Source organism: Heloderma suspectum, chromosome 7 (genome assembly GCF_057233095.1).
Source record: "Heloderma suspectum isolate Gila_16-S chromosome 7, 16-S_ref, whole genome shotgun sequence".
Lineage (NCBI taxonomy): Eukaryota > Metazoa > Chordata > Lepidosauria > Squamata > Helodermatidae > Heloderma > Heloderma suspectum.
This window is the reverse complement of record NC_139464.1, coordinates 76734376-77022733: the sequence shown is the minus strand read 5'-3', so window position 1 is coordinate 77022733 and position 288358 is coordinate 76734376. Positions and strand designations below refer to the sequence as shown.

General features: G+C 42.9%; 1 protein-coding gene across 2 annotated transcripts; it reads right to left on the bottom strand.

Annotated features, from left to right (window-relative positions):
* Window positions 1–152951: 152951 nt before the first annotated feature.
* Window positions 152952–265543, bottom strand: ADAMTS20 (ADAM metallopeptidase with thrombospondin type 1 motif 20). 2 transcript variants are annotated; one of them, XM_084811815.1, is made up of 40 exons: window positions 265268–265543; window positions 262207–262547; window positions 248494–248659; window positions 246530–246537; window positions 236204–236458; window positions 234944–235027; window positions 233977–234101; window positions 232808–232848; window positions 232421–232526; window positions 231559–231705; window positions 230543–230684; window positions 229235–229339; window positions 223381–223526; window positions 221445–221626; window positions 221214–221350; window positions 218389–218506; window positions 215796–215891; window positions 212900–213066; window positions 212669–212798; window positions 211232–211358; window positions 210585–210795; window positions 209491–209655; window positions 196373–196537; window positions 195278–195400; window positions 195053–195160; window positions 193568–193732; window positions 193045–193335; window positions 191761–191922; window positions 189517–189693; window positions 172467–172634; window positions 168333–168506; window positions 164931–165101; window positions 163058–163258; window positions 161049–161178; window positions 160863–160957; window positions 160677–160771; window positions 158646–158779; window positions 157088–157179; window positions 156182–156286; window positions 152952–153041 (listed from the first exon to the last, which is right to left on the bottom strand). In XM_084811815.1, exons 1-40 carry the CDS (start codon window positions 265356–265358, stop codon window positions 152952–152954), a joined length of 5736 nt encoding a protein of 1911 aa, XP_084667941.1. In that variant the 5' UTR covers window positions 265359–265543. The 2 variants fall into 2 exon arrangements, with proteins under 2 accessions (XP_084667941.1, XP_084667940.1); XM_084811814.1 differs by lacking the exon at window positions 246530–246537 and having other exon boundaries at window positions 236204–236463.
* Window positions 265544–288358: the final 22815 nt, after the last annotated feature.

Below are 288358 nucleotides of genomic sequence, written 5' to 3'. Positions count from 1 at the left end.
CAGAAAAACTGTAACTGCACCTCTGCATAGTGCCAAACATAAAGGGCAGAATCCGATAGGGTGCTTATGCTTATGTCCCCACCAATACTCTTCCACCTCACCAACTGCACTGCACAAGTGGCCCCCGCTGCTTGCGCAATGGTGATTTAACACTTCCAGGGCACCCTGAAACAAGTGGAAAGCTAGTTTCTGGAAGGAGGCAGGTCAGTGGAGCTCACATAAGGGAGCTCCACTGACCTACCTCCTTACAGAAATGACTGTTTCTGCTCATTTAGGGGCTTCCCCTAGAAAGTGCTAAATCTCCCTTGTGTAAGCAGTGGGTCTTGCTTGCACAACGGAATTGGAGGCACCCACAGCTTGTGGAAGGAAATTGGTGGGCGGAAAGGGATCAGCAGGGGCATGAAGACCCCCTTAGATTCTGCCCAAAGCACACTTTTGTGAGAGAAATTATTCTTTCTTTCTGACCTTAATATAATTTCATTTTGTTGGGACAACAAATAGAAGATAATAAATGACACAAACATTTATTAACAAAAGTGCTACAGTCTGAATGATACATCTATCTGTAATGATATTCTAGGTTATAATGCTGGATCCATAAAAAGAACCAGAACCATATCTCTGACTTTCTGTTAATGATATAAAAGGTTGTTGTTAAAAGTACTCACTTTTGGATCAATACTGAGGCAAGTAGTTCTAAAGTCCCATCTCAAAATGCCTATGGTCCAATATTTCTGTGTTTATTTTTAATGATCAGGTTTATTTTTGTTTGTTCTTTTAAGAACTTGGGGCCAATTCACGTGGACCTTTTAGTTCACCAGGATGTGACTCATTCCAAATGGCATCATTACATACAGTGATGTCTGAGTACTTTAAGGGCTTCTCTACATGAAGCTAAAATCCCACAACTTTACCGGGGCTTCTGCTTCCAGATTCCTTGTGGGATTATGATCGGCACCTTTCCACATGGTTTTCTCATTTTTTTTTTCTTTCCTGGCAAGTTCCATGTTTCATTATAAAGCCACTAGATGGCGATATGATATTGCTGTGATAAATACCATTTCATTTGTACACCATAGATTTACCTCAGTTCATAGCAGGAGGAGGGAAAATGCCGAACTTTTGTCATCATGAAAAAAAAGTGATAAAGGTTGCAAAGAGTGGGAGGTGCCCTGGAGGATGACAACGTCTTTTATAGGGCCCGCAAACTTCCATGAATGACCAATCACGGGTGCACGATAAATGCCTTGTGCAGAAACTCCATAGTCAAGCCTTGGTGTTTTATATATATATATATATATATATATATATATATATATATATATATATTTTAAATGCCTAGATAATTGTTTCACCACAGTGCAAAATGCAGAATGCATCAAATCTGCTCTCAGATTTATTAACCATCTTCAGGCAGCTAACCAGAAAGAGTAAGAAATGGCTGAGCTGGCTAAAAAAACCAAAAAAAACCCCTGGCCACTGCAGCCTTAACTGCAGTGATTCCTTTCATTCTTAAGCTATCACTAATGGGTCTATTAACTGTAAAACATTCATATATCTGAAGGCCAATTTTAACATTAACAGAGTATAATGGCATGGCATGGCATGGCATGGCATATATTACTAGAATGATGTCATAGTGGCCTTTATTTATATAGAAAGATGACTTTGGACTTTTCCTAAGTGATGGTACATTTACGTACTGTGCAACAATTACCCTTTTGGTAGGATTTTATGCAATAAAATATAGGCACAGAATTGCCCTGGTACAGCTAGGGGATATATGCATGAAACAAAGCTTCCAGGCACACATCCCTTGCTGGATGGGAATCAAGCACATAAATGGGTACTGCATGTTCAGTTATAGCATCCAATACAACAGCTATATCTGAAGGCTGTATGTGATAGCCTTTTTTCTTTTTTGAAGTTGAAATGTCATGAACCAGGTGTTCAGTAGGGAGAGTGGTCCCTAAACTCACCCTTCCCTGCCCAATAGCTGATAGGTAGGATTTCAGCTTTTTATAAAGACTATGCAGCCCTTGGAGCAGAGGGAAGATAAGTATTTTCATTATTGCATGAACCACTGTCCACATGTGATTTGCAATTACTCTTTATCAAGTAACATAATTCTTGGTTGTATGAAAATTATTTTTAATTTCTGATATTAAGTATTTTTACATTCAAACCAGTCTATGTGCCTGTAGTGATACTGTAACATTGTGTAATGCTGGTGTAATATTATATTATTTTGTCAGCCTACCAGCAGCGCATAATCAAACTATGGAATTTGCTACCACAAGACATAATGATGGCCACCAATTTGGATGGTTTCAAAAGGAGGGGTAGACAAATTCCTGGAGGAGAATGCTGTCAATGGCTACTTGTCCTGATGGCTACATGCTACCTCCAGTATCAGAGGCAGTATGCCTATGTACACCAGTTGCTGGGGAACATGTGTGGAAGGGTGCTTGTTACATCATGTCCTGCTGGTGGGTTTCCCGTTGACAGCTGATTGGCCACTGTGGGAATAGGATGCTGGACTAGATAGACCTTTGGTCTGATCCAACATGGCTCTGCTTATGTTCTTATGTTTAGGTATATTAAAGCAGCAACTCTACTGTGCAATGGGCTGATCATAAAACTTTGTAATTTAACTTTGGTCATTAGGACAATTATAATCCCCTGCTGTTCAACATATTAAAAAGTTAATGCAATTAAACTTACTGTCTACTTGAAGTGATGGGCCAACTCAGTCTTTTTTTCTTTTCTTTTTTAAAGTCATGTTAATAATACACACACTAATTTTTGTAACCTGGATTTAAGTATGCCTAAGTCCATGCTTTATTTGCTGACCTCAGGACTTGACTCAGACTCCAATTCTGCTTTGGAAAATGGCTTGATTCTGCTTTGACAAATTTGGAGGCTGTCTGCTTTGACTCAGGGACTGAGCTTGCATAGAAATTTGGAATTCTGAGGCTTTGTGACTCCCATTAACTATCAAGGGAAATAAAACAACAACAACCCTGCTATATCATTTTTTCCTGTTTGTCAGAGGTGAATGATAGTTGCAGGCATTATATCACATTAGGAGGGGATTATGCCTGCCAATTTTCAGGAAAATAGGTGCACTGGATTTTGTGCTATGCATCTTCATATCTGGATTTTATTTTAAGGAACTGGTGACAACATTTTTATTTATTGTCATAAATTGATGAAATTTTCAGGGATAATTGCCCTTTCTGAGGGGATTGGGGCTGCCAAGTTTCAGATGAATAAGTGCAGAGAATTTTGTGTGAGAGCAGCCTTTATATTTTGAGGGTATCAAAAAGAAAGACAAAAAGGATATGCTTATCTCCTTATGTTCCTTGAGGACCATACTTCTGAAAATGACAGACAGCATCGATGTGGTCCTAAGGAGCAAATCTGCAAAGTTACAGAGGGATAAGCTCAGCAGTTTATGTAGAAAGGAAACTGGGGGTAGGGGGAATGATTTCCCTCTCCCCCGAGGGGTTTGGGGCAATTTATACGAAAATGGCACACATCATAGTGGTGTCCCCAGGCAATAAACCTGCAGTTTCAGAATAATAGGTGCACAGGCTAGGGAGTTATAGTGATTGAAAACTAGCGCTGTGCTGAAAATTTTGCTTCTTCCATTTCCAGCATTTTGTGTGGGGTCAGGGTGAAATGAAAGCTCTTGTGAAAGAGGCTAGGGAGGTGAGAATTTTGAGTAACTTTCTCCTTGGGAAGAGGACAGGATTCCGCTTACCTTTTTAAGTGTAGGTGGTGGCTGAGGATCTTCTTTCTTTTTATTTTTTTTAAACTTTAAAAGCGCCCCCCCCCCCGTACTTGCAGCTGCCCAGGATTCTTTAGAGAGAAGCTTCTCCAGCCCAGCAGCTCTTTCTGAACTCCCATGAGACCATATGACTGCGCCCTCTCCTATAAGCATTCAGGAAGGGCTCCCAGGCTTTAGAAGCTCTGCAAAGCAAGAACAAACAGGCCACCTCCCAAACTTAAAAAGTATGTGGAAACCCTGTTCTCCTTCCCAAGGAGAAAAATCTAAAATTCTCCCCCTCCTTATGAAAGAGGCAGAAAAAACAATGCCTCTTTCACAGGGAGAGAAAAAATTCCCGAAAACAGGGGGGCAGGATTCAGCACAGCACTAGTCTAAGGCTTTTTTCATAGTGAAGCTTGGTAGCATTGGAAGAAAGGCTATCTCGCGGCCCTATCCTTGTCTTCCCTCCAAAGCACAGTGACTGGAGGACCCCTGGTAAAACATGCCCTATGATTAGAAGGTGAACCTGTCAGTCACTCAACCCCATGCCTCCCAACCATGTTTAAGGAAAACAAAAGCAGAAGATGCTATTTTGGAAGATACACCATCTGCCTTTCCAAAGGCGAATTGCAAACCAAGCCGCCTCATGCAGGCTTCAGCATTGGTTGTGGTCACTTTGGAGGGAAGCCCACTTTGCCTTGGGAAGCATAAAGAGGCTCAGGGCATCTCTACACCAGCCTAAAATCTTGCATTTAAAACGGGGCTTTCTGCTTCTGTTTTAAATCCAGGATCACGATGACTCCCTTTTTCACGTGCTTCCTTCTCTCCCCCCCCCGCCCCCCGTAGCTGAGTCTTCCATTATCTTTCATTGATCTCGCTCCTCTTCTTGCCGCTTTTACTTTTTTGACAGAGGGAACTGAAGAGGAACACAACAGGGTAATTTGATAGTTCATTATCTGCGATTTATTTAAAAACGGAACCAAGGGCATTTAGTGCAAGAGACGCCTTGGATGATCTCTGCGTCCTGTAAAATCATGAAAACTTCCATGAAGGAGCAATCTCAATCGCAGGATAAAAGCCCAGTGTGAAGGAGCCTTCAGCATAGTTAGGGCTTCAGCTGAATCCAATACACATCCCTAATAAATATGCTTGGAAGTAGCTTACAGAGGGTACAGGTAGGGGTGTACAAATCCCCGCTTACCTGGCTCTGCCAGGTTCCGCAGGTGGGGGGAGGCGATCCGTTCCTCGCCCCGGAATCCTCGACGGGGGGGAGGTGATCCGTTCCTCCCCCCTGGAATCCTGCCCGGCTGGCTCTGCTCCGCAGCCAGGCCAACCCACAGCGGGGCCTCCAGCCACTGCCAGGCTGGTGTGGACGCGAAAGGCATCCTGTGTAGGGGATGCCATTTGCGTCCCTATGCCGGCCCGTGATAGGCTACGTAAATATTTACGTAGCCTATCCCGGGGAAAAAACAAACAGCGAACACAAATGGCGGCAGCTACGGCAGCCGCCATTTGCGTTCCCTTTTTTTCCACCGTGATAGGCTATGTAAATATTTACGTAGCCTATTACGGGGGGAAAAAAAGGGAACGCAAATGGCGGCTGCCGTAGCCGCCGCCATTTGCGTTCCCTTAGTTTTGCCATGATAGGCTACGTAAATACTTATGTGGCTTATCACATCTTCTGCAGGAATACAAATGGCGTCCCTGCGTTAGCCGTGATAGGCTATGTAAGTATTTACATACTTAACGTAAATACTTACATAGCAGACGCCATTCGCAATGCAGCGCAGATGGCAGCAGGTAGGTGCTCCGTTCCGGGCCCATTTCGTGGGGTGGGGGACGGGGGGGCTTCGTTCCGCCATGGATTTCAGGGGGCCGAATGCACTGGCATTTGGCCTCACCGAGATACATGGCAGAATTCTCCACCATGCCTAGTTTGAGGTTAGTCTGACTGAACTTCAGGGGTTCTCTACTGCTAGTACCTCCGATTGCAAACAGATACAGGATCCCATCCATTCTGTAATTCTTGACACTAAGATTTCTGAAGTAGAAGTATTCATGAAATGCCTTGAGGCCTGTCAAAGGATGGTTGATAGCTGGTAACATCCTAGTAATGTGTTTCTATGGGAGCTGGGATGGTCCAAGAAGGCATAGGTGGTGGACAGAGATGACTCATTGTTCTTTCCCCCACTAGATATGGTGAAGGAGGGAGGGAAGGAGGTTTGTGAGTGTAGCAGGAAGTCAATCTGTGCTGGAGCAGAATCTGAAAAGGGAGCACATAGCTGGCTTTGGTCTCTGCAGAAAACCCAAGGTATATGAGCCTTTCTACACAAGGTATTTATTGTGTGCTTGTGATTCCTCACTCACAGTAGTGTGTGGGTGCTTTACACAATGTGGTCATCCTCCAGGGCCTCTCCCACTGTTTGCAACCATTTTAGCAGGGTTGTTTTTTTTTTCCTAATGAGGAAAGTCTGGTATATCCATAATGGCAGCATGAAACCCTAGTGTATTTGCACAATTCTGCTATACCACATTGTCACCTACTGGTTGTTTAATGGAACATATAGAAAGGCAAAGAAAGAAAGAAACCCCAAAACATGTGCAGATCTTAATCCCTCCAAGAATCCGGAAGCAGAAACCTCGGTAAAATGGTGGATTAAAAGCCTCATGAAAAGCTCTATGACTTTCCCTAGACATCTGATGGGGAGCAGGAATCTGCTGGAGTGTTAATGCGGTGAATCACCATCTTATTTTCAAGTGTGTGTGTGTGTGTGTGTGTGTGTGTGAATAAACCTTATGTCACAAACACCATAAGTTTCCAGTGATTTCCTTCTAAGGACTGAATCCCTGGATAGGCACTTGAATCCCTGAAACATCTCACCACTCAGAAGTGTGCTGTATGCACATAATAATAGTACTTCTCACACCAGATAGAAAATTAGGCTGAAATACTACACCCACCCCCACAATGAGAGTTATTTCAGAGCAGACATGTGTAGGATCGCAGTGTAAAAATTAGTCTGTCTGTATACAGTGCAAGATACCATGACTGAACATTTGTATTTCTCTATCAAAATAGGAGAAATAAAATGTGTCTCCAGATGGACTAACATACCTCTCCACTAGAACAGTGAGATAGGTACACATGTAGTTAAAAATACCATAACAATCATGTCCGAAAGTGAGACATCTATATATCACCACCACAAAACAAACAACACAACATGGTTAAGTTACTTTCCCATGCAGAGAAAACTGAAATTTGTTACACAAAATCTGTTCAAAGTTTTCAGTAGAAGTACAATTTCAACATTTTAATAGCCAATAAAGAGAAAGGGGAACAACTCTTAGGATGGTGCTTAACATCTGCAAGTTTTATAAGTACTTCCACTAAAAATAATACTTCAAGGCTATCAGAAGAACTTTAGTAAATTTACATAACCAATGAACTGACTGAACACCTTGCAGCAAGAAAAATTAAACAAGAATTTTCCTTTATTTCATTCTTCTAATTAAGAACAGAAGAGCCATGCTGGACCAGACCAAGTCCAGCATTCTGTTGACAGTATGGCCAACCAGCTGCCTGTGGGAAAGCCACAGGCAGAACCTGAATGCAATAGCACCTTCCTGCTTGTGTTTCACATAGGGATGTATGAAAGTCACTTACCTTTTCGAAGGGTAACATTCGCGGTGGGGGGGAGGCGCTCTGTCCCTCCCCCTGAAATCCTCTCTGGCCAGCTCCGCTCCACAGCAACTTCGCAGAGCTGCTGGCCGGTGCCACCCACAGCCGGACATCTGGCCACTGGGCAGCCTGCACAGGGACACAAATGGCAGCTGCCGTAGCCGCCGCCATTTGCCTCCCTGTATTTTGCCGTGATAGGCTATGTAAATATTTATATAGCCTATCACGGCAAAAAAAAAAAAGGGAACACAAATGGTGGCTGCCATAGCCGCCACCATTTGTGTTCCCTTTTTTTTTTTGCCGTGATAGGCTACGTAAATACTTACGCAGCCTATCATGGCTTCCACAGGGATGCAAAGGGCATCCCTGCGTTAGCCGTGATAGGCTACATAAGTATTTACGTAGCCTATCTCGGCTGTAATTCAGAAGCGAATGGCGGCCGCAGATCCGGCCACCATTCGCAAAGCAGTGTGAATGGCAGCAGGTAGGTGTCCCGTTTCGTGCGCCTTTCGCGGGGGCGGGGCGAGGGGCTTCGTTCCGCCACGGATTTCGGGGGGCTGAATGCCACCGGGATCCATGGCAGAATTCTCTGACATCCCTAGATTCACAGCAACTGGTGCACATAAGCATACTGCCTACTGGAGGTAGCGTATAGCCATCAGGACTAGTAGCCAATGATAGCCTTATCCTCCATAAATTTGTTGACGTACCTTTCTTAAATTATTCAATTGGCCTGATGGAAACTGTAGACAACTTTACCTTGAAACTAGATGCTACTTTCAAATTCTAGTTAAACATCTTTGAATAAATATTCAGCCTGATGTTGCACCAAAATGTATATGTACTTTTTCTTTTCTATGGCAAGTTATTCACATGCCTAAGGAATCTACCTATTCTTATTACCTGATTCATGCCTCCTTCAGTTTTGACATTACATCTGGCTAGAGTTAGAAACTTATATTATTAAATCACAATTTTGGTTCCATTGATAACTTTCACCAGGCTCCCATAAGGACACTTGCATATGTGAAATCTCAGCCATTACCCTTTTTATATAACATTCTGATAACATTACCCAGCTACTTTTCAATGACTTGGGGCTTTCCACCAATCATGAACATATGTGTTTAAAGTATAAGCCTCTGAAACTTTGACATCCTTACAATAAATAAGTCAGCAGAGAAAGTCTGGCACATGTAGTAAGAGAATTTAAATGAGACAGGAGACATGTGGAATGTTTACATGGGTAAGTGCTTTACCCTTAGTGTATGTCTCATCTAGATCAGATCTTAATCTTTGATGAAGTACAAATGAAGTTTTTACGCCAGGTTTGAAGTTCCCAGGCTAGGGTGGATGGATTTAAACCAATGCGATTTAAATATAATTAAAATCAGCTTTAAAAAAAGTTACCCACTAATAGTGCTTCACATATTTGCTAAACAAAGGTGGAAAACTGACCACTAAAATCATGCTAATTTACAACTGCATAGATTATTTACACTGTTGTTTCATTCTTACAGCTGGGCCTTGCATTTGCAACATTTTATATACATTTTACATGTTTTCCTTTTTCACCTATAAAGCAAAAGTCTTTAAAATATTCCCATATATAGGGTCTTTCTTATGACTACGCCCATGACAGTTTGTGAGGTTAAGTACAGGAGTATAGGAACCCGTGCACTGGACAATTTTGTCTTCTCCTTTCTGGTGTTTCTCCTTTCTACTTGCCTCTGCCTTGGCCCAGCCCCACCCTTACAAAAACAAAGTCCCAAACAAAAATGAAATGCTCATTATTGATACCTTGAAGCAAGGACTGATAGTTACTGGGCAAACTAAAGTCATTTATTTTCATCAGATTCCTATGTCTGGCAGGTAGAGTATAAACATTTATATTTGAGAAATGATCAAACTGGTTCTCCATTTACACAGAAAAGCTTTATTTAGCTCAATGCATTTCAGGTGTGGGGAACCTCTGGCCCGTGGGCCAAATATGCCCCTCAGGGGGTTCTTATCAAGCCTGCCAGCTTCTTCCCCAGGCCTCTCTCTCTCCCAGCAGCTGAACAAAGATAATAGGTTTCCTCTATGGAGCAATGAAAAAGACCCCTTTCACAGGTCTCAGGAGTGAAAAGCTCTTCTCCACAATCAGCTGCTGATCAGGGATAAAGAGCTTTTCCCTTGCAGGGAGGGTGGGTGGGACTTCGGGAGAAATCTGAGTTATTCAGGCTTGCTTACTTCTGAGTAGACATATAGAGGTTTGCCCTGCGTACTTCTGAGGACCAAACTATACATTACACTAATTGCGTCGTGCAGCCTTCCACAACCTGGTGCCCTCCAGATGTTTTGGGCTTCAACTCCCATCAGCCCCAGCCACCATGGCCAATGGTCAGGAATTCTGGGAGTTGTAGTTCAAAACATCTGAAGGGCACCATGTTTGGGAAGCCTGGCATAGGGTGTAACTGAGGCTTGACTGACTTTTGTGCAAGTTTGTGTGGCCCCTGATTTGGATTGGGACGACAGCACTCCAGGAGGGGGAGGTGCCCACCTTTCCTGCTCAAAATCACTCCCCCACTAGTGGAGGGATTAAAAAAGGGGGGGGGAGCCTCCACTGACTCCAGTGGTACAGTCCATTCTATCACCTCTTTCATTCATTCATTCATTCATTCATTCATTCATTTATTGCACTTATATACCACTTTTTTTTCCTCTTGCAAGGAACCCAAGGTGGCTTACATTCTCCTTCTCCTCTTCATTTTATCCTCACAACAACAACCCTGTGAGTTAGGCTGGGCTGAGAGTCTGTGACAGGCCCAAAGTCACCCAGTGAGCTTCCATGGCCGAGTGTGGACTAGAACCCAGGTCTCCTGGCTCCCAGTCCAACACTGTCACCATTACACCACACTGGCTCTCTAATGCATGTTTTTTACTGCCCCCTATTCACAGTTTACATCAGCTGGGTTAGGCCAAAGGTCGTAAGATGTTAGGTCATCGCTGAGATAGTGCCTTTGCTTTGACTTTACTTATCCATGGCAGTAAGAGAGAATGCAGCTGTTGTACCTCATCTTTCTTCTCCTGCTTGCTGTGGGCAGACATACAGCAGGCATAGGTGACGCAGGGCAAAGGGATAGGCAATGCATTCTCTTAGTGCCTCAGAGCTGAAGCACCATCAGTTCACCAGGTGAGGTCTGCACAACTGTAGGTATGTGCAAGTTTAGTTTTGAAACCTGATATTTTTAGATACAGATGGGCAGATTTCCAGTAAATGACTAGACATGCTTTAAAACAAAATTATTTGCCAAATATATGTTTGACCTGGGTGAAATCCAAAGGAGAGGACATAAGATTCAAGAAACAGAGGTTAAAATGAAGAACACGTGAAATAGAATCTCCCCATAGAATGAAAGAATGAGACAGCAGCTGTGAACAGCAGGGTTTGCTATTCCACAGCTCTCCCAATGTATCTGAGTAGTACTTGAACCTTAAATTATCCATATGAAGTAGGGAAAAGCAAAAAAGGAATACACCAAAGAAATTGCATGGGACCTTTACAAGACTTAAGAGCCTTGTGTGGCGCAGAGTGGTAGGCAGCAGTATTGCAACCGAAACTCTCCCCACGACCTGAGTTCGATCCCAGTGGAAGCCAAGTTTCGGGTAGCCGGCTCAGGTTGACTCAGCCCTCCATCCTTCTGAGGTCAGTAAAATGAGTACCCAGCATGCTGAGGGAAAGGTAGTCACGACTGGGGAAGGCAATGGCAAACCACCCCGCTATAGTCTGCCATGAAAATGCCAGTAAAAGCGGTGTCCCTCTAGGGGTCAGTAATGACTCGGTGCTTGCACAGGAGGAACCTTTCCTTTCCTTTCCTTTCCTTTACAAGACATAAATCTTTTGGAACATAGTTGTATATGTGTGAATTGTGTTAAGTGTTATGAATATACTAATTAGGTTCACATATGTCTTTCATTTAGGCCATAACATTAAATTGAGTTACTTTGTGATCATCCATGTGTGTGTGTGTGTGTGTGTGTGTGAGTGAGAGAGAGAGAGAGAGAGAGAGAGAGAGAGGGAGGGAGAACAAGAGAGAGAGAAAACAGAGTATAGGTCTGTTTAATGAAAGGCATCATTTATTTACAATTTGAGGTATGGGAGACTTGTTTGCAGGTGCATGAAACTGCGTAGTTGGAGTCAGTAATTCACATGTGCTTACTTGCCATGGCAGCTTGCAATGGTTTAGCATTTAAAATGTCCCACTTCTTTGCAGATTGCAATGTCAAGTAACAACAACAAAACCAACTCCCATCCTCCCACCACCATCGAGCACATCTGTCATGCTCTTGAATAAGTCTCCAGTTGGAAGCTCTTCCACATATTAAAGCAAATAGACAAATGTAAATGATGCACATTTCTTCTTTTTGTGCTTCTGCTGTAACATGAGAAGGTGAAACTTGCACATCTTAGATGAAAGATGAATGTGCTATCTCCACATTTGGAACTTAAATGTGTCCTGATGAACAAGTTCCCCTATGCATGCTATCATATAAGTGCAAATAAAAATAAGGAAGGGAGAGAACTACATACCATTTGTGCTTCCATGAAAATGATTTGTGCAACCTGCAAGAAAATCCCATATTAAGGGCATCTCTACACCAGCCTAAAATCCTGCATTTAAAACGGGGCTTTCTGCTTCCATTTTAAATGCAGGATCACAACTGACTCTGTTTACATGTGCTTCCTTTCCTCCCCCCCTCCCCTTCCCCTCCCCCTCCCTTCTCCCCATATCTGAGTCTTCCATTATCTTTCATTGATCTTGCTCCTCTTCTTGCTGCTTTAACTCTTTTCAGGGAGGAAACTGAAGCAGAACACAATGGGGTAATTTGATTGCTCATTATCTGCAATCTATTTAAAAATGCAACAAAGGGCATTTAGTGCAGGAGATGCCCTGGAGGGTCATGGCGTCATGTAAAGAGCCCGCAAACTTCCGTGAAGAAGCAATCTCAATTGCAGGATAAAAGCTCAGTGTGAAGGAGCCCTAAGAGTGCAATTCTAGGACTTTTGTAGGACCTTTCTCTGTCTGAACCTGCATAGGACTGTACCTTAAGCAAGTTGTTTTTATGAACACTGAAGGTATTTTAGGGATCTGTGACTGCATAAATTGCTTGGAATGCCTTTCCAGTTATTCCATCTGATGAGAAAGAAGCATCAGGGTCCCATCCCCCTGCTTCCTGGTCAGACTATGGTCTCTACATTAAGCAAAAAACCTGCATCCTTTATTACTAGTTTATCTCCTATATTTTTGAAAGTGTGAAAAAGGGGGAAATGTGTGTGAGGTGTCCTGGAGGTTAACAAAATTCCGGGAATGACCAATCATGAGCATGCAATAAATCGCTCATGTAGAGACATCCTTGGAAATTGTGACCATTATTCATGCTTTTCTAATTGTGAGACTGGACTGCTATAATGCATCTGAACATTTCAGCCAGTTCATAAAGCTAGAATCAACTCCTGATGAAGATTAATCATAAGGACTACGTTACACCAGTGCTCCAGCATCTGCTGTAGCTCCCTCTTCTCTTGTGGGCTCAACTGAAAGTGTTGGTTATGACCAATAGTCATTAAATAACATGAGCACAACATACCCAAAAGGCTGCCTCTCCCTGATATGCTGTTTTGAACTCTAAATCAGCAGAGAGCCTCTTGAGATTTTACCATCTGTGGTCCATGTTGGACCACATAAAAAGTGGAAAGTTCATGGATTACCCCTGAAGCTGTTTTATTGTCAGGGCTCAGTTCCAGGTCATGTGTTGCTGCCAGACAAGGCTTTCATCATGCCATCAGCCTGCCTCATTCACATGATTTAACGGGTGGTCCAGCCATTGATTGGCATCTACCACCTGTAACTCTCCCATATTTCTCCTCCATTTCTTCCATCTTTTTTCTTACCATGGTAAACCTATCAAGATGAAAAAGATGGAATAGCTGCACAACTGGTAGCACTAGGAGCCCTCCATCTGGATGTTCCCATGCAAAGTGTTAATACAGAAGAGCATCCCTAATGGAGAAGAATGCCAATTCATGACGTGAACATAGATTATCTGTACAAAAATGGCAGTCCTCTAAATTTGAAATTTAGAAACAGGGTGCTTCCAAATGAGGCTTTTATTGTGCAATCCCCTGCCTTGTTCACAAAATTTTATAGAGGGTCCGGATGATGTTGTCTTCAGTTTGTAGCTCTCCCACATTTTCCCATCACTACTTCTTTTTTCTTAACAGACAAAATCCATAAGCAGAGAAAGATGGAATAGCTGCCCAGTGTCTTTTAACTGGTAGGCTTTCCTCTGTCTGGAAGCACCCTTAACATCCTTTTTTCTAAGCTGATATCTATCTGATACCACAACTGCTTTACTATCTTGTCTTGAAAGGTTTTCTCTCCTCCCCACCCATCTTATTGACATTGCATCAAAAATATTTTGGATGTGTGGCTCCATAGGTACAACAACAGCAAATTCAGCATTAAGAAAACAAACCTTGAACACCCAAATCTGGTAGCAGGAAGTGTGTATGTATGATAAATGCCCAAATATTATATTTATTTATATGTATTAAAATATTTATAAGCTGCCTTTTGATTTAAAATCTCTAAAGTGGCTACTGGGATGGTATTCATGTGACCAAAACTGTAATAAAATAAAATGTGGCAAAAGTGCTGATCTGTGTTTGATATGCTTTCTTCAAAGATGCAAGTTATAATCTACGAGTCAGTAATATTTTGCTGATAGTCACATTCAGAGGACTTTTAACAAACTTGTACTTAATTCATGAAAAGTGGAATATGGCAGTTATAAATTCTCAGCTTGAAGGGTAAAAAGTGTGAATATTTCTATTCCTCCCTCCTCAGTTTGTGTCTTCCTATTTTAAAAGTTGCCATTTTGGGTTGAGCAGAAGTAAATTATCAGTTGGCATGCCTTTTCAGTTGCCGCTTGACTGCAACTGCCTCAACGGAAGAGTTCTGATTGATGCCCAGAGAAACCCTGCTTATATAAAAGGCATGTGATTTGTCTTTACTGCTTGTCCGGTTTTTCTGTCTCTTGCTTTTCACTTAGAGAAAGAGGCTTCTGCTCTGTGGTATCTGCCTTAAGTCACATACTCCCTTTCTTACAGATTCCATCATGTCCTGTGCCATGAGGGAGACATCAACGAGGGTCAACTGTGTAGTGTAAGCTCGTTTTGAAAGGATCCTTAAGAAGCCAACTGGTAATCATTATACCATGCAAATAATTACCTGGACACCAGTTGCAGACTTTGAGTTGGTGGGGGACATGTATTGCTTCAACAATTACCTCATGTTATTTGATATACACACAATGTGATGTAATATAATTCACATAGCCACTGAGAGCATATCACACATGCTTCCAGATTTACAGAGAATTATTTTTCAAAAACTCTCTAGAGCTTTGTGCTAACTGGACTGCATAAAGCTCTAAAAGCTATATAAATGGAGTGCAGCTTTCAAACTATATAAAACACTTAAATATAAGGGATAAAAAAATAAATCCATAGTAAAATCTTAAATGGAAGAATGACCCTATTTTTATTCTTATCACAATGAAAATTCATGATTCTTGCTGCCTAAACCTACAAACCAAACAGCAAAATCTTTGCATAGCCCACAATCCCTCCTGCTGTTGCTTGTTTCTGCCTGGCAGTAAGATTTGATTTACGTATTTATGCATGTATTTATTTACTATACTTTTAAACCATCCAGTAGCTGAAGTTCTCTAGGAGGTTGTACAATAAATTAAAAACATTAAATGCAAACATTAAAAGAAAGAGTGAAAAGAGCCTAGAATAAAACCAAGATAAAACCAGCAGCCATTTCTGCACATTAAAACCAGCAGCAGAATAAAATACTAAATGCACTAAAAACAGTTCTTAAAATGCTAGGGGAATAAAAAGGTCTTCACCTGCAACTGGAAAGACTGTAATATATGCACCAGATGAGCCTCTCTGGGGAGAGCATTCCACAAATGGGGTGCCACCACTGAAAAGGCCCTCTCTCTTGCAGCCACCTGCCTCATCTCATTTGGTGGGGGCACTTGGAGAAGGGCCTCAGATTATGATCTTAACGTTCAGGTAAGTAAATATCGGATGCAATGTTCCTTCAGGTAACTGGCCCCAAGCCATTTATGGCCCCAAGACATTTAGAGCTTTAAAGGTTAAAGCCAGCACTTTGAATTGGCCCTGGAAATGGACTGGCAGGCAGTGCAGATGGAGAAGTACTGGCGTAATATGTTCACAATGGCCAGTCCCAGTTAGCAGTCTAGCCACCCTATTTCCAACTAACTGAAGTTTCCAGACCATTTTTGAGGACAGTCCCATGTGTAAAACATTGCAATCATTCAAATGAGAGGTTGCCGGAGTGAGAATAACTGTTACAAGGCTATCTCTGTCCAGGTAGGGCCACAGCTGGTATATTAGCCTAAGCTGATAAAAGGTGCTCTGCCTCTGAGCCTCTGCGGCCACCTGTGCTTCTAGTGAGAATGATGGATTTAGCGGGAGTGCAACCCCATCCAGAAGAGGTTGAACACCATTTAACCAGACAGAGAGACCATCCACAACAAGTATCTCTGTTTTGTCTGGATTGAGTCTCAGAGCTTTCTACACGAGGCTGTTAGTCCACTGTATCTACTTTCAGTTTCATTGCAGAATTGAGATCTGAGCTCTATGTAAACAGCTTTTCCTTTCCTTATTTTCCACTAGCTAAACTCTAGGTCTCACTGTGCTATAGTGGAATAATGCAATTATGCAAGTAGGAAAATACATGTTCTTTTGCTTTCAGAAAAAATATTCCATTCTCCCCACTCTAAAAAACACACAAGAAAGCACTCTTAAACAACAGAAGCGAAACTGGAGGGTCATGACATCATCCAAAGAACCATAAACAACCGTGAGTAAGAAATGATGAGCGCACAATAAATGCCTCATGTAGAAAAGCTCTCCATTTATTGGCCTTAGGGATGTACGAAATTGCCCTTACCTGTCTCCGCCGGGTTCCGCTGCGGGGGGAGGCGCTCCATCCCTCCCTCCGGAATCCTGGCCGGCCGGCTCCGCTCCGTGGGGATTCCGCGGAGCCGCCAGCCAGCTCCGCCAGCAGCCGGACATCCAGCCACTGGCTAGCAGGAACGCAAATGGCAGCGGCCGTAACCGCCACCGTTTGCATTCCTGTAGGCAGCCATGATAGGCTACATAAAGATTTATGTAGCCTATCACGTTGTTGTTGTTGTTGTTTTAACCTAGCCATGATAGGCTACGTAAATCTTTACGTAGCCTATCACGACTTTTTTTTTTTTTAACACTGGAAATGGCGGCGGCAGCAGCCGGTCAGAAGACCAGCTGCCGCCGCCCGGAAGATCTGCCCCAGGTAAGTCTCATCCCGGGGGGGATCCACGGGGGGGGCAGGGGGGTGGCAGGCTGTTCCGACACGGAATTCAGGGGGCCGAATGCACTGGCATTCGGTCTCACCGAGATCCGTGATGGAATTCTCTGCCATCCCTAATTGGCCTTCATCTAGTCCATTACCCTGACCAAGCACTGGGTGAGAACATCAGCTGCCTCACCTGTATTAGATGAAAAGGAGACATAGAGCTAGGTGTCATCCACATAGTGGTGACACCTCAGATAACCTCTCCCAGTGGTTTCATGTTGACCTTAAAAAGCATGGGGGATAAAATAGAGCCCTGAGCAACCTCATAGCACAATTGCCAAGGGGCAGAGCAATTTTCCCCTAGCGCCACCTTCTAGAATCAAACATCTAAATAGGAGCAGAACCACTACAATACAGTACCCCATACACCTTGACCTAGATAGCCTATCCAGAAAGATACCATGATGGATAGTATAAAAAGTTGCTGAGAGGTCCAAGAGAATCAACAGGAGGATTGAGTACCCCCTGTCGCTCTCCTGGCACAGGTTGTCCCATAGGGCAATCAAGGCAATTTTCATTCTAAATCCAGACATGAAATTGGATTGAAATGGATCTAGAAAATCAGATTCATCCAAAGATGGTGAAAGGGCAAAGCCAACTGGTATAAGAAAACAATCCACATGTTGATTGAACATGGGTATGTTGCCTGATAGGATTGGTATTATAAATGTTAATGTCATTAACTGTGTAGAGCAGTTACATCAGTGTTGCAGACAAAACTACCAGTATGAATGTTTTGGATTGGGATCTTAGAAGTCTTGTTTATTCAGAACTGAAAATTGGCTAATATTTGTTTCAATGTTCTGTTCTTTTGTGTCTCTTTAAAAATATAACAAATAATTATTGATGAGTATTCTACATCTGCCTGTGTTACTGAATCCATGCATACTTCCTGCTTAGAAACAGATGGCAAAGACTACATGGTCTAGTAAAATCTGGATTACATAATAAGGCATGAGTGAGAAACAGAAAGAATTAATGCAAATCCATACACCAGAACCACATTTACTGTTAAATACAGACTCTTTTTTGTCTTTGTATAGCCCACTATAAACTGCTTGGCTTTGTAAATTTATATTCCATGTTTGGTGTCATTTCTACCCAAAGGCTGGATTTTTTATATAATTTTATGACTCTGTAGTCAGAAGAACACATGCGGGTTTCAAATGTGGCTTCAGTATCAACTACTTTTTGGACTGGCGATTTTTATGCCTATAACAGTGACACCCAGGGGCACAATCCCATACTGAAGATCGGCCAGCTGAGAGGCAATGGGTTTCAGCAGAAGCCCTCTAACACCAGAGGCAGGGCAGATATGCCACCATAACAAAAAAATATGGCATGAGGTGCAGGCTGTGGCCTACCATCCTGATGAAGGCCCCAGCACCTTCTGGGCCCCAGAGCAGGAGATGGCCTCCTGTTGCTGCCATTGCCAAGCATGTTCTAAGGCTGTCCAGGCAATTGCATCATCAAAATTCATCCATGATGGCGCGCTTGATCACACCCCTTGATCACACTGTGGTGGTAAGTGGTAGTCATTTCCACCTTAGGCATGTCTTAGGGATGTGACCATGACATCCCAGACATAGCTGAGCAACAGGTGCCCTTGGACATCTATTTTTGTTATAACTATCTTATGGGAAGGGCTTGCTAAGCAATGTTGTAGACTATAACAAAGGCTTGGATCCCAAGTGGCTTCTCTGTTCATGTAAAGTAAGTGTGTGTGTGTGTGTGTGTGTGTGTGTGATTTCTGACATCTCTCCACTCCTTATCCCAAATTATTCTCAAGGATTCTGCAACCCCAGGAACAGATTTTCAGGGGTGCAAAAGAATGGGGGAGGCAGGAAATTCCCATTCCCTAAATTGTGTTCCACTCATGGAAGAGAAGTTAGGATCCAAGCCTGTGTCTCCAACAGTGACTATCTAGATGCCTCTGGGAAGTTCACCAGCAGGCCATGAAGGAAATGGTGATCCCTTGTTTGTCTCAAGAACTAGAACCAGTTGTCTATTGCCTTGATTCTGATCAGAATAACCCATATTTATATCAAAGTATTATCAGCTGGACTCATGAGAAATAACACAAGATTATCCCAAACACATACCAAGGTATTAAAAATAATGTTGCCAAAGCTCTGTTGTTCTCTCTCTCTCTCTCTCTGTAGCATCATTAATCACAATTATACTATAACAGATAAGTGTCCGATTAATATCTTTTGGTTCTTGGCTTGTTATCCATGTGCTCTTCTGCCCTGAAGGTTGTTAGAAGAAGCACTGAATAACAACTAATTCTGCAAAGGTGGGAACACTGTGGTTAGCCTTGAGAGCACTTGTATGTATTTTTTTTCCATCAATAAACTTTGGGGTTGTGCTGGACTACCGTTGTGCCTGTTATCTTCTTTGAAATGATATCAGAGAAAAACAAACCCCTTATTAACGATTGAACAGTGGGAGAAAAGATAAGAACTTTCAGTTCTGGATCTAGATGGGCTTTGCTGTTGGTTAGTTCATCTGTATACCTGCCTTTGTGCTGAGTCAGACCACAACCACCTCCAAGCAGTCTTACAGGAAGTGACTCACTCTCCCTGCCTTCTGGTTGTAACTCTCTGGTACAAGCTTGGTTGGCATAGCTAGCAAAGGGCCAGAACAGACATTACTTTAAATGTGTGTCTAGTAGCTATGTCTTCTTTTCATTTCCACTCTAGAGTAGGTGGAGGCCCCCCAATCCAAATTTTAACCCCCAGCCCCCATTCTAGGGTCCAGAGCCAGATTGGGGGGGGGGCAGGGGAGGCTATACCAACTCTACAGTAAAAATGAAAAGAAACAAAAAGACATAGCTGCTAGAGATACATTTAACGTAATCGTTTTGGCCCTAAAAGTTACCAGACACATGAGAATTAATAAACACAAATGTTTGAGAATTTAGGGTTGATCAGTGCAGCAAGTTTGGTCAGCAAGTCTCAAGAGCCTGAGTGGAAGAATGTGCTGGATGACTGGTGTCATGGTAGATGGCAGTGCCAGGTCAGCAGTCAGCATCTTTCTGCTGCTAGTTTATTTTTTTCTTCACAGGCCCCTTGGCTGAAAAGGTTACATGTTGCCTAGATTTGGTATAGAGTTATCTGGCAAACTAGGACAAAATGTACTTGAAAGTTCACACTGAAACCTTTTTATGGAAATAGACTCCACAAATCATTAATGCTCAAATCTTCCTCTGCCATTTCTAATCTAATCAAAGCTACACCATGAGCATTTCTACACGAGCCTAAAATCTAGCATTCAAAATGGGGCGGTCTGCTTCTGTTTTAAATGCAGGATCACGACGGACTGCCTTTACATGTGCTTCCTTCCCCACCTTTCCCCCCTCCTTTCCCCCCTTATCTGAGTCTTCCATATGTTTCATTATACAGCCGCTAGATGGCACTGTGGTCTAGCTCCTCTTATTGCTGGTTTTCCTCATTTCATGAGGGAACTCAAGTGCTGTAATTTGATAGCCCATTATCTCTGATCTTTTAAAAATGGAATAAAGGTCATTTAGTGCGGGAGATGCCCTGGAAGTTGATGACATCATCTAAAGGACCCGCAAACTTCCATGAGTAACCAATCTCAATAGCAAGATAAAAAGCTCCATGTGGAGAAGCCCCATATCTCAGGGATCTCCATAAAGTGTCCTGTAAAAGAAGTACTTTAAAGTTCACCTAAAACCTAGACTCTTAAACTGGAAAAGACAATGCCTTTCTTTGGTGCACCTGTGAGTCTAATATAACTGCCTCAGTTCCTCTAAACTCAGTGAGTCTCCTGAGTCCTCCACAAGTCTCCTAAATGAATGTCCCATGTGTCCTTTGTTAATTTTACTTTCTTAATAAAACTCCATTTCTAGAAAAGCTCTGATCTCTGTTGCTCCTCCAAGTACCTTATGAGGGCATTCTGCTATTCAAACTTCAACCCAAAGTTACACAAGCTGTGCTCCTGTGTATTTGGTAAATGTGCTAATTTCTGGGCCAGGTATACAGGTCATACAGTAGCCTGCCCTCTGGGAGAACAGAGCCATGGATGTAGTAGAAAATGGTTCCCCTAGCAAATTAGAGCTTAAATTCAATCCTGTTCCAGAGGGGTTATTCTCTGAACATGCACAAGTCATTTGCAGACATGTAGAGAGTTGTGTGTCCTGAGCAAATGTGGCATAGTGGACTCTTAAAAGGAAGCGTTGGAATGTTGTTGTTGTTGTTTGCAAGGTGATAGATGCCAGGGAAGAAAGCAGAAAAGGGGAGAATCCTATAGCATTTTAAACCAGGTTAGGCATGAGGGATACAGCTTACCAACTCTGAAACAAGGACATTCAGGTGGGCCTGTGGTCACTGCTGCCTGAAACGAGCAGGAGAAATCTCTGAGCAGCATAGCTGCCTTGCTGCTCTCAGGTACTTTCTTGAAGGTGAAGTATCATGGTAGTGATGTGCGAACTCCCACCTGGCTTGCCATGATTTCCACTTGCTTTTTAGAGCTTTCTTTGCAATTGCTTGGCTGGGGCGGGGGGGAGAGACCTTGAGTCTTTTCACATGCTCACAAGATCTTGCAAGAAGCAAATGGATTAGGTTGCCAATCCGCCTCCCTGCCAATCCCTGCCAATCCCCCTCCTGCCAATCCCCCTCCCTGTCTCCGTCACAGAACAAAACTTTGAAAAGGGTAAGGGTGATGAGGATGGTTGCTAGGGACAGCAGAGGCCTTAGCAGGCCTCTTCTTAACTGAGCATCATTTCCTGCTAGTGAGCATGGGATTTGTAGTTCCCCTTTCCTCCCAGTAGAATTGGAACACGCAGGAAGCTACAAATCCCATGCTCAGGAGCATCACTTCCTGTTCGGTAATTGCAAAGACTTAACTTTTGAGTTTGCACGTCTTGCCATTAGGGCAAAAAAATATTGTGAATGTGATTGGCTTTAGCAGAACACCAGAAATGCAACCAATTTCAAGTGAAGTCTCTATTGAAGTTCCAGAGAGACAAGAAGTTTCAGAACAGTAGCATAATATCATAGTTTCTAATGCCTCTGAGGCAGAGGAGCCTACACATTCCATGCTCCACAGATGCCTGGTAAGACTTTTCTGTCTGTAGTGAGCACTCCACCCTGCCCGTGATTCTGTCCCACTTCTTAAAGATGTTGACTTTTGCTTGCAAAGGAGGTAGCAGGGAGGACGGGCAGGGGTGGCGGGGAGGATAGTGATAGGCAGTGCTGGCTCCAGGTTTTTGAGTGCCATTGGGCAAGACATCCTCAATGGGCCCCTCCCTCAGTGAGTCTGCCTTCTCAAAACCACTGTCACCAGCTGCTATTGCTCCTTATCCTCTTTCTCATAATTGCTGTCACTCACTGGCTGGGCAGGCAGAGAGCCAATGAGCAAGCAGTCCTCCTCCTTCTCACCATTGTCTGGGCCAGAGCAAGGGGCAAGTGAACAAGCAGCTTGCAATAGCGAAGAGGAGGAGCAAGTCCAGATTGCTCTTGTCAGTGGACCCCTGCTGGGGTGTGGGCCCCAGCCATGCAAGTATGGCCAATACCTGGACACCAACCCTGGTGATGGGGGTGAATCTCATTGCAGGCCATACCTTCATTTGAAGTGTTCTGGGCCTGATTTTCAATGGGATGAGGTTTTTTGAACTGGGAGAGTTTGGATTCTGAACCCCACAAATTCAGACTTTGGCTCCATTAATAGGTCATGGCGCTGCTGCGAGAGAAAGAGGAGATTTGCTGCAGGAGGCTAAGATCAGAGCATCTCCCACCCCACACAAGAGTTCTGGAAAAAGCCAAGAATTCTGAGGCTCTGAATTCTAAGAAGAGGATTCAGAATTGGTATTTGACAACACTGGACCTGCTTCCTTTAAAGAAGGGGTGGGCAACTTGTGACCTTGCAGATGTTTTGGTCTACAGCTCCCATCATCCCTCACCATTGTTGGTTAGGGCCAATAAGCATTGTCAGCTGAAACATCTGCCAGGCCACAAGTTTCCCACCCCTGGCTTTAAAGCAAGCAAGTAATGCAAACAAACAAACAAAACATATAGGCCTAGATCTCAAGTTGCCCTTTGTTGAATGAAAGGCCTCCTTCCATTTGCATAAGGACTTTTGATTCACTGGAGGCTCCCGTTGGTGGAAGGTCTGGCACACAGTATTCATTTTGATAGAGAAGGCAGGAAAGATCCTATTCTCTGCAGTAAATAACTTTATTTTGAGTGCTTCTGTATGGACAGCTCCTAGCACTACCAATCAAAAGGCAACGTGAAGCTACTCTGTCTTTTTCTCATCAATAGATTTTTAATAGAAAGAAAAACAATGGAAGAAGCAATGTAAAAACATTGCGGGGGGTGTTTTACAAGCATTGTAAAATTCTGTGAATGAGACAGGGCAATTGCATGATAAAAAATGTCACGTTGAAAGTATCCTTAGTCCTCAATAGTAGCTTATAAGTGCTTCCCTCCTTTTGTGATCCTTAAAGTAATGGCTCCAGTGCATTGCATTAAGTTCAAGAGACCATTCCTCTAAGTAAGTCAGAATTAGGTTATTATCCAAATGCCCGCTCCAGGAAGTATCCTGCTGACATTTTTTACCTGTTATTAAAGACATTTCATTTACATCCCAGCAATGAAAGCTGAATTAATTTAGAAAGAATAGTGGGAAAACACTACCAAGTTCTAAAAACCTTCCAAAGGCTACTGAACTTTAAAAATTTTTTTTTTTTAAATTGCGCAGTAGGAATGAAAACATGCAGTTGTTTCCTGCAGGAAGAAATCTACCCACTAGAACTAGTTCCTAGCCAGCTGGGGAAAATTGGCATGGTTGTGTGCCCATTGCTATGCAAAGGGATCTGTTTAATATTATGTTCTATCCAACTTGCCAACGATTCATGAGTTCTTTAGCATGATTCACATTTTGTATAAACATAGTGTAGAAAAATGAAAAAATAATAAAATTGACCATCCATAGTTAGCAGTGTATTTCCATATTCAACTTCCATTTCTGACTTTCATCACAATCACCAATTATGTTTTAATTAAGAATGTATATGGTACTTTTCACCATTTTACAATCATTTCTGCACACACACACTTGCATGCACACATGCACTCCCCCCCATACATTCTTAAATTCATTCTATAGACCCTGCGGCCTGCATAATGACTTATCCCACAAAGTTCAGGGTAACGTGAGAGATTCCCACACAATGCAGCAAGCAATATATGACTCAGCATTTAATCATTACTTAAAGCAGCCTGCCCAGTACACACACTCTGACCCCAACATATCTCACAGGTTATGCAAAGAGAGCCAATCAACCAGATATTTACCCAAAGACCACGAGGCAAAATGTAAAAAAAGTGTTCAGAAAATTTCATTGCAACCCTCCACAGACTACATAATCTCAGGGTTAGAGTGGGTGTGCGGTTTGTAGGCAATGTCCCTGTCCTTGGTTTAAAAGTTTCCCACAACATTTTTTGCAGCTTTCCCCCCCAGAACACATTTAAAGAAACAGCCATAAAGTCAAATTTTGAACCCAGTTGGTGTCAGTTTCGTATCCACTTGGTGTCACCAAGTTGGTGTTACTTCTGTACTCAGTTTGGGTCCTGGAAGGTTCAAGATGACTGGAAAAGATTGAAATAATTTGTGGGATCATCATGGAAAAGAACACCGCTGAATAGACTGTGCAAAATCTGCACAAGATGCATGAAATAAATCTTGTTTTCCAGATTCTGTATAGTCTTCCACTTCCTGGATACACAATTCAATGTTACAGCTGTTCCTTAAAATCCATTTTTAGAGCTGTTTTGGTAGGTTATTGCCTAATAAAAATTGCAGATATTTTTCCCCAGAATCCTGAGAAAAGGGGTTGCCTTAAATGACAAAAAAATAATGGCCTCGCCTTCCAGCCTACACTAAGTCTCACACCAACACACACATACAGACAGATAGAGGTATCATCTCACTCAGTCTCTCTCTCTCTCTCTCTCTCACACACACACACAGAGCCTTCCCCACACACACACACTCACACGCAAACACATGCACACTCCCTGTCCCACACTCACCCTTCCATTATCCCCATTTAGCATACTGAGATCCTATTGTGCCTCTCCCCTTCCCACTGCCTAGTTGATTGGTGCTGAGAAGAGCTGAGTAATGCCCAGATCTGTGCACTCTTCAACTATTTCCAGTGCTAATTGGCTCAGCAGCAGTGAGGATGGGGGGTTTGGAGGTGGATCAAATGGGGGTGTGGGGTGGGGGGTGAGTAGGTGAATCAAGGACCACAGGCTGCATGGAAGTTGACTGATGGCCATATGCAGATTGCCCATATCATATGTAGCCTATTGTACAGTCTTTGTAAAGTTCATAGTCCCAGCAAACTTGGGCAGTATGGTTGTATCCAATGTTCGTCCTACTCAGAGTACACCCATTGAAATGAATGGGACTTAAGTTAGACTAACATTGGATACAACCCATTGGATTCAAGCCATAGTATCCATGTCTTTTCAAAGTAAACCTACAAAGGGCTTTCTCTGCTGTGGCACCCTGGTTGTGGAATGCCTTCCCCTTGGAGGCCCGATTGGTGCAGACATTGGTCTCGTTTTTTTACCAAAGACTTTGAGGGCTAAATGCAATCCCTAGCACATTGATGTAACTGTTTTATTGTTTTAGATTTTAACTGATATTAGTTTGTTTAATAGTTTAATATGTTTTTAAGTGTTTAAATTATTTATTGTTTTATACTGTTTAAATTGAGTTTATCTGTACGCCGCCCTGAGATTTTAATGATTTAGGGAGGGATAGAAATGTTCTAAATAAATAAATAAATGTTTTAGACCATACTAATTCAGCATTTTATTCTCATCACAATAAATTTCCATTGCATGTTTTGTCTAAAATGTATGCACAGTCTTGCCCTTGCAACTACTGCCTGGACCACAGCAAGTTTTCATTAACCCCATTTCTCAAGGGGCATGTTCTCTTGAGCTTCCTTGCAATGTTGTTTTTTCAGCTTCTTTTTCTTTAAAACACAAAAAATCCTACGTCTTCTTTCAGGAACCCCCCCCCCCCCATTTTATTGTTTAAGTGTTCCTGCCATTAGGATTCTTAACATAATACTTAACCTAAATGTAGTATCTCACAACTTAAGCACATTGTTTCTTATCACTAGTAGTTGGTATTGTTTTCGTCAACTTTATGGCAGGCTTATACATACTTGATGGAATATCATGACCTCTCTTTGAATCCCTTTTCTTAACAATGCTCTTCCACCTTTCGCAGCAGCCTTGACCCACACTTGCAGTGCAACATGATTATCCTTTGGAAAGACATTTACATAACCTTCTTCTAGAACATCAGTATATTGTTCAAAATTGCTGTGTATTCATAAACAGTCTCTATCCTGCATCCCAAACCTCTATAATTTCCATTCCATTGTATTGAAAAAATATTCATATCATATCTATATCAAGTCTGTCATATCTGCATTCTATTATATTTGCATATATTTTATCTATTATAGCACCTAAATCAGGATATAGTACTCCTAGTAGGATCAAATATTACCAATTGTTGGGGGCAAACAGAAGAAGATGATCATTGCCTCTACTTGAGCTTTCTGTCTGAAAGAAAGAATTGTGCATCCCCCCTCCTGAGATGTTCAAGCCCTGGACACAGAGAAACTGATACTTCTATAGACAGAGAGGATTAAAACCAGCCATTTAAAAAAGGCTGTTACAAATAAAAACAACTGTACAGTTTCCCATTGTGTTTCAGTACTAAACTCTCAGCTTAGGTGAGCTAGAAGAGAAGTTGCCCCAAGCAGTCATTTTAAGAAGCATTGAAAGAAATTCACTTCATTCTTTCTTGAAAAGCGTTGTGAGCCTTATCAGTTGTACAGCTGTCTTTTTTCATGTTTGAAGTGACACATCATTCTGCAGGGGAATGAATGAGTCTACCTAAAAGTAAGCATACAAGCTATAGAATCCCAGCCAATACCTTCTCCAAGTCTCCTCTCTCTTACCTAAGAGTTCTTCCAGTACTCAGATGTGAAATTGCATACATTTATTAAAACTAGACAAGTATAAGAATAAACCCTAAGCAAAACTTTACTCTCTTTGTGACATAAGGGCAAACCACAATTAGCACAAACAAACTCTGTTTTACAATCATATTTTAAACTGATATCCTGGCTTGACAGCCGCTTCCAAACCATGGTTTATAAGCTGATATAGGTTAGTTGTTATTGTTGTTCAGTTGTTCAGTCATGTCCGACACTTCGTGACCCCATGGACCATAGCACGCCAGGTTTTCCTGTCCTGCGCTCTCTCCCGGAGTGTGCTCAAATCCATATTCATTGCATTGGTGATGTTATCCAGCCATCTCATCCTCTGCCGTCCCCTTCTCCTTTTGCCTTCCATCTTTCCCAGTATCAGGGTCTTTTCCAGTGAGGATATAGGTTAGACACAACTTCAAATCATGGTTTGGGTTACAGTCTGAAGGCAGCCTCTATAAAGATAACTTGAAAAAAGTGTTCACTGTTTATTTTCTGTTCAAATAATTTGTTCAAAGATTGGGGCTGTTTGTACCACATGACAGCCCACTGGGGTTTACTTAACCCAAGGAGAGGCTGCGGCACATGCGAGGTGTGCGCAGCCACCATTTTGAATATGCAACTTCTGCTCAAGGGTTGTTGTGCCGTGCAAACCCAGTGACTATTCCCATAATCTTTGCATAACCCTAGAACAGACCGTGATTTATGAGAGGGTTGTTTAACCCTCGCATAATCCATGCTCACTGGGTTTGCACGATACGAGAACCCCTGAACTCAGGTTGGATATGCAAAAAGGCGCCCACGGGTGCCACAGCTTATCATGGATTAAATAAATAAAGGGCATAATATAGACTCTTAACCGTTTAACACTTGCATAACCCACGCTTGCTAGGTTCACACGACACGACAACCCACAGGTGGGGCTGCAGATGCAACCGGGTGCCCCTGGGTGCCACAGCTTGTCATAGGTTAAATAACCTGTGATAAGCCACAGCGTGTCATCCAGACCTAGTCATTGTTTCATATAAGGTGATTTTCTTAGAAGTACAAATCAGTTTGTGAAACCACAACTTAAAAATATGGAGCCATTCTGCCAGATGACTGAAAGGTGAGGCAATAGTCTGTCTGCAGCATTCTGGACCAGCTGAAGTTTCCAAACAGTTTTCAAAGGCAGCCCCACATAGAGCACATTACAGCAGTCCCAAGAATGGAGGAAACATGGAGGAAAAATATCGTGGGTCCTACTAATTATGTAATTAATGTAATGTGTAGTTTTTGACCTTTATTCTGTTTATTCTAAATATATTATGCTGCCCTATAAACAAAGTTATTTGGCTTGATGGATTGCAAGTTGTTCAGACTCACTATAATGCATATACAACTTGGGGATTGTTCACCACACAAGAAACCAACTTTTGAGCTGCACAGCCACTGAAACTGTACTTGCTGGAACACCTGCATACAACAGTAGTTGGGGTAGCATTGCAGAGGTACACCTACATTTGCAGTGATATTTACCCAAAGTTACCCCATTAGTAACTACAGTTAGTAACTACATACAGTGGGTGGAGGTATAGCTTCTTCAACCCCAGTTAATATTCAACAAGTCGTTCCCAAGGGCATGCAGACTCTGTGGACACTTACTATTGGTAGTCAGGGAAGACACATTGTATTAACTTTTCCAATCATGCTTTAGCTGGCTTTCTTCAAAGACGTCAAATATTTGAAGCTTCTCATTTCCTCACATAAGCTTGAGCTTTTGTTGGCTATCAAACTGAGTGCGGGGAGCAGATGACATTTGCTTGGGTGTTTCACTGCTGCTCTTTTTCTTGACAGGAAGCATGAAAGATCCCATCCAGACCTCCATTTGGGACCACATTGTCAAGCTAAAGGCTGTTAGAACGTTTAAATCTACTACATTTGTAGCGCCAGGAGCCATATAATCTTGTTTGGTGATGAATGAAAGTGGAAATGCTTCCAGGGCCTTTGCAACTCTGAGCAGCCAGTCCACTGATAAATCTGTTTCAAGATTTTTATTCTCAAAGCATAAAGCAATTCCGAGAAGCAAGACCCACTGCAGTTTTTTCTTCTTCTTCTTCATCTCACTTAATACACTGCTTTAAAAATCGTCCTCAGCCTTTGTAGAAGCCACTGTAACATTTAATCCACTTTAAGCCCAGAAAATAAATAACACACTGGTTTTAATTATAAGTAAAAAGGATATAAGCTGACTTCACAGAGTAGCTCCAATCCATCTGTCTTCATTGGAGAATTGCATGCTGAATGATATATGTTAAAGCACTCTTGTTATAAGTATGTTACTTGAAATGATGGAACTGTCTACTGCCAAGAAGGCAAAATCCCAGTTTGCGTCTAGCAGCACACACAGCACCACAATAGCCACATCCAGATGACTGTAAGTGCACCACAAATACATTTTAGCACCATAAGGAGCTGTAGTGTGAGACATTTTGACCATATATAATAGGGGGAAAGGTTTGTGTTTACTTCTTTTGTTTTTTATTTTAATTGCAGGTTAATGGTGGAAGTACAAAGCCCACAAAGAACAAAAGGGGGAAAAGAGGGAAATCTCTAAATGATTGGACATTATTGTGTGGGGAGGGAGCTGACAGTAGCTGTGCTACTGTTTGCATTCAGCGATTCTAACCTCCACCACAGATATGTAGTGTGCTCCCAGCTTAGGGGGATGGTTTGAACAGTCCAACCTGCTGGTTTCCTACAGTGAGCATGAGGGAATCTTTTGGAGAAAGGTGCCTGCATATAGTATGCTGAGCCTGTAACTCAAGGAGCTGCCATCTGGACATGCCCCCAAATGCCATTTTTGACATTTTGGAATGGTCATCCCCGCCCCATACAGACTGGCCATTGGGCCCTCCTAGACAGGAAGTGCTATGCAGGGCTTCCTGTTTGCTGTGAGATTTTACCTGAGCAACAATGATCTTTCTCGTTCTGGTGTGTGTCAATTGAATGTATGGAGGGCTCTCTCCACATAGGAACATAGGAAGCTGCCTTATACTGAGTCAGAGCATTCATCCATCTAACCCAGTACTATCAACAATGACTGGCAAGTGCTCTCCAGCATTTCTGGCAGGAATTTTTCCAGGCCAACCTGGAGATGCTGGGGATCAAACCTGGGGCCTTCTGCATGGGAACCATGTGCTCTACCACTGTGCCCCAGCCCCTCCCATATGATAGGGCACCTAGAAAAGCAGGGTTCATAAACATGTGGAAAGAGCCCTCCACGCATACAGTAGCTTTATACTGAACATGTGAAGACTGGATACATGCCATCAGATAATGACCATGCATTCAGATAATGTCTCACAATAGGACTCATGTGTACCTTCACTCAGATACATCAGGGATGGGGAACGACTTTCAGCCTGAGGACCAAATTCAATTTCTGAGCAGCTCTTGGGGGCCACATTGCAATGGTGGGCAGGGCTGAAGGCAAAAGGGGTGAGGCCAAATATAAAGAAAAATCCAGCATATTGTAGCTTAAAGCTCAGCCTACCAGTAACTAAGCTTTAGGAGAGGCATGAGAGCCAGTGTGGTGTAGTGGCTAGAGTGCTGGACTGGGAGCTGGGAGATCTGGGTTCTAGTCCCCACTTGGCCATGGAAGCTCACTGGGTGACTTTGGGCCAGTCACAGACTCTCAGCCCAACCTACCTCACAGGGTTGTTGTTGTGAGGATAAAGTGGAGAGGAGGAGGATTATGTACTCTGCCTTGGGTTCCTTAAGGGGGGAAAAGGTGCACTACAAATGTAACAAATAAAACATAATAAATAAATACATTTCAGCTTTTTAGAATGGGGGGAAACCGCAGAAAAGCTGGGAAACCACAAAATGATCAGTGGTTGGGGGGAAAGGTGGGATCAGCGGAAGGGGGTGTAGCCATCTGGGGAACCCCAGCGGGCTAAATTGGGACCCCAGGAGGGCTGAATTGGACCCCCAGACCTGAGATAGCCTGCCCCTAAGATACATCATAACACTTGCAGATTTCATTCTTAAAGGGCGGTTTTGAAGCTAGAGCTGACTTAACTTTAATGAATGCACTTTCTGCTGTATGCTGTAGACATCTATAGTTTTCCACATGGTTTAGAAGACTGCATCTGCAGTAAGGTTGGAAGTAATTATAGAAGAAAAGCAAATGAAGGTTCCCTGAGATAAAAGAGCAATATCAAAAGTCTTTGTGGAATGATGCCACAGTATTTTGGCCAAACAAAGCTGACAAACTCAATAACTAAAGTAGGCAAGGTGGCTGTGCATATCAAACAGTGGCCTCTTTAATATGATTACTGAAATATTACATTCCCTCTGTTTTTGTTAGTGTAGACAGTTTTTGGCCAAAAAGCTTCCATACACGGAATTATTCTGGGAATGGGGTCCATTTGGAAGGAGAACAGAAATCCTTGGTGACATGACTCCATTTCTACTCACATATCTCTTTTTACTAAAAGCCTGTACTATATCTGTATCACATTAGTGCTTTATAGGACTGCTGCTAGAGCAATGCTATAGAAACATGATGTAAAAGAAAACTGGCAATGCATGTAAGACTTCATATGGCTCTGGTATACAAAAGCCATTAGTGCTGACTCCAGCATAAGAGCCTAGTGCTAATGACTGGCAAACAGACAATGTCCTTGATTCATTGGAGTACCATAAAATGCAACTTTATCAGCCCCAGTACCACTTTCACAGATAAAACAAACAGACACAGAGAAATCAGTACCCAGTCCAGAACCGTACCATGCTCAAGACTGCATTGATTTTTTATTGAGTTCTTACAGGGAAGCCATAGATAAACTGGTATGTCTTCCAATGAAGCACAAATGATTTTGTCCAGTGACTTACTGTGCCTGCAGTGACTTGATAGATTTTCACAACATAATGTGGATAGCCTTTGCTTCGGTACCCAAATAAAGGCATGAGATGGTCTTTGGAATGACCCAGAAACAGTGTGGGTCCTGCAGACCTTCCTCTCTGCCTTCTGAGAGGAAGTCCCACAATATCCTATGGCCCCTGGGAAGCCCTCAGTGGGACTGTAGCATCGTGCCCATAGAGATGTAGTCAAGAGAGTCAGACCATGCTGCATTGCCCAACACCAGCCAGGGATACAGAACCTCAGGCCCCAAGGGAAAATCTGGCCCTCCTGGGGTCCCAATTCAGCCCTCCAGGGTACTCCAGAAGGCCATGCCCACTTCCCTGGCCCCACCGCCTTTACCCCACAATGATTGATGGTTTGCTGGCTTCCCAGCTTTTGTGTATCCCCCCACTATTCTAAAAGGTTAAATTGCCTCTCCTAAGGCTTAGTTGCCGGCAGTAAGATGAAGCTGAAATATACTGGTATTTTTGGTATTTGGGTCCTGTCCCCTTTGCCTTTAGCCTCATCCCATTGTGCCTTGGGCCTCACTCACCACTGGAAGAGCATCTTGGAAATGAAATTCAGCCTTCAGGCTGAAAGAGGTTCCACACCCCTCCCTTAAGACCCGATCCCGGAGTAGACTGTTCAACCAATGCAATTTAAAATTCTATTGAGAACCACAGTCTCTCATAGCTTGCATGGTGTAGAGCAGTCTGCAGATTCTTTTCTATATTAATTCACACAGTTTAGGAAGATATGTATACAGTGTCAAAATATTATTAATGCTATGGATGATTTCTCCCTATTTATTCTCACTATCGAAACCTTACCTTTATATTTCCCTTATATTTCTTAGAAAGTTCCTGGATCTGAGCTATCCAAGGGCAGACTCAAATGCAATCGCTGCACACTAAAAGATGAAATAATCTTGTGGTTGTAACCAAGTGGAAGAATGATCAGTTTCTGGGGGTGATCTTGTGAGTAAAATGCTAGATTCCTGTTGGATCCTGCCAGTGAGTCATTTTCCAGAAGAATTGTGAGGATGTTATTAGTTCTGGCGAGCCTCATGTGGCGCAGAGTGGTAGGCGGCAGTATTGCAACCTAAACTCTCCCCACAACCTGAGTTCGATCCCAGCGGAAGCTGGGTCTTTGGTAGCCAGCTCAGGTCGACTCAGCCTTCCATCCTTCCGAGGTCAGTAAAATGAGTACCCAGCTTGCTGGGGAAAGGTAGTCACGACTGGGGAAGGCAATGGCAAACCACCTCGCTACAGTCTGCCAGGAAAATGTCAGCGAAAGCGTCATCCCTCTAGGGGTCAGTAACGACCCGGTGCTTGCACAGGAGGAACCTTTCCTTTCCTATTAGTTCTGGCACAACTTTCTCACAGGAGTACTTGACAATATGTTGAAACTGGTATTCAAGAATCTATATTTATTTACTGTAAAGCTAATGACAGTAGCTGTGTACTAAATCCTATATATTAATAGACCTGGTTCACCCCTCGTTAGGGGTTGTTGTGTTGTGCGAACCCGGCAAGCATGGGTTATGCGAGGGCTAAACAACTCTTGAATAACCCATGGTCTGTTCTAGGGTTATGCGCGGGTAGTTTAACGCTCGCACAACCCACGTTCACTGAGTTTGCACTACACGACAACCCTCAAGCAGGGGTTGGATATGCAAAATGGCAGCCACACACCTTGCAGGCTGTCACATTGTGTGAACTGGCCCATAGTGAACTCACTCTCTTAGCATGGATCTTCATGTAGCTAAAACAGCACCATTCACACACAAGAGGGAGGAATAAGCAAGCTTGGGAAAACCCCAAATTAGGGGCAGAAGTAGAAAAAGAAACTTTAGAGAAGAAAAACCCTAAGGTAGGGGTGAGGAAACCTAAAGAGTCCAATGAGCACTGAGTATATTCAGTGGGCACAGAATGCTGACTGTTGTGGAGGAGAAATGGAAAGCTTCAGGGTGGGTGGGAATGGAATGGTGTACCCTGCAAGAGGGCATGGTTGGCTGGGGAACCCTGAAAAGAAATAATCTATATTGCAACATTTTGTTGCAGGTCTCCCTTGTATATAATCATTACTAATGTGAAGCATGATTTCAGACCAGCTTGACATGGCCCTCCATTTCATTGCCTCCTTCTGACTGTCAGCAGAACATCACGACACAACTAATTCCTCAAAAATCCTAATTAGCCTAGACCTGAGCTCTATCATATTGGAACACAAGCCTGTTTTCATCTTCCTTTCTGCACTGTGCATGCCACACATTCTTCCCCTGAGATATAAAGCTTGCAGTGTGCTATATCGACCAAGGACAATTCATGTCTAAACCGTAAAGATTATTGCATGGAATGGACTGGGAGGTAAATGATACATTTAGATCTTCTAACACTTGTGGAGAAACTATGGGTTAGATCCAAAGGTTTCCTTCCTGTGACTGAAGGAGTCTTTCTTTTTCAGATGATGAGATATAAACCTCCCTTAGTAGGGAATTCCATAGCATCAGGGCTGCAGCAGAGAAGGCCTATAACGTATAATTCATGCTTATTTGTTCTTTCAACAAAGCTGAGAGTTTACTATTCTCCCTCTGTTTTAGATGAGGAACTAAGACTGAGAGGATATCACTTGGCCTAGGTGAGTCCATGACTGCACAAAAATGCAGTGATTTATTCTGGAAGCTGCCATGTTCAAATCTCTCTCCTTCTCTCAGATAGATTCAGATTTAATCTGCATCAACTGCGCTGGTGTAAATGGACTTCCCCACCCCCTCCTTCCCGCAGCAGCTCCTCCAGCTTCCTGAAATACTACACAGAGGGCCTGTTTGCCCCTCACGATAAGCCATGCTAAAAAGAAGCCATAGTGGGTTGGTTAATCACTCGTGAAGCCACACTGCTGCTGACAGACCATCAGCTGCTTGCTGGCTCGCTGTGGTTTGTTTGCCCCTTTGTCCTCCTGCCTGCTCCCAGCATATATCCCAGGGGCCTTTGAGACACAACTCATCTATAATCCCGCTGTGATGAAATTCTCCCCACTACCTTTCTTGCCTTGCAAAGCACCTGCATTGACATATATATGCCCTATCTATCTATCTATCTATCTATCTATCTATCACCTGTGGTGTGACACAATGTGGTATTAATTTTCAGAGTGGAGAGCAGGGAGGGGGCACTTACCTTTAGGATGAGGTGACTGAGGGTTTTATTTATTTTCTTTCTTTAACACTTAAAAAACCCTCCTTGACTGCTCCTCACAAATGGGAATGAGCAACATTCCTCTTCCTAGCATCTCCCATGGGGGAGATTTCAGCATGAAAATAGGAAGGGGAAGCTTAAATCCCCCCTCCTGAATTGCCATAGTCCCGATTTACCCAGGAGTAAGTCAATCACACCTACATACGTAGCTGTGCTAGGAAAAGGAATGTTGTTATATTACTATAGTTGCTTATGCTTAATCACATTCAGGTTATATAGGAAGAATCGTAATCTTCTTCAAGTTTGCTCAATGAAGGTAATAGAAAGTTGGCTCACAAGGGGAAGGGTGGAGGGCACTGGGAGGAGCAATTGGGTCTTTTGCTGCTCTTGCCAGACATCTCTGTAGCCCTTTCAAACAAGCTATGCAGAACCTACACTGCTGGGTTTGCACATCACAACAAGCCACTCTCAAAGCAAGCCACCCTGAACAACGCAACAACAAGCCATGGGTTCTCAGGGTGACCTGGTTCGCACGATCACCACAGCCCACTGTGGCGTATTAGCCATGGTGAGTTGTTGTGCCCATGGATGCTAGGTTACTGATTGAAGCCCTGCCACCACAGCTTCTCATGAGGGTGGGATGCTGGGGTGGTTGACAAGCCACCCAGAACCCATGGACTGTTTTAGGGTTGCAGGTCGCTTGTTGTCCATCCTAAAAACCTCCCCTCACTGAGTTCACATGTAATGAGAAGCTACAGCATACCCCTGCCATCCTCCAAATATTCAAAATGGCAGCCACTGCAACAAGAAGCCAAACAGGGAAATTTACCCACAGTGGTGTCTCATTACGTGGGAACTGGGCTGGTGACCTGTGCAGGGTTAACAGCCCCACACTTAAGCAATTGTACTGGGTTTGGACAACATAACAAGCCACTCTAAAACAAGCTAGGGTGACAAACCAGTGTGGGTTGTCATGTGGTGTGAACCTGGTCAGAGAGTCAAGAGACCCTGCTGAATGAGGTGAACTGTGGTGTATGTGTGGGGGGAAGGGGAATGGCCCCAAATCAGGTTGAGATTCCATGAGAGGGGACCTGGATCCAACCAATATTGCTTCTCTTTCTCTACATCTATCTCCAAAATACAACGAGCTCTTTCTACTGAACCAAGCCACTGTTCATGTAGCCTCAAGCTGTCTATCCTGACTGCAAGCAATTTTCTGAGATGTCAGATCAAGGCCTTTTCTAGCCCTGCCATTTGAGATCATTTTAGCAAGAGATCATAGCGACTGAACTTGAGTCCTCACACAAGCAAAACATAAACACTGTCCCTGAGCTGTGACACCTTGCCACTAGAACTCAGGGCCAATCTACATTGCATCTGCTAGCGCATCGAATTCGGTAGACTGGCGAGGTAAATGCCATCGCATTAAAATGTGATTATCCACACTCACCTTGTTTCCCCTTTCCAGTACTTCATCGAATGTGCAAGCATGGTTCACACTCGAGTGCTGTGCTGTTCTCCTGCTATTAAAGATGGCGGCTCTCATTGGAGGAGCAGAAACTCTTCCTGTTTCTGCTGATTCCCCGCCCACTGTCCCTCTCTTCCTCTATCCCTGCGTGTGTGTAGGGATTACATGAGCATCCTGTTGGGGCTCAAAGCCCTGCGAGAATTTACCACCCTGCCCCCTCTTGCACACCAGTTCCCTCAGCAAGAAGAGGGGAAGAAGGCAGCACCCCTCATCCTCCCTCCATCATTGCTACAGTGGCAGTGGCGCTGGAGAGGCTGGTCGTTTTCTGCATGTTTTCCTGGCCTTAGGGAAAATGACCAGCTTGTCCCTTGCCACTGCCACTAGCAGGTGGGGGTGGAGGGAAGAATGAGGCACCTATCCTCTTCTCTCCCGCCACCTGCTGGAGGCCAGGGCAAGAGGTTGGGGGCTGTCTGCTGATGCTCTTTTCCCTGCACCAGCCCTTGACAGCCGACATGAGGAAGAGGAGCAGTGGCGGTGGTACCCAGCGCTCGCATTTGAGGGGGGCTGCTAGCTTCTTCAAAGCTTTGCATCTTCGAAGACCGCCCTGTGTTTGTCCCCCGCTCCTGAGATGATGTTAAAATTGTCCATGGACATTTTTATCGATGTTAGTCCGTGGACTCTGAGGACTGTCTGCCTGGATAAGTGTGTGTTTTCTGTACAGCGAGCATGGATGGGACTGTGAAAACATTTACACTTGCCTGGGCTTGCCCAGGCAAGCTTGCGGAGCAATCAGGCTGGAGAAGCTACAATTCTTCGAAGATTCGCTTCTTCAAAGATTCGCTTCTTTGAAGTTTTGAAGATCTGAAGCTTTGAAGATAATGCCTTAATTTTTTTTTTTTAAAGCCTAAGCGGGGGATAGAGGGGGGTAAAACTTAGTCTAATTTGAAGGGATAGAACAACCCCCTGCTCAGTGCAGGAAGCCTGATTCCCAGGCGGTCTCCCATGCAAGCACTGACTGGGACCGACCCTGCTGAGTTTCTGAGATCAGACAAGTGCATGCACATCCAGCCCTTTGCTTGTTGCTGAGGAAATGGAGAGTGCTGAGGAACCTATGCAGACAGTAGCCGGAAGATGACATGGGGCCGGCGAGAGCTGTGATCGGACAAGAGGAAAATACAAACACTGCCATGTATGGACAGGTGTGGGAGGGAACTACAACCAGATACAGTAACAAATGTGGAAAATCAGAGCACATTAAGGGGAAATACCAGGATATCAGGGTACTGAAAGCGGTAGCATGGAAACGGGAAATTCTGGTTCCAATTTGAGGCAGGTACTGCGTAGTGTGAAAGACGGGCGGTGAAACCTAATTGGAAGTGAAAAAACCTAAGTGTAGATTGGCCCTCAGTTATGGTATTTTGTGAATCACTTTGCAGGGTGCAGGTGTGTCCATTGTTTTGAAGCAGAAGTATGGTGGTGGCTATTTGAACCGCTGACCTGGTTCTCATGATTACTGCAGCCCACTGTGGATTGTTTAAACCACAGTGGGTTGCAGTTCCTGCAGGTGCCAGGTTGCCAATTCAAGCCCCCTCACCACCATCATGGCTTTTCATAGAGAAGCATATTTTGGGAAATGGGAGAACAGATTTGTGGCACAACACTATTTAAAGCATTCTCCAGAAACCATTCCTATGACCTCAATATAAGGGCTCTGATGTGTAAAAGTCTTACTGGTGTCCCCAAAATACATTTGTTCACAGCATATACATGCACGCATGCACGCACACACACACACACAGAGAGATTCATATAATATACTGAATTACTAATTGTCTGGCATCACCTTTTGTGCCTTGTTGTGATCTTTGAATCATTTTGCATAATGATTGTTTTATTTTTATCTTATTATGTTACTGTTTTGTTATAATAACATAATAACATTATGTTATGTTATTACTGATTTACTGAACAAAGGAGATGCCAACAAACTATGTTAACACTTTATTAAGAAATACTTAATGCTGCTATGCTATATTAGTGTAACTACCATCAGCTAATCAGACAAGAAGCCAGATTTTGAATTCTTTAGCAATGATCACTGTACTTCGTACTTGACATGGCTCTTTGTACTTCTAAGTACTTACAAATATAATGGCTTAGGACTTATAACAGCTACGTACTGAAAGGATGGTAATTTTGCAGTCCTAATTTTGGAATAGAGAAATGTCTAAATGAATTATGCATGAAGTTTTGGGCAGTACACATGTCCACACACAAGACATGGCAACTGGAGTGCTTGGGATGCAATGAACAGACATGGCGCATGTAGGAGGGCCATGGTGAAGGCAGTGTGCAGCCAGGAACCACAGGCAGTTCCACAGCAGGGATTGGGGGAGCCCCCCCACAATAACTTCTGTTCCCTCATTACTGGACACTTGAAGGAAAGGTACATTTCACATACAACTTATAACTGAACCGTACATTGAAAATTCAAATAAGGCTGCAATCCTAAACATGCTTGCTTGCAAGTTAACTCAACACATTTTGCAGAGAAAATATTTTACAACGGAAGCACTACAGTGAAGTATACCATTACAGGTGTGACTGGTAACATATGTGCAGTGTGGAATGTTGCACTTCAGGTTTTTAGCCACTTTGTTCCAATCCCCTCCCCTTCAAGTTTTCTATTCCCCCCCCCCAATGGTCAGTAAGCATTCATGGCCACTGAACACACCCAGTCCTCATTGAGGGGGGGGGGTGTACTTCTGCCAAGTATAAAAACATCGATTTCCTAGTTGCTCATACCAGAAAGCAGGGCTGACCCCCTTTGTAGGGATCTGGAGAATCCCACCTGATCCATTCTGGGGTGTATTTGTATACAGAGGGTTCCTTGCTGTTTTGGCTGGTCTCCCTTAGGTGTCCTCTCTTGGTCTGAGCTGAGTGGTGGTGCACCCTCTCAATGCCTGCCTGACATGTCTAGGGATAGGTGCATCTGTCACTTTTGCTTTCTCCTACATTCAAATTTTTCCATATCTCAAGTTCTTTCTCTCCCAAATATGATGAGCTTTGCAAATTTGGTAGATCCTGATCAAAAATGAACTGAAATGAAATTCTCACCCATCTGCACCACCCAAAATCAATAGGTCCAGCTATTCCATATAGCTGCCATATAGCTGTTAAAGATGAGGAGACTTTCTGAAAAAAAGAGGTGGCATGGCACTAATTCAGCGCAAGCATGGTTGAATACACAGGGATTCAAACCCAGCCTTTTCAGAGTTAAGCACTCAAAGCTCTGGGCCTGGATGGACGAATATATCAGCTTCAGTTTCTCCCGCATCTGATTTTGGGGGGGGGGGGTTACTCTCAAACTCATTTCATCCTGAATATGGAGAATTTTGATACATTCTTATCGAAACTGAACTGAAACAAATTTTTCACCTCTCCCTAGGCCTGTCCCAGTGGAGTGTTTTTGAAAAATTCTGATCGAATGAAATATGTAAAATCAGGCAGGAGGTAAAAAATGTTAAAGTTGTGTATGTGCATCACAGGATTCTGCATACAGTAAGCAGCAGAGAGGGGCAACTTGCAATCCATGTATCAAGAAGACTATCTTATCTGTCCCATGGGCATCTGGATGGGGTGATACAAGATATGCATATTAAGAACACCAACATTAAATAGTCATAGTGAGCCCATTTTCAGCTCCACATATGGATGGGATACTGATAGCTTGCAAATGCTAATGCATGAGATCATTCTTCTTCTCTCCTGCTCTCCCTCTGACTTTGAGAGCTAACACTGTATCATCATAAGAGCAATCCTACAAGGGGTTAAGTGCTCTCTGGGCCATCCAGCCAAGCATGTGTTAAGCATATGTGCAATACTGAGTAAAACACCTGAAGTCAATTTAGGAAGCTCTTCCAAAGGCAGATATTACAATTAGGCCATGATCCTGGAACCAGATTGCAATGGAAATGAATGGCAACATGGCAGAAGAAGGATTGTAGACTTTAGCATCAAGCTTAGCTTTAGGCATCTGTGTATCAATTATATCTTTCAGTATTTAGCCCACTTGGACTGTTCAATCTTAAACTGAAGCACATGCTTCATTTGCCGGACAGGTTGAAAGCTCTTACGATTTTCCATTTGAAAGTCTCCTGCAAGTAATGAGATTGCAGGCCTGTGGCCAAGTGACCACATTAACTTCCTCTCCCCAGAAACTCGTTCCAATGGGCTGTATGTCATACTTAATCAGGTTGGCTCAGGATCATTTTAGCTCCATTAATTGTCATCCTGTTATAGGAGGATTGATCCAGATGACTATTTTTTCATTATTTTGATGACTGAAATTTTAAAAAAGGTGTTAGGCAGCATGATTAATTGCAGGTTACTGGTTTATCCTTTGTGTGCACAGTGAGTATCAAACAAATCTTGCCCTTTGAAACAAAAAGCAGTATTGTGACTTCAGTTGAGGTTTTCTGCATCTCACCCCCTGTGCAATGATTTCCATCTGTCCCTTCAGCACAATTAATCTCATATTTAGTATATTCAGTAACAGGATCTTTGATTTTAGTTTAAAGCTGGCCACCCCATTGTAATTACTTGGCAGAGCACATTTTCACCTGATTAGCAATGATTGATGACTTACTGTACCTTCAAACAGTTGATTATGACATATGCTTACAAAAATAAGTCCCAACTGTGGACTTAGTTGGCTTATCCTCTACATCACAAGGAATGAGCCCTTTTCTTTAGGCTGTGCAGCAGTTTACTGAAAGTACAATTCACAAAGCACGGCTGCTGTGCAACAACGGCTGGTAATTTCAGTGGGGATTGAGCTGGATAAGCCTTGCATGGGGAAATGAATGGAGCAGCGCCAATTGTTGAGTGTTATCCTTGAAGTATACCATATGTATGCATCCCATCACACATTGGTTGCTGTGATCTGAAGTACAGAACTTGTGGCTAGGGATGTCAGAGAAATCCATTTGGGGGCTGGAGTTCTATGAGTTTTCTTAGGTTCCCCCCCCCCCGACTTCATTTTGGTTCCTGTTGCAGCAGCCATCTAGATCTGCAGTGAGTCAGGCCACTATGCAGATTTTTGCAGGCATTTTGTAAATTTTTTAGCAGATTCTGCAATTTACACAAATTCCCGGAACAATTTGTGCAATCTGGCTGAATCTGCAGGAATTCAGACATAAATTGTGCAAATTGCTTAGAAAATTGCATAAATTGTAGAACCTGTGCCAAAAAAGGGGGGCACAAAATAAATTCCCGGAGTTTGGGGAAAAGTCTGCAGCTTGGCTCATGAACGCAAAGCGAGTCCTACACGGTGCAGAGCTCCATTGACTCAAAAAAGGACTGAATTACCCAGCAACAGACATCCCTACTTGTAGCATGATCTGTTGGGAATCTGTCTTGCATGGTTACCATTAATTTCATGCACAGGAGATATTTGATGGGTATCGGGGACATTGTTTCCATTTTAGTAAAGGCCTGAGTGTTTGTTGCGATTGTATGATCTCGAATGGTTTACTCCATCTTTGAGGAAGATCCTCCCCAAAGGGATAATTGATCTCAGAACAGATCCAGTGAAACTGCCAAATTTGGAAACTCAGTCTTTGCCATTCTGCCCCCCACCCCACCTCACCCCCTTCAAGGACAACAATTAAATCTCAAGGATGAGTGATAAGCTCTGATTAATTGTTGGAATCTCCTTGGCCACACTGGCTTCTCTTTAGAAATTCCAGTGGAAAGAGCTCATCCGTGTATAAATTATTTTCAAGCGGAAGGGTGCAAAAAAGTTCCATGTACATTTGGATGGACATAGGTGTCTGAGAGTCAGGATGAGTGGTCCAGCAGAGATATTCTTATGTTCTGGGATGGAGGACTAAAAGCTGCACTTCTCAAAGGACTTACCCCTACCTGCGACCCTGATTCATAGATTGCTTAAGACCACAGAATCGCAGGCGCACACATGGATTTTGTAAATGACATCCCATCTTTGAAGTAAATGCAGCACTCCCAGATTCAAGAGTTTGTGTGTACTTCAAAATGATACAGATGTCTGGATTAAAGTATCTGTAGCAGACAAATAAACCAAATAAGGGTGTGATCCTATGCATGTTTAGATAGAAACAAGTCCTACAACTCCCAGCATGCCCCAGCTGATCATGGCTGGCTGGGGCTTGCTGGGAGTTGTAGGACTTTTTTCTATCTTAATATGCATAGGAGTATGCCTTAAATGATGTTTCATTCAAGTTAGTGAGCCTTTTCCCCGCTTCTTGGTTATCAATGTGCTGATTGGGCCTTCAAGAAATTTAAAAGTAAACATGGAAAAATAAAGTTAAAATGACTATGAACCTTTTATAGAGATACGTGAAATATATCTAACAAATCCCAAGTACAAAAGAGACTGCCAAGTGACTGAGAAAGCTTTCTAAACTCTTTGGCAAAGATAGATTTCATAAAACCTGGGTTTCATTACAGGCTGATTTATAACTTGCGGAGGAAGACATGCAAATGTAGTCATTGTAGCCCAGGAAGTCCAAAAAGGGCTCATTCATGTGAAACTGCTAAACTAGACAAACAAAAGAGCAGCAGTTGGAACCAAACCAATGTTCTTGCCCTGCTCTGCAAAATATAAGCCTTTTAGGGCACAATCCTATGCATGTTTAGACAGAGAAAAGTCCTACATCTCCCAGCATTCCCGTACAACTTTTTTCTGTCTAAACTAGGGATGTACAAAAGGCACTTACCTTTCCGCAGATTATGTTGATGGTGGGGGGGGGAGGCGTTCCGTCCCTCCCCCCGGAATCCTCGACGGCGAGGGGAGGTGATCCATTCCTCCCCCCCGGAATCCTCCACGGCCGGCTGTGCTCCGCGGAGCAGCCGGCGAGGCCCAGCCAGGCCAGAGCCATCCGCAGCTGGATTTCCGGCCGCAGAGGGCTCTGGGGAAAAGAAAAGAAAAACCGTGTACGCAAATGGCGGCGGCCATAGCTGCCGCCATTTGCGTTCCTTATTTATGGCCATCTTAATCTACGTAAATATTTACGTAGACTATGACAGCGAAAATAAAGGGGAACGCAAATAGCGTAGCGGGCGCTATTTGCGTCCCGATTTGATTCACCGTTTTAGCCTACCTGAAGGTCGAAACTCTGAAAAACCATCTATTTTGTGACATTTTTACCTCATCCTCACTAATTCCATCGACACCATGCTATCTATCATTAATTTGCTCTATATTTTCTAAATGTAAGATACAAAAGTATGTTTGAAGAATAATAGATTTTTTTAAAAAAGAGTCTGTTTCCATGAATAAATGATCCGAAAGCCTCCAAAACCAAGCTTTGATAAATAAGCCCACTGTACTTAATGGGTTGTGATTATTGTTGTTGCTGCTGCTAGAGAACATAAAATAAAGCTTTATGCACTATAAATTATAAATCAAGGGTGTAGAACTTTAGGCCCAGGTGGCAATCCCAGTCTGGCCTTCCCATGACCAATCTGGCCTTGCCTTTCCCCTAGTCACCAATCATTTCCTAGCTTTTGTGCAGTTTTCCCCATTGTAATAGGATGAAACAGGCTTAGGCTAGATCTACACTACTGCTGTATAGCGGTATTGAAGTGCACTGATAACTGTTGGGGCATATTACACATCCAATATACCACTTTTGTAGCGTTATTTCCGGCTTTTTATTCCACATTATCCTATATACTGCAACAAATTTCATTGTGTGTCCTATGTGGTATAAATGTGCAAGAGGGATATAGTGTTTCCATGATGGGATCGTAATGATACAACACAAGGTATAGATCTGTCCTTAGTTACTGGCAATGACAGCTTTAAGCTCAAATATGCTGGTATTGGGGGCATGTTGGCTCCACCCCCTTGGTCTTAGGCCCCACCCACCACCCAAATGTGGCCCCTGAAAGCTTCTCTGAAATAGAATTTGGCGCTCATGCTGAAAGAGGCTCTGCACCCTTGCTGTAATTCCTTTGGAGAAGTGACCCAGATTTGCAAGAAGTGTTTGGCTGTAGTGTTAATTTATGTGAAGATCTCATCCTAGAATGTCTGTACATGACCACCACGTGTGTACCAGTCCCTTGACACCCCCCCAATATACACCACACTGAAACATTCTATTTTTAAAAAGTCATAAAATAGACTGTTTCTATAATCAACAAACAGTTCAGTTACATAAATGCAGTTGCCCCTCAAACAACAAGAAGTGAATATTAATGTAGTATTCATTTACCTAATGCCTAACTAGTAGAGGAAGTGCTTTATATTTACATCCACCTCCCTCTTTTGAAGTAAGCTTCCTTCAGGCAATGAAGTAGTGCATGATGGAGCCATCACACTCTCTATGACCCAAATGTTTATATAAAGACTATGACTTGCTAAAAACAGATGACAGCATCTCACCCATTTGTCTTATTCCATTAGCATGCATAGGAAACTTGACAGCTTTTTTTTCCAGGCAAAACCAAAATTGGGATTGAACGTATGCAGGCAAGAGTTTGCTGGGTTTAGTCATCAAACCTGAATCATAATACATTCATTTTATTCCTTCCAGCTTTGTATTTGAAAGCCAAAAGGTATCACATGATTAGAGAAGTCAGTTGATTTCCTGGACAATACAAGGCATCAAATTCCACTTTGCTACTCAGCTAAACAATGATTTTCAAGCGTATCTCCTTTCCATAGAGATTCCAAATGTCCTGCTGTCTACAAGGACATGGCTAGGGGATGATATTTGTAATATTTTAGGACATGATTGTATTAGTGGTTGTATAGATAACGTCAAACAACATTTGCCCCTTCCCCCAAGCTCAACATTCAGCTGGAAGGTGGAAAGGCCTTGCCACTAACAGCTGCCTTTAAATGGGCAGAGCTTCCTGAAATGGAGACTCAGCAGGGAAGGATGTATAAACTTCCCAGTGGAGTATGTCCAGAAAGAACTGCAGCTCAGCTGTCCTTCCAGTTCAGTGGTCAGCTAGGAAGCTTGTCTACCTCCCACCTGAATTTCGGCCTTGAAGAAGGCTGGCAAAATGGGACCTAAAGCTCACATATTCAATGGAGGCTTATCACCCCTGAATATGAAGGACTGTGGCTCAGTAGTGGTTCATATCTTTTTCATACAGGAGGTCCCAGATCCTTGCTGCATATTAATGAGCATGACTATTTCTTCAAGCATAGTTGGCTGTTTTATGGTTTCAGATCACAACTTTTCAACTGATTGGCTTGGGCAAGGAGTAAATAAGAGGTTAAAGTAAAATCCTTTTGCATGTGTGCGTGCTACAATTGAGACATTTAAGTTTCCTTCAGAGACTAAAGCTTACAGCAACCAACATCAGACCATGCATAAAATGGTGACATTTGTGTGCTTAGTCATGCAGACAAGGCAGACACAGAAAATATAAATTAAGTTGTAATCAGTCTTGGTTTGAATTATGAAAATATTAAAGTTCATTGGATTGAGTCTGGCTTTACATTATTACACATTTGGGAATTACAAACCTAATAGATTCAACCTATGAACCAACCAATTATGAGTTTCGACAGCATTCCTACTAATAAATCATTGCTCTTCCACTGTAAGCAACCAGTGGAATTGCAAGGGGGATCATGGGCAGAATCCAATGGGTTGCTTAGGCCCCTACCAATTCTTTTGCACTCCGCCAATTCCCTTCTTCAAGCAGTGGGTCCCACCGATTCTGTTGCATGAGCAGGACCGACTGCTTAAACAAGAGAGATTTAGTGCTTCCTAGGGGAAGCCCCCAAATGAGCAGAAACACTGGTTTGTAGAAGAAGGCAGGTCAGCAGAGCTGCCAACCTGCCTCCTTCCAGAAATGAGTGTTTCTGCTCATTTTGGGTTGCCCCGGAAGTGCAAAATCACTGTTGTGCAAGTGGTGGGGGCTGCTTGTGCAACACAATTGGTGGGGCAGAAGAGAATTGACGGGGTGGAAGCGCCCCGTTGGATTCTGCTGATTGTGCTTTTGCTGTGTGTGCATCCCACTACATTCTGTCCACCCCAGTGCCTTTAACACTACTCTTCTGTCTTTTTAAATGACTGGTTTTGATGTGGGTAGTGACTTGGGCAGCTGAAGCTATCACAGCTCAGTACACATTCACTAAACCCTTTGCAGTGGCTGCCAGTTTTATCTCCTTTTATAAAAATAGATATTTTAACTAGTGTTATACACACACACACACAGAGAGAGAGAGAGAGAGAGAGAGAGAGATACACACACACACACACACACATATGGCAAAATAATCCTTAAATAGTGTTATAGTGCGGTACCTCTATAATGCAATATACATTAAAAATGACGGGAGAAAGCCTTTTCCAGTCACTGCCATTTTAGCAGGGTGGTAGCAAGCCTTTTAAAAAATGTTTCTTTTAAAATGAGCATTATAGTATTATAGCACTGTAACCCTATAATACTTTTTCTATTTAAGGAAACACATTGCTCATGTAGACAATGAGGTTCAGACTATCTCAGGTTAATGATGAAGGTAGATCTTCTTGTGCTTCATGTTGTTGAATTCTTTTATCTGCCTGTTTGCCTGCAGCTGACAAAGAGCCTTTGTAAATGACAGATAAAAAATAGAGATAAAATAGAGGACTGTGGATAGATTTTGAATTCCCAGAACACTCATCAGTGTTCCAGGAATACTTTTCTGCTTGTAACAAAGAAGACTATCAGATCACAAGAGGTGGTCTCTTGAGTCATATTGTTCCTGGGCATTTAGAACCAGACAGTTTTGTATTTATGAACTAATCTAGTTATTTTTAATATCTCTTCTCCCTGCTGTCCTAGCTAATCCAACCAACTCATTCCATTCCTGGGTTCAAATACTGAGAGTGAAAAGGCAGTAAGCAAATATTTCAAACAAATAAATGAATAATACGAGAAGCCCCGGGGAATATCTCATAGTACAGCTCCTTCCCATATGAGCATCTCCCCAATTTCTGGGAGAGATGGTGCTGGTGTCGGAAGGAATCATGGTGGAGCTGTTTCCACATGGCCCAGAGAAACAGCTGTGCAGCAGGAGATTTAAGGAACATCTGCTCAACCCTATTTTAGGCGAGACGAGCTATTATTTAAGCATACTTGATCAGGGTGCTTTATTTGGGCTATGTCAGAGGTGCAGAACAACCACTGGAATGCGATGCCTGAAAGCTTCTCTGAAATGAAATTCAGTCCTTGGGCTGAAAGAGGTTCTGCACTGTGGGCTACCTGGACCAAATGTTCTGACTCAGTATGAGGCAGTTTCGTATACCAGGGCTAATGCTGGTGTAATGCCATCAGGATCCTATGCACTGACCGCAACAGATTTCAGAAGTCAGAGTCAGAAGTACCACATTACTATTAAAACAAAACCAAGGCTGGATCTACACTTACTGCCTTTTTTTTTTTTGCTTCCAATTAGGTTTCACCACCCACCTTTCACACTACACAGTACCCGCCTCGAATTGGAACCGGAATTTCCCACTTCCGTCCTCCTGCTTTCAATCCCTAATATCCCAGTATTTCCCCTTAATGTGCTCTGATTTTCCACCTTTACTACCGTATCCAGTCGTAGTCCCCTCCCCTGCTTGTCCATATATGGCGGTGTTATTTCCCTCCTGTCCAATCACAGCTCTCGACGGTCCCATGTCTTCTTCTGGCTACTGATCGCATAGCTTCCTCAGCAGCCCCCGTTTCCTCAGCAACAAGCAAATGGCTGGATGTGTGTGTGCTTGTCTGATCTGTGATCTCGGAAGCTAAGCAGGGTCAGCCCCGGTCAGTAGTTGGATGGGTGACCTCCTGGGAATCAAGCTTCCTGCACTGAGCAGGGGGTTGTTCTATCCCTTCAAATGAGATTAAATTTTACCCCCTCCTATCCCCCACTCCAGATGTGTTTTTTTTAAAATTAAGGCATTACCCTCGAAGAATCGGGGCTTCTCTGTGATGTTTTTTTTTTCTAATTCAGGCATGATCTTCAAAGATTCGAAGTTGTAAAGCTTCATTTGAAGGTTCATAGTCTCATTTGAAGGGATAGAACAACCCACTGCTCAATGCAGGAAGCCTGATTCCCGGGTGGTTGCCCATCCAACTACTGACAGGGGCCGACCCCGCTTAGCATCTGATCAGACAAGCGCATGCAGGAAAACAGCAGGAAAACAGCACAGTGCTTGAGTATGAACCGAGCTCGCGTATTCGATGAAGCACTGCAATAGGGAAAATGGGTGAGTGTGAATAATCACGTTTTAATGCGAGAGCATTTAACCCGATGGGACACCGAATTCATTGCGATGGCGGGCGCAATGTAGATCGGCCCCAGGTCAACAGCATCAAATGGCCTTTGGTGAGGCCAGCGTGGATCTGAGTTTTGTGAAAGAGTTCAATAAGCTTTCAGCAAACCTGAGCATTGAAATTTACAAATAAATATTGGGTGGAGGGACCTCTTTCATATGACCTGTCTCCACGTGATGTCAAGGCCAACTGACATGACTCTGAAAGAAGACAGAAATGTGAATTGAGTTGACAGGATGGAAGCTCAATTTTGGTACACAGTGAAGTGGTCCCATCGTCGCTTCATCCTGAGCTTGTTACTTCCCCTGTGCCACTGAAAAGACTTCCAAGGTTAACAATACAGTGAAAAGACAGCTCTCACTGAGTTGAGCACATTTATGGTGAAGGCATCCCAAGGCTGTAGGCCAAAGCAGACATTACTTTAAAGACACAGCAGACAGCTTCATCTCTTGTTCTTTTTTATTCCAGTGTAAGTGCAGGGTGCCAAATCTGGTTTGGGACCCTTGCATGGGGGGGGGGGTAGAGGGCTTTAATTGCTTCCCCTCACCCACTGCCTGCAACTGATAGTTCTAAATAGTGATCCATTCAACCAGATGAGTCACTTTTTTTCAATATAAATTGCAGGCATGGAGGGCTCAATTTGGATTAGAAACGCAGTGAGGGAGAAGGGGGAAGGATTAAAGCCTTCCTGAGCTTAGATTAGAGTAAAAGAATAAAAGAAGTAGCTGCTTGCTACATCTTTAAGGAGTGCTTCCCTGTTTCACCCATGCACACCCCACATACATTGAACCCAGTCTTTAGTAGGCATACAGAGTATAACTGAACTGTATAGTAAGGTGATGATGATGACAGCGATGATGATAATAATAATTAATAATAATACAATTTTTGATTGGAGAACCAAATCAGCTTTCTGAATCCCCTCAAGAAATGAAGCTCTGTAGGTTGATAATCACCAACTCCAAATTCAATTGAACTGACTGTGCTGTGGAAAACATGGCCTATGAGTCATTATGACTGAAAAAGACAGATGCTCTTTCCTTTTTCAGGAAACTAATTTCCCATTTCAGCTCTATTTTGACAGAGTATATGTCCTTTTCTTATAATGATGGGTCTGGGGCTTCACCTTCTCATATTTAAACATTTGTCAAATTCCACCATATGTATGGTATTAGCTTTTGTGATTACCCTTTCAGTAATGAAACAGGGCTTCAATTTGTTCTTGTTTGTTGCTTTGTGAATTTAAGCTGCTATCCTGCACTCAGTTACACAGGCCATTATTTACGTGGGACAGATCACAACTGCACTACATTAGTGCTGGTGTTGCCTTTTCTTCTTTTGGGATATCTAAGGGCCAAAGCACACATTACTTTTAAGATGTAATGTGTGGGGACCTGAATGTGCAGGTCAGGGGGCTTTGACCCTTTCCCCCCACCTGGGGGTTCCAATCTAGATCAGGCCAGCCTGAGCCTGCAATATATATTGCCAGTGATCCATTTGCTTTAATGGATTGCTATTTGGCAATATAAATTGCAGGTGTGGGGGGGCCAATCCAGATTGGGACCACATTGAGAGAGGGAAAGCGTTAAAGGCCCCCTACTGCCAAGTACCCAGTACCTCTAGAGTAAAAAAGAAAAATGAAGGAACTGCTAGCTACATCTTGAAAATAATGTGTGCTTTTGGGTGTAATTGGTGAGGGAGGGGCAAAGGCAAAAAAAAGTCTTCCCATGAATCAACCCTGATTGATCCTTCTCCTACCATACTGGCCATATAAGAGCTTCTCCACACAGAGGCTTTTTATCCCATGATTTTAGTGGGGCTTCTGCTTCTGGATTCTTTGTGGGATTAAGATCAGCCCTTTACATGTGCTTCTCCACCCAACTTTCCCTCTTTATCTGCGAGTTCTATATGTTTCATTATAGCCACTAGATGGTGTTGTTACTATAGTGCTGCTTCCTCTTTACACAGACAAATTCAAACTGATTCTTTTTATTAGCTCATTATTTCCATTTCAGTTAAGCCATGGAAATGGTCGGAAACCACAAGAGAGGTGCTGGAGGTTGATGACATCATGTAAATGACCCACAAATTTCCGTGAGTAACCAATCCCAATTGCAGAATAAAACCCCATGTGGAGAAGCCCTGAGGGCCAAAGTAAACATTCTTCCACGCATAGCAGAACTATGTGTGATTGCTTACTTACTTGAGTGTAAGTGTGACTCACCCCAAAGTTGAACTGGGACCATGGTGATTTGGGAGGAGGGCTTTAAAACACACACATCTCCATTGGAATCTGCCTTGTGTCAGAGAACCTAAAGAAGGTGAGAGAATGCTAAAGACACAATTACACACCTCAGAGGTGCCAAACCTGTGGCCCTCCAGATGTTGTTGGACTACATCTTCCATCAGTCCCAGCCAGCATGGACAATGAGAATGGATGTTGTTAGCTTTAGCCCAGCAACATCTAGAGACCCCCAGGTTCCACATCTCTGGGGAATAGGGGCAGGACATAGCTTCTGCTTGATCTACTGGACTGATGTCTTCCCCACCACAAAAACAAAGGGATTTTTTTGTCATGTTGGGTTCAGTATCTTAAAATTCTTTGTGTTTGTTTTTAATCTATTCCCTTCTCTTTCCTTGCTCCCAATATCTCCTTGTGGGCACATTGTTTCAGAACTATAAGGTTTTATAATAGACTTGTGAGACACTTGGGGACTCAGCTTGAAAACTGGGATAAATAAATAAATAAACCTTCATTCATGTGGTGCAGCAGGTGGCACATATATGGAGGCCAGTTTTTATTAAGTGGCTTTCCATAGTAGACATGGCCAGTGTGTGTGTTTGTGTATGGCCTTTGCTTCAGGTACAAAAATATCTAAGACCTAGCATTGGCTTATCTGCTTTTCTTTATTTGCTATACATTTAAACATTTAATATATACTGCAGCACAAGCATGATAGTCTTCCCTGTACTGCTGCTATTTCCTATTTCTGAAATGGTAGCAATGGCTAGGCAGAATGAAAAAAGGAGATTTGCATTACTCAAAGTAGGACAATCAGTCTAAAGATGAAGGGGCAAAGACAGAATTTAATGAATGAGTGGAAAGGGGTTAGAACTGGAGCAAGCTGATAGTAAAGGGCATAGCAGAGTTGATGCTGTGGTCTTCTAGGAAACTTCAGTTATCTACTGTTCAACAGGGCTCTATCAGGACATTGCCTAGTGAATCATTTCATTTAGGGTGCAATCTTATGGGGATAGGTGGCCATCTCCGAACTCAGAGGCGACCGCCTATCCAATGCAGGGCAGAAGAAGCACAGAGGGGATTGTTCCCTCTGCGCTTCTCCTGCCCTGCATTTGTGGCTAGACAGCTGAAATGGCTGTCTAGCAATGGGAAGGTGGAGCAGGGGAGGAGGCTGCCAGATGACACATAGGATGTGTCATACCAGCATTTCCACCTTCCCCACCCTGGAACACCCCACTTTGGCCACTCCATACTCCCCTTCAGAGTGCGGGGCTGTTCTGCACTGCCTGCGAGGCAGCGCAGAAGGGGGGAAGGTCGGTTCTCCAGGAACCGACCTCAAAACAAGGGCTCCGAGGTCAGTTCCTGGAAAACAAAATATTCTGTGGACATCTAGCCGCTGACTAGTGGCCATAGGATTGCTCCCTTAATGAGCCGACCTTAGCTTCGTAGAATATGTAACTCACCAAAAAATCAATTACCCTTCTTTCAAAGGCTGACTCATATATAACACTTTTTTTTTCTAACCAGGGGTACTTGGGGGGTGGGGGGAGGATATACATCACATATAGTGGGCCACACAAATGTTTATTTCACAGAAAGCCAGAGACTGGAAAGTCACAGCAGCTGACCAATATTCAAGCTTTCTACAATACAGCATTATGAAATGATGCCTATTCAGTAGGATCCATAACCATTCAAATTGGCAACAAGCCTTCCATTGCCTTCCTATGCCATCTTCAAAATGACTGCATGATAAATCACCTCCACATTTTTGAGAAAAGGGCATCCTTCAGATTTCATTCTTTTCCTTTCTCACTGTTTACTTTTAAACAAACGAAACAACATCTTTGGTTGAAATTTTGCAGAAACACCAATTTAAACAACTTCTTCATTCTGTTTCTTCACACCATTTCCTTCTATAAACTCAGGTCTAGTTTTTATTTCAGAATCCATTTTCCATTTTCCTTTTTGTTTGCTTCACATTCATTCCCTTGCCCCTCCTATTGTATCAATTGATTTTAGACCATGAGCCTGTGGGCAGGGTATCATCTTTTAAATATTTTTTACTGTACAGTGCCTATCAATTTTATAAATAAAATATGATGATGGTGGTGGTGGTGGTGGTGGTGATGCATTTCCCCCCTCTTGCCAACCATTCCTGCATAGTAAACCTAGCTAATTCTACTGCCTAAATTGAAAGACAGATGATTTCAAAATAACCTGATGACATATGGTAAATGATGGATACAAACACTGATGAGAATTTAAACAGGAGGAACATCTGAAATGAATCACTGAAAAGCTGAACATATGTAGGTGGAGCCGGCCAACAGAGACACTGTGTTTTTTGTTTTGTTTCTTTGTTAAGCCAGAACTCTAGGGAAACAAAAAATAAGTAGAAAGAGATAAATGTTAGATCAGCAAAAGTGTATTTCATACAGAGGAATGTTAACATGCAAGCAATAAAAATAGATTTGATAAAGCACACCAAAAAAAGTCAAACTACAAACCTATCAATATAAACTCTGATCCACTGTGCATTTAGGAGAGACATGAGCGCTGTTCACACATATAATGGATGCAGGTATGGCAGGGACTGGCAGATCTCAGTCCTGCCGGATGCACAGGAATCAATCTGCACACCACATGATCAAGAATCCTGCTTTTCAGGGTTACCAATCCTGCAGAGCACTGCATATCTACATAGGCATCTTGCAGACTTGGCTACAAACATGCATACAGCGATGGATGAAGCCTGCTGCCTGTGACCACGCACATATACATTGTATGTGCAGCAGCTGAGACCTGTTGGCTGAAGACAATATCCCTGGGGAACATTGATTGGGTTGGTGCTGAGAACAGGGCCAAATTAAACATTCTGATAATCATGCTTCATAGAATCATAGAATCATAGGGCTTTCTGGGTGGATCTGTGTTGGAACCAGGAGAGTAATATGACTGAACCAGGGAGGGTACTTCTCTCTTCAGCTTTGAGTAGCTTACCACAAAGAGCAATGGAACACAGAACAAGAGGTCCCCATTACTACACCCAGTCAGTCTGGAGAGTTAGTTGGTTTACAATGTGTGTTGACTTAAGAATGGATTCATAATCCCACCTCATTGAACAGCAATCAAAAGTGGCCAGTATAAGATACACACTACAACTATCATTTCATGACTGAATGTGTTGTATTTTGCTCAACGATGGCTTAGCTTCCTCTTTAAACACTGATAGAGATTGATAGCTGTCCACTGAACTGTATTTAAACCAGAGAGAAATCACTGTGAATAATGCCAAGCTAGCAAATTCCTTTTTCTTTTCTTTCTTTCTTTCTTTCTTTCTTTCTTTCTTTCTTTTTCTTTCTCTTCTCTGAAGTCTCTCTGATCAAGAGCATTATGTGTGACCCAGTTTCAGTTTCTAGTTTCTACCTCGTATTTCTTGAGCAATGTCAGTGGTAGGAAGCCTTTGGTGTCTGATAAAATCAATTGCTGGAAAGACTGTGAAAGAAGATAGTGACTGGTGCTTGAATTTGTTACCTGTATTTTTCAATTGCACAAGTAAAATTGAATGAGTTTGAATTGTGAAAGAAAAGATAATAAGATAAGAAAGTTATAGTTGGCATTAGGACAGTCTTAGCCCCAAATCTACAGTGAACCAGGAAAGGCACTGAAGTAGAGTGGTGGAATAGCAGCAGCATAAATCCATCCCCCATTTAGATAATGTCCAGTATGAACCAGGCCTTCAGTGTGAATGCCCAATTGTTTGAGACCCAGTTCACATGGCTATGACACACAGAGGGCTCATTCACAATGAATATTACCTGCAGAGTGGAAAGAAGGGACTTACGTTTCTCTTCTGCCACATTCTTTCAGTATAGCTCCAACTGAATGTATGAATCAGGTCCAGCTGGTCACGAAATCATACTGCAATGGCCATGATCTGAGGGGGGTTAGCTTCCCCTGTGATTGATGAAGTCAGACTCTGTGACCATATCAGATCAAGTAAAGACCCTGGGGGTCCTTCTAGGTCTGGTTTTGCTTCTCTAGAAGCAGGTAAGAGAGTTGCCATGAGTGCCTTTCCTGGAGAGGTTTTCCCCTCCTCTTCCTAGAAGAACAGACCTTGCTATGCAGGTCCTTGCTTTTTGTAACTTCAAAGCTTGATTATCACAATGTGCTCTACATAGGGCTGTCCTTGAAGACAACTCAGGTCCAAAACAGACATAACTTTAAAAGTGTGTCTAGCAGCTATGTCTTCTATTCATTTTTACTCTAGAGTAGGTGCAAGGGGCACAGTCTAGATCTTTACAAATTCTTGCCCCCATGCTAGGGTCCTGATCCAGATCAAGGGCTCTGAGCCTATCCTAGAGTAAAAATGAAGGGAAAAAAAAGACATAGCTGCTAGACGTGCATTTAAAGTCAGATCTGTTTTTCACATCTGGACCGCATCAGGTTGGAAAAGGCTGAACTGGGTGTCACAGATGGAGATATGGGTACATACATTGGCCCAGTGTAGACAAAATACTTAATCATGGTTAACACTAACTCTGGCCTGCGGACTTAATTCTGGTTAAGATCGCCAAGGTACAGTGAAACCATGCTTAAGTTGTTGGGACCAAACTCTGCCTCAAGGCACGTAAAGGGGAGACACTAACATTTTATTTATTTATTTATTTAAAACATTTTTTTATCCCACCCTATATCATTAAGAACTCAGGGCAGCGTGCAGATAAAATCAATTTAAACAATATAAAACAATGAATAATTTAAACAGCTAAAAGCATATTTAAAAAGCTAATACTAAGTAGAAAATCTAAAACAATAAAACAGTTAAAACAGCGTGCAACTTTAGGGAATTCAGTTAGCCCTCAAAGGCTTTGGTGAAAAGCCATGTTTAAATTTGGTGCTGAAAGGAAACCAAAGTCTGCGCCAATTGGGCCTCCAAGGGGAGGGCATTTCACAACCGGGGTGCCACAGAACAGAAGGCCCTCTCCCACATCCTGCCATAGTGTATTTCTTGCATTGGTGGGAAGCAGAGGAGGGCTCCTCCAACAGATCTCAATCCTCGGTCAGGCATATATAGGGGAAGGTGCTCCCTCAGATATTGAAGTCCCAAGCCACTTAGGGCTTTAAATGTCATCACCAGAACCTTGAATTTTGACTGGAAGTGTATTGGCACTGCAATTCCTTTAAAACTGGTGTTATATGATCTTTACAAGATGCTCCAGCTGCATTTTGCAGTAGCTGCAACTTCTGAATTCTCTTCAAGGGCAGCCCCACATAAAGTGCATTTCGGTAGTCTAATGGGAAGTTACCAGCACATGCACTACTGTGGTTAGGTTATCCCTGTCTAGGAAAGGACATAGCTGGCCATGGAGTCCACCTGGGGCTCCAGTGACAGGAATGGATCTAGGAGTGCTGCCAAGTAATGCACCGGCTCTTTCAGGGGGAGTGTAAGGCCACCCAGGACGGGTCACTTACCCAATTCCTGGACTTGGGAACCACCAATCCACAGAGCTTCCATCTTGTCAGGATTTAGTTTCAGTTTATTGGCTGTCATCAATCCCAATACAGCCTTCAGACACTGGTTCATCACCTTCACCAGCTGACTCCGACGACAAGGAGAAGTAGAGCTGAGCATCATCAGCGTACTGGTGACACCCTACCCCCAAACTCCTAATGACCTCACCCAACGGCTTCATATAGATGTGGAACAGCACAGGGGATAGACTAGAACCCTGTGTCACTCCACAGCTTAATAGCCATGGGGTAGAACAGGAATCCCCCAATACCACTCTCTGGAATCAGTCCTGCAGGTAGGAGCAGAACCACTGTAACACAGTGGCCCCAACTCCCACCTTGCTGAGCTGATCCAGTAAGACACCATGATCAATGGTTTCAAAAGCCGCTGAGAGATCCAAGAGGATCAACAAGGTAGCACTCCCTCTATCTTTCACCCATAGGTTGTCGGTCAGAGTAACCAAGGCCATTTCAGTGCTGTACCCTGGCCTGAAACCAGACTGAAATGAGTCCAGATAATCAGTTTCCTCCAAGAACGTCTCAAGCTGCCCAGCCACCACATGCTCAAGCACCTTGCCCCCAAAGGGGATATTAGCGATGGGGTGATAGTTCTCACAGACCTCTGAGTCCAGGGAGGTCTTCTTCAGGAGAGGGTGCACGACAGCCTCTTTCAAGGTGGCAGGCACCACCCCCTGACAGAGTGAGGCATTTACAACACAAACTGGTTGTCACCTTGTAAACAAAAAGGAGGGTGCAGGTATAAGGGCTATGGTTTCCAAAAACTTACTTCAGTTATCTTTTCACATCCTGGTTTGCTGATAGGCCTTCACCACAGTTTAGGGATGAGAAGAAAACACTTATCCATGGTTAAAGAAAATAAGGCATGGTTAAGTGTTGTTTCTGCATAGAACTGATCATGATGGTGGTCTGCCATAGTTCAAGTGTTTTAATATTTAAAAGTATATCAAATAGTCTTGAAGTTTTCCCCTAAACAAAGCATTGTGAAATAGCTGTACATGTTGCAAAGAAATGGAGAAATGGACTCCAATGTGTTTGCAATCAAAACTATGGTTAGATCAAGCCTGCTCGGGGGGGGGGGGGATTGTCCAGTAGGGCTATTTTTTTTTTATTAGTAGCCAATAAGCTCTAATATAGAGTTCCCACCATCATAGCTTTCTTACTGTATATCATGATGATAATCTGACATTGGAGTTCATTATTGCGATTATTGCGATTACTAATTTGTGTTTTTCAGGCATTACTGATATTTTTAAATGAGCAGATATTTTCCCTTGGTTTGCCAGGATCTGACAATGAGTTAATTTATTTAAGGTGCAATCCTATCAGGATAGTCGGCTGAACTCAGAGGCAGACAGCTAACTCAGAACCACAGTCTATTCTCTTTGAGAAATCATGGAGGGTGGGTGAAGTGTCAGATGACTGGAGGAGGGCTAAAGTTGTCCCTATCTTCAAAAAGGGTAAAAAGGTGGAACCTGGGAACCACAGACAAGTCAGTCTGACATCAATCCCCGGGAAGATTCTGGAGCAGATGATAATGCAATCAGTCTGTAAGCACCTTGAAAACAGTAGGGATGGCGGAGAATTTCTCCATGAATCTTCGGGAGGCCGAGCGCCGAGGCATTCGGCCCCCCGAAAGTGTTGGGGAAATTCTCCGCTGGCCCCCCGCCCCCCAGGATGGGACTTCCATTCAGCGAATATCCCTTTTGGCGGCGGGCCCCGGTGGCGGTTCGGTGGTGGTTCGTCGGGGGCAGGGGTCGTGGCCGGTCTCCCAACCGGCTGCTGCCACCGCCATTACAAAATAAAAAAGTAAAAAACAACAACAACAACACACACCCATGATAGGCTATGTGATGATTTACGTAGCCTATCACGGCTAGATTTCCAAAGTCAGCCGTGATAGGCTATGTAAATCGTCACGTAGCCTATCTCGGGTGACTTTGAAAAAAAAAAAGCGCGTACGCAAATAGCGGCGGCCCATGGGCGCCGCCATTTGCGTTCCTTATTTTGGCACGTCTAGTCTACGTAAAGATTTACATAGACTACAGCGAAAATAAGGGCAACGCAAATAGCGTTCCCTTATTTTCACTGTAGTCTACGTAAATCTTTACGTAGACTAGACGTGGCAAAATAAGGAACACAAATGGCAGCGCCCATGGGCTGCCGCCATTTGCGTACGCGCTTTTTTTTTTCCTCCAAAGTCACCCGTGATAGGCTACGTGACGATTTACGTAGCCTATCATGGCTGACTTTGGAAATCTAGCCGTGATAGGCTACGTTAATTGTTACGTAGCCTATCACGGGGTTTTTTTGTTTGTTTGTTTTTTACTTTTTCTTTCACAGCCGGGGAGACGGGGCGCTTCTCCCCGGCCTGAATTTCAGCAGGGTGAGGCAGGGCGCCTCCCCCCCTGGCCTGAATTTCGGCCGGGCGAGGCGGGACGCCTCCCCCCCTCGCCTGAACTTCAGGGGGAGAAGCGAAGCGCCTCCCCCCCACCGCAAAAAAAGCTGTGGGACAAGGTAAGTCCCTTTCGTACATCCCTACAATGCAGTGATTACTCAAAGCCAACATGGATTTGTCAAGAACAAATCCTGCCAGACAAATCTGATCTCATTTTTTGATCAAGTAACCTCCCTTGTGGACCATGGGAATGCTGTAGACATCATATTCATATACCTTGACTTCAGCAAAGCTTTCGACAAAGTGCCCCATGATATCCTGGTGAGCAAACTAGCTCAAAGTGGGCTAGATGAAACAATGATCCGGTGGATCCACAGTTGGCTACAGAATTGGACTCAAAGAGTGCTTATCAATGGGACCTTCTCAAACTGGGGAGAGGTAACGAGTGGGGTACCGCAGGGCTCAGTCCTGGGCCCAGTGCTCTTCAACATTTGTATTAATGACTTGGAGGAGGAGGTGCAGGGAATGATGATCAGATTTGCAGATGGCAAAATTGGGCAGGATAGCTAATACTTTGGAAGACAGAAATAAAATTCAAAGTGATCTGGATAGACTGGAGTGCTGGGCAGAAAACAACAGAATGACATTTAATAGGGATAAATGCCAAGTTCTGCACCTAGGAAAAAGAAACCAAATGCACAGTTACAAGATGGGGGATACTTGGCTCAACAACACTACAAGCGAGAAGGATCTTGGAATTGTTGTCGATCACAAGCTGAATATGAGCCAACAATGGGATGTGGATGCAAAAATGTAGGGATGTACGAAACTCACTTACCTTTTTGCGTAATCTTTCACGGTGGGGGGGAGGCGCTCTGTCCCTCCCCCCGGAATCCTTGACGACCAGCAGATTCAGCGGCGGCGGCGGCGGTGGCTCCAGCAGCTGGTCTCCTAGCTGGCCATGGCCAGGCTGCTGCCGCCGCCATTGCCATTCTTGCTGCCGTGATAGGCCATGTAAGAATTTACGTAGCCTATCACGTCTGGGTAAAAAAAAAAAAAAACACCCACGTACGCAAATGGTGGTGGCTACGGCAGCCGCCATTTGCGTTCCCTATTTTTTGCCAATCTATCTTATATAAATATTTACGTAAGAGAAAACAGCGAAAAAAAAGAGAACGCAAATAGCGTAGTGGGTGCTAGTTGCGTTACTTTATTTTTCGCCATTCTAGCCTACGTAAATATTTACGTAGGCTAGAACGGTGAAAAATAAAGGAATGCAAATAGCGTCCACTACGCTATTTGTGTTCCCCTTTCTTTTGCCGTTTTATCTTACGTAAATATTTACCTAAGATAAATCGACGTACTGATTTATTCTGGGTACCACACTTTAAGAAGGATGCAGACAAACTGGAGAGGGTTCAGAGGAGGGCAACAAAGATGATCAAGCCCTATGAGGAGAGACTGAAAGAAATGGGCATGTTTAGCCTTGAGAAGAGAAGACTGAGGGGAGATATGATAGCACTCTTCAAGTACTTGAAAGGTTGTCACAGAGAGGAAGGCCAGGATCTCTTCTCGATCATCCCAGAGTGCAGGACACGGAATAATGGGCTCAAGTTACAGGAAGCCAGATTCCGGCTGAACATCAGGAGAAACTTCCTGACTGTTAGAGCAATATGACAATGGAACCCATTCCCTAGGGAGGTGGTGGGCTCTCCCACACTGGAGGCGTTCAAGACGAGGCTGGACAGCCATCTGTCAGGGATGCTCTGACTTGGATTCCTGCATTGAGCAGGGGGTTGGACTCGATGGCCTTGTAGGCCCCTTCCAACCTTACTATTCTATGATTCTATGATATTTCATTGGTTCAATACGTTGGTGTAAGACTTAAGTAGATTACTAAAGAGCAGCAGTGGAATGGGAAACGTTTGGGACTAACGGTAAGATCATGTCCTATAATGAGTTATAGAAGAGCAAATTCTGTATTCAGAATCTGAATACGTGATGTTAAGAGATGTGACTGTAATCTCGTCTGGCCTTTAAAAGCAATAGCCATTCTTTATATTATATAAACTATAATGTAGCATATATCAGCAATGCGTCAAAGCGTTTAATTATATTTTCAATCTTCCCACCCACATTTTCTGACTTAACTATATCTGAATATGCACTTGCTATTCATACTCTGCATCATGGGAGCTGTAGTGCTCATCATGTGGATCAAAATGACAGGGCCAGCCCAAGGTATTTTGCCCTTGAGCAAAGGACAAGACAGCACAACACTTCCTCCATTTCACCTACAGAAGCCAACTAGATGGGCAGCTGAATCATCCTTCAACACTGGTGATGGGGCAGCATCCTCTGCCAGACCTGAGGGCTAACCAGGGGTGCAGCGCAAGCTACTTGGAATACACAGCTCTGTCCTGCCATAGAGGGGAACAGCCTATAGGCTGCCGCTGCTGCCCCTCCATACCACCCAGCACCTGCCACCTGAGGCAACCATTTCACTTTGCCTAATGGTAGGGCCGGCCGTGCAAAAGGAAGCGGGTTACAGTCTGCCACTCAGGGTAAACAGAATGTCATGGTCTATCATTGAAGTTGGTCACAGAGCCCACTGTGCCTTGATAACTTCTGTTCTTTAGATCTGGAAAGGAACGGGAGTGCATTGTGGAGTAGAAGTTCAGAAATGTAAATGGGCCCTGACACAAACAGAATTCTTTGTGATATTCATTATTTTAGTGATTTGAATGATTTACTACTTAATATGGCTGCACTTTTGAAGTGCTTGGAAAAATTAAAACAACAAGACAATGAAAGGATATGCAAGCATGCAAAAGGGTGAAAATATAAGACTATAAAAGGTTTGGTATGAAATTTAAAATATTGTGAGGATGCAGATACTGAGTTAGATTCACTGAGAATATGGATTTCAGTATGGCCAACAAAATGCTTACAGCAGGGATCCAAATCACTGTAGTTTCAATCCCCCAAATTCATTATGTATGAATGTCAGGGGCAAGTCTAGTGTTTAACCTAAGTTATGCATATGGCTGACATCTGATTAAAGAAATCAGATTAGTTAATTAATCATCTGAGGTTTTATTGAATAATCATGTATGAATTTTCATATGAATAGCAATATTCCTATATTTCTGTAGTTGTATATACATGTATGCATACATCATAATTTGATCATATTTGTCTTATTTTCAAACATTTTCTACATCCTTGAATACGTCCTTCCAATTAATTTTACATTCTTCAAAGTGAGATAAAGCTCTGAATTATGAGTCTGGGCATTCTACTTCTCAGTTGGCCTTTGCTTTTTAATAAAATAAAATTCACTCCTTTTTCCCATCGGGAACACTGAATATAGTTCTTCATAAAATATATTGTCCTCTAGATAATTTCATCTTACCCAGTTCCAAAATACTTCAAAACAAAACTCAGGCAAAATAACTCAACATTTTTCATTGTCCTTCAAATGAAACTCAGTAAACTAATACCAGCACTGATGAACTAATACAAATGTGAGGATAGACTCCTGGAAATAAAACCCTTCTGTATCTCCATATTCAATTTCTTTCATTCCATTGAAGCCACCAGTTTGTTGTTGTTGTTGTTGTTATTTTGCTATTATTATTTTACTATCATTGTTGTTATTTTACTATTATTATTGTTATTTTATTACTATTATTTTATTTGTGACTAGAGAAAGGTATTGGCTCATATCCAACATTAGTCTAACTTAAGTCCCATTCATTTCAGTACATCTACTCTAAGTAGGACTAACATTGGATAAAACCCAGTTTTATTACTGCCACAGATGTCCTTCCTCTGAAGTGTCTCCCAGAAGCTAAGGATATTTCGTTACCAAAATCAGAGCTGATTGAAATAGGTTTAGATAATCTGTTTCATCCAAGATAGCTGGAGTTGTACAGCCACCACTTGCTCAGGTACCGTGCCCAAGAAGGGAAATGTTTGTGATTGGGTGATAGTTATTATTACAATCTTCTGGGTCCAGCAAGGACTTCTTAAAGAGTGGCCACACAACCACCTTCTTCAAAGCAGCTGGACCACTCCTTGTCTCAAAGACTCTTATTAACTTCCTGGACCCACCCAGTCAATCCCCTGCAGCAGGGTTGTAAAACCTCAGGCCCAATCTGGCCCTCTGGGTTCCCCAGAATGCCACAATCCCTCTCCCCTGGTCATGCCCCCTTTCCCTGACCACCAATGAGGGTTTTCCAGCTTTTGTGCAGTCCCCACCACTTCTCTAAATGTTGAAATCTCTCTCCCAAGGCCTAGTTACTGGCAGGAAGAGCTGTAAGTTAAAGTATGCTGGAATTTGGGGGACTTTGGCCCCGCCCTTTTCAATTTGGCCCTACCCACCATTGGAATGCAGCCCCTGAGAGCTTCTCAGAAATGGAATTTGGCCCTCAGGCTGAAAGAGGTTCGACACCGCAGCCCTACAACTAAACATAATTAACCAATATGGGCAAGGTGTCATGTTCATTTGTCCTCCCCCTTTGCAACCTACACACTCCAGGAAACAAAGCTACACTACTTTATTAGTTAATGACTAGCTCTAACTCTCAGACTGCAGTGAGACAGCTAATCTACACATCTACGAATATCAATAGAGGAGCTGAAGTGGAAGTTAGAGAAGTTGCCAGCAGTCTGGGTAAGAACTTCTCCACCAGCCTAGCTTTGCAGGGATGCCCCTTCCATAGGGTGGCTCCCCCCTACATAGGCTTTCACGAGTGGACAACCTGGTGGAGTGTGTGAGCTCCACCTTTAACTTTTCTTGCTTCGCCCTGCAATGGACCCTAGTGTCCCTCAAGACACGCCCCTCGATCTCCTTCCCCTCTTCCAAAATCTGGGTTCTCATGGTGGAGAAAAGGGGGGGGCATTCAGGTTGAGCCATCTTTGTGTCAAGGTCTTGGGCAGAAAGTCTTGCCATATCTGGGCTCACTAGGAAAGGTGCCTCCCTCTGTTCTGGCTGTTCCCATTCAGATTCTGAGTATGAGCTGCCACAAATCTCCACATGCTCAGATTCATTCCTGACACAAGGATTGAATACACAGGTGACTGGTTGAACCCCTCCAGTTACCTTGTCTATATCCTTAGGCTGAAACATCTGAAACTGATCCCAGATAACTGGACTAGATGGCATTCTGGACATCTACATTACAGGATGAAGACCCAGAGATACTATATCCTGCCTGCTAAAGACAGAGATTGCTGGTCTTCTAAGGGCAGAGACTCCCCCTCAAAGCTTCCAGTTACTGCCATGGGTGCCCCTGAGATATCTTCTAACCAACACCAGTTTTTGAGTCCCTATGAGTCCCTGAGCATGCTAGAATCCCACCTCCTCAAAAGGCAGTGTCACAAGAGCCAAGCCACCCAAAGGAGACCAAACACTTGCCTGACTGCAAGGCCAGTAACCTGCCTAGTGAGATGAGGATTATGGCTGACACTCACGAAAGAGTTGAGCTAAGGGCTGTACATGAACTTCAATCAATATGAAGGGCACAGTTGCTGATTCCACATTCTCTGATGGTCTAATTCCAATCCCCTAACTAAGTAGCTGGCTTCTGTGCCAGGCCTTGTAGCTTTTGCTTTTAAAACATCTTAAGCCTTGTTTGCCAGATCTCTGGATCCTGCGTAACATGTGGCTGTTCATATTCCTAGGAATTTGCTTAGTCCATTTGCTGGCAAGTCCCCCTCACCAGATTTTGTTCAGCCATCTGTCCGACTGAACGAAGATACCCTTCCATGTTTAAACTACGATTCAAGACAACTTCAGAGGAAACATGGTTATTCAAGCATTTCCAGACTTTAGTGCCACAAGGACAGCAGAAATTCTCCAGTTACTACTGAAAATGACTCAGTGAACAACAATTTTGATACTTCCTTTGAAGTTTCTGGCTCTAATAACTGTACCCAGCTACATGGACATAAGCCCCAGTGGTTTCAATCAGCATGTGTAACAGTGAAAGACTGCAGCTTTTTTTTTGTTGCCAAAAATGTAGACTGCAACAATTAAGAGTAAATTTCTGTCTCTTTATAGCTGAGAAGTCTTCTTTTTAACTGATATATCCTGCAGTTTTTAATCATGCCCCTCAAATTCCCCTGAGGTAAATTAAGAGACTAAAATGATGTGCTGAGCAGGTTACTCCTGGGGTCTTCTGCTGTTCATCCTTGTTTGGGTAGGAGAGGTTCTATTTTGGTCTATTTACCTGCCATTTTGCCAGTGTTTGTGATGAGAAAGCTGTTTTAAACAGGAGGACATTATGGATAGTAATAAGGATGCTCAAGCTCTGGACAGTGTTACTGACAGTGATGAGATGAGCTGTTGCATTCCATATGTGCCAGAGCCTTGTACAATACATTTGTTTTCAACCCCATCACAGTTCAGATGTGGTGAACTCCAGATATAGCAAAAAAAGTGTGGTTTGAGTAATCCAGTATGGAAGTGAAGAACACATGAGTCCACTCCAGTGGAGGAAAGCTGTCTAGTAACTGAATGCTGCAAAATATCCTTAATGTATGCAACAAGGCTAGTGTCAGAATAATAGCAAAGTATAGATTGTTAAATCCTTATGGGAGGATGAGGTAGGAGGGAAGAATCCCTTTTTATGTCCTTATTGCACTCACTAGGGCCCTGCTGAACACATGATAACATCTTAATAGGGTATTTCCTGCTAAACTTTATCATAAAGGCAAAGTTAAGCAGCGCATGCCAGACATTAGCAAAGCTAGCCAGCTCCCTTCGCCTTAGCAACAGGCCATAAACTAAATTCACCTTAGCAACAGGCCATAAACTAAACACAGAAGCAGAAGCCCTAGAGAGACAAAAGGGTGTGCATGTGGGAGAAAGACATTTCATGCATACATGTACACACACACACAAATGGACACATGGACACACATACACAGACAGACAGACAGACACGCACACGCACACACACAGTAAATACTCCAGACAGCAGGAACCTCTCTGCCTCTGCTATGTGTGCTTAGCTCTGAAAAGCGTACAAGAATCACCAATCGAGTGGGATGTAATTAAATACCACAGCTGGAGTAACTGAAAAGAGAAGGCTGCTTTTCTGGGAGAAGAAAATACTAGGGAGTGTTCTCGCAGACTAAAACATCCTATAAAAAAACACACAGGGGAAATGAGGGGAGACAGGAAACAAGAATTTACCCAAGCAATGAGAACAGATTTTGTGTTCAGTTCATGAAGTGCAGGTATGACCTTGGGCACATCATTTAGGTATTGATTCAGCCAAGGATCCCAATTAGTTTGTGCTGAGAATGGATAGACCTACTTAACTTCCAAAGCTCTGCACATTCGCTGTGAGTCTCATGTCCCCCTCTGCATAGTGTGTTCTCTGTCACATGGAGAGGCACTTCTCATTTACAGGAGCAGTGAATACGAGCAACCAAGGGAACCTTTTCATTGGTCTCTGATGCCGAAGGATGTTTGTAAAAACAGAGATGGTCTTGTGCTTCGCATGTGCATCTCTGGGTGGTGGGGAGGACCAAACAGAAAATGAAGCCCCATGGGGAACATGGAAAGCCACCCTTAACCATCCATGGTGCTGTAATTATATCTTCTGTTATAACAAACAGCTGTGTAGCACATGTTGTAAAAATGTGTGTCAGCGCTTTCTTCTCTTTTAAAGTAAGCCAGTAGTTGCTCATTATAGGCTGTAGCATTTTTTTTTTCTTTTCCTGAAGGCGTGTCTGGAGGCTTTTTTCCACATCTCAATAGGTGAGGGCTTGCTATAGATACATACTGGTTTTGCTTTTCAGTTAAATTAAAAGTGACAAATTGGACTTGTGGTGAAGGAAAGGCCAGTTCATATGTGATGAGCGCAAGAGGGTTTGCTACCCAAAACTGCTTCCACGTGGTGGGCATTCTACATGGGCAACTTCTCATCTGCAAACAGTTTCCTAGAAGACAAGAGGAAGGTGTGATACCGGCATGAAGACTCTTCCTACGATTGGGTCAATACATTGGGGAAGCCATTGACAGACTTGAAGGTTGGTACAACACAAGACTAAGGACAAGACTAGATGATACTCTAAATGCAGGTATATATTTAACATGTCTAGTTTGTACTTTTAGAAAAACAGTCATGCAAGGGGAGGAGTGGTCAGGAACAGGGCTGCAGCATGTGAGGGTGAGGTGAACCCTTTCACCTGCACCACATCCTAGTTAAACTCCCGCCTCCTGAAGTTGCTATTTCCTTCAGGATAGAAATTGTCATAAGCACCAATGGCTAGGGATGGGTGGCTCTGTCAGTCTGGCTTTCTCCCACATTTGAAACTTTAAAACCTCAAGCTCTTTCGCCCCCTGCAAATATGAACTTTGCAAATTTTTGGTACATTGTTCTCAAAAATGAACGGAAATGAAATTCTCACCCATCTGCACCAGCCAAATTCAAAAGGTATGAGGACCATGATGTACCTGCCTGTCATAAAGCTGTTAAAGTTGAAGAGCCTGTCAGAAAAAAAGAGGTGGCAACCCTAGTTAAGCACTAACATGGTTGAATAAACAGGGATTGAAACTCAGAGTTTTAAGAGCAAAGCACTCAAACCCCTGGGCCTGGATAGACAAACCTGTCTGTATCAGTTTCTCCCAAGTTCTCCCCCACCCCCAGATATCAAGTTCATTTTGCCTTGAATATGGAGAAGTTTGTGAATTTTGGAAATTTTTGATCAGAACTGAACTGAAACAAAATTCTCACCAATCCCACTTTCCTTCCTGGGGCAAATAGCAAGTTCAGGGGTGGTTTTTACCTGGACTGCAGGACAGGGAGAAAAAATTAACACACACCCCTCCTTTCATGCCATAGTCCTGATCCAGATTCCCATCTCCCCACAGTTATCTCTCTTTTTTAGAAAGAAGTTAAATATGAGATACATTAATTGCATGCATTCCTTTAATGTATAATCTAGTTTGGTTCCAATTTGCGAATGTGAATTCAAGTTTCATTTCATGAGAATGTTCAAAGAGCTATGTGCAGGAGCTTAACATCAGGATCCTAGTGGATTCTTCTTCCTAGGTGGGATTCTGTGTGCCTGCTCCAATTCTGCTTCTTTCTTTGGGGTTTGCATTGCCTGCACTGACAGCTGCTGCCTCTCAGCCATTCTTTCACAAACTCCGACTGTTTAAAGAAAAACGTTCAGCACAAAAGTGTTATAAGACTCCAGGCTGTCTTCTTTGATAAAGACCAACCCTGAGAAGGCTCATTTGGTGTCTAGGAAAGAGCATTTTATTACTAGACAATTGCGTCCATACATGCACATTGTCCTGCTGTGGAACTGTGGAAAAATATGCTACTAAACTAGCATAAATAAGATGCAAAACAACATAAGGAAATAAATAAGATAGTTGACTGCCTTCCTCGAGGAAAATAACTGCTGTTTTCAAGGTCAGCAGCCAGAAAGAATATTTCTCAAGCATCTGGATTTTATGGGTGACTTAACTTTGCACATGCATATGGCACATCAGAGCTACCAGCCTGGTGCTTCCTGCTATAGATAAAAGAGTGCATATGGAGTACCTATTTCTGGTAATGCATTTGAAGTAACATGCCACCTCCAAAATTAAAAAAAGAACCCTTCTTCAACATCCAAGTGCATGTTCAAAGACTCTATTTCCAGTAAGATTGCTTTAAGTAAGATGTTACTGCTTTTTAGTGATGTGCCACATTAAGCGCATTGCCAGAATACAAACCTGTATGCATGGTGAGAAACCGCACGCACAAACCTGTGGAGTTTGGGCATGTTATATGTGCATTCAAAGATGTTCTAACCTTGACACAATTAATTCTCAAATATTAGTGTTGCATTCTTGTTTCTCACTGCCAATGACCCGTGAAGAAACCCCACCCATTTTGACTACCAAAAACAAGTATCACTCCTGCAACTCATCCTTGATTCTGCTTTCAGATAAAAGTACGCTATCTTTAAGATCCAGGGCCAGCCCTACCATTAGGCAGAATGAGTCTGTCACCTCGGGCAGCAGATGCTCGGAAGTAGCAGCAAGGTGTTGGAGGAGAGAGCTGTGTGTCAAGGAGCCTGGCCTATGCCCCCTAAGTGAGCCTGTTGCCTTCAGGTGTGTGGGCAGATGCTTTCCTATCACCAGTGTTGAAGAACTACTCAATTGCCAGTCCGGTCAGCTTTTGTACATAGAATGGGAGGGGGCGCTTGTTCTTCACCTCCAGCAGAAAAATATCTTGGGCCTGCTTTGTTCAGATCAAGTATCATTTTACACAGAATTTCCTTCTTAAAATGGCCTTAGTATTTTTCTCTTCTAGATTTTCAAAGAGATGTTGTTGTTTGTTGTGCCTTTTTAAGAAAGAAATTAGATACATGGAGAAAATTGGTTCCATGCTGTGAAAACACCCTTTCATACCCTTGACAGGCAATGTGACAATGTTTCAGAATCAGTAAAACAGCTACAGATAAGCTAATTTCCTCCTCCTCCTCTTCTCATCTGGAGAGCTGTTAAAGTCATCATGCTGGAACACTGCACTCCAAGGTTTTTTGCAATAAATAGTTTTATATTAAAACTCCAGACAGAATTTAGCATGCCATTTTAAAACCATCTGTACATTTCACTCTCTAACTTGCATTAAGGATACTTATTTTGGACATTTGTTTTGCAGAAGATCCAATATAAAAGAAAAACAAATAATACTGTTAACACCCATCCCAGTTCTCTGAGATGTGAGAAGTTCACGGGGCACTGCACTTACCTGGTTTCTTTTGGAAGGAGGTCAGTGGAGGCTTATTGGCATTTTTTAATATTTACTTTTATTTAAAGATATGCTGGTTGAGTATATAGGTGGAGGGACAGCTTAAACACTCCAACTGATAGCCAAAGTCCACAGCTCCCAGATCAGATCTCCAGGGAGGCAGCCAGCATCCCAAGATGCTTACAAAGCCCAAACTCAACTCTCTGGGCCAAAACAGACATTAAATCTGTGCCTAGCAGCTACTCTTTTTTTCTTTTCATTTTTACTCTAGAGTAGGCACATGGGGCCAATCTAGATTGGGATTCTAGATGGGGAAGTAGGGGAACTTTGAAGATCTGGACTGGCCACCTGCATACTCTAGAGATGAAGCTATGGATTTAAAGTCGTGTCTGTTTTGGCTCTCTGTGTCTATCTCTGTAGAAAACTGCAGTCACTTTTCACACACAGACACCTAGGTCACACCTTCCATACTGAAGCAGTGAGGAAAGATCGCCCCCCTGCTCTGATAGTTCTTTCTTTTCACAACATTCTTTCATCAAGAGGAAAGAGTTCTTTCTCCTCAGAACATTCCTCCATCAATTGGCTAACTATTGTGGCAAAATATTGCCTGTATTTACCTAACAAATGGATGTGCCATGGATGTGCCAGGTTTTCCTGATTTTAAGCATGCCTTCTGGACCATTAACCCTCTCCTTTCTAACCCTCCAAGCTTAAAACAATACAGTGGGCCCATTTGCATGACACGACAGGGCGTAATTTACCTGTGGGGTCTATCCCAACAGGAAGCCCATAGACACCCAGCTTGCTGCGTCTTATCGTGTGAACCCAGGTGGCAGGGGTTGTTTGAGAGTTAGACAGCCCTCAAATCAACCCTGCTGCCTGGGTTCGCATGCCACCACAAGCTGGATGCCCGTGAGCACCAAGGCTGTGGTATATCTTGTGGCAAGGCTGACATTTATGGTGCCTGCGGGTACCTGGCATGATAAATTAAGCCACAGTGGGCTGTCATGTCATGCAAACAAGGTCACAGATCAGATACAAACTCTCTCTCTACTGGCATTGTAAGGGGAGTGTAGAGATCTTGAGACTGCCCTGGATTGTCTGATCTATAAGGAACTACAAATGGCATAAGGGAAATTCCTGAAGTTCAGAAAACCATCTCCAATCCCTTTCATTACTCTTCATGGTCAAGGCCTCCAGATTTGGGGGCATGGTGTCTCCTCTTCCTTTTACGCATCCTTTTGGGTTGGGTTTCCTCTTCCTCTCCAACACACATGCCTTATGTAAAAATGAACTCTTTTCAGACTATGGCTGGATCTACACTTACCGCCTTTTTTCGCTTCCAATGAGGTTTCACCGCCCACCTTTCACACTACGCAGTACCCGCCTCAAATTGGAACCGGAATTTCCCACTTCCGTGCTCCTGCTTTCAATTAGGGGTTCACGAAAGCCACTTACCTGGTCTCGCAGCTTGCTTCGCGGTGGGGGGGAGGCGCTTCGCTGCTCCCCCCAAAGTTCAGGCCGGGGGGGGAGGCTTCCCTCCTCGCCCGGCCGAAATTCAGGCCGGGGGGGAGGCTTCCCGCCTCGCCCGGCCGAAATTCAGGCCAGGGAGGAGGCGCCTCGCCCGGCCGCGAAATAAAAAGTTTTTAAAAAAACGCCCCCGTGATAGGCTACGTGACGATTAACGTAGCCTATCACGGCTAGATTTGCAAAGTCAGCCGTGATAGGCTATGTAAATCGTCACGTAGCCTATCACGGGGGCGTTTTTTTTTTTTACTTTTATTGGAATAGCGGCGGCGGCAGCCGGTCAAAAGACCGGCTGCCGCCTCTGCCTCTGTCGAAGACCTGCCAAACCGCCGCCGGGACCCACCGCCAGGAGGGACATTCGGGAAAGGTAAGTCCCATCCCGGGGGGGCAGGGGGGGGGCGGAGAATTTCTCCCCGAAACTACTTCGGGGGGCCGAATACATTGGCACTCGGCCCCCCGAAGTTTCGGGGAGAAATTCTCCCCCATCCCTACTTTCAATAGCCTAATATCCCGGTATTTCCCCTTAATGTGCTCTGATTTTCTGCCTTCGCTACTGTATCTGGTTGTAGTCCCCTCCCCCGCCTGTCCATATACGGCAGTGTTTGTATTTCCCTCCTGTCCAATCACAGCTCTCGACGGCCCCATATCTTCTTCCGGCTACTGATCGCATAGCTTCCTCAGCAGCCCCCGTTTCCTCAGCAACAAGCAAAGGGCTGGATGTGTGCGCGCTTGTCTGATCTCAGATGCTAAGCGGGGTTGGCCCTGGTCAGTAGTTGGATGGGCGACCGCCTGGGAATCAGGCTTCCTGCACTGAGCAGGGGGTTGTTCTATCCCTTCAAATTAGATTAAGTTTTACCCCCTCCTATCCCCCGCTCCACAACTTCAAATCTTTGAAGATCATGCCTGAATTAGGAAAAAAAACATTGCGGAGAAGCCCCGATTCTGCGAGGATAATGCCTTAATTTAAAAAAAAACACATCAGGAGCGGGGGATAGGCGGGGGTAAAACTTAATCTCATTTGAAGGGATAGAATAACCCCCTGCTCAGTGCAGGAAGCCTAGGCGGTCGCCCATCCAACTACTGGCCGGGGCCGACCCCTCTTAGCTTCCGAGATCAGACAAGAACGCGCAGGAAAATAGCACAGCGCTCAAGTGTGAACCAAGCTTGTGCATTCGATGAAGAACCACAACAGAGAAAATGGGTGAGTGTGAATAATCACATTTTAATGCGAGAGCGTTTAACCCAACGGGACACCAAATTCATTGTGATGGTGGGCACAATGTAGATCGGCCCTATGTGTGTCCATAACGAAGAAAAAAATATTTCTTTGAACTTTTGGAAATATATCAGCATGTCAGCAACCTCTTTTACATATGAAAACCAGTTAGGGCTTGAAGACCTGTCAAGGTATGTTAAGACATACATTTTCTTAAAAGGAAACAATAGGTCGGCTAGAACTGAAGGACCCTGACCTTTAATTTCATTATACCTTTGGTGCTGTCTGCCTATTTCAGATTTGTGTTACTTTAAGGCAACTCTGGTTAGGAGATGACAATTCTAGCTTGAGGCCAGAGGAATCATTGTGAACAGAGGTGGCTGGGTGGAAACACTGTTTTATATTTATCGTCATCATCATCTTCATCATCTATATATCACCTTATTTGCTAAAGTTCCATCAAGGCAGTGCACAGCAACTTAAAGCAATAAAACATTAAACAATAAAAAATAAGAATATTAAGGGCACAATCCTATGCATGCTTAGTCAGAAAAAAGTCCAACAACTCCCAGCATTCCCCTGGCTGGGGCATGCTGGAAGTTGTAGGACTTTTTTCTGCCTAAACATGCATAGGATTGTGTCCTAAAACAACTACATAATTCAAAAGTCTAGATTTAAAAGATCCATCTTCATGCCCTTTCTAAAATCTAAGTGTGTGGGGGCCAACTGTAGTTTTGATGGACTGAATTCCACAGCTTAGAGGCAACACAGGAGAAATCCCTTTCATGCATGCCCAACAAACAGGCCCCTGAGGGTAAAGGGGCCCTCAAAAGGGACTTTCCTGCAGATCTTGATCCCTTGGCAGGTTCATAATGGGACAGGCAGCCCTTTACATAGCAAGCTCCCAAGCTGTTCATGGTTTTGAAGCTTAAAACCAAGACCTTGAACCAAGCCTGGAATGCAACTGGTGACATTCAGTGAACGCTGAACCTAAAGGCTGAAAAATTCAAACCATTTCTGTGAGGATATTTGCTTCATGACATTGAATTGCTATGCATTTTAATAGTATATAGATTCCGTTGGGAATATTATTGCATCCCCACCTGTAAGTTACAGGAAAGGGGCAGTTTGGCAGTTAGCTAGTTAATGCATGGGAATTTCTTGAATAGCTAGCCTTGGAATCTCTATAGCCTATGTGTGGCTTCTAGCTCCTCCCCCCTCCCCCTTCCACCATTGCTGGGAACACATGGTGAGCTTGCTTTCTCTTCTGCCTATTATAGAACATGAAGGGTCTGTTCATATGTGCAGGGGGAGATGGTGGTTAGGGTAACAATGGGGGGGAGAAAAACCACGATGCACAGGCCACCAGAAAATTGCAGAACTGTGCGCTGCCATGTGGTTCCACTAATCACCCCCCTCCATAGTTACCTGGTGACCAGGCCAGCATGGTTACTGCACAACCCGTCATCCTCCGTGGCACTAACAGGCTCCCGGCAGCTGCTCCAGTGGCCAAAATGGCTGCACGACTATAGAGAAAGTCCACGGTGGCTAGAGCATTGCTGGCTTTGGCAGATGCTGTAGCTGGTAGACTCTATGGTTGCGGCCTGGACGTTCTCTGGAGCCCATTTTAACCACTGGGGAGCCTGCCAGATGACACAGTAAGCCACCCTGGGGCCCGTTAACTCTGTTGCAGGGGAGTGGTTAGCCAGGGTGGCTTACTAACCACAAGGAATATAGTTTTCTCCCCCCACACAACACACTAAGCCACCATGGTTAGCAAACAACGACTAACCTCCATGGCTTACTGTGATGTGTGAACAGGGCCAAAGAAATGAACTAAACAAACTCTTCTCGAATCCCCTGCTGTACCTGCATTCTTTTATGCAAGAATACTTGTGAGTAAAGCTTCTACCTTTTCTTCACTAAAAGAAAAATGTTGTTTCCTTATGTTCTAAGATAGACTGTGTGCATGTGGGATTGGTAACCACTCATTCTGTTTTGCTTTTTTGCTTTATTTATTTTATTTATTATTAAATTTATTAATCGCCCATCTGGCTGGTCACCCAGCCACTCTGGGAGATGTACAACATACAATAAAACAGTTTAAAACAATAAAATTCTACCATAAAAACATTTTCTAAAATACCCTAACCCACCCCAAATGCCTGCCTGAACAACCACGTTTTTAATGCACGACGAAAGCTCATTAAAGAGGGGGCATGACGGAGTTCCCTAGGGAGGGAGTTCCACAAAGTGGGGGCCACCACAGAAAAGGCCCTCTCCCTCGTCCCCACCAGTCTAGCTGTCCTGGCTGACGGGACAGAGAGAAGGCCATCCGAGGCTGATCTTGTTAAGCGGCCTGTCTGGTGCTGCTGGAAGCGCTCCTTAAGATAGGCTGGGCCGGAACCATATAGGGTTTTAAAGGTCAAAACCAACACCTTGAATTTGGCCCGGAAAACAACTGGTAACCAGTGCAACTCCTTCAGCACTGGAGTGATGTGATCTCGCCGGCGGCTGCCTTTAATCAGGCGAGCCGCCGCGTTCTGTAGCAGCTGCAGCTTCCGAACCGTCTTCAAGGGTAACCCCACATAGAGCGCATTACAGTAGTCTAAACGAGAGGAGACCAGGGCATGTACTACTGATGGGAGCAGATGGTCAGGAAGGAAGGGGCGCAGCCGCCGTATCAGATGGAGTTGATACAGCGCTGTCCGGCTCACAGCTGACACCTGAGCCTCCATGGACAGCTGGGAGTCCAAAATGACCCCCAGGCTGCAGACCTGGTCTTTCAAGGGTAGCCATACTCCATTCAACACCAGGTCAACATCCCCTAGCCTCCTCTTGTCTCCCACCAAAAGTACCTCGGTCTTGTCAGGGTTGAGCTTCAGCTTATTCCTCCCCATCCAGCCACTCACCGTCTCCAGACATTTGGACAGGGATTCTACGGCCAACCTTGGTGAAGATTTGAATGAGAGGTAGAGCTGCGTGTCATCCGCATATTGATGACACTGCACCCCAAACCTCCTGATGATAGCCCCCAGCAGCTTCACATAGATGTTAAATAGCATCGGGGAGAGGATGGAACCCTGTGGCACCCCACAAGTAAGTGGCCATGGGTCCGAAACCTCCTCTCCCAGTGCTACCCTCTGGTACCTGCCAGAGAGGAAGGACTGGAACCACCACAATACGGTGTCTCCAATGCCCAACCCCTCCAGGCGGTCCAGGAGGATACCATGGTCACGGTATCAAAAGCCGCTGAGAGGTCGAGGAGAACAAGGAAGGAGCATTCACCCTATCCAGAGCCCTCCTCATATCATCTACCAAGGCGACCAAGGCCGTTTCTGTCCCATGCCCAAGCCTGAAGCCCGACTGAAATGGGTCTAGATAATCAGTTTCTTCCAAGTGTGCCTTCAACTGCACCGCCACCACCCGCTCAATCACCTTGCCCCAAAATGGCAGATTTGAGACTGGGCGAAAGTTGTTCAGAACTTGAGGATCCAAGGAGGGCTTCTTTAAGAGCGGTCTTATCACTGCCTCCTTGAGGGCTGATGGCATCACTCCCTCCTCAAGGGAGGCGTTCACCACCGCCTTGATCCCCTCACCCAGTCTCTCTCTGCAGCTCATAATGAGCCAAGATGGGCAAGGATCAAGTAAGCAGGTGGTCGGCTTTACAGATGAAAGCACCTTGTCCACTTCATCAGGAGGAAGAAGCTGGAACCGATCCCACAAAACCGGTTTGCCACAGGCCGCCTCTTGCTCGCGAACTGTATCCACAGCGTGCAGAGTAACACACCTAATCTGATCAATTTTATCTGCAAAGTGCCTTGCCAAAGCCTCACAGGAGGCCTTAGAATGCTCCAGTGGTTCCGGAGCCACAGGATCGACCAGGCTCCGGACCACTTGGAACAGCCTCCTGGGACAGCACTCTGCAGACGCGATGGAGGCAGCATAATATTCCTTTTTTGCTGCCTTCACCGCCACGTGATAGGCTGAAGATACAGCTCTAGCCCGTGTCTGATCGTCTTTGGAGCGAGACTTCCGCCACCGGCGCTCTAGCCATCTCACCTCCTGTTTCAGAGCTCGTAACCACGGATTGAACCATGGTGCAGTCCGAGCCCTGTTCAGGGGGAGAGGGCATTTCGGAGCCACCTGATCTAATGCCCCAGTGATTGTGGCATTCCAGCCTCCCACCAGGGTCTCGACCGAGTGGCCGTTGGCGTGCCCCAAAGAATCCCCAAGCGTGTTCAGGAATCCATTTGGATCCATAAGACGCCTGGGGCGAACCATTTTAATGGGTCCTCCACCCCTGCGGAGGGGTTGTGGAACCGAGAAGTCCAATGTCACCAGATAGTGATCTGACCATGACAAGGGGGTGGTGGACATACCCCCGACTTCCAGATCACTCCCCGCTTCTCCAGAAACAAACACAAGGTCTAGTGCATGACCGGCTACATGGGTGGGCCCAGTTAGAATATGGTGCAGCTCCAGGAGGCCATGGTCTCCATGAAGTCCCGACGTGCTCCTGTGAGGATGGCCTCCGAATGTACGTTGAAGTCCCCCAACACCAATAAGTTAGGGGACTGTACACGCACATCAGAGACCACATCAAGCACCTCGGCCAGGGAGTCAGTCATGCAGCGGGGTGGACAGTACACAAGCAGAATCCCCAGACTGCCCTTCGGGCCCAACCTCCAGTACATGCACTCAGCAACCTTGGTCTCCCGGAGAGGGGGTCTGGTGAAGACCAAGGACTCCCAGTAGATAACAGCCACTCCCCCTCCCCGATCCCCAGCCCTCGGCTGCTATGCATACGAAAATCCAGCTGGACACATGGCTGCAAGGGTTGGAGCAGCAGCCTCGGCCAGCCAGGTCTCCGTAATACATGCCAGGTCTGCACCCTCATCCAGGATCATGTCATGGATGAGGGAGGTTTTCTGGGTAACAGACCTGGCATTGCAGAGCAGCAAACGAAGGCCAGAAGATGGGGTCACGCCTCCCCCAGCCGTCCTTTGGCTCTGGACAGGCCCGGAGCAGGGGACAGATATTACACGTCTCTCCCTTGTTCCCCTTACCTGGCATGGCCTGCCCCTAGCGCTCCACCAGTGCCTGCCGCCCAGCCTCGGTATGTTCTGGCCCCCAACACTCTCCCCACTGCCTCCATCAGGTGGACACATGCCCCCTCGCTCCCGCCTATCAGGCAGGCTACCCACCCCTAAAAACACAACAGAATCCCCCAGAAAAACAAACAAACAAACAAACAAATAATTAAAAATCCCCTTAAAAATAATGCCAGGCAGGAGTCCACAGGGAAGGCCTGGTGGTGGTGGTGGTGGTGGCAGTGGCGGCAGCAGCAGCAGGCCCAGTAGCAGCAGGCACGCCTCTTCCCCGGTGGTGATAGTGGCTTCTCCTGCAGGCCCTGGCTCTCCCAGGCCACCTCAGCCAGCCAGCTTATGTAGCCCCTCCAGGGAGGGGCAGGTGGAGCAGCACAGCTGGCTCGGTACCTGGGGACTGGTCCTGCAGGGACTGGCGGTCTGCCAGGCAGAAGTCTACAGGGAACGCCTGGTGGTGGTGGTGGTGGTGGTGGTGGTGGCGGCAGCAGCAGCAGGCCCAGCAGCAGCAGGCACGCCTCTTCCCCGGTGGTGGTGGTGGCTTCTCCTGCAGGCCCTGATTTTCTCTGCTAACTGCCTTTCTAACAAGAGGCAGCAATACCATATAAATTCCCATCAGATTCCACTATGTTCAACATGGAGCATGGCTTAGCTGATTCATGGATGGATCCCAATTTTAAATTATTTCTGCCATTCTAATAAATTAATGTTTTAAATATTTGACTTTGATTTGTCAGTATTTGAGAGTATTTGTCTAGACTAAGAGTGGACATCTTGTGGCCCTTCAAATGTTTTGGCCTACAACTCCCATCATTCCTACCTTTGGCTATGCTGGCTAGGGCTGATGGAAGTACACCAAAACATCTAGAAGGCCACAAGTTGGCCACCCCTGGTCTAGACAATTGGCCAAGACTTTTTTAACCTGTGAATTGTCCAACCCTAAAAGAATAAAATAAATATAGGTCAACAAATGATGTCACTTTTGAAATGGCATGATCCTTCAAACATATTTTTCATTCAAGTTATCAGTCATAACATAGCATTTTGTGACTTTAGACTGAATTCACAGATCCATAGATTCCTTTCCCAACCTAGTACTAATAACTCTTCAGCCAGGAACTGAGTAATTTAGGATGCAATCCTATGCATATTTAGCCAGCATTGCTGGCTGGGACATGCTGGGAGTTGTAGGCCTTTTCTCTGTCTAAACATGCATAGGATTGCGCACTTATTATCATTTCCCACTTGAGTCTTTCACAAAGGATTGGGAGTTCATGTCTATGAAAGGTGCAGCTGCATTAAATAACATAGTTCTTTTCCATTAACTTAACAACCATAATGTGGTTTCCTACCATATGAAATTATCTTGCTGATCATAAACAGCAGCAAAAGCAGGGTTGAGGGATTTACTTGTCATCTTGTTGCCATGCAAGCCATTTTTATAATTAATCTGATAAAAAAGTAATGAACCTCTCAAGGTGCTGACATGGATAATCCTGATCATCATTGCCCCCTAAAGTGGGGAGGTTTACTTATGGTGGTATATCATGCATGCACTTGTGCTTCAATATTATTTGTTAGGATGTTTCTAACAAACACACTTCAGGTGTGACCTACTGAGAGGCACTTACTCTGTATTGGGGTTTGGTCTGTCTCCTCTTTCTGCCATTAAGAATGGATTTAATACCGCCCAATGACACCCATTATCAGAATAAACAACAATGGTAATTGGGTGCTATTATCTCGAATGAAGCTTGGAATTGTCTATATGGTGTCTGGGGCATGCTGGGTGTTGTAGGCCAACGCATCTGGATGACACTCCATTGGGGAAGGCTGATATACACATATTGGTAATAGGCCTATTGAAGCCTACTCTCCAGTTGTTTTAGATTACAGCTCCCAGGATTCTTGACCATTGGCTATGCTGGCTGAGGCTGATGGAAGTTGAAGTCTAAAACATCTGGAGGAAACCATATTGGGCAAGGTTGAACAATTGTAACTGAGAAGCTGACTAATTCTGGATAATTAGTGTGGCTGCACATTGTACTCAGTAATAATGAATATATAAATAGTCAGAATGAGTTTAATTAATTAATTAATTAATTAAATCTACAGAACAACCAATATATCTATGGTAAATTGAGATCATCCCAAATTAGTATTCACTCCCACACAATTGGAATGCCAGAGGAGAGCTTGCTGATGGCAGGCATGTATGACATGAATAGTCCAAGGCTTATTTAGGGTTGCAAAGCCCTAACGTTTCTTATTTGTAGCTAGCTATCTTGGCAGCGGTTAAGGTGAGAGCATTGTGCCTGAAACTCCCTTGTGCAGAAACAATGCTTTGGACCTGACACAATGTTAGGGCAACACAAAGGGGACAGCCTCCCTTGGGCAGGACTAGATAATTTGGGGAGGCCCAAGACTTATTTGGAGATACAAATCCCCAAGTTTCTTATCAGTTGGTATACACACAGTCATTGGGGTCTTATGCACAAGAGCTTATTGTATGAAAAAGACTCTTGGGACCAGACATGATTGTGGTTTTAAGCTTTCATATTTTATTTGGTTTTATGCTGCACTTTGTGGTTTTATTTTTTGTGAACCACCCGAAGAGCTTCGGCTATTGGACGGTATATAAATGAATGAATGAATGAATGAATGAATGATGCTAGACCAGCTCAAAGAAGAGGCAGTGGTGTACCCCCAGAGAGAGAAGAAAGCTCTCTCAGCCAGATTGTTCCTTCTTCAGATTGCTTGTGTGTAGAGTAAGAAACTGGAAACAAGAAACCACCTTCATCTTTGACACATGTAGATGTTTGTTTTCCCCAACCCTAGCATTACCTTTAGATCAACTACCATGTGTGATATAAGAAAATATTTCTAGCTTGTCTATGGTTTATTAGGATTAGGTCCATCAGCCTACTCCTTCTTCTTTATATAGCAAATCATCTATATTTTCACTTTCCACTCCAAAGTATAATTATGTATTAAAAAAACCCCACATGTACATATATTCTATATGCTTGGGCCAATTTTGGAAATAGTTTGACATTGCCAATTTTTGGTAATTAATAGACCCCCCCCCAAAAAAAAACCTTTTCTCTTCTTTACCGAGATGATGTCTCCATCATCAAAAATGTTAAATATCATAACATGGAGCAGAGCCAACAATTAGAGTACAAACCACAAAGTGCTGATCCATCGCAGGTTGCTCTCAAATGAATGGGAGGTGTGCTCAACTAGTGCTTTACTAAGTTTGCACTCTTAAGCAATAGCCTATACCACTGAATGCCTGATAAGATAAATGCCATGATGAAAAGTGCCTACAGAACAAAGACACAGAAAGGATGGGAGCATCTGTCTCCAGGGTAGGATAGGAATTACTCCACTAAGATGAAAGACCTTGGGTGACTTGATCAAGATAGATCAGGGAAAGATGTGGGTTCATATCTGCGTTGCTATCTCCACTATCAAGATAATAGCAGCAGGATATATTTCTCTGGTGAATGCAAAGTTAGCCATTCTAGCAATTGTCTGATCTCATAGTCATTGTGCATTCCAGTCCTGGGGGCTAGTTTTACTTCTGGTAGGATACCCAGAAATTTGCCCAGCTGCAGCTAAAGTGGCATCCTCCATCCAAGGTTGACATCTAAGGTTCCGACATGCCAGGGGTGGGCAACTTGTGGGCCTCCAGATGTTTTGACCTACAACACGTGCTGGCTCAAATATTTGAGGTTGGGTGTGAGTGAGGTCAGTATTACTGTGACCTATATTGCTACTCAACCTAATGCCATGTCAGGTTTTCAGGTCCTTCTCTTGATAACCCCAGTTCACAAGCAGAACACAAGTAAGATTATGTTTTGAAATGCTGAGCGTTCATGTGATAATGCTTGTGTTTTGTTAAAAGACTAGATTTCTTGGATGCTTGTGAACATTGTGCACAAATATTCACTTACCCTCATAATGTTCAGAATTTGTGGACTTTTTAAATATTAAAATTCCAATTGGAAAAATCTAGTGAATGCCTGCCTAGAAGCAACTGTTCTTGTTACAATGCTCAACTAAAAACCATAAGAGATGCATAAGTAATTGAGGGAACACTAAGATACACTGTACAAGGCCTTAGGCCTCTGTATTAGGAGGGCTTTGCTGTATAAATGTTATCTCAGAAGTTAGGCTCTTTAACATAAGGAGCAATGATAAAGGAGTTTTCAAATGTCAGTCTCTTCAACAAGTAGCATTATTCTTTATTTTCTACATCGTGTGAACATTTTTATTCCAGTAACTTAAAAATATAGCACATGTATTAAATTTTACTATTTTTATTTTTCTTGTGTTTATTTCCTTATTACCATGAAAGGCTTTCATTATTGCTTATATACCCTTCCTTCTTATCCTGGTTAGTTCTCCTTGTAAGAATATGCACTACTTCATCCTGTTTGATGGATGAAAATACTCATGCTGGCCTTGCTTGCATGGCTCTGCTGAGGTTACCTCTGGGTTAAGCTAATAAATGAAACAATATTTTTCTTGTTCTATTCTTGTTAAAGCCCTATGAGGAGAGACTGAAAGAACTGGGCACATTTAGCCTTGAGAAGAGAAGACTGAGGGGAGATATGATAACCAAAGAGCTGGATGCGCCTGATCTTGTCAGATCTTGGAAGATAAGCAGGGGCAGCCCTGGTTAGTACTTGGATGGGAGACTGCCTGGGAATCAGGCTTCCTGCATGGAGCAGGGGGTTGGGCTTGATGGTCTTGTAGTCCCCTTCTAACCCTATGATTCTATGAACTCTCAGCATCCCTCACCATTGATTATGCTGGCTAGGGCTGATGAGAACTGTAGCCCAAATAATCTGAATGGCCAAAAGTTGCCACCCCTGTGATGTGTAGATCAGCTGAACTTGCAATAGACTACTTCTTTTTTACTGTTATTTTTTATTGTCACAAAATTACACTGAAGATCCAGGCCATGAGCTGATAACCCCTCCATAAAATGCTACATATGTCTCTTGCCTAACAGCTGTGTTGCACAGGTTTAGGGGAAGGATCACCATCAGCACAGCATCAGTGGCAGTGGAGCTGCATTTGTCTTTTGTCCTGGAGAATGAAGCTCATAGGACTGGGCCTGCTGAGGCTTTGGAACTCTAAAATGAAAACAAAATAGGGCTATGAGTCAGAAGTGTTGTAACTGAGTTGCCCTTTATATAGTCTCCTAGGTTCATCAGAGGTACTTACGTGTGAATGGCTCTCAACACAGCTGGGAGAATGTTTAGATCATGGGTGCAGAACTTCTTTTAGCCTGAGTGCTGAATTCCATTTTGGAGAAGCTCTCAGGGGCCACATTCCAGGGGTGGGTGGAGCTGAAGGCAAAAGGGGTGGGGCCTTTAGCTGAAAGGTCTTACTACCAGTAACTAAGCCTTACGGGAGGCATTTCAACATTTAGAGTGGGGAAAACTGCACAAAAGTTAGGAAATCAGCAAACGATCAGTGGTTGGGGAAAGGGGGCTAGAGCTAAGGGGAGGGGGCATGGCCATCTGAGGCACCCTTGAGGTCTGCATTGGGAACCCCAGAAGCCCCCTGGCCTGAGGTTCCGCATCCCTGGTTTAAATGATCCAGTTGTGTGGCTGCTGACTATTATGTGGGTTTTCCCCATATAATCAGCCTCAGTTCTGTGGGAAAGAATTGTTGTCCCACCCACATATTTGGTTATTTAAATGTTCTCCTAGGCCTACGGAAGGCTAAGTGGATCCCATACTAGTAAGGCAACAAAAGCTAATGAATTAATTGCGGGTCCAAGTAATTTTACTGATTAGGAAGGCAATTAACATGAAGCACTTTTAGAATTAATATACAATTATTAATTGGCCCATAAAAGGCTTGTATGGCCCTATCAGTATATGCCTTCTGGTGCCTGGTAAAGAACTGGCTCTGTAAGGAGGCCTTTGAGGGGGTGGGGGGGAGGCTGAACCAATAATTTGGTCTAACTACTGATTCAATTATTTTATTATTTTATTATGCTGTTTTTGATATTGTCTTGATTATTTCTATTTATATGCTGTTAGCCACATTGATAAAGCCTTTGATTGTGCGGATCACAACAAACTTTGGCAAATTCTTAAAGAGATGGGAGTACCAGACCACCTTACCTGTCTCCTGAGAAACCTGTACGACGGACAAGAAGCAACAGTAAGAACCAAACATGGAACAACCAATTGGTTCAAAATTGGGAAAGGAGTACGACAAGGCTGTATATTGTCACCCTGCTTACTTAATTTATATGCAGAGTACATCATGAGAAAGGCCGGGTTGGATGAATCACAGGTCGGAATTAAGATTGCCGGGAGAATTATCAACAACCTCAGATACGCAGACGATACCACCCTAATGGCAGAAAGTGAAGAGGATCTAAAGAGCCTCTTGTTGAGGGTGAAAGAGGAGAGTGCAAAAGCTGGTTTGAAACTCAACATTAAAAAAACTAAGATCATGGCATCTGGCCCCATCACCTCCTGCCATATAGAAGGGGAAGAAATGGCAGCAGTGACAGATTTTATTTTCTTGGGCTCCAAGATCACCGCAGACGGTGACTGCAGCTATGGAATTAAAAGACGCTTGCTCCTTGGGAGGAAAGCTATGGCAAACCTAGACAGCATAGTAAGAAGCAGAGACATCACCTTGCCGACAAAGGTTCATCTAATCAAAGCTATGGTTTTCCCAGTAGCAACGTATGGCTGTGAGAGCTGGACTATAAGGAAGGCTGAGCGCCGATGAAGAATTGATGACTTCAAACTGTGGTGCTGGAGAAGACTCTTACTAGTCCCCTGAACTGCAAGGAGATCAAATCAGTCCATCCTAAAGGAAATCAACCCTGAGTGCTCATTGGAAGGACAGATACTGAAGCTGAAGCTCAAATATTTTGGCCACCTAATGTAGGGATGGCGGAGAATTTCTCCCCGAAACTTCGTGGGGCCGAGCGCCAATGTGTTCGGCCCCCCGAACAAGTTTCGGGGAGAAATTCTCCGCACCCCCCCGCCCCCCGCACCCCCCCCCGGGACGGGACTTACCTTTGGTGAATGTCCCTCCCGGCGGCGGGTCCGGCCGGCGGTTCGGCGGGTGTTCGTCCGGGGCGGGAGCGGCAGCCGGTATTTCGACCGGCTGCCACCCCCGCCATTCCAATAAAAGAAAAAAAAAACGCCCCCGTGATAGGCTACGTGACGATTAACGTAGCCTATCACGGCTAGATCTGCAAAGTCAGCCGTGATAGTCTACGTTAATCGTCACGTAGCCTATCACGGGTGACTTTAAAAAACAAAAAAAAAGCGCGTACGGATAATGGTGGCCCCCATAGGGAGCCGCCATTCCCGTTCCTTATTTGGTTGCTGTAGTCTACGTAAAGTTTACGTAGACTACGGCGAAAATAAGGGCAACGCTATTTGCGTTGCCCTTATTTTCGCCGTAGTCTACGTAAATCTTTACGTAGACTACAGCGACCAAATAAGGAACACGAATGGCGGATCCCTATGGGGGTCGCCATTTGCGTACGCGCTTTTTTTTTTTTTTAAGTCACCCGTGATAGGCTACGTGACGATTAAAGTAGCCTATCACGGCTGACTTTGCAGATCTAGCCGTGATAGGCTACGTTAATCTTCACGTAGCCTATCACGGGGGCGTTGTTTTTTTTTTAAAAAAAACTTTGGAGTTCGCGGCCGGGCGAGGCGAGGTGCCTCCTCCCCGGCCTGAATTTCGGCCGGGCGAGGTGGGAAGCCTCCCCCCCGGCCTGAATTTTGGCTGGGCGAGGCGGGAAGCCTCCCCCCCCGGCCTGAACTTCACGGGGGGAGCAGTGAAGCGCCTCCCCCCCACCGCGAACAAGCTTCGAGGACAGGTAAGTGACTTTAGTCCACCCCTAATGCGAAGAGAAAACTCCCTGGAAAAGACCCTAATGCTGGGAAAGATTGAAGGCAAAAGGAGAAAGGGACGGCAGAGGATGAGATGGCTAGATAGCATCACCGATGCAATGAATATGAATTTGAGCACACTCCAGGAGAGAGCAGAGGACAGGAAGGCCTGGTGTGCTGTGGTCCATGGGGTCACGAAGAGTCAGACACGACTTAACGACTGAACAAGCCTCATTGAGTTTCCCTTAGGGATGGCGGAGAATTCCGCCATGGATTCCAGCGAGGCCGGATTCTGTAGAATCCAGCCCCCCAGAATCCATGGCGGAACAGCCTCCTGCCCCCCGCCCCCCCACGGAATCCCCCGGGACGGCACTTACCGATGGTGGATGCGGCAGCGGTGGCAGTTCTGGCGGCGGATTTGGTGGTGGCGGCAGCCGCAGCTGGCCGGCCATAGCCGGGCTGCTGCGGCTGCCATTGCCATCCCTCCAGGCTGCGGTGATAGGCTACATAAGAATTTACGTAGCCTATCACGGCTAACCCCCCCCCCAAATGGCGTACACAAATGGTGGCAGCTACGGCGGCCGCCATTTGCATTCCCTATTTTTCACCGTTCTAGCCTACATAAATATTTACGTAGGCAATTATGGCGGGAAAAAAAGGCAACCGCAAATAGCACCCACTACGCTATTTGCGGTTCCCTTTTTTTTCGCCATAATTGCCTAGGTAAATATTTATGTAGGCTAGAATGGTGAAAAATAGGGAATGCAAATGGCGGCCGCCGTAGCTGTTTCTTACGTAGCCTATCACGGCAGCCTGGAAGGATGAAAATGGCAGCCGCTACGGCAGCCATTTGCGTCGCAGCAGCCCGTCTGCGGCCGGAAGTCCGGCTGCAGACGGACCTGGCCGGCTGCTCTGCGGAGCTGCCGCGGAGCAGAGCCGGCCGGGCAGGATTCCGGGGGGGGGGGGGAGGACCGGATTGCCTCCCCCCCAGTCGAGGATTCCAAGCCTTCCCCCCCCCCCAGCGGATGCCCCAACCGGAACAGGTAAGTGATTTGTACATCCCTAGTTTCCCTAGTGGAAGAGACAAATTAAAGACTTCAGTAATAAATACAATACCTTTCAGAGGGTAGCAATTTTAGTCTATTGCAGCAAAAACAACAAATAGTCTTAAAGTTAGCCTTAAAGACTAACAACATTATTCTAGGATAAGCTTTCATGGGCTATAGCCCACTTCATCAGATGCATAGAGTTTTATGGAGAGTATTAGGTTTATATACAGAATATATGGTGTGTGTGTGTGTGTGTGTGTGTGTGCGTGCAAAGGGGGGTGGAATTGTAAACAGTTAAGTCAGAAGGAAACTACGGCATAAAGTTGTACTTATTGTTATTAAGCTTAAAGCTGTAAGGTGACATTCTGCTTAGTCTAGAAAAAGACAGCTATGCTAAACCAACCCATGTTTATTTATTAAATGTACAAATTGCATCCTCTGCCTAGCAGAATAAAAAAAAATAACATTCTCATAAAACCGAAAAACACAAGGAGCAAAAAAAAAAAAAAATCCTTAAAATTTGGGAGAAGCATTAACATTGGAGAGACTAAACATTATACAGCATTAAAAGCCCAGTAAAACAGAATAGTCTTTCCTATCCATCTAAAGGCAAATAAGGAAGGAGCTAATCTTAACTCCCTCAGGAAGGAGTCCCACAATTGGGGTGCTGTTATCGAAAGGGCCCTGTCTCGAAAACACACCAACCTAGCTTTTCTAGATGGTGGAACATATAATAGGACCTCCACTCTTTATTGTAAATTATGGGCAGGTTCATATGGAAGGAAGCGGTCTTTCAGATGACCTGGCCGAAAACCATTTAGGGCTTTGTAGGTCAAAACCTGCACTCGTGCCCAGAAACAAACTGGAAATCTGTGAAGTTGATCGAAGACTCATGTAATGCAGTCTACAAAGCATACTCTTGACAAAAGTCTAGCTGCCACATTTTGCACTAGCTATAGTTTCCAAACTCTTTTCAAAGGCAGCCCTGCAGAGAGAGCATTATAATAATCTGAACAAAAGGTGATTAAGACATGAATCACTGTGGCCAGATCTTCCTGAGAGTTAACAGTCTTGAGACTAACAAATTTATTGTGACCTGAATTTTCGAAGTCTTCACAAGATGAATAAAATGAACTCAGAGTAGAGAAGGATGGTGTAATGAAGTACTTGAAAAAGATGGTAAAAATACTTCCAAAAGGCATCCAGGAGTGGGAAGTACTTCAGATGCAAAGAAGAAGAAAAACTTCCCTCAAGAGTTTGTTGAAAATTACCCTGTAGCACATCTTCCTTCAGTGCGTTATAATTAGTATTACTTGTATAGTTCCACTTAAAGAACACCCAGCGGTGTAACAGGGTATAAAAGTCTTCATACCTAGGGATGGGGGAGAATTTCTCCCCGAAACTTGGGGGGGCCGAGTGCCAACGCATTCAGCCCCCCGAAATCGAAGGTGAAATTCTCCGCCACCCCCCCCACCCCCCCGGGATGGGACTTACCTTTCACGAATGTCCCTCCCGGCGGCGGGTCCCGGCGGCGGTTCGTCAGGTCTTCGTCAGGGGCGGGGGCAGCAGCCGGTCTTTCGACCGGCTGCCGCCGCCGCCATTACCGGGAAAGTAAAAAAAAACCAAAACCCTGTGATAGGCTACGTAACAATTAACGTAGCCTATCACGGCTAGATCTCCAAAGTCAGCCGTGATAGTCTACGTAAATTGTCACGTAGCCTATCACGGGTGACTTTGGAGGAAAAAAAAAAGCGCATACACAAATGGCGGCCCCCATAGGGAGCCGCCATTTGCATTCCTTATTTGGTCCCTGTAGTCTATGTAAAAAAAAATTTAATAATTTTTTAAGCGTTGCCCTTATTTTCGCCGTAGTCTACGTAAATCTTTACGTAGACTACAGGGACCAAATAAGGAATGCAAATGGCGGTGCCCTATGGGGGCCACCATTTGCGTACGCGCTTTTTTTTCTTTTCAAAGTCACCTGTGATAGGCTATGTGACGATTTATGTAGCCTATCACGGCTGACTTTGGAAATCTAGCCGTGATAGGCTACGTAAATCGTTACGTAGCCTATCACGGGGGTGTTTTTTTGTTTTCCGCGGCCGGGTAGACGGGGCGCTTCTACCCGGCCTGAATTTCGCCGGCGAGGGATGGGGCACCTCCCCCTGAATTTCGGCCAGGTGAGGCGGGGCGCCTCCCCCCCTCACATGAACTTCGGGGGGAGACGCGAAGCGCCTCCCCCCCACCGCGAAGCAAGCTTCGAGGACAGGTAAGGGACTTTCGTCCATCCCTATTCATACCATACTGAAAAAATACATATTCCAGAAGGATGGCCATGTTAGTCAGCTGTAGCAACAAAGAGTAGAGTAATAGAATCCTCTGCATCTTTACTGAGAAGATAGCCCCACTGTGTTCAATGGTACTTACTCCCAGTTGTATATGATTGCAGCCCTATTGTGGCATACCATGTTCTGTTTCTCAATGTTTCCCTCCTGACCCTAAGTAACTTTGCTTATCCAAGGTTGCATTCTCAGGAGCACCAATGTGCTGCCTTTTCCTAGAAATACTTCACTTTGTTCCTTAGGACATTGGGCTATATATCTTAGGGATGGGGGAGAAATTTGTTCGGTTTGCATTTTAATACGAACTTACCAAATTTCACATTTTCGTGCCAATCTGCAAACTGAAACACAGTTATCCTTTGAAATTCACCCTTCTCTAAACTTCACAATGGAGTTCTCAAGTCAAAAATGCATACAAAACATGTACTTTATGGTGAAAACAATATTAAAACACATTATATCAGGACAAATTGCTTGCAAAAAAAGTGTGCGTGTCAATCAAAATTATGTACAAAACTGCATTTATGAATTTTCATGCAAACATCTTTATAAAAAATTCTCAAAGTTCATGATTTACCAAATTTAAGAGAGGAAATATTTTCAAACTTCAGAATGAACCAAATTTAAGATAAGAAAAACAAGGAACTGTGATAAACTGACAGATCTGTACATCTCTTTAATTCTGGAAGAGGGAGTATGGGAGTGAATCTTCATCTGCATCAAAAAAAGATCCATACACTTCTGCTTCTCATGCTTTTTTCTTCTTATCAATGGTCTTCTGTGCTTGCTGTCCAGCTCATACCTAGTCTTCCTCTGTCTTCTGTTCCCATTCAGTCTTTTGGAGAAGCTTTGTATAAGGGGAGTATCAGGGAATTTGTCTTTAGCAATTAGGGGATTCACCCATTTCCACATTATCATGCCTTGAATCATGCCTTGACTGGGGTACATTGATCTTGCAGCTTAGGCACACAGTCACACACACCCTAGAACACAGTCCCCAGTAACATACATTCTTTGAACAGCTCTGTCCAGACCCAAAGCCAGATATCATTGCTTAATCTGGCAAAGCCTTTCAACCAACACCACTTCACTCTTCTATCAATAAAGCACATCATTTGCAAAGATCAAACAGGGCAACCAGGAAGGTGTGTGCATGTCTAGACTTGTCTTACCAAACTTCAGTGCCCTTTATTGTCATCCTTTCCTCCTACACTTTCTATTGCATGCATTTCTTGATAATCCAACAACATAACATCATGGCCAGGTCCACCTTGTCCAAAGGGTTTTTAATACCATTTTTAAAATGACCATTTTAATTAGTGTTGTAAATCGATTCATCGCTGAGAGTTTGCAGCTCGCACAGGCACCTGGGGTCATGCGAGGAATGTACTGTGTGAACCAAAAATAGTCCAGCTCACTAGCGTACATAATTGCAGCTCTTCCCATTATAGCAATGAGCTGCAAAAAATACAGCTGTGATTGCTCGGACCACTGCAGTCACATGTACTTCTGTATGCCATGGCTTCTGGTTTCCCATGCACAAGCTGCATCTTGTTCTGTGGAGTATGAGTGGCTGCTGTAATGCGCAACTGACAGTGCCCTTCATTTCTGTTCTCTGCAACTGTTCAAATGTTTCTGCACACATTGTTTTTGAAGGGATGTGCTCTTTCGATGCATCCAATTCCTGGAACCTTTGCAACACAGGTCTTTGGCCTGAGCTCTTTCTTCGCCCTCCACAGCCCATCTGCAACATAAATGGAGGCAATCTCAGGCCCTGTGATGGTTCCACAGCCTGCAGAACCCAGTGAGTGATATCAGGTTATACTTTTCATTTTCCATGCTGCATAGTCCCTGCTTTCTAAAACACACACATACACTGAATCAGGAGCATTGAAGCTCCAGTGCAGACTGACGATCTCCGGGAGGCATGCTGCCATGGTAATGCATAGTGAAGTAACCAGCAACAATTGAATGCATTTCTGCAAAGTTAGGCAAAACTCCATACATTACTGTAACTATAGGACAATAGTTTTGTTTTACATTAAATGTTTGCTTTGCCCTTGTTTCTTTTTTTCCATATTTTGGACATGGCCGTCTTCATTAGGGATGTACAAAAGTCACTTACCTTTTCGAAGGGTGACATTTGCAGTGGGGGGGAGGCGCTCCGTCCCTCCCCCCGAAATTCTCTCCGGCTGGCTCTGCTCCGTGGACATTCCGCAGAGCCGCCGGCCAGGGCCGCCCGCAGCCAGACATCCGGCCGCTGGGCAGCCTGCAGGGATGCAAATGGTGGCTGCCGTAGCCGCTGCCATTTGCGTCCCTGTATTTTGCCATGATAGGCTATGTAAATATTTACGTAGCCTATCACAGCAAAAACAACAACAACAGCGAATGCAAATGGCGGCAGCTACGGCGGCCGCCATTTGCGTTCCCTTTTTTTTTTGCCGTGATAGGTTATGTAAATATTTACGTAGCCTATTATGGCCAAAAAAAAAAAAAGCAACGCAAATGGCAACCACTACGCCATTTGCACCCCTCTTTTGTCATAATAGGCTACGTAAATATTTACGCAGCCTATCACACGGCAAAAAAAGGGAACGCAAATGGCGGCCACCGTAGCTGCCGCCATTTGCGTTCCCTTAGTTTTGCCGTGATAGGCTACGTAAATACTTACGTAACCTATCACGGCTTCCGCAGGGACGCAAATGGCATCCCTGCGTTAGCTGTGATAGGCTATGTAAGTATTTACGTAGCCTATCACGGCTATATGGAAGAAGCGAATGGCGGCCGCACATGCGGCCGCCATTCACAATGAAGCACAGACAGCAGCAGGTAGGTGCTCCATTTCGCGGGGTGGGGGGGCTTCATTCTGCCACGGATTTCTGGGGGCCGAATGCACTGGCATTCGGCCTCACTGAGATCCACGGCAGAATTCTCTGACATCCCTAGTCTTCATATGCTCTGGAATGTGGCAGATAGGTTTGGCCTCATAAATGTTTAGGAAGCAGTTGGTATGTAGAACCAATTGGAGAAGGGGAGTTACCTGGAATATGGGAAGGAGGAGACTATACAGAGAAGAGGCATAGGAATGCTGTTGGAAGGGGTTCTAACTGGCTGTGTGGTATTTCTTTCTATTAATGTATTTTAATTGTGTTTTAAGTCTCTTTTTATATTTTAATTTTATTTCTGTTTTTATTAGAATTTTACTATTGTTAGCCACCTTGGGTGCCTTTTTTTGGCAGAAAGGTAGGATACAAATTTAACAAGCACCACTGCCACCAGAGAAGAAGAGGGGCTGACAGCTGTGAAAAAAATCTATGCTGAAAACCAAAATGTGGTCTCCTGAGTTGTCTTTGTCCTTCCAGCTGTCCTCTACTTCCTAAGTATGTATCCATAGATTTTCAGGTTCCTTTCTGCAACTAGGTAGGGCAGTATTGTGTCAAAACTTAGGCACAGGTTAAGTTCCAACCAGGTTTACATATAAATCTAATGTAAATTCGTATGTATTTTAAAATAAGGCAGAAAAAGTAGGACAAGGCTTTTGGCATCATTGGGCTATATCTATATAATATGTAGATATACATACAGTTATATATGCCAAAACATCTTGTAACATTTATTTCATTTATTTGTTTCATTTTTCATTTCATTCATTTCCTTCCTTGATGCTCCCAGGCAGTATCCCATTCAGACACTGACCAGTCCCACACATGCTTAGCACTTCAGCGAGGCTGCAGCCTATGTGTCCCTGAGCAGCCGCTGGGACCCACTGTTGACCTGGGCATGCTGTGCAGCTTGCAACAGCTCCTGTGTAAATGGAGTACAAATGCTTGTAATAAGAGCAACTACTTCCTCGAGCAAAGCCCTATGAAGAGAGACTGAAAGAACTGGGCATGTTTAGCCTTGAGAAGAGAAGACTGAGGGGAGATATGATAGCGCTCTTCAAGTACTTGAAAGGTTGTCACAGAGAAGAAGGCCAGGATCTCTTCTTGATCATCCCAGAGTGCAGGACACGGAATAATGGGCTCAAGTTACAGGAAGCCAGATTCCAGCTGAACATCAGGAAAAACTTCCTGACTGTAAGAGCAATACGACAATGGAACCAATTACCTGGGGAGGTGGTGGGCTCTCCCACACTGGAGGCCTTCAAGACGAGGCTGGACAGCCATCTGTCAGGGATGCTCTGACTGGGATTCCTGCATTGAGCAGGGGGTTGGACTCGATGGCCTTGTAGGCCCCTTCCAACCCTACTATTCTATGATGCTATGATTCTATGATTCTAAGCAGAATATCTGGCAAAGGTAGGTGAGACGAACCATCAGCTCTTAAATTTAAGTTCCTGCTCTGTATCCAGTTCCATAAGTAAAAGACGTGTAGACTATATAGCATCATGCCTTCTTGCTCTTGTCAGTGCTTCCTTCATTAATAATAGGGGCTATGATCTGCTTACAGTTTCAACGTATGAGCCCATAGGCAAGTTCCCCATTTTTTCTGTAGTCCAGACACAACTAAGTGCATCTATTTCAACACTGGATATTTTCTCTCAGCATCAGCGTTTGCTCTTGAAATGTTCTCTGCGTTGTCCTCATAGATTTGGATAGCTATGGCTCCCAGTCCATAAAACTGTGCAGTTGACTGGCTGTTTACAACTGAAATCCTTTACAGCTTGATTGGTCCAAATCAATGTCACCCATAGTCATTTTTTAACCAGTTCAATCATTGAAGCATAATGGGGGGAATGCATGCCAAAAGGCAGCCTTATCCAAACTGGTGTCCTCCAGATATATCGGACTACAATCTGTGCTGGCTGGGGATGATTGGAATTGCAGTCCAACACAAGGCCCAGGCAAGGCCTAGGAAGAAATTAAAAGTTTGTAAGGCTCTTGGGGGAAGTGGTTTTAAAACATGATCTAGGCCATGTTTCAGTACAGCTGTTGACATGGAATGCTGCAGAAAGGGCAATTCTGCTTCCCTGAATTTTCATTTGGCTGTATTAAGCTGCAGTCCTGCTACACACTGATGCAGTCCAATACAGCTGAAATACAGTTTATTTTCACTCTTCAGGAATGTTTACAAATACAAGAATATCATCTAAATAACACTGGTTCTTAAGAATCAAAAACATCATTCTTTGAGATGTGTCAGATGCTGACACAAGTCCAAATGGAGCACATAAGTGGGAACCTCCAACAAAAGTGTTGGTTTGTATCACCAGCCCCTAACAGGAGAGCTGTTAAGTGCTCTGTCCAATTTGGCACAGGAGCCTTGTAGTTCAAGATTTTCAGAGGAGGGAAGGTTTCAGGACACTGGAAAGAAAAAAAGGACACCTTTTTCCTTTCCCACCTTCTAGAAATATTCTCCCATAGTTGTACTATTTAGGTCTAAATAAATAATAATAAAGGGCACAGGTTCAGGGCTTTGTTACATAGTGAGGATAGGAGAGGTTTCTGGAGAGAGGGGAAAGATGTGTGCTTTTTCCTTCCCCCCTTCCTGAAACCCTGTATAGCGTGGTGAAGAGAGTTTTTGATACATAATTTGATACATATTTGAATGACCACAGGTTTGCATATATGTATATATTTTAATAAAAATGTGTCAACAAAAAGAAAAGAATTACATTGCATCTAAATGACATAATGTTAATGATGGCTTTAGATGGCATTGTAGTGTACTTAGAATTTGAACTTTTGTGCAAGGGCTAGTGGACACTGAATCAATGAATAAGAAATGTTGAGGGACCACAAGTAGGGAAAAAGTGGGGTTAACTTCCAAGTAACCTCCATGTTTCAAAGTTGCATGAGGTTCTCACACAAATACTAAGTTATGCATGAGCAGAAATGATTCCTTCCCTTTTGATACTGCAAAATTCTCTGTGCATACACACCAGCCCAGTTCCTCAAACAAGTGTTCCCCAATATTGAAGAAAACTGAGAACACTGTTGCCCAGCAATCTTGTGGTTTGTATCAGATCATTGAAATTAATTTTTATAGGTCTATCATGTGTAGCAATAACTGCCTGCTCTGACATGAATCTATTCACAAGCAGTTGGGTAATTTTAGACTCTGGACATAATGGTCTTACCAGGGGAGGGGATCTTTAGTGTATTCCTTCACTTTCTACAAACTGTGGTACACCAGCCCTCTTGTGCTGGGTGACACTCGTGCACATTCTTCTGAGCTGGTCCCTGGACTTTTGCTCCAAAGTCCTGCCCTGATAGCACCACTGCTCAGCTCACCAGTTAAGATCATCAGAGGCTTTTTTCTAAGCACCACCACTGTCAAAAGCATGATGAGTTTTAGGCACTCAAGCTTTTAATTCTTGGTATTTTCCTTATTGCTACTGAGATTTTATTTATTACTTTTACTAATTTAGGGTGCAATCCTATGCATGTTCAGACAGAAAAATGTCCTACAACTCCCAGCATGCCACAGCCAGCCATGCTGGGATTGTGCCCTTAACTGCTGAATATTTACTGTTTTATGGTTGCATATTTTGGGGGTAATTTTATTTTAAATTGTTCTTATAATTTTATTTTATTTCATTTTATTGTTTTGTTTTCTTTAACTACTTTTGTAACTGATTTTTTTAAAAAAATTACAAAGGTAGGATATAAACCTCTTAACTAACTATGTTTAGGACTGGATCACTAGTGTTAATAACTTCAACAGGATAAAACTGGCTTAAATGTATACAATTAAAGTACTTTTGTTTAGGCAGGCTGTATGGTTATACTGATTAACAGCAACCACATTTTTAAGGATGTTTTACATGCAGGCAGAAATGTCTAATCTAAACTCAAGGCTGCAATCCCAAACCCAATTACATGGGAGTAAACCCCATTAAATGCAAAGGGATTTACTTCAGAGTAGACATGGATAGGATTGTGCTGCTAGTTTTTCTTCTTGTTAAAATAGATTTTCTTTTCTCAAGCATAAAAGGTAGGAATTTTTTTTAAAAAAAAACCTAAATTGCACTATCCAGACTTTGAAGAGTAGTTTTTCTGGTCAAAGATGCTTGTAAGATTTATGTCACGAAATACATAAAGACAGAGCTTGAGGCAAGAAGCTGATGAGCTTTAGAAAAGGGCTAGTTGCAAGAAAGTGTTAACACATTTATTGTCACTCTAGGGGAAGGTGTATTTTACAGTCTTATCAGAGCAGCTGCTAAACTAAAGACACCAGGCTTTGCATCTGGTTTTGCAAACCAGACATAGACACATGATTGACATTCAGTGCTGAGCTGATCAGATATTTTTTAACTCTAAAATACCTTGTTGCATTAGAAATTAAACCAAGAAATCTGGATGAACTGGCCCACATACAGCCATTAAAGTTTGTGCGCGTATTAATTTGTTGTCAAAGATACAGCTGTTATAGGAAATATTTTGAATTTTTAGTGCCATCTGGCAAGTCAAAAGCAGCAGCAGCATGTCAAATGTTGGCAGATTTCCATTTTTTAAGTGGGTAATATTAGTGCTTTGAAAAGGAGGCTGTCGGAACATGGACTAAGAGGAGTCATTAATCTGGGCTGTTTTCATCTTTCGAACATGCTCCAAATCCTACCATGCCTCAATTAAAGCAAACATATTTATGACTCTATAGGAGTCAACACAATGGCTCATCATTTAGAAAGCTATTTGCATTATAAAACTTTTTTTTCTTTCCCAGACCTTGATGTTCAACAGCAGTCATCAAGATAGACTCAGGAAGAATTGGGCAAACATCAGAATTAAGACCTTGTGTCAAACTGGTGAGGATACATCATTAGGTGGGTGAATACTCTCTTAATGTCTAGCACTGTGTTTCACCTGCCTCAAGTATCTTCTCATGGGCTTGATCACAGCTCTTGTTTTCCATATCCCTTTCATTTTACTGATAGCTTATTTGAATGTTAACTATATTTATTAGCAGGGAATTTGAAAATATGTTACTACAATTATTATATTTAGACAGGACCATTACTGTACACAATTTTATAAGCAAATGGCAGCCCCAAGATGCTCATGATCTAAATATCAATAAGGGATGGACAGTATAGAAGAGGAAAGGGGAATGGGGAATAAGGCATGAATGAGAGGAAGCAGGGCCATCCCTACCATCAGGCAGACTGAGACATCATGAAAGGATAGCAAATGGCTAGTTATTTCATTTATTTTTATTGTATTTTTACTGCCAGGAAGGGAGAGGGATTTGTGGGATTTTTTGCCTCAGGTGCCAAAATAATCTGACTGGCCGGGTACTATGTACCTTGACTGGGGGAGTGGGTGACATTTCCTGTTCTGCCTCAGGCAGCAAAATATCTTGGACCAGCCTCAAGAAGTACACTTAGGGCACGATCCTATACATGTTTAGACAGAAAGAAGTCCTACAACTTCCAGCATTCCCCAGCCAGCCGAGCCAGCTGTACCATTAGGCAGACTGAGGCATCATGGCTGGCTGGGGAATACTGGGAGTTGTAGGACTTTTTTTCTCTCTAAACATGTGTCAGATTCAAAGTTTGCTTCATTTCCTAGTGCATTTGGATCATCTATGGCCTGTAACATATAACATCTAACAAAATGAAGTGGCAGAGGCCTGAGGAGATCGAAAGGGCTGTACCACTTCTGACTGCAGGTGGACAATGTTTTTGTTTTGTTTTTAAAAACTCCCTGTGTTAACAACTCCCAGCAAACAGAAAACACAAGCAGCTGACAGAGGGCTCAAACAGAACCTTCCTTGATGCTGTGCCAATGTTTTTATTTCAAGGAAGTTTTTGACTGAGGGGAGCATTCAAAAATATGTTTGTCCACCCACTTGCAGTCTGAATTAGCGCAGGCCTGTAGTCCATTTCAGCATTAGTGATCACTAAGCTCCACCCAGCTCACATCAGTTTGGCTCAAAAAGAAACCAAGCTATTTCTCCTAAACTTGAGAAATAGTTTGGCTTGTCTCTGAGCCAATCCACATCGCTTCCCTTCCATCCAGTCTTTTTCTCCCCCTCTCCCAACGGACCAAGTCCCCTTCTGCCCTTCCATTTTGAGAATTGGTAGAAGGGAAGCTCCAGTGAGGCTGGGTAAGAAAGGAACTCTTTTCAGGCTCCAGATTTAAAAGCTGGAGAAATAAGTTGAGGTTCTAAACGTATTGTATTTGACGTGAGCATTATGAACACCTGACACTTGTATTTCTGAACTCAGTCACATAACCGTTGAGTGCCTACCACCTCATTCTTCTGCATGTGTAGACCTAGGTTTTAGGAACCTTCCCTAGAAGTGGATTCTCATAGGTCTAGGGAAGAAATCCTGCCTGAAACCCTGGAGAGCCAACTGTCCATCAATGTGGACACTACTGGGCTAGATGGTCCAATGGTCTGACCTCAGTATAAGGCAGCTTTCTATGTTCCATGTTGACCTGAGGTCAACAAGCCATTGGGCACATACAGCTCTCCCCTGTACCACCGGACTGCAACATTTGTGGCTTGAGGTGCCCCCCTTACTCTTTCTTCCTAATGGTAGGGCCAGCCCCAGAGAGTTCCCGCAAATCTATCCTTTCAAGGATTCTATCAAGATTATTTTCAGGCCAAACATCAAATTGCTGTCTATCGCCTGCCGTTGGCTCAGCTCTGCCTGCTTTTCTGAGGCTTAAGGGATTTCTCATTGAGCCTCAAATCTGGCAAAGCAACAGCCTTGCTTGGGAATGTTACGTACTGCCAGGCACATTTGTATTACTCTGTGACTTTATTTTAAGTATTTATAAAGAAGTCATATTATAGGGACATGCAGGAAACTACTAATTCACTAGGAATTACACAAATAACTCCTGGAGTGGGGAGGCAGAGTTCACTGTGTGCGCATCTATTCACTGGTGGAAACTTATGTACTGAATATAAATGCGCTATCTTCAAATCTGTAGAATGAGGAACAGCAGGGCCAAGGTCTCCATAAGCAGCAGCTGAATCAAGCTTTAAACTAATCAGGTCCCTTATAATGTCTAATAAGAAGAAGCTTGATGAGGCACAGCTGCACCCAATCCCCATAAAACCTTCCAAGAGAAAGAAATTAAGGAAAGAGAACACCATCTCACAGGATGGTCTCCTGCTGTTACAAAACACCACAGCCTGGCTTGCTAGGCTCCTTTTCAATGGAAGAGGTAATTATTCCATGAATGTCTCTCATTCTCAGTTATTGTGCCTGGTTTTCTGCTATTCTAACGGCTGGTTCATACATGCAAGCTGGTTCACTGTTTGGTTTTTGTTCAAGGGTGGCCACTTAGGAATCTCCAAAAAAGAAGGAATGGATCACCTCAAAATAGGACACTGATGATTTGCATAAACTGTGCATAGGCTAATATATATGTACAGATGCAAGTTTAGAAATTATTGTAATTTAAATAGAAATACAGTATAGCTCAACATAGTGTGAAGAGTGTGGCCAGGTGACCTGTGTGCCTTGCTCAGTCTGATGCCAGGTGCTGTTAATGGGCAACTTCAAGGCCCAGCTCTTCCTTCTGATGGCTCTTTATCTTTAAACCGGACTTGGACTGGACAGCCCTTCTAATAGAGGACATCTTCAAACTAGAGGACAGTCCTCTGGTAGCCCTTCAACTAGAGGACTGTCCTCTATAAAAGAGGATACTCGGTCACCCTAAGATGGCGCTTCACTAATTCCAGCAATAGGATTCTATGAGGAAAGGGCCATGCAAGTCAAGCAATACATAAATATAGACCACAACAGCAAGCAGCAATCCCTCTGATTATTGGGCGGGGGGCGAAATGCAGGTAGTAGTACAGTAAGGATATCTGTCTTTATAGCAACTTTGAGGGAAACTTGCATCAGGGAATGGTGCAAGGAGGAAGGATTAACTCCCCTACTCCAGTGCCATGGCCCCAATCTAATTGCCCCCTTTCCTGTGGCTGCTTTAAGCTGGCAGCGGGGCAGGGGGATATAGCAGGATACCCAATTATAGATGTTCTGCATCTCATCTTGCTTGGCCCATTTATCTGGGAGTAAGCCTCAGTTAAATCAGTGGGACTTACTTCTGAGTAGATATGCATAAGTTGCACCGTTAATCACTCAGTGTTGTGCTACTCCAGGAATGAAAAGAAATCAGTTGCTGGAAGGGGGAAGCTATGAATCTATTAGGCAACACACATATATTTCTGGAGCAGGAGTAGGGGTGGAATGTTAGGGTGGCCAAATGCAAAAGAGAATAGGGCTCTTCTACCTTTAATAATTGGGCAGAAGAGGGAATTTTAGCAGGTAGGCCTTGTCATGCAAGCTATACCTGCTGAAATTCCCAGTTCTGCACAACTATTAAAGTCAGGCAGCCCTAGGCAGGTACCCTCTATGCAGCTGGAGAAAATGTTCAGCACTGACTATACATTTTTTCTCTACAAATCTGAAGAAACTGCATGTCCTCTGTAACCTGGAATAGAGCGGAAGAACTAGGCTGCAATCCTGTACCACTTACTCAGGAGTAAGCCCCACTGAATTCAGTGGGGCTTACTTTTGATTAGAAGATGTATAGGATTGCACTGTTAGTTGCTTTGTTGGTTTTTGTTGGTACATTTTTTTAAAAAAAAAAATTAAAATAAAATAAAGAATGGGGTTGTGGGAGAGAGACTTCAAGGCCAAGGTCTCCAAATGGGGGAAGTGAATCAAGCTCTAAACCAATTATCAAGACTCTTACGAAGTTCCAAACCATGTTTTATCTAAAGGTCTGAACAGTGTTATGCATGAGAGATGTGTAGCACGTTTGAGAAATGAAGTCCTGTAATCCAATTGATCCACCAGAATTAATTTATGGCACTGCTTTGATTAAAGAAGACCTAGCCTGTGCACTGAGGCATGGCATTACTTATAATACATGGGAAGGTCTACTGGCAGATATTTATGGTTCAACTACGAACAGGATGGCAGTCCAGCTACAATAGTTGGCGTTGCTTATTTTAGCAGCCTGGTGGTGGCATGGTTAAGTGTTACCTTTTAGATTTATGTGCTTGAGAACAGGGCCTTTTTCAAGTTTACACTAGAGCGAGATGTGACAAAATATGACAGCTGAGTTCTCTCCACTTCTTATCCCTTTTTCTGCGTGATGCATGCTGCCACTGGATGACAAAACTGTAGTTCTTTTCATAACTTAGGCACATGGCAAACCTGGGCCTGCCATGGTGTGTACAATCAACAGAGAGCAGCAACTGATCATTAGGGATGTACAAAAGTGACTTACCTATCGCGGATCATGTTGATGGTGGGGGGGGAGGCGTTCCGTCCCTCCCCCCGGAATCCTGGACGGGGGAAGAGGCAATCCGTTCCTTCCCCCCAGAATCCTCCACGGATGGCTGTGCTCCGCGGCAGCTCCGCGGAGCAGCCGGCCAAGCCCAGCCCAGAGCCGTCCGCAGCCAGATTTCCGGCCACAGAGGGCTCTGGGGAGGGGGAACCGCGTACGCAAATGGCAGCGGCTATGGCTGCCGCCATTTGTGTTCCTTATTTTTGGCCGTCTGAATCTACGTAAATATTTACATAGACTATGATGGCGAAAATAAAGGGGAACGCAAATAGCGTAGCGGGTGCTATTTGCATCCCTTTTTGATTCACCGTTTTAGCCTACATAAATATTTACGTAGGCTAAAACGGCAAATCAAAAAGGGACGCAAAAAGCGCCCGCTACGCTATTTGCGTTCCCCTTTATTTTCGCCGTCATAGTCTACATAAATCATTACATAGACTAAGACGGCCAAAAATAAGGAACGCAAATGGCGGCGGCCGTATCCGCCGCCATTTGCGTATGCGGTTTTGTTTTGTTTTTTAAACCCACCCAGCCATGATAGGCTACATAAAGATTTACGTAGCCTATCACGTCGTGTTTTTTTTTTTTAAACCCAGCCATGATAGGCTGCGTAAATCTTTACGTAGCCTATCACGTCTTTTTTTTTTTTTTTAAACAAGACTGGAAATGGCAGCAGTGACAGCCAGTCGGAAGACCAGCCGCCGCCGCCTAGAAGATCCGCCCCAGGTAAGTCTTGTCCCGGGGGGGATCCGCGGGGGCGGGTGGCAGGCCGTTCCATCACAGAGTTCGGGGGGCCGAATGCACTGGTATTCGGCCTCACCGAGATCTGTGGCGGAATTCTCCGACATCCCTACTGATCATAGCTTTGTCAGCCTTACATGCGTACTTGTAGAAGACTTGTAGGACTACACTTCAACCATAGGAAGTGGTCATAGCTCAGCAATTGAGAACATGTTTTACATGCAAAAAGTGCCAGGTTCAGTCCCAGACATCTCCAGGAATTGTTGAGATAGACTGTTCTTGGAGAGCCGCTCCCAGTCAGTACTGACCCATATAGATTGTTGAGAAAGACTGTTCTTGGAGAGCCGCTCCCAGTCAGTACTGACCCATATAGATTGTTGAGAAAGACTGTTCTTGGAGAGCCGCTCCCAGTCAGTACTGACCCATATAGATTGTTGAGAAAGACTGTTCTTGGAGAGCCGCTCCCAGTCAGTACTGACCCATATAGATTGTTGAGAAAGACTGTTCTTGGAGAGCCGCTCCCAGTCAGTACTGACCCATATAGATTGTTGAGAAAGACTGTTCTTGGAGAGCCGCTCCCAGTCAGTACTGACCCATATAGATTGTTGAGAAAGACTGTTCTTGGAGAGCCGCTCCCAGTCAGTACTGACCCATATAGATTGTTGAGAAAGACTGTTCTTGGAGAGCCGCTCCCAGTCAGTACTGACCCATATAGATTGTTGAGAAAGACTGTTCTTGGAGAGCCGCTCCCAGTCAGTACTGACCCATATAGATTGTTGAGAAAGACTGTTCTTGGAGAGCCGCTCCCAGTCAGTACTGACCCATATAGATTGTTGAGAAAGACTGTTCTTGGAGAGCCGCTCCCAGTCAGTACTGACCCATATAGATCAGTGGCCTGACTCTGTATAAGGCAGTCTCCTGTGTTCTTCCTTGAGGCACACCAAAGCAATGTACAGGGTGTTGCGGGCCTGTGTCAGAGTTGCCACTCATTCAAAGGCTGGGTTCACACATAACACTAACCCATCGCGGTCATGTTTGGGAGCAAACCACGGTGGGTTGGTGGGTTAGTGTGTTGTGTGGGTGGGGTTCCCCCCCCATGACTGGTAAATTACTCACCCCATTACTCATGCTCTGCAGTGGGGTAAGGGGCTCCAGGGTGACTTACCATATCGTCTCTCAGGAGATGTGTGGATAAATCCATCTGCTCCATGGATAAATCCTGACAACCACAGAGATGGCGCCTAGAGCATCTGGAAGTTCCAGTGATGCTCTAGCTGGTACAGGCGATCTCTATGGTCACCGTCTCATAGCAACAGTTGGAGCTTCTGGCATGAACTGATTCCTGCAGCCTCTGGGATACATGGCCACAGTGGCAGGAGGACGATGCAGGAAACACGCTGTGGGGATGGGTAAGGGAACCATGCTGCCCTGCATAGTTCCATGGTCATGTGTGGGGCATGCATGTCATGGTTCCCTTACCCCTCCCCACAGCATGGTTCCACTATCCACCCTCCCTGCTCCCGTGATAGTGTGAACGTGCCCAAACTTACTTCTATCAAAGTGTTGCTGGTTTGCAAAGAGATGTAATGCCTACACCAGTAGCATGTCCAAAACAAAGAAAAATGGCAAATGTATATGCTCTCTCCACTCCTTCTGCTGGAGCAATTATTTATGGGAACAAGATAAAAGAGCAAGAATTATCATTACTCCTAATAGCAACCTCAAGTGGTTGGGTGCCAACAGGACTGGAGCCACAGCAGGGCCACTGAGAAACCAAAGGTGGATAGTGTGGCCAGATACAAAAGAAGACACCTGCTGAAATTCCCTATTCCACACAACTATTAAAGGTGCAGGAGTGCTATCCTTTTTAGCATCTGGCCACCTGGTGAGTATGTAGTGGGTGTATCCACATGCTCAGGTGAACCCAAATGTTGCAGAAGGACAAACCCTTCTCCATCCCCCCACCACAAAACCCCCAACCCAGTGGGAATTGAGCATGTTGAGTATCAATTGGAGAAGAAAATCAGGTTGGAGAGTGAATTGGCTTCTTTGAGCCTGTTACAGCTTATATTATGCTGGAGGAGGACATGGCTGGCTGGCACCCAGAAAAGGAGCACTCCTGTAGGGGCTGAAAATATTTATTTATTTTTATATCCTGCCAAAACATGGCAGCCAAGGTGACCAACAAAAAAATCCAGATTAAAAATAAAATCATCATCGTCATCATTATATTTATATCCCGCCTTTTCCCCAATACTGGGACTCAAGACAGCTTTACAACATTAAAAACCTGTACAGTTAGAACATATAAATAGAAATAATCAAAAATTAAAAATATAATTAAAACATAACATAAAAAACAAATAAATTAAAAACACAATTAAAAACACAACAATAAAAGAAATAAAACAGCACCCAACAGAGATTCAGTGTGGTGTAGTGGTTAGAGTGTCGGACTGGGACTCAGGAGATGAAACTCACTGGGTGACTTTGGGTCAGTGACTGACTCTCAACCTAACCTACCTCACAGGGTTGTTGTGAGCATAAAATGGAGAGGAGGAGGATCACATAAGCTGCCTTGGGTTTCTTGCAAGGGGAAGAAAGGCAGAATATAAATATAATATAATATTTATTTATTTATTTATTTATTTATTTATTTGGTTTGTATCTCATCTTTCTATGAAAAATGGCACGCAAGGCAGCTTACAATCACTAATAAAACTTGATAAAAACAATAATAAGCAATACATTAAAACACAAAAATAATTGAAAGCACAACAATAACAGAGTAAAAACGGCATCCAGCTCAACAGACCTGCTTATACACAAAAGAGCCACTTGGATAAAGCAGTCTTTGCCTGCTTGTGGAAGGACAACAGAGGGGCCCAACTTAGCCTCCCTTGGCAGATACACTGCAACATTTTGTTGCAGGTCCAACCTGTGATTCTCTACATGGAAGAATCCTTCAGTATATCAGTACAGATGTATGCATTTTTGCATTCACTGTTTCCTTCCCACCCATGTCAGATTCTACCCATCACCTGCAGGGCCAGAGCCATGCCTCCCAAAACTCTCCCATACTTAAAACATTTATTGCTATCCCCAGCTCAGCCACAAGCCTTAGGGAACACACAGGTGTTTAGCCTTCCCATTTCTGAAGTGAACCCAGCTGGATCTTTTGAGGGAGGGGATACTGGGGAAATTGAAAGAATTATCTAGTTTCATGGGTTTTCTCAATCTGGCCCAAATAAATTCCCCAAATAGAGCATCTCCTGCTACAGTTTATTTACTTTTACGTCTTTCAACACCTTTATCAGCAGTCTCTGTTCATCAGGAATGCACTGTAATAGCCTTCAAGTAAGAATTAAACTTCTAAAACCCACAACAGCGGGATGAGTTAGAAATCCAACAAAGCAAATTTGCCTTTACACCTCTCTCTCTTTTACAATAGGGTCTATAAATTCTTCCTGGGAAAACTAACACAGAGTTGCACCTGGCCCTTGCCACAGCACTTCTCTTCCTCTCGAAATATTTAGGAAATGCATCCTTTTAGTCAATTGGGTTACAGTCTTTTGCTCACTTACTTGGGGAATAAACCCTATTAAACTCATTGAGACTTAGTTATTCCTGAGTAAACCTGCATTGGATTTCACATCCTTTACAATTCAGTTATTCACCTGGGTTTCTGGTCCCACAAAAACTTTATCATATCTATTTTGTGTGCTCTCCCTTCCACTGCATCCACACCTACCAAATTAAAATGAATCATTTTTTAAATGTTGAGTTCTCTGCAAAGACACAAACCTTTGTGTAACAAGTAGATGTAGGAATGTAGTGGAGAAATGTTAAGTTTGCTGTACATCACTGAACATGTAAAATTGGATTATTAATATCTCTGGGAATGTTTTTATAAACTATGCATTGCATCCAGATTCAGACATGTGCAACTGGTCTAGTGAAAGTTAACTTTCCCGCCTGTCCTCCCCAACCAGCACCTCATTGGTGCTTGCAGGTGTCACACTGCCTACCCTCACCATAGATGGTGAGGCACCTGCAGAGATCCTTCACTGAAGAGCATAATCTACAAGTAGATACAAATGGAGACAGGTGAACCTTCAAATATCTTAGTTCTATGTCATGAAGGGCTTTAGAGGTCAAAAGCAGACACTAATATCTCTGAGGTGGACATGAGAATGTAGAGAATCGGGACACAAGACGAAAATTATGTGAAGCAGTCAATGATAATGAAACTAAGAACAGAAGAAGGGTCATGCTCAATAAGGCTGTGCACCGCTTTGGCCTGAGGCCCAAAGCCCGAGTCGAAGCGGGCTGCTTCGGGTCACTTTGAGCCCCTTCCAAGGTGATGCGCAAGGGGCATGAAGCAACCCGGAGTGGATTGGGGGCTGTCCGAAGTGCCTCGGTGCACTTTGGAGCTTTGGCACCCCCGGCCCAGCTGTGCCAGCACCTCCAGGTTCTCACCCAAGAGCTGCCCATCCCCGCCACCTCCATTGCCTCCACTGCCTCCGTTGGCACCGCCAGCAGCTCTGTTGCCACTGCCACCACTGCCATCACTGCCACCATCACCGCCGCCAGCTCCGGAAGCCTGGGCGCACGCAGGCTCTTAGTGCAGGGAGTCGCCGTTTTTAAAATGGCAGCTTCCAGGAAGTGGAAGTTCCAGCTGGGGTGGGAGGATTGGAAGTGAACATTTTAAAAATGGTGACTTCCTGCAATAAGAGCCTGCATGTGCCCAGGCCTCAGGAGCTGGCAGCAGTGGCAGAGGAGGAGAAGGTGGTGGTGGTGGAGGAGGAGGCGGCGATAGCAGAGAAGAAGGCAGCGGTGGCAAGGTAAGGAGCTGGAGGGTTGTGCGGGGATGTTGGGGGGGACCAAAGTGGGATTCAGCCATCCGAATCCCGCTTTGGGTTTGGGACCAAGTGGGGTCGGGGGGCCCTCAAATCAGCCTGAGCTGAATTGGGGCTGCCTCCACAAACACGAAGCGGCTTCCGAGTCTGATCGGGGAGTCCCTACACAGCCCTAATGCTGGAACAGACCAAGGGTTGATCTAGTCCAGCATTCTGTTCATGCAGTGGCCAACCAGCTGCCCATGGAAAACCCACAAGCAAGTCATGAGTGCAACAGCACCCTCCCTCCCTCCCTCCCTCCCTCCCACCCATGTTCCCCAGCAACTGGTGTACATAGGCATACTGCCTATGATACTGGAGGTAGCATAGAGGCATCAAGACTAGTAGCTGATAGCCTTCTCCTCCATGAATTTGTCCAATCCCCTTTTAAAGCCATCCAAATTTGCAACCATTACTACCTCTTGTGAAAGCGAATTCCATAGTTTAACTGTGAGCTGTGTGAAGAAGTACTTCATTTTATCTGTCCTGAATCTCCCTGCCCCCATCAGCTGAATGGGATGACCCTGGGTTCTAGTACCATGAGAGAGTGAGAAAAATGTCTTCCAGGCTGTGTTTCCACTAGGGATGGCGGAGAATTTCTCCCCGAAACTTCAGGCGGCCAAGCGCCAACGTGTTCGGCCCCCCGAAAAAGTTTCGGGGAGAAATCCTCCGCACCCCCCTGCCCCCCGCACCCCCCCCCCGGGACGGGACTTACCTTCACCGAATGTCCCTCCCGGCGGCGGGTCCGGCCGGCGGTTTGGTGGGTGTTAGAGTGGGGCGGGAGCGGCAGCCGGCTGCCGCCACCGCCATTCCAATAAAAGAAAAAAAAAACGCCCCCGTGATAGGCTACGTGACGATTAACGTAGCCTATCACAGCTAGATTTGCAAAGTCAGCCGTGATAGGCTACGTAAATCATCACGTAGCCTATCACGGGTGACTTTAAAAAAAAAAGAGCGTACGGATAATGGCGGCCCCCATAGGGAGCCGCCATTCCCGTTCCTTATTTGGTCGCTGTAGTCTACGTAAAGATTTACGTAGACTACGGCGAAAATAAGGGCAACGCTATTTGCATTGCCCTTATTTTCACCGTAGTCTACGTAAACATTTACGTAGACTACAGCGACCAAATAAGGAACGCGAATGGCGGCTCCCTATGGGGGCCGCCATTAGCGTATGCGCTTTTTTTTTTTAAGTCACCCGTGATAGGCTACGTGACGATTAACGTAGCCTATCATGGCTGACTTTGCAGATCTAGCCGTGATAGGCTACGTTAATCGTCACGTAGCCTATCACGGGGGCGTGTTTGTTTGTTTTTTAAATTTTCGAGTTCGCGGCCGGGCGAGGCGGGAAGCCTCCTCCCCGGCCTGAATTTCGGCCGGGGCGAGGCGGGAAGCCTCCTCCCCAGCCTGAATTTCGGCCGGGGCGAGGCGGGAAGCCTCCTCCCCAGCCTGAATTTCGGCCGGGGCGAGGCGGGAAGCCTCCCCCTGGCCTGAATTTCGGCCGGGGTGAGGCGGGAAGCCTCCCCCCCGGCCTGAACTTCGCGGGGGGAGCAGCGAAGCGCCTCCCACCCACCGCAAACAACCTTCGACGAAAGGTAAGGGACTTTCGTCCACCCCTAGTTTCCACGACAACGGAAGGGTGAAGCAAACAAAGGAATACCAGATTTTTCATGGAATTGGCATGGCTCCACACAGGGCTCCATGAAGGAATGCACTGCACCATTATAAGTCGCTGACAGAAACATACTTCCGGGTGGGGTGGGAGGATTGGAAGTGAACATCATCAGACTGACAAGCGCTGCTCAACCAATAAGAGAGGCTCCATCCTCCAGGCTCTACTCCCCTTTCTCCTGCCCACCTGGTTAAGTAATGATTGAAGCTGGCATTAATTACTCCTGCAAAGCCTCGAACCAAAAAACAACAGAGACACGCAACTTTGGAAATAGCGCATCACGGCCATTAGGGGAGTTACTATGCCTTTCACCAGGTGAATACATGATGTACACTGGGTGTACTTAGTGTTTTTGGCTTAATGGCAATTTCAGTAAATTCAGGAACAAGCCTCATTGACCACAGAAAGAGTTACTTCTGAGTAGACTTCCTGGACCTATGCCTGATTTTGCCCATTTCCCCCCCTTTCCCTCTAAATACTGGGCTTCTACATTAGCAGGCACCCCTGAATAAATGCGCTATCACGTGATAGCGCAAATATATGATAGTGCACTTTGAGAACAAGCCTTATTGACTACAGCAGGCATTAGCAGGACTCCCTGAAGTAATGCACTATCATGAGACAGCACAAATATGTGTTAGTGCTATTTCGTGATAGAGTGATAGTGAGATACTGACATAAGGGGTATGCATATTGATGGAAGAAATGCACAATAGTGTTATAAAGAGATAGTGAGAGAGGGGGGTAGAGGTGCTGCTGGAAAACTGGAGCTTTTTTCACTGTTGAGTGATAGTAATGCCTTCTAAATGCGCAACTGGGGATTCTGCAGTAACTACCTCTAGAATTGTGATCTGGCCAGGAACTTATATATTTACACCTCACCACATGGCGCTTTTTTTTTTTTAGTAGTTTAAGCCTTAGCCCCTGATAGAGTAATGGCTTTAAATGTCCAGCATCGATACAGTTGGTGGCTGATGAATGGGGAGTGCTTACTTCTGGTTCGCGACATAGTGCTAAAGCGCTGTTTCAGTTAAATCCTTTACTTTAAAAACAACAACAACTCTGCTGGCTAGTGGGGAAATGGTGGAAACATCAGGGAAATGCAGGGGGGGAAAGCATTGGGGAAACACCCCTTGACCAGGGACATGGTGAAAGGCACATCTCTGGGCAAGGCTAACATACTGGAGTAAATGCGGAGGGTTGGTGTACACCACAACAGAAGCACAGAGAAGCGGAATTAAGGAAAAGAATTGGACTATAACAGTCTCAGGAAATCTGGCTTTCCTGTGATAAGCGCGGGGGTGGCTGCTGGATGGCCATGACATCATGTATCCCTAATGACCTCAACACACAGCCAGTTGGGAATAAATCACTTGTGAAAACAGGGCCCCAATCCACTTTTTCTGCACCATGCATAACTTTGTACATCTCTATCATGTCTCCCCTTACTCACCTTTCTTCTAAGCTAAACAATCCCAGCTGCTGTAACCTTTCCTCATAGGGGAGTTGCTCCAGCTCCTTGATCATTTTAGGACACAAATCTATGCATGTTTAGACAGAGAAAAGGCCTACAACTCCCAGCATTACCCAGCCAGCATGAGGAATGATGGGAGTTGTAGGCCTTTTCTCTGTGCAAACATGCACAGGATCGCGCCCTTAGTTGTTCTTTTTTGCACTTTTTCCAACTCAACTATATCCTTTTTTAAGTATGCTGACCAGAACTGTACACAGTATTCTAAGTGTGTTCACACTGTAGATTTGTATACCAGCAGTATGATCTTGGCAGTTTTATTCTCAATTCCTTTCCTAATTATTCCAGACAGAGAGTTTGCCTCTCCCCCACCCCCTTTTTTTTTATATTAGCCATATACTGGGTAGACATTTTCATCAACCTGTCCTTCACAACCTCCAGACCTCTTGGACTTGGTGCTACCTTTCCTAGCCCGTGGTATACATTCTATCTTCTCTTACTGTGGTTTTGAGTAACCTCCCAGCATTTTGATGGGATTAACCTTATTGACTCCCCCTTTCAACTTCCTTTTCACCAGTTCCCTCATTTTAGAGAATTTTCCTCTTTTGAAGTCAAATGTGGCTGTATTGGACTTCCTTGGCAATTTTCCACTTAAATATATATAAAATCTGATAGCACTGTGGTCATTGCTCCAGTTGGTTCTACAACATTCACATCTCATACTAGGTTCTGGACAACACCATTTGAGATTAAATCTGGGGTTGCCTTCCCTCTGATCGGTTCCATGACCAACTGTTCTAGGGCACAGTCATTTAGGGCATAGAGAACGTTAACCTCTTTGTCATGACGAGAACATACATTTATCCAGTCAATGTGGGGGTAACTGAAGTCACCCATTATTACAACACTTCCTCCTTTGGAGGCCTCCCTGATTTTGTTTTCCATCTCAAGGTCACCCTGAGCCTTCTGGTCTGGGGGACAATAGCACGTTCCTAGTACTAAATTAGTTTTGGAGCCCGGTATTGTCACCCACAGTGCTTCTGTGGAAGAGTTTGCTCCTTTTAGTTTTTCTAGTCTGCTTGACACTATGCCCTCTTTGACATACAGAGCAACACCTCATCCAGTATGCCCTTCCCTGTCCTTCCAGAGATGACCATATCCTGCTGGTTCTCTTCATTCCACCAGAAGTCTGCCCTGGCATCTTTGCCCTGCTGCTAAACTCGCACAGGTGCTTAACTCGCTTGTGCACTGATGCTTCATCAGTGGAGCTGAGATGCTTCATCAGTGGGGGGTCCTTGTGCTTGGAGACCTGGCTTGCTCTAAAGCCTGCTTCTTATATAGCTCTAGCTAGCTTGGCCCAGCTGTGCTGCAGCCAATCTGATTAGAGTGTCTCATTTGAAAAGCAAGGAAGGCTGTGACTGAACTACTGGTCTGGCCTAGCTTCCAGTGAGTAGCAATGTAGGTCAATTGAGCCCCCGGAAGTGGAGATCTTCTATTAAGGGGAGAGAACAATAGTCAATGGGTCACTGGATGGGACAACAGACAAAGGGTAGGTGATTTGGGAAGGGATGCAGTTCAGGCTCCCATGCGGGATGCAAGGGGCTGAAGGACTGACACTGGGTATCTGAGTTAGGAAGGGATGTTGTTTGCAAGGGCTGAGTCCTTTTTGTGTGTTTTAAAAAACTAAATGCTGAACTGCACGCTCAGACTTGGGATGAGTCTGTTTCTGAACTTTAGTTTATTAACTGCTCTGAGCTTACACTGAGCCCAAACTGAAGCTAGTATCCACTTTTTATTTGTTTATAAGTGGACTCTTCAACTAGCTAGGCCTGCACAGTAGCTCTTGTCAATATAGTGCTATGTATTGCTTTTATTGCCCCTTTCTAAGCTTGGGTTTAGTTTAAATATGTGGTTGAGGTTCTCTTCAACCATTTAGGAATCTCTGTTTTACCAAGTCTACGAGTACTGTAAGTTCCTGCTGGATTTCCCCCCTGGGATTTAGCTCCCAACTGTAAGTTTGTAAAGGTTCATCCTTCTGGGAATTGGCCCCCTTTGCTGTGCCCTTGTTTTGGCTTCAGCTGATAATTTATGAGTTTGAAGTGATTACCTGAGGTAATTTAATAGATAAATAAGTGAATAGCACTTACCTTTTCCTTGAACAGGTGCTTAACTTGTTTGTGTGCTGATGCATCATCAATACCTATTCAACTATAAGCACTCTGCTGATAACTAATCCTAATTTGTATCTGTGTCCGTTTACTGCAACTCATATAATAGTTTATAATGACCTCATCATTGTCTGCTAGATACCCTCAGAATGTAGATGGGATTTTGCTTTTTCTTCTGCCCACTCTAAAAACTAACAAAACTAAAACTCTAAAAACTCCTCTGCATTAATCTTAGCTGGGGGGGGGGGTTGCAACTCTTTCAGTGGATGGTTGAAGGATAACTGTGTAGAGAAATACATGAGTGCCCCCACTAGTCCAGTGCACAGTAAAACAAAATAGTGGCTACCTTATTTTCCCAAATACAGAACAGAACCCAAATGTGTTTTAATAAAACAATTAAAATTCCTTTAAAAATCAATCCCAACTTGTTTCCAGGGTGAAACAAATAAAGTGCGCTCAGTTTAAATAGGTGATAAAAGATAAAAATGCAGATGCATGTAGCATCTGAAGGGCACTATTTTCGATATGCACTTGCTAGTCCCATCATTCGTCTGTCTCTCTAGAAAAGGATATACATTCCTTGATATTTCTTTGATCAGAAAGATCACGCCTAATCAGTTATTCATTAAAAAGAATAAAAGCAACCCTCAGCATGGCGATAAATGAGACTCACTATTTCCTTGAAAGGGGATTACAAAAATGATTCTGCTGTGTTGTTAAGAATTCTGGTTTCCTAGATAAACACTCATCAATATTAATAGCCTTTTTCTTACAGTACAGCCACTCTGGAATAACCAAGACAAGGATATTGTGTGACTCTATCACCGGCTATTAGAAAGCTAGTGAGCTGAGTACTCCAAACTGCAAATAATTGCAGGATGCTTCAGGAAGGCCGACAGTAGCTGACTGTCTGACAGTGGGTCTCCCCGGTAATTACTGTGGCAGTACTGTCATCTTCAGGATGTTTGCAAAATAGACTCGGGTGTTTTATAGCTCGATGTACATGATCGGGAAGAGAAAAGCTTCCCATTAAAATTCACATAAATTCTTTTTTGTTTCAGTCATGGGTTTGTATTTAATGTTAGTCTAACTTAAGTCCCATTATTTCAATGGGTCTACTCTAAGTAGGACTAATATTTGATACATGGAATGAATTATGTTTCTCCCACATGAAGACCCAGTGAGCTCATTCTCAACTTAATATTGTTAAAGGGATTAAAGAAAACTGCTCCTTTCCTTTGCATAGAAAACTAAGCAAAGCTAAGAGGTCTTTCAGAATACATCCATGGAACAGTAATATTAATAAATGTTGCTTTTATTAATTTTATAGGGTTGGATCCAGATTTAAGCTGGATCAGCTGCACTGGCTGTAGGAGACTTCCCTGCCCCCTTCTTCCTACAGCAGCGCGCCCCCCCCCCCCCAGCTTCCTGAAAATGCTACACAGAGAGTCAGGAGACCCTGCTGAATGGAGTGAGCTGTGGTGTGTGGGGGAGGGCTGAACCCCAAAACCCAGACTGAGGGACCTTCTGTGAGTGATGCCCTTCCTCTCATGAAAGGCAGTTCCTAGATCCAACACATAGTATTTCACCCACCAGATGACATTTAAGCCCCTGTACATAAATAATACCCTGCTAAAACTGATTTTTAAAGGGGAAAGGAAAGGGACAGGTTCATACCCTCTCATTACCTACCTGGACACTAAGGTCATCATCTGAGGCCCTTATCCAGGTGCCATCACCAAATGAGTCAAGGCAGGTGACTACAAAAGCTGGATTCTCCATGGAGACAGGGCCAACTATAGTACAGGCTTTGTCAACCTGCAGAAAACTTCAGATGGTTTCAACTCTCTGCTGAGACAAAATCCCTACATAGCTGCAATGGGGGGAGGGGGTGCAGAAAGAGAGAGAGAGAGAGCTCTAGTCTTCTAGGATATTTTTTATGCTAGAAATAGAGTGTACAGCTAGTATCAGCATGGATTTATATAAAGTAATTATGATTTAAATCAGCCTTCCCCAAACCTGGCTGGAAAATGATGGGAGTTGTAATCCAACACTTCTAGAGGGCACCAGGCTGGGGAAGGCTGATTTAAATCATTAAGAAAAAATACAAATTGATTGAAAGCAGTAGGTTTCCCATTTTGAAATTCATACATTTCTGGAACAAACATGCATACTATCTGGTTGCTATACCAACTGAAACATATTGGGTTGCAACTAAATACAGCTTTTATACAACCCAAGAGCATAATCCAAAACCTTTGCCAAGGCAGTACTGAAGGAGAGCTGGCATGACTAAGTGAGATGAAATAAATGGGGCTTTTTTTTTCTTTCTGACAGGAGTACAGGAAGGCTATGGTCAACTGTTGGAACCATAACTATTTAACTAATTAGACAAATGCTAGACAAGCCAGCACTTTTAGCAATAAATATATCTGATAGTATAAAATGGCATGTTTTATTATAAAAAAGGTGTCCCCAACCAGTCATGTCCGACTCTAGGGTGCGGTGCTCATCCCCGTTTCTAAGCCGAAGAGCCAGCGCTGTCCGAAGACGCTTCCGTGGTCATGTGGCCGGCTTGACTGAACACCGAGGTGCACGGAACGCTGTTACCTTTCCCGCCAAGGCGGTACCTATTTATCTACTTGCAATTTCTTGCTTTCGAACTGCTAGGTTGGCAAAAGCTGCGACTGAAGACGGGAGCTCACTCCGTCACGCAGCACTCGGGTCTCGAACAGCTGACCTGCCGACCTTCCAGTCTGCAGTTCAGCGTCTTAACCACTAAGCCACCGCGGCCTATGTTTTATTATAGTATGCATTAAAATAAACTATGAAACCAGTCAATTACTTAAAGATGTCTAGTAGCTGACTTCTCAATTATATTATTATATCCCCTGATTAAAAGGGAATCAAAATCGAACATGCTAAGTGGAACAAATTAGGGCTCTCTTGGTTTGCATAGGTTTCTGCAATTAAGACATCAGTCTGGGTTACAAATAATTTGGATAAACTTACGGAACTCAAAAATAAAAAACATAGATAAATTGTGAAGAACTTTAAATAGTGTATGTTTTGCCTGAGCTTTTATTCTTACTGCCTAACAATCCATTATCAGCTTCTTAAGCTGAAATCCTATACACAATTTACCTGGGAATAAGACCTATTGAACTCAGTGGGACTTACTTCTGAATTGATATGCATATGATTGCACTGTAAATCTATTCTAAAAAATGGCAAAGGGCATACTTAGGACCATACTAGATATGGCACTAAGCTCATCATTTGGAACCACATCAGGGTTTCTTAAAATTTGATAGGAGGTGGGAGGCATTCTTCATTGGGACCATGGTGTAGGGAGATAAAGGATTTTAACCTTTCCCTCCCAGCCATGGAAGCATGTTACTAAGGCTCATAGCTGTACTGGGGTGGTGGTATGACAGAATCACATCTGGGGAGGGAAAGATTAGATCTCCCTTCCTGGTATGCTCTGGTCCCAGCAAAAACTAGGGGCCTCCTGTTCTTGCTCTTAAATAAATAATCAAAACCCCGATGTGAGTTAAATGTGTCATTAGAACTGCATCATGTTTAGCATTTCAATTTTCTGTGGGACAAAAAAGCCATCAATAGTTTGATTGACAATTCTGTTAAGGAAAGTGGTAACAGTTTCCCTGATGTTATTAGGTATTATGAATCATGTAAAATCACAGCTATTAAAGTCTGGATAGTCCAGGCAGAATTGAATGACAACAAGAGAAATATCTTTCACTTAGGCAGCAATCCTATACACACCTACCTGAAAGTAAGCCCCATGGCACTTAGGGAGGCTTACTTCTGAGTAAATATCAAATACTTCCCTTGGTTAATTCATGTCTTTTCAGATAAAGTGGAGAAAGGATTTAAGAATCTAAATATGGCAACACATTTGGCAACAGATATGGAAAAATATATCTGGTAATTGGATAACTGCTGACTTGGAAGAGAATGTATAAAATGCATGATCAATGTTACTTGACACCACACAAATTGACACTGATTTATGATCTAGATAATGATTTGGTTGGTAATATGGGAATACAGTTTATATTGCATAATTCTTGGAACTGTGAAAATATTAGAAATATTAGAGTACTCTTTTATACTATATTGAACAGTGGATAAGATGCTTAGCCCTACTCAGCTCAGACATACACAGAATTGCATTCTTCAAGATTCTATATGCATTTTATGAAATCATCTGCATAGAATTATTTTATTAAATTAAATTATCTGCATAGAGTGGTTGAAGAGACCATTATGGATGTGGTAATTAATTAATATCGGATAAAATATTTATAGGGTATTATAGGGGTAGGGGGGCAAAATCTGTTTCTTCTGTTCTATCAGAATCCTTTCACAGAATCTGGGATGCTGCTGTTATGTCAAGATTAATATATATGCAAACATAGAAGGAGTGTTAACACAAATTAAATTTACACAGTGATGGACAATTATTGTATTATCTTGGAATGATAAACTTCAAGATAATCTTAGATGATACACACACACACACATTTCAATATTTCCAAATCGAATAATACAAAGTTAAGGAGAAAATATGGGTCTCTGAGGAATGTTACAGAATTTGAAATTTTATTGTGAAGAACAAGAAAATGGCGGTGGGCAAGATATAGAAATCATCAATAGAAGTGGCTCAATACTTGTCAGTCAAAATGGGAAAAGGACCTACGTACATTGTAACATTGCTGACAATATGTGGGATTAGATTTGGAAACAAATCAACATCAGTGCTCTGTTAACTGAAAAGAGAGATTATCTAATAGAAAATTGCTACAAAATAAATAGTAATGGAAATTGACATTCTCTAGGGCACAATCCTATGCATGTTTAGACAGAAAAAAAAGTCCTACAACTCCTATCATTCCCCAGTAAGCAATGCTGGGAGTTGTAAGGATTTTCTGTCTAAATGTGCATAGGATTGCACCCTTAAAGAAGATGTAACCAGACGAAAGCAGACCTTTTACTTATGTTCTGGACTTGCTAAAAATAATACACATTTACTGGATGGAAGTATTTAATGTAATTCAGGCCATGACCAGATATTCCTTACCAAGAAATCCCTGCAGTAATTCCGTTGGGTTGTCAATATGCAGATCATAAATGAAATGGGAAAGCACACACTTAACACCTAAGGCTGCAATCCCACAGAATTACCTTGAAGTAAGTGCAATTGAACATCATGTGTCTTACTTCTGAGTAAATTTCACTGCACTATGTTCATTGTAGATTATTGGTAAGAAGACAGACCCTCCACCAATACAGGAGTGGTATTTTAGGAACTTGGATATCATTTGAAGCCTAACTAACAAATGTGGTCCATATCAGAGAAGGAAGGCAGGAAGATGACAGACCTGTACAAAAACTGGATACATGTTTATTGGCTCTTAAAATGATAAATTTCAATGACAAGGTAAAGCCATAGGCAATGTGGTCTCTAGGATTAATTATTTTTAATTGTAAAAACTCATTAAGCATCTGAAAGCCCTTGGGCACAATTAAAGTAGTTCTTTGGATCCTGCCTACATAACTTGGTGGCTACATCCTCTTATCTTGAGGACTACACTGTGAAATAACTCTTGCTTCCTGTTCCAAAGTGGCAACTCATCTTTTAAGTTAATAAAAAAACCAACATTGATTGCTTGACAGGAAGTGATACATTCCTCTCCATTAGCTGACTGTTAACAGTGATGCTTGTACTAAGAAGGCATGAAATGATTTGTGCCACTTTGTCCAGCAAAGTGTGTTTTTGTCTGTGGTGCAGCTTTCGTTCACACCTCTGTTCTTCCCAGTGAAAGAGCTCCTGGGCTCTTCTGCTATTCAATTGGACAATGTCTTGGGTTCTTCACTGCATCATCACCTTGGCACAGAAGCCCTGATTAACAGCCAGGATGGTGGGCTCCTTGAAAAATTCAGTGATTTAGAACAAAGCCATCATTCTTCTGGAGCAGTTTAATGTGCCATAATGAACTAAAATAATGCCGAATGTAAAGAGAGGGAGATACAGGCACTCTGTTGGAAAGCAGAGTCATTAAAAATAATGAGCAGCCCTTCACTTCCTTCTTTTTATTAACTTTCTGCTAAAGACAGCCCAACACTTTATTTTTAACACAGTCACTATGTTTCTAATATCCGTTAGACAGATGGCTAAAAAAAAAAAGTTTCCACAATACAGTTCACAATATTCACAACATCAACAACACTCACAAGAATTGCTCTGCCTTTTCGTTTTATTCCTGGCCTGTTACACCTTCATCATTATTTTAAATGTATCTTATTTTTCCCATAATCACAGAGAACAAACAACTAGTATTGAAAATGGCAGGACATGGGGAGCTAAGGTTCTACTTTCAGATATTCCAGTCTAGATTTACAGGTACATGAGGGGAAACAGGGAGAACAGAAGGCAGGAAAAGAGAAGGGGGAAAGAGGGGAGACAACACAAGAGCAGTGCAAGAAGGATTCAGGAATTAAATAAAACAAGTATACCGTAATGGGGAAGTAATGTCAGCTCAATACATAATAGGTCACTGCAAATAAAGTACTTTGGCTTTATTTAAGCTCAGCACCATTCTAAGCTAAGGCTCTTTCTCTTTTCCAATTGCATCATCAGGAGCAAGATGGGGCCTAAAGGCATCTGGGCCTAACTTAAAATAGCTTCAGGGTAGATGCCTCTCCATCCACATGGTTGTTGTTGTTGTTCAGTCGTTAAGTCGTGTCCAACTCTTCATGACCCCGTGGACCATAGCATGCCTGGCCTTCCTGTCCTCCGCTCTCTCCCGGAGTATTGAGCAGTAAAAGGGTGGGGAACCTGTGGCCCTCCAGATGTTATTGGACTCCAACTCCCATCAGACCCAGCCAGCATGACCAATGGTTAGGGATGATGGAACAGTACTCCATCAGCATCTAAAGGGCCAGTGGTTCCCTTCCCCGGAGTCACACATCAGGCTCAATGCATATCCTATACCAGTGATATTGAACCTCTTTCAGCCCAGGGGCTGAATTTAGTTTCAGAGAAACTCTTTAGGTCCACATTCCAGTGGTGGGTGGGGTATGTCCAAAATACCTACAATACCCCAAATACCCACATATGTTAGCTTAGAGCTCTTCCTGCCATGACTAAGCCTTAGGGGAGGCATTTCAACCTTTTAGGCTGGAGAAAACAACTATGCAAAAGCCTAGAAATTGCAAATGATTGGCAGTTGTGGGGATGGAGATGGGACCAGGGCAAGGGGGCATGGCCATCTGAGGAAACCTGGAGAGCTGGATTTGGCTCGTGGGCCTCATATTTGACACATCTGTCCAATACAATGTGTGGGGCTGTTTCAACATACTGAGAAAAAATGGTTGTCATAGAGACTATGAAGTCCTGAGCCCCTCTCAACAAGGCAGCCTCTGCATGGACACTAAAGGCCTTCAGAACCAACCAGCCTAGGATATCTCATGATCAGCCCACAAAACACCTCTGTGAGCACAGCCAGGGGGAATCTGCTGAACAGCAGCGGCATTAGTTCACAAGCAGAACTTCAAGTTTTCCCCCCACAGCCAAAAGCACATATTCACCGCCTGATGTCTGCATCCATTTAATACCTTGTGTAAGGAATGGAATATTTTCAGTTAACAGAAACTCCACCTCCCCACTCCTTCCCCAAGTTCACGGTTCAGGTGTGCCAGAACTGGCCTACCTGACTCATCTGGACAGGTTTCTGTAATATAGGCTGGCTCAGCAGGCACAACAAGAGTGCTATAATTGGAAGATAGCTGATTCTGGCTTTTATTCACACCAGTTTGGCTTTATGAGCACTAGGCGAAAAGGGGAAAGGGATTCAAAGCATGATTGCTTCCTGAGGAAATGGCAAGATGGAACGATAGCTCTTGATTGTCTAGGTCCACATCTCCTCATAACGGTCATGCCTCATTACCATATCCCCAGCTAATACTTCAAAGGCAGAATGCCACACCCTCCCCCTCACCAAGATCTGCAAATTTTGATCAGTGGTCTAGGATCAAATGCCAAATCCCTGTCAGGTATGAAAGCTATATGTTTTTGCTGCACATACAGCTGTGATTTGATGGGAAAAGGCGATACAGTTAGCACAAATGTAATAAAAGTAATAAAATGAATTTCAAGGATTGGTTCCAGAATGGACCTGTATCCATTAGCTCTGAACTACATATGCTAACACTCCTGCTGCTCCTATCCATCTCTTTGCCAGCAACACTGAAAACTTTGATGTAACCAAGAGATGCACAGAATGAGATATAAGGAGGACTAGGAGCTTTGGCTTTACAATTAGAATCAGCAGTAGAATTCCCATGCAGACACAGGTGCACAAATACACTGCATCCTGACTGGACAATGGAACACATCAAAAGGAGATTACTGTTTATTATTTATTGTTTTATTTATTACTGTTACTTATTATTGAGCAATGCCTGACATTAAATGTAGACAATACAGCTTTCTGATCAAATGTTGTAACTCTCTTGAAGACACTATATGTCAGTCTTGCCCCAACCTGGTAGCCTCCAGATGTTTTGGACTTCAGCTTCCATCAACCCCAGCCAGCATGGCCAGTGGTCAGGAATTCTAGAAGATGTAGATGAAAACATCTGTAGGGCACCAGGTTGGGGGAGGCTATGAGAAACAGCTGGATTCAATGCATCTTATCAACTGGCACTGATTTGTGGAATCTACAGTCTGTGACTTCATCCAATGGATTCTTGAAGAGCATTGTCACCCTACATAAGAGCGCTGGAGCCCATCCAAATGCTTGCATTAGTGATTCAAATATTATTGTCTAATGTCTATTAAAATCAGGGTGAAAGTGCAGTTTTAATGGAAGGCTCTCAATCACTTTACTGACACTAGGGTCATACAATAGGTTGCATAAGATGTCTGAGGTTGAGGCAAAGTGATGAGAGCATTCTAAAGAGGATCACAATATCCATATTTCCTGTTAAAGCTGACAACTCCCAAACATGTTTCCAGCCTGGTGTTTATAGATTGAGGTGGCTAGTGAATTTATACCGGGTTGCTCATACCATGATGAACCATTCCTCCTATCCTGTGGTTTTCAAACACACACTTGCTTGACAGTGGGCAGGTGGTAGTTTTCTGTGTGTGGGAAAGGGCTATATCCATTGTATGACAAATGCATTTCTAGAGGGACAAATGCAACACTGGACAGGGGATATCTGGAGTTTATGCCCACCTCTTACAGCAGTGGTACTGAATGCCTTTCAGCCTGTGGGCCAAATTCCATTTCAGAGAAGGTCCCAGGGGCTGTATTCCAATGGTGGGTGGGATCAAAGGTAAAAGGAACAGGGTCAAAAAATATCAGTACATTGTAGGTTAGAGCTCAGACTCCCAGTAACTAAGCCTTAACAGAGGCATTTTACCCATTCCTGGAATGGATAAAAACTGCACAAATGCCAGGAAATTGGCGTGTCCATCTAGGAAACTCCAGAGAGCTGGATTGGGGCCCCAGGCAGGCCAGATTTAGCTCCCTGGCAAGAGGTTTTGCATCCATGTCTTACAGGGACACTGTGATTCCTTTCATATGTTGCAGCAGCCATGTGACAACCACAGGCTCAGTCCCATAATGCTGCTGTAACATTTGAATGTCCAGCACTCCATGGGGGGAGGCTCAAATGGGTCTTCCCACCAGCTGGGCAATGGTGGCATGAAAGGACCCACACGGCTGGCCCCACCCATGTAATGCCACACTGTAAAATGTTATCACAGCGACATTGGACATGCCCATGACACTGTTACCATGACTACAGGGCAGCTGTGACAAATCATTTTCTACTGATGGGCTGTTTGCTTGCTTCACCACCCCCACTGCACCACCACCCTGTGCTCTTTTTAACTTCTGCCACCAGATGAAATCAATTTTGTTCAGGCGAGCGTTGGATTAACTTTGGAATTTTAAGCTAATTCTGTCATTTTAGTGATCTGCCATGCTGTTAGTTAGTTTGTTATTGCTTAATTATTGAGGATAGTTTGCTTGTTCTTCAAATATAGTTAGCCACCTTGACTGCTAGTCTGTTAAGTAGAAAGGTGGGTTATACATTATTCAAATAAACAAACACATCAATAAATACACACCTTAATAAATAAATAGTTACAAAAGCTGGTCAAGGTTCACTTCCAATGCGTTGGAGATCATAGAACAATAGAATCAGTTATTTGGAGGGCCCCATAGAGGTAATCTAACTCCCTGATTGATGCAGGAAATCCAGAGCTTAGAATGGCTGTTCTGATTCTACTTGAATACAAGTCTCCCAGCAAGGGAGAGCCGTGACCTCTCTAGGACCTAATGTCTAAGTAATGGGTTCCCTTGACTTGGTTTACACTGGTGGTGAGAAGTCATATTCACTGAGGGAGAAGACCCATTGAGGGTGTCTTGACCAAGGGCTCTCAGAAACCTGGAGCTGGCCCTGGTGGGTTCATAGGGTCATAGCATTTCTTCACCAAACATTGTCAGCCTGAAACCCATTTTGACTTAACAATTATGTCACAAATGTATATTCAAAGAAATACAAATAACTCTCATGCATGTTATTGGCGAGAATGGACATTAATTCCTCAATCTACACTTCAGAATCTACATTTAGATTTAGAGCTTATCCTTATATCTGAAGACCTGGGTAATTTAGGAGAAGGTGAATACAAGCCAAATACATTTATAAAGTGCATTTATCAAAATGATTGTGGTGTTCACTTTCCATTAGATATGTTACTAAATTATATCACCATTTGAACACTTCACTGCCAGTTGTAGGACCTAATACTTTGAAGCAAGATTATGGCTAGATCTACACTACTGCTTTACAGCAGTACTGAAGTGCACTGATAACTGTTGGGGCACATTACACGTTTGAGATACCGCTTTTGTAGTGTTAGTTCTGCTTCTTGTTCCACATTATCCAAAATACCACAACAAATGTCATTGTGTATCCTAGGAGGTATATATGCACAAGAGGGATATAGCGGTACCATGATGGGATTGTAATGATATGACATAAGGTGTAGATCTGACCATCTTTGTTATCATATTTCACTTGATTTCATGGTGATTTTGATCTCTTCCTATCAAAAAAGGATCCCATTAATTCAAAATTAGCAAATCATAAAAAGAACGGTAAATCCACTGCCATTATCCAAAAGTAAAAGAAAAAGAAGAAAAGCAGGCAATTCCCCGGGATCACAGGTTTACAAGGACTCAGGGCCAGGGCCAAGGGTTGGCATGGTTAGGCACCTGTAGAGAGGCCACACCCCAGCAGGAGCCCACTGACAAGAGCCCCTTGGACTTGCTCCTCCTCTTCACCACTGCAATCTGCTTGTTCACCTGCCTCTCACTCTGGCCCAGCCAACAGTGATGATGAGAAGGAAGGAGGACAAGTAGATGCTACTGCCTGCTTGCTCACTGACTCTCTGCTTGTCAAGCAGAGGAACTGGCAGAAGAACTCTCAGAACCGCTGTCTATTCTCTTTGAGAAATCATGGAGGACAGGGGAAGTGCCAGATGACTGGAGGAGGGCTAACGTTGTCCCTATCTTCAAAAAGGGTAAAAAGGAGGAACCTGGGAACTACAGACCAGTCAGTCTGACATCAATCCCTGGGAAAATTCTGGAGCAGATCATAAAGCAATCCATCTGGAAGCACCTTGACAACAATGCTGTGATTACTCGAAGCCAACATGGATTTGTCAAAAACAAGTCCTGCCAGACAAATCTGATCTCATTTTTTGATCAAGTCACCTCCCTTGTAGACCGTGGGAATGCTGTAGACATCATATACCTCGACTTCAGCAAAGCTTTCGACAAAGTGCCCCATGATATCCTGATGAGCAAACTAGCTCGAAGTGGGCTAGATGAAACAACGATCCGGTGGATCCACAGTTGGCTACAGAATCGGACTCAAAGAGTGCTTATCAATGGGACCTTCTCAAGCTGGGGAGAGGTAACGAGTGGGGTACCGCAGGGCTCAGTCCTGGGCCCAGTGCTCTTCAACATTTTTATTAATGACTTGGAGGAGGAGGTGCAGGGAATGCTGATCAAATTTGCAGATGACACAAAATTGGGAGGGATAGCTAATACTTTGGAAGACAGAAACAAAATTCAAAGTGATCTGGATAGACTGGAGTGCTGGGCAGAAAACAACAGAATGGCATTTAATAGGGACAAATGCCAAGTTCTGCACCTAGGAAAAAGAAACCAAATGCACAGTTACAAGATGGGGGATACGTGGCTCAACCACACTACGAGCGAGAAGGATCTTGGAATTGTCGTCGATCACAAGCTGAATATGAGCCAACAGTGTGATGTGGCTGCAAAAAAGGCAAATGCTATTTTGGGCTGCATTCATAGAAGCATCGCTTCCAAATCCCGGGAAGTACTAGTTCCCCTCTACTCAGCACTGGTTAGGCCTCATCTGGAGTACTGTGTCCAGTTCTGGGCACCACACTTTAAGAAGGATGCAGACAAGCTGGAGAGGGTTCAAAGGAGGGCAACAAAGATGATCAGGGGACTGGAAACAAAGCCCTATGAAGAGAGACTGAAAGAACTGGGCATGTTTAGCCTTGAGAAGAGAAGACTGAGGGGAGATATGATAGCACTCTTCAAGTACTTGAAAGGTTGTCACAGAGAAGAAGGCCAGGATCTCTTCTTGATCATCCCAGAGTGCAGGACACGGAATAATGGGCTCAAGTTACAGGAAGCCAGATTCCGACTGAACATCAGGAAAAACTTCCTGAGTGTCAGAGCAATACGGCAATGGAACCAATTACCTGGGGAGGTGGTGGGCTCTCCCACACTGGAGGCCTTCAAGACGAGGCTGGACAGCCATTTGTCAGGGATGCTCTGACTTGGATTCCTGCACTGAGCAGGGGGTTGGACTCGATGGCCTTGTAGGCCCCTTCCAACCCTACTATTCTATGATTCTATGATTCTATAAGCAAATGGTAGCAATGTTGAGAAAGAGGATGAGGAGAATAGCAGCTGGTAACAATGGCAATGAGAAGGTAGATTCACTGGCAGAGGGGGCCCATCAAAAGTGTCTTGCCCAAGGACCCTCCAAAACCTGGAGCCAGGACTACAAGGACTGGTCAAATCAGATCAGGCTTTCTTACCCAGAACAGTATCCATGGCTCTCCTAATTTCACAGCTACAGAGTCAGCCATAGCAGACAAGCAGTGGCTGTGTTGGTTTCCTGTCCACAGTCCATCTGCATTGTGTTCTCCAGACAGCAAACAAGGAACCTGACCAGCCAAAAGACTGTTGATTTACATTCTGGATGTGATCCTATGGACGTTTATTTGGGAGTAAGTCCCATTGAACTCACAGGCCTTCAGAGTTAAAATGGATAGGATCAGGCTGTACATAAGGAGAAAATCATTTGGTTGCTTGTTACTATCCAGAAGAAATGCGGGTCCCCTTGTTTGTGTAAATATCTCATTCTTTTCTTTTTTCTTTTTTTAACTTGGTGAAAATCTTGTCCTTGTTAAATCAGGAAGTGTGAATTTTCCTTTATTTGCTTCCAAGGGCTGCATAGCATTGTGGAATTTCACAATGGGGTGGATGGTTGACAGCTTTGGAAAATCAGTTCCATGTTGTTCCAAATAGCTTAGTGAATGCAAACATGGAACCGATTCTGCCTTTACCCAGGAACAACTTTTCTATGATGTATCCAGAGCACAGCTCTCTGGACAAATGCAAGCACGAACAACAGAATCACAAATAAAACTGTAAGGAACCAAAAGCCAGCTGGTTCAATGGCAAGACCATTCCCAAGCGACAGCTATGAAATCTGAAGGCATCAATCCTATACACACTAACTTGGGAGTAAGCCCCATTGCACTCAGTAGGACTTACTTCTGAATTGACATGTATAGGACTGCACTGTTAGCATGTGCTGTAACCAGAGACAAGTGCCCTGCAGAGCAAATAGTTCTAGGTGACTTTAAACAAATCTATGTGAAATTATTACCTATACCATGCCCTTTGAAAAGAACCACAGGTTGTCTAACCCAAGGCCAAGAATGAATGTTAACACAACTGAATCTACAGGACTCGCACACAGGGTAACGCACTGGCCATGTGGGGGAGGGGGGTGAGCAACCTTGGCAGTAAGCCCATCTGTCTCGGAACTGGATATACTTCCCTCCCACTTCATTTAGAATAGCTGTTAGGCAGCCGCCATCTCATGCATAGCTTGCTATTATCAAGACGAGGCTGGACAGCCATCTGTCAGGGATACTTTGACTTGGATTCCTGCATTGAGCAAGGGGTTGGACTCGATGGCCTTGTGGGCCCTTTCCAGCCCTACTATTATATGATTCTATGATAATCATGTGGTTCCTCTGGCAGTGGTTACATAAGACTGTGTTTAGTGTGAACATGACAACTGAGTTCTACCAGTAATGCAGGGTCTCCACTACAGGTATGTTGGGATTCTATGGCCAATAACTAGCTTTTCTTTCCATTGTTATTAATACAGTTACAAGCAACCTCTCCAACAAATCAAAGTGCATTCCCTGGTGCCGCCAAAATTTATTATTTATTGAGTTAAAAGATTTATAAGCAAAGCCATCTTTTAGGGACAACCATCCCAAGGTGGTACACAAAATTTAAAATCACAAAACACAATAAAACAATGATAGCAAAAATGAACCAAAGAAAAATAAAATGGACAATTAAAACCAGATAACAGCGTATAGACATTGACAACCCCATAAAGCCCTGACTCTATTATAGAAGAAGATAAATAAATACATATTCAGGCTTGAAAGCCTGTAATGATGGGGCCTAACATTGCCGGGGGGGGGGGGACATGCTTGATTTCAGATCTGCTGGCATGAAATAATATAGCAACAACATTCATACTCATCTCTTGCATTTGTTTCACTAGAAAGGAACATAGGAAGCTGCCTTATACTGACTCAGACCTTGGTCCATCTAGCCCAGTATTGTCAACATTGACTGGCAGCAGCTCTCCAAGGTTTCAGGCAGGAGTTTTTCCAGCCCTATCCAGAGATACTGGGAATTGAACCTGGAACCTTCTGCATGCAAAGCAGGTGCTCTACCAGTGTGTTCTGGCCCTTCCCATAGTACATTCATAGAACTATGCAGATGGTATGTTCATCCCATGACCATATTCATGTTCTAATGTGAATTGGTGTTTGAGTTAAATTCACACTAACTTTCACAAGATTTTAATCAATTTTTATATAATGCTAATTTTTCTTCTTTCTTTTATCTTGTGGGATTCGGTACTGCTGTCTTTGGATTTTCAGAACAGAGGCTATTTCTTCATTCTGAACCAACAAGTACATTTGAATTAGCATCAATCAGAAGTGATGTTGGCTCAGTTGATATCTATGTATGGTATGCCAGTTATGTATTACCCACAAAAGCACTGTGATTGCTTTAAGCATCCTTGGGACTGGCTATGCAGGATCCAGACTGCCCGGATTAGACCACAAGTTATGAGTTTGACGCTAGCCCAAGCCCCAGTATCTTCTTTTTAAAAAACAAACCATTGTCAGCAAAAAGAAAGAAAGAGTAAAGTGGCATCCAGAGATCTGGATTTTCTCCTAAGAATCCAAGCTCGTATGACTCCACTGAAAAACCAATGGCTGAATTCCCAATAAGTTAAAACAGCCTTCCCAACCTGGTACCCCTCCAGATGTTTTGGATTTCAACTCCCATCAGCCTTAGGCAGCATGGCCAGTGGTCAGGAAGACTGGGAGTTGCAGTCCAAACCATCTGGAGGGCCCCAAGTTGAGAAAGACTGAGTAAAAGAAATCAGATTTGCAATGTAAATCACCTGATCCCCTACCAGCCTGTTGCTTTCGGTGTTACTCATGTTTTCAGAGGTCTTATCCATCTTGGCTTAGAATAGGGCCTTCAGTATAATAGTGCCCACTCTCTGAATCTCCCTACCACGACAAATTAGGCAGGCACCAACCCTTCTGGATTTTCAGTGCCTATTGAAAACATACCTTTTCCAACAGGCATTTCCCAAAAAGGTAATCTTGTCCTCTTGTTTTTGTACATCACTTAGAAATTTATTTAATGTGATTCATAAATACTGTTAAATAAATAAGGGCACAATCCTATGCATGTTCAGACAAAAGAAGGCCTACAACTCCCAGCATGCCCCAGCCAGGCCTTTTTTCTGTCTAAACTTGCATAGGATTGTGCCTTAAAGAAATAAAACATGGAGAGCAATCCTATGCATGTCTACTCAGAACTAAGTCCCATTGTTTTCAGTGGAAATGACTCCCAGGTTTGTGTATATATAGGATTGCAGTCTTAAATTTATTGGCGTATTGTTGTTGTTCAGTCGTTAAGTCATGTCCAACTCTTTGTGACCCCATTAAATCTTGCCCCATATTCTTCCCCCCCTTTTTTTTAAAGTTTGAAGAGTTATTTTATTTGTACATATTTTAATCCTTATTATATAAGCATTGCAGGGGTCTCAACAATGTGCATATATTTTGTATGCTGTTTTAACTTCTACCAAACCACCTTAACTTGGTAGATTGGCCAGGATATATGTATATAAATGATTAAATGCATCAAATATCTGAAAGAGGTAACTGATTCCAAGAGACTAAAAAGTGTGTCCTTTTAAAAAGGCATCTTATGATCCACATTGATTTGGGATGAATAAAATCCACTTCCGTGTGCTTTCTGCAAGCCTGCCAAATCCCTTCGGCCTTAGAAGTCCACATTGGAATCTCCGTTCATCAGCCCTGTTTATGAATGCTTGGCAGAAATGACTTGCATTGCACTCTCAGCCAAAGCATTCAGACAAGAAAGTTGTGTGATGCAGAAATTTGGACTCAGATGCAAGTTCCTGTCTCTGTTAATAAAACATCTCTTGGAATTAATGCAGAAAGGAGTGGGCGCCACTTTAAATCATGCAAAGCCACAAATTTCCTGCACTTTAAAATTCTGCCTGGAAAGCTACATCTTTAGGAATACTGCAACTAGGAGTAGTACAGCTGGCAGAAACACAGTATCCCCCAAATAGTTCCTTGTCTAAGGCTCAAATTAAACAAATTAGGATGAACATTAATGTTCCTTACATTTTACATACACCAACATTTACTTTTGTCACAAAGATGTTGTTGTTGTTCAGTCGTTCAGTCGTGTCCGACTCTTCGTGACCCCATGGACCATAGCACGCCAGGCCTTCCTGTCCTGCGCTCTCTCCTGGAGTGTGCTCAAGTCCATATTCATTGCATCAGTGATGCTATCTAGCCATCTCATCCTCTGCCGTCCTCTTCTCCTTTTGCCTTCAATCTTTCCCAGCATCAGGGTCTTTTCCAGTGACTTTTCTCTTCGCAAATCAAAGATGAGTTATGCCCTAACTACGTGTTATATGCATGTAGGGGAAAGCAGCTTCAGGAGGGGGGATTTGTAGTGAAGACTGTGCTCCAGTAGGCTGCAAGTTATCCCCTCCTTCCAGCTGCATTTGTACTAGTGGCAGGGCTGGCCCTCCCATTAGGCAGAGTGAGGTGAGCACCTCAGGCAGCAGATGGTGGGAGGAGATCAATAGTGAGGTATTGAAGGTCGGAGCTGTGTGTGCCATGCAACCTGCTCTGTCCCTGCTGAACTAGCCTGCTGCCCTCAGGTGGAGTGGCAGAAGTGGTCTCTTTGCCAGTGTTGGATTCAGCTCCCAGTCTGGTTGGGTTTTGTATTCAGAATGGGAGAGGGGGTGCCATCTTGTCCTTTGCCTCAGGTGGATAAACAGCTTGGGCTGGCCCTGACCAGTGGGATTCCCCATACTGCTGAGGCTGAGAGACCAGTGCCACCCAGTAAGCTGTCAGTTAGTAACAGTTAAACTCCAAACAGGAGTTTGGAAGACCAATGAAAAACATAAATCAATGAGCTAGCTTTTTGAGTTTCACAGAACAATTCCTAAGAACATAAGAAGAGACATGCTGGATCAGACCAAGGGTCCCTCTAGCCCAGCATTCTGTTCACACAAGTGGCCAACTAGCGGTTGACCAGGAACCCACAAGCAGGACATGAGTGCAACAGTACCTTCTGACCCATGTTCCCCAGCAACTGGTGTACATGGGCTCACCGCCTCTGGTTCTGGAGGTAGCCCATAGCCATCAAGACTAGTAGCCATTGACAGCCTTTTCCTCCAGGAATTTAAGCCATCCTTTTAAAGCCATTGGTGGTCATCACTACATCCTGTGGTAGCGAATTCCATAGTTTAACTATGTGCTGTGTGAAGAAGTATTTCCTTTTATATGTCCTGAATCTCCCACTGATGAGCTTCATGGGATGACTGCCGGGTTCTAGTTAGGGATGGACAAAAGTCCCTTACCTGGTCCCGCAGCTTGCTTCGCAGTGAGGGGGAGATGCTCCGTTCCTCCCCCCGAAATTCTTGGCGGGGGGGAGGCGCCCCATCCCTCCCCGCCAAAATTCTGGCCGGGGGGGAGGCGCCCCGCCCCTCCGGCCGCGAATCCTCCTTGCCGGCCAGGACGCAAATGGCGGCGGCCATAGCCACCGCCATTTGCGTCCCTGCAGTCAGCCGTGATAGGCTACGTAAATCCTTACGTAGCCTATCACGGCTGACTTTGGGGGGGCGAAAGTGCGTATGCAAATGGCGGCGCCCATGGGCGCCGCCATTTGCGTTCCTTATTTGGGCACGTGTAGTCTACGTAAACATTTACATAGACTACGGCGAAAATAAGCGTTGCCCTTATTTTCGCCGTAGTCTACGTAAATGTTTACGCAGACTACATGTGCCCAAATAAGGAACGCAAATGGCGGCGCCCATGGGCGCCGCCATTTGCGTACGTGCTTTTTCTTTTTCAAAGCCATGATAGCCTACGTAAGGATTTACGTAGCCTATCACGGTGTTTTTTGAAAATCTAGCCATGATAGGCTATGTAAATCTTTACGCAGCCTATCACGTTTGCTTGAGGTTTTTTTTTTTTTTTACTTGGAAATGGCGGTGGCGGTAGCTGGTCGGTAGACTGGCCGCCGCCGCTGCCGAACCGCCACCGGGAGCCACCAGCGCCAGGGACATTCACCAAAGGTAAGTCCCATCCCGGGGGGTGGCGGGGGGTGGCGGACCGTTTCTCCACTAATTTCGGGGGGCCGAATGCGTTGGCATTCGGCCTCCCGGAGATTCGTGGAGAAATTCTCTGCCATCCCTATATTGAGAGAGAGAGAGAGAGATGTATCCCTATCCACATTCTCCACACCATGCATAATTTTGTACACCTCTATCATGTCCTCAAGCCTGGGGGTGGAAGGGAACAAAGGGGGAGAGAAAAAGATTTTACTTTCAGAGAGAAGAGCAGAACTTCCATCTGCAAATACAATGCATTCTTAAGATGGTGATTCAGGATTCTCTTTGCAGACTAATTAGATTCATTTGTATCAAATGAAAAAAATAGCAGGTTGAACAAATATATAGGGCAAAGTAGCAATGGCTGCTTGCCCTTTGAAAATAAAGCTTGTCCAGAGGATTTGTATCTAGTACCAATCAGAACTTACAGGTCCCTTTTAAGGTAGAGAGGAAAAGTAAAGCAAAATATGGTTTTTGATAACACACTACATAGAATCAGTAGAAGCTGTACTGGATAGCATTTCCCAGTGGTTGAAAGGCATCACCCAGCCATCTTAGACATGACTGGATAATCAGCTGGTAAAAAGTCATCCTCCAGTTCCAGGTTTCTCTTTCTGGATGGCTAAATCTGGTATTTCCCAAAGTAAAAAGCTGAGATGCCATGTTGGTCCATTATAAAACCCCCAGACAGCAACAGTATCACAATAACTTTATAATACAGTTAGGATGCAATCTTAAGAACACTGGGAGTAACCCTGCTGAACTAAATAAATAAGGGCACGATGCTCTGCATGTTTAGATAGAAAAATTCCTACAACCCCCAGCTCTCAGCCTAACCTACCTCACAGGGTTGTTGTGACGATAAAATGGATAGAAGGAGGAGGATCATGTGTGCCATTTTGGGTTCTTTGAGAAAAGGTGGGATACAAATGTAACAAAGAAATACAGAAATAGTTCCCCAAGATGGTTAGTAGATCTGGTAACTGTACTGTCAGCTGGTACTGATCCAAGCCATATTTCCAGTTTGCCAATGTCTTTGCTCTTTCCTGCCTTATGGCAAAATTCCTTTGCCAACTGAATAATTATTAATGGTTTTGTAACATTTATTTATTGAGTATCTACTAGGAACTTTGCTGAAGATAAAAGCAAAGAGGCACCTCATCAAAGATGGCTACAACCCTTTAAAAAAGTGGCTTACAGTCTAAAATATAAGCTCTTGATGTATTATTTGCATAGTTTCTCAGTTTGTTGCTACCATTCACATCCAAACATCTTCCACTCATCTTTATGCAACGGCTATCATCAAAGTGAAATATCCTGACTGATGTGTGTTTGTTGGCAGCGGAGGTGGAGCATTCAAGCAAAGGGTTTCTAAAAATCAACTCTACTCTCTTTCTAGAAAGGCAGTAGCACTACTGTTGCTTAGGGTGGCTTGTTCGTTGCATACTATCTCTTTTGGCAATGGCCTAGCAGGCAGCAGTCGACCCTTCTCATGTAGGGATGCTGTCACTAAGTGGACGGATGAATGTATTGCATACATCAGTATTCCACCATCATCCCACTGCCGACACACACACACAACTGCTTCATGTAAACTCCTGCATCAGAGGTGGATAACGTATGGCCCTCCAAAAGTTGTTGGACTACAACTGCCATCAGCCCTAGCCAGCATAGCCAATCATCAAGGATGATGGGAGTTGCAGCCCAACAACATCTGGAGGATCACAAGTCCTCTGTCTGAAGTGCATTTATTTGGAAGTTACTGATAACTGACGTTATTGGGGCTTAGTAAGGAATCTATACGATCACTATTAATGATTGCTGCTCATGGGCCTTCCTACTTAAGATCGCTATAGATCATTCTCAATATACTCTCTTCAGAGAACTGATGTGAAAACATACCTACTCTGTCCCTAGACAGTGCAGACAGTCCCCCTCCCCCCGACTTTTCAGTTCTTTATTTGTAAATCATTTTGTAAAATATGTAGATTTTTCCCCACTCGACATTATGGACTATTTTGTGTTGATCAGTGACAAGAAATCCTAATTAAATCCATTTGAATTCCAGGGTGTAACACAACAAAATGTGGAAAAGTCAAAGGGGGGGTGAAGACTTATGCAAGGCACTGTATTAAGATCAAGTGAGGATGCCCTCTTGACGGTGCTGCAGTAGCCTGGACTTTGATACTCAGCAACCCAAGGGAGGATGGGTGCCAAGTCTACGCATTTTTGGCTCCAGCTGAAGACCTATTTGTTTACCAGGCTCTTGGCTGAATTTTTCTTTCTTTCTTTTTGCTGCATCATGCAAACTGTTATTTATCTGTTACTGTTTGAATATGTGAGGTTTTTGTTGTTGTTAACGTTCCATTATTTTCTTGTGTTCTCATGTTTGTACCCTGCCTTGGGATTATTTGATAATGAAAAGCCAGTAAGGAATGTCTTCAATCAATCAATCAATCAATCAACCAATCATTTACTTATTTATTTATTTATTACATTTCTATACTGCCCAATAACTGAAGTTCTCTCAATCAATAATAAATAAATAAATACATCCATGCCCACAATCTTTGCTCCACCACAGGTCTCCTGGGATCCCACCATTCCTCCCTTGCTGCCCCATGAGCTTGGAACTGCCTCTCAGATCACCTGTGTGATGCCACCTCTCTTATCTCATTCAAATCCCTCAAAACCCATATTTTCTGTGAAGACTTTGGCACAATCCCAGTTCCCAGGCTCTACTGCAGGGCCGGGGAACCCAAAGCCCTGCAGATGTTGATGAACTACTACTTCCATTATCCATCACCATTAGTCAGGCTGGATAGGACTGATGGGAATTGGAGTCCAACAGCATCTGCAGGGACACAGATTCCCCAGCCCTGCTCTAATCCAGCCTTCCCCAACCTGGTGCCACCAGATATTTTGGAGTACAACCCCCAGAATTCCAATCATTAGCCATGCTGGCTTGGGCTAAAAAGATATGAAGCCTAAAACATCTGGAGGGCACCAGGGTTGGGGGAAGGCTTGTTCTAATGCAATTCAGCCTGTAACTAAGCCTACCATTGTGCAACTGAAACAATGGAATATTGCTTCCCTGTTTCACTTCTGCTGCCATTTCACTCCCATTCCTTTCCCCTGTTGTTGCTCCTCAGGGTAGGAACCTGTTTTCTTGTGCTCTGCAAAGCACCAGGCCCTCCGAGAATGCTATATAAATAAAAAAAAATAAAAATAAATAGATAGTAATGTGTGAGCCCTTCCCTGGACATTAAGATCTGTTCATCAGGCCCCATTTCACATTCCATCCCTTAGGCGGCTCAGGGAGCAATCCTATGGCCACCAGACACTGTCTAGAGGGCCATAGGATATGCTCATTTCTGGGAACTGACCTCGGACCCCATGCTTCGAGGTCAGGTCCTGGAAAACTGACCACCTCCCATGTCCACGCTGCCTCAGAGGCAGTGCGGAGAAGCTCCATCCTCCATGCTCAGAAGAGGAGCGCGGAGTGACTGAAAAGCGGTATACCGGGGGCATTATGGTGTGGGGACAGTGGAGCTGCATGTACGACACATCCAATGTGTCGTACAGCAGCCTCCTCTCTAGCTTGGCCCCCCCACAGCTAGACAGCCGAAAACGGCTGTCTAGCAGAAAATAGCAGGGCAGGAGAGGTGTGGAGGAAATGATTCCCCCCCCCCACGCCTCTCCTGCCTTGTTTTGGATAGGTGGTCACCTCCAAGTTCGGAGGCGGCCGCCTATCTTGATAGGATTGCACCCTTAGAGTGTCATTGACCCTCTAAGAGCAGGGCCTTTTCAGTGGTGGCAGCTTCAAGGAATTTCCCCTTGAAGTCAGGTTGGCATATTCCTTCTTTTCCTTCAAAGAGGGAGTAAAGGCCTAATTATTTCATTCTGCCTTTTCTGTTTGACTTTATCTGATCCATTTTGAAGCGCAGGCTGTTGTTTTATCCACTGCTTCTCTTGGTTTGCTGTTGTTGTTTTGTAATGGCTGATTCTAGTTCTAGGGAACAAACCTAAGCTCCCATGGAGGGCTGTCAGATGCTGCAGACCTCCCCCTCCGTGTGCGGAGAGGAAGGCCCACACAGTGCAGAGTTCAACTATGGAATTCATTTCTACAAGATGTAGTGATGCCCCCATTTGGATGGCTTTAAAAGGGGATTGCAGGAGAGGGCTGCTGCACTCATGTTCTGCTTGTGGGCTTCCCATGGGCATCTGGTTGACCACTGCATGAACAAAATGCTGGACTAGATAGTCCTTTGGTCTGCTTCAGCCTGGCTGTTCTTGTGCTCTTATGTCTCTCCACAGAATCACATTTGTGCATATACTTTTAAATTTACTTTATATACAACAAAAATAAACACAGCACACATCGAAGTATCCTAAATAGTATTCCCTTTCCTTGTTTTTCCTTTTCCCACAGAGTTGATGTCAATTCACTGTGTGTATAAGCCCTGTTCAGGTGTTCCTAAACTGGGTATAATAAACACATGAGGAGAGGGAGCATGCTAGCCCCACTCCCTCTGTCATTGCGTTCATCACTCTCTACTGGTTGAGGGTTACTTTATGAAGTGGAGAACATCCTGTACCTGTAGAGGCTCTTCACACAGTCCAGAACACTGGAAAATCATCATTCTGGATCACGCAGAGAGCCTCCATGGATTCAAGATGCTCTCTTCTTCAGAAAGTCGCTCTCCACAAGTAGAGGGCATCGAATGTGAAAATGGAGGGGAGTGGGGCTAATGCACTCCCTCTCCTTGTGTATTTAGTCCCAGTTTAGGAACACCTGAAGAGGGCTATAGTTCCACTAACTTCAGCTACTTTATCAGTTCTCACCAGAAAGATTTTTGGTGAGAAAGATTTTACTTTATCACCACCTTGTGGGTGGTGGGTTGTATGCCCTTTGTTTATGAAAGAAATGCATGTTTATTGTGGTTTATTGTTTATTGCATGTTTATTGTGCATGTTTATTGTGGTGGTTGTAGGACAGCTCCATGTACTGTTGAATGAAATGGATTATCTAGATGCATTTCAATCAGGCTTCAGGCCTGGTTTTGGAATGGAAACTGCCTTGGTCGCCCTGTGGGATGACCTCTGCCGGGAGAGGGACAGGGGGAGTGTGACCCTGTTGATTCTTCTGGACCTCTCAGCGGCTTTTGATACCATCGACCATGGTATCCTTCTGGATAGGTTGTCTGGGTTGGGAGTTGGAGGCACTGCACTACAGTGGTTCCTCTCCTACTTGGATGGCCGATTCCAGAAGGGGGTGCTGGGGGATTATTGCTCTGTGCCATGGCAATTGTGCCATGGGTTCCACAGGGCTCTATTTTATCCCCTATGCTGTTTAACATCTACATGAAACCACTGGGGGAGGTTATCCGGAGGTGTGGGCTGAGGTGCCATAAATATGCGGATGACACCCAGCTCTACCTCTCTTTCTCATCAAAACCAGGTGAGGCAGTGGCTGCTCTGAATCAGTGCCTGGGCACAGTAATGGACTGGATGAGGGCCAATAAACTGAAACTCAATCTAGACAAGACGGAGGTACTGTTTGTGGGTGGTTCGTCTGCCTGGCTAGGTGATATTCAACCTTTTCTGGAGGGGGTTGCACTCCCCCTAAAGGATCACATTCATAGTTTGGGGTGCTCTTGGATCCAGAACTGTCACTTGAGGCACAGGTGAACTCAGTGGCACGGAGCACTTTTTATCAGCTTAGGCTGGTATACCAACTACACCCTTATCTGGACAGAGATAGCCTAGCTACAGTTATCCATGCTCTGCTAAGTTCTCGTCTGGATTACTGCAGTGCGTTATACATGGGGCTGCCTTTGAAAACGGTCCGGAAACTTCAGCTGGTCCAAAGTAGGGCAGCAAGATTGTTAACAGGGACTGGCCTGCGAGCTCATATTATGCCAGTACTTTTCCAGCTGCACTGGCTGCCAGTCCATTTCCAGGCCCAATTCAAAGTGCTGGTATTAACATTTAAAGCCCTTAACGGCTTGGGGCCAGGTTACCTGAAGGATCACCTCCTCCCATATGTGCCTGCCTGGACCTTAAGATCATCGTCAGCAGCCCTCCTGTGTGAGCCCCTGCCAAAGGAAGTGAGGTGGGTGGCTACTAGGAGGAGGGCTTTTTTTGCTGTGGCACCCCGGCTCTGGAATGAGCCCCCTAGTGAGGTTCGCCTGGCACCTATATTGTATTCCTTTCGGCGCCAGGTGAAGACCTTTTTATTTTCCCAGGCATTTTAGCTTTCTAAACTTTTAGCTTTGCTGTTTTAAATCTGTATTTTAAACTCCTGCACTGCTGCTAGGTTTTATTGTGGTTGTATTGTTATATTGTGGTTTTAATACTCTATATATTTGATATTGTTTTATTGTGTGCTGTTTGGTTTTAATTTTTGTGAACCGCCCAGAGAGCTTCGGCTATTGGGCGGTATAGAAATGAAATAAATAAATAAATAAATAAATAATACTGTAAGCATGAGAAGGTAGTTTTGCTAGTCAGCTTTTTCGGATTGCTTTGTGAAATCGCTCTTGTGATTAGCATATAATTCACATAAATATTAGGAATTTCTTACAAGAAAACAAGGGGTATCCCGCGTCAATATGAGTCCTAAAAGCTATAGTGCTCATAAAAAGTACATTCTCCCCACAACATCGGTCCATTTTATATTTAAACTCATAGAGGAATGGCTTATTTAACTCCAGATCTCTTTTTAATACATAATGGCTTTCTTTTTACAGTTTATGGCAGCTTGTTTTACAAGGCCTCAGTTTCATAGGCTGTTATTGGGTTTGTTTATTCTGGCTGCAGGAGAAGATTCTGTGCTCTGTTTTTTGATAAGTTTCTCCTCGAGTTCAGTTATGACAGATATTTCTTTGAATATGCTTTGCTAAAGAAAAATACTGTAGCACAAGGCAAGCATCACTGGCTATATTTATGTCTGTCGTTTGTCCTTAAACATCAACAGCTCTGCATACATTTAACTGGCTCATGGCCGATTCTCCACTACCACCGAGAAATCCTTGTTGTTGATTTTAAAGTTTCTTGGGGATTATCTCTATTATGACAATATTATTTTCTAGCCTGCACATATTTTTGCAATATTATCTGCATTTTTTAAAAAGATGGATAATGTTAAAGGTCCTAATAGAGAGTTTGCACAATTATGTATCTGTTGTCATATATCTGTGGTGGGTACCCTCTATTTGGGAGCAGATATCTGTGGGTTTTATTTTTAAATGTGCAGTATGCCTATGCACACCACTTGCTGGGGAACATGGGAAAGAGGGTGCTGTTGCACTCATGTCCTGCTTGTGGGTTTCCCATGGGCAGCTGGTTGGCCACTGTGTGAACAGAGTTCTGGACTACATGTTCTTATTAAAACAGGATTGGGTCCAGGATCTGCCTTCCATTGACAGAAGACTCACAGAATGTCTTCTGCCTGATTTGTGAGGTCGCCCCACGCACCCACCCCACAACTCACCTGATTCAGCAGAGTCCTCCAAGCTTCTGTGTAGCATTTTCAAGGGGTTGGAAGGGCTGCTATGGAGAGGAGGTGACAGGAAAGTCTGCTTCTGTCAGATCGGCTGCATGTGCCTCTATCTGCATACAACCTATGGTTGTAAACTGAGACAGAAGTTATTTAAAAAACCTGGACAATTTTCTTTTTAAGTCTTCACCTATTGCCAACAGGACCATAAAGATCTTAAAGCCTCTGGGAGGGCTGTTCCATAACTGGGGCGCCAGTACTGAAAAGGCCCTCACCTCACTTAATTCAAGGAGCCACTCAAAGCAGTGCCTCTTAAGGTTTGAGCAGGTAAATATGGGAGAAGGCAGTCTTTCAGGTAATCTGATATGAAGTCATGTCGGGCTTTGAAGGTTAAAACCAGCACTTTAAATTGTGCCCTGAAATGAACTGGGAGTATCATAGCTTGTGCACTGTGTAGGCTATACACCCAGATGCTCACCAGTGTGCAGTTGCAAAGTGTTTGCATTTTTGGCCTACCCTTGTTGCTTCTCAGCCATGACAGCCACGGCCGAAGTAGCAGGGAGAAATGGGTACCCTTTAAGCAGGGACTGTTGGTCTGAGGGTGCTGTCCCAGCCTACAATCACATTATTGTGTGATGAAAATCGAAGCTAAATAGGGATGTTGCAGGAATCCGAGAGGGGGGTGAAGTCTGGTGGACTCCCCCATCACTTGCCCCCCTGAACCCCGCACACTGAACTACCACCACTTAATGGACCCGCTCACCAGGCGCTTGCACAGTCAGTGAGCGCTCAGCAGCCACCCATCCCCTTAGCAAGCCACCATTTTGCATAAAAATGGCAGCTCAGGTTTCACCATAAAACTAATGTTGCATAAATGGTGGCCATAAAAGGGCCACTTATGCAACGTTACAGCCATAAATGGACCATTTACAACTGTAATGTTGTGTAAATGGCTCCTTTACAGCTGCCATTTACACATCATTACTTTTATGGAGAAATCCAAGCTGCCATTTTCAGGCAAAGTAGCATCTCATTAAGGGGACGGGCAGACCTGCAGCACTTACTGGGTGCTCACTGTGTGGGAGCGGGCATGGGCAGTGGCTTGATGACCATGGCCTGGTGAGTCCATGGGCAGTGGCCTGGTGACAGTGGACAGAGGTGAATCCATCCATCCTTAAGGCTAAATTGTGAATTATGCTTGAGATGTTTATGATAACAAATTTTCCTGTATCTACAGAGCTTATCCAGAGTACATAAATTCTTGTGATTTGTGGAATCCAGTTAAAATAGACAATGAGCTTTTCTACACAAGGCATTTATTGAGCACGCGTCATTTCCTTCTCACTGTTGTTTGCAGGTTCTTTAGTTGACATCGTGACCCTCCAGTTTTACTTGTTTTTGAGGAGCTTTTCTACATGAAGTGTTTTTGTGCCATCATCATTCCCTACTCAAAGTTTTTATGGGTTCTTTAGATGATGTTGTGACCTTCCAGTTTCAATTCTGTTTTTAAACAGCACTTTCGGAGAGTTTTTTGTTTGTTTGTTTGTTTGTTTTTAAGAGCAGGGAAAATGTGACATTTTTGGTGAAAGTGAAAAAAATGCTTTTTCCACTTGTATATTTGAGCCACAGTGCCACCTAGAGGTTATGTAGTGGAAAAGCAGGAAAGGAAATGCTCTTCATGTAGTGCTCAGATCTCAATTCTGCAATGAAACCAGACGTAGATACAGCAAATTAACAGTCTCGTGTAGAACAGCAAGCTGGAAACCTTACAGGTAAAAAACAGTCTCCTGAACTAGGAGCATTTTTCTGCCAATTGTCTCTGCCTCATTCTCTCTGCCTTCTAACAGAAGTGTAAGAAGCCCACGAGAGTCAGGGTAGCCACATGTCCTGCTTTATAAAGGATATTCCTCTAATTCAAGGGCTGTCCTGTCCAAGTCCTGTTTAAAGATGAAGAACCCTAAGAAGGGAGAGCATGGAGGGATCTTGAAACAGCCCATCAACAGTTATCATCTCGACAGCAGACTGAGGAGGCACACAGGTCACCTGGTCCTGGTGTTCCTATATAGTGAGATCTGTGGAATTTCTGTTCAAATTATAGTAATTATCTCTAAATTTGTGGTTATACGGATTAATTAGCATATGAAAATTTTATGCACATATATGTCCTCTTGTCCTCTATTTTGGTGGTGCATTTCATCTTTTTTGGCAATGTGTAAGTGGCCACCCTACAGAGTTTGAGGTGAGGAATTTATTTCAGCAATGCTCACTGTTCAGGCAATGGAAACTGAGGACACTTCTTACATTACCTGTTGTGCTTGTGATTTCTGATTTCTGGTCTACCTGCCAAAAGCAGGTAGGTTCCAGGCTTTGAGGTAGCTAACAGGCACCCACATTCCTTCTGCTGCAATCCTATACCCAGTTACCTGGGAATATGCCCAACTGAACTCTATGGGGCTTTCTTTCTTTTGTGAATATTCTACAATAAATGTGAAGAGAGACTGAAAGAACTGGGCATGTTTAGCCTTGAGAAGAGAAGACGGAGGGGAGATATGATGGCGCTCTTCAAGTTCTTGAAAGGCTGTCACAGAGAGGAAGGCCAGGATCTCTTCTCGATCATCATCCCAGAATGCAGGACTCAGAATAATGGGCTCAAGATACAGGAAGCCAGATTCCGGCTGAATGTCAGGAAAAGCTTCCTGACTATTAGAGCAATACGACAATGGAACCAATTACCTAGGGAGGTGGTGGGCTCTCCCACACTGGAGGCATTCAAGATGAGGCTGGACAGCCATCTGTCAGGGATGCTCTTACTTGGATTCTTGCATTGAGCAGGGGGTTGGACTTGATGGTCTTGTAGGCTCCTTCCAACCCTACTATTCTATGATTCTACCAATAGAATGTGTAGTTTTGTATACGGTAGTGCTAAAAGCAACTATTCCTGAAAGCAAAACATAAATACTTTGCCTCAAAACCTAATTTTTCCGGCATTAAGATGTTATGCTTGTTTATAGCACATTGGGTTTATATTCGTGTGTCAAATTGCAAAGGCTATTATACTGAATTAGTGTAGTTTATAAAAATGAAAATCATTACCACTAGGTGGAGCTGTGCACATAATTCCAAGAACAGCCATACATTTTTTTCCTTTCCTTTTTTTAACAGTATACAAAAATGCAGAGTACTATATAAGATTCTGTAGTTTCAAAATCTGGGGAATGAATAGAAATTCAGTGTGAAAAAGCTACCAAGGTTCTCATTTCAATATTCCATGTTTTAATATGGCAGCAAGAATGTCCAGGAATATTGTCAAATCAGAGGAAATAAGCTATAGGTGTCGATATAGGCATATGTCCTTGCCCTGCTATTAACTAAAAAGAAAAAAAGTACACAAAAAGGGGAATTTCTCCTTCCCACCCCCAAAACATTAAAATATACCCCTTGCCCGTCCTGAAAGATAAAGCTCTTGAAAAAAAGCTGTCTCATTTCTTGCGATATTCATCTCTGTCCATCTGTCCTTCTGCAGTTGTGAGCCCTGAATTTCTTCTAAACATTACTAACTTCTCTCTCTCTCTTTCCTTCTCTCTCTTGCTCCCAGTAAGTAGCCTACAATTTGAACAATGCCTGCCTTCATACAGTGCCCATTTGTTTCCATTCTGATGCACTAATTTACTTTGTCAGAGGAGCTTATCTGCTCCTTTCCTTTATTTTCCATCTTTCAAAACTATCTCTTAATGCAGAAGTGCCAACTTCATGCACAAATAAATCCACCTGCCAATACTTCCAGTTTTTCTGCTATAAATGATATCGCTAGTCTGCAAACAAGGTATGAGTTTGGTGAGATTCTTTGAATATGTGGCTTCTGAAAATCAGCTTGCATAACGTATCATGTGGAGAAGACTGCAAATGTACATTTTGTGCCCATCTGAGAGCCACTTTGCACATTGCATTTGTTAATTTGGCTCTGCTAGGCCCAAAGAACTGCTGATCATAGCCAACATCGGAGCAGGCATAATGGACTAAAACGGGTGACAGCAATGGAAAAGGCCAGTTCTGTGCAAGCTACCTTGAGTGCCATTTTTGGGTAGAAAGGTGGGAAATACATCAAATAAATAAATAAAGCTGCTTGTCACTTTTGCTGAAGTGAAGTGGCAGCTGGTGTGAGACCTTGGCAGATGTGTTCAGGATAAGGATGGGGAAAATATCTTATCTGATCAGAGGCCGAGAAGAATATCATCTTCAGGTAGCAGAGCAGGTGATGAAACTATAACGTACTTGGTTTTATTTTTTTATGTGTTTTTTTTTTCATTTCAAACTCTTCAGGTCAAACTCCATGTTCTTCAAAACAGCTATATGAGACTGAATTAATTACTTCAAAGTAATCGCATGCAGCACTCCTGGCACTTTCCCATGGAGGGCAAGGAATTTGGGATGAAATTGGGAGGGAACTTAAACTCCCCCCTCCCAAATTACCATGGTCCTGATCCAAACTGGGAGTGCGCATGTTCACACTGAAGTAATTTGAAGAACTTGAATTTGACCTGAAAAAATAAAATAAAGTATATTATGATTTCTTCACCTTCTCTGCCACCAGATGATGTCCATGGGCCCGGGGAGGGGTTGCAGCAGAGCAGGGAACAGAATTTCAGGATAAAAATGGGAGGGAGGAAGCTTAAATTACCCCCTCCCAAATTGCCATGGTCCCAATCTGAATCAGGGCCATACATACTTGCACTCAAGTAGGTGTGCCAGTCCTGCAAAGCTCTGCCATTTGTGATTAGCAGGAAGTTTAGTTTGGCCCCCATTGCTTATGGCCAAAGGCCTTTACAAAAAATCTATATTCATTTGAAAATATGTGATACAGCAAATCACATTTGCAAATCCAGTTACTAAAAATACTACGTCCATAAAATACAGTATAAAATAATAATGAAATTATTATCAAATCAGAGCATCACCATAGGAATTTAATGCTATCTCTGTTAACACTTTCGCACAGAACCTTGCAGCCTCCAGCACAAAAAGAGACATCTTATTAGTCACATAAAAGTCAGCATCTGACAATAGTTAGTTACAGTTTATTGCTTTTTAGACAATCAGGCCATCCGCACACAAAAACATATAGAATTCTCATATCAACCAAAAGGGAAACCGAAGTACAAATTGTTAATAAAATAACTAACAAGATGAAGTTAAAAACATTTTAAAATCCTAAAACAATATTTGCCAGAATGTTATTACCATGTTTACAGATTTAGTTTTTTTATAACAGTCAATGACTTTCGCCTCTCCAGGGCTTGACTGACAAACTTAACAGTTCTATATGATGTATACTGATCTGTTCCAGCTAATAATAATCAAGTTATGCTTGCACTGGAAGTATCTTCAAGCGCAACTAATGGGGGCAAAAGGTATTGCTTCCTCAAATCGGTGTCAATGGGCATTCTGCTAGAAAGTGTACCATGTCCTCTACCTTGGGGCAACCAGCTGGGCAATCTGCACTCATGCCATGATGAGTCCTATAACGTGCCTTCACCTCCATCAATTGGAGTGAGTTCAGTCTGCACCTAGTCATGAGCCATCTCAATTCATGTGAGGTGATGGAAATCAAATACGGGGGAACCTTCCCCGGAGAGGCCATGATGCTTTTATAGATCTTGTTAGAGGGACTTTCAGCAGCAACAGCCATTGTTGTTTGAATATCAACATCTTGTAACCTCTTTGAAATCTCATCCCTAGCTCTATCATAGCCCCTTGCAAGCAAATATGATTGTGAAAAGCCCAACTCAGAGATAGATGTGGTTATCTTGTCTGCCCATGAGCCCCTTCCCATTGCTTCATATCCTAATAAAACCAAGGGGGAGGCCAGTTGGAACACTATCTTTAACCAGAAGAAAGTGGCAGCTTTTTGGACCAGCATTCCCACCGAGTGACAAGCTGTTTCTAGTTGGACAGTGGCCTTAGAAGTGGATCTGGGAACCCCGAGTACTCTGGATAGAAATTTATGCACTGACTCCAGTGAAGCAATGTTAGCATGGGTCCAGGAAGGTGCCCCATATAATATTTGGGGAAGAAATTTACCCTTGTATAGCTCTGTTAAAGGGGCCACCATCTTACCACCTGGTCCTGCAGCAAAACGAAGAATGGCATTACTAGTTGCATTAGTTGTCAGGGCTATTGCTTTCAAGTGATCAGACCAAGATCCTGAACTTTGAAATGTCACTCCTAGGTATTTATATTTATTAAGCTGTTCAAGCAGGTGGTTATCCAGCTGCCATTGGTATTTTTTCCTCCTTTTGCCAACGACTAAGATTTTAGTTTTTTCATAGTTGACCTGAAGGGCTTCTCTCACACAATATGAGCTTAGGGCTCTTAAAAGCCTGCACATCTCCACCTGGGTATATGACAGGAGAACTGCGTCATCTGCATATAATAACATTGAAATACTCCTGTCTTTAAAAGCGGTGGGAAGAAGTCTGGGCTAGGTAAGTAGGGAACTATATCATTAAGATATAGATTGAATAAAAGAGGTTCAAGCAAACATCCCTGGCGCACTCCTTTGTTAACAATAATGGGATCTGAAAGATCACCTGAAGACACTCTCACACGCAAGATAGAATTCTCATACAGCCCCTGTATTCTCCTGAGCAATTTATGATTCACATTTTAAAATGTAAGCTTCTGCCAAAGACAGGGTCTAGATGTAGAATCAAAGGCTGCTCGAAGGTCTACAAATGCAGCAAATAGTGAGTGATAAGGGGGAGATGTATATTTCCCAGCCAAATATTTTAGTAGAAAACAATGGTCTACTGTAGATCTGCCACATCGGAAGCCTGCTTGTTCTTCAGCTAGGAGATTCTCCCCAAGCACCCAGTTTTCCAGCTTATCTAAAAGATGTCTTGCATACAACTTACTTATAACATCCAGTAGGCTTATAGGGTGATAATTCTTAGGGTCTGACCGATTGCCTTTTTTATAAATAGGCACTACAATAGCCACTGCCTGATCTTGGGGAAATTTCCCAGTTCTATCAATAAGTGTAAATAAGGTTGCTAACACTGGGATCCAACAATGAGGATAATCAATCAAGAAATCTGGTGAAATGCCACTCCTTCCGGAGGCCTTTCCATGCTTCAACTTCCGTATCAGCATAGCTATTTCCTCACAGGTGACTGGGGGGCAACTAGGTGATTCTGGGTCTTCCTCCTGCAATGGGAGAAGACAGGCCATCTCATCATAAAAGAGGGAATGGAAGTGTCGTTCCCATTCATGTGTCGCGATAACAGAGTAAATGGATGGAGTCCCAGAGTATCTTAAATCTGAAGTAAGGTGCCGAAATCTAGGTCTATAATTTCTTTTGAATGCTGATGCTAGTTCCACCCATTGCAACCTGGCATGCTCTTGCTTTTTTTCTTTAATTGTATTTTTTATATAATTTATGCAGTGCCAAAATAGGACTGTGGTAAAGGGACTATACCTCTGTCTCTTAGGAATTTATGTCGTCTTTTGATTTCCTGCTTAAGTTTCCTACAGTCTGCATCAAACCATGGATTGCCCTCTTTTGGTCTCTGGTTCTTTGACTGGCCTTTCCAAAATAAGAGAGGTTCGACTGCTGCTATGATCTGGGCATAACATTCTAGTACTACTTCCATCTCTTTGGAAGAGGATAGGGTGTTCAGCAAGAGTTGTACTTTCTCAGAATGCCATAAGCATTCCAAAGCATTTAAATTCACATTTGCCCATTTACGACGGTATGTTGCAACCCTCGTGCTTGGGACTGGGAGCCTATTTTCTTGATTTGCCCAGGCATTTTTAAGACATTCCAGCTGGACAATCAGTGGTTGGTGATCACTACATGGATAAGAATCTACTCTAAAGAGCATAATCAGCCCAAACACAGCTGGGGGGACTGCAATATAATAAACTACGCTAGCCCCAAGATGGTTGATGAAGGTAAATTCCCCTGTCAGATCCTCGGACAGAGAACCATTCAGAATGAGAAGTCTAGATTGAAAGATCATTTGAATAAACAGCTTCCCTTGGATGTTAATTGTGTGATCCTTTGACTGTCTATCCTCTAGCAGTGGGAAGTCATCCAGGGAAAAATAGGAGACTGGCTCTACTGCATTCCAGTTTGGACCAATCCAGGCATTAAAATCACCAACTAATATCAAGTGAGCTTCAGATAGTTGGGTCCGCAGGCCAAGTATATAATCTCCAAACATTCTTGCTGTGATGAGTTGATTTCCAAGGAGGAATATATACATTTACTATGATATATAATGTTGAATTAATTTTGAAAAATATAGCCAAAGCCCAGGACTGCAAATTACTGATTAGATAACCGTCCCCTTTCAATGAAGTTGATATACAGCAGGCTAATCCCCCCCCCACACACACACACACACAAACAGGCATCCCATGCCTCTGGGGTTGCTTGCAGGGACTTAATAGGTTTTATAATCACTCAAAATTTCCCCCGTGCACCATGTTTCCTGTAGGAATATGATATCAGAAGATCTAAGGTACCTTCTGAATGAACCATCTGCCCTTTTATTAGACCATCCAGAGATGTTCCAGCAGACACACTTAAGTGAGCTCCCCAAAGCCTTATTTTGTCAGGAGGAACAATCTAATGTGATTCAATCTATTGAGGGGTCAAGCTGTGCAGCACCATTTAAGCGGAAAGTGGAGTTCTGGATCATGTGTTTCCTTTGGGAATTATTTGCTATTGGGACTACTGTGGTGTTGATTTCAGCCACCACTGTCTTATCAGCTGAAAGTTGTCAATATTAGAATTAATTGCAGTATTGGTTAAGAGAATTTCAGTGTCTAACAAAACATCACTTTTGAGTGGGGGACTAGAAGGACGTAGAGTCCTAAAGTTTGTTCTCTGTAGGCCCTGATCAGCGGACTCTATATCAATGGTCCCAGCATCCGTCTCCTGAGTTGTAAAATCAATGAGCATTTCAGTGTGGGCTGTTCTAAAACATTGTGTAGTCGACTTGCTTCTGGGGCATACTGATCTATGGGTTTCCTTCTGGATATCTGCTTAAATAGTGGTGTTAATGAAGAAGTTTTAAAGACCCTTCTAGCCCTCACTCCATATTTACCCAGTTGGAGCCTTGCAGAAAAGGTTTCTTTAACCAACATTGGTGAATTGAAAGTTATTATACATCTCTGTAAATATAGAGAGCCTGGAAGTGTGTGTACAGATCTAATATTTCTTATATGAATTCTGAAGTTCAACAATGCATTAAGATTATACACAACTCTGTTTTCCCCCCACCAACTTGGCAGAACCCCATTTGATAATGGTGATATTTCAAAGGCCACCTGGTCTGGGACTAAAATTAAGTTCCCCTTAAAAATCCCAATTATTCAGTTCTACAAGTTCTCCACAGTCTGCAAGGTTCAAGAAATTGGAATGTTGGGATACAGTTGAAGGAACCAAAGCCTGTATAGGTTGTAAAACTGGAAGTGTCATGTCTTTCTGATTTACTTCTGGATTCACTCCTTGTTTTGTTCTGATATCCTGATCCTTGAGAAGTTGTATAATCTCATCAAGTTGCTTTGTATATCCAGCGATACAGGTTCGTTTATCATTTATAGCTCCAATTGTCCCAAAAATATTAATTAGAGTTTTAAAAATTAACAGGCACTGCTCTGCCATGGTATCAATAATTGCCATGTTCACATCTTCACGCTTCAGCCCGGTAGTTGCCTGCTTCTCCTCATTTCTCCATTCCTGGGACTCCTCATTTTTTCCTTCCAGGCACTCATCATTTTCCCCCAAAGGGGAGGCCAGGATTGAATATTGATTAGTAGTAAGGATTGGGAGTCCTCCTGGGGTATCAGAGCCACCGAACATGAAGCTATCCATTTTAGATTGCTTTGAAACGGGGAAAGTTGGAGACTCTAATTGGTCTCTCTGCCTCTTTTTCTCACTACACATTGCAAACAGAGGGTAGAAGAATCAGGTACCACCACTCCACAACCTCCTCCACTTGGTAAATGCTTAAGGAAGTCAGCAAAATTGGCAAAGCAATGAGGCAGGCGTTCACATATGCCTCTACGGCTTGTGTGTGTATGTAAGGTCTTTATCAGAAGAATTCAAAACATAGTCTAAACTCTGAGAGCTCTCGCATTGCCTCCTCACAGCTGGTAAAAACTTGAACAGATTAAACCTTAGGGCAGCCAAAACGTTACAGTTGCCTGGCATGCACTACAGTAATAGGGGTTTAAACTGGTGAATTCAAACTTAAAACACGTTGTGACAATTTAAAACAATTAAAATTTAAAACAAACAAACCGAGGAGCCATGAAATCTGCCACTGCTCTTGCTGACTGGAACCGGAATGCATCTGATAATAAATAGCATATCTATTCTGGGACAGTTTTTGACTGTAATCCCAATGAGCATGTAGAAACTTAAAATGAGGTTCTGAGTACATAGGGGGGAAAAAGACGTAGTGTGGAAGATCTTCCATCTCAGCGATTCTTCAAAGACATCTATGCTGGACCAGAGGGTTCAGAAGAGTTCAGCTGACTTTCATGGCAAATGGCATTTGCTGAAAAAGGATAACCAGAAAGCAGCCTTCCACAGCCTGGTGCCCTCCAGATGTCTTGGGCGGCAACTCCCTTAATAAGAGACTCTATCATGGTCATTTTTATATATCCAGTCCTGTCTCTGAGCTTACCACCTACAGTAGGGGTGGCCAAAAATGCAAGGAAATAGAGTAAGGCCTGAGTATCTTATGGTATTTGGCAGCCCAGTCTTTGCAATTCTGTAGCCTAAGATAACACAACTTGGAAAGATATCTATCTAGGAAGCTTCTGGGCATACACTGGGGGTCCAAAATTATCTGGGCCCATCTCTAACCAATATAAAAAGGGATGTCCAGTTGAGAGGCACTGGTCCCTTCCCTTCTCTTTACTCCATTTTTCTCTCCCATTGTTTGTTTTCCATTTCTCTCACTCCCTCTCTGCTGTCCCTATGCTGCTGGAGGTGGACCTACTCCCCTGGATCCACCAGCAGCTATTAATTTGTCTCGACCTCAGTGCTGCAATGCTTTCCAACTTAGAATGGCTAGGAAAGTTATGATGGACTGGGATGCTTGAAACTAAATGGGCTGGACTGGTAGAAGAGTTTCCTCACTGCAACTAGTCACCCTCTACACATGGAGCATGAGGAGAACGGCAACTGGGGGTGGCAGCGTAGAGTTGCTCTAGTGTGCTCATCCCTGTTTCCACTGCTTGCATGTAGAGAGTACCTGCTTTTGGAACACCTGAAGAGGGCTTCTGTAGAGGGAAAAACTGTCAAGTGTGATGAATTGTGCAAACCAGCCCATTCGTGTTTGCCCATCAGCCTCTTCATGTGGCTATGCTGCAGCACTCAAATTACCATGGGTTGCTATGCAAGTAAAATCCCAGCACTCAGTATGATTTGCAGGCATAAACAAGCAGACCAAAGCATTTAGGCAATGATCACATGGGCATATTTATTACATAAAGATTTATATATATATATATATATATATATATATATATATATATATATAAAATTTATAACATATGTATTGTAAATGTAAACATTTCTAGGAAATAGCATTACACTTTTCATGTTTACAACTAGTATAAGGCACATAGTGCAAAAATACTTTTCTGATACAGAGGTCACAAAATAGTTATCTATATATGTTAGCTAAAAGGCAACTGCTCAAAACCATGTGGCATGACCTAGCCTTCAATTTAAATTCATTTTGTGGGGTGACATTAGTGTAGCTGCCATTTTATCTACCAACACTTTACTGGCAGTTGACTGGTATTTGGTTTAGTGATTTAGGGTGCAATGCAGACCCATTAAGATGAATGGGAGTTTTGCCTTGAATGGAATGAGGACTGTACCCTTAGCTGGTATTTGGCTTAAACAGTAGGCATCACAAAGAAAAAATACATCTACTACATAACTAATGTTACACATTCTGAATACCTGAGAACTTATTTTAAAATAGGTTTGTTTGTTTTTTAAATATATATAATATTTCTATACTGGGCTTTTGGCGATCCTAAATCTGGGAACTGTGGTATGTTCTAACCATGGTTATTTAAAACAAACCAGGTTCAAACTATCCTTGTCTGTTAACTAGCCTACTTAGAACTAATTCTATTCCCTCAAGTTTGTATGTAATGAGAACTGTGATTAGTTCTAAAGCAAAAGCAGAAGCTTTCCATTTCTTCTTGTCGCGCTTGAAAGAAGAGAGGAGGGAAGGAAGGAGCACAAGATCCTGAGGTTTTGCAGGATCATTCCCACAACAGGAAAACACAGTTGCAATATCTGAACCAAGCCACTAGGTGTACTGGAAACCTAAACCAGACCTCATTGAAACAGCGAGCCTATTTCCTTTTCCTACGGAGGTACTTGCACGAGGCTCCAAGGATGCAACAGAGGCATGATACTAATATCCAGCTGTTGGCATCCATGTTTTAATTATTTGGGCAGTGGTTGTATACGTACATATAGATGCACAACTGAATACAACATCTCATATGATACAAAATTCTGTGTTCTCGTAAGTAATCACCTGGATGAAAGGTAGTATCCCTAACTTTAGGTGCCAAAACTATGCCCATGTTTTTTGTACCTTGTACCCACAACAAAAGTTAACTTCATTACGCATGTTTCAAGGAGATTACTGAAGCGAAGCTGCTGTTTCTATCTGAGTACCAACAAGACATGATAAAAAATCACAGGAGTCCAATAAAAAGTTACATGAACTGTATCAGCAGAAAGTATATTGATTATGCACCAGTCTGAGAAAGATTTGGGAACAAACATACTTCCTCACAGTTTTTACAAAGTCAGTAGCAGCTGAAGGCTGCCTGCAACCCTAAACAGACTTAATAGAGAGGAAATCCCATTGAACTGGGGGCTGGTGGGGGGCTTACATCTGAATAAACATGTGCTGCACGTTGTATATTTGAACATCCTTTTCCTTTCTAATGTAACTTATCAAGAAAAACTAGCAAGCATTGATTATACTGATTCTTACAGTATAAGGACTGGAACGTAGTCATTTCATAAAGTATTCTACAAGGACCCAGCTTAACGTTTTAAAAAAATTATAATTACTATGGTGTGGGGAAGATATGTCTTGTCAAAATGAACTTCACCAGCCACCAAGTGTACATGACAGGAGCACTCTTCACACAGTGATCACATATACAGTAAATGTGTATAGTGGGGGAGGAGGATTTCTGCCTTCTGATCTCTGTGCAGTCCCTTGGCTGTTGGTACAGTCTCTATGCACATACAAACTGTGTACATATAGGGCCTGTACATGCAGATGTACCTTGCGTTTTGCAGCGTCTGGGTCGGCCCATACAGAGCCTACATATGTACAGTCCTTTTGCACATAGGGACTGTACAGATGGTTGAATGAACATGCACAGGATCAGGATGGAGCTTGCCACCAAAATCCCACTCTGCCCCCTACACACACACTCACACATGCAGTCATCGTGTGAAAAGTGCTAGAGAGCTGCAAGCAATCCTGGCTCTCTGAGGAGTGTTTTCAGTGGAGGCTGGTGGCTCCCATGTCAGTGGGGCGGGAAATCCGCTCCGGGTTTCAGTCAGAACCAGTCAAAACTCCAAAGGAGCTATCCAAGTTCTGACTGGTTCTGACTGAAATCTGGAGCAGATTCACTGCCCCACTGTCATCAGAGCCACCAGCCTCCACTGTGCTACATGCATTTGTAAACATGTTTGCCATGTTCGCTCATTACAGTTTTATATGTACACACAAACCACTAGGTGTACAATTTGGGTTGGATCCAGATTGAGTCATACTTGGAGTAGACCCATTGAAGTCAATGGGACTTGAGTTTCAAGTTCATTGATTTCATTGGTCCTACTCTAAGTATGACTCAATCTGGACGCGACCCTTTGCTTTTGAATGTGCAAAATGGCTTTGAAAGTATGGCCCCAAACCCGCTGCAGTCTTCTGGAGGTGGGAGTGATGGCTTGAATCCCTTATATTAGCACTGAAGGAGGAGGATGAATTCTGAGTAAATGAACATTACAGAACTGAAAGAATTGAGATAATAACAGCACCTTAAATATGAACCTTAAGAATTTTTTTCTGTCATCATCACCATCATTATTTTACAGCATCTGAAGTTGAAGACCAGTATATCCATTAGGCATACATTTCCCACAGAATCCTCCACATCTTCCATATATTTTAGTGTCATCCTGAAAAGAACAGAAAATAATTTAATGGGAAACCACAACTATACAAATTTATGCAAAGTGATTGAAATGGAATAAGCCCATATACTCTACTCAGTTTTCACCCTGGAATCCAAGTGTGAACAACAAGAACAGCAGCAGCAGAAGCAGCAGCTGTTTTGTGGTACCCATTTCTTCATGTCCAAGGAAGCTTGGGTGTATGTTTTTCAAACAGCTTCCCTTACTAAATGGCAACTCACTTTTGAAGCTGAACAGACTTTCAAAAGCAGTTTGTGATATGATACAGGGATGTGCTGTTAAAAGAAAACACATTAATAAGACCTTGGGTGTGCCTCAAATAGCTCTTTGCATCCTGGCCATTATTTTCTTAAACTCATCATAACCTTTGACCTATCCCAGCTTTATCCAAGAGGGTAAATTAATGTAGCATGTTCATGACATCCCCATCCTTCAAATTTGCTAGTGTGTTATCTCACTGCTCCAATGCACCCAAGGGTAAGGGAAACAGCCCAGAGTAATGCAAACCCAGAGAGAAAAGAGCTGTGGATCTGCATGGCAGCAGTTATCCCATCCTGGTACAGATCAAGGAATGTGAGGGCTTTGCTGGCACAAGTGAAATCTACAGGGTGTTTCAAAAAGATGGACCCAATTTGAAATCGCTATATCTCTGCAACCACGAACCGCCCATAAATGAAACACTTACCACTTGAAAGGGTGGGGCATAGACTTTCAAATGATTACCGCTAGATGCCTCTCTCAGCACACAAACAGCTCCTAGCGTCAGTCATTCGCAAGATGGTGACTCTGCAACACAAGGCGTTTTGCGTTCTGCAGTTCAGCAAGACTGAATCCACAATTGCGGTGCCGTGTGTGTTTCAATGGCATTTTGGCATTGATCCGCCAACGCCAAAGAGCATCCGTCGTTGGTACCGACCATTTGAGGAAACAGGCTGTTTATGTAAGGGGAAGAGCACAGGGCGACCACGCACTTCCGAGGAAAACGAAAGTGAACGTGTTTTGTGCCATTTCTCAAAAAAAAAGGTTTATGGCCCTTTCTTTTTCGAGGGAAACACAGTTACGGGGCAAACGCATCTTGAAATGCTGCAGAACTGGCTCTTTCCACAACTAAATCAAGATTCCGATGACTTCATTTTTCAGCAAGATCGAACACCGCCACACTGGCACCTGCAGGTTTGACATTTTCTAAATGAGACACTGCCTCAACGTTGGATAGGCCGCATGCACGGGACCCCAAGACTTGGCGCTACACTCTTGGCCCCCGAGATCTCCAGACATTATACCCTGCGACTTTTTCTTGTGGGGATACATCAAAGAATGTGTTTTTGTGCCACCATTAGTGACTAATCTGGATGACCTCAAAAACAGAATCACGGTGGTGGTGACTTAAGTGGAAGAAGACACTTCAAGAAGCATTTGGGACGAATTCAACTATTGTCTTGATATTGTCCGTACAGCAGGTGGAGGGCACATAGAGCATTTATAAAATGGTTAGTAAAACTTGATAACTCATTAAACCATTTGGTGTAATTGTAATGTCGCCATCGTGAAATATACTGCTTTGAAATTGGGTCCATCATTTTGAAACACCCTGTACTATCAGGCTGTTAAATTTGGGGGACATATATTTTCATTGACAAACTGACAAAACCATCATCAGTGCTAAAGTGTAAACATACAATATAGTGCAACATATTTAACAACAAACAGCTAGTAATGTTAATAGATAATTAAAAGTAATAATTTCTCACAGCAAAAATGCCATCATATTGTGAATTTTCCTGTAATTCCCCTGGGGCAAAACTATCTACTGAATCTGGCATCACATGGTGAGATCTATAGTTAGTGATGGTTACAAAAACCTAGTTTCATATTTTTTCTTGCAGTTTGGTATTTATTTATTTATTTAAAACATTTCTATCCCGCCCTATATCTTTAAGGTCTCAGGGTGGCATACAGATACAATCAATGTAAACAGTAAAAAACAATAAATAATTTAAACACCTAAAAACATACTGAACTATTAAACAAGCTAAAACCAGTTAAAATCTAAAACAGTTAAAACAATGTGCTAGGGAATGCATTTAGCCCTCAAAGGCTTTGGCAAAAAGCCACATTTCTACTTTGTTTTTTACATTTTTACCGAAATGAGACCAATGTCTGTGCCAATCGGGCCTCCAAGGGGAGGGCATTCCACAACCAGGGTGCCACAGCAGGGAAGGTATAAATCTGACCACATTATTAATAAATTAAGTAAAAATATTTTAAACAGATTTCAGGGTAGTGTTGAGGTACCATAAAACATCAATATTGTAGTAAGAAGCAGCAAATAAAACCACATAAACAACACAGAAGCATCACGTTCATTTAAAATCCATGCATACATACATACGTACATACATACATACATACACAAAATGCCTAGGTAAATGAGAATGTCTTAACCTCGCCTATTCGGTATATTCTCAAGAAAACTTTACTACAAAGGGAAACATCTATTTTCTCTAGATTTCTTGCTTTCCTCTGTCTGTATATCATCTATTTCTGGCTGATGTTCATCGTCTCCTTAAAAACCTCCAGCAAAGGATATTCTACCAACTTCTGTTGGTCTTGCTTGCTTTTAGGAAGCTTTCTTCTGATATGAACTATAAATCTGTATCTGCATCACCAGGCTTGAATTCACTGATATTTGAATACTGATGCAGCTTCCTTCTCAGGCAGGCTTCACACATAACACAGAGAATGTACATGCTTTGGAAACCTGTGCATCTCTCTGTTGGGGAGATGCACACGTTCCCCCTTGGCCTGAGGACCTGTAATCACGGAAAGAAAATGAGCAAGTCACCTGCACGTTATCTCTTCTCTGTCACCTGCCGGGCAGCCCCAGGTCTTTCCCCCCACACTTTAAACAAGTCCATTTCTTCCAGACTCACCATGCCAGTTTCTTTGTTATCTTGCTTAAACAGTTGTCTGCAATGACATCTCTATAGCTTCTTCCGTTGTGCACTTAGCACTTTCCACTTCTTGGTCCCTGACTGAAAGTTTCCATACTAATAACCAACTCAGTTGGAATCACCCTCCCATCCAACTACAAAAAAGAACTAATCATTTGAACAACGACTTACTTGAGATTTATGGATCTGAACAGTCGCATAATTTCCCTGAGCAATCCATTTCACTGTAGGGGATAGCCTCAGTCCAGTTCCTGCCAAATTGATGCCAAACTGCCCCTGTGAGTGGAGGAAAGCAAAGCGTGTAGATCAGCTTTCCCCCTTTGGAACTCCCTGCCCCTGGAAGTCAGGCAGGCACCAACACTGCTGTGGGCGCCTTGTGAAAGCAGGTCTTTTCCAGGAAGCATTCCTTAACTAACCAGCCACAGTTTTTACTGGCATTCTGTTTTTAAAAGAACAGTTTTAGCTATGGTGTTTTAATTCTTTTTTATTTTTTTATTTTTTTACTTCGTGTGTTCACCACTGCAGAATCCTTTTTTAGATATGGAGTGATAGTATACAAAATGCTGTAAATAAATAAATAAATAAATAAAATAAACGTTACAGTGTGGCTAACAAATATTGCTAATATTATATCACAGGATGTTATCCCACTGCATCTCTCTGGGAGAAATACAAATTAAAGATAAATCACATAGAGGGATAATAGTTATTCAAAGAACTGAATGTGGTATGCTTGTGCACGCACATTCACACACCGGGGTTTCTTCTGTACCACTGTCATTTCTGATCAGCAGGCTTTACAGACTTTTGAAACAATACCAGAAGTTGTAAAGCCTGTTTACCAGAGCCAGTCATGGGATACGGGCAATACTGGGCAATACCTTTGTCATACATATTGTCTGACTCGGACCTAAAGCAGAATTGCTGAAGGGAAGTTTTGGGATCACAAGAGGGCAGTGTTGTCTTGTAAACACAAAGCACAAGATTATTTTGCTTTTAAGTCAGTTTCTGCAAAATACTTAACATACTGAAAGTACAGTTGACAAAAGAAAACCCAACCCCATTGCCACCTTGTACCTGTGGGCACCTAGCCGCACTATAGCAGTCTCCAGCGGTGGCAAAAGGAACGGGCTTCCCAAGCCTGGTATGAGCAAAGCGGAAGTCGGTGGCTAGAAATCAAAAATGACATCTTGTTATTGAAAGTGGAACAGGTTTAATTAACCTTAAGTAGTAGAGGGACACTGCTCAAATTGATACAAAAACCTGTGTGCATAGGGACTTTCCATTCTCTGAAGGGGAATATTCCACCTACACACAGGAATTCCCTGTTCTGTATGTATGCTATTCCCTTTCTAATAGAATATGTGGTTGAGGGAGAACCACTAGCCATGGGCCAGATGTAGCCTGTGGGGCCAGCCCATTCAGTTGCAGCCTCCCTTCCTTCCCCCCCCCCACAGTCCCAAATTAGTCTTGTTTAAAACTTTTCTCTTTCCCATGCTGCATCCTCCCCAAAACTGCTCCTGTATCCCCGTATGAATGTGTGTGAGAGAGAAAGACAGAAAGAGAATGAGCATGTGTGGTGGTCTGACCCACTTTTTTGCTTTGTCCACATCCACCTTTTGCTTTGGTCACACCCAATTATTGCTTTGGCCATGGGTACCCCCAGAAGGCAGTAGAATGCAGCCCTGAGGCTGAAAAAAAATTCATTTCTCTTTTCTCTCAGTTCCTCAAAGCATCTAATTTAAGGGGAAGAGTAAACATGACAATGGAGATTCATGAATAGCTCTCAGGTCGCTTTACACTTTTGCATAGCAGCCTTGGGGCTGTGTGTGAGAGAGATCCAGATCAGGACCAAAGTGCAGGGGGAGTTTGAACCTTTACCCATGCCAGTTTCCCAATGAAAATTGCCCTTCTGAAGCTGTTACTCTGCCTCACCAGGAAAATCATACATGCTTCCTTCTGCTTGCGCTGTAGTCTAGGGGTTCCTTCACACTGGGCTTTTATCCTGCGATTGAGATTGCTCGTTCACGGAAGTTTACGGGCTCTTTACCATGTCATCACCATGATCATTCAAGGTGTCTCCTGCACTAAATGCCCTTTGTTCCATTTTTAAATAGATCACAGATAATGAGCTACCAAATTACCCCGTTATGTTCTGCTTCAGTTTCATCCGTGAAAAGAGTAAAAGCAGCAAGAAGAGGAGAGAGATCAATGAAAGATAATGGAAGACTCAGATATGGGGAGAAGGAGGGGGGGGAAGAGAAGAGGAGTGCGTATAAAGGGAGTCAGTTGTGCTCCTGCATTTAAAACATAAGCAGAAAGCCACATTTTAAATGCAGGATTTTAGGCTGGTGTAGAAATGCCCTAGATCTGCGTAATGGCTGGTATTTGCAAAAATCTAAAGAGACTGGAAAACTATTTGCAGATATCTGTCATCACACTGAGTTTGGGCCTAGCACAACATACGATGACAACAGTATAGCAGTCTTCTCCAACCTGGTGTATTAGTTTGCAGTGGCAGAGTGGGTGGAAAAAGAATGTTCTTCCTAAATGGTAGAGCTGGACATGAAATTTGCAATTGTAACAGTCACTCAAGATTTTGCGAAACTTATAATAGTATTGCGCAAAGACTTACTTTTGATTTCCAAAGAACTGAGATCAATTCTTATTTTTCTAAAAATGGTGTAGCCAGCTGCAGGGTAGTCATTTCTGCACATGCAATCTTGGCGTCTACTTCCATTAAAAGGACACTCGTATGGATTTTGCAGCCTACAAATAAACATCCTTTAGCTTTTACTTTAGTATATTTGGTAATATGTTGCATCACAATGCTGCTGTATATTAAATACTTGAACAGGGTGAAAATAAGATTATTTTATGCTACCCAGAGTATTGTACAAATACCTACAGATGTGCATCTAAAACCAGCTGCACAATCCAGCCTGTTTAAACATCTTTCAGTCCTATCGATCTCAAGGAGAATGGGGTAAACATGTCGTTAACTCTCCCATTAAAAATATATGGGATTTAGACATGATGAACTTTAGCTGGTTAATGCCCAATGTGCAGAGCCAGTAGAGATGTAATGCTCGGGAGTGAGCTGAACTGAGTGGTTCTGCTCCACATGGTTTTAGCGGAGCTTTGCCAAAATGACAATGTGACTTACAGAGGCTGGAATGGATTCTGCGATCTGCTCCAGGTGAATTGGTGGGTTCTTTGCACATGCCCAGTTTGGAGCATGCAAGATATTACCACTCTAGGTGGCAGCCTTACATGTCCCAGTAGTATCAAGCACAGCCAGCAGGTGGTGAAAAAACCATCCACTGTCTACATCAGATACAATCAGGGCAGGTAAGATGGATTTGTTAGAACATTCTGGGGACTTCCCAAGCTGCTCTCGCAGCTGCCTGGCATGCTCCGAACCTCTAGTATTGCCAACAGATGGATGTTCTCACCACTTACTAGCCATGTCAGACATGGTCCTAGCATTTCCAGAGTGGACTGAAATCCCTCTCTGAAAATGCGTCGGCTCCAGGGTGCCTTCTCAGCTACAGTGGAATTCAGGAGCATCCCTTTGTAATGCTGGCTTCCCCTCAAGTGCAAGTAAGGGCTACACATTACATTGTTCATACTTTTTAGAACAGCGTCCTTAAACCAACCACTTCTATCTTGAAGACAAAGCAGTTCAGGGGCCTAATCCAGAATGTGCTTGTGATCAGTTTCTTGCACCAGTTTCCTGCTTAAACCTCCCCTTCCCCAGATGTTCACCCCCAAAGGTGCTACTTACTTACTATTTGCTACATTAGGAGCGAACAGTAGCTAGGCAGGGGATGATTTACAGCAGGAAATCATTGCAGGGTCTCACTTGATTGGGATCAGAAGTCATCCCATATCAGGACCTTGCAGCTGCTTTTTCTAAGTACTTGAAAAAAAAACTCCATAGAATAATGTGAAGTGTAGCTTGGCCATAAGAAATGGGAAGCCAGCTGTGGGAATTTGCAGCTCCCCCACCCCCAATCTGTTCTTCCCCCCTTGGAACAGGGCATCTCATTATTCTATGGCTGAGATAGGAAACAGATTTAGGGCACAATCATATGGCTGCTAGTCAGCGGCTAGACGGCCATAGGATAGGTGGGTTCCCAGAAACCGACCTCGGAGCCCGTGCTCTGAGGTCAGTTCCTGAAGAACTGACCCCCACGCCCTCCCACGCCACCTTGTAGGCAGTGTGGATCGGCCCCACACTCTGCACTCATAACAGCAGTGTGGAGCTGCAAAAACGGGGCGTTCCCGGGGGTGGAGTGGGGCAGTTGGAAATCCAGCAAGACACATCCTATGTGTTGTCTGGTCACCGCTTCCCATGTTCTGAGGTCCCATGGCTAGACAGCTGAAATTCGATGTCTAGCCGTGAAAGCAGGGCTGGAGAAACGAGGAGCAGATCCGCTCCTCACCACTCCTCCCGCCCTGCACTGGATAGGCGGTCGCCCCTGGGGTCGGAGGCAACCGTCCATCTTGATAGGATTGCTCCCTTAACCTTCTATTTGTAGATTCCACAATGATAATTCAGAACTAGGCCTGCATGTGTAAATTAGACATACAATTCTGCAATTAGGACATGATTATATCTACAAAACAACAAAAGTGTTTAAATTTTTTTAAAACACAGTACCGATATCCATATACTTCTGAAAAGTTATCTGCTTCCCCTTTAGCCAATGTTAAATATTCTTTGGGATTTTCTAGCCACATGTCTGAACAATAAATCTACAAAATAAAAACAACAGCATCTTAGTTATTTTAGATAAAAGTTTTATTTTACAGCTCCCCACCCCCACAATAAAAGCAACAACAATACCTTTATCATTTTCCCCTTAATGTTAAGCAAGTATTCACCATCCTTCTGAATCTTTTTTCTAATCTGGATTTCTTTGCAGCTGGTTATCATCTCACCTAAAAATAAATGTTCTGTTATGTTATTTTCATGAATGAAACATTCCATTGTATATTCCTGTATTTCAGGCCAGCAAAGTCAATTACTTACAATCTTTTGTGTGACATATTCGTCTAGCTGCAGGTTTCAAATGTGCTGGACACAAGTCACTGAATGAACCATTTAATGTCATGCATTCTACTCGTCTTTCTGTTGTCCCCATTCCACAAGGCACTGAGCACTAAACAAAGATTACAGAGTTAACTGAAAAGACCATAAAGCTTACTTACTTACACCCACTCTACTCCTGAGCAAAGAGACATTTCGGTAGGGATGGCAGAGAATTCCGCCACGGATCTCGGGGAGGCCGAATGCCAGTGCATTCAGCCCCCCGAAATCTGTGGTGGAATGGCCTGCCCCCCCTTGCCCCCCCCCCCCCGTGGATCCCCCCGGGAATAGACTTACCTGGGGCGGATCTTCCGGGCGGTGGTTGCGGCTGCTCCGGCGGCTGGTCTTCCGACCGGCCGCTGCCGTCACCATTTGCAGTGTTTTTTTTGTGTGTTTTTTACACACACGTGATAGGCTATATAAGTTTTTACGTAGCCTAAAACGTCTGCGTTAAAAAAAAAAAAAAGGCATACGCAAATGGCGGTGGCTACAGCCGCCGCCATTTGCATACACCTCTTTTTTTTTTTTTACCCAGATGTTTTAGGCTACATAAAAACTTACGTAGCCTAAAACGACTGGGTTAAAAAAAAAAAAAGGCATACACAAATGGCAGCGGCTATGGCCGCCACCATTTGCGTTCCTTATTTTGGCACGTCTTAGTCTACGTAAATAATTACGTAGACTAAGACGGCAAAAATAAGGGGAACACAAATAGGGTCCACTACGCTATTTGCGTTCCCTTATTTTCGCCGTCTTAGTCTACGTAAATATTTACGTAGATTAAGATGTCAAAAATAAGGAACGCAAATGGCGGCGGCCATAGCCGCCGCCATTTGTGTATGTGGTTTTTTGTTTGTTTGTTTTCGCAGAGCCCTCCGCGGCTGGAAATCTGGCTGCGGACGGCTCTGGCCTGGCTGGGCCTGGCCAGCTGCTCCGCGGAGCTGCCGTGGAGCACAGCTGGCCACAGAGGATTCCGGGGGGAGGAACGGAGCACCTCTCCCCCGTCCAGGATTCCGGGGGGAGGGACGGAACGCCTCCCCCCCACCATAAACATAATCCGCGAACAGGTAAGTGATTTTCGTACATCCCTACATTTCGGGGATTCCAGCACTCACCAGGGTTCAGTTTTCATAGAACACAAACCGGTGGGCTGGCTGGGAAACCTCTGGTGCATGGAGCAGAGACAGTCCATGGGAGGGCCCCACGCAGCCCACCAATTTCCTGATGCCCTTATCTTTTATGCAATGATAAAAAGACCTGCCAGTGTAAGACCAGTGTTAAGACTATCTCATGTTGATTCATGCTCCATAAAGCCAGGAAATTGGAAGCTAAGATTGATGACTTCATGGATGTGCTCCATAATCACTGAAGATGTTGTGCAGTGTCACAAATTATGCTTGCTTACAGCTTGCTGTCCATGCACCCACACTTTTCCTTGGACTTTCAGGCCCAAATTCAGATGGGGAGGATGGAGCGCCTGGAACCAGCAAAGATGCACCCATGTTGTCCTGGCCCTGTATTTCCTTATTAAGCATCTGAGTCTTCCTGTTTGCTAAAGGAATGTGCCTGTGAGTTGTCCCATGCCTGTTTGTTGAGCAAACACAATTTGTGACTAATGCAGAGGTCCTCATAGACCTTATGGAGCAGAAAGAGAAAGGTATGCCCTCTTCCAGAACAGTAGTGGCCATCTCTGCAGACAGCCACCATTCAGCTAATCCCCATAACAGTAGGGAATCTGCTAGGCTAAACTTGCCTAAGGAGTTTGACCCATTCTAGAAGTCTCCCTGTTGCCCAGATTCCAACCTTACATTCACAGAATGACTGAGTTGGAAGAGACCCTGTGAAGTCATTTAGATCAAGCTTCCCAACTTATATCAAAGCAAATAATCGTTGATGTTACTATTCCTTTCTGGAGTGTGGCACTCAAAATTAACTTGCTCGTCTATACTCACCTGACTCCATTTTCCCACTTTCCAAACTGCAGCATGCAGACAAGCCTTCACATGGCATTTGTTAATCAATGGTGATTGCACCACTGGGCAATCTCGATAAGCTATTGATCGAAGGCCATAGGCGACGCTGTTCCAGGCATCATGGGCTTCAACACAGTATGTGATCTTCTGCTGGTACTCAAGATAACAACCAGCTGGACACTAGAATGATAAACTACTTCACAAAAGGCACATAAACATTAATGTTTATAGTACTTACACCCTTGTCCTATGCATATTTACTTTCAGTGGACTTAGTCCCAAGGAAGTGGATATAGGATCGCAGCAGGGGAATCTATACAGCTGGGGAATATTGTCAGTGAACAGTCAGTCACTAAAGGTGCAGAGATGCAATAACAAAATGGTGTGTTCTTGAGATGGACATTCTGAAAACTGCACAGTTGTGATCCTTGGACGGATTTGAAAAAGAAATGGCATTTAGCAGAGTTATCTGACATTATTCTACACTCTGCAGTTGTGGGGTAGTTTCTGACAGCCCAAAGAACAACCAGTTAAAGCCAGACTACTTACTGATGAAGCCAAACCATTAACTGACTGAGGCTGCATTCCTGTGTATACTTACTCTGGAGTAAGTCCCATTGAACTCAGTGAGACTTACATCTGAGTAAAGATGTATAGGATAAGGCAGGGTTGGCCACTTGGGGCTCCAGATGTTGTTGGCCTGCAACTCCCATCATCCTTCACCATTGGCTATTCTGGTTAGGGCTGGTGGGAGTTGCAGTGCGATAGCATCTGCAGTTGCCCGCCCCTGGGAGAAGGGCTGCACAATCCACTGAAGGCAATTAACTTTAACAGGTCTACATTCAAGCACTGCTGCTTTACTGAGTAGTAAACTGGGCTGTTAGTATTTGGAAGGGGAAAGAACAACAGTTATGATGCTGCCACACAGAAGACCACCATGTCCTCATGTGTTATAAGCAGAAGCCCTGGGGGATTGTGTTGAAACCTCTGGAAAGGAGTACCCTATATAGGAGGTCCAACACAGAGAAAAGCTACCTAGAAAAAAGGAACACCTTGGTTGTCATCTGTCATCTTCTACAATTCCTTGTCACATGACTGAAGTCCAATTAATTATAATGCCATGCTGCTAACCATATCGAGAGCATCTTCGTACACTGGATTGGATCCAGAGTTCTGTAAGCTGAGTTCTGCCCACAGAATGGATTTCTTTCAGGTCTCAGTTCCCCCTTTCCCCAGCTATCCTCTGTGCCTCAAAACAAAATCTTCCAAAAGGGTTGACCTTCTGGAACAACATGAAAGGTGGTACAAGGGGCTACAGGGGGAAGTGGGAGACCCGAGAGAGACCCATTCTGTGAGAGGAACTCAGCTCATGAAACTCTGGATCCAAACCAGTGGATCTGTCCTTCCTCTAATTACCCTTCAAGAAACTCTGCTGGATCCATGTACCTTTTGCGAATGGAAGGGGCTCAGTCCCTTCCACAAATGAAAGGGCACTTTGGAATCCAACTTTGGAATACAACACCAACATCATCATGGCTTCCTTATGCATGCACATACAGTCAAGAAGACACTCATTGTTGCATTATGTTCAGAGTACGTGGTATGAAATACACAACTTTTTCAACACAAAAAGGCAGATCGGTCTCCACAATGGAGAATGCAGTGCTGTGAAGCAGCTCCTGTGGGTCGCATTTGATGTTGAAAGTAAACCGAATTGAAGGCAATTGAGATAATTCAAGAAAAAAAACTGAACTATTGGTGGGGGAGACTGTTTGTGCTCCTGAGCATCAGAAATTGCTATGCTGTTTTCAAGTAGAAAATAAACGGCCTGATCATAAATGGATACATTTACCTGTGATGAGTCAACTGTAATGACAACATATTTACAGGCAGCTACTCTGCATTTTTTGCTGGATGGAGGTTTCGTAGCAGGATCGCAGAGCCTTTCATTCACTTTGACCCTGTTTTCATCCACACACTTCACTTTCCGGTATGTTTCCTTTTTTCGACATGAAGGGGAACACTGAAGATGACAAGAACAAATCTAGCCCTTTCTTATAAGGGAAAAAAAGGCTACAACTCTGAAGCCGTGTTTTTCCAGAAAAACCAGTCTCAGTGTGACTACTTTGGAGTAAGTGATTCTGGAGCCAGTCAAGCCAATTAAGCACCAGTGTATACAGGCATTGTTCAGCAATATTAGCGGTGACAAAATTATGCATGCTGTGGAGAAAGTGAATAGGGGGAAAATTTTCTCTGTCTCTCATAATATTGGAGTCATCCCATGAATCTGGGATGGGGGATTCAGGACAGATAAAAGGAAGTACATCTTCACACAGCACGTAATTAAACTATGGGATTCACTACCACAAGATGTAGGGATGTTGGAGAATTCTGCCACGGACTCCACTGAGGCCGGATTCTTTAGAATCTGGCCCCCTGGAGTCCGTGGTGGAATGGGGCAATCCCCCCCGCCACCCCACAGAATCCCCCCAGGACAGAGCCTACCTGGCGGCGGATGCAGCAGCAGTGGATGCGGTGGCAGATGTGGCTCTGGCGGCTCTGGCTTGTCTTCCGGCCGCTGCTGGGCTGCTGCTGCTACAAATGGCGGCCGCTATGCCGGCCGCCATTTGCGTCCCTGCCAAGCTGTGATACGTAAATACTTACGTAGCCTATCACGACAAAAGGCAGGGACGCAAATGGCATAATGGCCGCCATTTGCATGGCTGCCTTTACCGTGATAGGCTACGTAAATACTTACGTAGCCTATCACGGCAAAGAGCAGAGGCGCAAATGGCGGCTGCTACGCCATTTGCGCCCCTGCTCTTTGCCGTAATAGGCTACGTAAGTGTTTATGCAGCCTATCAAGGCAAAAGGCAGCCGCGCAAATGGCGGCCATTATGCCATTTGCGTCCCTGCCTTTTACCGTGATAGGCTACGTAAATACTTACATAGCCTATCACAGCTTGGCAGGGACGCAAATGGCAGCCGGCATAGCGGCCGCCATTTGCAGCAGCAGCAGCCCAGCAGTGGCTGGAATCGGGCTGTGGCCGGCCCTGGCCGGCGGCTCCTCGGAGTTGCCGCGGAGCGGAGCCGGCTGGGGAAGATTCCGGGGGGAGGGACGGAGCGCCTCCCCCACACCGCGGATGCCCCAGAACGGATCCAGGTAAGGGATTCGTACATCCCTAGTAGTGATGGCCACCAATTTGGATGGCTTAAAAGGGGATTAGACAAATTCATGGAGGAGAAGGCTATCAATGGCTACTAGTCATGATAGTTATATATTACTTCCAGTATCACAGGCAATATGCCTATGTACACCAGTTGCTGGGGAACATGACCAAGAGGGTGCTATTGCACTCATGACTTGCTTGTGGGCTTCCCAAAATCAACTGGTTGGCCACTGTGTGAACAGAATGCTGGATTAGATGGAACCTTGGTCTGACCCAGCACAGGTCTTATGTTCATAACTGTTGCAGAAAGGCATGTATAAAACTGAATGTGAAGTGCTTGATGCTAAAGATAAAATAATACTTGAATTTCAGAGGAATGATCTCATGCAAGTTATATGTTTCATATCTCCCTTGCTGGAGAGCTGTTCCAGCTGTCTCTGAATGCATTTCCTAACTGGGGAAATATAGAACTGTATCCAATGTTAGTTCTACTTAAGAGTACGCCCATTGAAATGAATGGGGATTGTTAGACTAACACTGGATACAACACATGGTATGCATGCTTCACAAAAGACTGAGATGCAAGATCTGTTCAGGCATTTGAAAATCCTAAGCATGGAGGGGAGATGGATACATGCACTCCACCCTTTCCACGCCCTTGTGAGGCTGGGAAGATTTGAAGGCAGGCTGTACCACATTTGGCTGAACGCAGTTACAGTGCTCAGTGTGATCATGGGTCCTGTGGTTCCTGATTGCATGGAGCACTGTAAGTGTGTTCTGCCAAACGTGGTACAGCCTCTCTTCAGACCTACCCTATCAACACAAGGAGGTCAGGGGTGGAAGGGCAGAGCACATATTCCCATCTGCCCTCCGTGCTTAGGATTTTCAAACACCTGCAAAGAGCTGCAGAGAAACAATAGGGATGTACGAAAGTCACTTACCTGAACCCGAAAGTTGATTTGCGGGGGGGGGGGAGGCGCTCCGTCCCGCCCCCTGAAATTCTGGCTGGGGGGGAGGTGCCCTGTCCCTCCCCGCCGAAATTCTGGCCGGGGGGGGCGCCCCGTCCCTCCGGCCGCGAATCCTGTCCTGCCGGGACGCAAATGGCGGCGGCCTGCAGTCAGCCGTGATAGGCTATGTAAATGTTTACGTAGCCTATCACGGCTAGATTTTTAAAAAACACTGTGATAGGCTACGTAAATGTTTACGTAGCCTATCACGGCTGAGTGAAAAAAACAAAGAAACTGCGCGTACACAAATGGCGGCGCCCATGGGCGCCACCATTTGCGTTCCTTATTTTGGCACGTGTAGTCTACGTAAACATTTACGCAGACTACGGCGAAAATAAGGGGAACGCAAATAGCGTTCCCCTTATTTTCGCCGTAGTCTACGTAAATGTTTACGTAGACTACACGTGCCAAAATAAGGAACGCAAATGGCGGCGCCCATGGGCGCCGCCATTTGCGTACGCGCGGTTTTGTTTTTGTTTTTTCACTCAGCCGTGATAGGCTACGTAAACATTTACGTAGCCTATCACGGTGTTTTTTAAAAATCTAGCCGTAATAGGCTACGTAAATCTTTACGTAGCCTATCATGTTTTGTTTTGTTTTTTAACTTGGAAATGGCGGCGGCAGCAGCCGGTCAGAAGACTGGCTGCCGCCACCGCTGCACCACCGCCGCACCGCCGCTGGAGCCGCTGCCGCCGCCAGGGACATTTGCACAAGGTAAGTCCCGTCCCGGGAGGGGGGTGGCGGGTGGGTGGCAGACCGTTTCGCCACCAATTTCAGGGGGATTGAGATTCATGGAGAAATTCTCTGACATCCCTACAAAGAAGTAGGAATCAAAGTCACTTCCTGTTACCTTCGTATCATCATGCGATTCAAAGCCATTCCAAGTTCTTCAGGAAAACCCAGCATAGCAAAACCATTATTGTGTTTAAGCAAAACAAACAATTGTTTAGACTGAGTGAGTAAATTACAGAAATCTTCCATTTGGAAAGATTTTTAAGACTAGATATGCATAGTTTATATTTGCAGTGGAATCTGAAGATACCTTTAAATGGTTTAAATAATCTTGGGCGTACTTACGTCTTGCCATTCATCAGTCAACCACTGGTACTGTGCACAGGCAGGCAACCAACAAAACCTCTGACTAGGTGGTTGGCTAAGATGATTACACATCACTTCATTAACTCGACCACTGCCTCTCAACCTACAGTAAACACTGCGATGTTGAACGCCGTCCCCACAGGTCACAGAACACTGAAATAAATACATGCATACACATTCAAAGGAAAAGAAAGTGAAAAAAGGACCCAGGCTGCAACCTTACATGCACTAAGTAAGTAAGTAAGTATCATTGAATGCAAGTAGACATGTATAGGATTGCACTGTTTATCTTTTTAATAGCCACTAATGCTGCAATCCTATGTATGTCTACTCAAAAGTAAGTCCCACTGAGTTCAATGGGACTTACACCCAGGTCAGCGGGTGAAAGATTGAAGTTTAAAACAGCAATGTCTACACTACTGCAAGCAACTGATATAGCTCAGACTTTATGTTGGTTTGCTATGGGATTGTATTAGTGTTACCACTTTTTTATAGTACAGCATCATATTATCATATGTTTTTAAAAATCTAACATGAAAAAATAATTCTGTATGTTCAATATGACATCAGAATCAGTAACAATATAACATCTTCAGTAGGAAAAAAATAAAAATAAAAATAATGGAGAATAAAAGCCAAAACCTTTCCCCCAAAAAAGGTTATGTAGAAGTTGCACTCGGGGAAACAGTTTACTCCTCATGTACTTGAACAATGATTTACAGAATGAAATACTGAAGAAGTTCTAGAAAATAATTCATCCTGGATACATCCTGGAAAGTGCATGACTGAATGACTGAACAACAACAACTTGAACAGTGATTTACAGAATGAAATACTGAAGAAGTTCTAGAAAATAATTCATCCTGGATACATCCTGGAAAGTATTTTTTCCACTGTACAATTGGTTTATGATTTTGCTTGATGGAAGTGGGAATGTCCCAGAACTGTTGGCTATTTAGAATGCAATCGTGGCTTTTGCGCTTGATGTAGTTCCCTATGGATCCTACCACAATGCTTTCAAAATAGCCACTATATGGTAGAAACACTGGTCATCCACATCCACTCTGAAGAGTCTCTTCTTACACTGGGGACAATATGAAACAAACAGAGAGATAAAGATACTATACGAAGGAATCAAATCCAAGAAGTAGAATGAAGGACTTCAAAGAAATCAAAAATTCTGGTGGCTTCCATAGAAAAGGTTGGGCAATTTTTATTTAACCCACAATTAAGAATAGGGAATGTATAACATGGGGTGATGCTGAATGTCTTCATCAATGTCAATAATGAGGTCTACAAATATTAATATACTGCAATGAGATGTGGGTGTTGAGCTGGATGTCCACAAGGTCAACTCAGTGATTTCTGTCATTGTAAGGCTGGGGTCTGGACAACAGAAGGACTGCCTAAGTGGTCAAAACTATGCCGGGTATTGGATGGGGGTGGGGTTGCAAACTTGTTAGTTTTCCTGGACCTCTCAGTGGCCTTCGATACCATTGACCATGGTGTTCTTCTGGGGCACATAGCTAAGGTAGAACTGGAAAGCAGGGGCATGGTGTTATAATAGCTCCAGTCCTTTCTGGAAGCATGTAACCAGAAGGTAGTGCTGGGGGAATCCTGTTTTGCCTCATGGCCATTGGCCTTTGGGGTGCCTTATGATTTTGGGGCTTGAATGGGTTATCAGAACACCTAGCAGGCCGCAGTACATGGCTCATGGGCTGCGATCATTTTGATGGTTCACAGTTTGTGGAGGCCAGCTATAATCATCACCCCAGGTAATCTCATTTTAATCTTTAATAAAACGTACTTAAAATATCATCATGATTAATGCAGTGCATCCAAGGTTATGTCCTGAATCATTGCACAGCATCATATTTTATTGCACCCCATTGTTTGTGTCAATATAGCTTTGAAATTAATTAGCATTCTATGGAGGGATGTATCTTGCGTCAGTGTATGCCATTGATGGAGATGACTACAATGCAAAACATGTATAAAGGATCTGCTCTCCTTTCATGCTTACATGCAGATCATCATAAACTTAATAGTTATAATACAAATGAGTCTGGAGAATAGATGCTCCAGCTGTACATCAGTGATTTTCAGATAAAGTTAATCGAAACAAGTTGTGGTATGTCCTTCCTTCCCCCACCCCTCACATTCTAGAAGGTCATATATTCGTCTCTTTAAAAGGCACACATTTTCAGAAATATGCCATGGAGAATTACATTAAAAGGCTGCAGAAGCTTTAAAAAAAGAACAAAGATGCAGCAAAGCGGTAGAGGGAATAATGGTTAAATATGATTTAGTCATTTTTGAAGTCTGGAAAACATTGGCAGTGGTAAGATGAAGCTGCTTGAAAGCAATCTCCTCTGATGTATGTGTGTGTGTGTGTGTGTGAGAGAGAGAGAGAGAGAGCGAGAGCGAGAGAGAGAGCAAGAGAGCGAGAGAGCGCAAAAGTGAAATCAGCCTGTGAATAATTCTCTTTTTGTCAGTGACATGAATGCTATGTGTGGGGTGGGAATAAATAGAAAGCTTGCTCAATTGCGTTTCAGTTATTATTACAACCCTGCACCCCTTGTGACCCACAATACAGTCTCACATTCATGACTTGAGGTTTCCCCAAAGCTTGAATTTCCATTTTTTGCAGACCCAGGAAACAGAATGTCCTAGGCGGTTGATCTTATAGGCCACCGTTCTTGGCTAGTGTGTGTGTCGTTGGGTACAACTTGTACATGCCGTCCTTTGAATATAACAAATTTTCCTTTTAGTATTTCCAAATTTGCCACCCACAGTACTTCTGTCCTATCTGGATTAAGCTTCAGCTTGTTTTCCCTCATCCATTCCAAAACTGAATCCAGACACAGATTCAGGATTTCCACAGCCTTCTTGGGACTAGTTTGTGGAAATGAATGGTAAAGCTGCATGTCATCTCCATACTTATGTAACAGCCATGGATCATGGGTCTCTTCTTTCAAACGTATGGCCATTTGTCTCCCCAGTATATATTGCTTTGAATACTTTTGGAATATTATTCTCCTGGAGGAGCACACCCTTGGCATTTCATTTCATTGGAGCATTTTTGCCACCTAGGTTTTTTTTTTTTTTTTTTTTAAGATTTCAGAACTTGGCTTGGCTGCCATCCATAAGAGACAAACAAAATAAAGATAATTAGTCTATTATTCTGAAGCAGAAATGAAAATGTAAGCCAGAGTTTTCATCAACAGCTATGCTGCATATTTGATATGTACAATGCATTCTTGATTATATGACTGTTTGTGTATTGAGTACTCACACCTGATGCACAGGTGCCTCATTATCTACTGATCATTACTAGTTGACATTGATGCTTGTTCTCTTTGTGCATGTGTTTTTATGGTCCTGTGATTTGTCCAGTTTTGTATCCCTGTCTGACAGACTTCTTCCTCCCCTTTTTTGGGGCGCTTATCAGCATACTTATTACTCTTTAGCCCAAACCTCCAGATGATTTCTCTCAGTGGCTTCATATATATCAAAGGTGGGCTACACAAGACTCATGGGACATATGTGTCCCCCCCAAGCCTTGTGTGCAGCCCTCACTATCTGCACCATGTAGATCAGGGGTAGGCTATATGTGGTCCATGGGCCGCATTTGTACACACACACACACACACCGTCCTTTTGTGCCATTGTTCCTGCTGCTGCTGAATTTTTTCTGTAGTGGTGGCAAAAAAGTGGCAATTTGCCACCAAATTTTGGAGACATGGCAGTGGTTGAAAAGGGCCAATTAAACTTTAAAACAAGGCATGCACTCCACCTCCATACTGCCAAATTGTGGGGTGCAGCCCCAGTGGGTTCTGGAGAGGGAGAAATTGGCCCCCGGAACCCCTGAACATTGCCCACCCTGATGAAGGCATTAAAAAGCATAGGGGACAAGACAGAACAGTCTGGTTATCTAGCGTCTGGTGAGCTGCCATATATGACACTTATTATCAATAGACAGTAGACTGGCCCATACCCCGTAGAATTGAACTTCGGTGCACCAGAAAGATGAGTCTTTAATGAGGAAAATAGGACCTTTTCTCCAATGTACTGCATAAGCTGTTGCACGACATTAAAGCAACACTGTAATACCTCAGTCCATCTGTTGGCCTTCCATTCGGGACATCTGACAGCTCTGCAAGCTTTGTGGGTTCGAGGTTTCTTTAAATGTTTGCACGCATCATCCCCTAGTTTAATTTGGAAGTTGTTAATGCAATATATTTCACGGTCCTTTAAACCATTCCCACAGGACACAGAGCACTGTGGTGAAGAAGGAGAAGGAAAAGGAGAAGGAGAAGGAGGAGAAGACATGCATTATTCTTTTGGCTTTAATATCATTTTATAACAGAAACTATCATTTGGATAATTATCGATGCTATTGATGGCAAATAAATACTGCTATACTGGATCAGGTTCATTTAGGCTACAATTCTACACACACCTTACCAGCAGGACAAAGTAGGACCAGTGGAGGCTGGTGGCACCGATATCAGTGGGGCGGTAAATCCGGTCCAGGTTTCAGTCAGAACTCTAAAGGTGCTTGGATAATGCCATTAGAGTTCTGACTGGTTCTGCCTGAAACCCAAAGTAGATTCACCAGCCCACTGACATCGGAGCCACCAGTCTCCACTGAGCAGGACTGACTTCTGAATAAACATGTAGAGGGTTGTGCTGTTAGTCTGCTTCCAGCTGTGACCAGCCAGATTGTTCTAGAAAACCACAAGCAGGGACAACCATCCCCATTCATTTACCCCCAGGATCTGACATTCAGAGGTTCCATTTTGCTATCATAGCTAATAGGTGTCCAAACATCCCTGGTTTTGTCCACACCTTTTTTCTTTTTCTTTTTTTACAAAAGAAGAAGAAGAGGTGCAGTCAGCCATACCTAGTTGTTACTTACCATGGTCTAAGCACTTGATAAGTCAATTGTCCTGCCAAATGGTGTGGAAATTTTTTAATCACACTTATGGCCCTGATCTAGGGAGACAGGAAGATGGTTTGACAATGGTTGCCTGTATTCACTTTAAGATACTAAAACTGGGGATAATCTCAGTGGAACAGGGTCACAGTATGACCATCTCTCTCCATGCCTTCCTGCCTTTTCAGAAGGCAGGCACTACCAAGGTTGTGTCATGTTTCACTATGCAGGTAGTACCGAGATATCCCATACTTCAAGATGGCTCTCGGATGTAGAGCTATCTCCTGGACTTTGTGCTACCTGGACAATGGACCACCATTGCCTTTGCTTTCCTAAGTTCAGTACCCTCATCACTCTGGTTCTCTCTCCCTCCCCCCCTCCCTCCCTCCCCCCCCCCTCTCTCTCAATCTCTCATGTTCTCACTTTAATTCAACACAATGCTTGACCAGTGCAAGGACTGAGGATGGGAACACAGAGCATAGATTTTGTAGATCCTGTTCACTTTTCAGATGCATGAAATGTTAATGTCAAGTTGGCAAATGTATGTACACATGCTTTTGGGGAGATGTATGTATACATGCTTTTGGGAAGACAGTAATGGTAACAGTGGCTATTCACAAAATATTATTTGGTGATAACATCACTGCATTGGTGACATCTTGTGAATGGATACTGTTAAGGTACTTATCACTGAATATACTGTCTGCATTTCCACTCCTTCTGACCTCACTGTTTACAATTACCTACAACATGTGTACATAAATTTGCCAACTAGACATTAACACTTCATGCATCTGATGAAGTGGACTGTGTCTATGAAAGCTTATGCCATAATACATTTGTTCATCTTTAAGGTGCCATAAGATTCTTTGTTGTTCCTGCTGCAACAGACTGACATGGCCATGCTTCTGGAAACTGTTAGTAAGGGAGAAGGCATAGAGATGGATGTTTGTATTGCTTTTATGCTATACGCTGCCTTGGGAAGGCGATGGTCTTGAAAGGTGGCTAAAAAATAGATTAAAAAAATGCTCTACCTACACCAGGTGGTTGTGTCTAGCTGCAATTTCAGTTTTCCACAGTGCTTCAGAACAACACTACATCTCGGGCATGATGGGAACTCAAAATGGTGGCTTGAGAGACAAACTCAGTGCAGCTCAACACACTGCTCCCAACCAGTGGAGGAGGGGGACCACCAGAGGGTGCTTTGCCCAGGGGTCCCTCAAACCTGGAACCAGCCCCTGTTGTATTTAAGGGGGCAGTGTCTACTTTTCAGCAACCTGATTTTCCCAAACATACTGATTAATACAATTCTAATTTTCAGCCAATGTAAATATCTCTGAGGCTGCTATCCTAGAATTACATTTACATCACCTACATATGGAACTTAACAAAGGAGCTTCCATATAGTTCCACTGAAAACAATAGGGCTTCCCAATAATATGGTCAGAATGGCTGATGTAAATACATTTGTTTTCTATGCTAAACCTTTAAACACCAGTAGCTTCATATTGCATTACATTTAGAGGGTGTTACAATGAGGAAAAAAGCTCTATGTGAAGAATATAAAACATTCCCTGCAAGGTATTCTTCTCTTTTATCTAAGCCTTTAAGTAAGATGAGACAGAGAACCTGCCACTTTTGCAGACCTTATCATTATAAAGGCATTTCAAAGAGCAGCTTTAGAAGGATTAAGTATCAAAGCATCCCAGTGATAAGCTCTACATTAAAGTCTTTACACTGTAAACAGAACTTGATAAATGGTGGCACTTAAATAAAAGGTTAGGCAGGTGTTTTGAAGGAGACATGTACTCTTTATTATCTAAAAGCTCGTTTTTCTTTCTTCTTCTTTTAGTCAACTTAAACTGTAAGGCAGACCTAATCATTTTATTTCCCCATCTGAAGTACCAAGATGAAAATAAATTTAGTGTCACTGTCTTAGGGTGCCCACTTCTTCCACAGGGGTTTCCATCTGCCTAATGTTAGCTATTCTTCTTCATCAGACACTGCCTTTCTTGCTCTATTGACAAGGCCTCCCATTTCAAAACTATATTCACTGAAGATGGCAACATTAAAAGGTAAGCATGTTGCTCTGTTGTTTGCTTAAATTGTCCTTTCATATCAAGACAATATGTCTAGTCAACTCAGTGATTATCAGGGTAATTAAGAACACAGGACACAATCCAGCCACAGTTAAGCATCCTTAAGTACCATCCATTTCAACAGAAGACTTAAGCCTTAACTGAACTCTTCCCATTGGCAATCAACAGGACTTAAACTTTTTTTAACATTAGCAGGATAATACTCACAATTTTAATTGAAAAGAACAGTTTGGCATTTATTAGTAACTGGTAAAATTGATAATTCTATGCTCTTCAAACAAGTTTGAAATGTGAATATACTACTTCAATAGTGGTATGCCAAATCCATCATATAAACATGTATGTGCTCTAAAATCTTTGAAATAAAGGAATGCCATCTTTTGTAAAATGGGTACTAGTGTTGGACAAAATATGCAGAAAGCTTCACTGTTTACAAAAAGTTCATTTTAAGTTGTGTTTTTGAAAGCAATTTAGAGTAAAAGAATGGAGAGTATATACCATATAACATTTTACATATATTTTACAAAGTCACTATAAGAGATTCCATAATTCATATTGATTCACAATGGTGATATGAAGTATAAAGTGTCAATGTATGTACACTGTAATGATGAAGAAAATATAAAGAATTGATTGAACATTAAATGTGAGGACATTAAATGTGAGGAACGAATACAAGAACACTGTAATTCAGAAAGGATAAAGGAAAAACTCAGCCTATAATATCAGATATACTAGTAATGGAAGGGAAGCAAGGAAGGGGATCTAACAGCTGTGAAAAAGATATAAATGAAAAAGCAACAGTACCAGCTGTGCAGACAAAAAAAGTCTTATAGCTCTATAATGTTTCAGTTGTTTTACGGCCTTAATATTGTAAGAGTCTGAAAAATACATGCAATGAAGAAGACTGTATTCTACCAAATGGGCAAAGAGGTTTAACTGCCATACCTTTGTGAAGCAATTTATCTATCACAGAACACGGGTGTCTGAAACATACTGGGAATCAGAAATATTTTTTGTCTAAGTAGTCAGTACTGTTGCTGCACAAGCACTTTATAGCTATTTACTCTAGATAAAATAGCTAGAGGCCAAACAAACATTCATCATAATCTAGTGTAGTTCATTATGGGACTTAAGTATGCTTAAGTCTGCAGAATTGTACCACTATTAGTAAATGTGAAGTAATGATGGGTGAACCTTCTCTTGCATCCACCCCAGTTAATAATATTCCCCCAAACTAAGGAAGTAGCTTGGCTTATTTCTAAGCCTGCATTGGAGATGGGAGGGAGAGATCTCCTTCCTTCTCTTCTTTCACTGGGATTTGTCACAGCGTAGATTGCTGCTGCCATCAGAATGCTGCCTCAACTGCAGCTCAGTGGGCAGTATCCAATGCGGCACTACCACCAATGTAAATTACGTTGTGCTAGCATAAATGTACTGGGCAGTATCCAATGCAATTCTACTGCTAATATAAATTACATTTAGAGCACAATCCTATGCATGTTTAGACAGGGAAAAGGCCTACAACTCCCAGCATGCCCCAGCCAGCTTTGCTGGCATAGGATTGCACCCTTAACTAATGTAAACAATCTCTGTTGCAATGCCAATAGTGCTTGCTAGTGCAGCAGGATTTGGGGGGGGAAACCCATTGCACCAACAAGAGCAAGAGCAATTGGCATTGTGCTAGAGGTTGTTTATGCTAGCGCAATGTAATTTATGTTGGTGGTAGTGCCACATTGGATACTGCCCAGTAAGTGGAGTGTGGGGGAAGGAAGACTGAGGAAATTGGTTGTAGGGGACTTGGGGCATGCTGGTCAGGAGGATATATAAGAGGATCATTCTTCTCCAGCTTGGATCAAAATCCAAGCTGAAGAATTCCGGGATTATAATATTTTGTAGCTGAAGCATTACAAGCTCCTGGAGCTTCTACATCTGAGCAAGGTGGCATCACTAATCTCAACTGAGATATCATCTAACATGAAGATGCAATATGAGTCTACATTCGGAAGTAGTTTGCCAACAAAAGTATCAACTTAAATTCACACGTGCAACTCTCAGCTAAGTCAAGGTGTCTTTATTTTGTACTCTGGTATCCATACCTGAACGCAAAAAATGATGTAAAATGTTCACTCTAATGATTTCATAAATAATGACTTATTGTGAAGATGTTTTTATGCAAACTGCTCAGGAATTTCTATTAAAGGGTGGTACAGTAATGTTTGATTAAATACATAAATGAATGTCATGCAACTAGAGAAATTATTTTTTTCCCAAACTACTAGCAACCCCCAGCCAAAGCATGTTTCAATAGGAGAGATTTATGCATGCACTTAAATCTCACACTGGAATTAACAGAACTTAAAATGCTTAACTTTGGATGGACCATGGGAATCCTATTGCAAATATTAAATTTTACATTGCTCTCACCTTATTCCATCTGTAAAACTAAGCTGAGAAATCTGTTCAGTTTTGTGTTCAAAAGTTTGTTTGCACTTTCAAGGGCAGTTTTTCAGGAAACTGCACACACGGAAACATCTTCATATAGATGTTTAAAGCATTCCTTTAAAAAAAATCCCCACATACGTGTCATCAAGTGCCCTCAGTTATTCTAACTACAATTTAGGTCAACCCTATATCTTCAGTGGATGAACACATTGTCTAACTTTCAGATGACATTTCCCCCGCCTACCTATGTTTTTCTGTTTGTTTCAGCCCTTACAGCAGCTGTGTGGGAAGCAATCTTACAATCTCTCATGCCCAAGAAACAGCTGGCCACACCAGTATAATCTGTTATATTAATTGCATACAAACACAGGAATAGACATATCCATTCCCAAGGTATCCACCCCACTGTAATGTCACTAAGGGCACAGTCATATGCACGTTTAGACTGGGGTATGCTGGGAGTTGTAAGGGCACAATCATATGCACGTATGCTGGGGCATGCTGGGAATTGTAGGACTCTTTTTCTGTCTAAACATACATAGGATTGTGCCCTAAGAAATAGAACCCAGGACCAAGTTATTCATTTGAAGGAGTGGGTTGTGGAGATAGAAGCAGGCTTGATTATTCATGGGTAAAGTAACTAAGGACAGAGAAGAGTCTCAGCCCAGTTCCCAGTGCTTTCCATCATTTCACCTCTTTGCTTTCTCCTATGTAAGTTAATGACTGCCATTCACTGCTTTAGGGCAATAGTGGAATGATCCACTTTGGAGATAATATTGCAGCTAGGCACAAGCTGATCTCCTCTTAATATTAGGTTTTGGAGGGGAACACTTACCAATGGGGATACCATGGGGGGCAGGTGGGTATGCCAAATCTCACTGCACACACAGTTTCTCTTTCCCTCAGGGGACCTTGCAATATACAGGCTCTTTCTCCACAAGCCACTGGTCCATCATAAAGATAGGGTTTGAACTAGCCATAAAATAACTGCCAGTTGGTGTCAGTGTGGCAGAATTATGCCCTGCCAATTCATAAATGTATCAGTACAATAGAGTTATCACTGCTGACACTTGGTGGGTTTAGCAGATTTGCCACCAGCTTTGTTTGTGCTCATTCAGCATTCTTTCTGGGAAAGGTCTCTGCTGTCCAACTCCTTCAAATAAACATTATTCTATGGCACACCCATTGCCACTTTACCAGAGAAGTAGTCTTTGGCAAAATAATCACTACCTTGATTGCTTGTTGCAAAAAATAAAAATAGGGCAGACATGTCAATTTTTAAGTTATTTTTTTATTCCTATTTTATCACTTTTAGAACATTTTTGTAATAATTTTATTTCAGAACAATCTAACAGCGCAATCCTATATATCTAGTATATCTATTCAGACATAAGTCCCATTGCTTTCAGGTAAGTGTGTATAGGACTGCAGCCTTTATCTTATTTTTAGAACATTTTAAATAAACAAAGGTACATTGGATGATTTATACAAAACACTTGCACATGCAGAACATTCACAAGAATTTTAAGTGTCAAATATATGGACTAAATTGAAGCTGAATAATCTCTTATTTATACTAAGATTCTATTACTTATCTCAACTGGACTAAACTAACATCTCCCATATGGCTGATTCTTTTAGAAATATTAAAACATCAAAGGGCAAAAGCTGGAATTGATTAGTATTGTTCAAAGTCTGTGTGTTTTTCTGGGACCTGGGATATGTCTGCTAAATCCTCTTCCCCTTTAAATAATAAAATTCAAGGGAGATCACTCATAGGCAACAGCTGGCACACTGTTCTATACCAGTGAACTCATATGCTATAGATGTATTATTCACATTTAGATGCCTCAGAACACAGTTGACTGTAGAATCTTGAACACTTAGAATGTTCTGCAATAAATGATCTATACTGGCAGAGATTGAGATTACTAGGTCTGTGAAATTTCATGGAGGGGTATTTGTCATTCCTACCCTTAGCCTCCGTCTCCCTTGCTGCAGCTCCTGCTCCTTTTGCACCATCCTCCTTTTCTTTGAAGGTTTAAAGAGCCTTTACGACCATCTCAGACAGCTAGAATTGGTGCTGTGCTGAATTTTTACACTGAAATGTTACATTTTCAATGGGGAAAATGGAGCTTTGAAGAGATGTGGAAAACCGTCAGAAAACCACCTACCGAAGTTGTCTTTCACAGTTTTAGACCTTATTGAAGCCCCACTCTGTTCTTGCTTCAATGGCATTTTTAGTGATTTGTCTTCACTGCAGGATCTACTGCAGGATCTCAGCCAATTAGGGATCACGTGTGAATGTGATGTGAATGTGATGTGGTCATTGTCCCACATAGCCAATCAGACTTGGCTGCATTACTCATCATTAATGGGAAATGAAGCCCTCACATGGCCCTCACTTTGAATAGTGAGGATGCATCCCCATTGCAGAGACAACTGGATTGAGATGCCTGTCTTGCTGTGATGGTGGTTTCATCACCTCTTAGGGTGGTGCAGCAAGACTTTGTCCCTAGTCTAGCTCTAGTGGCATGGAATTATATGTGACTGAAGGTACAATCCTACGCATGTTTAGATAGAAAAAAGGCCTACAACTCCAAGCATGCCCCAGCCAGCCAAGCTGTAGACCTTTTATTCTATCTAACCATGCATAGGATTGCACCTTCAGTGTCCTGGTATTTGGATGAAGATACACATTTGGATGTATTTCGATTCACATTCTGCTACAACTATGCATGACTGGATCAAGACTAGGAGTATCAACCTAGTTGCTTCAACAACAGCAGCAGCATGTTCCTTCCCTAAATACCTCTCCCTTTGCAAATACTTTCACAAGGAAGTGATGATTTATTCCATAAATCAATTGCTTTCATCACAGTGAAGTACTTCCATCTGATTATCAATTGTTTAGTCTATATCATAATTTCAAAATGATGATATAGACCAGATGGGTTGGAAGATCAGATTTCTGACCCAGCAAGTACCACACCCATAGTTTTTAATTGTAAAGCCTGTGGCATGCTATACCAGCTATTGGTAAGTCTGCTCTTTTACCCTAATAAAAACATCTGCTTTCAGACTATGAGGATGGTTCAATAATCTGTGTCCTCAAGGGCCCTAGACCTTAAGTTTGATGCATCTGATATAGATACTGCAGCTAAAATTTCCACACCAAACGTTAGTACTACCATGTCTATTCTGCCCAGGTATTACTCTTTTCTCCAGAATTAAACTGTGTATTGTTAAAAAAAAAAAAAAAACCCTTCTAAGATTGCATTATTACAAGATACACAATCCCAGCACTGTATGAAGAGATTTTCATAAGGCATAAAACTTCCAATCTGCCCATTCTTTTTAATCAGTTTTATGAGCTGTAGACTAAATACATTCAGCTGGTATCCAATGGCTAACTTAAGTCTCATTCATGTCAATGGGTCTACTCTACATAGAACTAACATCGGATACCACCCTCTTATCTCAACAACCTAACCTTATTAAGGCATTCTAGATGTGGATAAAGCAAACACACAAGGGGAGGGAGGCTGTCCACATGAGCCAGAATACTGAAAAATCCCTGTTCTGGCTCTAGTGGAGAGCCTCCATGCACACAGGAGTTGAGAGCTCCATGAGTTGAGGGCAATGAAACACTGCAAGGGAGAGGGGTGGGACAGGAATACTCCTTTTCATCATATGTTTGCTTCATCTACAAATAGAATGCCTGGATAGGGCCAAAGATATGTCAACATTTGGTGCTATGTTTAAAAAAGGAAAGGTTCCTCCTGTGCAAGCACCAGGTCATTGCTGACCCCTAGAGGAACGCCTGCTTACGCTGGCGTTTTCATGGCAGGCTATAGCGGGGTGGTTTGCCATTGCCTTCCCCAGTCATGACTACCTTTCCCCCAGCAAGCTGGGTCCTCATTTTACCGACCTCGGAAGGATGGAGGGCTGAGTCGACCTGAGCCGGCTAACCGAGACCCAGCTTCCGCTGGGATTGAACTCAGGTCATGGGGAGAGTTTCAGTTGCAATACTGCCGCCTACCACTCTGCGCCATGTTTAACATGCTTTTAAAAAATAAAAAATAAAAAGATCTCTCTGTTAAGCAACTATTATTTTTGCTTTTGTCTTAGCATGGCTCTATACTGTGGCACCTTGTTACCATCTGACATTCTGACAACCTCCATTCCTTTTTGCAGTTACTCATGTGGTGAGATCAGCTCTCCATTCAACATTCCCCCCTCACACACACACTTTCACAATTTGATTGCTATTAACTTTTTCAAGTAAAACAGCCATTAACATTATTAATATCAACAAGTAAAAGGGCAAAACAAGTGTGCACAATGTTTCATGGTGGGAAATAGTTTAAAAGCACCTTGCTGTATTAATGCAAATATCCTTACATCATGCACCAGCACAAACGTGTTCCCATACACAGTAGTGTCAATAAGTATTTATTATGTTATGAATCTACATAGAACCCCTGTACATCCTTTGCCAACACTCTACTCAACCGCACCTTATGAAGTAGTGGCCATAATAATTTGATATCAGGACTGAACCAAAATGATGACTTTGCTGCCCTGTCAATGGAATGCAAAAATGCCCACTCCCTTTTCAATGTTTCTTCAGGAGGACTAAAAAAAGGAGTAAAAGCGTTAACAGCATAGCTACACAGCCATGCTCCCCTTCTCATAGACATTCAGGTTCCTTCCCCCATTACCTGCCAGTCAGATGGTGACGGCATTGGTGTGGTACTCCAGAGAGAACATCTTTGCAGTACCATTTCTGTAGTACCATTTTTCTTTAAAATAGTTATTTTTTTCCTAGGAACAAATGAGTCACCACATAGCCAGTCAAACTTGGCTATAGCCTACATGATTACATCACTGAGGACAAACAAAGATAATTCAGAGTGAGGGCAATGCCCTCTTGATTCAAGATACATTGCCTTCAGTCTGAATTAATTTAATTTGACTTCAGTAATATTGTCTAGTGAGCAAATACCTAGTTTAAAAATGTTTTAATCAGATTAGCAGCTAATCAGGCTACATAGACACATTGCATCAGGATGAAAGAGGGAGACTTTAAGGGAATATTTTGGGCCTGACTAAAGTCCTGCTTTCACATTAAAAAAATGTTGATCTGTAAACATTTGCACACTCCTAAGATAAATCCCTCCATCCTCCTGCTTCACAAATGATAAATACAAGCAGTTTTCAGAAGATAATGTAACCAAATTATCAAAGAACACTCGCAAAGATGGTAGTTGGAACAGGGGTCTGTCAAAAATGCTACAAAAGGAAGACATGGATATATGAATAATCTACAGAACAGATTGCAGAAGGCCTAAAAGAATACTTTGGTATGTAATAATAGCACACTGCCAAATGTGTTTCTGAACATGCACAACAACGTAAAGAATATTAGAACCCATTTTACTGTATAATACTGAAATGATTTGACAGATATAGCAGGGGGTGGGAGAAGGTTATTGGAGCAATGGTGAAAAAGGTTGGTGGTTCTTGTGGAGACAAGAAGAGGAAAAAGAGCTGGAGAGGGAGAGGCATGGCTGACAGAGGGAGAAACAAGTCATTCTTCTTGGGAATGGGAAATGGTGAAAGAAGTCGAGAATAAATACCTGAGACACCAGTAGAGTGAGATCTGTATATTAAAGAGAGGCAATTGCTGCTAACAGAAGAAGAATCTGCTCTTGAAAAAACTAAAGATCTATGCTGTGTGTCAGGCCTGATGGATGCTGAAAGAGTGACATAGGGTCTGCATTTCTGAAGGGACACATTCAGAAGTGGGGGAAAGAGAAATGGGATTGTAACACAAACTTACTCTGATACAGCCATTACTGTTTTGTTGAAATTGTTTATTTAAAGGTTGAAAACACTTGTTTATTCTGGCACCATTGCTATATATATTGACCACCCCTTATTTATTATCTAAATTCTGTACTGATCCTTTTCTTTATTTATAAATTTGTGTTAATAAACTTGCAGTGTTGTTCAGTTCTAATTACATTCCTAAGAACCTGGGGTCTGCTACAATACTAACGGTGAAACTAGCTGTATGTACAAAGAAATCACAATAAAATAAGAGGCTTTATTATAAGATATATAGATAAAGAAAATGTGATTGTGGAGGGCACTAGCAGCTTATAGACTTCATAGGATAAATGGCATAATTGAGTTACATTATATTACTTAATACATATTTATCTATTATTGATGGAAAATGTGTACAATTAATATTAACACTAATAATACTAATGGTGTAAAAAAATTATGTTTCAATCACTCTTGACCTGAACAATGATCTTCATAGAGCTCAAGTTGTTGTGTGTGATAGGAAAAGGGAGATGCATCACTGAGTTTCCCTGTGGAAAGGATATAATTTGTACAAGAGAGATTTGATCATTCCTGACTGTCAGGAACAAAAAATAGATCCAGAACTTCATTTTTTATTTGAGGATGCTCTGTTAAATCAGATGAAATTTAATATTTGGGAACATAGGAAGAGCCCTGGTGGATTAAATCAAAGTTCAATCCATTCCAGCATCCTGTTTCCCACAGTGACCAGATTCCTCTGAGGGAGTACATAAACAGGACATGAGGGCAATAGCCCTCTCCCACTGTTGTTCCCCAGCACTTGATATCACTACCTTTGAACCTAGTAATAAATTAAAAATAAATAGTAATATCCTATATTCACCACGACTTATAGCCACTGATAGCTCTGTGCTCCAAAAGTTTGTCCAACCCCTCCCCCCTTGTTTCATATCATTTATGTATATAGAGTGACATACATACACAGGTTAGGACCCAACTGTGCCCCAAGGCTTGCACAACTTAAGTGCTTGCTAGAGCAATGGTAAAAAGCAATGATTTGCCACTGGTGTGGAGAAGGTGCTGCAATTTGGTGGCAAATTGCTGCTTTTTCCCTTTGCCATAGCAAGTGCTAGTTACATTACACAAGGGTTTGTTTATGCTAGCACTACATAGTTAGCGCTAGCACCGGGGCACAGTTGGATCCTACTCATAGTTTTCAGCACATGAGGAATTCCCAATCCTGTGGGAAGTGGATGTTGCAAAAGAATGAGCTATAACTCAAATCTTGTTGTTTCACAGTTTCTTAAACCTGGTATGAAATATTAAAACTCATATCATGTTACGAACTTGGTTGAAACAAACTTGGGAAACAGGAAAAACGCCCATATATCACTGCAGATGTAGGACAAAAATTGGACAAGAACCCTTATTTCTCTTATATCTACGATATAGAAACTCTGACCTGGTTTGCACAGCACAACAGCCCACCATGGCTTAATTTACCCATGGGGCCTGTCACATTGTGCTGAGCACCCACAAGAACCATTTTTGCAAGGTAGCTATGGGTGCCCAGCTTGCTGTGGCTTGTCGTGTCATGCGAAACCAGGAAGCAGGTGTTGAGGGTTAGACAACCCTCAAATAACCTGCAAACAACCCCTGCTGCCTGGGTTTGCATGACACAACAAGCCATGACAAGCCGGGTGCCTGCAGGTGCCATGCAAAAATGGCGCCCAGTACAACACTACAGCCCCTGCAGATAAATTAGGCCACAGCAGGCTGGGGTGACATGTGAACAGGCCCACAATATACTGCAAGTTGTTTGCATATTTATCCCATGATATTACCAGCCATATTTGCTGTTAATTTTAGCACTTAAAATTGCTAAACATAATTACTTTTAAATATATAACTAGTAAAGGTGGTGGGTCATCCAGTGATACCTTTGTCCTAAAATATTAAGTGCAAAGTTATAAGGTGCACTTACTGCTTACAGTTTTCAATAAATAGCTTATATATTGTCATAAAACAAGTTTTACTTCAACTTACAAAATTAGTTAAGGAGGTTATCACCAAACTTGCCTAATATTGCAATCCTATGCATATTTACCCAGAAACAAGTCCCACTATGTTCAATGGGGCTACTCCCAAGTAAGTGTGTATACAACTCCAGACTAGACGTTCCCATTTTATCAGAAAAGCTAAATTCTGCTACAACTGAGTTACTGTTTAGTATTTGGTATATTAAACAGTGACTAAGGGCACAATCTGAACGCAGAGGCTTATGGTCATCCTATGCAGAGCGGGAGGAGTGGTGGAGGTGATTTTCACCTCCCCATTCCTCTGCCCTGCATTTTGCGCTAGATGAGCTCTTCTGCCCATCTAGCTGGGGCACTCTGGAGGGGAAGGGAAGGTGGCTGGAGAGGCCTCAGGACAGCTCATATCCTGGCCTCTCCAGTCTCCTCCCCTCCCCACCCACCAGAATGCCCCCTTCTCCCCTGCTCCGAATTCCTGGCGTCAGAGAGCAACCAGTATGGTTATTTTCGCACTGGCTGCAAGGGGAAGAGTGAGGTCAGAACTACGATTCCCCCCTCCAAGGTTGGAGCACTGTCTCCAACCTCAGAGCTGGGAATCTGAAGTATCCTATGGCCCCTCAGATGCTGTCTAGGGGCCACAGGATTGCTCCCTCAAGCATTTAAATTGCCTTAAAACTTAAGTACTTATGGAATCATTTCCCTACTTGAGGTGTTTTTCTCCCTGATATGGCAAGGAATGTATCTTAACCTCAAGAAGAGCTACAGTGGTTTCCTGGCTGAGAATACATTTTAGACAATAAATATTAAGTCCACACATAAAGGCCATGACAAACTCTACAGTATTTCAATCTTTAATTATTAAGAATGTTGTAACAATTATCCCCTATGAAAACAGTTGCACTGAAAAATAGTAGAACATTTATTGCCATACAAAGCTTCATCTGAGGTTAATAAAACACTTCCATATCAATGGTTAATTCCAAACAGGAAACCAAAACAAAGACATTAATAAAAGCACATATAATTATAAACATAGCCACAACTGTGAAGCCACAAAAACAGATGTCAAACAAAGAACTCAAATAGCAATTACTTCACATAGACACTAAATAACATCCACATAATTAAATTAAATTATCAGACATAAATAATTAATTGTTCATTCTGTTAACTACAAGGCTATATAACATCAACATGGACATTTCATTTTAAATGTAATACAATCAACATATTAAATCTGTTTAGGAATTCTAGAAATGTCTATATTTTTCCTCCTTATTCAACACAATTATTCTGGATTTAGTGTCAAATGTTGCGATTCTGTTGATTCCATTGTGTGAATGTCAAGTCAGACATTGATAAATCATTCTTTTCTCCAAAGTTTTTTAAAAACTATCAGCATATAGCGAGACTGAAGTTAGTAAACAAACCATTGAACAAATATCAGTAATGAGGTAATCTGATGTTTGACAAAATGCAGCAGCAAAGGAAGAGGTATAAGACTGTAGTTTGTTTTGTAAGCCAAGATCCTGACTTCCCTTTTAATATAAAAGACTCTATCAAAAATATAAATATTTTAGGCAATATAAAAAAAGAGAATGGAGACACTTCCATGATGCAAAATTCCATCTTTACATTAACATGGATGAAATAAATATTATTTTACTTATATACAGTTGATCTAACCCTTTCTCCTACTGAAGCCAACAGAAGATTATGAGCATTGACTTCATGGTAAAAGGCTTGAAACCTATAACACAGAAGAGTGTTGATGCTACCTACTCTGTCTTGATAAATGAAACAAAAGGAACTAGAAAATATCTCAATAACGTCTGTAATCCAAATCACCATTGCATGGACATAACTGAAATAAATAGAAGGGGTTGGATCCAAAAGTTAGTTAGGTCCCAGTGAAATCAATGAGAAAAGTTAATCATGACTAACTTTCCATTGACTTCAGTGGGACCTGAGTGAGATGAACTTGCTCTGGATCCAACCCAACCTACTGTTGAATCAAGGTGCTAGGATCAAGATGGACAGTTCACTAATAAGTCTGTTAAACCATTACAGGAAAGAATGGAAACCAATCTGAAAGTAAATATAGATGTTAACAGCTTCACAAAGTCATTTGGTTAAGTGAGTTCAGATGAGGGGCTGCTGGAGCTACAAATTAAGACAAAAGTAGATTTACATGTTCTAATGAAGACCAGAACTTCTGTAATTTTGTATTCTGCTCCCAGTTATCCTTAACCCCAGTCTCCTTACTTTTTTGTCTTACTAAAACGATGTCTCTCCCCAGTCTTGGCAGTGGTACCATCTCAAGATGTTATTTTCATTTATGTTCTTTGCCTCATTAATTGGGTTCCAGTTACTCACATGGTCATGTGTTAGTTGCAACAGTGTTAGTAAAGAAACTCATAAGTACGATTTCAGGCAGACATCAAGGAAAATATTAGGAGGCATGATTCAGCCACAGCTGAAAGTGCTTAAACACTACTGTTTGGAGAGCTTCAGCACAAGCTTAAATTTTCCACTGAAATCAGCAAAATTTAAGCACAATGCCAATGAAACAAAAAATACTGGTTCTGAATATCCAGTATGCTTTGCCTGAACATTCAGTTTGCACAGTAGAAATGTTTTCTGAATTATTAAAGCATATCAAATACAACTAATAAAATGAATGTTAAAAATGGGAAAAATCACTGCAAATAAGTGATATATCCTTGATACAGTCCTGACATATTTACCAAGAACAATAAAAACAGAAACTCAATGGGAGTTTTACAGCAGGATCTGTTTAACTAGATTAATCAGTGCTATTTTGTCATCAAATTCAATTCATTCCCAAAAAATGGGATTATTGTGATTGCATTACAACTTTACTCTAGATCCTTTAATTACAATGGGCATGACGGAGCTAAGGTGAATCACTTTTAAATTCCATTGATTTGACTTTGTTACTTTTATCAATGGGACTTAAAACTGCTTAACTTTGGCTGGATGATTCCCAGTTTTTGGAAATAGCAATTCTCAAAATATTAATGGCAAGAACTACATTTGTTTTTGGTATTAGCAAACTGTGGTTCTGTTCAGACATAATAAGCAAAAGCCTACACGAGTCTTGGGCTCCACATCAGAGGAGGTGATTTAAAGCTTCTTTTCCTCGTTTGTTTGAACCCACAGTTTCCCATTTCATTTGAACTTGGAAAACAGTGGTTTGTACCAACTAGGAATGGAAGCTTTAAATCTCCTCCCCTAAAATGCAACGAGGAACAGGGAGCATGTGAGCACTAAGCTCATGCTCATAAGAATAAACCATGGTCCATCTAAACAAAACTAATGATAAATAGGAAAGCTATCATAACTGTATACACATTTGTTCTATATACAAAAATATGTAGAAATCATTAAAAAGTATTATGCTGACTTTTTTTTAAACAAATTCCAAGAAGATTTGTCATTTTCAAAACAGTTAGCAACAAGAAATTTAGATGTTAATTAACCAAGATGAGCAGCAAGATTAGGTTTTTCTCTCTCTAAAGACTGTTTAAGCATAAATTCCACTTCAGTTCGTCAGTGGAAGAACTGCCACTGAATAGCCACTTCCAGGGCTTGAAGCAGCAAAACAGTTACAGGATTGGGATACCATTGTCTTGTATTGAGCTATATATACCTTACAAAATGTACCCTGAACACAACATCTTTTCTTGTATTTAAACAAAATTGCTATATAAAATTTTATAAAAGAAAAAGGTAGAGAGGGGAAACAGAGAGAGGAAAAATAAATATGACTGCGTATACTATCGTACCGATTTCCATGGTCCACGATGCCATGAAACTTCACCAGGACACGAATGTATATTACACTGTGCTGTATTGGGTGGTTTTTCTATTACTTCACAGTTATGATCATTCAACACTTGTCCATTTGGAAGCTGACAGATTACTAATCGTGCCTTTATTCCATCGCCACATGTGTGAGTACACTGTAAGTAAAATAAAAACATTACTTCCACTAATGTTTTTGCACCAAGGTGAGCCCATATAGTTTATTGGTTCTTATTATGAAACACGTTTATACTCTGCCTTTCTTCGAAGGGGGAGATCTACATGGAAATGGAATGAGAAGAGCTTTCTAGTTATATCTGGATTTTCTTGAAATCACTTTGGTCCGTCGGGGTACGTGAAGCAGGAAAAGCAGAATATAGAGCGCCTAAAACCCCACTTTCATGGGCCACATGAAAGCACTTTTTATTCCGGGTGGGTGGAGTAGAACTGAACATCATCAACCCCATCAACCCTGCTCAGTGAATGAGAGAGGCTTGTTCCCCACCCCTGTCCATGCTCCCGTGTGTGTGTGTGTGTGTGTGTGTGTGTGTGTGTGAGGGGGAAGGAGGAGGAGGAGGAGGTTTTCCTACAGAAAGAAAAGTTTGGGGCTAGGGAAGCAGAGGCTAGCAGAGGGAGGCAACTCCAGCCCTTTCCCTCTGTGCAGGATGTCTGTCCCCGGGCTAGCTATTCACAATATGTCATGCACAATAAAGAATACACAGACAGGAAAGCGAGGGGGCAGGCAGTATTAAGAACCTTCAGTAGCAGTATTTTGCAGTAGTGTTACTGTGATCTGCTGAAAGGTAAACAATACAGGGAGCAGGAGGAGACTGGGCAGCCAGTGCCAGGTGCTCCCCCACACCCACTTTAGTTCTGTGCAGCTCAGTCCTATGTGTGTGTCTACTCAAATATTAACCTCACGCCATTCAAGGGAGGCAACGTGCTCAGATCTTGCAACCATGAAGTGTCATCCTGGGCCTTTTTACTCAGGAGTTGGTCCCATTGTATTTTGTGGGACTTACTCCCTGGGAAGAGCACAGAGGATTACAACCGTGCTCTGTCTGCATTCCCTTTCCATGGCTGGTACTTTATATACCACATACCTCCCCCCGCTCCAATTTTCTGTATAGCCTGGGATTGTCAGGAATGTGTGATGTTGCTCAATCTCATTCCAGGATCATATTTGAACTTAACTGACTGGAGGCCAACTGGGGGAAGACAGGAAGTGCTGAAAGCAAGCTCAGTGGGTGTCCCCCCTCCCCAGTAAGCTACCTCTCCCCCTTGGTGAGAGGAGCCGCTCAGCAAATGAGAGAGGCTTGTACCTCACCCCTGTCTAGGCTCACCCCTGCTACTGCAACCTGAAATAAGGCTACATACTGTGAACTGCGAAAGCTACTGCTGAGCAACTGTGAAGACCAGAAACAGTGCTGCAGTGCTTTTATGAATTGGTAAGGCCGGCTAGTTACTGTGACTGGCGAAAGCAACAACTGTGCAATTCTGAAACCTCATTGCAATGCTTTCATGAATGGGAAAAGCAGGCTAGTTATTCTGACTGGTGAAAGCAACTACTTTGCTATCCTGACTCTTCAAAAATGTGCAACTGCGGTATTCTGAATGGGAAACACAGTCTGCAGACTATGCACCCTACTGCCAATGGGGGAAAAGAGTGAATGGGGGGGAGGGGCTGCCCCACCCTTTGACCACATCACTGCCAGGTCACAGAGGCAAGACAGGAGCATGACACAAGATGGAGGGTAATGTAGTAGAAGATAATCAGAGAAAGAAAGCCTGAGAAAAGAGGTGTGTCACTGTTTAATATAAAAAGCAACAATGAAATTAATGACTTTTAATATACAGAAATACCTGTAGTGTCAGATCCACATCCTACTGACAGTGCAATCCTATACATGCCTACTCAAAAGCAAGCTGAATTGAGTTCAATGGGACTCTCAGGTATAGGGAGTGTGTTTGTGTACAGTGATTACAGGCTAAATGAGTGAATCAGGGCTCAGTTTAGATGTAAGTATATCCAGAAAGGCTGGATTAAAATGACAAGAAATGGTTATATTGATGAGATTATTCTGCTGTCTGGAAATTGTCTGATACTGAAATGAAAGTTATACAGCATTAGTATAAATAAATATTATTTTATTCATTTTTCTGAACAGAGGGTTAAGATAGAAGAACAAAATGCTGTATTTTTTTTTTTTTACAAATCATCTTACTTCTCCCCAGCTCCCATAGTTCCATCTTGGACAGGGACCAGAATCACAATGGCTTGAATCTGGTGGTTTCACTGTCTCATCACAGTAGCTAGCACTTCTTCCGTCCTCATCTTGGCACACCACAACCCGGTGGTGAAATCCACCAGCACAAGTACTTGAACACTAGGAAGACAACAAAAACATACATATGTGCGCTGCACTAGTTGTGCAGATGCTGCAGAATATTGCTTAAAGTTGTTTTCAAAGTCCCATTGTGCTCAGTGAGGCTTGCTCCTGAAATGCAGGTGCACCTGGAATTTCCGGAGAAAGGGGGGGAGAGGGGGGAAAGCATCTCTCATTGGTTGTGCAGCCCCTGCCAATCACTCCAACCCCCACCAGAAAGTACGTTTGGTGAAGCAATTTTTACTGGTGTGGAGCACTTGCTCATGGAGCCTTGCATAGACCAAAGCACAGCAAAGCTGATCCTTTAGAAAAAAAATCTGGTACTCCTCCATTTGCTTCTCTTTCCATTGTCATGGAGACATGGTCCCGGTTAGAGAAGCAGGATAGTTACTTTAGAAGACTGTGTGCAGTCTTCCTTATTCCAGACTTCAAAGGGACAACTGCCCTTTAAAACTCGAAGGGAAAAAAACATGGGAAAGATGGTGGTGACAAATGAGGAAGAGGTGGTAGTGAGCAAAGGAAGTAAGCTGGATATACACAGGCAAGTCAATGCAGGGGGGCTGGCAAGGATTCTCTCAAACACTATTTTCATGTTTGAATTTGTTTAAAGAGAATTTTAAACATAATTCTCTCATCATTACTTAAACAGTTACCTATGTAAATATGGTAGCAGCAATGCAGAAGTGAACATTTGCACTACAAATGTATGCACCACAGTCATTTTTGACTGTCCTTCTTAGTCCCTGCCTGTCCATTTAAAAATCAGTTTGGGGCCTAACACCAGAGCTGATAAAAGGGTGACTCATAAGAAAAATGAGGATAAACAAACTTCTCATGTAAAATCCAAAAAAACTGTATCATCATCATCATCATCATTGTTATTATTTTAAATAATGCACCTAAATGCTAACCACCAGAAATTTTAAATATAATTGTGGGGTTCAGTGGACGAAAAGAAGTACCTAAGGAAGAATTTTTTAAAAAAATCCAATATATGTGTTGACAGTGTGCACACTCACACCTATGGTTCGTGGTATATTCTAAATAAAAGTTGAACAGCAACAAAATCATATGAATGCTTTCAGAATGATACACATAAGTAACAGACATCAATTGACTTACTGCTCCCCATGGTCCTGTTCTCCACTGGTTGCCTTGAGGAGAGTGGTGGTTCCTTGGGTTTATGCTGTCATGTGAATGATGGACCTTGTGTATTGAAGGATAATCTTGATGGCTTGTATGTTCATGTTTATCCGGGATATGGTGATAAACTGGCTGGCAGGGTGGCATGTTACATTCTTGTTCTTTTGCAGGTTGGCCTTCGGGATCACAGTAATTCTCATCAATTTGTTGATGGTGGTTGACACAGACAACTTGCCTTGTTACTATTCCATTACCACATGTAACTGTGCACTGACCAAAAATTAACCCAACATTTATGTGACATAATAAAACATGACAAATCAATAACCAATGATAACTATTTTTTTTACAATTACAATTAACAATTATCTATTTGGAAAATAAAAGGCCAAAATAGCTCCATGCATGCCTCTTCAGAAACTAAACACAGTAAGCTTTTCAACCATGTATGGCTTTAGTATGATATAGGAAAATAAAAAATAATAAAAAACAGAATATTTACAGGTGACCAACTTCCAGCTTGCCAAACACCACATGGACTAAAGCAGCCTGAAAGTTCTTCTGGCCTAGGCAAAGGTGCACAAAGCGATTCTTCTGCTACTCTGTCATGACCATCCCGGCAGCTTACATAGCGAGCGCGGTTCCCCCTTCCACAAGATGCAGAACACTGCAAAAATGAAACTGAAATCATACTGGCCCAACCAAACACACGCATATTCTCATGAAACTTGTATATGGAGGCATCTCTCTTATCAAGTAGTTAAGTGTACTACTGTATATGCTGTTGGTTAGAGTTGGCAGGCTGGTCAATTGACACCTATTGTTTGACAATGGACAAATATTCCATAAAGCCAAGAATGCCACTGTGCATAGGTGGCGGTTTATCCTCCCACCTGCCACTCCCACATTATGTGTCATTTGTTAGGGCAGAAGTAAAGGCCATTTGGTCCCAGTCTTACTGCAGTCAGGCAAACCTGCCATCACAGTGAACCATCTCCTACCATTGAACAACAATAAAATCATGTTCTAATAAAGTTAATGCTTTAAAAATATTTTACCAATATTGGGCAATATTTGACCAATCAAATATTTTTGACCAGTCAAATCCTTACTGCCTTCCTTCAATCATGTAAACTAAATAGCTACTAAAAAAACCACAGTTCATAGGTTGTTCAATAAGACTTTGAGACATTTCCATTATCTTAACATTTGATGCAGAAACTTAAACAATATGGATTCAATTGAGATTTAGGTGTGTACAACTGGGCTAGCAGAAGTGTGCTTCCTCCCACTCCACTGACTGCAGCCCTCCAGTCCCCTGAAAATACTACACAGAGGATCAGGGTTGCTACTGAATGGGGTGAGCTGTGGTGTGTGGTGACCCCCCCAAACTGGGCAAACACACCTTCTGTGAGTGGAGTTCTACTCACAGAAGGTGCCTCCACCTGATTTTTGGTGATGCCTTCTTTTCCCCACACCGCAGCACACCCATTCATCATTTTCAAGTGGCTGGAAAGCCACCATGGGGAGGAGGGAGCAGGGAAGTCCACCTCAGCCAGCTCAATCTGGATCCATCCCCGAGCCTCTGCAAACTACTAGATTCCACTTTTAAGCCCCAATGCACATCAGAAAGTCCATGGAAAAACTAAGGAAATGTTTAATCATGAAGAGCTCTGAGTGCATATTCAAATCCAGGTAGCACTGAATTGGAATAGTTACCTTACGTAGAGGAAATCAGACGTCTGGGGCTATGAGCAATTCAATGTCCAAAAGAATACATGGGCTTAATTATTTGTTGAAAAGGGATGGGGGAGCTTTCTTATCAAGAGTAGATCATACTTAAAATATCAGCCTTCGCACATTTGTTTTTTTTTTAGAGTAAAGAATTTTTGAAAGTGAGGAGTTTACATAAACAAGATATAAAACAGAAAAATGGTTGTGCATATTCAACTACAAAAACTATCATTCTTCTTGTAATATTACTCACTGGAGTCCATGATCCATATCTCCACTGAGTTGCTTTGTCAGTCTGAATGACAGGAAGTGATGTTGGCCACAACTTGACAGCCTCTGGACAAACTGACATCTCACATACCTTTGGGGAGTACATTTTGGAAAACTTAGATGGTTGTAAGGGCAAGGGCAGAGCAGAAGCAAATTCTCTTTAAACAAATTCAAATTAAGCACTGTCATTATTTCTTATTTTGCTTACTTGACTGTCTTTTGGACGAGTAGCAGCACTGCACTCTCTATTATCATCCAAAATAGCTCCATAAACGCCAGCAACACATTCGACCGCACGCACTTGATATCCATGCCCACATGTAACAGAGCACTAAATGCACACAATTCCATAGGAACAGAAAAGCCTTAGACGGACCATCCACTCTCAAGACAAATGATATTTCAACTGACAAAACAGTTAGCCAATAATGGGGGGGGGGGAATGAGAAATGCATCTCATTCGACTGTTGCAAGAACCACGTCACTCCTATTCTTCAGTTTCTACATTGGCTTGATGTCATACTTCATGTGACTTTAAAGGTTTTAGCTCTATTATTCCCACGTTCTCCCCACTCCTGGGCACTGACTCTATCTCTTCCCCACCTCCATTGCCCATTCTCATTCCTTTCACTCTGCTCAAGCTTATCTGCCATCAGCCCATCTTCCATTCCAGTCACTATGCATTCTCTACCACATTGCTAAGACATTTTTTTCCTCTCAGACATTTTAACAGTTTGTACTTTGAAACAGGATTGGAAATATGCTATATTTTTTAAATATTGGAACTGATGTTTTTACTTTGCTGTTTTAATTGCTGTTTAAGGGTGCAATCCTATGCATATTTAGACACAGAGAGAAAAGGCTACAACGCTCAGCATTCTCCATTCATACTGGGGCATGTAGGCCTCTTTTCTGTCTAAACATGCATAAGATTCTGCCCTTAATTGTATATAGTGCCAATTATTTTTTTTTATGAATGACCTTAAATTGGTTTATTGTATATGTTATTGTTGTTTTCTTTAAAATTACACTGTAAACTGCTCTGGGATATTTATTATGAATAGCAGTATATAAATAAATAATTTTAAAAAATATTTGAATGGCCTCCTCGTTATCTATTTGTCAAGCCTCCTCCAAATGCTTCTCAAAGTCTTTTCTTCAAGCCTTCTTGTGTCCTTCTTTATAACAGTAGCCTCACCATACCTGCCCCCATCTCCACAGGAGCTGGTTTAAAGGGATGCTGTCTAGTGGATTACCACAAATGCTGGGAAAGAATATGATGTAAGAATTTCTTCATACTCACTACTCCCCAGGGTCCCACTTGCCAAACTGCACATTCATTAAGTTCACATGCTCTCACTGAATATGGTATAGAGTTTGGATTGCAGAAAACATCTTCTATTTGGTCATCATTCAGTTGACACCAAACTTTTCGATGCCTTGTTCCCTTCCCACAAGTCACAGGACACTGCACAGTTAGAGCATCAGAGAGGGCAAATAAATTTTATCATTATTTGCTGGTTGATTGAAGCCATTTTACAGCACCAGTTTCTCTAACAAAGCTAAAGGCAGCATACAATAGATATGATAAAATCTGCATAACTGGAAAAAACTAATATTAATAGAATCTTCATTAAATGCTAACCAATTTCTCACACCAAGGGCAAATTAAAAGCTCTGATAGTGGTATAAAAATAAACAAATGACCTTCTAAATAACAAGACCTTATTGAAAGAATTGATGTTTGGGCTCAGGTAGTTTATTTTTCCTTCCCATATATTATATAAAATTTCCAAATACATTCATTCATACCAATCACAATGCTTCAGCTTAGCACATATGTAGTATGTCTAAAGTTGCTAGATCTCTTGGCCTAGTAATAAATAGCTCCCAGCTGTTTTGAAAAGCCCGAATGGAGTTCATTTTTCCCTCCCAAGCTTATAGCTTGTTATTTTATTTATCACCATAATAGCACAGATCTTCTTCTATTACACAAGGAACAGTATATTTTTGCCAGGTTTTTTCGCAGAGAATCCTTGCAGCTATTAACATATAGCTCACCATCACCACTAAATCTCTAGGGATCTGATCTTTAATATCACCCAAGAGTATAGTTCCTTCCCATATATTATATAAAATTTCATATTGAATAGTCAATAGTTTTATTGACTGTTCTAAAGCCTTTGACTGTGTGGATCATAACAAATTGTGGCAAGTTCTTGGTGGTATGGGGATACCAAGTCATCTTGTCTGCCTCCTGAGGAATCAGTATAACGACCAAGTAGCAACGGTAAGAACAGACCACGGAACAACGGACTGATTTAAGATTGGGAAAGGAGTACGGCAGGCTTGTATACTCTCGCCCTACCTATTCAACCTGTATGCAGAACACATCATGCGATGTGCTGGGCTTGATGAAGCCAAGGCTGGAGTTAAAATCGCTGGAAGAAACATTAACAATCTCAGATATGCAGATGATACCACTTTGATGGCTGAAAGCGAGGAGGAGCTGAGGAACCTTATGACGAAGGTGAAAGAAGGAAGTGCAAAAACTGGGTTGCAGTTAAACCTCAAAAAAAACAAGATTATGGCAACCAGCTGGACTGATAAATGGCAAATAAGGGAGAAAACGTGGAGGCAGCAACAGACTTTGTCTTTCTAGGTGCAAAGATTACTGCAGACGCTGACTGCAGCCAGGAAATCAGAAGACGGTTACTTCTTGGGAGGACAGCAATGACAAATTTTGATAAAATAGTTAAGAGCAGGGATATCACACTGACAACAAAGGTCCGCATAGTTAAAGCAGTGGTATTACCCGTAGTAACCTATGGCTGTGAGAGCTGGACCATAAGGAAGGCTGAGTGAAGGAAGATAGATGCTTTTGAACTGTGGTGCTGGAGGAAAATTCTGAGAGTGCCTTGGATTGCAAGAAGATCAAACCAGTCCATACTCCAGGAAATAAAGCCAGACTGCTCACTTGAGGGAATGATATTAAAGGCAAAACTGAAGTACTTTGGCCACATAATGAGAAGACAGGATACCCTGAAGAAGATGCTAATGCTAGGGAAAGTGGAAGGCAAAAGGAAGAGGGGCCGACCAAGGGCAAGAGATGGATGGATAATATTCTGGAGGTGACGGACTTGACCTTGGGGGAGCTGGGGGTGGCGACGGCCGACAGGAAGCTCTTGCGTGGGCTGGTCCACGAAGTCATGAAGAGTTGGAAGCGAGTAACCGAATAAACAACAAGAGTATAGTTGTTGGTGTTAATTGCAGCTCATAGCCTATAATTTCTCTAATACCATTTATTATTTTCTTGCAGTATTCATTAACTAGTATGCAGTGCCACCATATAAGGGCAAAAGCCCCCTACCATTACATCTCCAGCAGAGGTCCATTATGGTTGGAAACATCCTAGATAATCCTGGCCAGCATGTAATACCGCATATATATTATTTTATTAAAAATTATTTACAAGTCAGATCTAATATATTTCTCCAGATTTTTGAACACACATGATTCCATTGCTTCTCCAAGGTAACATTAAATTCTCTCTCCCATCTTTAACTGCCTGAATTCCACTATCATGAGTATCCGTTATTACTATATATACGTGGATAGTAATCCTTCCATTGGGCAGTATTCAATGCTGACCATCCATGAGTGGGACCCACTACCCCTTCCATTCTGTAAGTGGCCAGTCCCACTGATTCCATTGCACAAGTGGCGCCCACCGCTTGTGCAACAGAAATGTAGTACTTTCAGAGGCAAGCCCCCAAATTAGAAGAAACACTTGCTTCTGGAATGGGGCAGGTTGGTGGAGCTCCCTTATACAAGTTCTGCTGACCTGTCCTGTTCCAGAAACAAGCATTTCTGCTCATTTTGGGTTTTCCCTGGAAGTGCTAAATCTCTGCTGTGCAAGCAGCATGTGCTGCTTGTGCAACAGAATTGGTGGCGATGGCTGTTCGCAGGCGGTCACCGTTGGATACTGCCCTGTGTATTCACTCAGCAATTTCTCAAAAGGAGCGTAAGGCCTAACCATATCTATTCCCCTTAACTGCTTCATGACTAATACTTCTAATTTGCAAGTATTGAAAAAAGGGATCAGGTTCATGTTTCCGTCAGTTTCATACGCTGGGCAGATGAAAAATAGCTCCCTGGGAAATACAATCTTTAATTTTTTCCAGACCATCTAACTCCCACAGAGTACTCTCCCAGTTCCCTTGCTACCACAAATCCAAAACTATTGAGCACTAGAGTAAAGGAGGAAATTTACCTCATGCCAGAATATATATCTTTTTTGCCCAAATTTCAGAAGAGGTTTCCAAAGTGTTAGTACAATGGCTGAGAAAGGAACACTGGTACTCACCATGGTAGTTCCATCTTATTAGTGTGGGAGGCATCCAACTGTGGCTTATATGTCCTCCTACTGCTTGAAAGACAGGCACCATGTGACTTAGTTTTTTCTACTATCCTCTCCCCCTGTGGGCTCAGTTTGTGGCCCACCTTGTAGCAGAAAAAGACACATGTGGTTATATAATGAGGTATAGAAAGAAACCAAGAATTGTATACAGAGGAACATGGAGGTGTGTTGTGAGGCACTGTATTTTGACTTGGTTGATATGTTACAGAGGGTGCCTACATGTCATGTGTAGTGTGGTGTTGGATGCCTCCACACACCAACAAAAAGAAACTTTCACAGTGAGTAGCAATGTTCTGTTCTCCTGATGGCATGAGAAGCATCCAACTGCGGGATGTGCGATAGTTGTGTACTATCCTGGGAGAGTTAAGTTACTGCCCTGGGAAGTAGGGAAGACATTCTGGAGCACCCTCTTTCCAAAGGCTGGCTTAGTGGAGGTGAGAGTGTCGCTCTTATAATGTCTTGTGAAGCTGGTTGCCAAGGACCATGTGTCTATTCAGAAAATCTCTGTTCTTGATGCACTGGTGGTTAGCGTGGCTGAAGTGGAATGAGCCATTATGTGAAGAGGTGTTCAGATCTGTAGGCCAAAGAAGTGCAGTCTTTTATCCAGTGTGTAGAGTTGGACACTTTCTTTCCCATGGAGATGGGACAGAAAGATACCTGTCTGCCTATCTGTCTGTCTGAAATATTCTGTTTGCTGTATGTAGATTTTCAACACCCTTCTGACATCTAGCTTGTGCCAAGTGTAATCAGAAAGATGGATAAGGGTCAAACTACATGGTACATTTTTCTTTGCACACAAGTGTGTGGGGCCCTGATCCAGATAAGGACCACCACATGCAGGTTGGGGGGATTTAAACCTTCCCTCACACACCTGCTTCTGTCCTGATAACCCGGCATGTTTTTTTTAAAAAAGAGAAAAATTCCATTACTGCAATCAGGCTGCATTGGCAATCCACTACTGGGTTCAGAGAAGAGCCAAAGGACAGTATATAAATTCCAGGAGGGAAATCTATATAGTTTATGTATATAATTTCCTGGTGAAGGAAACCAGATCTGGTTCCTCCTTGCCAGTTAACATGTACCTTGGTGATAGTGTTGTCTGTCCTGACCAGGACATTTTTTTATTGCTTTACAAGAACATGAACATGTGTTCATGAGCTCCAGCCAGTTTATACTGTGGATTGCTTCCTGTTGCAACCAGGAACCCTGGATCATTTGACCTTGGCAGTGTGCTCTCCAGCCCTGGAGGCAAGTTTCTGTGGTCACTAGTATTGAGTCTGGGTCTTTATGAGGCACTCCTCAGGATAGATTGCAAGACGGTAACCAGCATCAGAGAGTGTGCTTGACTGTTGAGGTGAGGATGACCCAGCAGTTTTGCTTGTGAACGATGTCCTCTTGAAGCAGTACAGTAATGGCCACTGTAGGAGTCCTGAGTGTAGAAAAGCCCAGGGTAGGATCTTAATCATGAAATCATCATGCCCAAGATGTGGCCCAGGTCCATGACGTCTACTGGTTTGTGAAACTGGGTGCATTGGGTTGCATGTTCAGTCTGCCTGGTCCTCTCCAAAGAGAGGGAGATGGAACTTGTTGATGGTGGTAACTATGCGTTTGAAGCAGTGAAATGGCTGCAGCTGGTTTTTGAGGAAATTCACACAGAATCTATGCTGCTCCAGGCAATTCAGAATAAGTTGTAGGTCCTGATGGGCATTGGAGAGAGAGGGGACAGAAGTAAAAGGTTGCTAAAGTACGGACAGATATGAATGCCTGTAGTTCTAGGTGATATCAGCTTCATGAAGATGTGGAAGGGTATCATAGATGAGGCCAAAGGGCAGAACTTTGTATTGGAAATTATTATCTTTGTAGCCAAACTGTAGAAAAGACCGTTGGTCACTTACCTGTAAAAGGGATTTCTTTGTGCATGGAAAACTGTACATCAGGTGGATCTTATGTACCACCTAGTGGTCAAAGGCAAAATCACTGCTCCAATTAAGTCTTTTAACTGTCTTTCCCACCTTTAAAGCTCAGTTTCTGATAACAAGCTCAGGAAGTACTAGGATCAGTGAGAAGAGCGAAACACAAATAAGAAAAACAGGACATCTCACATTCTCTCCAGATAGGTCTTGGAAAGAAACCAAGTGCAACAAAATAAGAAAACTAATCCTTATGAGCAGAAACTGCCTAAACAGAATCTGAATCTAGGGTGTAGCCCTGATGTACTGTTTTACATGCACAAAGCAATCCCTTTTACGAGTAAGACCAACGGTCTCTTGTCTTGTGCATGTAAATAGTACATCAGGTGGGACATACCAAAGCTTGACCCATGTAGGATGGATTCAACAAAGTAGTAACTGCTTAATGACTGGGAAGGATGTGTTGCAAGATGTCCAAAGTCCACCTCAGCAGAGGCATGTAAGTCAATGCTGTAATTTTTAACAAAGGTGCTAGGATTTGCCCATGTAACTGCCCTACAAATCGATGCAGCAGAGCATTGAGGAAAAAAGCTGCTGATGTTGCGGCTACTCTTGTAGAATGGGCAAAAAACATTGGTAGGTGGAGAGAACTTCAGGAAGGAATAGGCTAGGGAAATACACACCTTTAGCCATCTACTCAGAGTGGCATTAGAAACATTCCATCCCAAGGAAGCAGGATGGAATGACACCAACAGGGAATCTGACTGCTGAAAAGTTTTGGTTCTGCTGATACAGACCTTCAGGGCCTTCCTGACAACAAAGGAATGCCATTGCTTTTCTGAGGGGTGCACAGGGGAAGGACAAAAAGTTGGAAGAATTAGCTCTTGTTGAAAATGAAAAGGAGACAGAAATTTACAACAGAAAAAGGGGTTAGTGTGGAGCACCACTCTATCTTTATGGAATACACATAGGTGTTTATCCACAGAGAGGGCATTAAGTTAGGAGATCCTTCTGGCTGATGTTACAGCCACCAAGAATAAAACCTTGAAAGACAGCAGTTGGGGAGCTACTGATTTCAGGGGCTCAAAGGATGGTTTCTGAAGTGCTGAAAGTACTTTATGGAGATCCCAGGAAGGGTAATGGTGTTGAACTGGAGGAGACTTTGAAAAAGTCCCACTCAAGAACTGTTTAATAAAAGGATGAGAGTCCATGGACCTACCTAGTTGGGGGGGTTTTGTTGTTGTTTTTTACAAAACAGTAGGTAGCATGGAAGCCTGATGCTTGAGCATATTAGGCTTGAGACCCATAGCCAAACCATCTTGCAGAAATGCTAAAAGGTCTGAGATTCTGGCTTTCTGAGCTCAAATCCTTTACCTAGTACACCAAGTGGAGAATATCTTCTATGTATTCTGGTAAATTCTGCAGGCAGATGGCCCCCTAGAGGCCAATATAATCTCAATTACTGCAGGAGAGAGGCCAGCTTGGCGAAACATTTCCATTCAATCTCCAGACATGTAAGCCACACAGGATTTAGGTGAAGGAGATGGCCCCGAGATAACAGGTCCCCCTGCAGAGGGAAGCACCAAGGAGGAGCTGCCAGATTGATCAGGTCGGGAAACCAGGATCTCCATGGTCAAAAAGGGAGCCACTAAAATGAGTCTCACTTTTTCTTCCTTCACCTCCACAGAACCCTATAGAGAGAAAAGGAAGTGGCAGAAAAGAGTATAGAAGCTTGATGGGTCCTGGAGAAGACAAGGCATCCATCATCTCAGTTGCTGGAGATGCATAATTGGAGAAGAACCTGCTGACCTGGTGATTGGCTTGACACAAACAGCTCCACCTGGACTCTCCCAAAACAAGAGACTATCTCTTTGAAGACTCCTGGGTGAAGCTTCCATTCTCCTTGGTTTAGCCATTTCATGCTTAGCCAGTCAGCCCAAGTATTCTCTCCCCTGCTTATGTATTCTGCAGAGAGGGATTCTAGGTGATGTTCTGCCCAGAGAAGGAGGGAGTCTGCCTCTGCCTAGAGGTCTGGAGACTTGATTCCTCCCTAATGGTCAATGTGTGCTTTGGCTGTGACATTGTCTGCCTGGAGAAAGACTGATCTCAGAAGCAGTACTTGTGCGAAGTGTTGAACCACTAGCCTGGCCGTCTGGAGTTCTAGTAGGTGGATAGGAAGCTGCAACTCCCCAACTCCTGGGTGCAACCAGGTTCCTTGAACCATTCTCCCCTTGCACAGAGCTCCCCAACCAGAAAGGTTGGTGTCTGATGAAATCACTGTTTTTTGAGGATCCTGGAGGGGGACTTCATCCAGAACAGGACGGAGGAGCTACCAGAAGAAGGAAGCTCAAACAGCCCTGAACAGCCCTGGAATGCTGAAGTGATATCTTGAAGCTGTGTCATTTGGGAAAGGAAGCAGGGCCCATTGTAAGGGATGAGAATGAAGTCTTGCCCAAGGAATTACCTGGAATGTTGACACCATGAGGCCCAAAACCTTCACTAAAAGCATGAGGCCGGCTGTCTTCTTGAAGCAAATCAGTTTAACTGCAGCTTGAATTTTGGAGAACCTCTCTGGACAGACAGCCATGATCCCTACTTGTGTGTCTATTAAGGCCCCCAGGTGGAGAGAAGAGGCAGATGACTCTTTTGATTGTTGACCAGAAAAACTGAAGTCCTTGAGACATGCCAGGGTGATTTGCAGGTCCATTGCCTGATGCCAAGAAGCTGAATGGATTAGAAGATCATCAAGGTAAGGGTATATTGAGAACCCTTGCATGCAAAGATGTGCCATCAAAGTGACCATGATCTTTGTAAATACCCTGGGACCTGAAGCTAGGCCAAAAGCCATGGCTCTATATTGAAAATGGGACTCCTCAAAGGCAAAATGGAGGTAGCACCGATGGTTGAGGAAGACAGGAACATGGAGATAGGTTTCTTTGAGGTCCACTGAAGTCATTAAGTCTCCTAGGCAAACAGCTTCTTTGATGGTCAGAAGAATCTCCATCTGGAACCAGTGGTAACAGATGAAGTGGCTGAGAAACTTGAGATTCAAGACAACTCTGATGAACCCATCTTTCTTTGAGACTATAAAGAAGTGAGAACAGAGCCCTAATCCCTTCTCTTCTAGAGGCACTGGTTCCACTGCTGCGATATCTAGTAGATGCTGGATGGCCAATTTCACCATCTCCCTCTTGGCTGGATTTGCTGGGTCTGGTGATGGGAAAAATAGTGGGGAGGTTGAGATGTCAGCTTCCGAGCAAAGAGCCTCCAGGACCCAACGATCTGAGGTGACGGCCAGCCATTTGTCAGCATACCTGGCAAGACGGCCGCCCACCAATGGAAGGTTGGTGTCAGAATTGGTTCTTGTATCCCCTTGACCTGGTGGATGAGCCATATCTAGCGGGGAAGCTCTGTTGGCCTTTATTTCCTCTTTGGGAATGAGCCCAGGTGGGACGGGTGGACCAAACATCTCTTCCCTTGCCGGGGGTTTTGGAGAAACAAAATGGCTGGCTGGTTTGGTAAGGGTGAAAAGATCTCCTAAAGAAATGCCTTTCTTCCTTCTTTCTTGCCATGGGCATAGCCTTTTTCTTATCTTTTGATCTGACTAGGAGGTCCTTTAAAGCTTCATCCCTGAAGAGCTTGCCCCCAAAGAAAGGATCTGATGCTAGGTTGGACATCAAAGGAGCAACAGTTTCCCAATGATGAAGCCAAAGAAGTCTCCTGGCAAACACATCAACTGCTAGGGATCTAGCAGAGACCTGAGGCACCAGCAATAAAAGCTACCACTCTAGATACCTTGAGAAGGGTCTTACATAATTTGGCTGGATCATGAAGTGCCCCATCCAACACATCTTCCAACAACAGGAGTAAAGGTCTGGCAAAAACTGATGCTGAAGCTGCCACCCGAATAGATAGGGACACTGCTTCATGGGTCTTCTTCAAACCAATATCCAGCTTGCACTCAATCATTTCCTTGAGCTGCACATCCGTACCTTTCAAGCAAAGACCACAATTCACCAGAGCCACCACAGGCACATCAATAAGTTGGACTTTAATTGGTCCATAATAGGCTGCTCTAAAACATAATGTTTGTTAACAATAGCGATAGATTTCTTGTGCTGCAAAGGAGAATCCAACTCACCTCTAATCACTTTTGGGATAAGAACAGGCAATTTCACCACTTTGGTCATGGGCTGCCATGATAGCTTCCATCCTAGATAGCTTCCATCCTAGAAGTAGAGGGTTGAGGAGCTTCCTCTGAAGGAATCAAATCTATCTAAAGCTGCCATAGATTTACATAGCAGGGGAAGATAACTGGAGTCCTGAAATAGGTGACAGGAATCAGGCTTCTCAAGGTCAGACTCACCACTCCACTTTTCTTCATTCAGGACAATTAAGTCTGCATCATTCGCATCTAGGTTAGGAGAGTCCAGACTTGGGTTGAATTGATCTTTTGTTTTTAACTTTCCCCTAGGAACATCATGAGGATCTGTAGATATATGAGCCCTGTCTCGAGCTGGAGCAAAAGGAGCCTGTGGAGGCTGCTGTGACATTAGGAGAGAGCCAGAGGGCTACACAATATTTCTAGATATAGCAGACATAGAAAGGGTTAAAGGCTGACAATGAACCAAGGCATCCTTAGCCAGGTCAGCCAATAAAGCCTCCTTCTGTGCTGTAGCAGAGCAGGTAGAATTTCCAGAGAAACTGAATCCCCCCAGATTGCTGCCTAATTGCAGAAGATTGACAGGGTTTTGGCAGGAAAAGCAGTGGGCCAGGAGGAGAATGCCCTGTTCTTACAGGGCAGTCTGTGAACCCCCGGAACTCCTCCTTTCAGATTGTGTCAAAAACAGACTGCCCAAATTACTAGCCAAGTCTGTCTCTCCATCACCAGAGAGATCTTCATCTGCCCTAAGGCTCCTTCTGGCCAACTGCCAGGGAGACAACGTAGCAAAAACTGGGCTCCTGCATAAGGCCAGGCTCCCCACTCCTTGTCCTCCTCTTCCTCTTCCTCCTCCTCCCAAACTCCCAACATCCATACCAGCCAGGGCTGTGTCGTTGATCTTGCTCTGAGCCCTGTTGAGGAAAACTGTTCCAGACGGAGAAAAGGGAGCTCCGGGTGCAACAGAAAGGCTTGTTTTTCATACACGGTAGACAGACAAGCCACTTCAGCGCGAATGAGAGGAGGGTCAGTAATGGTCACCATTATTGCCTCTTTGTCTCTCACAGAGGCTGTGGAGGTGGCTTGTGAAGAGCCCGAGGAGGCTGCCAGGTAAGGCTTATGAGCAGACTTGTGGGCAGACTTTCCTTTTGCTTTCCCCATAGCAAGCAGCAGAGGTGAAAGCACATAGGGGAAAAGGCTGGCCAAATTAGAAGGTGGGGGGTGGGGTTGGAGATGATGATGAAGTTAGCTGACCAGAACAGAGAATCTGTGGGTTTGGGTTTTTTTACTGTTTTCCCTGAAAGGAAAAAAGACTGGAAAGGGAGGAAAAGAGAAGAGACAATAACACCGGATGTGCTAAAGTTAGGGAGAAAATGGAAAAAGCAAGGCTGAGTCAGAAGAACGCAGACAGGCGAATTTACGACCACTTCAGTGACGTGAAATTGCAAAACTGAGCTTCAAAGTGGAAAAGACAGTTAAGGGAGCAATCCTAGGATATCTGGTTTTCCAGGAACCAACCTCAGAGCCTGCATTCCAAGGTCAGTTCTTGGAGAACCGACCTCCCCGCACTTCCGAGGCTGCCATGCTGTGCGCTCACAAGAGGAGTGTGGAGCAGCTGAAAAGGGGCATTCCCAGAGGGCATTCCAGGGCAGGGAGGGCGGAAATGCTTGTATGACACATCCAATGTGTCCTACAGCAGCCTCCTCCCCCGCTCTGCCCTCCCGCACATAGACAGCCACAATCAGCTGCCTATCTGAAAATGCAGGGCAGGAGAAGCGCAGAGGGAACAATCCCCTCCCTGCTTCTCCTGCCCTGCATTGGATAGACGGCCGCCTCCAAGTTTGGCAGCCGCCTATCTGAATAGGAATGTGGAGCTGCGATTTTGCCTTTGAGGTGGCGCTAGGTGGCACATAAGACACCCACCCCCCATTCCCTGATGTATTGTTTACATGCACAAAGCAACTTGTGAAAGTTGGATAAAATGGGATGTGTAGATTTGCGCAGTGAGATCTACTGAGATGGGAATGGACTGAGTGGGAATAGGCTTGGTTTGTGGTAAACTCTGACTTTTGTTGGGGAATCTGGACCTATTCCATAAGGGCTCGCTGTTCCTGTAGTTTCTGATTAGAAAACTGGTTCTTTGGGGATGAAAGGACAAAAAATACATCTAGATTAGTGTACTTCATTTTGGGGAGCAAAGGGAACCTTATGCTTGTCTTTCTTTACTTTACTTTACTTTAGAGCCTCTTCTACAAAGAGGTGGGATCCCTTGAAAGGAATGGAAGCAAGATTGGTTCTGGAGGCAGAGTCCACATTCCAGTGTTTGAATCATAGGCAACACCTAGCTGTCATGTTAGCTGCTATGGAACCAGCTGAGAATTGCAGTGAGTCTAAGGTAGCATCAGCAATGAAGGCTAAGGATAACTTTTAAAATAGTCTTGTGAAGTGTGTGTCTAGCTAAGTCTTCTAACCATACTTAAGAGGCCCTAGCAACAACTGAGGTTATAGATGCTGCCAGAAGGACAAAGGCAGTTGCCTCATGGACTTTCCTCAGGACTTTTTTTTTTTACCTGAGTCCCTTAAAGGGGCATTACCATCTTGTGGCACTATAGCCCCTGATATTAAAACAGCCATTGGAATGTCCACTAAGGGAACCTTTAGATCCTCCATGGCCTGCTGTTCCAGGGTATAAACACTTCTGGGCAAAATTGTTAGATGTTCTGCTATTATGGGTACATCTCATTCTGATTTTACTGTGTCATTAAAAGATACTGGGAAAGGAACAACTTCTTTTATTGTTTGCACAAAATCCTTCTGAAAAAACAAGGCAAGGAGCTCAGAAGACGGGAGGTGTTGCTCTGTGAGGACCCCAGGGCAACACCCTATAGGATCCTGAAAAGCTTGGCAAATTGATGCTGAATCGGCATTATTATACAAGGCTACCTCTGAAGCTGAGAGGGAATAGCCATTTTGCTCCCTCTAGTGGCCTTCACTACTATTGTTCTCAGAGCAGATGCTGGAAAATTGACTCCAATTTTGAGCATCCCAAGGAAGTTCGGCAGGATCCCAAAATGGCAGACTCATTTGAGAGTGTTATGTCTTGACCATCTGCAAGGAGGATACTTAGGCTGAGCGGACTGACGGTTCTCCATCACAGCAACTGCCAGAGTTAATGGGATCTACTTTTAAGATGGTCAGGCTCTTCACTGCCTTAGCAGAGCTTGTGGAGGGGTGATTCTCTGTTGGAGTTGCCTTGCTGTTGCCAGTTACTTCTTAATAATCCTCATATGCTTCCTTTTCTTGTGATCAGGTGTGCAGACTCACTTTCCCTTTGGAGGGAGCCATTGGAGAGATTATGAAAAGAGGGGAGGAAATGAGAAGACGAAATAACAGAGTGACTGGAAAAAAGAAAGATACAAAGAGAGAAAGAAATAGTAACATGGGTTTAAGAGGTAATTAGGAGGGCCTGAAGCAGAAAACAAAAAAGAGGAAAGACTGGTTTCTGCTCTGAGCAAAGGCAGGAACAGTGTGAGGAGGAGCGTATGGGGGAGAGGATGGTAGAAGAACTAAATTACAAGGTTCCTGCCTTCTGGGCAGGAGCAGGAGATTTAACCCACAGTTAGATACTTCCTCACACCAACAGGAGAAGCTCCTGTGTATGCCCACCGCATATTTTTTGAATTAAGTGCATGCTAGGGACTGTCAAGGCCATCCAACCTACTTTCCCCTCCATCACCAAGGTCTCCAGTAAGTGTTAAAAGTAAGGGTAAATTACCCACCTTTGTTGTTTATTAATATTGGTCTGGAAGTGTCCATGTCCCTGACGGCTGCACACTATATTCTGCACATGTTAGGCCAGATAATGGCCACTACACAACTTAAAATTTATTTCAAAGTGAAAGAACAATGTGAAATCAGTCTGCATGTATTACCTCACTCCAGTCACTAGCCGTCCAGCTGGGGCACAAGAACTCATTGCAGCTCTGAGTAATAGTCTTCGGAAGTTCATGGCATTCTGTATCTGCAAGCCGACGACCAAAGTTGTTCATACAAAAAGCTTCCCTGGTTCTTGCACCTTGTCCACAGCTCCTAGAACACTGATTTATGTAGAAAGCAACAAAAACACAAGAAATCTATCAGTATAAAAGTAAATATAAAATATAATCAGGGCAAATTAAAGAATACAAGCATAGATGAAATCAGAGGTGCATCTTTGGTGCATCTAAACCTACTTCAGATTGAGATAAATTTAGCATCTTGTTTCCCAATTGCATAATCTATTGTGGATACATAAGATGGATAATAATCAGGATTTAAGACATTATCAGACTTTGAATATTTTCCTCAACGGTACTGTTCATTTAAAATGGATCATGAAAGACCCCGGTATCTACACACACTCACTTTTGCTTCATTGAAAATTTCATTTACAGAATTACATTTTCAAACCATGCCTACAGCATTGTTGGATGGAAAACATAGGCAGGTTTCAAGAAATCTACAGCTCTGTTTCTGTGGTCTGGGAGAGGCAGAGGATATCTCACATTATTTTTGTACTGACCTTTATATCAAAACCCTAGGGAGATGTTCTTGGGACAGATTTTGGCATCTTTGCAGGGTAAAAATATCTATGTGAAGATTTACTGGTTACTGTCAGATTGAAATCCTTACGTTACATATAAAACAGCTTTGAAACATATTCATGCAGTCACTCTGAAAATGCTATTGCAGCAGACTGTGCAAGTGATCTGTTAATCTGACTCAAGTTTTATGCTCTGCCATTACATGATGTTTTAAGTTATGTTCTTTGTAATGGCTATTAGTCACATACAATAACATGTTTGTCTGACCATTAGGCAAAAACAATTGAGATTTGAACTTTTAAAAAAAAATCTTACCCTTAAAAGTGTCCGCTACTTTACACACAAATGAAGCCTTCGGTTACTTATCCGAAAATAAAGCAAGACTACAGCACATACTTCAATGCAAAAACAAATCATAGAAGTACAAGATTGTATGTGTGTACCTCTGACCATTCTGTGTAATGCCAGCTTCTTTGAAGACAATCTCCATGACAGGCTTCTCGAACTGGTGGTTTCTGCTGATCAGCACAGTATTTATCATCCACAGGAACACTCAGTCCCTTTGAAACAGAGTACTTCATACAGTGGATGTCTAAAGACCGAAACCCTGGGCCACACCGAGTTGAGCACTCATTTTTGCCAATGTTATGCCACCTATAAGTATAAACTATTATATAAAACTAAATATGTTTTAGTGTGTAAAGGTAACCTAAATTATGAAGGCAACCAAATAGCACAGGGAGTAATCAAAACAAAAATTAAGCTGATTTGTTACTTTTTAATAGTGCAATTCAAGAAATATATTTTAAGCTAATTTTAGGTTAAAATGTCTTTTTAAACTAAGAGTTAAGACATCTTAGAACCACTTAATTAAATCAAATTAAAAATCCAAATGCAGTGAATTAAATGAGTTTGTGAATCACACACTATAAATTACTTCAAAGTCATAAAAATTAATCCAAAATATATAGCAATTTCAGTAAATTTGTTAAATAAATCCTAATTTAGGTACAACTTTTATAAATGTACATCAACCAAAGAAACAGTGTTTAAAATCAGCCTACTTATAACCATGTTTGTTTGTTTTTACCTTAATTCACATTCTGTATTACACCGTTCCGTTACAGCTGTGGGGGGTGTTGTATGCTCACATCTTTGGTCAGATACAACCAAATGATCACTCCTTCGTACGCACTTAACCTTCCTCCTGCGAAGACCTTAAACAGAATATTTAGAAAAAATTAAGCAGCATATTTAGAAGAACAGGATGGCAAAATATCCTACTTTGTTTTTTATTTAAAAATTAGCTTAATCTCATCAAAGTTTTCCAGGAGTATTTTAATTTCCCTGCTTTCCTTCCTTGCTGTGTTCATTTTGGAGATGTGAAACTGCCAAAAATGGGGCAAAGAAGTCTAAGGACTGTTAGGTTACAATGCAGCAACAGAGCTTACAGCTGCCAGCAGAAGCTATTCCAGAGACATGATTCTTACATTCACCTCTCCCTGCAAAGAGAGGCCAGCCTAGGTAATCATTAATGGAGGCACTGTGGCTGTCACATCCCCTGGCCACAATGTAGCTTCAACATATCCAAGTGACAAAGTGACAATCTACCTAGACAGACTTCAGATTATTAGTAATTGTTTGGTAACATATTAAGATTTTTTATAATTTACTCCAGAGACTCCCAGTGTTGTCTTGTTCATAATAAATTTGAAAAGTGTAATTTATTTTTCTAATTTCATAAATAAAATAGTATTTTCCTATCATTTGGGGTATACTAGACTAGAAACATAATTTCTACCGATGTTTTCACTGGGCAGGATCCAACGGGGTCTTCCACACATGGCCAGCTCTGCTGGCCCCAGTGAGTATGTGGTGTGGCCGTGATGTAGTGCTTCTGGGGTCAAGCCCCCAAACAAGTGGAAACTCTTGTTCCTGGAAGGAGCAAATTTACTCCAGTATCAGAGGCAGTATGCCTATGTACACCAGTTGCTGGGGAACATGGGTGGGAGGGTGCTGTTGCACTCATGTCCTGCTTGTGGGTTCCCCACGGGCAGCTGGTTGACCACTGTGTGAACAGAATGCGGGACTAGATGGACCCTTGGTCTGATCTAGCATGACTCCTCTTATGTTCTTATGAGCAGGTCACACCCCTTCCAGAAATTAGCGTTTCCACTCACTTCAGGGCTTGCCCCCAGAAGCGCTACATTGTGGCTGCCAGCGGTAGGGGCCGCACGTCCACTGCCACTGGCAGGGCTGGCTGCCCGTGGAAGGCCCCCATTGGATCTTGCCCATTGTTTAAAGATTTCTTTCAAGCTGCGGGATTAATATATAGAATTTGCTTATATTCTCAATTGTAAAACAATTAAGTTGAAAATCATAAAATTAACATAACAATGTTTGCCCATCCACGTATACAGAGCCATAGTCAAACCACAGCAAGCTCAACAAGAAATATAGTGTGACAGGTTATGACAAGAACTTTTGTAATATCTTAAACATCATTTCAAGAACAAAATGAAAATACCTTGACACATTTTGCTGCAGTCTTGCCAAAGCCCATATGGGTCCCATGTAAACAGATCATTCTCCTCTTCTATAGGAATATTGAACGAATAACGAACGTCGGGGCTGTATAAATTCCCTACACACAATACCTAAACAAAGATTTTAAAAACTGTTTTTCAATGAATTTTCCCTTACTTCTGGTAATAAAAATGCTAATGCTTACCATTCATTAAAGATATTAAAGATTCACCTGTAAAAGTATGTCTCCTTCAAGCCGACCAGTACTATTTATTCGTTCCACTGTGTTGTTTGAACCACTGTACTCAAAATTAGCTCCATATATACTGATCTCTTTTTTTGACAGGCTTACAACAAAATTTCCATTCAGGAAGAAATTCCCATGAGTATTAGATAATGCTGTAACAAAGTTAACAGAGACAATAATAAGTAGAGCATCTTTACTTCATACTAACATGCAACTTGCACTGATAATTTTTTTCCAAACAGAGTCCTTTTTAAAAAAAACAAACGCCCAATGAACCTGTTGACATTAACAATGTACTTCCATTCATCTGTCATTATTTTTGTACATTCTTCTGTGTACCGGCATGCAGTACAAAATAGCAGTATGACATTATTTGCTAAAGCAGCAGAGCTCCCTTTACACATTAACTGCCTTAAAGTGGATTCGCACGATTACTGGGAAGTGCTAGGGTTCCATAAGATTACTGAGAAGTGGAGGTACACGACTGGCCCTCTTCCCTAGATGTTTGTGTCTGAACTGGAGAAGCCTACACATTAGCAGCTGATTGTGTATAGCCTTACATGTAACTGGGTCGCCCTGTGCAACTGGGGGTCCCAACTGCATACATACCTACATGTGACCACCTGCTCATACACTGGCTTTCCCTGCACAGGATGTTGGGGCCTGGAGTGAGTGGTGCAGCCCCACTTCTCAATAACGCGTAGAAGCCCCTTCACATCATTTTTTTTCTTATTCATTCATTCATTTCATTTCTCTACTGCCCAATAGCTGAAGCTATTCACAAAAATTAAATCCACAGTGTGCAGCATAAAACAATACAAAATATGAAAGCTTAAAACCACAACAATACAACCAGAATAAAACCATGCAGCAATGCAGAGATTTAAAATACAGATTTAAAACACTGGAGCTAAAAGATTAGGAAGCTAAAATGCTAAAATACTGGGAGAATAAAAAAAACCTGGTGCCAGAAGGAGAACATACGTGCCAGGTGAACCTCTCTAGGGAGCTCATTCCACAGCTGGGGTGCCACAGCAGAAAAGGCCCTCTTCCTGGTAGCCATCTGCCTCATTTCCTTTGGTCGGGGATCCCAGAGAAGGACCCCTGAGGATGATCTTAGGGTCTGGGCAAGCACATATGGGAGGAGGCAATCCTGCAGATAACCTGGCCCCAAACTGTTTAGGGCTCTGAATGCTAATACCAGCACTTTGAATCAGGCCTGGAAATGGACTGGCCGTCGGTGAAGCTGGAAAAGTACTGGCATAATGTGATCTCGTTGGCCAGTCCCTGTTAACAATCTTAATGCCCTATTTTGGACTAGCTGAAGTTTCCTGACTGTTTCAAAGGCAGCCCCACATATAACGCATTGCTGTAATACAGACAAGAGGTTATCAGAGCATGGATAACTGTAGCTAGGCTATCTCTGTCCAGATAAGGGCGTAGTTAGAATATCAGCCTAAACTGATAAAAACTGCTCTGTGCCACTGAGTTCACCTGTGCCTCAAGTGACAATTCTGGATCCAAGAGCATCCCCCAAACTATGAACCCAATCCTTTAGGGGCAGTATAACCCCTCTAGAACAGGTTGAACATCACCTAGCCGGGCAGATGAACCACAGTACCTCCCTCTTGTCTGGATTGAGTTTCAGTTTATTGGACCTCATCCAGTCCATTACCATGCCCAGGCCCTGATTCAGAGCAGCCACTGCCTCACCTGGTTTTGATGAGAAAGACAGGTAGAGCTGGGTGTCATCTGCATATTGATGGCACCTCAGCCCACACCTCCGGATAACCTCCCCCAGTGGTTTCATGTAAATGTTAAACAGCAGAGGGGATAGAGCCATCTGGAACCCCATGGCATAATTGCCAAGGCACAGAGCAATAATCCCCCAGCACCATCTTCTGGAATCGGCCATCCAAGTAGGAGCGGAACCACTGCAGTGCAGTGCCTCCAACTCCCAACCCAGACAACCTATCCAGAAGGATACCACGGTCGATGGGATTGAGAGCCGCTGAGAGGTCCAGGAGAATCAACAGGATCAGACTCCCCCCTGCCGGCCAGGATTCCGGGGGGAGGCGTGTACCGCCTCTCTCCTCGGCGAGGATTCCAGGGGGAGGGACAGAGCACCTCCCCCCACAGCGGAACCAGGTGAGCGGGGTTTCGTACACCCCTAGAATCTGAGAGTGGGTCCTATGCCAAGGTAGTGATTGTAATAATGACATTTTTGGCTGTCATCATTTTGTCTGCTCATTGTTTTTCATAGGGGCTATTTCATTAGTGCATGGGTAATTAACCCACTGACCTGATTTTGATATCATAGTGGTAATTCCTGGGTTATTTAACTCATGTCTTGTTATTGGATTAACTTTCAGTTGTTTAAACCATAAACATTACTCGGTTTCTGGGTTTGCACATCATGAAACGTGGTTGTTAATTAAAAGTGGAAATGGTTCACGTGCAGCTTGTGCATTCTGCTCATCCCCACAATTCCTGGGCTAAACAACCCAGGAACTGCTGCCATAATGTGCAAACCAGGTCAATGTCAATCTAGCAGGATATAGTCAGTCATCGATGATCATGTGCTTTCAATGATTATTAAAACTGACTTGCTTTTCCTTATCATGAACCTGTCTAAACCTTGTGCTTTTATAATGATATATTGTTTTATAATTTTTGGTAAACTGCTGTAAAACAGTATGTAAATATTTTAAATAAATAAATAGAGCAAAAATAAATATTGATATTGTGCCAATGTCTCTCACAAATTCACAATAAAAATTGATTAAAAAATAAAAAAAATGTGTCTCAGTTCCTGAATTACTGATGCTTCTCATGGGAAAAAAAAAAAAACAGTCTGCAGTTAATTATCAGAAATGCTTACCAAGATAGTTGTCATCTTCTGGCTTCCCTGAATAGCTGTGCTGATGTATGTCCAGGTTTGTTGCTCCTACAGGAATTTTAACTACAGTGTTATAGCCTGGAATAGATAAATTAATTTTATGAAAGATTATATCTGTAAGTGATAGATTTGATGAGAAATTAATCTAGTCTTTTTTGTTTGTGTCCCCTGCAAGAATAAAAAGCTGCCACTAGATAACCACTTTCAAGGAGGAATACAGAAAAACTGTATTCACTATATAGAATAGCTAACTGCTGGGATCCAGAATTCTGCTCAGCAGAGTTTGACTGGCACTGGAGGAAGGGGGTGGGCGGTGATTTTCTCCATTTCCCCCTTCCCCCTGCAGCCTCCAACACCACCTCCCACACTGTTCCGGAGGGTCCCCCAACCCTCCGGAACAGTGTGAGAGGTGGTGCTGGGGGCTACAGATGGTAGGGGCATATCAGAGAAAAACACTGCCCTGACCCCCTCCTCCAGCGGGAAGTTTCTGCTAGATCCCGGATCTATCTACGAATGGAAAGAGCGCTTCTATCTGTCAAGAAGTAAGTCTGGAGTCAACCCTTTGCTTCTAAGAATAAGTAGGCTAATTTACCGATTGCCTTAATCACAGGCCATAACAACCAAATCAAAATAGTAAATTACACATCCCAAATCATCAGAAAATGCTATGTGGGCTCTTTCTTACTAATTAACAGACTATTGGTTTTCTTTTGTTTTAACAAAGATCAGTTGGACTTGGAGACCATGGGAATAAACAAGGCAGACTTTTAAGCAATAGCGCTTCGCCTGTATTGGGCAAATGATCATATTACTACATTAATTCTTGATTTAATGATTTAAACATAATGAAGATTTAAGCTGGATTTATGAATCCTGATTGGCATGGTTGCATATTTTCCCAGCATAAGTTAGGAGGACTATTAATGAGCACATGTAATGTAACACCACAATCCAAAATGTAACTACCCTGAAGTAGTTTCGATAGACTCAATTGCAAGGCAGTATGTTTAGGCTTGCTGCCTAGGGATAGGACACTGGATATCGGGATATCAGTCTGAGAACAGCTGCACTTTTCCACATGACTAAGAACAGTCACATTACTAATGTTGTGATGTGGTGCAGAGTTCATAAAAGAGTCAGGGACATTCCTGGGTCCACTTCTCGAACAGTATGTGCTGGATGTGGAGCCTGAATAATATTAATTAATTAATTACTGAATTTCTATACCATCCAATAGCCAAGGCTCTCTGGATGGTTTACCAAAGATTAAAACCTTAAAAATACAATGTAAAACATAATATAACAACCATTTACATACAAAAACAATCAATCAACAATAAATGATTAAACAATAAATGACTCGAAGTCTTCTTACCATTTATACAGGGAACTTACCTGGGGGAAAAAAAAAAGGAATCTGCCTCTTCTAGGGTGCTTCTTACATTTCCAGCTGCACAATACAGTTGCCATGCAAACATGTCCCCACAATATGCAATTAGTCCCAGTGCTGTTGCTTTAAACACCAGGGAATTCATAAGGCCACTAAAACATGTGACACTATACTAAGCTTGTTTTTAACGCTCCAGTAGCATGCCTATAGCTGGGACAAAATTAAGCTATTTTAAAATACTGTAGGGGATTACATTTTTTAAGAAAAGCTTTCTAGCACTGTGCAGAATATTTGGGAATGTAGACAATTATTTAAAATAAATATTTAATATTTAACTTTTAATTTTGAACTGGATGAATTTATTATTGGAAAAACACTGCTGACTACACAAAGAAAAAAAAAGTGAAACTGTACCCAGATATTCTGTTCTTCATATGAAAGCCTGAGTTACTAAGACTATTGTGTCAAAATCCTGTTCTAAAGATGCTATGTTCATGAACTGAATTGTACAAGTAGTTTTTTTCTCCCAGATGTATCCTTTTGGATAAATCTTATATTACAATTTTGAAATTGTTTAAGCAGCTGCACTGGCTGTCTGCTAGCTACCAAGCCAGATTCAAGGTTTTGCTGTTGGCATAAATAGCAACGAACCACTTGGAATGAGCTTATATTGAGGGTCGCCTTCCTCAATATAAACCTGTTTCATTGCTAAGATCATTGGAGAAAGCCTTGTTTATTGTACTGCAACCTAGAGACTACCATCTGGCAGCAACCTGGAAATTGGCCTTCCCCATGGTGGTACCAACTCTGTGGAATGCTCTTCCCCTTGATATGTGGGAGGCTCCAACTGTGACATGTTTTAGGCATCAGTTAAAGACTTAACTTTTCATCCAGGCCTTTCCTGGCTGATTTTGCTGCCCAGTTTGTTGATAGTTCTCTGATTTTAAACATTTTGATTAAGTATTTTGATTTTTTTTTAATGTTTTAACCATTTTGTATAAATATTTTAACTTTGGACATTTTCGATTTTAAACTTGTATGTTGTAGACTGCTTTGAGATACGTTTTCAGATATAGTCAAGCAGTCTATAGATAGATTAAATAAATAAACAAACTGAAATACAGACAGGATATAGACACAGATATAGATTGATAGATGTGGATATACGTATATGAATAAACATACCATAATGAGCACTGTTGAATGTACCGGCAAGAGTCCTACATGAAGAATTATCACCACCACAGATACCACACTTATCTCTTCTTGCCTTGGAGTTTAATACATGATCACAGCCTGCTTGCTAAAGAAACATTTTAAAATGCTTTTACAACCATTCAACAGTATTCAATTAAGTTATAGGTAATTCAAATTATTCATTTTAACCCCATAAAACATATTTCATTCATGTAACAGCTCTTACAGTTAATAATTCATTTAGGGTGCATCCTACAACTCCCAGCATTCCCCAGTCAGCATGGTGGGTGTTGTAGGACTTTTTTCTGTATAAACATGCATAGGGTTGTACCCTTAGGGAGCAATCCTACTGCCGCTAGACAGTGGCTAGACGGCCATAGGATATGGTGCTTTCCAGGAACTGACCTTGGAGCCTGCACTCCGAGGTTGGTTCCTGGAGAACCAACCTCTCCCTACTTTCGCACTGCCTCGGAGGCAGTGTGGAACAGCCCCGTCCTCCGCGCTCGCAAGAAGAGTGTGGAGTGGCTGGAATGGGGTGTGGCTGGGGGTGTTCTGGAGCGGGGAGAGCTGTAGGACACATCCTATGTGTCGTACAGCAGTCTCCTTCCCCACTCCGTGCTCCCGTGGCTAGACAGCCGTAATCGGTTGTAGCCGAAAAAGCAGGGCAGGAGAAGCGTGGAGGGAACAATCCCCTCTGTGCTTCTCCTGCCCTGCTTTGTATAGGTGGTTGCCTCTGAGTTTGGAGGTGGCCGCCTACCTAGATAGGATTGCTCTCTTAGTGTTGTAATAAAGTCTTACATTAATAGTCTATAAAAGTAGATTTCCAAACTAATGAGATGCCAAAAATCACACTCATACAAAAGTGTGTTTGTCTGATAGTGACCTAAGATATATTTTTTGGCATCTTCCTAACAAGTGGATAAATTGAATCACCATTAGAATATTATGAAATACATGTTGGTGAATGAGACTGTACAGGGTGACAGGCAAAATTTGGGAGGTTTTCATACCAACTTTTCTTATCTACAAAAATTACTGAACACAATTAAAAAATGTGTAGCCTCCAATAAATCCATATTTTTAGAAATGCAAGGATGTGGTTTTATCAATTATGCTTTCTGCTATGATTTTCCTCCTTAATTTATAAGGGCTATTGTATGCCACTCCTATATAAATAATGCCCATATAACTGAATCCAAGAATACAATTGTTATGATTTTTTTTAAACTTTGCTTCTGAATAAGTTATATCCTAATCCTAAACACATGCACTAATACATAAATCCTTGCATTTTTAAAAAAATATATTTTATTGAATTTTAATCACATGTTTTCAATGTAATTAATGAGTATATAAAATATTACAATTTTTTCAACCAACAAAACACAAACATTACATAGGTGATCCAAGTACAGTTAACAGGAATCACAGGAATTTCAATACATTATTTCCAAGTATGTATTACTGACGTCATCATGTTTCTCAGCTCAGAAATACAACATTCAGGGGGCTATGATACTCACCTCAACTATGAGACAAGTATTACAATCCACAATTCTTCTCATGTAACTCCCCTCACTCTCACAGTCTCCTTCCAACTTGCCCACAGAAACGTTTATCTTCCTTCCCTCCCACCACACTTACTGGTTGCTTTCCAGTGGTGTGGCAAGCTGCAGAGAGAGGGGAAGGAGATTTGTCTTCCACTGGCACCTGATGCCTTGTGTAACAAAACACCAGGCCACAAGTAGCGCCTGAGAAATGTAGTTTCCCCACAGTCTAGTGACATTGCAATACCTCTTGAGAAAACTACATTTTCCAGCAGTTACTATGCAGGGCAGCTAGCATCAGAAACGTGGGGAGAGATCTTCCTCCTTTCCTTTTGTCTCCCTGAGGCTTGCCATTGCTTCTGCAGCTGCCACACTGCCACTGCAGCCAGTAAGTGGGATGGAAGAGGAGAGAGGGTGTTGGGGAGAGGCTGAGTGGGGTGGGGGTGGGGGCGGGGGCAAATCCAGGCTGGTTCCCTGATTTTGGCGGGAAGCAGCTAGCCTTATTTCCAAGACAACCTGACAGAAGCTGAGGGCTCACTTATCACTAGTAAATGCACACATTACATTAGATTCAGGCACCTGTTAAGAATTGGTTCACACAGGATTGGTGAAGCACCAAGCCATAGTTATCAGGAGCAGCCACGAGTGTGTGCATTTCTCTCCTTCCTTCCTCACTTCTCATGCAGGCATGCCATCCTCCCTGCCAATTTTGGTGGTAACCATAGTTAGCATTACATCTGCCCTGACCTTGTTTACTAACCATAGTTAGCCTAAACCAAAATTTGCAAACTGAATTTTGACCATGGCTTTAGATTGTTCTGATGCTAACCACTATTAGTGAAAATCATGATGCTAACCAGAGCTGTCTCAAAATTTGGAAGGGAGGGGAACAGGCAGGGAGGATGGGGTGGAGGGTCTCATGGAACACTTCCAATCACCAAACCATGATTTAGTGATCATCAGTGCTACATCTGCACGTTGCCATAGTGATAACAGCCTGATGTGGGATCTTTGCTCCAGCTGATGGCTATCGCTCACCTGATAACTAATGACATGATGTCTTTATATGACTTATAATATAAATATTTCTAGGCTGCTTTTCACAGCAGGATCTCAACAAATGAATGACATGGGCCATTGGAATCCACTGTAAACTGAACTGAATATGTGCATTCTACTGCTTTGACTGTGTGGATAATATTATTAGCCAGTTTTCAACAGGATTTGTTTTGTTTTATATAAAATCACCACTGTGAAATGAATTACCCTGCATAAGCCTTGAACACATATATCGTGAGTGTCTGTTCCACATGGAGTACCATCAACAACTCTGTCTTTCAGCTGATAGTAGGATGTTGTACCAGAAACACGGCAAAAAAGCTTACAGCGATCCTTCATAGAAACTGTTGGGGGGAAAAAGCCAAGTATGTTTTTGTCACTCCTGAAGCTTTATGAAAATTAACATTTAGTTAAGAAAGACAGTTTCCGATTACTTACTACCACTATATTTTGGAAGCCAGCGTACAGTAGATGTTAGTCCATTGATGTTAAAATGTTTACCATCAAACTCAGAGCACTGCTGCTCTCGAAAATCTTTTTTGCCTTTTGGACATGACTCAGTGTTACATGATCGAAACTTCATCCTGCGACCCACACAGTATTTTCCTCCATGTTTGGGCCTAATGAAAATTGCATTTCAAGCATGTTAAGAACAGACACTCAGACATTCCTATTAAAACCAAATCTTCCAAAGCAAGCATATTGCTATAATATAAACAAAGCCTTCCATCAGGACACAATAGACATTCTTTTTATATCTAATCTACTCTGATGTTATTTTCATTTATTTTAAACATTTTTATACCGCCTTTCAATTAAAAAGAGGGCAGCTTAAAATAGGTCATAAAACACAATGAAAACAGTACTCAATAAAATAACAGTCATGGGAAGCCATTTAAAACACTACAAAGTGAAAGGAAAGTAAGTATAAAATGACATGATTGTACAATCAGGCATTTTCAAAATTGTTGCATTATTCTAAGCCTAGACTATATCCACTCCAGAAAGGCTGGATTTATACAAAACCACAATTTATTACAATATATACAATAATGATAGCATACATATCATTTGTGTTTGAGTCCTACAATATCCATAACTTAGGTGTTTAAAATTCAAGCAACCCATTGAAATTATACTCCCAAGTATGACCATATGTCTTTAAAGGTTCAAACAGCCATGCTTTCTTGATAGATCAGCATCCAAAATATGGCCATATGTTTCAACAGTTCAGAGCAAACAATTGTGCCTGTCTGGATCTGACTAAGGGCCAAAACAGACTTTAAATTATTTTAAATTCATATGTAGCAGCTACATCTTTTTTCCCATTTTTACTCTGCAGTATGCATAGGGGCCCAATTGTGGAAATTAAAAGCCCTATACCACCCACAGTACCGTTCTGATCCAGATGAGGCCCCCTACACCTACCCTTGAGTAAAAATTAAAAAAAGGTGTACCTGCTAGACACAGATTTAAAGTAATGTCTGTTTCAGCCCTAAGTAGAATTGTAAAATACTATTCTAAATCAATAGGGCTTGCTGTGTGGCCTCAGATTTTATAAGGAACTGAAAATACCCTTTGTAGTCAACCATTCATCTATGCACCTGAAGTGAGTAGCAAGTCCTTCCAGGTGAGTAGGCAATTACAACCACCCATGTAGGTGTAATGCAATGAATATGAACTTGAGCACGCGCCGGGAGAGAGCGCAGGACAGGAAGGCCTGGCGTGCTATGGTCCATGGGGTCACGAAGAGTCGGACACAATTTAACAACTGAACAACAACAATGTATGTGTAAATGAAATGGTAAATGTTCAGTAGTTATTTTATTTATTTAAAACATTTGTATCCTGCCCTATATCATTAAGATCTCAGGGCAGCGTACAGATAAAATCAATTTAAACAGTATAAAACAATAAATAATGTAAACAGATAAAAGCATATTAAACCATTAAACAAGCTAATACCAATTAAAAATCTAAAACAATAAAACAGTTTAAACAGTGTGCAACTTTAGAGAATGCATTTAGCCCTCAAAGACTTTGGTGAAAAGCCATGTTTTAACTTGGTGCCAAAACAGAACCAACATCTGCGCCAATCAGGCCTCCAAGGGGAGGACATTCCACAACCGGGGTACTACAGCAGAGAAGGCTCTCTCCTACGTCCCACCACAGTGTATGTCTCACGCTAGTGGAACGCAGAGGAGGGCCCCTCCAACAGATCTCAGTCCTCAGGCAGGCATATATAGGAAGTACTGCTGTACATTTGTACTGTTGTGGGAAATCACTGTTAATTTATTGTTGCTTTCAAATACACTGCTAGACAGAATAAATAATATCATTGCACATATATTTAAAAGAAAGAACAAACACATACTCAGGCCGATTACACAATCTGCTTGTACTTTTGATACCACCGCCACACGTTCTGGTACATGAACCGTAAGGTCCCCAGGATCCCCATTCTCCGTCTACAGGAAGCTTTTCCATTCCTTTGTTTACACAAATCCCATGCCGGCAATGCTGCCCAATTGACAAACATAACAACATCAAAAGTTGAAAACTAATTCTGTGCACATAATCTGATAACAAAAAGTGGAAACAGGAATTGATATCAAAGAAAATTAAATCAATGTTACAGGACAACTGTGTCAATGAAACAGTATTTAATTAATGTTACTTTCAAAATATTATTAACAATTCAAGAAGCTAGAAAACTCATCCCCTACCAAGCCAAGGTTTTTAATAACAACTCAAGCTTTAAATTTATGCATTTAAACAAGAGGTTTGGCAATTCAAAAGCAATCTGCTCTTAGCAGCATTTACTCAAGACATATGAAAATCTGGCTACAGAAGTCTTGCTGGTATTCTTAAACATACGCTATTTAATTAAATAGCCTCAGCTCCAGTTTATGTGCATCATAGTAAATATGAAGTTTTATTTCCATGATAAAAATCAAAACTAAAATACATGACATATAGGAGGATTTCAAATATGCAACAGATGCGCACGCGCGCGCACGTGTGTGTGTGTGTGTGTGTGTGTGTGAAAGAGAGAGAGAGAGAGAGAAACAAGTATGTATATATAATGAATTTTTAAATAAGAAACATACCTGCGTGGAAAGAACAAAATGTCTGTGGCAAAACAGGCTCCTCAAATGATATGGATGCAGCACCTTTATGGTTGCTTTCATAACATAGTTAGGGTAGAATGCCTGCTTACGTACCAAATTACCAACACTCACCTCTATTAAGGAGTATATTTTCAGTATGATGTATAATTACACAATCCACCCTAATCATGTGAGTGGAAGATATAGACATTTACGCAGAGTGGAGTGGGGCCAAGGATAACCATGCTGCTCCAGGAAGTGTAGAAGGTGCCCTTCAGATGTTCTCCCAGCTGTGTTCCCCTAGCTACTCTGCCTCTGAGAGGAGGCTTAAATCAGTCTACGTTGCAGGGTCTGATCACATGGAACTTTCCCATAGAATAAGAATCTCTCTCCTCACATAGTGCTAATACTGTGGGAAAGACCTATGCAATCAAGCCTACCCATATGGTTGGCTCATTTCAGTGTTACCAGTGATATGACTAATGGGTAAGTGGCTCTATTGAATTGAGGGAACATCAAAAGGTAATCTCTGGGGGACCTAGGCTTAGCTAGACTCATTTATTTTAGCTCACACCTGACAGTGCCCACTAGATCAATCTTAACACTGGTTCCTAATAGACCCAAAAGGCAAGTCAGTCTGGTCTTTAAGTTATACCAAGTACTTGTCAGTATATCAGATGCAGTCCTAATTATCAGACACCAAACTAACATCAAACTAGTCAACCTGCAGCTTTGGGACGAAGAATTTCAGAACTATAGGACAGCAACAGACATCATGGTAATCTAGATTCATTTTGAATGTTATCTCAGTAGCATGGTACCTGCAGCAATGTGTCTCTTACCCAGACCTCTCAGGAATGTCAAGGATCCAAGATCATATGGGAGGAGCCAGAAACATGGCTTCCAGTATCAACCCCTGGGAACTTGATAACAGTGGGATGAGAAGGAGCCACATTGTTGACTATTCCTATATGTCCTGTGGCTTCTGACATACCAGAATGATGGGAGGAAACATGTTTCAGCCTCCAGCAGTCCCCACATAACTGAGTGACATCAGAAAAGGCTTCACTAGCTGAAGGCCAAATGTTAGTGATATCTATAATATGCAACCAGATCAAATCACTTCTTGTTGATTCCAGTGAGCTCAGAAAGCAGGAGCTAGTAAGATATTCAATGATTTAATGAATGGTTTTGATTTCTATACCCATCCATATTAGCCATTCACAAGCCAACTGACCTGAGAAAAAATCTGTTCCATCTGCAAATATGCGTTCAGTTAATACCTAAGCCTGAGGAAAATACGTCACGCTCTGACCCTTGCCAAAAGAGCATTTTCTTGGCCTGCCAAGACAAACCTCCCTTTTTGCCCCATTTCCAAAACACATAAACCATTATTTACACTATATTTTTCTGTTTGCCTAACTTGGCAATAAAAGTGTTCTTCAACTTAAAATGTTTTTACAAGTTAATCTTCTTGCACCTATTCTTTCTTCATAAGAATGGTTAACTTTAAAATTAAACCCAAATTTCTCTTGGCCACCATATTATTATTATTCTTTTCTTCCTGGTTATGTATACAAAACTTCTAACTAATTTTGAATTCGGGTGCTCCCTAACCTTATGTATTTCAACAATGGCCAGCTTCTTTGACCTGAGGGACTGGGCTTTTCCCAACCAAGCTTCTAAGGGACTGGAGCCCTAACAGTCATATTGTTTCCTCAGGAGCAAATCTCTCATTTCGCAATGGGAGGAATGCCTACTAGATATGAAGCTGAACTTCACATTCCCAATCTGGTAGAGGGAGAAGTGAAGAGACAGAAAAATAGGGAGAGTATTGTGCCCTGGAAAACTAGGGCATAGGTACCACTAAATTGTCCATCCCCGATATATCGTAGTGGTTACAGCATTAGACTGAGACTCCTGAGACCCAGGTTCTATTCCCCAGTTGGACATGAAGCTCACTGGCTGACTTTGGGCCAGCCACTGACTGAGTTCAGACAACACATTATTTACTCCACAATCAGCTGCAGTATCTGTGGGTGCCAGGTTGCGTATCCAACCCCCATTCAGGGTTGTCATGTTTGCAAACCCAGTAAGCGTGGTTTATGTGAGGGCTGTTTAACCCCAGACAGACCATGGGTTATGTGAGGGTTATTTAACCCTCACATAACCCCCGCTCGCCAGGTTCACACAACACAACAAGCCCCAAGTGGGGCCTTCATATTGAAAATGGCAGCCGCATATATCTCACAGCTTCACCATGGGTTAAATAATCCATGGTGGGCTATCATGTTGTGTGAACAACCCCACTGACTCTCAGCCTAACCTATTTAACAGGGTTGTTGTGAGGATAAAATGGAGAGAAGAAAGATCATGTATGCCACTTTGGGCTCCTTGGAGGAAAAGCAGGATATAAATATAACAAATACATTTGTTCCCATTCTACCTTTGTAGACTAATCTAGCAATTTTGAGCAACTGTTGGCACACCCGTCACTCTGTATGAAAATGTACTGACCCAGGTACTGACACACTGGGTTATTTTAATACAATGGCTCTGGAATGTGTTTTTTTAATGTAAGTATAAATAATCAAGTTTTTATAGCCAGAATTTGCTAACAAGGACATTGAATAAATGGCAATTTAACATTCTGAGCTATTTATAATTTATCTCAACTAATAAAAGGTTTTACGGAACAATACCCAACAGTACACTGTGTATCCAGTGAAATAAAAGGGAAGGAAGGTTAGTTTTAAATTTGCTTTAAAAGAAGATTCTGGAATGGCTGAAGTTATACATAGAAATATAGCACTTACATGACAATTGCTTCCATAGAACTGGAATAAGCCCATGTTCACATCTGGGATTTAATAGCTTATTCAATAAAGATGTATCAGGTTTTATTGTTGTGCAGCATTTCCACAGAACAAACCAGATGAAGTCACAGTAGAAAAATTATGCACCGGACCTATCCCAGATGTTCTTTCTAAGCATTTTCTTTGACTACTAGTGATTGTGTTACAGAGAGGTGATTTACTTATTTTTTTCATTATTTATTTATGTAACAAGATGTATGGGCAAGGTTGGTAATATGTGGAAGGCATGAATGCAAAGGGAAAGGGATGGGAGTCCAAGCAAAAGAATGAAGGAATACCTCCTTTCTTTAGCCATCATCACTGATAACTGAGGCTGTGTCAGTATTGCCTTGTGCTATGGGTTTTACTGAAGCAAGTATACTTATTTGTTCAGTTTGTTCAGTGTATTCCACAGTAAAATACTTTATGAAGTGTTAACTACTGTGCAAATATACTTCCCACAGTAAATTCAAGTTGCTAAATCGGCTGCTGTCACTTGTTCTGGCTGCAGAAAGAGGGCAATGAGATGCTGTTTCTCAGAGGCTAAGTCAGGTGGGAGCAGTGGCTCTAATGCAACAATTCCCCCCCTCCACCCTGCCATTTGCCCTAGCAACTGGGAGAAGGCACACCTTTGTTCTTCCCATGCAGCTAGGAATACTTGCAGGGCACAGGGACATTCTGAATTTAGGGGAAACTATATCCGCAGCCAACACAGCTGGTCCTTGCCTCTGTGGAGGAAACCACTGGGGACCAGCCCCTCTCAAACTGACTTCCAACAGAACACTAAAAACCCAGATCATGTTGCAAAACAACAACAATTAATACTGGGATTCAGGGTCATCCAGTGAAACTTGCCATTAAGGAGCTAGTAGCAAAAGTCCTATTAAAAACACATTTGGATCTCCTGATTCTGAATAATTACCATCTGGAATCTAATGTACTAATTAATAATAATTAATTAATGTATTAATGGAATGGAATGGAATGGAATGGAATCTAATCTTCAAGTGATGGCTTCTTAACTTGGGGGGTCTTGGATGATACTGATTATTTATATGTATTCTAATCAGATTTCCAGCCTGGTTTTGAGACAGAAACAGCCTTGGTCACTCTGGTGGATGATTCAAGGGCTTTTGATACCATAGTATCCTTCTGAGTTGACTAGTTGGGGTTTTTACTTTATTGACTTATTTCTTACATTTTATCCCACCTGTACCTCAAAGGAGCCCAAGATGGTGTATATATTGTTCCTCCTCTCCATTTTATCCTCACAACAACCCTGTGAGGTAGGTTAGACTGGGAGTCATGGCCCAAAGTCATCCAGTGAACTTCATGGCCAAGTGGGGACTAGAACCCGGGACTCACAACTATCAGTCTAACACTCTAACCACTACACCACACTGGCTTTGGGGGGATATGGTGTTGTGGTTACCACCCATTCTGGGGGGATGAACCCATGGTGGGAGACTCCTGTTCTAACACTTGGCCATTGACATGTAGAGTGTCTTAAGGTTCTATCTTGTCCCCAGTGCTTTTTAACATCTACATGAAGCTGCTGGGAGAAAGCCATCTGGAGGTTTGTGTTAAAGTGTCATCAACAGGCAACTGACACACAACTGTTCCTCTCATTTCCTCCAACTACTTCCTGGAAGGGTGTGGAAACCCTGAACAGGTGTCCAGATGCTGATTAAATAGTATTATTTACTATTATTTACATAGCACCACCAGCGTGCATGGCAGAGTACAAGTGGAATGGGCCCCCCTCTCCAAGGCACTTACAATCTAACATTTTGATACAAGAAAAACAAAAGAGGTGGGGAGGAAGGGGGGAGGGAAGGGGTGGAAGGGATAAAACAGGGGAAAACTGTGTGTTTGTTTCACTTACACATGATTCGGCTTGGTTACAGGCTCAGTTGCCTGTAGGGCATGGGAACTAGGAGGTTGAGCCAAAGGCTTCATGGAGAATGTGGGCTTTAAGGATAGATTCGAAGCAAGTCAGAGATCATACAGGTGATCTCGGAATCAGTTCCAAGCATAAGGGAGGAAACTTTTGAGGGAGCAGGAAATCTTCAGATGGCTGAGGGCAGTGGAGTTCTCTGTGGAGCTCACTGGCAGGGATGTATTGGGATATCAAGTGGAGAGAAAAGAGTGCAGGGATGTGGAGCACTCTGAAGGTAAGGACAAGGAGTTTATGCAGGATCCAGGAACAGACAAGAAGCTAATGAAGGCATCTAAAGGGGTGAAAGTGGAAGTGAAAGTTTACCATTCCATGGCCACATTCTGTTCCATCAGCCAGTGGCATGTGCTGAGTTCGGCAACCCTTGTGAATACCTTCTGCACTTGTACACCATAAACGCTTGCATTGTTTCTACCAAACAAACAGAATTTTCTTTGTTATACAAGTAATATATTATCAAGATACAGATGCAATATGTGGCAGCGGTGGGGGAGGGGGGGACTACAGGTCTAAGTAATGTCAGGAAGGATTCAAAGTTAGGATCATGTTTTAGAAGCTATTTTGTACTGAGGTACAGACACCAGACTACAAAATGCTAGTATATTGCATTAAGTAAGAAAGACACGTGCATTTTTAAAATGTGGCTTTTGCCTTCAAATACTCCCCAACAGCAATAAGAAAAGGATTAGGCATCTGCTTATATTTTAAAGGGAAAAGCCATATTTGAAATCATTGCTGATACAATCCACATGGATTTTGCACTTTGTTATTTGTATACTCAGTACGAAATACCTTGTGAGAAATCATCCTATGGAATCTCCAAACAGTCATGTTTGAAGGTACTCAATTCATTTAATTAGAAAAATTACAGTAGAATATTTTGGCCTAAACAGGCTTTCTAGCAGTGTAGGGCTGAGATCCAAATAACTCTTTTAGGCACACATTTGCAACTTTATATTCCATTTTGAAAGGCAAGGACCTATGTATTCAATGATCTCTCTCTCTCTCTCTGTTTGTTGGGTTTAAGACAGATACAGTCATTAAATATATTTTGATGATGTTTAGTTTTTGTGGCTTTAGAGACTTGTTGCACTGTTATTGTCAAGCACAATCTAAAGACTGCATTTCAAGCAAACATTTGAACCTTTCTTAGTTCCGAATTTTCCCCTTTACAGAAGTATGAACAGCTCTAGTGTGGTAAGATTTTTTAATAGTTCATTTTATTTCTTTTACCTTTCTGTGTTGAAACATAACATTTATTATTGATTGCTGAAATAGCAGAATTGATGTATTTTATTTCCTTCATTTTACTCAGTAAAATGTTGTTAATATTTACGTCTAGCTCTTACATTGTGTGGGTCACTAATTACAGAAGCTCAAGGCACAAGTAGTAAGAAAAGGTAAGAACAATCCTGGTATAAGACACAGAAAAACAGGAGTTGTTGTTTTATCAAAGACAGAAAGCTCAACAACAGAAAAACAAGGCGGAAAAGAAAAAAAATCACCTTCTAAAAATTTCATAATGATTTCAGTACAATTTTGAATTGTTAGCAAATGGTATCTGTCATAGACATTGTTTAATATTAAAATGGGGTTCTGTATTAAATAACTTACCATGTAAGGACATACTTGAGACCCAGGACCAAACATAAGCTCACACTGCTTGTTCACATCATACAGGAAACCAGGCAACTGTGACTGAAATTCATAGATTCTTCCACTTGGTTTGTCCAGAAGGCATTCCCCATAACCAGTACTGTAACACATTTAAACAAGCAGAATTCTTCTTATAAGGTATCTTGCTTATGAACTGAACTCAGTACGTGAACACATTTGGGGATGGGGAGGGGCAGTGGCTCAGTGTGATAGAGCACATGCTTGGCATGCAGAAGGTCCCAGGTTTGATCCCCGGCTTCTCCAGGTAGGGCAGGAAAAATGCCTGCCTGAAACCCCGGAGAGCTGCTTCCTGCCAGTGTTGACGGTATTAGGCTAGAAGGATCTATGATCTGACTCAGTATAAGGCAGATTCCTATGTTCCTATTAATTTGACGCTAATTCCTAAATGCAGATCTATCAATGAAGCCAACTGTGGTTTCGTGAATTGATGAATAACACTTTATTTCTTTATTATACTTCTAAACTACCCAATAATCCAAGTTCTCTAGTCAGTGTACAATATATTACAAACATGAAATACAAACAATAAAACAATGAATAAAAACAACACATAATAAAACCAAGCTAAAACCATCAGCAAAGAGTAAAAACACTACAGCACATAAAACCAATGTAAAACTAGCATGAAAATAAAAGAGTTCTACGATTTAAAAGCACAAAAAACAATTTTTAAACTGTGTAATCTCTGTTGACACAAAAATATGTGCATATTCACATGGAATATAGTCATTTTCTAAAAAATAATTAATTGTTTTTACCATTTATAAGGCAATCCTAAACCTTCAATTTATTTGAAGCTTAATCTTCAAATAAAATTAATCCCCCACCCCATGCAAGATTAACCTTTTTTTTTTAAACTAACCATATGACAAAGAAATCAGACAAATACCCGCCACTGCAGTATCCATGTGTTATACATATGCAGGAAGTTGCTAAACTTGAATCATACTTACTCAAGAAACTCAGTAATGTATTTCTGACTGCATTTTGACCAAGTCCATGGGCTTGAATGGTAGTTTAAAGTTGGGGCCATTACGTGATATTGATGTTTCATTCCAACTTCCTTACATTTAAAGCTATCATCATGAGGAACATTAAACCTAATACACAACAAAAAATGCAAAAGATTCAGTAAGGGTTCTTTTATTTTTCTAATAATGATATTAACACAATTAAACTGGTATAGCACCTTGTTAAGGCATTTGCATAACATATAGGTATTTGGGGGCCCTTCATCTTTTTCTAAGAAATCCTCTATGGTAGGTTATATAAAAGCAATATATAACGTGGAATTTAGAATCTGGATGTCAGAATATTACAGAATAAGAGCTCTACAAAAATACATTTTGGAAAAAACAATGAAAAGTTGCTGACGAGTTCCAACTCTTGGATAGTCTAGTAAATTCCTATTTAAATTAATTCCAAAATATGCCAGTTCCCCATGGCAGTATACTAACCTTTTGAAGCACCGTGGTTAAAATACTGCGCTGTGGTATTAATCAGGAAGCCCCAGATTTAAGACTCACAGCTTCATCTCACTTAGGGCCAAACTATATGTTCCTAATCAGACATAGCTCAGTTAGGCCCTTATTTGTAATAATGATGACCTACCTTACAGGACTGCTGTAAAGATTCAATAAGATAATGCACTGTATGCCTCTATGTAAATGCTAAGCATTATTATGGGAATAGAGCACTTGCTTGCAAGGGCATGCTTTCATTCCAATCAAGCAGAAGCTTGCACTGCAAAAGCTACTGTGGCGTCCCCTATGTAAGGCAAGTGCAAGATTTGCTTGGTAGAAAAGACATACTTACACATGTCCAAGTTCATGTGCTATTGTAAATGCAGCACTTAATCCATTTTCCTCACTGATAGAACAGCTGCGCAGTGGGTCACACATTGTACCCAATTCAGCTAAACCTAGAAAATTGAATTTGTTATCTAAATGTGAAAGATGTTATACAGCAGTAGTGTTGTCTTCACACACACACAAATGCAGGCCTACAGCTGTTATCCAGACATTTATCATAATGTAACCATATGCTTATGCCTAGAATCTCAGCACTACAATCTTTTTTTTACAGAACAAGATAAATTACATTGTTATATTTCCATTTTAAGGTGTCCACTGTACAATGGCAATACAGTTTTTGTTCTTATTTGTAGAACATTTGCATCATTATTTTTTTGCTTTGACTTACCTAAAGTATCACATTTTTCTCTAGCTCTGCAGATATCTTCCCTTAAAGAAAAAAAGGTTTTCTATGAAAATCTTACTATTTTAAACAAGAGAAAAAGTAATTCCAGATACCTATACATAATTTTCTGAAGTTGTTACAGTTTGGATCCTTTCATCAATTGAAATTCACTCAAAGGAATTTCTGGGCTTTCAAAAGGCAAGTGGGGAACTGCTGCACAACAATGCCCCATTTACCTGCTATGCATTGTCCTCTACCTTCTGTAATGCAAAGTCATGTCTGCACCTAAAGCAGCATCTTGGGTTCAGGCCACCCACTTGTGATCTTAAACCTGCATATTTAGAAGTAATTTTCATTAAAAACCAATGGCATCTAATTCCAAGAGAGACTATGGCACGTACTTCATACTGACACCGACACCTGGATACAAGTGTAATACTAGTTAGCTATCAATTAAGTTAAGAGATCAGAAGAAGGCCATGGAATCATGCATTCCTGTTGTATATCCCCCTGTCCCTCTTAACCCTATCACCCGACTTGAACATCACAGCAGCAGTCCCTGGGTTGTTTAACCCAGGAATTGCGTGGTTCATGCACTCCATGCACTCAGCATTTCTGCTTTCAAGTAACAGCCCAGTTCCTGGGTTATTTTGTAACATGCGAACCTGGAAACTCTTAGGTTGTTTATAGGTTAAACAACCCAAAGTTAAACCAACAATTGCCCATGGTTTGTTGCTGGGTTATCTCTGGGCTGTTTAACCTATAAACAAACAAGAATTTCCAGGTTCACACATTACAAAACAACCCAGGAATAGGGCATTTGAGGGTTGTTAATTAAAAGCAGAAATGGCAAGTGCATGGCTCACACACCCGACTCACCCCTGCAAATTCTCTCTGTGCTAACCCTGGTTAATACAAAGAGTTTGATCTTTCAACATTTGCTCAGGACCCATCTATCCATGAAGGCTTTCTCTGAGGAGTGACCCAGCCAGTATAGTTCTAGTCGACCAGTAATTATTTATCATGCTTTTATTGTTATATTTCATGTTTTTATCATTTCTATTAACCACTTTGATAGTCTGCTGGAAAGCAGTATATAAATCTATGTGATAAATAATAATATAAAAAATAATTGGGTCTGTAGGGTATTTGAGTTATCTCAGATACTGTACCTAGTGATAAGAACTGCAGTATCATGATGAGAAGGATGAGTATCATCCAGAATGTTTTGTTTTTGTTGCCATACACAGAAATTACGAAGAGTGGTAGCTGCATTAAAACTGATAGCTGGTCCATCCTGTAATTAAGTTGCCAAGACAAAACAAACACCATATTAGTAATTACCTTGTAGCTACACTGTAGTGCAAAACCTGTTTGGCAAAGTGTATCGTAACGGTACATATATAATGAACCCAGAAATTCTGAGCAAGTAGATGGCCGCAAAAACTGGTTTGCAAGGTTGGGACTGAGCCTGGTCACCATTAAAATAACAATTGATTAAAAATAGCCATTTTAAACATGATCAATAGATACATACCAATTCTAAACATTTGCATCAATATATCTGCATTAAGTGTTTGTACAAAATACCACTGAAAAATAGCAATAATATCTTTACACTGGAAAATCAGTTTCAGTTACTTAAAATATTGACTACCTCCAACCCTTAGTTGCAGAGACAGCAAATTTTAAACTCTAATTCAGTACTTCATACCCTGCAAACCCTAAATGAAAGCAGCTGTCCAGAAGCAGCATCCAATGGGGCTAATGCACTTACGCAACTGACGTAGCGCTAACGTAAGGAACCTCTAGCGCAATGCCAATAGCATAAGCTGGTGCAACAGGCTTCCCTGGAAAACTTGCTCCACCAACTTATGCTACTAGCCTTGCACTACAGTTCGCTTATGCTAGTGCTAAGCCAACTGCATAAGCGCAACAGTCCTGGGATCTCATATACACAGCTCCTTCTTCATTTCTTTCTCTCCCTCCCTCTTTCTTAAGTGAAGGTACGTGAGCCTTAAAAAGTTAAACAAAAACTATTTTCCTAGACTTTAGAAGTAGTAACATTAACATATGTGAAAAAAATATTTAAGATGGCAAAAAATTATTCTGAATCATGAAATGTATTTATTCTCTTACCTGTTCATTGTGAACTACAATTAATTTTACAATCATTATATTTATTTGATTTCCTATACTTGAGTCTTTGTAGATTGTTGCAACCTAAGTAAATAAAAGCCACAGTGTTAACGTACTACTATATATTGCCCATATTTCCTATGGAAAGACAACAGAAATTATGATGATAAATCATAAAATTTATACTTCCCATTCCACTAAACTATAAATATTCTAGTGCTGTACTGAAAAGCATAAGATGGATTAATAATACTCAAATAACTACTGCTTCCTACTAATTAAAAGTAAACAAGACTTGGGTCAACTGTCGAAATATTTAATAATCTTTAATACAAACCATCAGAGTTGGATGCTCCATGTACAACTGGTTTGTAGAAGCAAATCTGGCCTAACATGTATTCACACCATTATTTCTGAGTATTCACGGATCAATGTTCTCCCGACAGCATTTTTAGACCCAGAAAATATTTGCTGTGAATGCAAATTTGTCACTGAACATGGCCATCCAAATAACTTGAGTCAGAATACAAAGAGTTGCCTGGGCTCATACCAGGTTATTGCACTAGCCCTGTGGAATGTTTGTAGTCCCCATCCTCCTTGAACAGCTAACCCCCATGCCATATAATTTCCTCTAATTGCAAAGTGGGTGGCCCTATGCAAATTGTTTTGTATGCAAAATAGGGCCACCCACAAACAAAACAGAGGTTTTACCATACCCAAAGTATGTAGAAGTATATTTCTTTCCTCACAGATACCTTCAAAAGGAGATCAAATTCCCCAACACCACCACAACCAAATGGCGAAAATTCTAATGTTATAGAAGCCTGGCAGAATGAGGACATAGCAAGGGTACAAGCTCTCATTCTACTCTGTAGAAGCCTGGGTGCCATGCCTGGTCGATCCCCTCCCTTTCCTCCTGGCTCAGAGGAAGAGCTGGAAATCTCCCCCACAGGATCAGAGATATATTGCAATATTTTTTTTGCAAGTCCCACTGGTCAAGAAGTATGGAAGGTTGCCATTTGGGGCGGGTGAGCAGTCTAAAGACTCTTGGGCTCAGGGAAGTAGTTGTTCGGATCCAGGTCTTAATTCTGGAGAATGCTGTCTGCATGGTAAAAACGTTGCTTAAAACAATGACAGACACCCAGCAATAGCTCTTTGGGCTATATACTGGCTCCTTCAGATTGACAGTGATACTGAATTAATTCCCCTGAAAGCTGAATATACATTGGAATGCATATATTGGAATACAGATTTACTTACTATTGACATTAGTGTCAATACATAATGCTGCAAGTTCCGTCCATGGTGCTGAACCATTCTGGCATCAGCTGTAACCATCACCTCTACATATCTTGGATAGGAAAGGAAACGTTTTTTCCGGGAATGTGGATTGTTTCTATCGTTCTCTACAGACAGATTTTTAGAAGCATATTCTAAAGCTGCGCTCTCTTGAAGAACATTTGTATCTTTCATTAAGCTGCGCTCATACGGAAATAGTAAAGTGCTTTTTTTTGGCTCTCCTGCAAAATAAAATGAAAAATTAACATTGTACATAAAATTTCTAAGCACCCTAATCCTAAACGTATTTTTGCAGTCCCTCTCAGGTTAAAGGATCATGGAGGAAGTGAGAAATATGGACTGAAGAATGCACATGAGGTTAGAAACATACGAAGCTGCCTTTTACTGGGTCAGACCATTGGTCCATCTTGCCCAGAGTTGTTGGCACTGATTGCCAACAGCTCTCCAGGGTTTCAGGCAGGAATCTCTATCTGGAGATATTGGGTATTAAACCTGGGACCTTCTGCATGCAAAGCATGTGCTCTGCCACTGAGCTACAGCCCTTCTGAGACTGTACATGGCAGGAGTACAGTACCCCGTCCCCACTGACACCCCCCCGACACACACACAATCTGCCTGCCCTTTAGGCTCTATGCTGAAGGAAAGAAACACATTACTTGATTCACTGCGGCCTAACCCCATCTCTGGTGGGTGAGGGCTCACACCTTTTTCTATTCTCTGCTATCAACATTCATTGGCAGCATGAACACAGCACACCTGCACAATTCTCAGTCCTGAGCTGTTTTGTGTGGTTGTGTGTGTGTGTGTGTGTGTGTGTGTCAGGTATGGGCTTTTAAAACAAATTTTCTCTGTATACTTTGGAAAACCCTGCCCATCTACAGGAACCTCTAAAACCCTGTTTATTTCTCCTGCTTTTCTACCTGCAGGACACCATTTTACTAACATGGGAACTAACAGAAAAAAGAACTGTGCTCCATATCCTCAAATGACTGTCCAACAGAACACTACTGATCAGACCAAAAGAGACTAAAAACATTAAAAGTGGGAGAGAGACAATCCTCCCAAACTAATTTATATTCACATACATGACTATGTACCCAAGTCAGCAGAATTAGGGCGGGATCCCCACGGCGAAGGGTTTAGTTCACTCTCCACTTTGCTGCGCTTTTTACTGGAGTCTAATCTGCCCCATCTGGGGACAAACAGGGCTTGAAAACCCAGATTATCCCAAAGCTAGCCTGGGGCTCTCAGCAGGTCACATGGCAGTTTACTGAGAACTGTTTGGGTGGCTACTTGGTAAAGTCTTGTCTATGTCATCATTTAGAAAGCCTGTTCCCTCCCTCCCACTCTCACCTTGTTCCGCCCCTTCTGCTTTCTCTGGCCGGTATGTGTATTAGCGCCCCCACCTTCCCCATCCTATGTCTGACCCTCACCATTTAATTTTTTAAAACTTATTTTCCATCTAAAACCACAATAGCACAATAGTGACAGGACTAAATGCACAGATTCACTGATTTCATTTTACTTGGGTGCTGGAACCATCAGGTGGAATAGTTCTTTACTGGAGGACTTTGTCCTCTTGTTTCCCCAATGGAAGTAGTTTTTCCCATTCCCACTGAGAAAATCCCCAGGGGTGCATCAGCGACCCCTCACATTGCCGCAGTTGTCGGGACAGACACTCAATCACTTTAGGTAGCCTGTTTCAAATCTTTAACATATTCCCTCTTCTGTGCATGTTTACTCAGAAGTAAGAAATAAATCTCGCTCCCCTGCATTGAAAGGGTTAAAGGCTAACTGTAGTACTCATCCTAAAGTGCTTTTTCGCTTCTCCAATGCTCTCTTAAATCACTATTGCAATGTTGTGCTTCTTTGATGTTCTTTAGGTTCTCTCTTGTTATGTAAAATCCCTTCTCCGCTTTATCACAGTAACAGTTCTTTCCTTCTCATTATGAGCAGGGGGAAGGAGAAAGGGAGAAGGGGGGGTTGGAAGCAATACGCAAAAGTGCACACATGGGGGAAAAATGGATAGGAGCAATAACTCCACAGCAGATTGCTGGGATGCAGCAAAATTGGGGTCGGGGAGAGCTCTCAGGAGCCATATAAAGAGGTGAGGGGGCAGTTAATGTTATGAAGTCCAGTCTAAAATTACCTAATTGCACCAAAGTTGAAATGAACAGTTTGGATCAGCGGGGAGAAGAGTGAGAAGATGGCACCCTCCACCCCCAGAAAAAGAAGGAGAGAAGGAACTCAGTGTCCTGTACCCAACACACACACCCGACCCCCTTGCTGCACATTGACTCACTCACTCCCTTAGCTTGGGGCAAAGCCAAGTGGGGAGAAGGGGGGGGGGGTTGGAAGCAACAGGCAAAACTGCACACAGAGGGAAAAATAGGGTGGGAAACAAGCCTCACTCATTGGTCTCCCCCCCTTTTTTACCCTATGTCCACCCACCCCATACCCCACATGTAAGTAACTCCACTCCCCCCCCCCACTCCCAGGCAGCTGTGTTTGGTGAAACTGGAGTGCTTACTTCAGGTTCACGATGAAGCAGCAATGCGCTAGTTCAACTTTGCGCTTTTACGCAGTATCCATTTAAGAGGGGGGGGGGTTTAAGGTAGAGGCTGCCAAGTAGAGCATACCTATACTTTTGTGGGGATGGTCACCAGAGGTTAGTGCTAGGCAAGGTGAAGTAAATACCATGAGGTAGCTCAGAACTCCTGAACGGCCAGCTGTAAAATGGCGGAAACATCGGGGAATCACAGGGAGGAGAAACATTGGGAGAACACCCCTTAACTGGGGTCAGTGAGGTCATGGCTGGATGAAAGGCACATCCCTGGGCAGGGCTATCATGTTGAAGTAACTGTGGAGGGTTGGTATACACCACAACAGAAGTGCAGATAAGTCGAATTAAGGAAATGAATCTGACTAAAAGTAGTCTCAGAAAAACTGTGTTTTCTGCAAAAACCTCCGGGGTGGCTGTGGGATGGCCACAATGTCTTGTGCCCCAAACAACCTCCAAATGCAGCCAGCTTGCAGCAAATCCCCCATGGAGCCACCCCTTAGGTCAGCACAGAAATTGTTTTACATACAATGTCATTTTATTTATAGATAAAATGTCTGCTTAGAGTATTTGGGCAACACAAACTCTTTCTCTGCCACTCAATAATTGCCTCCAGCCACCTCATAACATTTACTGCTTCATGAGATCATGGCGAATAATTCCAAGCTTTGAAAAAGAGAATCTAGCTTGAATCAGTCTTTGCTGGTATTCTTCAAACCATTCCAAACAAGGATGAGGACGTCCTAACCTTGCTAGTCTGCCTGAAGGCTTTCCTGCAACACTCTACTTCTGTTGTTTCCAGTGGATCAAGCAGCTCTGAAACTTGGTATGTGCTATATAACACATGCACAAGAAGAACAAATGTGTTATTCCAAAACCCATTGTGTAGAATCCAGACACCATATGGCAACAACTGTGTGTGTGGAGACGGCAACCCCTAAACAGGCCTCTTCACTGCTGGCTGTTATCCAGTAACTAGTGAGCCTCTTCAAGTTTATAATGCTTATGGAATATTTTCCACCATCTTCCATTTTTTCCTACTTTCAGATTTTCCCAAAAGGAACATTAATAGAGTGCACCTCAGGAAAATAGGAAGCTGCCTTATACCAAGTCAGACCATTGGCCCATCTAGCCCAGTATTGTCAACAGTGGCTCTCCAGGGTTTCAGGCAGGATTCTTTCCTCACCCTACCTGGAAAAGATGGGGATGGAACCTGGGAGTCCTTCATGCAAAGCATGTGCTCTATCACACTGAGCTACGGCCTCTCCCTTCTTGGTGCCTGCTACTACACCATTGTCAATATTTAATGTTTTGTGTATCTTTTTCTGATTAGTTCAGGGGCCAAGATCAAAGGTTTTGTTATGTGGAACAACAGGTTGAGAAGGCACAGGCTGTATATGCATAATACAGAGCTATCAATTAGAACAGAAGTGGGCAACCTTTGGGGCCTAAGGGCACATTTGGACATTTGAGGAACTGTCTTAGGCACAACCATAAAATGGCTGCCATGGGTGAGCATGGCTAGTCACAAAGAACAAGTAACCTGCCCAGAGGCATTCATGGGAAATTAAGATGGAACACCTAGTGGCTCCTACTTTGTTTTGAGGCAATCCTAGCTTCCAGTAAGAAAATATACAAATATTATGAAAATAAAAATTGGGAAGAGTAGAGTGTCTCAATGGGCAGCAAGGAAGGTGTCTGGAGGCACACTGGTGCCCACGGGACCATGTTGCCTACCCCTGAATTAGAACAACAAGAACTTGGTTGAGATATAGTGATATATAGAGATGACAAATTAAATGAAATTATAGTCACAGCAAATTCAAAATACAGGAATAGGACACAAATAGCAAATTAACAAAAAATAAACAGTGAACATATGTTACAAACGTTTCACACTTATGTGTAGAAACATTGTAAAACTACTTTCCTAGCCCCTTTGAAAAACATGCACTTTATAAACAAGACCCCACTTTCCTACAGAATAGTCAATGAAGAAGTTTGTCCACTAGCATCCAAGCTCAAAAAGCCAAGAGGTATGCCCACCTCCCTCTCTAGCCTGCCCTCTAGCCATCCAGCCACCAATCAGCAGCCCACCAACCTGACATGGTCAGGACCTTTTGCTTACCCATGCAGCACACAACTGAGGTACAATAATGCCTCGCTATAGGCATGTTCACGCCTTCCTCCATCTCCTCTCCACAATGCAAACACATGCATGTGTAGTCCTCCATTTTCTTTTGGGAGGTGGGGAAGGTGCCCCCTTTGGGGTTTTAAAAAAAGAAATTATATTACTTCTGCATACCTTGGAGTTTTGTTTGTGAGTGTTTCTATTTTGCCTCCAAAATTTTCAACATGGGCCACCCAAGATCAGTATTAGAAGGAATGACTACTCTTACTTCTGAATATTAAACACAATAATGCGGTATTATAATCAAGTGTCTTCCACAGTATTTGTTGTTGTTGTTGTTCAGTCGTTAAGTCGTGTCCGACTCTTCGTGACCCCATGGACCATAGCACGCCAAACCTGCCTGTCCTCCGCTCTCTCCCAGAGTGTGCTCAAGTTCATGTTCATTGCATCGGTGATGCTATCTAGCCATCTCATCCTCTGCCGTCCCCTTCTCCTTTTGCCTTCAATCTTTCCCAGCATCAGGGTCTTTTCTAGGGACTTTTCTCTTCGCATTAGGTGGCCAAAATATTTGAGCTTCAGCTTCAGTATCTGTCCTTCCAATGAGCACTCAGGGTTGATTTCCTTTAGGATTGACTGATTTGACCTCCTTGCAGTCCAGGGGACTCGTAAGAGTCTTCTCCAGCACCACAGTTCGAAAGCATCAATTCTTCAGTGCTCAGCCTTCCTTATAGTCCAGTTCTCACAGCCATACATTACTACTTCCTTAGTATTTGTTGTTGTTGTTCAGTCGTTCAGTCGTGTCCAACTCTTCGTGACCCACTTTTTCCACTTTCACCCTCAACAAGAGGCTAGCCGTGAATGCAGGGCAGCATTTGCAGGGGAACAATTCCCTCTTTGCTTCTCCTGCCCTGCATTGGATAGGTGGTCACCTCCGAGTTTGGAGGTGGCTGCCTATCCCCATAGGATTATGCCCTTAGTATACTTTAATTTTTTTCCTTCAACTATTTCAGGTCAAATATGTGTGGTATGTTAGGACAAAAAAATTAACATGGAACTCTTTTGGGGGGCTTTGTTTACTTAATACAAGTAAAATGAACATGCTAAACTTGATCTCTCTCAAGGAGGGGTGGGCAACCTGTGGCTCTCCAGATGTTTGGGCTACGGTTCCAATCAGCTCTAGCCAGCACAGCCAATGGTGACGGATGATGGGAATTGTGGCCCTCTAAAAGTTTTGGCCTACAAGTTGCCCACCCCGATCTAGGTTCCTATGCAAAATGAACCTAATTTGCATTGGAAAATTTCCCAATACAAACTGAAAATTTTCCTATGCAGATGAACCTAATTTGCACTGGAAAAAATTTCCAGTTCAAAATTTCCTGGAAAACCCACATCACTGATGAAGCCACACAGTCCTTCCAAAGGTGGCACTGTTCTCTTGCTCATATCTACACAAGCTAGAAGAAAAGCTCCAGTGTATGAGCACATATATTTTTACCTAGTTTGTCACTGAAAAAGACCAAAGCAACTGCATCTCAATGGATGTCATGGGAGTAGTATGTCCATATATTTGCTGCATGAACCAACCTTGCAAAGCAAAGTCTTTGAACAACTGAGTTCCACTGCTTGCACAATGCAGATTAAACGCTTCCTAAAGGAAGCCCTGAAACAAGCAGAAACACTCATTTCTGGATTGGAGACTGACTTGCCCCATTCCAGAAATGAGCATTTCTACTTGCTCCTGTAAGCACTAAATCTCATCTCCATTGCGCACATGGTAGGTCTCGCTTGTGGAATGGAAACGACAAGGACCCAATGAAATCGGCGTGAGTGCAGCACCCCACTGGATACTTCCTGTTTTTGTTATATATATGAATAAACATGCTCAATCAAAAGGCCCCCTTTCCAAAATTCTACAAATCCAAATAATAAATAAACGAACGAATGAACGAAAATGGTATTATGGGTTTTGGCCACCTCTACCAGCCTTCCCCAACCTAGTGCCCTCCCATAAGCTCCAGCCAATAGGGCCAATCATCAGGAATGCTTCAGCTGTAGTCCAAACATCTGGAGGGTACCAGGTTGTAGAAGGCTGTCCTATACTACCATTACGTATAAGTTTCTAATAGCTACATTGCAGATGGACACCAGGGGGCACCAAAGGATGGCAAAGAAGATGTTCTTTCATTTTCAGAGGGGAGAGGAGTGACACCTTAAATGGGAAAAGGCTATGAGATGGATTATCATTAAATCCGTTCCATGCAATCTAAGCTGGAAAAGTCACGAAGATGATTCAGTTTCCAAAACTGAGCATGACTGGTTAGATTCACAATCTCTTAAGGACTACATCTCAAGTGTATCTAATAGTCACAACTGCCCTAATACATCATAAGGAAAGAGAGAAGACACTCAGTTCTTAGTCCATGTAGGTATTTGTAAATAAAACTCCATACTTTAAATCAGTGCTAGCTAATATTCAAGAAAATTCAAACAAGGCATACTGTTCTTGTATGCACACGGTATACATTTTAATCAATGTTTTTAGCAATGTCTTTTTATCAGTGTTAACTTCTTTAAAATGTCTGAAGTAAAAGAATATTCATAAACCATATTTTACTGACATTGTGTTGAGATATTGTTGAGTATCTAAAACATTTTCCACTGAAGGACACATTCTGAGCTCAAAATAGAGTATGTACCTGAATAAAATACATTCAAGTGTCCTGATTCTGCATAAATGCTCTCAATGTGCATATTTTTGTTTTGAACACAACATTTGTGTTTTTGGTAGAATTTTGATTTGCTGACATGAATAAACAACTAGCAACAGGGAAATTTCATTAACGATTCATGCTGGGGGGTGGGCATGAACAAGGACCATACAGTTATGTTGGGCACAGAAGCTCTACATCAGTGTTCTCCATTTTAAGGCCTAAGGCAACTGGCAACTCCCAACCACCTCAAGGGCAAATCTTCACGTGTGTGTGTGTGTGTGTGTGTGTGTGCAATAGCTGCTCACTCTCAGAAGGAACTCTCTAGCTTTGCTTTGTTGTTTGCTTAAGCAAAGGCAACTGCTGTGCTCTGGGCTACCAGATAAGGCTTTGGTGATGGAGATTCAGGAGACCTGCCGCTCATCAACTATAAGGTGGCTGGGATGGGGGGGCGGGGAGAAAGGAGAAAAGGAGATCAGCCAATTAGCTGTGGTGGGGGAAGAGCCTAAGAGGCAAAGACCAAAGTGACTGGCTAGCTCCAGTGTGCAGGCATTGGAGGTGAAGTGGAAACTGAATGTGTGGGTGAGAGAGAGAGCAACCTGGACTGCACTGGGAGATTTTGAAGCACTGAGTAGAGCTTCAGTGTTCAGTGTTCTCACTGAGAACACTCTCTCAGTGACAAGAAAAAGTTCCATCCCAATCAATATACCAAGTAAGCCTGTCAGAATTTACCTGCCTGGTGACTGATGAGGCCTTGCTTGGACAACGTGGATGGGGAGGAAAGGCCTGAAAAGTCCTCCAGCTGAGTCCGATCGCCACTTGGCTGGAGAGAGAGGGAAGAAGAGAGGGCCCCCAAAAGCCTGGGAAAGGCCCCCAAGTAACCTTGGTGGTGCCTGGACCCCAAGTAGCTCCTGCTAAACAATAGTGAAGATCAGTGCTCTACATTCTAAATACAGAACTAAATACACCTTTTTGAAAAAACACTGAATGGTGAGATCTGCACAATTCTTCTCAAGGTTGTTGTTGTTGTTCAGTCATTAAGTCGTGTCCGACTCTTCGTGACCCCATGGACCATAGCACGCCAGGCCTTCCTGTCCTCCGCTCTCTCCCGGAGAGTACTCAAGTTCATGTTCATTGCATCGGTGATGCTATCTAGCCATCTCATCCTCTGCCGTCCCCTTCTCCTTTTGCCTTCAATCTTTCCTAGCATCAGGGTCTTTTCCAGGGACTTTTCTCTTCGCATTAGGTGGCCAAAATATTTGAGCTTCAGCTTCAGTATCTGTCCTTCCAATGAGCACTCAGGGTTGATTTCCTTTAGGATTGATTGATTGGACTTCCTTGCAGTCCAGGGGACTCGTAAGAGTCTTCTCCAGCACCACAGTTCGAAAGCATCCATTCTTCGGCGCTCAGCCTTCCTTATAGTCCAGCTCTCACAGCCATACGTTGCTACTGGGAACCATAGTTTTGATTGTATGAATCTTTGTCGGCAAGGTGATGTCTCTGCTTCTTACTATGCTGTCTAGGTTTGCCATAGCTTTCCTCCCAAGGAGCAAGCATCTTTTAATTTCATGGCTACAGTCACCGTCTGCAGTGATCTTGGAGCCCAAGAAAATAAAATCTGTCACTGCTTCCATTTCTTCCCCTTCTATATGCCAGGAAGTGATGGGGCCAGATGCCATGAGCTTAGTTTTTTTAATGTTGAGTTTCAAACCAGCTTTTGCACTCTCCACTTTCACCCTCAACTAGAGGCTCTTTAGATCCTCTTCGCTTTCTGCCATTAGGGTGGTATCGTCTGGGTATCTGAGGTTGTTGATAATTCTCCTGGCAATCTTAATTCTGACCTGTGATTCATCCAACCCGGCGTTTCTCATGATGTATTCTGCATATAAATTAAATAAGCAGGGCAACAATATACAGCCTTGTTGTACTCCTTTCCCAATTTGGAACCAATCGGTTGTTCCATGTCCGGTTCTAACTGTTGCTTCTTGACCCTCGTACAGGTTTCTCAGGAGACAGGTTAGGTGGTCTGGTACTCCCATCTCTTTAAGAATTTGCCACAGTTTGTTGTGATCCACACAATCAAAGGCTTTAGCATAGTCAACGAAGCAGAAATAGGTGTTTTTCTGGAATTCTCTTGCGTTCTCCATGATCCAGCGAATGTTGGCAATTTGATCTCTAGTTCCCCTGCCTCTTCGAAACCCAGCTTGGACTTCCGGTAGTTCTCGGTTCACATACTGCTGAAGCCTAGATTGTAGAATTTTGAGCATAACCTTGCTGGCATGTGAAATGAGCACAATTGTACGGTAGTTTGAATTGGAATGTAAACTGACCTTTTCCAGTCTTGCGGCCATTGTTGAGTGTTCCAAATTTGTTGGCATATTGAGTGCAGCGCTTTAACAGCATCATCTTTTAGGATTTTAAATAGCTCAGCTGGAATACTGTCATCTCCACTAGCTTTGTTGTTAGTAATGCTTCCTATGGCCCACTAGATTTCACTCTCTAGGATGTCCGGCTCAAGTTCAGTGACCGCACTATCATGGTTATCAGGGATATTAAGATCTCTCCTGTATAGTTCTTCTGTGTATTCTTTCCACCTCTTCTTAATCTCATCTGCTTCTGTTAGGTCCCTGCCTTCTTTGTCCTTTATCATGCCCGTCTTTGCACAAAACGTTCCCTTGAGATCTCCAATTTTCTTGAAAAGATCTCTAGTCTTTCCCATTCTATTGTCTTCCTTGATTTCTTTGAATTGTTCATTTAAGAAGGCCTTCTTGTCTCTCCTTGCTATTCTCTGCAACTCTGCATTCAGTTGGATATCTCTTCCCCTTTCTCCCTTGCTTTTCACTTCCCCTCTTTCCTCAGCTCCTTGTAAAGCCTCATCAGACAGCCACTTGGCTTTCTTGCATTTCCTTTTCTTTGGGATGGATTGAGTTGCTGCCTCCTGAACAATGTTACGGACCTCCATCCATAGTTCCTCAGGCACTCTGTCTATCAGGTCTAATCCCTTAAATCTATTCCTCACCTCCACTGTATATTCATAAGGGATATGATTTAGGTCATACCTGAATGGTTTAGTGGTTTTTCCCTACGTTCTTCAATTTAAGCCGAAATTTTGCGATAAGAAGCTCATGATCTGAGCCACAGTCAGCTCTTGTTTTTACTGACCGTATAAAGCTTCTAAATCTTTGGCTGCAAAGTACATAATCAATCTGATTTCGATATTGACCATCTGGTGATGTCCATGTGTAGAGTCACCTCTTGTGCTGTTGGAAAACTTCTCAAGGTACCACATTATGAAATAATCCTGCACGTGAGGAATGGCAGAAACTTACCAACCTTGCCTTACAATGAACCAGAATCATAAGGCTAAAGTATGCTGCCCTTATCTCTCTCGACGAGCCCCTCTTTAAAAGACAACTGCATTCTGCATCATTCACAGTTGTCTGAATATTCTTAATCTGTATGCAGGCCTTATGCAGAGCACTTGGCAATGGTGCCCCTCTTAAAAATGTACACGATCTAGTTAAGACAAACGCTGTGCAGGAAGAATATGTTAAACAAAAAAATTAAACAGTTTTCTACCACTTCTGCTGTTTCCACATTTACAAATTTACATTTTTGCTCCAAAAAATCTTATCCATTTTATATCCAGTCTCAGGTCATCTAATTAAAAAACATACTAACTGCCACAACTCAGGAATGACTGGAAATTGCTAGTCAAGCCCCTGGGAAAGGAATGGATGCTGTTCACTAGCCAACCAAACATGAGGAAAAAGGGAAATTGGCTTTATCTCATGCCTGATCAGCCAAGAGTCACTACACACCTCTAGACTACAAAGCCGGCTAATGAAAAGAAGCCATACACTATAAGATGAACTGAAGGAAGAAATTGCCTGTTCACATCTGCCAATTAAATTTCCATAGCCAACCAACAACTTTCCAATCTGATTCCGCAGTCAAGCTCTACTTGCTATTCTCCATACATGTTCCATTCTTCTCTGGAACAAAGAAACACAATGCAAAACAAAACCCCAGCTCTTGTCCAGTCATAACAGCAGCATACCAAGGACACTGCGGTCTTTAAGACAGAACTCCTAGGCAAACACCTGGATGTTTGCCGGATTTTTCAATTCTCACAACCACAGCAACTGTATTTTAATAATCCACCTTTATTCGATGTCAGCAGCAGCAAATCAAGTCATAGCAACACAGATACTGAGGATACTGTCATTAGCCCAGCACAGGAAACTTGGGAAATATAGCTTTATGAGATTTGGTGGGACTCTCTACCAAGAATTCTTAGCACCTCACCAACCTCCAGTTTTCAGGATTCTTTGCAAGAAGCCACGATGGTTAAAGAGTAGCATAGATATCACCTTTAGTCTTCAACCATCACCTGTAACATCATTAACATGATAAATAACAAGCATTAGTTGGGCAGTACCCAACTGGACACTACCGCTGATGTCAATTAATGTAGATGGCTGGCTGGAGGGTGCTGGGAGCTGTAGTCCAACATATCTGTAGGGCACCAGGTCAGGGAAGGCTGCACTACCATAAGAGACTTCTAGCGCAACACCAATAGCATTAGCTGACATGATGGGATTCCCCGCAAAACCCACTGTGCCAACAAGTGTTATTGTCATTGCTCTAGAGGTCCCTTAATCTAGGCCAATGTAATTTACATTAGCACTACTGTCTGATTGGATATGGCCCTTTTTGCACAGAAAACACAAACAAATCTTGATAAAGATACTCACTAATATCACTACAGAATAATATCAAAAACAGTTTGAATAATGCTGTTTCTAATACAGGAGTATACTGTGCATCATTGTTTAAAGTTTAGCTGTACCTGAAGTTTCACAAGGTTTATAGGAATTCTGATAAGAATCTTTCTTAAGTTCTTCATGTCTATATATAAGATGTGGTTTGTTATGGTCATCTTCATGTTCATCTTCATCTGATGCCATCAAAGGTTCTAAAAAGTATTCACCATCGTGGGATCTAAATGTGCCCATCTGAAAAAAAAAAAGAGGGAGCCACTGGAATGGAGCAAAAGAGAAGCATCATCAAAGGAAATCCTAAACGCTAGAATGGAAGTGTTTATAACTGAAATAAGGGAAGATGTGCCTTCTAGTAGGTTAAGACCTTGGAAAAGCTAATCATAGTTTCATTATGACTTATTATATGAATTAAGGTCTCCAAACCTTAAAGACAAAACTGGGATTTCAAGCTTATGGGTGCTGATGAAACATTGAAGTTGCAATCCTATACACACTTGCCTGAAGGTAAGTCCCATTGAACTTAATAGGACCTATTTCTGAGTAGACACGTATAGGATTGTGCTGTTATATTTGTAGCTGGTTTCAAGACAGCAACGGTAAATGTGGATCAGAGTCTAGAGCCTATAATTCAAATGAAGATATTTCTAGAATGGTGGAATTGGGTTAAACTCATTAATTAGCAAATAACAAAATGTGTGAGCTGCAAATTTCTCTGTAATTCCGTAATGTACAAATGGCTGTATTTTAATTAACTGCTAATGGAGTTACATCAGTCATCTAAACAGCCGCTATCTGAGTGTCATGACTAACTAAAAATTAATTATTCTGTATTAAGACGAACTTATAATAGTCCAACTAAATTAAATGGAACAATATGTCGGACAAAATCATCTACAGAGTGTTTTGAAATGAAAAGCATATGAAGCATTTGAAAACTATCTTGAATGCAAAAAGGTGGCCTAGAAATGCTATAAACAGTCTGATCCTTCATGTTGATTCAGAGGTAAGTCCCACTGAATTCAATAACTTTTACTCCCAAGTGGGAACATCTAAGCCTGCAGACCTAGTTTTTCCAAGAACCTGGAAAACTGAAGTATGTAATAGCAACTGCTTGCTACTCATTTTGTAATACTGTGAGATTTATGTGAAACAAACCCCACAAAAGTAGCTATGGCAGGCTGCCATGAGTTTTGGCAGAGTTGTATCTCCAAGGACAGCTGTAAGTAATTGAAAAATGACGCTTGGGGAATCACCAGTAACTGTGTAATGAGCCCCAGGTGAGAGTAAGATGGGGCTGATTAACAATAACAAATCTTCAGCCAGAGCATAAAGGAAGCATTGGAGAATATTTGGTGGTCTCTTATTAGGATTATGGAACAAAACTATAGAACCAAATAAAGGTTCATCTAGTGACAAAAAATTAATCTGGAGCCAAGAACTAGCACGGGGGGTGGAATTGGCCATCTGACCTCTAGAACTTGCTCACCCCGGTTCTAAAGCCACGGAAACCTAAACATGGTGAAGACATAGATATAGCCGATATTTCACAACCATCATACACTTTTCCATAAAATCACCAAATTTACACTATTTGCAGACTAATACACAATGAGCATTTTCACATAATGGGCCATGTAATATTACAAATTTGTACACATGCATAGCCAATTGAGCATGGTATAGCACACACTGACTTGTACAGCAATCATTTCTGATTAGTTGGCTGTGCCACTACACTAGAACAGCGATTTCAGATGAAGTTCTGTCATAATCTACAGGAACATGGTGTCTTCCTGAGGAGGCATACAACACTGTCAGGTCTGCAGCAGGTGAACTCTGAAATTTCAATTCAGACATAAGCACCAAGGTTGACAAGAGAGGTAAATACTGATTTTGAAATAGCATTGTTCTGGATTACATCAAAAGATAATGTCCTCTTCAAAACACAAATGACTAAAAATAACTGTAAAAATATATTTACACACTTACACATAAATGAATACATCGGCACTTAGACAAACTACCTTTGTCTTTCAAACATGAACATCTTAGCTATGCACAAATACTAGATAGATGGAGATGTCGGTCAGTAGATAGATATTTTATTGACTGATTTAGCTGTAAGTCATAATGACCAGAAGAATGGAATGGGACACACAATCTGCCTCTTTTTCTTCCCCAGAAACAGGCAAAAGTGGAATGCGAAGTAAGGACTCTGCATCCCTCCTCCCCACACAAACATAAGATAACTATTATCTGCCCACCTTCATCAGCAGCTCTTTAGAGTGAAATTCTTGAGAAGCCTAAGTGGGCTCTGAATTTCAGTGAATTCTGAGTCAGTAGCTCAGTGGCCCACACAACTGCTTATATAAGCAGGTTCCCTTCTCACAAAACCTGAATGAACCAAGCTTTGTCCATGTCTCTTAGAAACTCCCATCCCCAATTGACGCAGCCCACAAGGACAGGCATGGGAATCAGCGGAGAAGAAAAAGGCAGGATCAGATTAATAAAGGCTAAGGTGACCCTGCAGGAGGCCACATGGCAAGCAAGTGAAGGTCCCAATTGGCCCATTGGCTTAGGGCCAAGGGTTTCCTATCCCTGCTATTTATAAAGAATTTAGATACCCGATTTAAAAGGTTATGTTTTCAAATACATTAATTTCAAATAGAATTGTATTGTTACTGTTTGTTGATTTAAAATGTCATTACTGCAATTGGTGATAAAATGGTAAATGCAAATAAGCTGTAAACAAGTGCACATAACAAACAAGCTTAGCACTCTGTGATAAATCATCAGTTGGATCAGTCAAATACTCCTTTGTAGATCAACAGAGCAGAACTCTATCAAAGACTGTTTTAAAGCCCACTACATAGCCATGAGGTCAAATTCTGCCTTTCTATCTACAAGTTTAAATCTCATTTACTTCAATAGGAGTTGTACATGCATGAAAAGGACAAAAGCCCTTTGATTTGTGTATACAATATACTAAATGGAAGCATGCATCTTGGAAGGTTCTTCTAAGTCTCTGAACAGAAAAAAATGGTGTATTGAAATATTTTACATTTTGGCAATGTGGTGTTTTAACTCTGAACTAAACGGATGGGCACTGTACATAAAATCCTATGCTTATGTTTAACAAAAACAAAACAAAAAGAAAGGCAACCAAGAGATTATTAACTAAAATGTGTCAGGCAGAAAAAGGATAACTAAACTCACACTTGCTCAGCTGCATAGCTATTTACATAACCCTCGGTCACGTTCTGCAACTTAGCCACTAGGTTAAAATTTGGGTTATGGAACATTTAACGTCAGCGGAGCCAGAGGGTTTTACTAACCATGTTATAGAAATACAAAGGAGGGAGCAATCCTACCGGGATAGGCGGCCACCTCCGAACTCGGAGGCGACCGCCTATCCAATGCAGGGCAGGAGAAGCATGGAGGGGATCGTTCCCTCTGTGCTTCAGCCGCCCTGCATTTGTGGCTAGGCAGCCAATTTCAGCTGAGTGGAAGGCTGAGCGGGGGGGGGGGGGGGCAGAAGGCTGAACGGAAGGCGGAGCAGGGGAAGCGGCTGCTGGACAACATGTTGGATGTGTTGTATCGGTATTTCCGCCTTCCCTGCCACGAAACGCCCCGTTTTCGCTGCTCCGCGCTCCTCTTCCGAGCATGGAGTGTGGGGCCATTCTGAGCTGCCTGAGAAGCAGTGTAGGAGGGGGGGAAGATCGGTTCCCGAAAAGTGACATAGCCTATGGTCACTGACTAGAGGCCATAGCATTGCTCCCTAAAGCTATGTAAGCCTTCCAACATGGGGTAGACCAATTGTCTTCTCTCTGAGAATAGTTCAAGCTTCAGAAAAAGCCACAGAAGAACTTGCACAATAATAAAAATGAATTTAGTATTGCTAGAAGTTATAACATTTCAAACTTGCATACTGAAACTATGGTATTGCTGTATAATGATAAAGTTGAAGGTTCCATGCCTCTTTGAGATAGGGATGGCGGAGAATTTCTCCACGAATCTCGGGGAGGCCGAATGCCAACGCATTTGGCCCCCCGAAATTGTTGGTGAAATTCTCCCCCCCCCCCGGGATGGGACTTACCTCCCTCAAATGTCCCTCTCGGCGGCAGGTCCTGGCGGGAGTTCGTCGGTGGTTCGTCGGCGGTGGGGGCGGCGGCCAGTCTTCTGACCGGCTGCCACCGCCACCATTACAAAATAAAGTAATAAAACACACACACACACCCGTGATAGGCTACGTAACGATTTACGTAGCCTATCACGGCTAGATTTCCAAAGTCAGCCGTGATAGGCTACGTAAATCGTTACGTAGCCTATCACGGGTGACTTTGAAAAGAAAAAAAAAAGCGCATACGCTTTTGGGCGCCGCCATTTGCGTTCCTTATTTGGTCCCGGTAGTTTACGTAAAGATTTACGTAGACTACGGTGAAAATAAGGGCAACGCAAATAGCTTTGGACTTATTTTCGCCGTAGTCTACGTAAATCTTTACGTAGACTACTGGGACCAAATAAGGAATGCAAATGGCGGCACCCATGGGCGCCGCCATTTGCATATGCATTTTTTTTTCAAAGTCACCCATGATAGGCTACGTAACGATTTACGTAGCCTATCATGGCTGACTTTGGAAATCTAGCCGTGATAGGCTACGTAAATCGTTACGTAGCCTATCACGGGTGTGTTTTTTTGTTTTCCACTTTTTTATTTCGCGGCCAGGGAGACGGGGTGCTTCTCCCTGGCCTGAATTTCGGCTGGGCGAGGCGGGGCGCCTCCCCCCCGGCCTGAATTTCGGCCGGGCAAGGCAGGGCGCCTCCCCCCCCCGGCCTGAACTTCGGGGGGAGAACCGAAGCGCCTCCCCCCCACCGCAAAGCAAGCTGCGGGACCAGGTAAGTGCCTTTCATACATCCCTACTTTGGAGAGGGTTATACCCTTAAAGATGGCCTAAAAAGAATTTTAAATAAATAAAAAAATAAATAATGGTTTTAAGGCTGGTTCAGCCATTATTTATCCCAGTAACAGTGAGGCATGGGCTCACGCTCAGGAATGTGTGCCCACCACCCATAGCATGTAATGTGAGCTGTATGCAGATAGAGAGAGAGAGAGAGAGAGATAGGAAGACACACAAAAATAGACAAATGAAATAACACATATACAGACATGCATATACTACCAGTCACATGGGTTGGGGGGAGGCAGTTCCAGAAACAATAACTTACTGCCATGTCTGAACTGGCTCTCAGTATATCCAAGAATAATGCTATTCTTATTGTATGCAAAGGTTTTGTCATGAAAGGCTCAGAGGACAGACCAGTCAGGAAGCTAGAAAAGAACATTATTCCCTCTCCCCAACAAAAATAGAACTACAACAGGTCCATTGGTGTGCACCAAGAAGCAGGCATAGTGATTTCCTTAATTGTACCATGTTCCTTCATCCTTTCTAGCTCTATTTCTACCTTGTAGTGTAAGAGGATGGGGATTCTATGGTGTGTCTTCCCCTACTTTCAGAGAAGTCCACTTTGTACAGAACTGCAACACTGCAAACTTTCCCCAAAGCCTGACCTCTCATTCTGTTGGAATTCCACTGAAGGTTCTGGAGTGCCCCAACAAACTCTGGCACCTAAGGAGGGGTAGGGCTAGCTAAGGGGAAGAGATGGAACTCCCTCTCCAAATAACCAGAACTCTTATTTCTTCCTCACCTTTAACAACTAAGTAAGGAATGCCACACCAGGAGTGATCTCTGTCCTGGGAACTAGAGCAGCAGAAGCTCTGCAGCAAAGGAGCAGATACTGGCAGAAACTGTCTAAGCCAAGCTCGCTCCTCCTCCTCTGTGAGGATCTGCACTGCCTCACAGCTCTGGCTGAGAAAGTACAGCCATGTCAAAGAAGGAGCACTTGACAGGCTCTGGAGAAAGGTAGCTCAAAGGTGAGGAAACTCCCCACTCAGGAATATTTCTTGTGGAGTGAGGGGATTACCATCTCCTTGTTTTGTTCCAGACTGCTCCGGTCTAGAGGGTTTAGGTTTCTCTTTGGTTTCAACCTTGGATCATTAGGAGCAGGAACAAGGAAGACCAAGGCTATCGCGACCTGGGCTGCCCACTGGATAGAACCCAAACTGCCAACCATCTCTGCTGGTGCATATGCAAAAACCAGATCATTGACGTCTTCCAGCACCAGCAGAACAACTGTTCGCTGCCCTGCTATAGATGCTAGCATACTACTGGTAGAAAGGAAATATTGAATAAGAGAAGGGCAGATCTGTGAAAAGTCTTCAGGAAATTATCTAAGATCTCATAACCAATTAAGCATTATTTTAAATGTTACTGCAGTGACAAGCACAAGAGTGAAGTAAATAGTTTCACTTTTGATAACTTCAGTATTATTTTCACTGTATAAAGTACAAACAATACACTTTATTATGTTATAGTATGTAGTATCTAATATTTTTATGGCAAATGGCTTCAACAACAAAAAAGGCAATTTACTTTGAAAATAACTTCCCAAACAAAATTTCAGCTGAAGTATTTCTAAGTAAACTGTACTACATACACCATAAAGTTAAAGAAAATACTTTATGATGCACAGCCCACTTATTCAAAACAGTAACAAAATAAAGAAAGCACACAAGCAAAACATGCTATGCAGTACAAAGACACTTACAAAATTCATAATCCCAAAGGGGTAGGCCGTTTTAGCCTACGTAAATATTTACGTAAGCTATTACAGTGGGGGGGGGAACGCAAATGGCGGCCACTACGCCATTTGCGTTCACTTTTTTTCCCACCATAATAGCCTACATAAATATTTACGTAGGCTAAAACGGCAAAAAAAGGGAACGCAAATGGCAGCTGCTGTAGCCACCACCATTTGCGTCCGCCATTTGCGTCCCTGTATTTGGTGTGATAGGCTACGTAAATATTTACGTAAGCTATTATGGCGGGGGGGAAGGGAACGCAAATGGCGGCCACTACGCCATTTGCATTCCCTTTTTTTTCCACCGTAATAGCCTACATAAATATTTACATAGGCTAAAACGGCAAAAAAAAGGGAACGCAAATGGCGGCCGCCGTAGCCGCCACCATTTGCGTTCACTGTTTTCTTGGTGGGGGGGTTGCCGTGATAGGCTACGTAAATATTTATGTAGCCTATCACGGCCTCCGCAGGGATGCAAATGGCATCCCTGCATTAGCCGTGATAGGCTACATAATTATTTACGTAGCCTATCATGACTATAATGAGGAAGCGAATGGCGGCCGCAGACACGGCCGCCATTCACAAGTCAGCGCGGACGGCAGCAGGTAAGTGTTCCGTTTCACACACCTTTCGTGGGGTAGGGGGGCGGGGGGCTTCGTTCCGCCACGGATTTCAGGGGGCCGAATGCACTGGCATTCGGCCTCACCGAGATCCGTGGAGGAATTCTCTGACATCTATATAAACCTTGAGACCCAGCATTGAGATTTATTCATTTAATTAATTAATTAATTAATTTCTATACCGCCCAATAGCCGAAGATTCACTTCTACAATGGAGAATTACAAACATGCAAGGAGAAAAATGCTTCCCAGCAGGCTCCAAGAGCAATACTACATCTTAGCATTTCATTAACTTTAAATTAAGAGGGCACATCACTGGATATTTTGTCTTTTCTTGCGGGAAAAACAATTCAGTCAATCTCAGGTCCCCATCAACATGTCTCCTCACTAATAGGGTTTTTTGTATGATACCGTCTTATTAACAATGGTCATAATGACAATTCCTGCACAAAATATCGAACTTACCACTCTGACATGCCACAAATGCTATGCTATTATTTATTATAGAGTGCTCTGAGCAAGACTTATCACTTCTGTATCCTGTACATGATCTCACAGAACACAGGCCCTAAATTAATGTTTAATAACAGTGGTAGTCATGGTGGTGGTAGCACTACACTCACTTTAGCTCTTTTGACCCTATAACAATGAGAGTTGTATAGAACAATGCACCCTTCCACATGTGGTAAGCCTTCCTTAAGCTTTGCAGGGTATATAATGAAGACACAATGAAGATTAGATTTGACCTGTATGGAAGAACCAAACATTTAGGCATAGGCTGCATATATCTTAATGATATATAGCAAATTAGATCCGCAACATCTGGTGCTATGGGGAAATGACGTAATATTTGGCCATAAAGCTATTCTAATTACAGACAGATGATCCATCAAAAATTCTTCAATCTGTCAAGAGCAACACTAGACTCTCCAAACAGCCTAGCTTTTTGTTTCTGTGGCATTTACTTTAGGAAAGGACTCTTTTTCTTTAAATACAGCTTGCCTTGAACTGAAGACTTACTTCAGCCAAAAAAACAGTGATGTCTACTAATATACTAAAAAATACTACACTCTGTTCACTTGTATCTTCCCGCCTATATTTTTTAACAGACTTGGGTAACATCTGAGTTAAATAACAATTAATATATTTTACCTCTTGGTTTTCTGTCTGGACTATGTTTGAGAAGCCACTTTGATCCACCTGCAGTCAGTGAATTCCTCAGCAGATCTGGTTGCCCATGTCTTATGTTCTTATGTCTTTAGGAAGCTAAAACTGACCAATGAAGTGAAAGTAAAAGAAAAATATAGAACTTAGAAAAGTGTAGTTAGCTTGTGTCACTAGAATGATTTACCTTCAGATCTCAAGGTGCCCTTGTATACAACCCCCATCCTTTGGCTAGAGGACCAAGACCTATTGGTAGAAAATTCCCCATTGCTCCCTATCATCGTACTATGTACTACAGTATTCCAGAATGTAAATACTTTGTGCAACTGCATCACAGTTTTAAACATTTTTTCTAGTTACACCATATACTTAATTTACTCAAGAAGTACTTATTGTACACTTAGGGCCACTTCAGAATATATTCATATTATGTATATCGCCCTGAGAGCTTTGGTATAGGGTGAGTCATAAATTACCCTATACCAAATGAATAAATAATAAATAAATCAAATTCAAGTATGAAAAACATTTCCATGTAAGAAATGGTCATACAACTTGCAGCTTCGTATAGATTGGTACACATAGCAATATTTACTCAGATTGTTCGGTGGAAGTGCTTTCCATATAGGAATTTTGTCTCATCTGAAGCAGCCCTTAGTCAGTGGACATAGAACTGATCTCTTAGTATCCATTGGACTGTGGTAGAGTAGGGAACAGTTATCCATTCACATAGCCCCTTTGTCCAGTGTAAACACATACACTTTGTAAGGATTGTAGCCATGATGCCCTAGACTGTCAAATCTTGCCACTGATATAAGTTCTATTTATTTCATTAAGCTTGAGCTGATACAGAACTTTCACGATACATTATTAATTAGTAATTAGCACAGGTAAATTTCTGATAGTATACAGATTTGTTTTCAGGCAGATTGTATACATGTTCAGAGTATGTTTTAAATTTTAATTTGTAATCTTTCTGTAGGCTTTTTTCTAAGTTCTATTTTTTCCCTTCCTCTGACATTTACAGCATTGATCCATTGCATTTCCCCACAAATATGTGAAACTGGATGACATAATTGTCATCACATGGATCAAAGCAGCTTCTCATACTTCATTTGCTTTTGATTTATAGGAAGCAGTAATGGAAGAAACTGTTCAGGCACAGAAAGAGGAAAGTTTGCCTTTGGATCCATGTTTAATGGTTTTATATATAATTATTGATATTGATATAACTAGCCTTATGCCAGATAAGTAAAATTGTACTTCCCACGTAGCTCCACTAAAAGACTGGTAATTTGGTAACTGATATTATGAGAGAATTTACAAAGACATTGGTTGGTTCAGATGCAACATCAGATCGTGATTTGGTGCTCTTTGCACAAACCACAGTTTGCCTGGTTTGGAAGTCGCAGCAAACTATGGTTTCATTGCTCATTCACAAGTGAGGGCAAATATGGGTGCACAGAGAGAAAAGTGAGGTGAAGGGGGAGCACACAAGCACTGAGCATGTTCAGCATAATTTGACATTATGTCTGAATCAAGCCAGTGATGATCAACTGGATAAATGATAATCATTTATTCAGTTCGGATAGAGCTGAAAAAAATGCTATATACTTTCTCACATGGTGTACAATGAAAACAGAATGCAGAAGATTATGTGAAAAATAACAACATACAAATGGGTACTCATGAGGAACTCACAGGAGACATACAGAAGAAAAAGAGAAACGAATGTTTCCCTCACTTTTCCTTTTTTCCTGCAAGTTCCTTGCCTGGGTGACTAGAGGACTCTGGGAAGGCTGGGGCCATGCCCCAGAGCATTAGGGGTGTCATGTCAGGCCAACTCAGAGTCCCCTTGCCCAGAGACTCCAAGGAACCCAATAGGTGAGGCACTTTCAGAGGCTGACACAAAATCTCAAGATCTCTCATGATGCAGTGTTGGGCACTTCTGACAGCTTCACAGAACTTGATGGGTGAAGAAACCCTGGGGAAGCTGGTGCAACACCCTGAGAACTCTGAGGATGTGATGCTGGGAATCCACTGAGTCTCCCCATCCAGACAAACAACGTTTGGTTACCTTGCTCCCCCACACCATTCAGCATGTGGGCTTGTCTTTGGCTCAAGGAATGAGTGTGGCAAGAGCATCAGTTGCCTGACTCCAAGGTGCTTGGTACTCCACAATGGGTTCAGGACTGAAAGTGCAGGGGAGGAATGACAAAGTTTTCTTCCCCTCAGCTGCCCAAAGTTACAACCCTGGCTGCCAAGGGCTATACCTGTGCCCTGGATTTTTCTGTCAGCATGAAGCCAATGTGCATGCACAGTCATCATCCTGGGAAAGTTGCTTCTGTCTTGTAAGGCAGCAGCAAGTGTGAGAGGGTGTCCATGAGTAGAGACCCTAACTAACTTAGCACCTTCCCGTCCAATTCTGCAACTTCCATGTCCGAGTTGAACATTTTATTTTATGTGACTAATAGCCATTATGAACCACATACTTAAAACATCAAGTAATAACAAATCGTAAAACATGTGTCAGGTTAACAGATCATCTGCACAGTCAACTGCAATAGCGTTCAGGGTGACTACACAAATATGTTTCACAGCCTTAGCAATCTTCCATGTCTATCTGCACAGAAAGGAGTTTACTAATAAGTCAATGATAAATTATAATAGATATCACGTAATGAGAGCTGTAGTGTAGCAGACCCAGGTTTTTCACACTGTGCTGCTTAATTGGAGGAGAGAAGAGTAAAACTCTTATTGTAAAGAATAGATTATAAAGAATAAGGAAAACTGAAACCGGAACAGCAATATCCTACTTTGAGAACATTTGGCATGTATCTGGAGCTAGAAGTTTGATTTCTTAAATGATTATTGAAAAAGATTCTGAAGTAAACAAACCAAAGTAGCACAAAGTTTCACAAGCCTTTAATAATGCAGAGTTGCAGATTATGAATCCTGACACATTTTGAGCCAGAAATGCTCTTCACCAGGGGAGATACTAGGTGTCTATTGATTATGCTCTTTCAATATACTTCATAGTAATTAATTTAATATAATAATAATTGAAATAAAATCTTAATGTGACATGGCTTATACCAATAATAATTAAAACATGTTTCTTTTAAGAAAATAGTTTCTAATAAAAGATTCAAAGGGATCTCAGGAAATAAGTTAAAAAACACTTGAAAGCCTCTCATTTTGACAAATTACACAGGGCACAATCCAGTAATCTTGGTATATTTTCCATCCTTGCCCATGCATGTGTAGGAGTTCCCTACCACTGATCCACCCCCTCTCAGCAGTCCTCCTGTGGCCAAAATCTGCATTCATAGGACATTTACACATGCCCAGTGGTGCACATAAGGGACCAGCTAGATCTGTCCTTTTACTTAACGTTCAGTACACCTTAATGCAGTAAATGCTCTCACAGTGAAACACAGTCAGGAGTCACAGCTGCAATCATTATAATTACAACGAGAATAAGAACAAACTAGCAAGACAGTATGATATAAAGATAATTTAAGCCAATTCACATTCTATTCCAATCAATCAAGCTATGTCGGATTAAAAATACATGTGCTTGCATAAGTGGCTTGCAAAACATAGTCTGTATATTTCTAGTGATCCATCCACCAGCACACTCTATCCTATATCTGGAAAAGTGTACAACAACCAAATATATTAATAGTTGTGTAACTCATTCTTTTGAAGCTTCCAATAATCAAAGGTTAGAAGCCTTAGTTTTCGAAAGGTTAAGACAAACTTGCTTTCATAGACCTCAACTTATTTTACTGATATAACTTATTCTACTGATATTACTAAAAATGTAATAAATTAAGTCATAGCTGGAAGAATGAAATACAGGCAGAAATTCAAAAGACCTGAAGTGTTTCTCCTTTACCAAAAATGTCCTGCAGCAGATGTGTAATCCACTTTGGTTCCCCACTTGTAAACTCCTAAATATAGTCTCCTGTCTCTGAAGGGCATCATCCGGACAAATTGCCTGTAAAAGTGCTCAAATCCTAGATACACAGTAAATATTTGGGTCAGAATGTAGCACATAGTGCTTGGAGCTGGGAGATCTGGTTTACTGCATGGTATTGGATGAGTCACTTTTCATTCTCAGTTCCCCATCTGTAAAAATGTGAATTTATCCTAGTAATTTGCCATTTGCGGATAGTTTTTCCCTAGTGACCAAGACTGACTAAACCTGAAACATAGTGACCCATCATATATGCTGCTAATACAATTCTATCTGTCTCTCTTCTGCATGATAGGGCCAGTAGCAAGGCAAAGTGTGACACAAAGGAATGATCAAAGACAAAAGGAAGTACTACTTCACAAAGTGCATGTTTAAACTATTGAATTCAACACTGCAAGATGTAGCGATGGTCACCGATAGAGATGACTTCAAAAAGCGATTAGACAAATTTATGGAGGACAAATCTATCGATGGCTACTAGTCGTGATGGCTATAAATTATCTCCACTATCAGAGACAGTGTGCCTCTGAATATCAGTTGCCAAGGAGCAGGACGATGCTATCCTGCTAGAGGGTTTCCCATAGTGGGAACAGAACGCTGCACTAGATTGGCCTTGCCTGATCCAGCAGGGGTCTTCTTATGTTTGTAATGCTTGGCATGAACCTTAGTGAGGGAATCACTGGACGTGTGGAAATTGTCCCTTGTGTTCAAATCCCTCTGGGAAGCTCCTCCCCAGCTCAAGGGAGGGTGAAAAAAAAACAGTGAATAGGCAGGTTTTATTTGCATTGCCAGTGTAATACTGACCGGCTTCAATGGGTGGTTTTGAAGGTGCGTAAAGGCAATAAAGCAAAGTAGAATTGATATATACATTTTAGTAATAGTATCTCGATAAATTACTTGGTTTACAGTATCACTGTTATCTGCCCCAAATAGTCTTCATGTTACCCTGATGAATTCCAGCACTGTATTTTGGACTGAAAAACAGCCTGTCAGAATCCCAAACTATAATACAGTTTTGTGACTTGTTTTGTTGCATAAGACCCTCATCTTACAAAGCTCAGGTTGTTAAGGAGAATGCCATTAAGATAGCTATGGATATTATACAAATGCCACATGTGCATCTCAAAGAGAAGAATCTCAGCTTGAAGGCAACAATGCTACTACCAACAGCAAAATCTATCTCTTGCAGGGTCAGCAACCCAGGAAGGTTCTAGCTCAAGCTGTCAGCTCTTCCACAAGTCAGGTCTTCTCATACGGTCTTCAGGCAAAATGGACCTGAACGAAGAATCATAACAAACACTAAATGCAGTGCTTACCAGGCCACCACAGAGACTGAAGATTGCTGTGTGTATTTCCTGTTCATTGACATGCCCACGGTAGAAGCAGTGGTGCAAATGTGACGGGGGATGCCTTTTTGCATCCCCCACATGCACCTCAGTGTAGTGAGGGGCAATGAAGCTGGCATCAGCACTCAGATTCAGCTGGAAAACCTGTCCATAGGCACTGAGGTGGTAATGGGTCCTGAAAGGTTCTACTAGTGCCTCCATACTCCTTTTCCGTCTTTTGAAGTGGTGTGTGTGAGGAAAAGCTTCTCCAAATTCATTCACTCGTGTAGGTGTCACTATTTCATAAGATGACAGGTGCTTCACCAAAATCTCTGCAACAAACCAGCAAAGAAACAGACTTTCAAAACACTACAGACACCCAATATGGCCTAGTCATGTCTATCAAAAGGTGATCAGGCTAAGCTACCTCCCTTCTGGGAGGACCAGTACAACCCAATCTGTTCTTTTGAAAACACATACTCTCACACATGCTGTTCTCCCCCAAAATCTGAATTTGTAGACCACTGTTGTTCATCCTCAGCTCAAAATAAATTCAAACTATGAATAAAACCATGAACAGAACTAAACACCAAAAGACCTCCAAATTGAATATAGAGTTTCCCATATAGGGCCATTTCCAACACTGCATTTTTTGCTCATGTTTTGAAGTTGTGTGTAGGGAAGCAAACAGGAATACATGAACCAATGAAAGATCGAAAGGTTCAGACACAATCCTTTTCACTTTATTCATGTTTGACCTCAGTGACAATACAAAGAAGTATGTCTCTGGCTGTTTTCTGGATGCTTTCTAAGGCAACATCTTAAAACTTGAATAGCAAAAAGTTTAGTCAACAGATGAAGAGGAATGTATAAATGTTATATGGATCAGGAATGGGCAACTGGTGACCCTCCTCCAGATGTTTTGGCCTACAACTACCATTAGCCCTACCCAGCATAGCCAATGCTTAGGAATTCTGGCAACTGTAGTCCAAAGCATCTGGATGGACACAAGTTGCACAGCTCTGTTATAAATCATTGTGAATTTTGCATTTTGTGGAATGCTATACATCTGTAGCATTCAGTCATAAAGCATTAGACTTAAAAATAGCACACCGTTTATAGGGCCATTGTAGCATGCATACTACATGAAATCCACTCCCATTTGCATAGAGCAGCTCCAATGACACTGAACTGTTGTCTACCAAATGTGGATTAAAAACCACAAAGAATCTTGTGGCACCTTAAGACTAACACATTTATTCTGGCACAAGCTTTTGTGGACACTGTCCACTTCATCAGATGCGTGAAGTGTTAACCTCAAACTGGCAGCTTTATATACACATGCTTCACAGAGGGGTGGAGAATGTAAGCTGAGTTGTCAGAGGGAATTGAAATGCAAAACATACAGACATTTCAATTCCCTCTGACAACATAGCTTACATCTCCCCCCGCCCACCACCAACAGGTGTATATAAATCTGCCAACTTGAGGTTAACACTTCATGCATCTGGAGAGCTTATGACAGAATAAATGTGTTAGTCTTGAAGGTGCCACAAGACTCTTTGTTGGTTTTGCTGCAGCAGGCTAACACAGCTACCCTCTGGCAACTGAGGATTGAGACCACTGTTATTCCTCATACACACACAAACACACACCTTCCCCGGGCTTAGTCTAAACTAGGGCTGAGTCCCATAATTTGTTCACCTCTGAAATATACAGAGGTTCCAGTCCCCACTCAGCCATGAAGCTCATTGTTATTGGAGGTGTAGTCAAACACATGTGGAGGACACCAGGTTAAGATTGCCTCCCTTACGGGAGCCAGTGTGCTGTAACAGTTAGAGTGTCGGACTGGGACTCAGGAGATCCAGGTTCTAGTCCCCACTCGGACATGAAGCTCACTGGGTGACTTTAGGCCACTCACTGACTCTCAACCTAACCCACCACACAGGGTTGTTGTGAGGGAAAATACGAAGAGGAGGGGAACCATGTAAGCTGCCTTGGGTTCCTTGCAAGAGGAAAAAAGGCGGGATATAAATGTAGTAATTAATAAATAAATAAATGAGTGCTTGTGACAATGTGCAGTGCTTCTCCATCCCCACTTAATAGCTAACTGGAATTATAACAGTAGAGACATTTCTTTATTAGGGCTAACTGACATACTTTTCATATGGCTTTTATGTTTCGTGTTGTATTTTAGGGTTTTAATTTTTGTGAACCGCCCAGGCAGCTTTCACTATTGGGTGACATAGAAATGTAAGTAATAAATACATACATAAATTAGGGCTGCCTGTAATTTGTGTCTAACTGTAGCACAGGTGGGCAACGTGTGGCCCTCCAGAAGTTGGACCCCAAGTCCTACTGGCCATAGCTAACATAGCCAATGGTGAGGGATGATGGAAATTGCAATCCAACATCTCGAGGACCACACCTTCCTCACCTCTGAACTATAACCATACCTGCGAATAGGAAGAGGAGAAAGGGTGTTCTGCCTGGAGGATATGGCCCGCAAGCCCCCCAATCTCTCTTTTTGGGTGCCATCCTATGCATGTTTAGACAGAAATAAGTCCCACAACCCCCAGCATGCCCTGGCCAGGATTGCTCCCCTTACAGGCCGAATCTTATGCGTGTTTAGACAGGGGGGGGAAAAGTCCTACAATTCCCAGCATACCCCAGCCAGCCATGGCTGGCTGGGCGTTGTGGGGCTTTTTTTTATGTCTAAAGACGCATAGGATTGCACCTTCTAAACACCCCGACAACCAGGCGCGAGCTGCGAGCGCCCCTCTCCAACTCTCTCGTCAAGGGCGCACAGCGCCCTCTTCCCGCACGTGCACGTGCAAAGCGCCCCCCCACAGCGCGCGGGCGCTTACCTCACGCCGCGGCTCCGCCCCAGCGCCAAACGCCCCGGTTCCTAGAAAGCTGCTGTCCGCAGTTGAGGTGGCGCGGCTCCCTCGCAGCCTTAGGAAACGTTGAGACTCCTCGACCAATTTTACTCCCGGGTGCGCGAACACGCACAGGCACTCACACTTAAAAAAAAAAAATTATTATTTTTTACCTTGCTTGGGGTGCAGGCGGACTTCCAACGTCCTGGCGACGAGAAGGGAGAGGAGGTTCAGCAGCCCCGCTAGCCACTCGGGAACCCGCATGGTCCCCCTGTCTCCCTCTGGAGGGAAACCTGCGCCCTTTTCACCGCCGCCGTGCCTCCCGCTTTCAGCGACGACCACGACGACGCTGCCGGCGCCGCCTCAGCGGCTGTAGCAGCCCGCCGGCTGGGCCGACTTTGGAGTGCGCGGCACGTTCATGTTCCTGTGGCGCCCACCGTGTCCCCTTCTGCGTCTCCGTCTCCTCCTCGTTTCCGTCTTCCTTTCCCGCTTCCCCTCGACTGGTTCGCGAACGCTGCCCTCTTTGCGCTCCCTTCTGCGTGTCTGCCCCTCACATTCGCGCGCTCTCCGCGCTGCCGCACCAGAAGGGACGGGTGCCAGCTTCGCTGACTCTGTGGCCACCCCGGGACCCCCGACATCAAAGAATCTGCCCGCCCCCTTGGGGCAGGGACCTCACTAGTGATTGGAGGGCTCTTAACGCTACCCACTTGCTCTCGCTCACACGCAGAGCGCTTCGATGTTCTGCGGCTTCTTGCAAGGGGCCGTCACGGAAGGAAATCGGCAATCTAGTCCTAAGCTGACGCCTTTATGGATTCGTTCGTTCATTTACTCTTAAACGATTCGGGCCAGATAAAAGCTACAAACGCAGTGTAAACTGACCCGTTATAAAATCCCCGTAAATGACAAGTTAAAGAGTGGTTTGTTTCTTAAGAGAAAAAAATACGAAAATTCAAACCCCGTTGCTAGGCTTGTATGCCTTTCCCATTCATACGAGGCAAGGAAAAAGTTTCCCAGAGTAAGGCTACGATCCTGTGCGCCCTTACCTGTTGAGTAGTAAGTCCTATTTGGACTCACTGGAACTCTCTTCGAGTAGACTCGTTTAGGATTGCGTTGCATGTGGATGTTTCATAGGTTTTTAACTCCCAGGAAGGAGGAGACCTGATAAAGGGAACCTTATCGCTATACCTTGCATGGCACTGGCCCATAGCCCATTTTGGATGGGGTAGGATGCCTTGGATTGAGTCTAGGTTCCTTCTCTTCCTCAATGAATTATCAGCACGCTATGATGATGCGACCTAAGTCTGTACGAAGGGGTCCCCTAAAATGAGCCCAGCTTTTCCTGACTAATCAGCCCTGCTTCTAGATTACAATGCTAGATGATACTAATAGTAAAAATAATAACAATAACAACAAACTAGCATTTATATAGCCTTTTGGTGTTCACAGTGTTTCACCGGGGTTCTCAGTTTTTCTCACTACCTGCTTACCTGATTTTAAGAGGAGGGACTGAACCTAGGACCTTCTGTGTTGTTCTGCCACTGAACTACAATCCCTCCCCTTATAGCCATCTGAACAGTATATGTAAATTATTACGTTATCCAGGTTTGGCTTAAGCTGAGGCTGGCAAATAATGTTTTGTTTTGTGGATGAGTTAACCAATTATTTTGAAAAAACAACAACTCTAAAATCTGGGGAAATATAGTAATTATGCACATAATGTCCTCTTGCAGGTGCCATGTCTGAGCCACTGCAATAATTTCTTCCTTTCAGAAGAGAGCGTATTATTATTATTTATTAAATTTCCATACTGCCCCATACTTGAAGCTCTCTGGGTGGTTTACAAAAGTTAAAACATTAAAACACAATATACAAAGTTTAAAAACCATTTACATAAAAACAGACAATATATACAGACAACATACAGCTAAAAACAACTTTGAACTAAAAACTATTTTTTAAAAATCCAGCAATAAAACACAGTTTAAAACAATACTGCTTAAAACAGTATACAAAAGTCAGCAGAAGGAACAAGAGTTCTAAAAAGCGAAGGCCTGCTGGAATGATAGTGTCTTTAATGCCTGCTTCAAAACCTTCAACAAGGTCAGCAGGCACATTTCAACTGGCAGGTCATTCCACAACTGAGGGGCGGCAAAGGAAAAGGTCCTCTTGCATGTGGCTGCCAATCTCACATTAGGCAGCTGCAGCAGATAGCCCTCAGAGGTAGGGATGTTAGAGAATTCCACCACAGATTTCGGTGAGGCTGAATGCACTGGAATTCGGCCCCCCGAAACCTGTGGCGGAACGGCCTCCCACCCCGCGGAATCCCCCCGGGACAAAGCTTACCTGGGGCGGATGTTCCGATGGCAGCAGCTGTGGCAGTGGCTCCGGTGGCGGCAGCTGATCTCTTGGCCGGCTGCTTCAGCCGCCATTTGCGTCCTGCCAGGCTGCCGTGATAGGCTATGTAAGTATTTACGTAGCCTATCACGGCAAAGAGCAGGGGTGCAAGTGGCGGCCGCTACGCCGTTTGCGCCGCTGCTCTTTCCATGATAGGCTACGTAAATATTTACGTAGCCTATCATGGTAAAGGCAGCCACGCAAATGGCGGCCGCTACACCATTTGCGTAGCTACCTTTACTGTGATAGGCTACATAAATACTTACGTAGCCTATCACGGCAGTCTGGCAGGACGCAAATGGCACCTGCCATTTGTGGCCGCAGCAGCCGGCCGTGGCCGGAACTCTGGCTGCGGATGGCCCTGGCCAGCAGCTCCACAGAGCTGCCACGGAGCAGAGCCAGCCAGGGAGGATTCCGGGGGGAGGGATGGAGCACCTCCCCTGCACCGCGGATCAAAGCTGCAAAAAGGTAAGTGACTTTTGTACATCCCTACTCAGAGGACCTTAGCGGGCAGACTGGGACACGGGAGAATTCAATAATATTCAATTCACAGTTTCCAATAAATATCTTGAATAAATAAAGAATATTGCAAGATAGTGATGCCTGTTGTTCGGTGAAGTTTTATGGAAGGGTGTGTTCTTAAGCAAGGGCTGTCCAGTATAATGTATTGAGCTCTGCTGTCAGGATAAGTGGATAGACCTAAATACTGATATCTTAACATGAAAGATATTTGATAATCTGTTGCCGATAGTTATGCATAGTTGGGTTGCTCATGATTGATTTTCTTCACATCCCACTTTTTACCAATTCGGCCCTAAGGCATGTAACAAAAATATAAATTAAAAACAATAACATGGATTAAAATCCACCAAACACTATAAAACTGGAACATCAAACCTTTTTCTTACACTGATCCATAAAGCGTTTGAAACAGAAAAATTTTTATCAGATGGCTGAAACTATTGGATAGGTAGTCATCCTTCCAGGGAAGAAATGTCAAAAATGTGGTGCTGCTACTGATGAAGTTCTGCTCCATATTGCAAACCTACCTTCAATGACAGGTAGGCTTGTAAACTCCAGTATTCATACAATGGGAATGAGAATATACAACACAGCTAAAGGAAACAGAATTCAGACTTGTTACTATCTCTCTCCATAGATCAGGAGTGAGGAAGCAGCAGCCAGGGCGCATGCGGTTCACGGTGCCTCCTTGACCAGCCCACAGCCTCTCCTCTGTTTGCTTATTGCAATTTCCATTGACTCTATAGAGCAATAAATGAATTTCTACTCCCTGTTATTTTATTCAGGGTAGGAAACAGTGACAAATCCATTGGTCAGTAATTGCAATTCTGCTGGGAAGCTATAGAAAGGCATTAAACATTTTGTCCGCAGAACTGGATTGTCACTACAAACTGAACTAGTTTAATGAAATCAGGAAAGATATGCCAAGTCATACATCCTGCAAGTATGGTGATGAAACGTTTTCTGTTTCTTGAAATCTGTATGAGCATTATCATAACTAACAAAGAATTGCCTTTGTGAGATGATTTTAACAGCAGTAAAATGAATCCATCCACTGACATTGTCTAGTAGAAATGTATGGAATGATGTGTGTCTGCCAGTTCCTTCAAAAGCCTGTAAATCAAAAGGCGAAATCTGTACTTACTCATACTTTTGCCTTTCCTTTCAGTTAAAATTGCAGTGATTTTTAGACCTTTTCAATAGTGATGTACACTGAAATGAATGTCCTGGAGATTCCCACTTAAAATTCCCCTGCATCTTACAAAGACACCATTGTATCCTACTACTCAGTTCTTTAGCCCTAGTAGCTTTGGGGAAAAGTTCTCTGAAGCAGAAAACACATCTTAATTTCAACTTCACATATTGTAGGTACATCTACCCATAGCATTTCTCCAGGTGAAATTCTACTGCCTGATTAAAATAGCAATAACTGCTTTGCTTTGACTCTGTCTATACTTCCCTAGTGCTTTACAATATATCAGTATAGTTCTAGTTTTACTTGTAATATCCCCTTCTGTTAACTGGGTTAGGATTTATCCCATAATTTCTTGCTATGATGGAAGACAAAAGCAGGAAAGAACTCTGCAAGCAGAGGGGAGAAGTAAAATTGCTTTTGGCTAATGTCCACACTGCAAAGTAACCCGAGCTTGATGTCTGGAAATCAAACCTCAGCTGAAATATAGAAGCAGTTATGAGTGGGGAAATGTAGGACAGGAACAATTCAAGTGCCAGACACACCAGTGTAAGGTGTACACATGGTACAACAAGGAATTAGATACATGTTTTATATAAAAATGTATAAAAAGTATTTGCTAAGCTACATGCAGAATCTTATATATTAGGGATTAACTACACAGTAATATCTGTAATATTACTTGTAACAATACCTGAACTGTAACATTTTTAACTGTTTTTAACTGTAACGTTTTTAAAGCAAAGCCAATTCAGAAGAAGGGACTTAAAAGTGGAGAGGTGATAGCAAGGAAGTGGATGGTTCCCTTTCCCCACCCTGCTTTCCTGTTCTTGCCTTTTCCCTTCCCAGGATTTCAAATGCATGTTTGTCCTTGCCCATATTGTGCATATTCACCTTACTGTATTTGATTTTAGTATTATTTCTGATTAGTATGACTTACTATAAATACATTTCAGAGTGGCAAACTATAAATGCCTTATTTCTGTCATTTGCATTTTGTCAAAATACTCATTGGCCTGGTTCGCACATCACAATAAACCAGAATTATATAAAATTCTCGCTTATTGTGAGCAAGCCAGGGGGTTTGTTCTTGGCTTATGATTCTGGCTTGTCAGGAGAGACCCAAGCCAGAGTTTCCAGTCTGGATGTCATACTAAACCAGGGGTGTCAAAACTCAGGCCCATGGGCTAGATCCAGCCCTCCATGCCCAGATGGCCCCTTCCCATATGTCTTGTCCACTTTCCGCTGACCTTTGATTGTTTGGTGGTTTCCCAGCTTTTGCATATTTTTCCCCATTCTAAACAATTGAAATGCCTCTCCTAAGTCTTAGTAGGAGTTTTAAGTGAAAATATGCTGGTACTTTTGGTATTTCGGCCATGCCCTTTGGCCTCATCCCCTTTGGCCTTTTCCATGCCCACCATTGGAATGTGACACACCCCTGAGACCTTCCCTGAAACTGAATTTGGCCGTCAGAATGAAAGAAGTTCAACACCCCTAGATTAAAGCAACAAGCTATGCCTGATTATTCTCAGTTTTCTGAGTCATCCTTTGTCCTCACTCCCTTTCCCATCCCTATTAGCAGGAACAATAGGTCACCTTGGCCCTAAAGCAGAAAAATTCATATGGACAGGTAAATGCAGAACACCAGTGGAGCATATTTCCCTGTTTCTTCATGATGGAGATGCTAAGTAACAGCCAATATTTTCTCTAACAGATGTACAGTCTGTGTTGCTAATGGCATTGAAGCTATCACAGCAATTGGTCAGCAATGCAAAGTTCTGAAATCAGAATTCAGTGGACTACTGCATGAGCGATAATTCTTGCTCATGCATTACAGGAATTTTTATGAGAAGTTGTATGCATAGTTTTAAATTACTAGTGGGAACTTCAACAAACATTGCAGTGTATCCTCCCTTCTAATGGGAGTGCCCTTCTTCAGGGTCCTAATCAGTCAGCCATGCCCTCCTCCAAAATATTTTATTCCTTGCCCCTGTCCCACAATTTCCCATGTTTCTTTTCTAACAGACATTCAAAATTACAGGGCTATTGAACATGCTTAGTCCTCACTGGGGGTTGGAGGGGTTTGGCTTCCATTGGGGGTGGGGGTGGGGGGGTGCATGTGCTTTTAAGGTTGCTTTCTTCTTTGGGCTTCTGCAAGGCCCAAGGGTTCTTCCTCTGTTCTATTTTGGCTCCATTTACATCTGCACTCTATCGCCTGTTAGAATGAGTGATGTTATTAAAAAACTAAAAGCTAATTTTAAAATAAACATCAGTCTTAAAATAGTATAAAAGTTAGGCCACTGCATACAAGGTTGTTTATACTCATGCTTTCAGTGTAAGATGTGCAGTTCCATGCAGTCATCATGGAAGCAAATACTAAGCTATGTTTCAGAGGATCAGAAGTTAGCACATGGTTGTTGTATTCATACTGGCAAGCTGGGAACAGAGAATGGCACGACTTCACCCTTTTTTGGAGCTCCTTCAGCACTGTACAGCTGTTATATCAGCCAGCAGGAATTTTCAGCTACTCAGGGAAGGAGACTGAAATGTAGGTCACTGTAAACTCCAGAGAGAGGGATATATGCAGAAACCAAAGGACTTGCATAAGAATTGAGACTTACTCTATGCAAAATGCTATGGTGGGAAAAATACAATTTCTTCCATTATGGCAGAGCCAGAAAGCTTGGACTATCATTCTGTCATGAAGCAAGAGTCAGGGTGTGTGTGTGTGTTTTTTACAGTCGTCATGAGCTTACTGCAGCTGTTACTCTGGTGAATGAGCGACAGCTCTTACAAGGAAAGGAATAGAGGATCAAAATCATCCTATTATAACTCCAGTCATGTCAGCAGTATTCCTTCAGAGATCAATCTGGCTCATAAAGTTTTTTCCTGAGTGCTGCTATTTATGATGTTTTAGGAATAGCAATGGTGGTTCCACAATGGTTTCCCAATACTAATTTTTATATAATTTTATTTTGCAATCAGTCCATATGAATTTATAGGTTATAATATTTTATTGCATGATAAAATCTGAGAACTGCAAGAAGAATGGCAAAGCTATGCATGAACTGTAGTTATGTAGGTACAGATTCAACTTTAAGAAGGAAGGTTCACCAGTAAAACAAGTTGCCTATTGACTTTGTTAAAACTCAAAGCAGGAACTGTTGGGTATGGGAGGTATATTGAATGTCCTGCCTTTAACAGGACTAGTTGATTGACTAGACCACTCCCAATTCTGTGGCCATTCCAACCAATCAGTTTTAGTGTGAATGATGCAGCACGGGTGTCCCTTGAGGATACTCTTCTGCAGTATAATGCATTTTTCCAACACTGCATGCACTACATTTTGCACCTGGAAAAGATTAAATTCTTAGCCAACATCCATACTTTTGTGTTGGGAATTCTAGCAACATTCAGACTAGAAACTAATACTGTCTAAGAATATGTCTTATGTCCCACATTCTTGCACTGGCTCTTTAGATGTTGCTCCTGCAATTTTCCGTCTGTGTGTTGTAGACCATGTAGGTTCTCAAACTGTGGAGAAGCCCAAAAGTGGGAAACAAACACCATGGGGGGATGTGAATACCAACACTCCCAGTGAATGGCCAGTGCCCATTTGTCATCAGGGCCACATCCAGCTTCATTCCATTGATTCCTCCCATGCCTAACTTGGTGAAGGATAGAGTCAGGTAACAGCTGAGATGGCCAGTTCTAGGGTTGCTGGGTGGTTTATTGACCATCCCAGCCATTCATCCTCACTGGGTTCACATGTAATGACAAGCTGCATCCGGCGAGGGAAATTGGGTGTCACATGCCCAGCATATGAGGTGGAGGTTAATAAGCCAATGAGAATGAGAGAAATTCTATCCTATATTTCAGCAAAAGCTTCAAAGGCATCTAACAATAAAAATTTAAAATACAAAAATTAATATTAAATGAAAACAATGCAGTATTAAAAACAATAAAAACAGCATTAAATGTGCAATAACAGTAGAAAAACAGCAAGAATAAAACTCATCCACCAAAAGTATGGGAGAATAAAATTGTCTTCAACTGGTGCTGAAAAGCTAGGAAAAGTAGAGCCTAGCTCAATGTCTCTGGTGTTACCATGCTTGCCCAACACGTGTGTCTTTCTACACACATCTGAAACTTATTTTTCAGGGAGTAAGGCCTTCTGGAACACAAATGACTTGGGGAAATTTCATTCTGGGGTGAGGTGAACCTCTTCTCTCTACAGACAGGTTGCTGTCAGTCTGGCAGAGCTGACCCAGAAACTAGCATGTTTTGCTACATCAATAGGGGAACTGCATGGATAATGTAAGGAACGTCAGTGTAGGAAGTGGAGTGCCCTCATAAAGTATCTGAGAGGAAGTAAGAAGAAGTTTTCCAGAACAGAGCAAATCAAATGGCAAATTACAGATTGAAGGCTATCCCTGGTATGAGGGAAAAGGATTAGAAGGGGAGAGAGGAAGAGAGACAGGTGCCAACAGGCTGACATCTGCTGCAGGGTTATGCCCTGACTCAGCGGGAATTCAGCACATGGTGATAAGGAGGTAGTTAAGCTAGAGGCACTGACAAGGAATGAAAGAGAGAAAAGAGAGTGCACCCATGCTAAGCTGCTGAGAAGCACATCAGAGCAAGGAGAAGCAGTAGGGTTGCTGGAGAAATCCACAATGGGTTCAAATGAGTTCAGATTTCTATGAATCTGACATGTGGATTCCACAGCAGTCCAGCTTTTTCTGAGTCACATGAATTCTGCAGACTGGTTTATCATTTTTTAACTGGGGGCAGGGGGGAGTTGCATAAGTGCCCATTAGTGCTAATGCGCATTTGCAAACAGGAGCAAAATTCTTGTACATAAAATCCAATTCTGTCAGCGAGCAGCAATGGAATGAATGATGCCTCACAATCCACAAAACACAGACAGAATGGGTTTAACAAAATGTGTGCATCTCTAAGAAGCAGAGATCCTCAATGGCAGGCCAAATCTAAGTGGATCTGGCTTTCCCAGGCCATGGCAAGTTTTACTGGGCAAGAATGCAGGGTGGGAGGATGCAGAAGCAGGCACCCAAAAGGACCTTCCAAAAGCAAGTCGAGCAGAGCTAGCTGCCTCCAGGCCCACTCTCAAGGAGCAAGCAATGACCAGTATCTTTGGGACGAAACAGAAAGAATTGTGGCAAGTGCCAGCAGGACAGTAACACATGGACAGTACTCACAAAGGAAAACAAACCCTGAAGAACAAACACATGAAGAACAGGGAGAGAAGAATGACAAACTAAAACACTGGGTTCAGGGATCCAAGACCAATTATAGTCTTAGAAGAGTCACAACTGGAAGGGGCAAGGTATACAAAAGGGGTGGGTGCATTTCAGTGCTGGTTGGAAGGTCATGCAAGAACTCAGGGTTTTCAAATGTAAATTAATGAGTGGTAGGGTGTTCTCCTGATTGTATTAGGATTGAGGTACTGTGGCCTTTGGCTTTTGCACATCCAAGAATTGCATAGTCCAAGGCAACACTCTTTTCCATGTCCATAGAGGGTGGTGACCAGTCCTGCAAACATACCCTGTCCTTGTTAGGCAGTTAGCCATTACAGACAAGATGGAGACTATGGTACAAAAATGGAAGTGTGGGCTAGCACTTCCTGATGTGACAGGGAGTGTATTCCCAAATAAAGGTGCTACCACCAAGAATACCTTACTTTTGGTCACCACCTAATTTTCCTCTGAAGGTTGTTGGCAGGTTCAAATGACTGCACACAAGGGTTTTCACATGCTTTTTGCAAGCTAACAGTTAGGCTCGTTTGGGGGATCTAGAAGACAGAAATGTAAGCAAGAGGGTCCAATTTAAAACAAATTTGAAAAACACTGCTCTAAGAGACAGATGGGGCTTTTGTATGATAGAAACAAATTGGTCCATGTGTGATCTCAAGGGGCTGTACATGCTTTCAGTGCATATCTGACTCTTTTCAAACCCTCCTTATGAATATGACCTAAGTAACAGCCAGCGAATTAATTTTCTTTTGAGCCTGATACAATGCCAACATGGATTCTATGCAGTCTGCTTATATGTCATATCAGTGTGACATATTACCATTGCGGACGCATTTTATTCCCACTTTGCACATCTATAAATTTTATCCGATGTTTACAAAGACGTAGAATTGTGCTCTCTACTTTCAAATGGAATACTGTGATTTAAAAGATGGCAATTTCTACTACACAACTCACTGTACTTCTGGAATTTTCAGCTGAAAACACATAGGGTGCATTGTTGCCTGTATAGAACAATCTGCCTTTGTATTGTTCAGTGGTGGGCTGTAGGGATATTCCAACCACAGTAAAAAGATGCTATCAGAAATATGGTAATGCATGTCATGACTTTTATCTTAAAATAGAATCTCATGCATATTACACAAAAGCAAAATGACAGTATGATTGATTTCATGTTAATCTAAAAATGTTATCTTAATGCACATGGGAGTTACACCTTTCTAAATCTATTTTAATCGTGGGTATCCCAATTCAAACCTGGTTAAGCCAAAGTAGTAAGACCAGCTAAACAGATGTGTCAGTGGGAAGAACAAAAAGATTAAAAGGATAGAGGAGACAGAATGACACTACTGATTGTAGGCTGGAGCCAAGACTAAATCAGTCAAATGAAATAGCCTATATGTGCAGCTGTCCAAGACCTCTGCTATGGAGGCTATTCCTTTAATCAGAGTATTTGTCTTAGCAAAATCACATCAAACAACTTCTACCTGTTAAACAACAACTTCATGTTCACTAATGCTTTGGAGAGAGCAATCCTATGGTCCCAGAGAATGTTACCTGGGAACATAGGATTGTTCAGAGTCCCCCTTCTGAGACACTATTATGGCCTCAGGAGGGGGACTTTGAGTTCCAATCCCCTGCACCCTCACAGCTGCCACAGAAATAATCATGCTGGCTGCTTCCCAAGGTCGGAAATGCAGACCTTGGGAAGCAAGGAGGAAAAGTGGACAGGGAGGGGAGGGGAGAGGCCAGGATATGAGCAAAGCTATGGCCTCTACAAGCCCAGCCCAGCCCCACCAATGCACCTTCTCTAACAGGCCTATCTAAAGGAAAACATTAAAAAGAAGGTGGTGAGGCAAAAATTGTCTCCATTGCTCCTCCTGGCCTGTCAGCAGCAGCCTATCCGGGCGCTGGATATGCAGAAGGCTCCTATGGATTGCGCTCTTAGTCTATAATAATATGAAACTGCCATATGACATGTAAATACATATCTGTCTCCACACTTTTCAGTTGTACAGACTTCAGTGGTACACACTGTAAATGTATACTTGCCACCGCAGACCACATAGGGCTAATAGTCCATTTGTTTGCTTATGTATTTAAAAGATTTATCAGCCACCTCTTAGGGTGAACCCTGTACAACAAAATCTAAAACCACAGAACACAATAAAACAATAATAAGAATACAAGATCAAAACTGACAATTAAAACCAGGTAGCAACATAAAAACAATAAAATACTTTATTGGCACCCAATAAAGTCCTAACTCAATTATAAGCCAAACACATGAGTCGGGAAGCCCCACTTGAAGTCCTGTAGTGAGCTTCATGGGACTTCTAAGTAAACATGCATAGGATTATACTGCACATAGCTTTAGTAGCGTGCAGTGGCTTGATCAGAGATTCCCCCTTAACAAATCCCACCCGTTCAAAAACACTCGCCTATCAGTGGGCCTTTATAGGTGCTGCACAAGTAATACCTGGGCAAGAAAAGCCAAAATATCCTTTCACTCTGTTAGCATACTATTATGCAGCTGTACTGTGGGCAAGTAATTTAGCTCCCAAGCTCCCTAAATTTAGGTCCCTAAATTTGACTGCTCTGGGACTCACTCCAGAAAGCTCCACAGGATACCATGCAAGAGGTTCGAAGAACACTTTGCTTCTTTCCTTTGCTTTTCCCACCCTGATAGTGTGGTGCATTAAATGAGGTGCAACATAGCTATTCTGTACTGGAATGTGAGGAGTGAATGGGTGGGTCATAGGTCCAGTACACTAGCTCAGAGGATCAGGACTTTAAATGATAGTCCGTACCAGCCTTCCCCATGTGGCACCTTTCAAATATGTTGGACTACAACTCCCAGAATCCCCAGCCAGCTAACTTGGGGATCCTGGGAGTTGCAGTCCAACACATCTGGAGAGCTCCACATTGAGGAAAGCTGGTCCATACCATTGTACTAATTCATTTGCCATACAGACTGAGACCTGCTTCAATTACAAGAAAATGTAAGCGCATATTGTTACCAGCTACACTCTACGTTCAAGTATGGCACGCTGTTGCTAGACTGCACATTAGTAATATAACTATCTTGGGCATTTTTTTCTCTTTAATTTAAAGGGCACCACATGGCTCTTCTCCAGAAATTCTCATGCCAGGAAAGTCATCCGTGCAGATATTCAGAGTTCAGCCACGTCTATTATAGTTTACTCCATTGATACGGTGCCAAATAAGGTGAAAGGACAGCAGGCCAGGGGTGAAGAAGAGGCGAGGAACCTTTGGTAGTTTGTGCCGATGGCAGCAGTCCAAGAATGTGCGAGGACTATTGCCTGCTCTGCTTGTGAGGGCTGCAAGAATTCTGTAAAGACATTTTTGCAAAGATTTTTGCAGAATGCTTCAATGACAGGGAGGCAAGAGGAGGCCCAACCCTGTCACCTTTTCTACTGTCCTCCTTAGATACAATTCTTATGTGGCAAGGAGGATGCAAATGGGCTAAATCTAGGAGGGAGAGGCCACCGCACCCCACCTAGGGAGGTGGTGGGCTCTCCCACACTGGAGGCATTCAAGATGAGGCTGGACAGCCATCTGTCAGGGCTGCTGTGACTTGGATTCCTGCACTGAGCAGCGGGTTGGACTCGATGGTCTTGTAGGCCCCTTCCAACCCTACTATTCTACGATTCTATGATTCTACTTTCCTGTAATGCAAGAGCAGCGAACCTCTGGCCTACAGGCCACATTTGCCCTACCAGACCTCCCCATCTTCTTCATCCTCCCCAAAGCCCAGTGAAGCCAGCTCCATGGGAGCTGTCATCTCAAAGCTCCAGAAGCACCTTAAAGTGGTAGTTTCTAGAGGCTCTGCTCCCAAGCAATGTTAGCCCAGTCAAGAGCTGCCACCTTAAGGTGCCAAGAGTGACTTGAAGCTGCAGCTCCTGAAAGAGCAACTCCGTCTTCCCTGCTGCCCCAGCCATGCCAATTCTTTAGATGGCAGGCACGACATACAGCCAAACGCTGACGATTAAAACGTGCTGCACCTGCAGCAACAGCCACTCCCTCCCTCACCCCCATGAAAAGCTTTCCCAGCAGCACTTCTGAAGGGGAGTGGGGCTTCTACTTTGCCCCACTCTGCACCTGCTGTCTGCCATCTTAGACTACCCCAAATGCAATGCCTGACCGGTCAATGTGCTGGCTCCCCTCTCATTCTAAAGCACCACTGCTGCCCCCTCTGGGAACTTTTGGGAGTGAAGGAAGTGGCAGGAGGAGGAGGCAGCAGTGGTGGTCAGGGGGAATAATGGTGGCAGCAGAGGAAATGACTACAACAGCTGCAGAGGAGAAGGAGGTAGTGGAGGCAGCCAGCAGGTGAGGGCAGAGGAGGCGGGGGGGTTGGCATTGGCAGCATTATGGCTAAAGGACCTCTGAAGTCTGCAACTGGTCCAGGCTGAAAGTGGAATGAGAGAAACATCGCTTCATTTCCCATAGGGTGCACACACATCTTATGAGAAACAGCCATAGTTCAGTGTAGAGCATACGATATGCCCACAGAAGGTCCCAGGTTTATTCCCTGGCATCTCCAGTAGAAAGGATCAGGTAGCATGAGAAACAAAAGGCTCACCATTCAGAGTAGGCAATACTGGGCTAGATGGACCTGCTTATGTGTTCTTTTGTCCCATTTTTTTCTCTAGACAAACAGGTTTTGTGGGATCTTTAAATATAAAACATGTGGCATCTATTTACAGAAGGCAAAAGTTAGATGGTTGTAGTGCAGGGATGCCTCCTTCAAATCCCCTTCAGTCTGGAAGGAAGTCTCCAGCCCTTGTCTGCCTGAAGTAGTGGCTTACCAGAATATGTGTGTGTGTGTGTGTGTGTGTGTATATATATATATATATATATATATATATATATACACACACACATATATATACACACACACGTATACATATATACAGACACACACACACACACTGGAACAATCATTTGCCTGGCCAAAGGATCAAATAGCACCAGAATCACTGTCATCATACAAATCATCCCCGCAGTGTCCTGCAGTGAAATTTGCCAGTCTAGGTTGTTAACCATGCTAGTAAATCAAGAATTCAAACTTCGCTCTCTTGAAGTCAATGGCACTGAGGTTTCGGCGCTGATTTTAGCATGACAAGATGAAACCTCAAGTTATGCGATTCTGCTGAAGCAATGCAAAGTCAAAGACTGCTCTTGCTCAGGACGCTAGATAGTTTGATCAGTAACTGGTTAAAGAACAGAAAGCAGAGAGTAGGATTGGATGGTAAATTCTCCCAGTGGAGGGATATAAATAATGGGGTCCTACAGGGATCTGTATTGGGACCAATGCTTTTCAACCTGTTCATAAATGATCTGAAATTAGGAGTGAGAAGTGAAGTGGCCAAATTTGCCGATGATACCAAATTATTTAGGGCGGTAAAAGCAAAAAGGGATTGTGAAGAGCTGCAAAAGGATCTCTCCAAACTAGGAGAATGGGCATCCAAATGGCAAATGCAGTTAAATGTAAGCAAGTGTAAAGCGATGCACATTGGGGCAACAAATCCCAACTTCAAGTATAACCTGATGGGATCTAAGCTAGCAGTGACCGACCAAGAAAGAGATCTTGGGGTTGTGGTGGACAGCTCGATGAAAATGTCAGCCCAGTGTGTGGCTGCTGTAAAAAAGGCAGACTCCATGTTAGGAATAATTAGAAAAGGAATTGAGAATAAAATGGCCAATATCATACTGTCCCTAAATGTATGGTGCGACCACACTTGAAATACTGTGTACTGTTCTGGTCACCACACCTAAAAAAAGATATTGTGGAGCTGGAAAAGGTGGAGGAAAGGGCAACTAAAATGATCAAGGGGCTGGAACATCTCCCCTATGAGAGGTTACAATAGCTGTGATTGTTTAGCTTGGAAAAAAGGAGGGTAAGGGGAGATATGATAGAGGCATACAAAATTATGCATGGTGTGGAGAATGTGGCGAGGGAGACATTTTTCTCCCTGTCTCAAAATACTAGAACCCAGGTCATCCCATGAAGGTGATTGGTGGGAGATCCAGGACAGCTAAAAGGAAGTATTTCTTCACACAGCGCATAGTTAAACTATGGAATTCACTTCTACGGGATGTAGCGTGATGGCCACAAATTTGGATGCTTTAAAATGGGGTTAGACAAATTCCTGGAGGGGAAGGCTATCAATGGCTGCTAGTCCTCATGGTGATGTGCTGTCTCTAGTATCAGAGGCAGTATGCCTATGTACACCAGTTGCTGGGGAACATGGGCAGGAAGGTGCTGTTGCGCTCATACCCTGCTTGTGGGTTCCTGGTCAACAGCTGGTTGGCCACTATGTGAACAGAATGCTGGACTAGATGGACCCTTGGTCTGATCCAACATGGCTCTTATGTTCTTATGTTTGAAGCAATGTCTTAATAAATAACAGTGTGTTCCTGTGCATGTTTACTCAGAAGTAAATCCCAGAGAGATGGTTCAAATGACATGACAGCCCACTGTGGCTTAATTTACCTGTGGAGGCTGTCGCATTGTGCCGGGCGCTCGCAGGCACCATTTTTGCATGGCTCCCCTGAGTGCCCAACTTACCATGGCTTGTTGTGTCATATGAACACAGGTGGTAGGGTTGTCTGAGGGTTAGATGACCCTCAAATAACCCATGGCTTATAAATTACGCCACAGTGGGCTGTTATGTCTTGCATGCCCGATCACTATGTTCAATGAACGGAAACTGCCTTGGTCGCCCGGTGGGATGACCTTTTCCAGGAGAGGGACAGGGGGAGTACAACCCTGTTGATTCTCCTGGACCTCTCAGCAGCTTTCGATACCATCGACCATGGCATCCTTCTGGATGGGTTATCTGGGTTGGGAGTTGGAGGCACTGCACTGCAGTGGTTCTGCTCCTACTTGGACGGCCGATTCCAGAAGGTGGTGCTGGGGGATTATTGCTCTGTGCCATGGCAATTACTCCACGGGGTTCCACAGGGCTCTGTTTTATCCCCCATGCTTTTAACATCTACATGAAACCGCTGGGGGAGGTTATCCGGAGGTGTGGGCTGAGGTGCCATCAATATGTGGATGACACCCAGCTCTACCTCTCTTTCTCATCAAAACCAGGTGAGGCAATGGCTGTTCTGAATCAGTGCCTGGGCACGGTAATGGACGGGATGAGGGCCAATAAACTGAAACTCAATCCAGACAAGACGGAGGTACTGTTAGTGGGTGATTCGTCTGCCCGGCTAGGTGATATTCAACCTGTTCTGGAGGGGGTTGCACTCCCCCTAAAGGATCACATTCGTAGTTTGGGGTGCTCTTGGATCCAGAACTGTCACTTGAGGCACAGGTGAACTCAGTGGCATGGTTTTTATCAGCTTAGGCTGGTATACCAACTACGCCCCTATCTGGACAGAAATAGCTTAGCTACAGGTATCCATGCTCTGATAACTTCTCGTCTGAATTACTGCAATGCATTATATGTGGGGCTGCGTTTGAAAATGGTCCAGAAACTTCAGCTAGTCCAAAATAGGGTAGCAAGATTGCTAACAGGAACTGGCCAGCGAGCTCATTTTACACCAGTACTTTTTCAGTTGCACTGGCTGCCAGTCCATTTCCAGGCCCGATTCAAAGTGCTGGTATTAACATTCAAAGCCCTTAACGGCTTGGGGCCAGGCTATCTGAAGGATCGCCTCCTCCCATATGTGCCTGCCCGGACCTTAAGATCATCATCAGCGGCCCTCCTCTGTGAGCCCCTGCCAAAGGAAGTGAGGTGGGTGGCTACTAGGAGGAGGGCTTTTTCTGCTGTGGCACCCCGGCTGTGGAATGAGCTCCCTAGTGAGGTTCGCCTGGCACCCACATTGTGTTCCTTTCAGCGCCAGGTGAAGACCTTTTTATTTTCCCAGGCATTTTAGCATTTTAGCTTTCTAGACTTTTAGCTTTGCTGTTTTAAATCTGTATTTTAAATTCCTGCACTGCTGCAAGGTTTTATTGTGGTTGTATTGTTATATTGTGGTTTTAATGTTCTATATATTTGATATTGTTTTATTGTGTGCTGTTTGGTTTTAATTTTTGTGAACCACCCAGAAAGCTTTGGCTATTGGGTGGTATAGAAATGAAATGAATGGATGGATGGATGGATAGATAGATAGACAGATAGATAGATAGATAGATGAAGCTTAGTCCACTGCAGCCTAAGAAATTTTAAATGACTTCTTAGCATGGTCAATGTAGTTATTTATTTGATGTTCATAATTGTTAATATCTGGTATATTTTCATAGTAAATGTATTTTTAAGAAGAATACAGAGGACCTGAAACTTCCTTTATTATTTAGCACTCATTGTTTTAATAGCACTTGGAAGTCTTTATTTTGATAATTTACACAAAACCTCCAAAAGGGAAGTCATTGTTATTCCTATTCTATTGGAGGGGAGCTGATGCTGAGAGAGAGAGAGAGAGAGAGAGAGAGAGAGAGAGAGAGAGAGAATGTTGTGACTATCGTGAGTCCATAGCTGAACAGAGACTTTAATCTAGGGCCATGTGCAACATGATCTCTCTTAGGGCCAAACTAGATGTGACATTAATTGTGTGATTGCAATTAACGTGCTCATTAAAAGAAGAAGGAAATAACACCTACAGGGGACAAAGGGAGAAATAGGTCCCTTCCCTTTCTGCTGTGGTCCCCCCAACCCCAAAACTGCTAATCGTATCAGGAGGGAAGCCTCCAAGGACACCAATGGAGCTGCTAATAGGTTAATGAAACCATTAATGGAACCACTTGGTATTTCTCCCAATACAAATAGCAGGTTCAGGGGGGATTATTTTTATTAGGACCACAGTAGGGAGAAAGGGGTTAAACTCTCCCTTTCCACCACCCTGTGATCCCACTGCTGTTCAGGACACTCTGCAGCTGCTATTTACATTTTTTTTAATGTGCGGATTAATTACATTCGCACAATTAATATTCCACTAGTTTGGTCCTCTTATCTGTGATTCTTGGTGTACTCAGACATTTACTGTGGCTTCTCTGTTCTTCTAAGGGATTGATGGCACTTGGGCCTCCTCCCTCACTGAGCCCACCTTCTCACCAGCTGCAGTTGCTCTTCGTCCTCTTTCTCATCATTGCTACCACATCCTTGCTTGACAGGCAGAGAGCCAGTGAATAAGTAGGCAGCAGCAACTCCTGCTTCTCCTTGTCACCACCATTGTTGTCTGGGCCAGAGCGAGAGGCAGGTGGACAAGCAGGCTGCAATGGTGAAGAGGAGGAGCAACTCCAGGGGGCCCTCGGCAGGTACCCAACCATGCCTCCCCTTGACTCTGTAGACTCTATAGGATTGAGCTGCAAAGCTTGTAGCCTAAAAGTAAGGCAAACAGTGATTATACATATATTAACCCGTGAAGACACTGAAAAGACACAACAGGAAGCATCAGGAAGAAAGTTTCCCTTCTCAAACACAACACACCTCACAGCTTTGACCAGGCCCATAAGTCATTCTTTGGTAAACTTTATTCACTGTTATACTGGGGGCCCTTAAGTCCCTTAGACCCACCTTCGAAGAGCCACACAGCACTTCACAAGAGCCAGCTCAATCAGAAAACACTTGGCAATGTTTTTATAACTGTTGAAGTTAATGGATGAGCTTAACCCACTTTTCACATCTAATTAAGCTATTTTGGGAGAGACTGCAAGTTTCCATTCTATCTGTTGACTAAAATTACATGCAGATGGTGCTGAGTGCCTGTATAAACTTGTGCCTAGGAACAATTTGTAAGCGTTTAAGATCACAGAGAAGTTTTTTGAAGTTAAAAAAAGAAGTACAGAACCACCATTACAGACAGAATAACCTGTCACTTCTTTTACACTTCAGTGAAATAAACTGTTGGCAAGAGAGGAAATAAACATGTCCTGGAAAATTGTCAGTGTAAAACTATATATATTCTCTCCCTTGCACTCTCTTGTCTCTGCCCCCTGCCCCCATCTTTCTCGCCAAAGGAATTATTCGGAATATCACCAAGTTATATTTTATTACTGAAAAGCACCATGTGCCTAACAAGAGTTATATGCAGTATTTTCCCTTGGCTAAGGGAGGCTTGTAAAGTGCAATATAATTTCAATGCCACTACTTTTATTGAAATGAACCACTTACAAACAGTTTTATTAAGTGGTTCATTTTAATAAAAGTGGTGGCACTGAAAGCTTATATTTAAAGGATATTTTAAAGGTAATTGTTCCAAAGTGGGTGGGCTCTCTGAAGAGCTGCTTTGGCAAGAAAAAGTGGCTGGCAGGGCTCTCCAGAGAGCTGCCAGACCCAAATACCCGCCTCTGAGGGGGTCCTTCTGCATAGCCAGGCATCATGGGAGGGGTGACCCTGGAAACTGCCTGTACAAAGAACATCACTCCCACAATGCCCGGCTCTGAGGAAGACCCCCCTCAGAATCAGGCATTTGGGCCTGGCCAGCTCTCTACAGAGCTGCGCTGGCCACTTTTTCCAGGTCACTCAGCTCTGCAGAGACCACAGCAGCAGTGGCAACGGGGAGGTGGGAGACACACCAGACACAGTGGAAGCTCCTTCTCCCCTACTTCCCAGTCCGCCACCTAAGGTCCACTGAGGGCTATCTGCTGCGGCTGCCTAATGTGAGATTGGCAGCCACATGCACGAGGACTTTTTCCTTTGCCGCCCCTCAGTTGTGGAATGATCTGCTGGTTGAAATGCGCCTGCTGACCTCGTTGAAGGTTTTGAAGCAGGCATTAAAGACTCTATTATTCCGGCAGGCCTTCCCTTTTTAGAACTCTTCTTCCTTTTGTTGACTCTTGTATACTGTTTTTAAGCTCTCTTGTTTTAAGCTGTGTTGTTTTACTGTTGGATTTTTTTTGTTGTTCAATTGTTTTTAGTTCAAAGTTGTTTTTAATTATATGTTGTTTGTATATATTGTCCATATGCTTTTATGTGAATGGCCCTTAAACTTTGTGTATTGTATTTTAATGTTTTAACTTTTGTAAGCTGCCCAGAGAGCTTCAGCTATGGGGTAGTATAGAAATGTAATAAATAAATACATACATAAATAATGGTGGGTGGGCTGATGTGGCAAAGGCCTGTGCTGGCAATTTGTTTAACAAAACGAATGACACAGTGCCAAACTGCATGAAAGACAAACGTCATATCTAGTTTGGTCCTTAGGCAGGCTCAAAATATGTTTTATTCTGTGAATAAAACTTTGAATGACAGTGAAATAAGTGTAAGTCTTGTTACTACACTGACAGGTGTTGTCTCTAAATATGTCTCTCTTTATATGGTGGCCTTGGCAGATCCAGCACTTTGGAGAGCAACATAAGCAAGACACTAGTCTTTGCCTCAAGGATTTAGGCCAGGGGTGGGAAACCTCTTTCAGCCAGAGGACCAAATTCAATTTCAGAGGAGCTCTTGGGAGCTGCATTCCAGTGGTGCGTGGGGCCAAAGGCAAAAGGAGTGGGACCAAAATACAAAAATACCCGCATATTGCAGCTTAAAGTTCTTACTGCTGGTAAGCCAGCCTTAGGAGAGGCATTTCAACCTTTTAGAAGGGGAAAACATCTTATGAAAGCCAGAAAACCACAACAAAAGGAAATGAGAATAAAACTGCCAATATCATACTGCCCCTATACAAAAAATCTATGGTGTGACCACACTTGGAATACTGTGTACAGTTCTGGTCACCAGACCTAAAAAAGATTTTGCTGACCTGCAAAAAGTGCATAAAAGGGCACCTAAAATGATCAAGGGGCTGGAGCATCTCCCCTATGAGAGAAGGGTACAACAGCTGGGATCGTTTAGCTTGGAAAAAAGGAGGGTAAGGGGAGATATGACAGAGATCTACAAAATTATGCATGGTGTGGAGAATGTGGCGAGGGAGACAATTTTCTCCCTGTCTCAAAATACTAGAACCCGGGTCATCCCATGAAGGTGATGGGAGATTCAGGACAGCTAAAAGGAAGTATTTCTTCACACAGTGCATAGTTAAACTATGGAATTCACTTCTATAGGATGTAGTGATGGTCACAAATTTGGATGCTTTAAAATGGGGTTAGACAAATTCCTGGAGGGGAAGGCTATCAATGGCTGCTAGTCCTGATGGCTATGTACTACCTCCAGAACCAGAGGCAGTGAGCCTATGTACACCAGTTGGTAGGGAACATGGGTGGGAGGGTGCTGTGGTGCTCATGCCCTGCTTGTGGGTTCCTGGTCGACAGCTGGTTAGTCACTGTGTGAACAGAATGCTGGACATCATGGAATGATGGACCTTTGGTCTCATCCAGCACGGCTCTTATGTTCTTATCACTGTCCATGGCTGGGGAAAAGGCAGGGGAAGGAGGCATGGCCATCTGGGAAACCCAAAAGGGCCAGACTGGGACCCCAGGAGGGCTGGATTTGGCCTTCAGGCCTGAGGTTCCCAGCCCTGATTTAGACACATGCCAAAAGATAAACATTTCCCCAGATTTTATTAACTGATGCTGGCCAATATCACTTAGCTTGTCTCCACTACCACCAACAATGGTTTTAAAAGATCTATTACATTTCCAGCACATCTCAGAATATCCCTGGTGAGTCTTTGCAGTCCTCACTAGAATTACATACCACTTTACCCACATTTGTATACCATTTTCTTTCAAACAAATGCAGGAAGAAATGGGTGGCATTTGAATACCCCTTTTTTGAATACTTTCCAATGAGACATTTTGGGCATCTCTACATTAAAGAAAACCCCTCTGTCCTCGCAGGCTTTCTTTGTTGTGGAGCCTTTCCGGGTTTACCATGGACTCCCAGATGGCAACCACATGATTGCTGAAAGGGGAAGTTTTGAATTTTCAGTGTTCTCAATGAAACAGCACCTTCTAGTGGCTGTTTAATAGCACAAGAACGAATATACACAGTGGAGAAAATCTGAGATATTTAAATGCCTCATTATCTCAGGATCTTTTTAACATGGAATAACCAGGAAATGTGCCCTGGATGTTGACGACATTGTGAAAAGGAACCTCAAACTTCCGTGAGTGACCCACCACGAGTGCACAATGAGAGCCTCATGTGATGGTGCCCTTTCTTACAAGATTGGATCAGGCAAGAGGGAGATAAGATCAGACTACTGACTCAATTGGATTTAGACACATATCCATTGTGTTTGGCATGAAGACTAATTTGTATCTGCAACATAAGGCTGGTATATGCCTGTGTTCCAGTCCACTGTCAGCCCATTTTCAACACCTGGGTGTTGCAACACTTATTGCCACTCAACACAAATATCACAGCTCTCAGAGATGGCATGAAAGTGAGGCAAGCATTAAGGATCATGCCACCTTACATTCTTAAGAAGTTGCTGTTAGTTTTGTGCTCCTGGTCTGCTAGTAAATTCTCCTTCCCCTCTTCAAAAGTATCAACAGTTATGCCAAGCATGCGTCATGGACAAGAATATGCATTAACAATATGTGAGACACAAATCTGGATGGCTGTAATTCTAAATGCGGTAACAGTTCTGCTAACGAGCTATTCCTTCCACTTCCCCATTTGTGTATTTAAAAAGGCAACAGAAGCCTAGGATTATTTTTTTTTTTATGACACCTGAAATATCAGTGATGAACCCAACTGTCCTCCCTGCTGCCTGCTCATCGTCTCAGTCCTGAATGTACTTACTCGAAAGGGAAATCTGCTTGACTTCACTGGAGGTTTCTTCCATGTCAATGGGTATTAAAGATTAGTCTAACTTAAGTCACATTGATTACAATGGGTCTACTCTAAGTAGTACTAACATTGCAACCCAATGTGCTGAAGCTCTTACCTACAGGATAAGGAAAATTCCACTTAAATCAATTTATCTTGAATCAGGGAGCTGGGACTGAGAGTATTTCTTGATGA

What these genes read in the sequence shown, in the direction of transcription:
- ADAMTS20 (XM_084811815.1), bottom strand. Translation starts at nt 265,358, where the DNA reads ATGCGGGTTCCCGAGTGGCTAGCGGGGCTGCTGAACCTCCTCTCCCTT. An exon ending in AGGCCAACAGATGGACTGAG is followed by an intron (nt 168,507 to 172,466) that starts GTATTACAGTGT and finishes TATTTATTTCAG; the next exon opens with TGTTCTGTGACCTGTGGGGA. An exon ending in CAGTTCTTTGGAAATCAAAA is followed by an intron (nt 157,180 to 158,645) that starts GTAAGTCTTTGC and finishes TTTGATTTCTAG; the next exon opens with CCACCGACTTCCGCTTTGCT.